The 288,358-nt window shown below is 38.6% G+C and overlaps 7 protein-coding genes across 11 annotated transcripts; 2 read left to right on the top strand and 5 right to left on the bottom strand.

The window, feature by feature from the left end:
• Positions 1 to 24,711: 24,711 nt before the first annotated feature.
• On the bottom strand, positions 24,712 to 31,974 carry tex36 (testis expressed 36). The gene is made up of 5 exons (XM_007903961.2): positions 31,470 to 31,974; positions 31,070 to 31,235; positions 28,558 to 28,662; positions 27,753 to 27,833; positions 24,712 to 26,532 (listed from the first exon to the last, which is right to left on the bottom strand). Exons 2-5 carry the CDS (start codon positions 31,118 to 31,120, stop codon positions 26,167 to 26,169), a joined length of 603 nt encoding a protein of 200 aa, XP_007902152.1. The 5' UTR covers positions 31,121 to 31,235; positions 31,470 to 31,974; the 3' UTR covers positions 24,712 to 26,166.
• Positions 31,975 to 35,571: 3,597 nt separating this feature from the next.
• Positions 35,572 to 61,962, top strand: edrf1 (erythroid differentiation regulatory factor 1). The gene is made up of 25 exons (XM_007903976.2): positions 35,572 to 35,713; positions 37,782 to 37,984; positions 38,703 to 38,769; positions 40,734 to 40,859; positions 42,597 to 42,721; positions 43,153 to 43,312; positions 45,464 to 45,565; positions 45,756 to 45,877; positions 46,144 to 46,255; positions 47,278 to 47,425; positions 47,591 to 47,699; positions 48,115 to 48,226; positions 48,979 to 49,251; positions 49,753 to 49,824; positions 50,616 to 50,766; positions 51,768 to 51,959; positions 52,651 to 52,851; positions 53,128 to 53,346; positions 53,625 to 53,851; positions 54,163 to 54,321; positions 54,827 to 54,976; positions 56,601 to 56,754; positions 57,044 to 57,159; positions 57,790 to 57,959; positions 59,772 to 61,962. Exons 1-25 carry the CDS (start codon positions 35,603 to 35,605, stop codon positions 59,938 to 59,940), a joined length of 3,750 nt encoding a protein of 1,249 aa, XP_007902167.2. The 5' UTR covers positions 35,572 to 35,602; the 3' UTR covers positions 59,941 to 61,962.
• A 280-nt stretch (positions 61,963 to 62,242) lies between these two features.
• On the bottom strand, positions 62,243 to 67,805 carry mmp21 (matrix metallopeptidase 21). Its single transcript, XM_007903966.2, has 7 exons — positions 67,625 to 67,805; positions 66,414 to 67,071; positions 65,901 to 66,040; positions 65,216 to 65,357; positions 64,077 to 64,334; positions 63,810 to 63,982; positions 62,243 to 63,092 (listed from the first exon to the last, which is right to left on the bottom strand). Exons 1-7 carry the CDS (start codon positions 67,775 to 67,777, stop codon positions 62,793 to 62,795), a joined length of 1,824 nt encoding a protein of 607 aa, XP_007902157.1. The 5' UTR covers positions 67,778 to 67,805; the 3' UTR covers positions 62,243 to 62,792.
• A 2,636-nt stretch (positions 67,806 to 70,441) lies between these two features.
• Positions 70,442 to 79,726, bottom strand: uros (uroporphyrinogen III synthase). Of its 3 annotated transcripts, none has more exons than XM_007903963.2 (10): positions 79,276 to 79,726; positions 78,863 to 78,944; positions 78,407 to 78,490; positions 77,938 to 78,034; positions 77,721 to 77,795; positions 74,990 to 75,064; positions 74,118 to 74,201; positions 73,753 to 73,838; positions 73,071 to 73,169; positions 70,442 to 72,399 (listed from the first exon to the last, which is right to left on the bottom strand). In XM_007903963.2, exons 2-10 carry the CDS (start codon positions 78,932 to 78,934, stop codon positions 72,277 to 72,279), a joined length of 795 nt encoding a protein of 264 aa, XP_007902154.1. In that variant the 5' UTR covers positions 78,935 to 78,944; positions 79,276 to 79,726; the 3' UTR covers positions 70,442 to 72,276. The 3 variants fall into 3 exon arrangements, with proteins under 3 accessions (XP_007902154.1, XP_007902155.1, XP_007902156.1); XM_007903964.2 differs by having other exon boundaries at positions 79,540 to 79,726; XM_007903965.2 differs by having other exon boundaries at positions 79,546 to 79,726.
• Positions 79,727 to 80,289: 563 nt separating this feature from the next.
• bccip (BRCA2 and CDKN1A interacting protein) lies at positions 80,290 to 85,161 on the top strand. The gene is given in 7 exon segments (NM_001292283.1): positions 80,290 to 80,433; positions 81,516 to 81,590; positions 81,964 to 82,044; positions 82,327 to 82,419; positions 83,162 to 83,346; positions 84,389 to 84,554; positions 84,820 to 85,161. Coding segments are annotated over 7 exon segments (888 nt in total). The 5' UTR covers positions 80,290 to 80,316; the 3' UTR covers positions 84,991 to 85,161.
• Positions 85,162 to 85,164: 3 nt separating this feature from the next.
• Positions 85,165 to 97,576, bottom strand: dhx32b (DEAH (Asp-Glu-Ala-His) box polypeptide 32b). The gene is made up of 11 exons (XM_007903967.2): positions 97,277 to 97,576; positions 93,407 to 93,600; positions 91,956 to 92,334; positions 91,514 to 91,759; positions 90,734 to 90,833; positions 90,229 to 90,387; positions 88,412 to 88,603; positions 88,122 to 88,271; positions 87,679 to 87,869; positions 86,914 to 87,095; positions 85,165 to 85,580 (listed from the first exon to the last, which is right to left on the bottom strand). Exons 1-11 carry the CDS (start codon positions 97,568 to 97,570, stop codon positions 85,394 to 85,396), a joined length of 2,274 nt encoding a protein of 757 aa, XP_007902158.2. The 5' UTR covers positions 97,571 to 97,576; the 3' UTR covers positions 85,165 to 85,393.
• Positions 97,577 to 117,556: 19,980 nt separating this feature from the next.
• adam12b (ADAM metallopeptidase domain 12b) lies at positions 117,557 to 276,389 on the bottom strand. Of its 3 annotated transcripts, none has more exons than XM_042336794.1 (23): positions 276,178 to 276,389; positions 249,514 to 249,647; positions 242,369 to 242,442; positions 180,632 to 180,710; positions 174,064 to 174,140; positions 168,990 to 169,176; positions 167,820 to 167,885; positions 166,978 to 167,049; positions 166,146 to 166,315; positions 163,278 to 163,362; positions 157,474 to 157,622; positions 148,151 to 148,328; positions 145,617 to 145,706; positions 142,947 to 143,142; positions 141,459 to 141,567; positions 136,507 to 136,705; positions 132,945 to 133,022; positions 127,782 to 127,890; positions 127,248 to 127,383; positions 125,780 to 125,867; positions 124,969 to 125,217; positions 123,208 to 123,323; positions 117,557 to 119,356 (listed from the first exon to the last, which is right to left on the bottom strand). In XM_042336794.1, exons 1-23 carry the CDS (start codon positions 276,275 to 276,277, stop codon positions 119,305 to 119,307), a joined length of 2,793 nt encoding a protein of 930 aa, XP_042192728.1. In that variant the 5' UTR covers positions 276,278 to 276,389; the 3' UTR covers positions 117,557 to 119,304. The 3 variants fall into 3 exon arrangements, with proteins under 3 accessions (XP_042192728.1, XP_042192729.1, XP_042192730.1); XM_042336795.1 differs by having other exon boundaries at positions 124,969 to 125,214; XM_042336796.1 differs by lacking the exon at positions 167,820 to 167,885.
• Positions 276,390 to 288,358: the final 11,969 nt, after the last annotated feature.

Here is a 288,358-nt window from a genome sequence, read left to right as displayed (position 1 = left end):
TGCTGGAAATGCACAACAGATGATTGAGCATCTGAAAAAGAGAGATAGGTAATAAATTTTGGTTGGGATCCTCCATCGAAACGAGAACATTACTGAACATCATCAGGGTTGATGAAACAAATGCAGAAAGGGACAAGGAAAGAAAGAATAAACCAGTTGTGTAGTGCAGTAAACCACCAATATTTCAAACAGCAAAACAACATTTGCCTTACCACAACACTGGTGGGTGGGCCGGTAACCAGAGGATACAGATTTAAGATAATTGGCAAAAGAATCAGAGGGGAGATGAGAAGAAATGTTTTTACACAACGAGTTGTTATGGTCTGGAATGCACTGCCTGAAAGGGAGGTGGAAACAGATTCAATAATAACTTTCAAAAGGGAATTGGATAGATATAAAAGAAAAAAGTTGCAAGGCTATGGGGAAAGAGCGGGGGAGTGGGTCTAATTGGAAAGCTCTTTCAAAGAGCTGGCACAGGCACGATGGACTGAATGGCCTCCTTCTGTGCTGTATGATTCTATGATTCTATGAAGTGGACATTAAAGTCTAATCCAGGGCCTCATTGTTAAGGACTCTTCTCCTCCATTTTCCACAGCTATCTGCTTGTTGTGATTTCCATTTGGGTCTTCCCATAATACTTCCACTCTCTCAGTTCTGGCCATTTACCAGTTGTAACTGATTCTATTGCCTCTGAAATCCACGCAACATACCCTGCAGTTTGCCACCTTGCCATGTTGTGTTCTGTTACAGTTTATGGGTCACTATTTTCCTGTAAAACTGAGGTCTTCAGATTGATTGCCTTTGGTACTTTTACTTGTCGTCTTGATGCTCGTCTGATTTTTCAATTATTCTGACATGTTCCCTTTAATTCTCTCATGAAATTTGATTTTGTAAATTTGTTTAATTTAGGAACTTTAAAAAACAACTGAAAATGTTTAATCTTTCCAACAAAAGGTTTGTAGTTAATTCTCCATACTAAATAGTCATTAAAATCCTGTGAAGTGCTTTGAGATGTCTTGACAAAGTGATACAGCTCTATATCAAATGCACGAATTAGTATTATTATAAACAGTATTTTAATCCTTGACCACTACATATCTCTGACATGTTTTTCAAGCATTTTTACCAGCAGAGCAACCATTCAATCCTTATAACTATGTATCATAAAACTAAAAATTGCCAAGAAACCCGAACATTGAAGTCAAGGCTATAAAGCTCTTATATTTGCTGCTAGTGCAAAACTAATAATAGTACAAACCGTGCCCTACTGGTCAGAATTCTGGCTTTAATATTACTAACCACTGAAAAGTCTGTGATTAGCAGTTCTCAGCTTGGGTGTGAGCAGTCCTCAGCATTAGGATGTTGAAAAGCACTCAACTTTGGCGGAAAGAGTGAAAGGCGTATAGTTTGTCTCATCACAAGGTCACACTCGATCAGCAAAACGTGGATTGGCATTGATGATTGCCTTGCCTCAATGGTCTATCCTCCTGTCTGAATGAGGTTTTGTTACTGTATAGAGGTTCCAGAGAGAAAACAGAAGGGAGCCATGGGAGAAGGAATTAAACAGGCATACAACAGATTTACTAATGGAACAAAAGTTAGTATTAAAGTGAAATAAAAAAGCTCAAACTGTTTTTAAAGTCTCACATGGCATCCCCACATACGGTTGATTTGGCATTTTATTATTTTCAATTGCTGAGGGACAACAAATCCGTGAAGCTATTTTAAAATCATCTGGCATCACTGTGTTGACAAGGTTGTTTCAAGGGCAAATCCTTTCTGACAACAGTCCAGATATAACATTTTGATTCCCTAACATTAAAAAAGATCATTTACATGTGAAAGCCCAGCTGCACAGCACTCTTTCATATAAAGCTATTGTTGGTGTGAATCTTCAACACACATTAAGCTTTTATATATTTTTTAAGAAAACAGAGTGCAATTTTGTTCATTTAATGTGTGCATATTTTATATCCAATTTGCATGAAATTGCATTTAAAAACATAACTACATGTATCCTCTAGCTCCAGGCCAGTAGTCTAAAACATGATTTAATTGTACAGCATTAAAAGTATTGTATTAATCTAGACATCACTCCGGCCTCAGTGTTCTCTCAATCCACTGCAGATAACAGGCTAACATCTCCACAAAAGAAAATGGATGCAGGTTAGTGCTAGCTATCATTTCAATTATAAGTTTACTGATGTGGCTGAAGATTAGGCATGAGTGAATGGCCTGCTGTTGAATCCAAGCCAAATCCAGATCAAATTTCAACTACCAAAATTACTTGCTTTAGTTCTACATTAAAATCCAAACTCATTTCAGCACTGGCTTCCTATTTGGAGAAGGTGGGAGGATGGGTAGAAGTGATAGAATTTAAAAAAAGCAACTTCCATCAAATCAAAGTCCAGACAGATACAAGCAAAGCTTTTTAATGAGAACAGGGTTGAATGAGCTAAACATTTCTTGTTTTCATTTTGTGGTGGGGGCAGAGGGGGGGATGAAACAGACTGTAATATACAATGCAATTTACATTTATTTAGCGCCTTTCACATCGGGGGGGGGGATGTCTCAAAGCCCTTCACACAGCTGATTGAGCAGCCAAGCTGGGGGTGGGGGTGGGGGAGGTGTTGACTGGGGTGGGGCATGGTGAGATGGGGAGGAAAGATGACCGAAAGCGCAGTCAGAGAGATTTGTCTTAATGCGGGCTTTAAAAGTGGGGAGGGAAAAGCATACAGTGTGGATAGTTAAGTCACTGTTGGATTCAGTTCTAATTAACAGAACCAACAGAGTTTTGTTTTAATCAGTTTATTCCTACTGACTGGGTTTTACTGGGTTTTACAATTGAATAGATGGAACACAGGGCAGTGGTAGAGGGGTGGAATTGCTTTATATGCCTTAAGAGGTTCGCCCTTATTTATTTGAATTGTTGTCTCGAGTTGCACATTGAGATGAATCAACTCATTTGCAATGAGTCCCTGCTGGGAAAAGTCATGCGAGTTACAAAATGAGTCATTGACAGACTGGTAATTTCATGCAAAAAATGGCTACATGAGAGCAGTTATAGACTATAAGTATAAGGGAAAGCAAATGAAATCTAAATGAAAATAAACTGAGGATCTTTCAACCCCCACTGATTACCATGGATGCATGATTTACCAATTGATATTTGAAGAAAGGAAAATGGCTCTGCATTTGCAGCGCTGCTTTTATTCCAAGGACAGCACAAATGAGAACAACAATAGACATGGTCGCACTAGTCAAAGTTCCCGTAGAGTTGGCCCTGGTTATGTTGGCAACATGTGGATTTTGTGCCAATTATAGTTAGCGACAGTACATTGGCAGTAGACACTGTGACATTTTCTACATCTGTCAATCATGCCCACTTTTTCCACCCTTTTTCCTGCAGGGATTGAGCTTGATATGACAAATATATTATTCAATCAAATGGTGTCCTGAGGAATATGCTGGAAAGACTGATCCTCCCACAGAGATGCACCTTCTGCTGCCCGATGAAGAAATGGCTGTGGCAGAGGATGTGAAGAAATCTGCAGCCTGGATTGTTCACGTCTTTGAAGTTAAAGAGGAGTTGTACTGAGGAGACTGTTCTGTGTAAAAACTGAAAGGCATAAAAGGAGGCAAGGGAGAAAATGTATTTTTTAATGTTAATGAGAAAAGTAGAAACGGTGACAAGAAACGTGTGAAAGTAAAGAGATGAAATTCTAATATGATTTTGTGTGTGACGGAATATAAATCAATCCTGAATCCTGAAAAGGCAGATTTTTATTATTGGAAGATTGCAATCATATTTCACATTGCAAAACTTTTTTTTAATACACTATTGTTGCTATGCAAGTTACAAAATACTCTACTATCATTTCCAAAATAACTTTTGATTCTTTATTATTTTAAATACTTTGAATTAAATCTTTCCACAAAGAGGATTTACTGCAACATGGCTCATTGGTAGCACTCTGGGTTGGAAGGTTATAAAATCCCCTATTGGAACATTTTTTCAAACTCTTATTTGACACCCCAGTGTAGTACTGGGGAGTGCTGGATTGTCAGAGGTGATGTTTTTCAAATGGGATATTAAACTGAGGTCCAGTCTGCTTGTTTTTCAGCTGTCTGTTAAAGATCCATCCTTGACACTATTCAAAATGAGAAGGGAGTTTCTCTTGGTCAATAATCTTCCAAGTAAGACAACAGCAACAAATTGCATTTGTATAGCACCTTTCAAGTCAGAAAGACATCCCAAGGCGCTGGGCAATCAAAGGTTTGCACCCAAGCTGGTTGTTGGAATCAAGAGGGGTGGAGAGCAACAACACGTGTAGTTTTTGCCTATAAATATAGTCTTCCACTTCACAGCAATTAGTCCAGCTTTTCAATGTCATAATGCAAAATAAAAATACCAGTTCTTTATCTGATGAAGAAACTGCCCTGTTGACTGAATTACTAAATATTGTGATCAGAATGTATTGGGTTTAAGTGGCTGACTACAGTACCTAAAATTCCATGACTGTTTTCCTGAACTCAGTTTTTGAGTTGAAACGTCTAAGCTTTGTCAGTCTCAATGAATTTTTTTGCAGGTTTTTGCCTTGTACGGTTTGCCCTATATTGGGTATACAGGCAGTCCCCCTGCTGGCCTATCAAGCCGTTCAATTTGGAATGTAAGCAGCACGACACAGGCCTCTTGACATACTGGAATTTCACTGAAAATGAGAATTTATACAACTATTACAAATGCTGACGATTATGAATAGAGGGAATTTTTTTTCTTAAACACCCTGCTCTTTTTTCTTAGTTTTGAATGCTTATACCCATATGAACACTAATATAAAAGACAGCTCGCTGCTGAAGTATGCGTTGGAATTTATAATCCCTGCTCACAGGCAGCCGGTGATATATTGTATGTACCCCAGGGTGTTAGGAGACAAATGTGCCCCAATGATTTCTTGTAATGCTGGGTAAAGTATAGCTCGCTTCTCCACGGTGAGTGAGGGCAAATTAGTGGGTAACTTTATTCTGGTTGCTTTCATACACTTTAAGGATAGCAGCAGTATTTGGTGGAGGTCTGGGAAGGGAACACATCTGCTTACTTGGTCTAATGGATCAGGGAAAAGTGTTTGGCACAGAGGAGATTTTTTTTAAAAACACACAGGAACTGGAAATAAAATCATTATTCATCCACATTACCTTATAAAAGAGGATATATTTCAAACAAACTGCTATGCAATATTACAGAAATAGAATCCACGACACTAAATCATGAACCACTACTTCTATGCAGGAACTAAAAGTTTCTCTCATCTGCACATTGACTGTTGAGTTCACCCTCAAAATATACACAGGACACTTCAGAGTATGTTCTGTGAAGCGCTTTGAGACTTTGACTATGTAATAAGGTACTATATCAAATGCAAAGATTATGTATACTATATATATTATTGCGAGTATATAAATCCCATATTTAACTCCAAATGCGAATTCAGATGGAGTCCAGTTCAGTTTTTAATCTCAACTGCAGGACTTTCAATGGGATAATAATAATAAGCCTTGCATTTGACATAGCGTCTCATCATGTCATTGAGACATCTCAAAGCGCTTCACGGAATTGTAAAGTGGATTGACTATATTGTGGGCGAAACATTTTCAGTATATTCTGTGAAGCGCTTTGAGACACCACAATGACGTGATCAGATACTATATCAAATGGAAAGATTATTATTATATAAGATCTATCTGTGCAACCTAAAAATAAGGCACTCATGGGTGTAAACACACTTCTCAATGAAGTGGAAAGTTGCATGAATTGAAAACATGTGCTTGAGTGAGCACCAAGAAGAAAATGCTTTGGTAAATACTCTTTAAAAGCCAATGTGAATGCAAATGTTGCTACAAAGACAGCACTCATTACAAATAATCATCTCCGAGTGACAGTTTACTTCTTTGAGTGAAACCAAAAGAGTACACCAACTGAGATGAAATTATGTTCAGGTTTATTTTTTATGAATATCTCTAAATGGGATCTAGTGCAAGAAAACCTGTTCTGGATTACATAATGTGATTAAATGTTTTCCAAACAACCTCCATTCATCACCGAGGTAACTATGTTTTGCTTGTGTAGCAGTCTAAGTACTAACTCTACAAAAACAATAACAGAGTGAATTTATATAGAGCCTTTCATGTTGGAAGGATGTCCCAAGGCATTGGACAGTTAAGGATTTGCACCCAAGACAGGGTAGCAATGTGGAGCAGACTCTGTGATGTAAATGGTATATGCACGAGAGTTAATCGATTCTTCTTCCAAATATTTGCAGTACACTGAAGCGAATGTAGACCCATCACCTTTATTTTTGCAATACCCTTTTAATCTTAGTTGTTGTTTCAGTTTGTTACTTCAGTTCATTTTTCACATTTCATGAACGCTGCACAATTTAACGTCTCTTAGATGTGAAGTAGTGATCAAAGCTACAGCATTTGGATGGGGTTTCTAAGGTATTCGCTGGAATACATTTTAATGACAGAAAGCACAGCTCTGTGTATACAGTTGTATGGGAAACGACTGCAAAGAGGCACACTGATGTATTCTCAAGTAATTACAAACCTAGAGCTCAACCCTCAAACATCATTGGAAAACGTTAAGCGAACTTTGTCTTGCTTCCTTTATTTTAAATATTTGTTTAGCAATGAGGCCAAGCATGTAAATCTCACACTATTTGTAGTGCTAGGATAAGACTATCACCATCAATTCCAAAGGATAAGGGCTCTTTCAACCAATCGTAGCATCGTTCTGCCTCTCATAAAAGGCCAGGCAACCTATTTCAACTACTTGATGCGATATTTAAAGTGCAGAGACATGATCGGAGGACAGGATTTAAACTGCACAGAAACATGAGAAGAATTTGTGCCGAATCTTGACAAGTGTTTTTTCCTCTGTCGAAAAAAGGGAAGTTGATTTCTCAGACAACGAGCTCAAGAGGTTCCACGAGGATGGAGGAGGAGGATTTCATTTGGACTGTATTTGACAGCAATACCATTCATGATACCAAGTAACGTATATCACAGAGCACCACTGACGGATTGAATGCAGTTGAAGATGATAAAACGGTAAGATGGAAAAAGGAGATGTGAAGTAGAGGTAGCTTGGGTCATAAATCTATGAGAGCAAGTTGTCGGTTATTTTCCTCCCCGACATTTTAATAATCATTTGCTTTTGTATAGCACATTTTACATAAAAATGAACATCTTGAAGAAGTTTACAAAATGTAATTGTTTTTAAGTGAATCTAGTTACCTTAAAGGATATAGGGTGGAGAGAGTTGAGAATTGGGATTAACAAGAAAACAAGGTGGTATCGACAATTTTTATGTTTCTGTATAAGCAGCAGCAAATCTTCACCAGCAATGTCCCAAAACAAGAGATAAGTGGCCCATTGATTTAAATCTGGGATTAAATTTAGATTAAGAGGGAAATTTAGAACAGGTTAACTGGGAGAAAAGCAAAACACCTTTCACTGAAATAGCAAAGGCAACAATAACAACAACAAATTACATTTATATAACGACTTTCATGTCGGAAGGATGTCCCACAATGCTGGAAGGCAGCAGGGACAGAGGGGGTGAAGTTCCTTTACGTTCACTTGAGTGATTTGAGTCCACTCAAGGGCAGCAGAAGAGAAATTAATAACACAGGCAAAGGACGGCATGATCAGCTATAAATAAATAATGCAATTGTATATAATATACAATGTTACCATGTAGACAAACATACCAATGTATGCAATGGGGGCTTGGGAGAATAACCCTTTCAGTTCTATGGAATATATAATCCTTGCATTTGCATTTGAGCCAATATAGCACAAGAAACCATGGCACAAGTAAAGTCCATCAGGCCTACTCCAACCACACAAAATCTACACCATTGTAGACTCTCCTGGGGAAAAGTCTGGATAAGTGTTTAATGAATAACTGATTCCTAAATTCAGAATGTTCACAATTTTCATTTATTCCCGTATTACGTCTTGTGCAGATTTACTCATTTCAGTCTATCCCTAAATCCTCCAGGAAAGTAGTGTCTCATCACATCGAAGCATCTCAAAGTGCTTTATAGTTTATAAAATAGAGAATCAATCAGTGGCAGACATTGGTTAACTTTTTACTAGGCTGAGAGAACAGCTCTTTAATACCATTAAATGGGTCTTTGAAAATTCCAGGGCTGTCTGAAGCTTCAAGGGGGCTATATTTGAATGGAAGTTTCATTGCCATACCTGGATTTATACTGATCCAGATGTGTGAATTGATGAACAGGTAAAACCCCTTTCAGGATAGTCTCGGCAGTGATTTTCCAGCTAGAATCTCTATGGAGCTTGGCATAAACTCTTATTTGTATTGTGTTTTGGGGACCATTTTTCCACTGCACTGATGTGAAACACACAGAATAAATTTGATGTAAAAGAATGAAAATCAATTAGTGCTAACAATCCCAATGCAATCTCCAGCGTGTACTGTGTGACAAGCTATACAATCACCAGAATATCTTTATCTTTACCTAATCAAACTTATTAATGATAGAAACATACATCAGCTAAGGTGGAAATTAATTTTAAGTTCTTTTGGAAGTTGAGCCCCTTTTTTTTAACCAAGTCAATGGTTAATTGTAAAACAGATTTCGTCTTCTAACCAGCAATCTACACAGTTCATAAACAGCCCTTCGGGAGTCTGTAAAATATAACGCAAAGAGAATTTCAGCATTCACGACAAACATTCTGCGTACATAAGCTCTCATAAAATGACCGTTGTAGTTAGTGATCATATTTTCTATGCCACCATGAAGGAATGAGGCTGTTTTTTATGTCAGTTAAACAACTCAAATTTTATTGGTTTAAAGTTGGAATTTCCAACAAAGCAGAGGCATTATACTGTTTGCAAAATACACACGTGCAAATTCCACTGCCAGAAGTGTAACGCTGGGACTCTGCCAATAACAATTTGGTAGGTCAGGGACAAGCACAGATGGCAATGATTTAAGTGGGAATATTTTTATGGCCTAAATAGCACCTTTGTATTAGACAATGTATGCTGCTTTTATTATGTGCTGTTACCATACTATTTGCACCAGAGTTTCTGGTTCAAATTATAATAATAGATGGAGCTTGTTCACCCATAGGGTCCACTCTCAGACAATGTACAAATTCCCTGTTGTGTGACTAAGGTGTATTTATTGTCATGCAGTAGCTTTTAAACTGCACAGATATTCCCAACAGTAATTTTATATTATAGCTCTGATTTGTAGACAAGTGATTTTGTCCCATTTAGTTTTCAAATGATCAAATGTTGAAGTAGTTTTTTTTTGCCTGTCTGCTTTTCAGTTCCTTCTCATTCCTCCTCATTCCCAGTCCCCAGCAGAGATTGAGCAAATAATCTGCCCCTCAAACCTCTGCTCTTGCACCAGCCATTCAGGAGAGCAGATTTGTATGTGAAAATAATGGGAATAACCTCTGAAATGTTAATTCATTCATAATTGATGTTGGAGCAATTAAACAGAACAGGCCCAATAGTCTCCACAGCATATGTCTGTTCCTGGGCTATCACGTTCCTATGTTTCATCGGAGAAAAACCTTTTGAGTTTCTGCATAAAGCAACTTTTATTGTGCACTATCAACAGAGGCCAATAGTTTACTTTATTGTACCCTGAACTGCAATTAATCTCCAGTTTATTATACCTTCAGAACTGATTGTTTTATTCCAATGCAATGTGTGTTTTGCATTGTGCTCATACTCTGGCATGTGCCTCACAACGTCTGCAGACAACTGAAGTGCATTACCTGCGGAGGTCAATTGAGTTCAGTTTCAACTTCTCCTCTTCACCTTAGAAAGTTGGTTTCAATATATGTCAGCGTGCCTTAACTGGTAGGTGTCAATCTGGCTCATTTTGTAGTACTCCTGCCTCTGCATCAGAGGGTTGTGGGTTCAAACCCCACGTCAGGGATTTGAGTCCGTAGGATAAGCTGACAATTGAGTCCAATGCAGGGGAATGCTGCATTGTTAGAGGTCCTGTCACATAATCGCAAGATTAGTTCGGCCCATCTGACCTCATCCTTCCAGAATACTCATCCATCCATAACAGCATCAATCTGTTATTTTGTAAATGAGTTCAATGTCCCGGCCTCAATCACTCTTCCTGGCCTCCTGTTCCAGTCCTTCAAATGAGAAGTGAAACTGAGATGCTGCCTGCCTGTTCAGGTGCACACTGAAAATCCTGTGGTATTACTTGAAAAGAGACGAGACATTCTCCTGGTGTCTTGACAAACAATCCCCCGGATAAATTGATCATTTACTTCATGGCTGCTTGTGGAATATTGCTGTGTGTAAATTGGCTCCCATGTTTGCCTACAAATACACAGTTATTACCTTTCACGGAAATTTTTGTGAAGCACTTTATCGACCTTCGATCCTCTTCGATTATGCTTACAGTCACCTCCCTCAGCTTGGTGTCAGGCTCCGTCACAGTTAAGCGCTCTGAGACGCTACCCTGCATGAAGGGCACTGTATAAATGCAAGTGTTGTTCTTGTTGTATAGGTGTTGTAGGTGCTATATCAAATGCAAGAATTATTAATAATTACTAAATACTGTAAGCTATGTACTGTAATTTGGGGCTCATAAAATAATAAATGGGGTTGTTTTCATCACATGTAGATTAATGTTTATATGTTATAATGTTTGGAGAGGAAAAATAACTGGAACTTTTGATAGATACCTTTGCAGCTATACAACGAGCAAATAATAATAATAATAATAATAATAATCCTTGCATTTGATATAGCGCTTTTCACGTCGGGAGGACGTCCCAAAGCGCTTCACAGAACACACTGTAAAGTGAATTGACTGTATATTTGTGGGCGAACGCGGCAGCCAATTGCGCACAGCAATGTCCCACAAACAGTCGTAGATTGAAAATGACCAATTTATTATTGTTTTTTGTTTTGGAGGGATTATTATTAGGCGTGTGGAGTAAGGAAACTTGCCCAAGGTTTCGCCCTGGATGCAAGCCTGAAAGGATTTTTCCTCAGGTGGTAAATAAAATTCCTATGGGTAATCTGATGATAAACTATATATTTGCATTTATTATTGAGGAAATGCAATACATCTCACATAATGGAAGAACATGTGACAATGGCTATAAGAACACCATGAATTTCTGCTTTCGATTTGGCTAGCAGTTGGAGTCAGTGAACTATTGCAAAGCGCTTGCCAAAGAGGAAGGAGAGACCAGTTGGCAACTTTATGCCATTTTTGTGCGTCTCTGAATGGCTGGTTACAAGAGATATCAGCAGCGGGCTACGAGCAGGTTATCTGTGGGGAGGGGAGGGGGTTGGTGGGAGGGGGGAGCTAATATAAGAGAAATATATAAATAGAACCATTTCAGATGTTTAAAGTTTTTGTGCAAAAAAATCTAACCTGTCAAACAAACTATATTTTTAATCTTAGTTTCTGATTGATAGATCTTTTTTTCCCATTACTAAAACCTGAATGCTTATTACAATTGCTTTCTTTGCTTTATCATTTCTGATAACTTTTAATACGTAAAAGATATCCGAATAATATGCAGAATTGTATGCTCGGTTTCAGCACTTTCTATGACCTGTATCAAGACAGTTTAATGCTGGTGTCAGCTCTGATTTGGTCTGCTCTGTTTGACAGATTCGCAGACTACCTTTCTGGGGCTGGTGATTTGGACTTCTGTCCATGTTGGTTTAGTCCAACTGTCAGCAGTTCATTAAAGTTTTGAATGAGAATTTGCAGACTGGCTGGTGCTGAGTTCCAAGGGCTGATTCATATTACATGGAGGTTAGCCTGTTGAGCATCAAAGAGGAAACACAAAAATTGCTGCTATCTGTGCGGATGTTTGATCCGTGGAGATTCCTGCATTTCAATGAAAGAATATAATAATAATAATAATAGTAATGATCCTTGCATTTGATATACTGCCTTATCATGCCTTAAGACATCTCAAAGCACTTCACACAATATACTGTAAAATGAATTGACTGTATATTTTGTGGGCAAAACGAAGCAGCCAATTGCTGAAAAGTTCATCCTTTTATTCCTCTTTGCGAATGGGATAAGGTGTAAGCTATTCCAAATTGATGCTTCATTGAATGTACTAAATTAAAAAAACACTTTTGGTTACTCAATCCATGACTGTTTGTGGGACACTACTGTTTGCAATTGGCTGCCGCGCTTCGCCCACAAAATAAACAGTTAATTCGCTTTACAGTATATTCTGTGAAGCGCTTTGAGACGTCTCGAAGACATGATAAGATGCTATATGAAATGTAAGGATTATTATTATTATACTCCCTTATGGTTCTATTGGGGTATATGGGCACCATTTTGCAGGTGTTCATCATTGATGAGCTTTGACATTGAGTGTTGGCAGCTATAGGGGCATTAGAAGCAAGCCTGATTCTGTCCTTAATCTACACTCATATAGACATACCTTCCAAGAGTGTCTTCAGGTAGTGAATAGAAGTGGAAATTCTCCTATTCACAATTTTCCTTTTCCTATCCCATGTCTCTAAGGCCAACGGCAGTGTCCCATCTGCTGCCTTGGTTGAGTTCAGTTAACACAGGACAAACTGGGATTTGAACTTGGCCATTGGGAGCTATTAAAAACATTTCTAACAAAGCAGAATAACAAGGCTTCAAGTGAACCCTTTTAAATTTAAACAAAAGGCTCCTTACTTTCACTACTTCTCTGTGAAGACTAATGATTTTTTATTCAATTGGAGAATGTTACCATTTGAAAAATATTCATATATAGTTTACATTTGCAACACCTTTGCAAAAATAATCTGCTGAAAGTTTTTTATATACATGTATATATATATACATATCATGCAATGAATGTTCAGTATTCATAAGCTTAATAAGATACCAGCCTTTACTTTAGGATAGCAACCAGACCTAACAACTCTGTTATTAAGCAACCTGGTTAGTCACTGAAGGGAGGTGAAGGCACTTCCGATAGAAACAAAGTTATTTTTAAAATAAAAAGCATTTTTGGCATAAACAGTCTTCCAATATGTGCAGAGGGATATAGCACTGACAGGTTTGAAATACAAATATTACATTTTGTAGGCAGAATTCTAATCTGCAATGTGAAGTGTTCTAACATGTGTACAAGTCTTGGTCAAACTGAATGTGGGAAATGAGGGAAAACAGAGGGGTATAGCAAACAGACAAATGGTGTTGGCACACCATTTTCTATAGACCTTTCTTTTCTCAGCACCCTCCTCTCACAAAATAAAAGAGAATGATTGGACACATGCAGCCTTAACATATCGTCCAAACCAAAAGGTAAAATATTAGCTAGCCAGTAGCAGCTCTCAATGGGAGTTTAGGAGGAATTTCTTAATTCAGAGGTGGTGAGAATGAATAATTTACTGCTTGAAGCTGTGGTTGAAGCAAAACATGGTTAAGAGGAAATCTGATGCATAAATGAAAGAGATTAGGAGGGTTGGAGGCTCATGTGTAGTAAAAACACTGACATGGGCTGATTGACCTGTTTCAGTGTTGTATAATTCTAGGTCGTTCTACTTAACAGAACTCAGAGATAGTCTATAAACGTGAAATTGCCTTAATTTGATTCAATGCAACAACATTTCTATCTTGAATAATTAGATAAGCACAATGTGGGATAGTAAATGTAGATAAATTATAATTCACTATTTGTACATGAAGCTTGGGTCACTTTACAAGAGTTATTGATCAGGTTATACGCCTGATGTACTCTTTGAGAGTATATGTCAGAGACAGATTTTGTGCATTTTCCCATTTTAGGTATTCCAGTATTGGGAGTATATGGATATAGGGAAAACTGTCAACCACGACTGTTTGTGGGACGCTGCTGTGCACAATTGGCTGCCGTGGTTCGCCCACAAAATATACAGTCAATTCACTTTGCAGTATATTCTGTGAAGCGCTTTAAAGACGTGATAAATCACTATATCAAATGCAAGGATTATTATCATTGTATGGGCCCAATAGTTTATTCAATGCATATCAGACTTGATTTGTTTCTAAAAGTTGCAAGAGCAGTATTTAACCGAATGAAGTATAACAAGCAACCGAGACAACTGTGATAATTTCAGTCTCTTTTCTCATTGGGTTCATCTGGATTTACACCTCCTCCCCCCCACCCCCACACCCACACACACGCACACACATTTGTTTTCCCCAGATCAGACATACAGTATATGAAGTTCTGGTGCATGCTTTTTTTTGATAAGAACATTATTAGCAAATCCCAGTTTGTTTCTGACTCACTTGGCACCATTATAGTCATTTGTTCGGCACAGGGCTCAAACATTTTACTTGGCAGCCACCCTACAGCGAGTTACTATTGAACAAACTGCAAAACAATGCATCCCACCAGCTTGCAATTAACATCAATACATTTTTTGTAGCATGTCCTATATTTATTCTGTATTAGTTTTTTTTACTGTATCCTTTGTCATCCGCTGTAGCAATTCCCTGTGCCATGCCTCGAGAGTCATTTATATCAAAGGTGTATTTTGTTCCTATTTTGAGATTCTGGCTGCAGTTCAAGTAATGAATGTCAGCTTCAAAAAGAGACGTCTTAGAGGGAACCATGTTGGAAGTACGGTGTGTAAGATGCTTAAATGGTTAGAGAAATTAAACTCAGAACAATACATTCAGGTGTGCTAAAGTGGTCACATGTTCAAGGTTGTGAAGGGTAATTTTAGACCAGGCACTGGGAAATATTCCTTTACATTGAGGTAATCATTTAGTTATCAGCAAGGGTGGCTTTGGTCAGGACACATGATATATCTTAAGAAAGAAGCTGGTACTGTAATAGGAAGATGGTAAAATTGTTGTGTAAAACGTATGAGCTCAAACCAGGCGTGAAGGGCTGAATGGCCTCCTTCTGTGCTGTAAACGTTCTAGGATTTTAGGGGATGAAAATTACAACCTGCATTGTGTTAACCTTGATGTTAACACATCATTAAAACATGCAGTTAGCTGATATCTTAATTCATCGACTGATCCACGGGTGTGCTCTTCATGATAAAGCACTGTAACAATGCAAGTTCTTTCTTTCAAATACTGATATAATTCTTTCTTTCAAATACTTTCTCCAATGTGCGAGTGGCTTTTCTGTTAGCATTCCAAAAAAAAGGTTTGGATACTATGTATGTTTCATCTTCCAGGGAAAGATTTTGTATACGAGTTTAGACTTCAATGTTTCGCAATTTACAAGAAGGGTCAATATTTTGTAGGTTAATAAAAAATATGCTGTACATATTTCTGCAAAATACACACAACATGCTTGTATCCAAATGTGATCCGTTACACTTGCACCAGAGCAGTGGAGAAGTTAAGCCAGGGCTCTGAAATGTGACAAGTACCTGACCAGCTATTAATAAGTGTTATTATTAGGCTTCAGGTTTCCAGTTGTGAAAAAGCTCACAGTCCATTCCTACATCCACCAATAACACATGCAGTTTTATTGCGAGAAATTCATGCACTGTACATTTCAGCTGCAAACATCAGCCACAAAAAGTTACCTTTGCTGATTGCTTTGAAATTGCTTTAGTTCTCAAAGGATAAAATTAGTTGATTGTCAGGGTGCACTGACCTGACCTTCAAACACATTGGGAGCGCAAAAATTAGATTCAGGATGCTCATTGCAACAAACATTGTCACAGTACTGAATCATGCTGTGCAGTGATTTATTAAAATAGTGGGATGAAAACCAGCAGGGACCTAAAATCCTCTGACAAACACAACAGGATACAAAGAACAATGCAAAGGCAGTGAACCTGGAAGTGATGTTTTTACATGATTGTTCTAAAGATGCAACAAAAGGTAAATTATTGCCCCCATTGCCACTCCTCTACCACCCATTGCTCACGAACTGTGCTGAATTCTAAGAGAATGGGCTATTTTTCTGCACTAATTAGTAATCTCCCGATCTGTAGATTATTATGTTTATAAATCTATTATGATTGTGCATTCAAAGTGTCTCTGTTATATGCTGCAAGAAAGGCCCCAGACTGGGCTTTCTGTCAGTCAAGTATATCATGGAATGTTATCTTATCATCAGTTAATTGCAAGAAATCTCATTACAAATATGTCAAGGACAAAGATTTTCAACCACAAAGTGCTTTGCATTATTCAAATATTACACAGCCTTGTTGCTTAAATCAATAACAGCAACAAAATTAGGAGCTTCCATGAAACCCTTGCCAATTAGTAAGTAGTGGGAAATCTTTGGAGGATTAGAGCCATTGAAACAATACGTTTATTAAAATACAATACAGCTGAACATTCTAGGCATTTGGTGAGGTCAAGCTGAACTTCCACAAGGACTTCTACTGTGACATAAGGTTTTAAAAGTACTGTATATTGTGCAACAGTTATTAAAGTTCTGATATTACACATTCGAGGCAAAGCTAATACGTGTGTATGTGTGTGTGCGCGTGTTATTTTACGTGAATATTTCTATGGACCAAGGTGATGGCTATCATAGTGGTGGGAGGAGGTTATTTTTCTATTCATTACACCTAGTGTCAGCATCAACCCCTTCCAGTTTACACATTGTATGGCAAAATGTATAGTAAAGCGCCACTTGTCCTTCCCCGAATAATTCCCCTTATCCCAAACATGGACACGCCATCTTTACTAGTACATCATTTTCACCTTCCAGACTAATCAGCACCCAATGTAGATTCTTGAATGAGAATGCCAATTCCAGGTGTCAGCCTGGCTCAGTTGGTGGCACTCTCCTGTGGCAGAAGATTGTGGATTCAAAGCACTACATTGGGGCTTTAAACTCGAAGTCTACCCTGACACTCCAATGCCATGCCGAGATGCGCTGCATTGTTGGAGGTGCTGTCCTTTGGATAAGACATTAAATTGAGATTCCATTTGTCTGTTCACATGAATGTTGAAGACCCCAATGCACTAATCGAAAAGATAAGAGTCTCTCGTGGTGTCTTTGCCAACATCCAACAGATGAAATTGGTCATTCACTTCATGACTATTCATGGGATGTTGCTGTGAACAAATTGGCTGCCACATTGGACTACAGAAGTCACTACACTTTACAAGGAATCCTGTGAATCACTTTGAAACATATAACCAATATGAAAGGTGCTAAGGATGATTATTAATAAAAATGCCTTCACATGCTAAGGGCATTCAGATACTTACAGATGAGGAACATTTCCCTAATGGCAATTTGTGTTGTAAATGAGCTTATATATAAGCATAATAACTATGGCGGTCTGAAAAAATATCTCTGTATTTTACATACTGTGTATGTCTAGCGCATATTTTTATAATATCACAATTTATGCTATGTATAATCCTATTACATACATAATTAACATCTTAAACAAATGAGCATAACAAAAAGGATAACACTTTCAATTGAGATCAGTGCTGCGATCAGAGCAGGATACAATGTAAGATTGTGGCTCAGCGTTAGTTAGCAATTTTCATGCTCTGGCATCAGAATGGGACCTGGATTGAACATATAATTTCCATCTGCCTTCATCATTATTTTGAAATCTTAAATACCATAAACATCTGCTCACCTGTGTAGCCTGGTTATTACCACAATGTATTTATTCAGTACAATTCAGTAAAACTGTCAGATCTCATCTAACTAAGTATCGTGTGTATATTATATAAAATAGCAGATGGCCATCAGGGATCACTCAAGTGTATGCTTCCCTTATTTGCTTGGGGATTGTAAGCATGTGAGTTGCTGCAATTTTTGAACATACGATGGCCACAAAAATCAATGAGGAGATGCACTTTGTATGCATAATCCTTGTAAATTGGCCTGGCTTGCACGACATACCTTCAGTCTCCAGAAGGAGTTTGCACTCGGGTTCATTAATTAAGGAATCCTGTTTGGAATCCTGTTTAGATCACAAAAGTAAGTAGAACAGGCCTGAAACTTAACATTTAATAATAATAATAATAATCCTTGCATTTGATATAGCGCTTTTCACGTCGGGAGGACGTCCCAAAGCGCTTCACAGAACACACTATAAAGTGAATTGACTGTACATTTGTGGGCGAATGCGGCAGCCAATTGCGCACAGCAATGTCCCACAAATAGTCATAGATTGAAAATGACCAATTTTTATTATTGTTTTTGGTTTTGGAGGGATTATTATTAGGCTCTGTGTGGAGTAAGGAAACTTGCCCAAGGTTTCGCCCTCTGCCTGGAATTGAACTCAGGTCTCTCACTTGCAAAGCGAGTGCTCTATCCACTGAGCTACAGGGCTCCACATTTGCTACATAATCTTTGTATGGAGTCAGAAGGATTAAGGATGTAGAATAGTGTAAGTTTGTGAGAGAAATAACCGACAACAGATAAATTAGAGCCAGATTAGTTCAAGTCCATTCATATGCTTCTTTTGCATTATGACGTGAAACAGTTTGCACACCATGGTGTGAAAAGGTCTGTGCTGAAACCAGTCTCTTTCATTTTCAATTAAAGCACTTCACAATGTCATGTCTTTTCAGCTTCCATAAAACATTGAGTAATGTTCTTTCCATCATGTGTGGATTGGGAGATGTAATGATTTTGATTGTTCAACGAGTGCTAGATATAGGGTCACAATTCCAGTCGGAATAAAAGGCTGGTGGCAAAAGTCAATCATGTATAATAAGGTACTGTGGATACATTTTTAAAAATGTCCAAGATTGAACACTCTATGCTGCTCTGTGACATCGCAAGCACACCAACTCTAATCCTAACCTTATGCCTACACATTTTCTCACAGTGAAAGTCTCCAAGTCTAAACATTTTAATTTTAATTCAAGAAGACATGATTTAGTAGACATAATATCAAAACTATTTGTACTCCACCATATTTCAATATTGAGATCCTGGTAGGATACATTTTAAGAGGCCACTAAAATGCATTTGCACCATACTTAGAATGTGATTTCTCCATGACATAGCTGAGTTAGCCAATTGACAGCTGGAAGTTCAATTGGCCATACAATAGGCAATTTATTTTAACATACTGATTTCCCCACCCTTGTGTTAGGGTTGAGTTTGACCTTGTCTGTCTATTGGTATATTTTCAAGCTCCTGCCGGGAAGTTGTGGCTTAGCTGAATTCAATGATTATAACAGTCCTGGCCATAAAACATGATTTCTGAGTGTAAATTGCAATCTGAGGGTAAAATTGTGATCATGTCACAGCCTCAAAAGTAAGACCAATATCAGTCCTACACATATTGTCAAAATGATGGCTTCCTTTAGGAGAAACACACTTAAGGTTTTTTTTAACAACAAGAGAAACAATGGCAAGTAGAGACACGTCAAGATGAAAGTGGAGCAGTAATTTGTTGTTACTGTATTCTGACTGAGGAGGCATTGTTGCCATGGTAAAGTACCTTGCAAAACACTTTGCTGTGTTTGTATATAGAGAAGAGCATACTGATCTGATCTGTGTTTATATCAGTGCATCTGGCACGTTAAATATTTTTTTATAGTAGCTTTTAATAAAAACTAAGATCTTGGTTCATGTTGAACGAAGTAAATATTTAATAGTTTGAAGAAACATTTGAACTGGCATCTGTTGCAATGTGAACTCTCTTAGGCGCTCAACATAACCACTTATGCAGCTGTGTTTGAGAACATGATCTTTTTGGATGTTCCAGGAAATGAACAGATCTAAAATCTGTGATCTGGCTCTGCAACTCTTATTTCATCCAGAATTTTGTTCTCTAAATTTTCTCCCCTCCTGAAGGGATATGATTCCCTTTTCCTTCTGTAGTCCCGCTGGGTACAGTTCTACTGGTTCCGGTTAACTTCCAGTACCTTGCCCATTACATGGCCATTATAAATGTGTGAGTTTTGGCAGGCTATTCAACTGGAATCACAATCGAGCCTGGTTCTCACTTTACATTCGTTCGGATGTACCTTCAAGTAGGATGGTAATCTAAATAATAATCAGGAACAGGAACCTTGACTCACTCTACCTCCCCCTCCCCTCCCCCCACACCTTTCTTAATCTAGCATTGCTGATACAAATTGCTTCCAACAACTACTCTCATATCAACTGACACAATTTGAGGATGTGATAAGGCACTATATCAATTGCAAGGGTTATTATTATTATTATTCAGGCTGACACAAGTTGAGCACTACAGACAGATAGCCTTGACTATATTTATTGAACCCCATAAACCAAAAACCTTTCAAATCAATTAAAGTAGCTCTTGCAGGAAGAAAGTGCAGAGAATTTGGTATTTCCATACACCACAATAGTTTTTAAAAATTGAGACGTTTAGATAACAAACACCACCAAGGTAGACAATTACAGGGGTAAGAAGATTAAATAAATCAAGAAGTAGTGGTGAAGTAATACCTAGTTCGCTGAGGGTTTAAACAAAACATAACTGAAGTGTGTGCATGTGTAACAGTGAAATGCAGCTGTAAGTCATTTACTAGGATATGGAATAAATATAGAGTCCCATTAGACCTTTATGGTCTCTGGGATTTGGGCAGTGGGGAGAGAAAGACTTGCCAGAAGCAGCATCAAAAAATACAAAAGTTCCAGATACTGTACTGATCATTAGAAAATAATGAAGTTGGGAGAAGGAGTGGTTAGCAACTCCTGCTATTCTCCTGGGTCTAGATATACTCTGTTTATTTAGTATTTCAGAGCATTCAGAATTGGCAAATTCTTAGATACATCCTAAATTTTGAAGCCCCTTTTCTGTAAGTTTTTTTAAGAATTACAGGAAAACCACTTCAAAGTAAAAATGAATTCAGCAATTTGCACACTCTAAAATGGTACATAAAGAGAATAAATCTAGACCCAGGAGGAATTTCCCCCCCCCACCGTTTTCAGTAATGTACTTACTTCAACCAAGATGAACTGAGATGACAAAGTGCCACAGCCTATTTTTTATTTCATCGTTAACTTTGAAAATTTAAATATTGATATACAAATTAATATACAATACGATGAAGACTTTTACTGTGTAGTAATTTAAGCCAAAAGTTTAGTATAAGCAGATAGGCCTGATTGTGCAGCTCTGTCAAACACTAACAGTTAGTCATCATAAGTGATGAAGATCTACCTAAACATTATCCCTGACCTTGTTGTATGTGTCCAAAAATGCCATACCCAAATGTCTAGAGCAGCTGTTTATCCTGACCCCTGCCCCACCACACACACACATAGGCAGGAGAAGCATAAGTCCTTACAAACATTACGAAAATAAGGAGAAATAACAAACATCGTGAAACACACATCAATTTTAAAAACTCAAGATGTCAAGGCAGACTCTATTTGACTAGATTTAGATGAAGTTCTGAAACACTGCAATCTACTCACTACTTATCTGGTTTTGTTCACTTATTGTATAAAAATCTGATCAACAGGAAAGGAACCTGCTGCAGCAGTATGCCCAAGGCTTCTCTCTCCATTCAATTTTTAATATAAATTGGTATGTGGTGCCCTCTAGTGTTTTACCCTCAATTAGGACAAATGCATCATCCTAAAACATAAAAATGTTAAACCGGTTACTAATTTTATCTACTGTATTCATGGAGAACCACTGCATTGCCGGAGTAATGTACTATCTTTCAAATGAGACATTAAACCGTGGTCCAGTTTCACTTTTGAAGGTGAAAATAAGGAAGTTATGATCATTATTTGAAAAGAGGATTGTATCGGCCAACAATCTTCCAGATCAAATACTCATTTACAACATTGGTCATTTTGTTTGTGGGACTTTGCTGTGTGTAAAATGGCTGCTGTGTTCACCTACACATAAAGCCACTACATTTAGCAGTCATTATTGTAAAACATCTTGAAACATTTCAGTACGATAAAGTGGTTTAAAAATGTGAGTTCTTTCATTCTGAATTCTCACTGGAGACTGAAATAATCTTTATCCCAAATGTGAGGAGATATACAATCACTTATGTTACTCATTATTCAATCCCTGGCACATGTCAGGTAATGTTGTTTTTGCATATATCACTGAACAGCTTAAGATATTTAGTGATACTCAGTAATATGAATTCATTGCTATCTGCAGCAAATACCTAGTTTATGCTCGAATATGAAAATCTAACTGTGTTTCATTACCAACACAAAAATAGTTTCCAATCACAATGCTAAACAGAAAAATATCAAACACTGTATGAATTAAACAAAAATTATTAATGAAACTTTATTCGTACACCTATATTTTATTTCTCCCCCTCTTGCTCCATACCTTTGCTTCATAATCTCTTTACTAAACGGATTGGGGAGTTCTTGAATGAACCAGACATAACATTAATAAGGAGAACTGAAGATTTCAAAAACAGAAGCAGTTCCTCTGTGAGTCAAATCCATCACCCCACTTGAACTCTCATCAGCTAATCTCAGTATAAATCATTGCATTGAGCATCTGATTGTTTAATTATTCATAAGAATGAAGGAAACCTACAGACCCTTTACAGCAAGGAACGTTTTTCCTTCTGTTATTATTGTATTCCTTTCCTAAGAATTGTTTTTGTGCTGAATATTGCGAAGTGGGAAAACGGTTCAGTTTGAATGTACTTTTGGTACAGAGAGATTCCTTGTGCTTTAATTGGCTAAAAAGGTTATTGTGCGCAATTACTAAAATGTGAGCTCAATGCGTTGAAAGATATTGTACCCTCACAATGTGTTAGACCAAGGTTACCAGGGAAGGAAATGTTAACATGGGTAGCTTCCTTCTCCAAACCTTTGTGCATACTAACTAATGAACAATATTAACATACAGCTGTCATAAAATTAATGGTCTATGAAAGTAACAGATCTTTAAAGGACCAAGTAGTAACCTGAATCTATGGGTTGAATTCTCAGCTTACCTCAACAACTCAAAATGGTGCATCTGTTACTGCAGATAGATTTTCACTCAGCCTTGGAATAACTAAAGCGTTTGTTCCAGCATTGGTAGTGAAGGATTTTATTTGTTCCTTCAGTACCAGCTGTCCTATAGGGATTTAAAGGATTCTCTAAGGAGAGGGTATTCTGATCGGCGACGGAGCAGATATAAGTGTAGAATACCCCTTTTTTTTATTGAATGTTCAAAAACAAATAGGCAAGCATCTTATTACAAACAACACCAGCTGAAAGCTTTGCTTAATAGGAAGGCATTATTGATTATCCTGCAATCATATTATCCCTTGGTCTGCTGACAAATAGGTATTACTGGCCAAAAGTATTAGCTATTGGCATTAGCTGGTGTTGATATAGATAATGGCTCAATACAATTGATTAAAATCATATAATAACTGAGTTGTTGTCTCCGGGATCATGGATATATGGATAGATATTTTATATTCAGTTTTAAAATATATATATTTTCTGAGATGTTCAGGTATTTCTTTTTTTATTCTGCAACTGATGCGTAATTTCCCTTCAGCATTGACTCCGAAATGACTGCTTGAGAGAGGAGAAATCTCCAACCATGAAGGTTGAATAAATTAGCATGATAATGTAGGGGGCTGGTAATAAAAGTTCCTGTTTAGTTGCATAGACATGAAATGCTTTGGACTGATGATACTGACGCTAGGAAGTTAAACCCTTGTACAAAATTAATATTATTTCTAAAAATGGGTCTTGCTCCGCTTATGGTTCAGTGACATTTCTAAGTAATACAAGCCCTGAGGTTTGATTTATGGTTATGCTAGTTAGCTGATCTCACTGAAGGGGGTTAAGTGATGGAGACAAAGAATTAATTCAAGATTCCCACTACCCAGCAATCGCGACTGAAACAAGTATGTAAACGTCAGGTGAGCACAAGATTCAGCTCAGTCGTAATCCTCCCAATAGTTAAATAGATTCACATATGAAAAATGGCTACATCATTAAGATACTGGAAAGCTTTTTAGTGTCTGTGGAGCAATACAGTGGAAAGTCATGCAATTGTCTTTTGGAGTTAGAAAACATTGGGACAATAATAATGTTTTTATTAATCAGACAAATACTTGATTTTGGAGGGTTTGTGCATGCACAAAAATCAGGTTTTCATTTTTTAATATTACTAAAGGGATGATCATGTCACCAACTTTTTAATAGGGTCAAAATGTTCCGTTCGTTGCCCTTAGAATGGAACTGTGACAGCAAGTCTAATGCGATTTTTACTGAGACCCTAATCACACTTCATATTTGCCAGCAAATCACTTGCAAAATCGCAGTAATTCATCAGCAAACATGTTGTATAAAAACAGCATAGAAAGCATTTATTGATAAAATAATTCACAATGTCTCATCTATAATAATGATCCTTCATCTAGAACAGATGATGGAGAAATGAATGTCTCTACATGGAACCCAGGTGCCCTTATAGCCAATTAAGCCAGTTTCTGAGTCAGGTGCTCAGAATTTTTCATTAAAAGTAATAATAAATTGTTCACTTTAATCCACGACTGTTTGTTGTACACTGCTGTGTGCAATTGGCTGCCGCGTTTCGCCCACAAAATATCCAGTCAATTGACTTTACAGTATATTCTGTGAAACTCTTTGAGATGTCTTGTAGACGTGATAAGGCGCTATATCAAATGCAAGGATTATTATTGGTGACTTGGTTTTGTCAGGCACAGCATTTATCAATTGTTGAACATTCATTAATCCTATTCAATCAAACATCAAAAGACTATTGGCTTGGTATCTTTTATTAATGACCTAAGTTAAATGTTTTTCCAGTTTACAATGTCCTTGTGTATTTCTTCAGCATGACTTCTTTTCATATTCATTCGCTCAATGTTACTTTACACTTGATATAATAACATATACAAAATCTACTTTTCAAGCCACATCTATTGCATGATGGAAGCTAAATTCCTATTATGTCTGTCTTTATTGGAGTTATACTCAAATAGGCATTCTGATTAAAGCTATATACCCATGGTGTTTGTGTTGAATATTTTATGAAGTAGCTTCCATTTCCGCCAACAATTTATTAATTCTAGCCTTGAGCTCAAATTTTAAAATACAATTAGCACATTGACAGAGGGCACTATATTTCTGCAAGGCACTCTTTTTGAAGATCAAATGAGAGATTGCTATAGCTCACATACTGTCAATTTGGTTTATAGCTCAATCTATAGCACCAGTATAGCTACCACCTATAAACATTCTATGATTAAAGGCACAAATATCCATTCTTATCAGGTATAGCTTTTTACTATGTCACCACACCAATTCTACTGCATTATGATTATGGACATAATGTCTATTTCTATATAAATTTAAGATGAAGAGGCTAACAAAAGCTTGAAAATATTTGCAGTTAATTTTTACTTTATGCTTTTTAATCATTTTCCAGTTAATGGAAGAGTAGATGAGGAACCCACCTCACTACAAAGCAATTAATGCAAATTCGTTACTGTGTCTGAGTTGGCAAACTGCCCCCAAGAGATAATATGGTGAAGATGTTCTTGTACTTGATGACACAACTTCAAACTAAAGAAACGAATGTAAATTTTACCAGTTAGAAATTAAGGTGAGCAGGTTTATTGTAATACTAATGCTTTTCTAGAGCTCTTCTTTGGAGAAGAGTCACAAAATGACAAACATGATCTCTAATATTCTCTTCATATAGTGGCCCAGGTTTCCAACTAGTTTAAGAAAGTCTCATGAAAATAAACAATAATCAGTAATTATTTGTGTGTGTGACACATGCATGCTTATCATCTTATCTTGATTTTTCAGATAAACATGAATAGAACCTTCCCCTTGAATCAATAAGTAAAGTTTACTCTCAAAATATATTCACCATATAACACAGCTGAATTGTTAAGTGACCGTTTCGTAATTAAAGGAAACTGCTATTACCTCCTTTTGTTAGTACAAACATTTTGATTAGCATACACAAAGTGGAAATTTCCTGAAATGTCATTAGATAATGATCCAGAGCACAAAACAATCATTTTTACTAGATTACAGAAGACCAAATTATTGATTTTTCGAATCAACAGTAGAAATGATACAGAAAACAATATCTATTTAATGATATAATTGTTGTAACAGAAATAGAGAAAAATTTCTATTTGTTTTATTTTCCAATAATTTAGCAGTGTACCATAATACTGGGGGAAAGGCTGCCATCAATACGTACTATATACACTTAGTTGAGAAGGATTTTTCATAGCGACAGTATTTGCGTGGATTGATAGGAAGATTAGATGGATGCTGTGTGACAGCTAAAACCTCCAGTGGAATTTGATAAGTGGTGTTATCATTTTTTCCAAGCCACATTATATCAGTTTGTTTCTGGACATTCTGGGACCGCTCGCTGTGATTTTTAGGATAACGTCTATGGAGATGGTGATGCTCTCTATCCTGTAAACCCATATAAGATGTCTGGTAGATGCTGAAGTCAGCTAATTTATCAGCCATTATAACTTTTGTCCCCTGCCACCATGATGCAATGTCAAGTGAACTGCGCATATGTTCTTTGGGGAACTTCTTTATCCCCACACCCTGTGAAAGATAATATGACAAGATTTACCATCAGGAGAATACACAAACATCAATAAAAATAAGAGAGAGCTGGGAAAACTCAGCAGGTCAGGCAGCATCTATGGAGAAAGGAAAGTGAGTCAACGTTTCGGGTCCACAATCCTTCGTCAGAACTGGGGCATGTTGTGAGTGAGCAGTTTTCAAGGACTGTTAACTATTTACTAGTGCACTTTTAACTAGTGCACTTATGCACTATTAACACCTCTTCTCCCCAGTTTTGTTTCAACCCACCCCCCACCTTGTTTTACGTCACTATCACCTATTTAACCCATCAACTAACACATTCTCTCCTTTGTCTTCCTTGTCCTGCCGCCCCCTCTCAACTTGTCCTTAAAAACCTCTCTCTCCCTCCCAACATGCCCCAGTGCTAACGAAGGGTGATGGACCCGAAACGTTGATTCACTTTCCTTTCTCCATAGATGCTGCCTGACCTGCTGAGTTTTCCCAGCTCTCTCTGTTTTTGTTTCAGATTTCCAGCATCTGCAGTATTTTGTGTTTTGTTCAATAAAAATAAACTTGGTACTCTTCACATGGCTGAAGCATTGGGAAAGCAGCGAATATGCTTCCTCAGTGGCAGAAAAAGAATATCAGAAGGTTATTTTGGATTTTTCCTAATTTCCTGTTACAGAGCCATAATAGTGAGGGCTTGGGAAAAGGTTGTTTGTTAATATGTCTGACAAAAGAGAACAATAATTGTAAAAAATAAAAGTAAAAGTATTACAAGTGTTTATTGAATCTTTATAATTATTTCTCAATAGTGTACAAATGTTTCCTTTCCTTTATTTGTTGACCTTAAACACATCAGGTTGACATTTAAATATTATGCCAAACTAATTAGTTTGAATAACATTATTTTGTTACTGAAGTTTCCTTTTATTAATCTCAGTGTTGTTGAACAATAGCTTCTATTCTCTAGTAAACTGACCCCAGTTTAGCTTTGGAGAAAAATACATAATGAGATCTGATGGCATCAGTGAACCCCTAACAGTGAAACAAAAATTCCTGATAAAAGGAAATCTTCAGGAAGATCAATGAGAGTCAACTCAGCATACCTTTATATACATTCTGAGGGTGAATCGATCAAGGTAATAGGTATTGTTCATATTTATTTGTGCATATATACTTATATAGTACAATATGCTACGCAAGCAACACACAAATAAATAATTCCTAATACTTACATAAGTGAACATCTCCATGCTATCTTTCAAAGCGTATATGTTGTCATGAAGTGAAAATGGAAATTCCTTCAATGATCGTTTCTATTAAAATACAAAATATTGGAGAAATCTGTGGCCACATTGTATATTGACCCAAATTGATAATAATTCCGCAATATAATCAGCTCCCTAAAATGTTAGTTTTCAAAAGTAGTTTTAAAAGTAATTCAAAATACTTACAAAATTCATCATTTTTGACATTTGCCTTTATTTTTCCTTGAATACTGTAAATTGGCTTATTCTGGTGCACTCATATTTTAGCAGGACTAGGCATATTAGAGTTATACATATTTTGCTTAAACTTTGCTTCATTTCTTCAGAAAGAAAACATGAAAATTCATGTTCAGTTAATTTAAGTGTGAGTGCACCCATTCCCTACAACAGTAATGGCAATAAAGTAAACAATCTACATGTTTTGCTACCTTTTGTTTATTTGTGCTAGATTTGTACATACATTTTCCATTACCATTAAATAAATATACCTTATGTTACTAGATTGTTATTCACACATTGTTGCAAATTGTGACAACTCATGAATTTTGTATTTCAAAATTAATTATAAAGATGTGAAGAATGTTAAAGGATGTCATGAAGAAATTGTAACACGGAGAGTCATATAAAATAGAACTTGGACGGAAAGAAAGACTTTCAGAAGTCATACTGCGGATAGCTATTGGCAAAAGTTCAGAAGGAAGAATTTCGCAGTGNAAAAACTTGATCTTGATTGAAAAGGTTTGGCATCCAAAAATTTTACACACTGTCTTACCTTCTCACGTGCTATGTACATTGCTGGCAATCTGTCATTTAACTTCTTTGGAGAAACAGTCTCTTTTTCCACTAGAAAAACATCTGGAGCATTTATGTGCTGGTACTAAAGAATAGAAATTACAGGTTCATCCAAAATTAATTGAATAGATGGATTTTTTTTACTGCATATCGTTAATTGAACATTGTATAATTAGGATTATATAATGCAAGAAGATTTCCCTGGTAATAGTCATTCAAAGTACTGTATAGCTTTTAGTCCCTGGATTTGGACTGATTAGCAGAATTCCCATTCGGGTAAATGAAGAAAATTTCTACAGTATTTCACCAAAGTGCTCAATCTTTAATTCACAGGAGATTTCACATTATAAAAATAATCTTAAAAATTACTATGATCTTCTCCAACCTCACTCTACTGTTAGCCCCACATTTCTGCTCACTCTTTTTGTTGGCAAATTGGGGCCTGCGGCTTGTCTCCTGCTACCTCTGCCCCACCATACATAGACTGACCTTACAGAGACTGCTACCATTCTCTCGAACAAATTCTTTCCACCCCTATGTCTCACCCACTCTCAAACTGTCTTGAAAAACCATCAAAAAACCTACAACTTCAACCATGCTTACAGCCATCTCCCTCCTCCTCCTGCTCCCTCCTTCTCCTCCTCCAACTGCCACGTGGAGTCCTGTAGCTCAGTGGTTAGAGCAGTCGCTTTGCAAGTGAGAGACCTGAGTTCAATTCCAGGCAGAGGGCGAAACCTTGGGCAAGTTTCTTACTCCACACAGAGCCTAATAATAATCCCTCCAAAACCAAAAACAATAATAAATTGGTCATTTTCAATCTACGACTGTTTGTGGGACATTGCTGTGCGCAATTGGCTGCCGCGTTCGCCCACAAATATACAGTCAATTCCCTTTACAGTGTGTGTTCTGTGAAGCGCTTTGGGACGTCCTCCCAACGTGAAAAGCGCTATATCAAATCCAAGGATTATTATTCGCCCAGTGGCTGGCTGCGTTGCTGCAAATACTTGATGTTACTCTATGTGAAAGGTGCTATGTAAATGTAAGTTGATTTTTTTACTGTATTTGTGTCTACCATATTAACCTGTCCGCTCCCTCCTTTTAGCAGGATACGATCTACTCCATATCCCCCACCTTGCGTGTCCCACCACTAGACGGACCTTGAGCTTTTCTGACCACACCCTCCGGAACTCTATCCTTGAATCTCTCCGCCTCGCCCCCTTCCTTGCCTCCTTCAAGGCCCATCTCAGGACCTTCCTCTTTGACCATGGCTTAGGCCACACTCCCACCCCCACTCCCCCTGTCCTCCAACCCTCTTGATTCCAACCCCCAGCTCGGGTACAAATCCTTAACTGCTCCGCACCTTGGGACATCCTTCCAACTTGAAAGCCAATGTATAAATGTAATTTGTTGTTATTATTCAGCTGTCACCACCATACACTGCCTTGAAAAGCTGCTTCAATCAAGTTTGTAAACNAAAAAACTTCAAATAATGTGAACTTGGGATATGACTGAAACAGTTGTTTCATCACATTGTCTTACACCTGTTCAATATACAGATTTCCTCATCATGTATGAAATGTAGGATATACCGGCAGGTATGAATGTTATCTAATTTTTTATTGCTATAATATAAATCAATCTTGCTGTAACTGAGATTTATTCAGTTTACCTTTGCTTAACAGAACTATTAAAATGAAAAAAACAAATCAAATATTTTTTGTATGGATTTTGAATATATTACAATGTGGAGTCACGTAGCTCAGTGGTTAGAGCACTCGCCTCACAAGCGAGAGACTGGGTTTGATTCCCCACAGGGCAAAATCTTGGGTTTCCTTGGACAAGTTTCCTTACTCCACACACCTGATAATAATCCCTCAAGAAAAAATAACAATAATAAATTGGTCACTTCAATCCATGACTGTTTGTGGGACACTGTTATGCACAATCGGCTGTCGCGTTTCACCCACAAATATAAATTCACTTTACAGTATGTTCTGTGAAGCGCTTTGAGACGTCTCGAAGATGTGAAAAGCACTATATCAAATGCAAGGGTTACTATTATTATATAATTTACATTTATACTGCGCCTTTCGTGTCGGGAGGATGTCTCAAAAACTCTTGGATGATAAACAGTAGTCAGTGAAACTATTAATTGTTGTAACTGGGTAGAAACACGTGAGTCAATATAAGTTGCAAAAATGCTTTTTAATGTTGACTAATTTTATTTGATAGTTTATAAATAAACCAATTACTGACAACTGATTAGTTCATCGAATGAGTAGCAAAAAAAGCAGTGATTGTATGGAGAAGCGTAAGTTAAGAGTCAACCCAAGTCTTGGTCAGTGTTTGAGACAATTGTGCAACAAAGAAACATGTCCTATTTCCACGTGAATTCAGAACAAAATTACGAAATGCATTCGCCTCAAGTTACAAGTATTTGTTTTGCAAATAATTTCCGGATACAAATCACATTGTTTCTTTGAGTTCCTTACCCATTGCCCATCTTTTTTTGTGGAGGGGTTGGAGTTCCTTCCTTTAGGCATTCTCTCTGTCTCAGGACACTTTGCAATTCTTTTTTTGTTGCAGATCCGCCACAACTTTGTATCAAAATGCCATTTATTCCTTTCCGGAACCTAATTAGAATTAGAAACCCGACTCCTGTAAATAAACAAAGCAGGTAATAAAAAAGAAGTCAGCAGCAATAAGGCAGAGCCGTGTAACAGCGACAGGGAAACCTCACACAGTGTTCCAGCGCTGAGTCCTGTAGAGAGAGAGAGAGAGAGAGAGAAAGAGAAAAGAGTTTCTATGAAAACATAGCAACAAGAAACGTGGCTCAAACGCGCCCTCCACAGAGAAGGCAATGAATGTGAAGTTTATGCCTCACACACTTACAGAAAACACTGGAGTGCAGATATAGCAGCTGTGGGGAAGAGTTGCACATTGCCCTTAAACCTCAAAACAATTGAGGCGAATGCAGAATACGATTCGTAGGCGTTGTGTCACAATTGTCTGCAGAGTCACCTTCCTGCTGCTGGAGTGCAAAACGTTGGCAGCGTATGTCAGAGCAATCAAAACAACAGGTGAAGTTGCATTAGTTATCATTGGGGGGAGAAGCTGTCGTCGTATTCTTTTTCCCCCGATTTGTTCCTTCTTCACCAGCAAAAATGGTGTGCGGTTCTGCTCGACTGCAAAATGCAATGCATTTTCTTTTGTTCACTTATTTTCCAGTGTGTTGCAGAGTGATCAGATGGCGAACTAACAACAGCCATATTTATTTCCAAGAGGTAGCTGACCCTGGCTGTGTTAGCAGCAATCTTGTCTCTGCTTCAGACGTTTGTGTGTTCAGGCTCTACTTCGCCCACAATACACAGTCAATCTACTTGACAGTAAATCCTGTAATGCCTGCCTTGGGGGAGGGGGGATCCTTCCAAAGTGCAAGGATTTTTATTATTATTATCCAGAGACTCTGAACTTTTACTTGTTGTAGTGCTGGTGTTAGCATTTGTAATGGAGGGGGTGTGGGGGTGGTCTCCTTTGGATGAGACATTAAACCCATATTTCGGTCTGCCTGTTCAGGTGGACATTAAAGATGCCATTGCAGCATTCAAAAAGAAAGGGAGTTTATCATGGTATCCTGGCCAACAATCCCTCAGGTAAAATTGATCATTCACTTCCCGCTGTTTGTTGTGCGCGTTGCATTTGCTTATAAAAAGTCACTGCACTTCACAGGAAACACCTTGAAGATGCTCGCAACATTATAGGCACTGTATCAAATGCAAAGTTTTTTTTTATATACGTATTAAATAAGATGTAGTTCAATTACTCTCCATTATCCTCTTTAAAGGGTCCAATGCGTAGTGATTTTTAACAGGATTCATTAATTAGAATCTGAGCAGGAGGATTCCTTCCAGTCACCAGAAATATATCATGCAAGTCATGTCAAACTGTGAAAATTTTGCTTTGAAAGTAGATTAAATTCCCACGGTTCATTTTCCAGTTTTCTTACTAAAGAATTCTGTTAAAAAAATCCTCAGTGGCAGATGTGAGATTTATAATCCCATTAACCAACAAAAAATTATTCCTTCTGGTTGCGAAAGTTATCGTGCACAGGCAAAAATAGCCAACGTGGGTGTACCTTTAATGATGATCATATTTACGATAAATTTATAAATTTCTTTAATAATTCAAGAAAGGCAATGCTCTTTTAGTTAAAAGAAATGAGAACACAACAGAGAGAATAGGTGATGGGGACCCAGTCTTCAAACAATTTGCACAATATGAAGAATATATTGGGCTACCGATTTGAAAAGAGGAAACATTTGTGGTTGGTATCATTATTCTGTGATATTAATTATTATTAATAATTATTATTATACAGCAAACTCTTGATAATTTGATTCTGGCTTAACTTGTCACTACCACTTACGTCATCCTTCTGTCAATATTCCAGCCACATTTATTTATACATATGCCTAACTCGCCACTTCAGTTACCTTGTGGATTCCTGTAGCTCAGTGGTTAGAGCACTCGCCTTGAAAGCGAGAGACCTGGACAAAACCTTGGGCAAGTTTCGTTACTCCACACACCTGATAATAATCCCTCAAGAAAAAAACAATAATAATTTGGTCACTCAATCCACGACTGTTTGTGGGACACTGCTGTGTGCAATTGGCTGCTGCTTTTCGCCCACGAAATATACACTCAATCCACTTTACAATGTATCCTGTGAAGGGCTTTGAGATGTCTCGACGATGTGTATCAAATGCAAGGATTATTATTATGAATATTATTAATTGTATCTTATTCACAGGGAGATGGCCACAGAAGAGCTTCATTAATACACTGACGACGTTCGCATTACAGGACACACAGTGATGCAACAGAGTGGTAAGACATTATACTATAGAAGTGTAAATGATGTCAGGGAGCCAGCTGGAGGGGATGGCTATAAGTGCCATTGCTGCTGCGTTTGTTGTTGTTGCTGCTGTTGCTATCATTGTTGTTGTTGTTGCCGCTATTGTCGTTGCTGCTTCTGTTGTTGTTGTTGTTGTTGCTGCTGTTGTTGCCGTGTCCCCTCCCGCACCAGGCTCCGCAACCCTATCGCCCCCATCCTCGCCTGAACTCCTCTGGCTTCCCATCACACAGAGGACACAGCTCAAGATCCTGCTCCTCAATTTCAAAAGCCCTCCACGGTCTTGCTCCTCCCCCCCCCCCCCCACCTTTGCCACCTCCTAACCCCTACCATCCTGCCCCCTCCGTCCGCTCAGCGGGACCCCAGCCTGCTTCACATCCCGCCCCCCCACCACCGCCTCGCTCGCCCCACTGTGGCCGGGCGGGCCTTTCCGCCACTCTCTGGATCTCCATCCCACAGTCCCTCCGCCTCGCACCCCCCCCTCCCCTCCCCTCGCTCGCCACCTTCAAGACCCCCACCCTCTCTTCGACCGTGCTTTTGATTTCCCTGCTTCCACCCCCGTCACCCCCCTCCCTGCCCTTATCCTGCCCACTCCCCCCTCCCCAGCCCTTACCCTGCCCACTCCCCACCCTCAGCCCTTACCCTGCCCACTCCCCCACCACCCCCAGCCCTTACCCTGCCCACTCCCCCACCCCCAGCCCTTACCCTGCTCACTCCCCACCCCCAGCCCTTACCCTGCTCACTCCCCCACCCCCCAGCCCTTACCCTGCTCACTCCCCCACCCCCCAGCCCTTACCCTGCCCACTCCCCACCCTCACCCTTACCCTGCTCACTCCCCCACCCCCCAGCCCTTACCCTGCCCACTCCCCACCCCAGCCCTTACCCTGCCCACTCCCCCCACCCCCAGCCCTTACCCTGCCCACTCCCCACCCTCAGCCCATACCCTGCCCACTCCCCCACCCCCAGCCTTTACTCTGCCCACTCCCCCACCCCCAGCCCATACCCTGCCCACTCCCCACCCCCTGCCCACTCCCCCACCCCCAGCCCTTACCCTGCCCATTCCCCCACCCCCTGCTCACTCCCCCCCCCCAGCCCTTACCCTGCCCACTCCCCCCACCCCAGCCCTTATCCTGCCCACTCCCCACCCTCAGCCCTTACCCTGCCCACTCCCCCCCCCCCTGCCCACTCCCCACCCTCAGCCCTTACCCTGCCCACTCCCCCACCCCCCCCCCCCCCCCCCCCCCCCTCCCCCCCCTCCCCCCATACCCTGCCCACTCCCCCCCACCCCCAGCCCTTACCCTGCCCACTCCCCCCACCCCCTGCCCATACCCTGCCCACTCCCCCCCCCCAGCCCTTACCCTGCCCACTCCCCCCACCCCCTGCCCATACCCTGCCCACTCCCCCACCCCCAGCCTTTACTCTGCCCATTCCCCCACACCCCGCCCACTCCCCCACCCCCCGCCCATTCCCCCCACCCCCTCAGCTCGGGTCCGAAACTCTATTGTCGTCGTCGTCGCTGCTGTTGTTGTTGCCGCTGCCGTCGTCGTCGTCGCTGCTGCCGCGGCGCGCGCGGCCAACTGTCGCATGGCCAGGCCGGAAGTGAGGCGCCGCACATCCGGCGGGCGCGGGCCAGCGCGGCTCCGAGCGGCAGAAGTTTCCAGTTTGTTCGGCGGCGCCGAGAAGGTGCCCTCGTGTCACTGTAACGGCAGCGGCCTGACCGACCCCCCCCCCCCCACCCCCATCACTGACACCCCTCTCCCCTCCGAGCCTCTACCCCCGGGGGAGGGGAGGGGGGAAGAGAGAAGAGCTCCTCAGCCCCGCGCGCGCACACACACACACACACACACTCTCCCTCCCTCTCTCTCTCTCTCTCGCTGCTGCTTCCAGAACATTCCAGCTTCGGACGGTTATCATTTGATTCTTCTCTCCTTCGTATATCTCATTTAAAAAGAGTTCCGATTCCTTTCCACTTGTCCCTCCCTCCGCCCCCCCCTCCCCTCCCCCTTCCCTCTTGTTGTTACGACTTCACTGCGTCGCCCCCATCTCCACTCCCCCCCCCACCCCCCGCACCCCATTCGACCCTCGCCGCAGGATCGGTCCGGATGAGGAGGCGATGGAGGCCAGAGATGCCAAGGCTTGTGCGGCGGGAGCCTCAGGTCAGACCCCGGGCAGCAGCAGCAGCCACGGGGCTCAGGACAGCAATGAAGAGAACGACTTCAGACAGGTGCGACCATTCCCCCCCCCCCCCACCCACCCCCCACTCACTCCCTGGGGGCAAGAGAAACCACACCGTTGTCCTTCATTGGGAACTTTCTCGGCACGACGCCTCCCCGACTTCTTATTCGCACCGCCTTCTTCTTATTTAATAGTAGTGATAACGACGATGACAGCGCTAACGCCCCTTTTGCGTTTGACACGGCGCCTCAGCGCGTCTTCGGGACGTCTCGAAGCGCTTCGCACGAACCTGCGGTGAAGTGAAATCGACCGTGCGTTCTGGGGCGAAACGCGGCAGCCAATTGCACACAGCGGCGTCCCTCGGAACAGTCGGGGATTATTTTTGAAGGAATTATTACCGCCGGAAAAGCGATCCGCCAATTGACTTAACAAGCGGATTCCTACCTGCTGCTAGGGAAACAGAGGCGTGCGGAATAAGAAAATGTGCGCAATGTTTTGCCCTGCCAGGAATCGAACCCAGAGCTCTCGCTTGTGAGGCGAGCGCTCTTACCACTGAGCTACAGGAGAGCCACCATAATAATCTCAGCATTTGATTCAGCACTTTGTCAGCTCGTCTCGAAGGTTTCACAGGATTTGACTGTAAAGTGTGGTGGTTGTTTATTTTGTAGGTGAACAGGGCAGCCAATTTGCGCACTGCAATGCACTGCGAAACAGCCATTAAGTAAATTGGGGTGGACAGCCACGACACCAGAAAAAGCTCCTATCACTTTTGGAATAGTGTTGTGAGATCTTTATCTGAAGAGGCAGATGGGAGCTCAGTTTGAACGTCTCATCCAAAGGCACCTCTGACAGTGCAGCACCACCTCAGCACTGTATTGGAGTATGCACTATAATGCACAATACACAGATACAAAATGTATATAGGTAAAGTAATGTATGGATACTTTATACTATATACCCACTTGTAGAACACTTGTTGCCTAATAATCTGATGTAAATTTTGTATTTGATCAGCCAGGTGTCTGACATGTGGAAACCCAGAGACTGAGAGTTTCACATATTCATGCCACCTACACAATGACATTTTCCTGGAATTCCTATGCTTAGTGGGAAGCACCCTGTTTACCTAATCCCAGGGAATATTAGGTACAGGTTGGTGAGAGCCAAGGATTGTGGACTCCAAAGTGTGGAGAGCTAGAGCAGTGCATCTCTCACTTGAATCAATTTTGAGAGATGGTCCATGTCCATCATTTCTAGGCTTAACTATCAATATGCACTTTCTTCAATATGTTTCCTTCCTATTTTCTTTCTCGTGTGCGGATGATCTCAAGTGTTTTTGGAAACTGATGTTAAACATTGAATTCTATAGTTATATTTGTAGAAATGAAGAATATTAAATAATAATAATTTGGTCACTTCAATCAACGATGTTTGTGGGACACTGCTGTCCATAATTGGCTGTCGCGTTTTACCCACAAAATATACAGTCAATTCATTTTACAGTATATTCTGTGAAGCGCTTTAAGACATCTTGAAGATGTGATCAGGCTCTATATCAAATGCAAGGATTATTATTAGTAGCGACATAATAATTTATTACAGGTCTTTTACCGTATTTGCTCTTGCACCTTAAGAGTGTTTCTATTTCTGATTGTGTTACTCGTGATATTCATGACAATTTTGAATAATTTGATAATGAATTCCAGCCCTAATTTTTATTTTGTACCACCCCCCCACACATATTGTACTTTGTCATCTTTATTATTTCCTTATAACAAAAAATGGTACAACACAATAAATATGGTGTGTTGGTGTCTCATTTATTATTTGCAATTTAATGTATCGTGTATCCATTTTGTGTTCTATAATTTGCAAATTAACAGTATTTTATTGTTGATGAATAAATCTTCACACTCTATACTGCTAGGGATTAAAAATCGATATCAAATATACATTTTGCTCAAAATATACAGTCCATTCACTTTACAGTATATTCTGTGAAGAGCTTTGAAACATCTCGAGGATGTGATAAGGCGCCGTCTCAAATGCAAGGATTATTATGAATGTATCTACTCTTTCATAATCATTGTTTTTTTTAATGTTTCTTCTTAATGTAGGAATCTATTCTTGGTGGTAATGAAGTGAAAAGCACAGCAGTGGTAAAATACTCCTCTGCCCCACCGCCTGCATCTTATGCACGACTCCAAGAAAAAACAGATCTTAAATTGCCACCTGCAAATTGGTTACGTGGAATCAGTCAGCTTGGAGAGACTGATTCAACATCTCTTGGTACTAGCAAGAAGAGCAAACCATTTTCCAGGTGAAGTATTTTAGGCTTATGTTCCTTAGGGAATAAAAACTTACTTTGTTCTCAGTTTATTCTCCAATAAAAAAACCCAAAAAATAATAAATTGGTCATTTTCAATCTACGACTGTTTGTGGGACATTGCTGTGCGCAATTGGCTGCCGCGTTCGCCCACAAATATACAGTCAATTCACTTTACAGTATATTCTGTGAAGCGCTTTGGGACGTCCTCCCGACGTGAAAAGCGCTATATCAAATGCAAGGATTATTATTATTATTATTATTATTATGTTGCCATGTAACCTTATAGTATAATTGCACTTTACTTGAGTGCCTTCCTTATTTGGAGGTCCCATAAGTTTTTGCTTTTGCAAAGAACCTCTAGGCTTAGCTTGCATAAGAAAACTTGCCATAATTAACAGACAAGTCTTTCCTGTAAGTAAAAATCACGCTTCATTAATGTTTCAGATTAAATTATGAAACCTTTTTTAACAGACTGAGCTTGTTGTTTTTGCCATTTTCCTATGTTCACCTCTACTAGTAGTTTATGTAGTTGTCTTTTATTGCAGCTTCACAACATGTTAACATTTTGCATTGTCTCTGAGAAATGAGTATGTTAGTGAAGTACTTGTTAAATCTTGAAATCATCTTTTGACAAAATTAAGGGTTCACCTTCAAGAATTTTCAACTGTGGACTTAAAATATTAAACACTGTTTTCTGTTTTTTCGTAAGCTTTGGCATGGCATATGACTTCATTGACTGCATTGGGAATGATGTTGACGTTGTATCTGATTCTGAGGTATTGTATTCATGCTACTATGCGTTTAATGGAAGGCTTAATATTTATTGTAATGTCATAATTTGTCCAAATGTTTATTTCATTAGCTTGTGAAAACAAATTTATTATTAAATCTAAAATACTTATAATGGAATCATTTTAGGCTGAAAGAGGAAAGATTATCCTCTTTGTAGCTCAGTTGTTAGAGCACTCGCCTCACAAGCGAGAGACCTGGTTTCAATTCCTGGCATGGCGAATGTTGGGCAAGTTTCCTTACTCCACACGCCTGTTTACCTAGGAGTAAGTAGAGCCCGGTTGTTAGTCGATTGGCGGATCGCTTTTCTGGGGGTAATAAATTCCTTCTNAAAAAAATTAATAATAAATTGGTCACTTCAATCTGAGAATGTTTGTGGGACACTGCTGTATGCAATTGGCTGCCGCGTTTTGTCCACAAAAAATACAGTCAATTCACTTTACAGTATATTCTGTGAGACATCTTGAAAACATAATAAGGCTCTATATCAAATGCAAGGATTATTATTTTTGAGATGTGAAGAAGATCAGATTTAAACAGTGGCGCTATAGGGATGGAAGAATATGAAGGCATTTTGCAGGGTTAATATTAGAGTTATAGAAAGTCTATAAATTACATGGCTTGTGAAAGGAAGGAACTGGATGTGCTAAATGGTTTTATCTCATTTCATGTTGTTCTGACTGATTGTCTGTCAGATATCCAGTTCTGGATTAGCTCTAAGATCAGTTATCAGCAGGAATGAGGCTTTTCTGCTTAACTTCCAGCAGTGCCCTCTGTCATTGATCACATTTATCTACAAGGATGCACACTCCATCTCATTGAGCCTCCTCAGAACCTCAGTATCCTGTTTGATCCTCAACTGCCTTTTAAGTCCTCCACATACGCTTTCGCTCACTTGGCTTTCCTTCGATGCTGCAACATTACCCGTCTCTGCCACTACTTACCTCTCTTTTGAGCGGCCAAGACACGCGTTCATGCCTTCACAACATCTAGGCTCGATTATTCGAATGCCCTGCTCTCTGGGCTCCAGCTCCCAAACTGCAGACCATTCAAAAGTCTCCAGCTTGAATCCTTTCCCATTTTAGGCTTGTCACTCACCTTCTTCTAGTGGTTGAATTCAAGATCCTGCTCCTTGTGTTCAAAATTGTTGTTTTATTAGCACTCATTAGTTCATTATCTCATTAGTGGAATGGGCTAGAATGAGTTACAGAGCTTTAGAGTTGAATAGAGCTTAAGTGATGTACTCAGTAAAATAACACAATAGAGGTGCTCTTGGTTAAATAGTTATTTACTGATAATGTAGCTCACTTACACTATCTGCCTTACCAGATATTCGAAGCATTCAAACAAAAACATTCCTAAGATAGAATATTATGTTTCTACTGTTTTATGGTGAGACTTTTCAAGGTTAGAATTAAAAATATCTTATCCACTGTAAGGTTCTATATCAGTTTAAGGAGATTGTTGGGATTTCCACTTTGTTAGGTTTCAGCCTTTATATTGGGTAACCGATACAATGGAATATTTTGCAATAGCATAGCAGGTTTCAGATTTCTTGAAAACAGAAACAGTAGGCAGTTATTAAAGGTTCCTAATTCTGTATCAACTGTACTGTTTATGGATCTGTTTAAACAAATTTGGAGGTGATGACTTGGAAATAATCAAACTCTGCATGTAGAACAAATAAACATTTAAAAAAATGTAATGTTAACACTGTTTTAAAAAAAAAGGTTGTTTTCTACATTCAATATTCTAATGCATAGATCGTATTGTATTTTTGATTATTTCCCTGATTAAATCGTAGTGGTACATTAGCTACTAAATTATCGTGCATTCAAAAGATGAATATAATAATTGATGTAACCATTGGCATTGAGTGAATTGTTTTCAGTTACATTTTTTCCCTCGGTTTTTCACTGAGTTCTCAGATTATTGCTTTGTTTAAATTTAGAACATTAAAAAGCTGTTGAAGATTCCATATAGCAAATCACACGTCAGTATGGCAGTTCATCGGATTGGAAGGACCCTCCTGCTTGATGAACTAGACATTCAGGAACTCTTTATGACCTCAACCCAAGTAAGTCAATTGTGAAGAAATTAGTTTAATGTTTCAATAATGTATTTCTTTCATAAAGTAATTGGTATTATATTGGACCAGCTTTTACTACATTGGGTGAACATTAAGAACCTGAATCAATTATTCTCAATAAAATATGCATTTACTAGAAGTTGGTCATATGCCTGGCTATGTGCAGCTAAAACAACACTTGAGAAGCTCTGCACTAACCAGGAGAAAGCAGTTTACTTGATCAGCACCTGAGCCACCAGTCAAGATTTGCTCCCTCTCTTAGCAATGTACTGTGGCGGCAATGAGTAGAGTACTATTTAAGCTAACAATGAATGTCAACAAGTTACTCAGCTATCGGGAGGATCAACAAGAACAACAACTTGTAATTATATAGTCCATTTCAAGCTGGGCAGTATCTCGGAGTGCTAAGCAGTGGCTGAGGCTGAGCCAGTGGGAGGGGAAAGGTAACTAAGAACAGTTGAAGAGGAACATCTTCAGACATGATCTGCAAATGGAGAAGGCGGGGGTAAGGTGTAGGGATTGAGAGAGAGTTTCAAAGTTTTGGGGCATGGTTATCAATTGTCCAACGCAGTGGAGAGGTCCAGCGGGGCAAGGAGGCAAAGGGAGCCCTGATCACAGAGAGGGAGTATATCATTTGTGACTGATAAGCGCTGTCTCTGCTGTGGGCAGGGCAGAAACCGGACTGAAGAAGCTTGAGTAGGGAGTGGAGGGAGAGTTGTGAGCGAAGTTTGCAACATCAATTCTTGAGGTGGATTTTGTCTTCAATCAGCATCCACTTAGGCCAATTTTCCAACACGTTTTATTGGTAATTGCTTAGTTTTGAATCCCGTCCGGTATCTGAATACATATAAACCACCTATAGGTGTCAGTACATAATGTAAAACATGGCAGCTGAAGTTCTACTATAACCCAAGCTATCTTTATTGTAATAAGGATCAGTGCCTGGGAATTTGACTCAGGTAGTTTTTGACTTCTCTTGTGCAACGTCTATTTTTTTTAAAAAAAGTTCCATGGATTAGGAAAACTACCCATTTTAAAAAAAAAATAATTTCACAAACCATCCTGTTTTTAAAATTAAATATAATATCTTTAACGATAGTATTTTCTTCCTGTGCGCTCCTATGACATGCTTCCCCAGATGTTGGCCGGTGTGCTCCATGACTATGAGATGGAAGGAGTCTAAAGAGCTGTCTCGCATGTTATTAATAATAATAATCCTTATGTTGATATAGTGCCTTATCACGTCATTGAGATGTCTTAAGTGCTTCACAGGATATACTGTAAAGTGGATTGATTATGTATTTTTGTGGGTGAAAATTTTCCATCTCTTATGAATAAATGGTAGTTCTTGACTAAGCATTTCCCAATGATAGTTTGCTTCAAATGATCAATCCAGTACGTGAGACTAGGGCATAACTGCTTTTGTATTGCAGCCTGTTGGAGTGGCATTATACAAATCATCCCTTATAAGGACAATTTTTCTATTTTAACCTAGGAATTTTATAATGCATTTTACATTATGAGCTTAAGCTTATTGGTCTTTATAGGTGAAATAGCGATTGGTCATGACAAAAACTGCACATGATAAAAACTAAACCTAATAGAAACATTTTATACCTGATTTCAGCTCTGTCTCTGTACTATCGCGTTCATTTGGCGTATGATCAATTGTTGATTGTTTTGTGAAAAAGATTGTGAATCAACAAAATGATTATCCATTTTCAGACAGGAGACTGGAACTGGTTGAAAGAACTATACCAAAGACTGGTGGATCCAAAATGGCAGAGAAAAAAGAAAAGCAGAGAACACTTTTACCAGAAGGCTATTCTTTCCAAATTTTTGTACTATAGGTGAGTAGTGTACTGAGCATATAAAGAGAGGGATTAAAATGATTTGATTTTTCCCACGTCTGTAAAAACATATTGTAAAGTTTGTTGCTTTCCCTGAGCTGGGAGCACTTCATTGTGTTAAAAAATGGAAGTGTTCTGTTCTCCAGTATTGCCATTCCTCACCTTCATTAAAGTTCATGTGGTATTTCATTTGGGGTGGGGGTTGCTTGAACTAGACTTTATTCATACTAAAGATGCAGCACTCTGAGGCGCTACCCCAAGTGAAAGGTCCTATATAAATGCAAGTTCATTTGGCGTATATTGTTGTGTTTATTTATAGTTTTTCTTCCCTATCCCCTCCCTCAAGAATTTTATCAAATGTTACTGGTGCAGAGGAATTCTGGCAGGTTTTCTAGTTGAAGTATTTTTGAAAATCTTATGAATATTTTTAGCATTAATGGAGATTGTGGAGCACAAGCAGTTCCAGCTTCAACTCCTATAGCACAGACCAATGACCCTCAGGCACAGGCAGCAGAAGTAGAGGAACCTTCATGGCCAGCACCTCTGGGAACACCGGCTTCTGTCCCTGAAGAAGAAAGCTCCCCAAAACAGGTAACATTTCCTTTTGGTGCATTGTAAATCTGTCGGACTCACTTTCTATATCAGTGTTATTCATGTTTAACAGTGAAATTTTCAACAAAAATCCCTGCATATGTCTTAAAGATGTCTTAAAGCCTTTCTCAGGTTTTACCGTAGAATGCATTTACTGGGTGTTTTGTTGGTTAACTTTTCAATCAATTTGTGTGCAGCAATGTCACACTAAAAGCTATGAAGTGAATGACCAATTTTATCTGGGTATAGTTGACCAGGACACCTGGAAAAACTCCCTTCTCTTACCAAATATTGTTGTGGGATCTTAAATGTCCACTTGAAGAGGTAGTGAGACTTTGGTTTAATGTCTCATCTGAAGGACAGCACCGCTGACAATGCAGTGCTCCCCCTGCACTGGACTGAAGTGTCAGCCTAGACGATGAATTCAGAGTCACAATGTGGGTTCCAATATATTAAATGAGATTTCGCTCTATTAAATGTATTTATTCATACTGTGTAGAATTATTAATTCAAGCAGAAAATGTTCCCCAATTATCCTTTACTGCATTTATTTTATAATTAGTTCAAATATACTAGTTAGTGAATTTACAGCCAAATTTTGCATAGCTAAGATATTTAAGAAATCCGAGTGAGTGCAAAATATTTACATTGAAGTGATTACTTATTCAAAATTGTATGGAACTTTATAAATTGGATCCTTATCTGTATTTCTTAAAGAAATCCTGATGGAAGTTTAATTTGTTATATGTTTGTTGTGAATTCTGCTTCCTTTTTTGAGAGACTGATATTTATAAATGTATTTTTTTTAAGCATTGAAAAATATGCAATAGATTAAACAGGTTGGTGCCTTGATAACCACATTTTCTAGTATCTAGAATTGTATTCCTGAAATTATAATAATAATCCTTGCATTTGATATAGCGCTTTTTAAGTCTTCTAGATGTCTCAAAGCGCTTCACAGAATATACTGTAAAGTGAATTGACTGTATATTTTGTGGGCGAAACGCGGCAGCCAATTGCACACAGCAGTGTCCCACAAACAGTGGTGGATTGAAGTGACCGATTTTTTATTATTGTTTTTTTTCTTGATGAGCGATTATTATTAGGCGCGTGGAGTAAGGAAACTTACCTGAGGTTTCACCCTGACCCGCCCAGGAATCACACCCAGGCCCTCTCGCTAGAAAGCGAGTGTTCTAACCACTGAGCTACAGGACTCAGGCTTCAATGTCTGAGCTGGCACACACTAACGCAGGACTAAAGCTATGCAGACTTTCCTCTGGGTGAGATTTTTGCCCACGGGTTTTGACTGTATAGGTACTAAACCAAACAGCATCTCAGCTCCTGATTTCTCCACAGAAACAATATGTCCGTACGGCAGCTAAAACCTGTTGGGAATATGGATGGAATTGTTCAACTGCGTAAGTTAAAGTACTTACGTTTTGGAAGGAAATCCCCAACCTCTTGCGTGTGTGAGTGGGACAGGTTGCAGGAAGGCACGCAAACACACACAAGTATACAAACATAGATACACACAAACACAAATAAACATGGACACAAAAAAACACACTATTATTAATTATGACAGAATTCCACTAAATTTGATCGATGTGAAAATAAAACACTTCAAGATGTATTTCGATGATTTTAATTTGGATTGGATTCTAAGATGATGATTACAAAATATACATTCAATGCTGTTTTTTTCTGCCCTTAAAGGTATATTATAGTACTGCAGTATAGAATATTTTTAATGCATGTTGGAGGCTACAAGTATGAAGCTTTCTTGAATTTTATTGGAGTTAACCAAATTGTGATGGAGCAGCTATTACCAACACATCTGGAGTAAGAAACAAAGCAGATAATTGAGCCTGAATTGAAATTGTCTGAATAATGAAACACTGCTTCAGTTAAGCTTAGCGTCTGACCATTAAACTAATTGCATTGTAGTGATATTAGTTTGAAAATTGGGAGGACAAGTTGATGAGTGGAACCTGATCTTATGTAGGTTGGTCTATGATAATGCTTTCATACTTTATATACATACTTTATATACATGCTATATCAAATGCAAGGATTATTATTATTATTATTTCAAATGATAATATAGCATGTGTATTGGGTTAAAAATATATGTGCTTGCACTTTTTGAAGGGGAATGTTCCTCTGGAAGCTACGTATGTATTAGAGCAGCTGGCCTCTGCTCCAAAAGAACAAAATCTGACTACATTTTTGAATGAAGGGGAAGACAGTCAGGTATGTGAAGATAACCATTTCTAAATAATTCGTTAAAATAATGCAATCTTTTATAATGAGTCTCAATTGACTTTAATAAAATAAATTAGTATTATTAAATTTACAAAACTTTTTTGTTTACTGCTTTTTTTAAAAAAGTCCCTAGATTTTCAATGTAAGAGAGTTTAATAATTTGCTTTACGTTCTAAAGGGTCTTAAAAATGACTTTGTGAGGAACATTCTCTGGACATTTGAAGATATTCATATGCTTGTGGGTTCAAATATGCCCATTTTTGGGGGCGGAAAATATCCAGCTGTGAGCTTAAGACTCAGGTAAACCCTTTCTCTCTGTTTGTTTGTCCAGGAAATCTTCTCTTCCAATTATCAGAATCCTTTGTTACAGTATTGAGCATAGAATTAATGGAATACTGTAAATTGTAGGAAAATTAGACTTCATTAAGCTAATAAAGTCTTATTTTGTAATGTTATTTTTGTTGGTCTTGTCAGAACTGTTATCACATCCTATTATCAAAAATAAAATGATAATTTTGAGATGGGAAATACCATTCAGATGTGATCTTTTATTTATTTATTTGTAGGGATAGCAACAAGCCAATTAACATACTGACAGGGATTGACTACTGGTTGGACAATCTGATGTGCAATGTTCCAGAACTTGTCATGTGTTTTCACGTCAATGGGATTGTGCAGGTAAGTATTGTTGGTGATTGGGATGTTTGCTGGATGGAATGTGAACCTTTAGCAGTCTTGAATTAGTAATCACTGACCAGAACTATACTAATGTATACTTGTATGCAAAACTAGTTGTGGATTTGGCTAAAGGTTTGCTGCAAAATGGTGGAGTGAGGAAATTTATGATAAAATAAAGCAATTTAATTTAAAATGGCAATACAAGTTTGGTGCTAATTGAAACTCATTTTCTATATGTGCCTACTTATAGTGTACAATCTGTTTTCCTTGTATTTGTTCTGGTGTTAGTGATTCAACATTAGTTTATCAACAAATATTATCTTGACCTTTTTTTCAAAGTGCTTTCTAGTGCATGGATGGGTATAGAGAAGGAAAATTTACTTTTTAAGATCATTTTATTTTTAGTCACTTGTCAACATTTTTGATTTGGTAAAGATAGAAAATGTTATCAGGGAGGGTAAATCTTTTCTTCCTGTTCAATTGCAAACTGAGGATTGGATAAGTTAGTATGTTATAGGCTGGATGTTTTCGAGAGCATCGACATAATGCTTCAACCTTTCCAATAATGGGTTTAATGAATTTCAGTTGATAGCTATAAGTGTTTGCATGACTGCAATTTCATCAAGCAGCTCAATTGATGTCCTGAACCAAAGGTTATTCTTTTTCTACCAAACACCTCGATTTTGCAGTATTGAAACTCTTCCATGTACAATTCTTAAGTTATAAACCATGGAAGGTTATTTTCATGACTTTTGATCTGCCTTGTGTTTATATTGTTGAATCTGGGTGTTCCAAGGGATGTATGTGGCTAGCTATAGCTTTCTTATTTTTTGTATGATATATTTTTGATATAAAATATGCTTAAATATCCTAAATCCCATGAATTTTGATTTCCAATACAGATATACTGATAATGACTATTTTAGATACAATGATTAAATGAAATGGAAAGTAATCACTTCCAAAATATTCTAAGAATACATTGAATTTTCTATTGATTTTGTTTTTTGTGATTCTAATAGAGGTATGAAATGATTAAGACAGAAGACATCCCCAAATTGGATAACTCAAGTTTCTCCACAAAAGTAGTGAAAGATATTGCCCAGAATATCCTTTCATTTCTAAAGTCAAACTGTACTAAAGAAGGGCATACATACTGGCTTTTTAAAGGTAAGCAGAATGTTGTTGAATTGGTATTATAATTTAGAGGCAAGGCAGTAATACATGAAAATTAGTACAAAGGAAAATTGATCTCATAAAGAAAGGTGGTGGTGAGGATTGTATGACTTAATTTTTGATCTCGTTTCTCTGGCTGATGGCTTTGTTTTCTTCCAGCAAGTGGAAGTGATATTGTAAAACTGTATGACCTAACAACTCTTTGTGAAGAAGCAACTGAGAAATACCAAAATCCCTTCACAATGCCTGTGGCCGTCTTGCTCTACAAGTAAGTTGTCTTTAAGCAAATAAAGTTGAGAAGAATGATTCTATTCATTTTAGCTGTCTTGTATGTATCGCAGAGAAGTAAATCAATGTGGGGAGAATCACAATTGCAACACATTTTTGACTGTGGCAAAGAGCTGTATCTGTATGGGGTTTGTGTAATTCTAAAAATGATACATATTCCTGCATCTCAATGGAAAGCCTCTCCCATGGGTTGGATGGTACAAACATTTCTAAAAAAAAGTTACACAGATTTTTGCATGTGAATTTACCCGCCTCTTATTGGAAGTAATAAGTAATATTACTGATCTGACTTCACATTTGCTATGTGGCGCATGAAATTTAGATTTCCTTAAATGTTCTCATGTTTTCTCGTTATCTGTAGTCAAATATTCAAGTGCTGTATTTGAATTTAACAGGGTTGCCAGTAATATGATGTTGAAGAAAGTTCAGAACAAGAAACATTATGGAATCATCAGAACCCTCTTGTTAAATTGCATTAAATTACTAGACAAAGAAAGTCATCCTCAGGTATAAATTAGTATTCTGTGTTTCTTACTTGTTCCTTTTCTGGAATAAATCTCTTTACTGGTATTGTTGGGGTATTATATATACTTAAATTATAGAGGCAATTATCATTCTTTAATAAGCAGACTGTTGCATGATGTAATCGTTTCAATTCTGTCAAATTACCTTGAAAACCTTAATACGCTGATGAATTTTTAAATGTCTGTCAGAAAAATCAATTTATTATGATTCATATTGAATTAAGTTATATTTTACATTCTTATGCTACACAGTAACACTGCAGAGCTAATATAATTTAACTGATTTTATAATTCTGAATATTTAAACAAAATTTTGATCTGTAAATCTTGCTCTTAATAGTTTAAAAATTTGATTCATCCATGCAGTGAATAAAATTTAGCAAGAAGGAAATGAATACATTTTGTGCAGCAAATCTTTTTAATACAGCACAGAGTTCAGTGTTAAAACTTTACTGAAGTGTCAGCTGTAGATATGTGACTAAAAGGCACTGTTACACTGTATGAATTCTATTCTAAAATACTTGTGAAATTGTAGCTACTTTTTAATAATTGATATTTTGCCATATTTTATGATTATTCAAGCAGTTAAAGATTTGCATGTCAGCCTATCTAGGATTTGTCCCTTAAAAAATCTATTGTAGGTTGCACAAATGGCCATTTAAGCAATTAAGATTTAGCTACTACAGCAGAACAGCTAAATTCATGGTTGCTAAATCTTCAATCATCATTCAACAGTTTATGCAGATTGTAGCTTCTGCCAACTATATGATTTCGGAACTATTTCAATTGGATGAACCTCCAAAGCAATATGGAAATGGATCATCAACCCCAAATGAAAACTCTGATGATAGCTATAGTGAAGAAGAGGAGCTTCCGGAGGACAGTGATGAGAATGGTTCCTTCAGCAATGGCTCTGATCCTCCAGACGACAGCAAAGCTGTTGCTATCATTAAATCTGTTGGCGAGTTGTCTGTACCTGAAAAGTATAAATCAACACATCAGATAAGGGTATGAGAATTGTTTTAAATAATCTTTTCTTTTTTACTAATGAAATCTATATTAAAGTTGGGGCCATTTTTATTAGAAGTGTTGGTTAGAATTATAGATCAGAATCAAAAAAGCAATTTCAGTATGTCTTAGAATCTCATATAAATGATCAATACAACCAGCCTGGGGCTAAAAAGGGCATTTTGGCCTTTTCAGACATAAATTGATAAAAAAAATTCCACCTAGATCTAGATTTAATCTGTTTATTAGCATTTAATGTCCACAATTTGACAATCTTAAAATAATTTATAAATAAACAATTTTAAAACTAAGCACATATTTAATAATTTGTCCAAATCTGGATGTTACATAAATAGGATAATTCTATATCCAGGTGAAATTTCTCATCGATAGTTTTTTATATTGGGGAGAATATGAATCTGATTTCAAAGTGTATGGTAGGATATATACTGTAAGGACTTTAATGAAGTAAAATGACCTTATACTCCCTTTGTTTTAAAGCCTAGCTGTGCTTTTCCAGTTTGTCATGATACAGAGGAGCGCTGCAGAGTTGCCCTCAGCTATGTTCTTGAGGTATGTCATTAACTTGTTCCACAAGTAGAATATGCTCATCTTTTGTTACTCCTAAAATATATGGATTGAAGCTGTTTTTTTCCTTGGCAATTTTTTCTCCAGCAATTTTCTTCCAACTCCACCTCTTTGGAGATGTTGACCCCTTGCTAAGGTACTATACCATTGGATACTGGCTACCTTCCTTACAAGTGACCATTCTTTGTAAATCTTGATAATAAGTGCTGGCGGCTATTCAGCGCGTCAGGAGTAAACCATTCCTGTTACCCGTGACATTAAAAGCACCCGGCGCACTGGCTGATTTTCAGTTTCCTAATTAATGGGTGTTGAAAATAATTGTAGGACCTTCAATGCCACTCTGACTGAGTTCAGCTAACTTCACAAAGTTTGGAATCTGCAAACTGTTGGTCTGTTTCTCTTAATATTACACCTAATGTAGCTTTACCCAGGCCATTGGGAGATTTTTTATTTTTTTAAGCAAAATGGTTTTTAGTTGGTTAACTGGCTAAAGTTTTAAATACGTAGTTTCAGCCTTTCTCTGCAAGCAGTCAAATTATTTAATTTGATTGTGAAGGGATTTGACAGTTGATCACCTGGATGATTCCAAATAAAATTTAAACATGTTGTATTAAGCAATTGAAAGTTGGGAGGATTATTCGTGCTCTTCTCAACAACCTCTTAAAAGCAAATATGAAAAATGAATTATTATCATAGGGATATTCATAATATTTGCCACTTATCTTAAATGTAAGAGGTTTGTATGTTCTAATGTTTGTGTTGATTGTTTCCATAAGGGGCTGAAGTCTGTTGATGGCAGTATTAAAAAGGAGAGTGATCTCCCAGCTGCTGACCCCAATATTCCAATCCCTCTAAAGTATGCAGATGAGTCTGAATGTACAGGCCAGAAAGATTTGGAGAATAATATTGCCCTGTTTTTAGACAAAGGTAATGTTAGTCAAAGAAGCTTTAGTAAATTGAATTGGATGTGTAATTTTTGATTTAATAAATTCACATAGCATGTTTGTTTGATCTTCAAATACTTTTAGAGTAAACTGATAGTTTTATAGTAAACTCCTGATAACTTGTCACTCCATGGGAAAAAGGCTCAGCGACTAGTTATCTGGAGTTGCTACTTAAGCCTAGGTGCTCCTGGGCCACAAGTGTCGCTGTGACTGGTCGGACGCTTGGAGGATTGGGCATGAATGCTTAGGGTCTTTTGGCCCTCCAAAAGGCCAGAAGTCTCTGTGATGCATGTGAGCATGCGTGCCCAACCTCCACCGAGTGCCTGCACATGTTAGGGTGGGAGGCCTCAAGATACAATCTTATAGTAACTAGTTATTGATCAATTTTACACTCATAAGTACTTACAAGAATTTCTAGAATGTGACTAGTTGCACGTTAACCTGAGTGACAAATAAAACTTAATCCCTTATTAACATTTTGCATGGGAAGCTGCAGGGATATTGACACCATAGCTACTTAATTGGTAGTGACTAGTTAAGCCAGGTTCTTGTTATCAGGAGTTTACTGTAATTATTTCTAAGAACTGCTGATGTGTCCTGATAATATTTTTGACAGCAGCTAATTATATTGCAATTTTTTTTATAATTCATGCAATTCAGCATATATTTTTGTACCAGTGTTTTACAGCCATATTATGTCATTAGTATAGTGGAAGCAGTTGTATCTGTGTCCCACTAGTCTGGTACCTTGCTGGTTCTCGAATACATTAGGTCATTGAAATGTATTCCTGCTTGATCAAAATGCACTGAATTTTTATGTGAATTTCAAGGTAATCCTTCCTATATTTTTAGCTATTTATTTGGTTAAAAGTACTCCTGTAATATCAGTTTGTTTTTACTGTTTTGTTTTTGATGCTTTTGAAATGATTGCTGCTTTGATTAAAGTTTATTATAATTTTGACTTCAGTATCTTATTTCCTACAGTGGGCCCTGCTCAGGAGAGAGCTAAACTTCCCAGTCGATCTGGAATGATTCCAGATACATGGCAGTATCAGTTGAAACAGAAGTTGATTCTCAGAGGTTCAAAAGCCTACTTTGTTCTCTCAAATGCAGCTGTTACTCTGCAGAAATATGGAAGAGCATTAAGATACATTAAACTAGCTTTGCAGTGTCTTGGTAAGTGACTAGGTAGTGACTATAGGGCAACCTTTTTATGGCACTGTGCTTTGGCTCCATGAAATTCGACACCACTTTATAATGGGATCCCCCCCAAAATGGCTGCAGGTTTCTCCTCAGCCTGTCAGGCACAAGAGCTTCTAGGGCTAGAAATCTTACTAGTTCTAACATTCTGCACATATGTGAATGGATTTCCATTAACGTGGGTCTAGGCCACCCACATTATAAATAGAATTACGCTCTAGCAAAGTTGCTCTGTCTTTTTGTTGGAAAGAGGGACATTGAAATAATTTAAAGTGTGAGAATATAGAGAATGCTAAACCAGCTGAGTTATTATACAACAGCTATACTTGATGCTAGCATTACAATCTTTTGCCTTGTTTTAAACACTCAAACCTGTTTTCAGGGGACTGGACCAAACTGGCCTTGATGTAAAGATGGCTTCTGAATAAGAGTTTGTTGATGTATATAAGTGTGTAGAAAAAATACAGTGCACATATAAACCCATAAATTAATCTTGTTTTAATAAAGTAATGAATCAATTTCAAAATACAAATTGTTACTGTTTCCACAGGCCAAACATTTCTGCTAGACTCCAGTTAGTTGGGGTCCAGATAGCCAGGTGTTTACAGTACAGTATTTCAAATTGACGGATGGCTGTCATTTTTCATCATGTTGATTCTCTTGACAGATGCCTATTGCTGCCTTATTAACAACTTGTCACCTGAAGTCCTGTTCTTTCTTAGCCAGTGTTTGGCACTTATTGGTGACAATCAGTTAATGTTAGCTCAGAATGCGAGCAATAGAGCAGCTTATCAAGAGGAATATGGCTACCAAACTAAAGAGGATCAAGAAATTTTACATAGTCTTCACGGAGAGTCTAGTTGTCAAGGTTAGTGTTTATACTCTTGGTGAGTTTTTGTATCAAATAAAAATTTTAAACTTTTTAAAAGAATTATATGTCAAAATGTTGATATAATAGCTAAACAGAATGAGAAGAGATTATTCATTGTGTTTTCCACATATCCATTGTGTAATAAATATCAAAGTATTATGAATTTGTTGATTGCTAATTGAAACCTTGCTGTTGTCACTTTTTCTCATTTCCTCTCCCCTACTCAATTAACTTGACTGGTAACTATCATATTCTTTAATGTAATCCTTCTAGCTTTCATCTGGGCTACAGACCTTTATACAGATCTAGAATACCAGCTTTCAGTTAGCTGCAAATGTTATGAAGCAGCAAATGAACTGCTACATTCCTGTGATCAGAAAGACTGTGTTATGGAGCAGAATACACAAGTGTTAAAGAGACTTGGCAACAGCAGAAATGAAGTTGGAGTTTTTTATATGAATCAGGCTGCTGCTGTACAGACTGAGAAAGCAGGTAAGTGTTTTGAGATATTATATACATTACTCTTCCCCTTTCTATTCTTCCATTGAACTTTCTTGACAGTTGAAATATGTCCATAAAGCAACACATTAAAAAATGCTGCTGCACACAAGTAATAACCAGTTGTGTAAAACGAAAAGCTAAAATCCACAATTGATGATAGAATTAAATCATCAGAAACTAGTTTCAAGTTGTTTGAATACGGTTTTATTTGTTTTATTTCTTCACACAAGTATAATTTTTTTTACAATGATTTTCTTTTTACCATCCAGCAAGCAAAGCCATAACGACAGTAGAACAAGAACTTTGGAAAAAGAGCTTTTCTTACTTTGAAAAGGGAATTGTGGACTTTGAAGCTATACAAGACAAAACCAATGCTGCCTTGTTGCTTTGCAATACCGGAAGATTAATGAGGCTTTGTGCGCAGGCACATAGCACAGTTGGAAGTGATTTCAAACGAAGAGAGTATTCACCTGAGGAGGCTTTATATTACAACAAGGTATTTATTTTATACGGTTTGCTTACAATTTTGCGCATTTTTCAGTTGACAGCAGATGTACTTCTTCCTTATGAAAAGAATAGACCTGCATACTTCACTCAGTGGTGATATGTTGGTTTGATTTTTGTATGCTGACTGACACCATGTTAGATAAATAAACTCCAAATAGTTCATGCAGATTTTATGAAGGGCACCTTAGGAGTTAACTTGAAAGGAATATTCACTTCTGTTGTACTAATGCAATTAGAATAATTGTAAAGTTCACCAGCTTGATTAGATCTTGCTTTTATAGCCTCTTTTTAATCATGCAGGCTGTGGATTACTACCTGAAAGCGATGAGATCACTGAGCAAAAGGGAGAATCACCCTGCTGTTTGGGATTCTGTGAACTGGGAGCTGTCAACAACCTATTTTACCATGGCAACACTAGAGCAAGATTATGCTCCATTGTCGAGAAAAGCTCAAGAGCAGGTAATAGAAATAATGTAGCATGTAACCTTCCATCACATCGCATTTCTCTTTTTGTTCAGATCAATTGATTGAAAATGATTTTTCTATACTTTGAAAGATCGCCAGCAAATTAAAATCCATCATGAACAGTTTATCTTGTTTTAGGATTCATAATTGCCATTCTTTCTTCCAAATGAGAAAATAAATCTTCATCTACTGTATAGATGTGAGTGCAGAATTAATGGCTTTCTATTCAGAAAATAATTACAACATTTATCAACTCCTTCAGGAGAGCAAATTGGAAGAATTGTAGTTTTTGAAATATTTATTATATGTTTATTTTCTTTCAAAGATCAGTTAGAAAACTTACTGTTTGCTTCAACAAGTATTTGTGACTATTGTACCTAACTGGGTGGTTGTATTCTTTCTTACTTGATCTGATACCTTTGCCATCAAATAGTGTGTATTTACTGAGCTCTAGGAAGTATAGATGAGATCATATTAAAATTATTATATTGTTTTTCAGATTGAAAAGGAAGTCACAGATTCCATGATGAAATCCCTAAAGTTCTGTGATGTACATACAGAGTCTGCAAGACAACCTCTGTGTCAGTATAGGGCTGCAACAATTCATCATAGACTTGCTTCAATGTATCATAATTCTCTTAGAAATCAGGTATGGTGAACTTGATCGAAAACGATATATCAATTAAAGCTTAGTTGTAGTTAAAGCACTTTGAGGTATAAATCCAACATGAAAGGTGCTATATAAATCTTAAATTGCATTCACAAATCTTAAGATTGCAGAATTTACTTGTCAGAAACAGGAGCCCTATCTACTGTGAGTTTCTGTACAATCCCGTTAAAGCTTTCCTTGTGTTAAAAGGTTTTCAATCTACATTTACCTTGAAATTGTACTCCAGTTTCTGAAATGTATACTCCTGTTTAGTTTGTAAACAGTGTTGCAAAATAATGGTTTATTATTTGAACAGCTTTCCTATTCCCAAACAGCACCTTTGCCTTGTATTTTCTGGTAGCACAACTCCTCTGTAGCCTTTGCTGTTTTTAAACTTAGGGTGACCTGTTATAATGTGCTCCGTTCACTTATAGCATGGTGTACTGTGGAGCCACAATATACAATATACCATAGCCACTGACATCATTCTTTGTATGCTGTGCATATGCAAAAGTGCTGGAAGTGCTTCATTCTTCATTCTGTGCTTAGCCAGCATGTGCACTTTGCAGAAAATGGTGTCAACGCGCATCTGACAACCCCAGAAAGACTGATTGGTGCCATTTTTATAATCTGATTTTAGTGGTTATAGACAAATCTATTATAATAGGGTCACACTGTACTTTGCTATTCTCCTTATGCTTGCAGCTATTCTTTCTCAAGTTCCCTCCTTGCATCTCTTAACAATTCCCTAGATTCCTAGATTCCTCCTGTCTTTTCAGATTTCCCTATCTGATTTATTTTCCGAACATCAGTATTAATTCCATATGCTTTCTTCTACCCATTGATTCCACATTTTATCGGCCGTCTTGTTTGGACAGACACAGTACTTTTATAAAATTGAGAACAGATTAAATCTCAACAGAAATGGAAAATAAAGGTTAATAAGGCCATAAAAAAGCAAACCAGGCATTGGGGTTCATTTCTAGAGGGATAGAAATGAAAAGCAGGGAAGTTGTGGTAAACTGCTATAGAACCTTGGTTAGACCAGACTTGTGTGCAGTTCTAGTCCCCATATTATAGAAGGGATGTAGAAGCACTGGAGAGGGTGCAAAGGAGATCACAAGGATTACCCCAGAACTGAAAGTTTATACCTATTAGGAAAGGCTGAACATATTTGGACTCTTTTCTCTTGAAAAGAAGAGGGTAAAGGGTGACCTGATAGAAGTTTTAAAATGATGAAAGGTTTTGACAGGGTAGACATAGAGAAGATGTTTCCACTTGTGGGGGAGACCAAAGCCAGGGGCCATCAATATAACATAGTCACAAATAGATCAAATAGGGAAGTTAGAAGAAATTTCTTCACACAGAGAGTAGTGGGAATGTGGAACATACTACCACAAGGAGTTGTTGAGGCAAATAGCATAGATGTATTTAAGGGAAAGCTAGATAAGTACATGAGGGAGAAAGGTTATGCTTGAAGGCTTAGTTGAGGAAGGGAAGGAGGAGGCTCATGTGGAGCATAAACGCCGGCATAGACCAGTTGGGCGAATGGCCTGTTTCTGTGCTATATATTCTAATGTATTCTAATGTAAAGAATGTGATGTACAGTATATTTTTAACACAGATTGGTGATGACCACTTGCGTAAGCAATACCGCAGTTTGGCTGAACTACATTACAACAAGGCTGTGAAACTGTTTCAGACATTGAAAGATGCATCTTGTGAGTTGCTCCGAGTTCAGTTAGAACGAGTTGCATTTGCAGAGTTTCAGATGGCAAGTAAGTTAATATGTGGAATTGAAATTGCCTTTTAAAAGTTTCTAGTTTCTAAACTGGAGCTGAAATGGTTGAAGTCATATGTAGAACTGCAAAAGGGCAACTGCTGATATGCTGGTACAGTAAAACACACATATGTTGTATCAGGCAGAATAATAATAATAATAATCCTTGGATTTGATACAATACTTGTAGTAAAAGTACTTAATTTTCATGCTTTGAATAGTTTACAAACTTCTATTTAAAATAAAGTGCTTGTTAAGTTGTAAGACGGTGTATTTTTCTGTTGCAGATCAGAATAGCAACACTTCAAAACTAAAGACTGTTTCAGGAGCACTGGATATAATGATAGCTTCTGAGTATGCATTTCAGCTTATCCACTGTGAAGTTGTATGTGATTATGAACAGGTACATTCAGAAGTATTTTTTTAATTGATGGGATGTACGAGCTATGGGAAGAACTTCTACCTGGGTCTAAATTTTCTCTATTGACTTAACATTTTAGATTATCCAGAATTTAGCAAATTGTTGAAATCAGTCTTAATTTTTGAAGCCAGTTTTCTGTAGTTCTTAAATTGATGGAATGTTTCATTTACAGTGGATGTTTGATGGTGAATCACTGATTTTGCCAAAAACTCACCACCAAATGTACAGTGTAAATGGGAGCATAGAAGGTTTTGCTCTACGTATGCCTCAAGCTATGAAAACATGAAACAATATCCTATTCCGTCGTGCCCTTGTCTTAAGCACTTCCTCACCAATTTTTTTTCAGGATGGTAATGTAATTATTTGTATTGTATTGTTGCACAGATGCATAACTGAATGCATAAATTACATTGTTAATTTCAGTAAAAGTAGACTTCATCTCCTTTCCTCTCTTATCACTTTGATGATTGTGCTTTTGGTGTTTTACATTTAATGAGGCTAGACAATAAAGATAAAGGAACATTTGTTTGTAACATAAGATCATAAATATTTACTTGAAGTAATCCAACTTTTGTGTCATTGTAACTTCCCTTTTCACATGAATCTGTTTAGGAGGGAATTGATCAAGAACACCCTAGTGATGGAAATGCATCTGAAATTGATTCCTCTTCCAGCCTTAATAGAGAGGAGCTCCTAAAACTCATCAACATATTTGAGGCGCGCCTCTCCTTTCTCCTATTACAGCTTATCAAATTGTTGACCACCTCTAAAAGAAAAAGCAGGTAAACATCTGTCTTTTAGTTCACTGCTGCCTTGTATCCTATTTTATTGGGAATATTTAGCCTGCAACTTTTCTACAAAACTGATTGTACCAAAAGTTGTACCAAAAATTCATTGGTAAGATCATTAACAAAGTCATTGATGGCAGAGTATGCACTCCTTTTCTTTGGTCTAATTCGTTTTAGTAATCATTGTTTTACTATTAAATAACTAAGGCATAAAACATATAGAGAATCTATGAAACTCAAAATGCAATGCTGCAGGATTGACTAGTTAATTTAACACATTTTTGTACCACCTGTAAAATCTGGGTTAAAATCAAACTGAGCTCATTGGATGAAGAACACTTGATTTTAATTTTTTTTCAGAATTCAGGTGAAAACAGCTGCAAAGGAATTTGGTCTATTTTAGGATTCAAAAATTACAGAAAATATAGGTTTATAATAATAATAATAATCCTTGCATTTGATATAGCGCTTTTCACGTTGGGAGGACATCCCAAAGCGCTTCACAGAACACACTGTAAAGTGAATTGACTGTATATTTGTGGGCGAACGCGGCAGCCAATTGCGCACAGCAATGTCCCACAAACAGTCGTAGATTGAAAATGACCAATTTTTATTATTGTTTTTGGAGATTATTATTAGGCGTGTGGAGTAAGGAAGCTTGCCCAAGGTTTCGCCCTCTGCCTGGAATTGAACTCAGGTCTCTCGCTTGCAAAACGAGTGCTCTAACCACTGAGCTACAGGACTCCAAATTCCCACTCACAGACAATTACAAAATTAAATTCTGGTTCCCATCCAAATTCACAAGAATGAACATTCACTTTTGTAGAAGGGAACCAGAAAATCCTACCCAGTTCTGCAAAATATTCTATTAAACATGACTTCTCCTATTTTAGCTCCAATACAAAAAGATGAAGAAAGGCAGCTTCTCATATTCCAAGAGACAATGGTTCAAAAAAAAAGTTTAATTAGCAAAATAATTTTTAAAAAATGCTGATGATCAGAGTCTTGGATACTTTTTCTGGAGCAAATGAAAAACATCAGCTATATCAATATCAATCCCAGTTACTAGTACTATTCCTAGACTTATTTATGAAAAACACATTTAGTTAGTAGATGAATATTCATCTCTGCCTGTGACAATAGAGGGTGTGGGATACATGCAGCTGATAAGCGGAGCATAACTGAATGAAGACGAAAAAGGCCAGTCAGTGCCTATCGAGTTTAAAATACTCGTCCTCACCTTCAAGGCCTTCCATGGCCTTGTCCCCACCTACCTCTTCGTCCTACTAACCCATTATCAACCTGTCTGCTCCCTCTGCTCAGCAGGCTCCAGCTTGCTCTATGTCCCTCGCCTGGCCCGCCCCACCATCAGCGGTCAAGCATTCAGCCTCTGCCCCACCCTCTGGAACGCTGTCCCACATTCCCTTCACCTCACTCCCTCATCTTCAAGGCACGCCTCAAGTCCGTCGTCTTCGACCGTGCCTTCAGCCACCCTCCTACCCTCTCTGTTCTCGACCCTCCCTGATCCCAACCAAGCCCCTGCTCAGGACCTAATCCCTGACTTTTCAGCGCCTTGGTACATTCTCCTGACGTGAGAGGCACTTTACAAATGTAATTTTGGATTCTATCACATTTTGCTATTCATCTCATTCTTCCTCAATTGAAAGTTCAACCTACTATTTTGCACAAAGACTGCTTTATTTTTGAGCATTCGCTCAAATATTGTCATTACTAGTACTATTCAAATCTTCATAGCTTTGCATTATTACATTTTCTGAACTCTTATTTCTGTCTGTATTTCAATAGCGCCTTTGCCGATGATCAAATGACATTGAGAAACTACAAGCATGCTTATTCAACATTGCTACGGGCAACAGCAGAAAAGAACATCCCTTTAGTACAGAGAGTCGAGGTGATACTCAATTTACTGAACCAGTTATCCAAAGCATCAGCCAGTGAAGCTGGATCTGTGTGACATTTTCAGATGAGTCCCACTGTTCTCATTATGATAAATATGAGTTTATTATTGACCAGACTTCCTCATTGAATTATGGCAATCAAATCCTAACATTTTACAACTACAAGAGGGTGTTGAAGAATTATTTTGTGGCAAATTTACAAACTTCAGAAAATTCTACTGTCTTTTGATATGCTAGTCTTCTGTGGTCATATTGTTCCATGTAGCCAATATTTTACTTGCTAAAATTGTCTCCAACTAAATGCAAGGTACATTTAAATTGGCTCCTATTATGACTACATATCACACATGAAGGTCCCAGATTTGACACTCCCATCTCCAACAGGATGGCAGTGAGTGCTCTACAGTTGGCACCTGCATCCATTGGCTAGGAAGGAGAAAAAGAGGTGGATATTCATAATCCCGATTATTGCTATTTATTGACTGCTATTGGAAAGTGCACTTATGTGGATGGAATTGGGCTCATCTGTGAAGCCTGCATAATCAAAAAAAAATGATGACATTCACTACCTGGGCTGTTGCATGAAGAACGGCATGAAATAATTAGGTTTCACCTCCATCAAGAGAGGTTGGGAGATGATTGTAAGTGAAAAAAATTAATGCAAGTCACAAGTGATGCTGCCTTGTTTTTCTTTTACTTTGTCAAACTATATGCATACAAGTTGAATTTATATGTTTATTATTGAATTGTTCTCGTTGCTGTGTTCATTGTAAATACAGGCAATAAGAAGGATGTTCCTTCAGTGAATGCATTTTTGATTAGGGAACAACAAAATATTCAATTGATGCTGTAAAAAAAGACATTTTTAAATTTTGGATTGCATTTTACTACTCATTGTGTTTAAGGAGAACATTCATATGTAAATAAGATGCAGCCCTGCATTTCCCTTCATCTGCAAACATTGAAGGTGAAGCTTCTAATCTCCTGCATCTTTATGCATGTGTTCACCCTTGGTATACAAACTTCGAAATTGTGCAACATTATTTACCATGGGCTTTATATAAGGTTGAAAGCAAAAAACAGACTTTAAAGATCTCTACATGTAGATTAGGAGGGTAATGGGAATATTTTTAAAACTAGTTTTTTTTTCCCCAATATATCAATACTAAGGTTGACTATGGAGAAAGCTTGCAAGTAAATGGAATTTAATTGTGCCTTGGTAAATTTGAACTGGATTTTAATACATCAACAAGTCACACTGAAAAAGAACCATATTACATCCACTCACATTTTTATTCTATTTGCAGTAGCAGCGAAGAAATATACAACAATTTTTGATAAACAAAATCCCCAAAAGTGTGAGCTGAAACATTTCAAGCTCCATAATGTATATTATGTATTATAATTGTCAGCCTTTTGGTATTGTAAAGTTTGTAACTAACATTATGTTTATAATACTTTTGAAAACAAACGAAAATGTGCAATGTTTTCCAGTAGATAGAATGGAATGCAAAAATTACAGTACAAATCAGGGTTCAGTTTATAAAATTATTTATGTGCCCTTATTATTGTAAGTTTAAAAGGGCATCAAATGTACAAGCACAGAAGCAATGTGTGTAAGCATTCTCAGGACCTGGGACTGGTGTGATCTGCTAATTATGTGGATTGACAAAGATTGCAGCTTTCTGGTGGTAGTACTATTGCTTTGTTTTGCTGGAAGTTTTTTTTTGCATCTTTTTCTGGGTTGGCATGGAGAATATATTACAAACGAAACGCTTTTCATTAAAGCTTTTCCTCTTTGTGAAACTTGTCACAAGGAGAATTCACATATTGGTATTATTTTAATCCTTGCATTTGATACTAAAGTCTTCTGTCAATTGCAGAGTGTTTAGTCTGTTTACTTTGATGCAAGAAATGGGAATCTAACTCAGAATGCTGAGATTCAATATATGGTGTTTAAATATCTGAATATTTCCTTTATAATTTACTGCAGAAATGTTCAAGATCTGAAACCATTTATAAATCAAAATCTGAATTTAATTTTGTTTCCACACGCTCCTTATAATAATCCCTCAAGAAAAAAAAACAATAATAAATTGGTTACTTCACTCCACGACTGTTTGTGGGACACTGCTGTGCGCAATTTGGTTGCCGCATTTTGCCCACAAATATAGTCAATTCACTTTATAGTATATTCTGTGAATTGCTTCCGAGACATCTGGAAGACGTAAAAAGCACTATATCACATGCAAGGATTATTATTATTAACATTATTCCGAGAAGGCAGATACTCGTTTAAGAGCTCTGCAAAGTTTCCCATTATTTGGCAATGTTCTACAGTTTGTGTGTTTTGTTTAAAAGGTTTATCCTCAGTCAAAGCTACATGTTTTTTTAAAAATAAAATATTTAATACAAATATAAAAACAAAGATTGAGATTATGTTCTATTTGTCAATCAATATTTTTGCATACACAGAACTAAGCAAAGACATAATCTAAAACAATAAGTGCAGATATTGTACAAAGGTCAGTTGAAAAATGTTGTATTTCAATGGTGGAGAAATATGCTGAATAGTTCTACTTGTGTCTGTTAGTGGAAAATCAGATTTTTTCCCAAACTGTCTTAACTATATCAAGAAATAAATAGATTTTTAGGTCCGCCCTGGTCAAATATTAATATTTAGCAAATAAGAAACTATTACCACAGTTGGGGTTAAAGTTTGTAGCATTGTTTAAAAAGCAAGACAATCATATTTGCAGGCTAGTAGAACCGTTGTCATACAAGTTTAAAAAGTAGGCCAATCTATAGTCTATCCGGCCTTTGTCATGCATTATATTAACTCTGGTTTACAAGCAGTTTATTTTTTCACTTCAGCTTCCAGTTTGTTGTCAGAAGTCTCTAAGCATATTTAGTTCATTTCCAGAACTGAAGAGTGAACATTACAAATATCAAACCATTGATCTCCTATCTTTCTTTTGGGAAACAATCCATTGTATGGCAGTGATGGATTCCGCTGTTTATCTCTCTCATTGACCACTTTCCAGAAGAAATTATTTTTGAAGAAAAAGATGGATTGATACTTGTATGAGTAATACACAGCATTCAGATTGCTGATGGGGTGATCATCCAGCACCACTCCTGGAAAGACATCTACAATTCTTTTGGGATAACCATTGACCTGTTTAGTATTTACATTGAAAGCAATCACCTATAAATAAAGCAAATTTAAAAAAAGAAACGATTTTAGAAATATTTAACTGATACTTTGATTTATATAAACACATTTCAATAGTATAATAATTGAAACATTTATAATTGGATCAGACTGTAATATGAATAAAATATTGCTGTTCTCATTCACTCCTATGCTTTCCTGTCCAATACTCCAGTTGCCTCACTCTACTCCATCTTTGCTATCATTCTTAGGGTCATATTACCATCTGCGTGATTTGGATTGCATCTTGAAATTAGTCGTTCTTGCAATAATCTTATTTTTTTTAACAGCTACATGTTAAAGCACCAAAACAAATCCTATTGCATTCTTACCAAATGGTTGTATACTTAGTAGATATGTTGAACCAAGCAGCAGGACAATTTTGCCTACGGTATTAAAATAACAGAAAATACAACACACTATGTTTTCACGGGTGTTTAGTCATTTATATACTGAGGCTTTTAAATTATTCACGTTGAGAGGATGTCCCAAAGCAATTTACTATGAAATGTACTGTATTTGCAGGCTAAGAACATTGACTAAGGAAACTAGTATGTGATGAACATTAGGAATTTCAATTTACAAAGATTTTGAAATTGGTAGCTATCTGTTTTGTTGGCTTTGTACGACCACGTGTTTGTACAAATACTAATGTGAGGTGTCGTATTCAATTTGGCTTGCCTTAATGTAAACATGAGTATTTAAACTTACATTTGAATCTTTGAAGAAGTAGATGTGTTGGTCTCTTCTATCGTAAAAAGCTGTATCAATTGGACTTGGGACACCTGGAAAGCCTTCAGAAATTAACTTAGGATATCTCTTTCCCTTTGCATCTGCAGTATACGCAATATCATTTTCATTATCATATCTCCAATACTGAGTCCCTGTAAGAGAGAATTCGAAATTCAGTTTGAAACTAACATTTCTAACAAACTAACAATAGAATATCTTATCACACTTTGTTGAGTATTGCATTACCTTTGAAAAAGTAGGTGGCATATTTTGTCCATGTCCAAATGTGTACAAAGGCGTCAATCCCCTCATATGAAATTCCACGCCATCCAACTGAGAGAGCAATTGGATCTCCATAGCGTGTCCGGTTATTGCGGTTCTCGTACAGCCAGTACCAGCCATTTCTGAAGAAATAGGTGTTAAATTGAACCACCAGTTCACCATATTGATTTCTTTCTTTGCGAATCCAGTCAAATATTGTATCAAAGGGACCTTCACAAACACCTTTTTTTTAAAAAAAAAGCCAAATTTATGAAAAATGTCATTCTGTACTTTCTATGCATTAACAATTTAGTATTTATTCATCAAAGGCTAGGCAATACAATCAAGCCATTGTTTTATAAAAGATGGCATTGTACTAATGAATGATTTACATGACTCGCGTCTAGTCAATTGCACCACAATTATATATACATTTCCCTTCATTTCTGTGCATTTCTAAAGGAAAGTATACATGTAGCTAAAATCTCTTTATATGTGGCTTCACTGTCTTTTTTAGTTGTGTTACAGTAGTGCAATATCTGTAACATGAAAATCTCTCAGCTCTTAATAATTACAGAATGCAAAGCATTGGAAGCATGAAAACAGTGAGATTGGAGATTTTTTTTTAATTCTGCTAAAATTAATAGTTAATGTAAAATGGACAAGGCTGAACTCAGGTCAAACATTCCATTTTCAATTTGAAAATTAAGGAGGTATGATAGTTAAATGACCTGTGTCGAAATATTCACTGAACTCAGAGAAGAAGCAGCAAAGGAAGTTGTGTCTCATAGAAGGAAAAGCCCACAACTATGAGTTTNAAAAAGAAAGTTTTTCGCTGATGGAAAGTTTTGGTTAATGTTTATTTCAAACTTCTCCCGTTTCAAAGCTTAGTTAGCAAGCTTAGTGATACAATATTGTATCACTACAGCACTGTAGTTATATAATATTCTTTGTATTAGTATATCAGCAGTACAATTATCTAACCAAAATACTGAGAGTGATTTTAATAGTTTTTCAATCCTTGGCAGTTGGATTAACAGACGTGGGGAAATGTCCTAGTAATTTCTATAATATCCCATAATGTGAGTGAATTGGAAATTATAGAAATGTAAATCTGTACTTACCATAAAGTTGCTGAACAGCTTTCCTATCGAGCCAATCCAGCTCAAAGCCGACTTCGTGTGGGATGTAGCTGGACTGCATTACTGAACCAGTTCTGTAGGTGTGAGGTAAACCCAGCACGTGACCTATTTCATGGACAGCCACCTGTACAATTGGACAGATAGGAACACTTATGAAGGCAAAGAATCCTTTCCCCATAAATAGTAAACATTTCCGATGGTTCTTCAAAAGCTCAGTGAGTCATTCATTTATAGTAGTACTCTCGTATCCATAATGTATGTAAAAACTAATTGGAACACATTTACTGCAGAGAAGAAGGCCATCCAGCCTATCATGTCTGTACCAACTCTCTTAAGAGCAATCCTTTCAGTCCCATGTATCTGCCTTTCCCCATACCTCTACATATAAAACTTTAAAATATTAAAGTATGGTGAAAAAGCGGGGAATGGTACTACAGTATAAAAACACTGTAGCCCAAATGATTTCTGTGCTCTAAACCTATGATGCTGTAGAGCTTTTAACTTGATTGTTATTTTATTGCCCACTAAAACGAAAGTTAATGCAGTAGAAACTCATAATGATTATCGCCAACTCTTCAAGATGGTTTTCATACAAAGTGTTTGAATTCATTCCCATTAGAGAGCAAAAAGAGTGAAATTTTCTGCAATTGCCATCAAAAGATCTTACTTTCAGCAGGCTAATCCCATTTGGATTGTTTAGAGTTGTAAATTGATCATCATCATCAAAATGAATGTCACCCAGTTGCCAGGCGTGAGCAAACTCCTGTCCATTGCCATCAAATGCCCGAGTGCAGCCCAAATGTCGACCTGGAGCAAACCCCAAAAAAACTTCAATTATAGTTAGAGCAGCATGATCGTCTGATCGTTAGGTGTACAACATTAAACTAACTATGGTGAACTACAATAAATTGATTGTGAATCCTTTGTTTATCCAGCATTTAACACACAAAATACATCAGTATTTTATGCTTGAGAAATGTTAAGACATGTTAATGGAATTGGCTGCTACATTTCGCCCACACAATATAGTCAATCCACTTTGCAGTATATTCTATGAAGCGCTTTGAGAGGTCTCAAGGTCTTATGTTATGTCTCAACGTGATAAGGCGATATATCAAATGCAAAGAGGATTATTACTATCTGTATAGCGGTTCTGATATGCTGCAGATGTTAATGTTACCTGTCCCAAAGCCTAGTCGGATGTCAATCATTGAGGCAGGGGAAGTGACCTCCTCTTCGAACTCTATAGGCGTAACCTCACTCCACATCCTAAAAGCCAACCTTAGCATATATCTTTGGTCTTCGATGGAGAGTTGTCTGCTGTAACCTTCTCCCATTAGGCGCCATGTGAGCTTTGATTTGGAAAAGGCTCTGCTCTGCAAAAAGGATCCACCTGTTTGTTCCTGTCTGGGAGAAAGCAGTAACTGCAAAAAACGTTTCTTCCGCTCTTTGGAATTTACAGTCGCATTGGTACCTCCATCACCATTATCTGTGGTGCTGTTTAAGTGAGTGGTCTGGTTGAAGTTGGATGTATCATTGAGCAGAACTTTCTTATCTGGAACCCCACATCGTGGCTTGTTCATAGCATCCTTAGTTGCTTCATCCAGTTTTCCTGTCATAGGTAAGCCATTGACCTCTTGGAACTCTTTCAAAGCCTGTACGTAGACAATGCTTTTAGTTGGCTCCGTCTGAGTGTTTCCCACTTGTCTGGACAATGAAGATCCCTCTTGGAGGATATCCAGTAGCTCTTTAGGAGCTGGATGCTCATCTGCACTGTTCTGGTCCTCATTATTATCCCAGTTCACTTGCTCTGTCCACCCATATTTAGCCAAGTATTTCTACGACAGCATGCAAGATAATGTTCAAGAAATGTGATTGTCAAGATTTAGCAGACATATATAATAGATACACAGAGAATTTCAAATTCTGATCAAAAATATATTGAATAGTAAAGGAACAGTACAGCTCAAATTTATTTAACCCCCCACAAGGCAGCTACTTCTGCTAAAGTATAAATCCATAAGATTGGCATAAAATGACCATTCAGCCAAAGTAGCCATTCCTCATATGTGAGTGTTAATGGGCTCCTCAACCATACACACTGTGCCAAGTGACCTTTATTCCTGTTCTTTCCACTAAAATAATAATAATAATCCTTATACCCACACATACAACCTGTAAAATCTTTCTCACTTTACCCCCCTTCCCTTCTTACGCTTGAGATGTTGCAAACCTCACCTCTCCATCCAATACACCATAAAATAACTAAGCCACTATTCGGTAACAAAAAAAAACCTTAATGTATTTGTTGATTAACCCACACCGCTTTATATACACACACGCGCATATATATAATATATAAAATATATAGCCTTAGAGATCACATTTTACCTGAGCTGCCTTCTGATCCAGGATGGGACTCGCCTGTTGTTCTGAGATGGACAGTATATCTGAGTGATCACGGATATGAAAGAGTTTCTCGCAGCCACCCCATCTGATGAGTATAAGAGAGGACAGAAGTGTGAGCTGGAGAGCCAGGAGCATGGTGATGGGACCCGGTGAATTGGCTCGCTGTGGGAAGTGAGTGAAGCACATGGGTTTTATAGACTGTCGGCCACATGATTCATTTCCTTCTAACCTGCCTGCAAACCAACTTCAATTTACAAACTTTTTCCCCACCCCCCAATCTGTCCGGCCACAGGTCGTTAATCTTCTGAATAATTCTGGTAACTGGCAACATTTAACACGTGCATGATATATTTACAGGAAGACCAAAAGAAACACTTAAAAGTCCTTTTTGCATTTTTTAAAATAAAACTGGGAGCCCTGTGATTAGTATTTGCTATTTATTCTCTAATGACAAGAAATGGCTTTTGAAACCCCAGGAACTTTTCAAGCAATCATTAATTAATTTGAGCACTAACATGAAAGAAATTGACTTTAGACGCTCTCAGCTATTTGTAATGTGTTCTTACACTGAAAACGTGTTTTTGGGGACACTTCAAAATGCCCCGTTCTTTACCTTAATTAAAATGCACATGTGATTACAATTCAAATACAATTAAATACAATCTCGATCTCGCTTTTAAGTTTGCCTTGTAGATCGCACATACGTTAAGAAATGCAGTTGGTGAATCATTCAGTAAATATTAGACAGCTGAACAAGGCTGTAGAATAGTTAGTATCTCCTTACCTCAATGTGAAAGTGTTAATGTTGAGTGTTGACTGGAGTTAGAGGGTAAATTTGCTCAGCTGCGGAACATAGCATAAATCCATTCATTCTCTCTCTTTCACCGTTTGCAAATCACATCAAGAATGTAATCACAAACACCACCTTCAGAACTGCTATTCCTGTTCCACTGCACATCTACTATTGTGTGTGAAAGTGTGTGTCATTGTCTGAAAAGCATCAGCTGCCAGGAAGCAAGCTTGTTTTCCAAACTATCGGGTTGTAGAAAAGACACAAGCAAAACAGAACAAAAAAAGAAACAGAACAAAAAAAAACCTCAGAAAAGACACAAGTAAATAATTAAATATATTAATTTTACCGTGGTAAAGAGCACTTCAACTAAATTTTAACTAAAATGTATAATTAACAACCTGCATTAAACGTATTGGAATCTCTCATCATATCAACAAAATCAATTCAACTAAGTTTGGACCGGCAGTTGTCACTTGTAGGGCTGTTCTAATGTATATCAACATATACTATATAATAATATACTATATCAACTGGACCGTTCATGTTTCACCACCAATAAAACACACATAATGGACCGTGAAACATTTATTACTATTAATAATAATCCTTGCATTTGATATAGCGCCTTATCACGTTGTTCAGACACTCTTGAGTACTTTGAGACTTCTTGATGACGTGATAAGGCACTGTATAAAATGCAAGGATTATTATATATCCAAAAATCAAATGCAAGGATTTTTATATTGTAAATTGCATTTCACCCAAATCAAATCATATTTTTAAAGTGATGTTTAATTCCAATGTGAAATGAGTTTGAACTGTCGCAACCCAGATACAACTCGTAATTTGGCACAGTCTTGTGCTGTAAATGACATTCAGAGGTCGTATCATAAGGTTGATTAGGTGCCAGAAGTAGAAAAAACACACTGCTCTATTTGTGTCTGTTTATTAGGCTAGGCTAGGCCAGAGGCACATTGCGGGCAGAGTAGGAGTTTTATTCTGCATCTGTATCTGACTGTGCCTGACATGGGAGTGCTTAGTGGTGGAAAAATGTAGAAATGTGTTCCATTACCCAGAACTGATAGTTCGCGCCTTGCTGAGCAGAAGAATTCACAAAGCATAAACAACTTTTGTAGCCTTGGCCTTTTAGCCTCATAACCTAAACTTGCTCACTTATCAACTACTGAGGCAATATTTTTGCACTGCAGTTTTCAAAAACACTCAAAAAATAGCTGATTTATTAGACTTGCTTCCATTAGGTGTTTTCTTTCTTTGTTCTGTGCCCCTTTCATCCAAACTGAACAGCTCATTGCACAGGAATGTTAATGCATAGTGGGAGACTGTTAAATGTAGGTAATGAATAAAGCAAGAAGCTGAGAATGATTCAAAGCAATGAATCCAATGCTCTGGAATAATCTCCATTCAGCAGTGAAGACTGCAACTGGGGAGAAATTCAAACAACCAATGCACTCTAAAACCCAGCAGTATTTCCTATAGTTGCAGAACACATCATAACTACTGTAGGACGTTTATACAAGTATATAGTATGAATAAATTATGTTTCTCCCATTACTTTCATTTTTAATGTCGTCTTCCAGCGATCTGTTTCCAAGTCAACAAGAATAAATTACATTTTTAGAGCACCTTTCACATTGAGAGGACATCTTCACACAGCTGACTGGGAGCCTGAGCTGGGGAAATGGTGACCATAACTGCAGTTGCCATGACGGGTCTTAAGGTGGGTTTTGAAGGCATAGATGTAGGGAGGAGAATGGACTCTGCAATGGAGTTCCTGACAGATGGAGCTCACCATGGTGAGATAGATGGGGTGGAGGACATGAAGCACAGCTGAAGCTGTGCGCAGGAAGCAGCCACAGCAGTAGAGTTACAGAAGGTCGAGTCGAGTGGAGTAAGGCTGTAGATGGATATGAAAGTGAGAACGCAAATTTTGTATTTGATCTGCTGGAGGATTCCCAGCTTCACACTAGTTAAAAGAATTTACAGTGTTAGAAATGTATTTTGTGAGAAGCACACTTTAATCACAAACAGATTTTACTCGCATAGCAAAATGCATCCTTCAGTATACAATACACTACAGTGTTTACATTTTAGATACACAATCGGACGGTTCACAGCTACAATATAAGAGTTATCCACCAACATTGACCAAGATGAAGTGTTTTGAAACCAGTTTACTGTGACTTCCAGGTCAAGCACATAAGTCAAGTCCTCAACACACTTGATTTACAAGTAGCCTTCATGTCTTTACAACTTAGGTTTGTAGATATTTTAATTTTTTTTATATGTCAGAAGTTTTCTTCATCTGTTAAAATTAGGGAAAGATATATTTTTTAAAAATGTTTCAGTGTACCCAAGACAGTAGACATATCAAAGACCCACAGCAGTAAATTTGTCTGTGTATCTGTGCCGTAACACTCGATGAAATTCTATTTAAATGCCACCTGTAGATGAGAATAAAGAAAAAAAGAAGAAAGAAGGCCAATGAAAACCTACGAAATGGACAAAGATGAAAGCAAGAGAGAAATTCAAGGAGGAAACCAAATAAAATAAAGCTCATACAACAAGTAAATAAATTATTTGCAATGAACAGAAGTTCAGATTTCACAGCTAGTTGACAAGTTGACCTGAGTGTTTTCAGCATCATGACAAACAACAAGTAAGCAAATACACTTTTGTGACCCTTATGGGTGGTTAGATCTATCAATAACAATAGCTACACTTTCTTCTGTATAATCTGCTTCATAAAAAAGCATCCCTGCCACCACAAGGTAGCACTTTACACTTCTGCTCACTTTGTTTGGTAGCCCTATGATGAGCCACCTGAAAACAGGCAGTCAGGACCTCAGTTTTATATCTCACCTGAAAGACTGGTTGTCCAGTAATACTGTACCTCACCAATGGTGTGTCAGACTGGACAATGAGCTCAGAATTTACTATGAGAATTGAAGCCACAACCTTCTGATACATGATACCACAAAAGCACTATTGACAGTGCCAAGCTGCCACAATACAATTTAGACTTGATATAGCATTATCACTTCCAGCAGGAGATCAATGAGGAATGGGAAGTGCTAAAACAAAATACCAATTTTTTTTCATTCTTTACTGTTCCTCCCTAAAATGACGCACCAGAATACATAGATAGCTTAGACTCCAGAGGAAAGTTTTCTTCACTGTGTCTTAATGCAGTAAAGTCATCATGAAGGAATCCTTTCCTGAATATGGATGCTTACATCTGACACTGTAGATTAATTAAATTCAAAAATGACAAATGAACAAATAGCTATTACATTCAGTTAAACGCACAAAATCGCAGGGAGGCAGTATAAAAGTATTTCCTTGCAGTTCTCTCTAACCTCAGTCATTCAATATTCATGCTGGTCACAAACTGCTAGTACATTTTGTGGTCCGGTAAATAAGCACTTAATTATTGCAGCTCTTCCAGACATTTTGTTTTCATCAAGTTTGCAATATCAAAAATATAAAGATTCTGTGAAACAGATCTTTGGTGCGTATAGATTAATATAGAGGAACTCTAACAGTGCAAAGACAATTTTCAATTTTGTTGCTTTTTTTGTATTTGACGACAGCTAAGCTGCTAAACTGTTTAACATCCCAAAACAGGGTTGTTTTTAGCTTTCTTAAGATACTGCTAATGTGCAAATAACTTCTCCAGAGAATTATTTTTGGATGCAACTGCTCTGCACTTCACGTGTTGTGCCTTAAATTGCAGTACAAAAAAAATTCTAAAGGACAATCAATCGTCAAGCAAATAGTCTGTTAAACGAAGGGCAACTCTTTGTAAGTGTGTGCTCCACGGTTATTGGAGGATGCTCCGTATACTAATTGCTAAATCATGTGGTGTAGGCTTTCCAGCAGTGCAGCTCACAGTCAGTCCACTTGCTACCATGGCATCAGCTGTCGTGGGTCCTATGGCTGCAAACTGTAATACAAAAACAATTCAGTATAAAATGATCCAGATTTTCATAAATCATTGAAGGTATAGAAATCGAGCAACAGTATTGAAAGTTTAACAGCTCAATATCTACTGCCATGTTGTATTCAAAGCAAATTGAAAGAATATATACACTATTAGAACAGTTTTTGTTATATACATATAAGCAACTTTAAAACTGAGCTCATTGTAGACACTGTTGTCATAAGTTATCTACACAGATGTGCAAGTGTGTGGGGTAAAGTCACTGCCTGACCATACAGGCTGGAAGGTTGCAGGTTTGATTCCCATCAAGAATTAGCGCTCTCACCCAGGGTAACAGTGTGGCTTATACAATTGGTCTTAAACAACTAAGAAAACCGAAGAAATAGAGCTATTTAAATGATAGCAAAGCTTTTTAATGCTTTAACGCTTGCTTCCTTCTAGTTATGTGCAAAACTAAAACCAGATTTTGTGTCTTAAAATCAACCTGTATCTTGTCAAAGAGTCAGTAACATATATAATAGACTTTCTTTAATCATCATAACACCCCATTATAAGCAAGTAAAAAAAATAGCTATGTTAGATTGTATGCAGCTAATAGGTTCAATATGTAAACAAATTAATGAGATAAGATCATCTGAATCTGAACACATATGAGCTCTTCACAGAAACCATACCTTGATTTGATCAAGAAGTTCTCCTGATAGCTGCTTAATTACATTCAGGCAAAACTTGATACCAGAAGGACTGAAGAAGGTAATACTTTCTGGGATTCCCTGATGGAGATAAAAGAAAAATAAGTTAATTGGTCCCGACTACTATCAAGCTAGGTGCTGAGTTAACTGCCAAGAAGCAAGAGGTGATGGGTTCAAAAAGACAATGTCCTTGCTCAAACACGTAATGAAGGGGCAATTCTCTCTGTGTAGCAGTAAGTATAAAAAGCGTGCATTGAGGATGATGTCCAGATATTTGCTTATGCATGCTGTCAATGATATAATCTCACCAACATGTAGAAGCATTTGCCCCCATCATAGTTTGCTTCTCTGCAGAGGGCGAGTTAAGAATTGACAAGTACTCAGACAACGTGAGGCAGACAAAACACCAGCCTTTATAAATCAGGCCCCGTAGTACAGCATTTTATTCTAGAAGGCATAACCAAGAACAGTAAGGCATCAGTCAAGAAATCTTAAGTTTCAAACCAATTTGAACAGAAGTTAAAAAGTGGTAACATGGGAACAGAAGAACATAGGGGATCAGAAAATATCACCTTGATATCTCACATTTCATTAAGACAGTTCACAATTTACTGAAGTGATCAGCTATTGTAAGAATGAAGCATCCTGTGGACATATAGTGTACCTGTTTTGAAAAATAATTACTCAAGGCCTGCTGGATGAGAGGATGTTCAGTTGTGCGATAAACAGTGATGCCCTCCAAAGGTACACCTGAAATTGGTACAAACATTTGTAAAACGGAAACAAATTGTAAATATTATTAAATGAAGAGAAACCATAGCACTCCAATACTAAATGTTTACATTTTTCTACAAATTCTTGAAGTTACAATATTACTATTACTCCAGTAATTTACTTTTTAAATAGTTTACACACACAAAGTGACTTTATCTATTTTAAGATACTTTAATTGTTTAAAGTCTAAAATGCCAATGAAAGTAACACACAAGGAAAACATACACATACTGGATTCAAAGTAGCAGTACCTACCCTTTTCTTTCAGACATTTAGGAAGTGTTTCTCTCTTTAATGAACCACAAGGAAAAAGTAGAGGCAGAGAATCTGAAGATGTTTCTGCAGAAAACAGGAACAAGATTTAGGATTACAACAACGGCCTCTGATAGTTGTTTTTGTGGTACCACAAAGAGTTAAAAGTAATGTTTCGCTGGTTTCTGTTCAAATCAAGCGATTTGCCAACAAGACTCAGCCTTGCATTGCAATGCGATGCAAAAAACAATACAATGTTTTTATAAACCTACTAATTCACAGCTGCAACAGCTGAAAGCTCAATATAAGAGAGAGGACGATGGCTAATATAAGGGACAGACTTGCTACAAACTATTGTGGTGCTCCAAAATAAGCCGATAAATTTTTTATTGGGGGGTCATCCATAGATTGGTACAGATATAACTCGTCAGTGCCTCCACATTCACTGCATGTGGACATCATAGGAAATGAGATTGGCAGTGAACTGATGACCCGGAAATCAGCTATTTTTGAACCAACATGCAGGGTGGACGCAGGCCCAGTGAATGGGGTCCAAACTCAACTTGCATTGTAACTGAACCAGCGTCATAACGAAGTGTGTAAAAACAGGGTTTGGTTTTATATGGGGATCAAATGAGAATGGCTTCCAGCCAAGCTGTGATGCAGTCGTGATTAAATACTCTACCGGCACCAGTGGGCTGGGCTCACATATGAAGAATGCTCACTTGGGTAGAGAAGCATAAGGATGTTGGTGCCCATAGCACCATATCTAACAAGAGTCTGTGCTTTCAGGGAAGAAAAATTATGCAAACTTTTAAAAAAAATAATAAAGAAAGGAAACTTCTTAATGAAAGTTCTCATTTACGTTCACTTACTGTTGCAGATGTACTCAGCTAGTTTTTCTGCATTTCCAGAATCTTCGCCTTGTGTTGCAAGCCCAATTTCATTAACTGCAAGAAAGCCCCCCCCCCAAAAGATATTCAAATGACTAGGTTTTCCTTTACCGTTTTCAAGTACTGCGACTATTTTCTGATAAGGACCTCAGACACAGCGTGCTGCTATTTGTCAGAGAGTTTAAATTTCTAGCTGAGCAATTCTCACGCCTCAGAAGTATTAAAAATCTTAGTACATTTAAAGATGATGGGATCACAATGTTCTAGGAAATGCTGCTCCCTCTCTTCTCATATTTTAGTGGCCTGTTTAATGTTGCATAACTAGGCCCATTCTGTACGTCTGTGACCTCTCGTTTTACTGTTATAGATTGCTGTGTCAGGATTTTAACCAGTACCCACCATTCCCACTCAGCATCTTTACTGAGGACCATTCTGGTTAATAAGGGATGTGCATGTGCACAATATCCTGAAGGATATTATTATGCAATAATAATTATAATAATCCTATCATTTAATATAGCGCCTTCCACATTTAGAGGACATCTTAAAGGCTTTTTACTGTAAAGTCTAGCGACTGTGCATTTTTGGGGTCAATTGCTGTGTTTAACCCTTGACCTGTCACCAGTTCGAGATAAATGACTGTCTCGTTGGGCTGAATAATTTCAAAACATTCATGTAAAGCATGTAAAACGTGTAAGCAACAACAATCTAAAATTCAATTAACCTAAAATATGTTGATAACCCAACCCTTCGATTCTTAAGCAAACAGCTTTTGTCAAAACAAATCCTACATCTCAGAATATCCTTTACATTCTGGGTCATACATTCACAAATGAAAGTAACCAATCTGTTCAATTTCACTGCTTGCAAACATGCAGATTATTCGTTTTTGTGGGCCATATGTTTAACACCAAGCATACAGTATTTAAATAAACAATTTACAATTTCAAACTAAAGAAACAGACGCAGAAGAAAAGTAGTGTGACTGCGCTATGTTGGTGGAAATGTGCGAGGAGCAACACCAAAGCTGTTTGCTACCAGTCACGCTGTGTGCACCGGAACGTGAAGTGTACTCTTCATCATTTATTTGCCTACACATTTGGTGAATTGACGTTTGGGGTTGAATTCCCATCTCTGCTGCAATAAACAGGTTATGAGAAACCACGTCACAGCATATTCTGTGTTTTTTGTTACATCACGAAAATGGATTGCTCCACCCCACCTTTCCTTTCATGTCGCTAAAATAACCACCCACTCAAACAGACCAGAATGCAAAGCCTTTTAGCTGCTTCTTTCATGTGGCGATGTGTGTACTTTGCAAATTCTTGTGTATTTGTGCTGCGAATATTTCCCAAGAGTGTAAAACTGTTTGTGTTCACTGTTCCAACCTCTGCTTTGAAAACAAGGTCTTGTTTGGCCGAAACTAAATTCAGCTCAATTCTTTTAACTTTGAAAACATTACAAAGTTAGACAATGCAGGGGAAAGGGGAATAGCAGAAAAAAACTGGTCTGTCCTAACATACACCAATTATTGGATAATTATGTCCTGGATTATAGTTAAGACAACCCAACTCTACGATGAGAGAGCTCAGTGATGGCATTTAGAGGCAGTACAGAGAGAGGGAGTGCATGGAGACAGCGGGGCAGACCAAGGGAAAGAGTATGGGGAGAATGACTTGTATGGTCACCCTGACCATTTCCCCCCAATGCTCGGGACCTGACCCAACTGTCCAGCGCCTTGGGACGTTCTCCCGACGTGAAAGGCACTCTATAAATGAAATCTTGTTGTTGTTGTATAAGTAATAATGAGCTAGTATGAAGACGGAGAGAGAGCATGTAGATAGACATACAGACAGAATGACTGTGGAGGAAATAGAAATTTTGAGAAAATAGAAATGGAGCACTTTGGAACAAGACAGCGTGAATGGAAAGAGTGTACAAGGGTTGAGAAGGTGAATAAAATATTACTTTAGATAAAACAGTTGGTTGAGAATTCTAGTATTTTTGCCCCTCTACCGTATAAGACAATGGTTTACAAGGAAAGAATAGAGAATTGGGATTCTGTACTAATAATAACCCCTGCATTTGGTATAGCACCTTATCAAGTTGGAAGGACGTCTTAAAGCGCTTCACAGGATTTACTGTGAAATGAGGTGACTGTATTTGTGTAATGTCCCACAAACAGCCATGAAACAAGGCTCTAGTATCTAACAGTTCCATCAAATGCAAATAGTCTTTAATTATATTGTTTGGTGGGCTCAGAGATGATGATGACTAAGGTGATACCTTTTCTAAATACAGTATGTGGTGAACGAAATAATAAAAGCAGACACAACTTTATCCAATGGTTCTGAAATAGGTTGTTGCATTGCCCTCTGCTGGGGGCAAGACAGCATATCTATATAAAGAGATTCTCTTCCACTTTGGTGGAGCATTGACAATCTTAACAAGCACTATATTGTGCAATACTCTTTCTTCTTTACCTCTACTAATAGTCACTTCTTCATTTTGTAATGTTACTCTTCCTGTTTCACTAGGCGCTAGCTTGCATTAAACTACATCAGCAAATATCTAAATACTTCTTGAGGTAGATCTTGTAGGTTTTGTAATCCTATTTTTCACATTGCTTAACCTCATCAGCACATTTTATATTGGAAAGTAGTGCTCTCTCCCACGAACAGTGTGCACAATATATAAAACTAACTTTTCTTACCTAAAGAGCTGGTAGATTTTCCTACAACATAGATAGATTTTATGCTCCATTGTCCTTTTAAAGAATTATTCCAAGCTATTGAAAAGAAAAATGAAAGAATTATGATCTTGCACTATGGAGGTCTGATGTCTTAATAGAATGAACACTTAAAAGGAGATGGTCCAAAAAATGACTTAAGCTATTGCAATCTGTCAGAATGATTCCGTAGCTCTCTTACCTGCCCTGAAATCTTTCTCATCCAAACATAACTTGACAGCATCAACTGCTCTAGGACTGGTAAATATCAGGCCAGCATAAGCTTCTGGGTGGAAAAGCTGCAAACAAATTAGCACAAAAAGAGCCATAATATTTAAATCCAGCACTTAATTCGGTGCATCAAAGTGTCCTTTAAGAAGACAGCAACATTGGTGTCTAATGTGGGTATTGCTAAATGTGAAACGTGTAGTTATCAAATTTCTAAAATATGAAATGTGCTGAAGAATTCTCAGACAAACTTGTTGTTTAAAAGTTTGACAGTTATGCATTTCTTATCAAGAAATATCACAAATGAGAACCTATTATCCGAGGCATATTATTAGTTCTGTCTTTTCACACTAATCACAATACCTTGTGGACACAGACAACTTTATCTTAACATTTGACACCATTCCTATATTCAGGTTCAGATTTGCACAGCGCATACCTACCTTTTGTGATAAATCTGTTAGTGATATAAATTCAAATGACAGAGTGGGAATTAGAGTTGCCTGGAGACCAAGTGAAGCAAACTCCTAGCAAAGAAAAATAAATAGCAGTGGATATTACATCGCAAAAAATAGCATTTCTTTCCCTATACAATGACCCGCGGGCCTGTAGCTGATTATCTAACTATCTAACACTGAAATCAGCTAACTCTGACATATCAAATGCAAAGTAAAAACGTTTGTGAAATATTAATACACCAAGATAATCTTCACAGAGTGACAAATCATTCGCCAATATGTTAGAGAATGTTGGTATCAAAGAAAAGCAAACCGAAGTTACTGAAATTAAACAAAATTGATAAACAATCTTCTCACAAAAACACTGTGCAGAGTAAGTTATTCAAAGAGGCACCTCTAGGATGCATCAGGAACAAAATGAATAGTTTTCAAGCTACTCACTTGAATGTACGGATCGGGTCCTGATTCTCTATCCTTGGGATCTTTCAATAATAGGACTTTCATTGTAGACATTTCCTCAGAACTATGAGTGACAATGGAACAGAACCACAAATTGTTGATACTGTTCAAGCACGCTCGATGATCATACGTAGTCATCTATTTCGTCGTTATAAGATTATAGCATGCTGAGTCAAAAGCTAACATTCTTTTGCGGCCAGACTCTCTCTTCAGGAATGGATAACCATATCTATGTGTCTCAGAAAGGCTAATAATGGTCTCACCACAACCGACCCACCACCCATTACAACAGATGCCTTCTCTGATAGGTCTTCTTGTTACAATCAACAGGTCAGTGCCTGTCTGCCTCAATCTATCAGGAAAAATATTGTCTAAAATACTTAAGTGAAACTTACCGTCACATCAAAAACGTTCTACAATACAATTGACATTTATAGTGTCATGTCAGGAAAAAATCTCCCAGCGCTTTATGCTGCTGGATAGATACTTGTGCCAGGGGGATGGGTGTCTTGAAGAAGATGTAGATCTAATATTCTATGGTTTCAATTGTGTGTTTATTCTCCCACGCATTTCACCAGTGGTGTTTCCTCTTAAACGGGAGTATCATTCACTATTTGTGTGTGTTTTCACTTGATGCGCTGTTGCGGTGTGTTACATACTGACACCTGGATCTCCAAAGCCGAGTCTCCCTGGTGAAGTCGGCCTAAGTTACCGCAATCACGTCAGTCAGATATTCTCCCACAACAACAACTTGTATTTATATAGCACTCTTCACGAGAGATAGAGTCTTGGAGCTCTAAACAGTGGCGGAGCTTGACGGCGAGCCAGGGAGAGAGGGGGGAGGTGACCAGAGGCTCAGTCGAAGAGGAAGGTCTTCAGGTGTGATCTGAAGACAGACAAGGAGGGGGCAAGTGGAGCGATTGAGGGAGAGTTCCAGAGTCTCAGGGGGTAGTGGCTGATGGGTGTAGCAAACGGTACAAGGGATGTGCAGGAGGCCAGAGCCAGTCAGACAGTGACAGAGAGAGTGACCGGTCTCACAGACAGAGACGGGGACACGGAGACAGTGACAGAGAGCGACAGAGTGCAGTGGATGACGGAGGCAGAGACAGTGATCATGACTGAGACATTGATAATAACAGACACTGTCTGAGACACCGATAGTGACAGAGAGTGAGAGAGTAAGAGTGACAGAGAGTGACAGTGAGAGAGACAGACACTGTCAGAGACACTGATAGTGACACAGTGACGGACACTGTGACAGAGACAGTGACACAGTGACAGACAGACACAGTGACAGAGACACAGTGACGGACAGACACAGTGACGGACAGACACAGTGACGGACACTGTCGGAGACACCGCAGTTGGTCGATTATCAGGTCTTGACCCGGAGGAGCGGCCGCGATGACGTGTTTCCGGGTTCGGGCCGTGACAAGATGGCGGATCGGAAGCGGCGCGCGGCGGCCGAGGCCGAGGCCGAGGAGATGGAGCGAGACTCGGGGGACGAGTCGGGGTCCGTGAGCAGCGAGGAGTCAGAGGAGGAGATAGACGAGGTCAGGCCGCCCCCCCCCCCCCTCCCGCTCCCCCCACCCCCCGCTCCCCCTCAGGCCGGGGCTCTGGCTCCGGGAGGCCCCGGGAAGCACGTGGTGGCGACCCCGGCGCTGGGGCCTGGTCTCGGGGTGGGGCCTCCCCTGGTCCTGCGCCAGGCGGGGCCTGAGGGACGGAGCAGTCACTGGGGGCCGCGGGGCGGGGTGGGGGGGTGTGGGGGGGTGTCAGGGACTCTCTCCCCCTCCCACTCGGCTCCTGTCAACCCTGGGAAGCCACGGCCCGGGAGGGGAGGGCGGGAGGTCCCGACTGGACTACCCAGACACCAGTGACGTAGCGAGGGATAGTCATTTGGGTGCCCCCCACCCACCCTCCACCCCCTCCCCAAACCCCCCCACCCTCCACCCCCTCCCCAAACCCCCACCCCCCACCCTCCACCCCCTCCCCAAACCCCCCACCCCCACCCCTCCCCAACACCCCCCTTCCCCAACCCCCCCCTCCCCAAACCCCCACCCCACCCCCCCACCCTCTCCCCTCCCCAACCCCCCCCCCCCCCCCCCCACCCTCTCCCCTCCGCCCGGCTTGGGGTTCATCTTCCCCTTGGCCTCCGGCTGGGTGTCGAGCCATCCCCGCTGCCGTTCATGCTCCGAGCTGCTACCCACGTGGAGGGTGCAACATGAGTGCAAAGGAAAAGAAACAATAATAAATCGGTCACTTCAATCCACGACTGTTTGTCGTGTTTGCGCCGCTGTTCGCAATTGGCTGCTCCGTTTCGCCCACAAATATACAGTCAATTCACTTTACGGTGTATTCTGTGAAGCGCTTTGAGACGTGAAAAGCGCTATATCAAATGCAAGGATTGTTATTGTTTTTATTATTAAGTTGTTCTTGTTCTAGGTGTAATAATGATAATACAGTGCAGCAATAGTATTAATGAATCCTTTGATTTTAAAACGGCGAAGTATCACAAAATCTAGATTACTGATAATGTAGTGAACGTGAGCTTGTAAAACAAATGATTTTTACTTTTCACTGATGTGTTCGTTCGGGTGTGTACGTACTTAAGAGTATTTACATGTGTCTATTACAGGTGGTGAAAGTAGACTTTGAAGCCCATATCATATCTGATGATGATTATAGTGGAATCAAGAAATTGTTAAAACAGGTAACTTGAAAATTATTTTAGATTTGAAGAATAAATTGGTCATTTTCAATCCACGACTGTTTGTGGGACACTGCTGTGCGCAATTGGCTGCCGCGTTTCGCCCATAAATATACAGTCTTTACACTTTACAGCATATTCTGTGAAGCACTTTGAGACATCTAGAAGATGTGAAAAGCGCTATATCAAATGCAAGGATTATTATTGTAGAAAAGTTTTTTGTGTCTTTAAATTAACGCTGAACATGCTTGGCCTCACTCGATGGGATACTTGGTAAAGATAATGTAGAGCTTTGATCTCAGCTGAAGCATCAGTAAGGATCTAACTTCAAGATCTTTTCCTGTCTACATTCCTTATGATGCCCTTTTTTTTGCAGCTTTTTCTGAAGGCCAGTGTAAACACTGCTGAACTAACTGGTATAATTATACAGCAAAATCATATCGGAAGCGTTATCAGGGTAAGGCAATTATGCAGTTTGGTTACAAATTTAAGATTTTAAATTTCTGTTACAGTGCATCAGATCAGTAAGTGAATAAAATAATATCTCAGCATTAAATCTGGTTGTTTTATCTGTAAAAGAGTTCATGGAGAGCTATGGAGAATTATGAAGAAAATATCTGTATGCTTTTTATGATGAAACTGCAATGGTACAAGTTATTGGTTCTTAGTACTGTAATAATGGTCTAAAGTTGTTCGACAGCATGTTTACAGAATTAGATGAACTTTTTTTCATTTAAAGCAAGCGGAGATATTGGATGAAAATAGTGATGATGATGAAGATGATATCGAAGTTTTTGGGTTCATTACTCTTTTACATCTGACTGAAAGACAAGTAAGTACTCAGAGGCTAACCAGAATGTCATTTCAATCTGCAAAATTTTCACAAAATATAGTTTATAGATTATATGTTGCCTATTATTTAGTTTTTTTATTAACTTTTCAAAATCCTTATGACCTAAAACTTTTAATTGTTAGTCAAAATGAGGACTGAAATTGGCCTTCTGAAGATCAATGGGTATTTGGGACAACATTCAAAACATTTTGAGCCGTAAAAGAGGAATTGAAAGTGTATTTGGAAACTAGAATTTGAGGTGCCAGTAATGTTTGTTGAATTAAGACAGTGAAGTTAAGCGATTTGCTATGAAACTTAAAAATTGGGTTCTGAAGGTCACTTTTTTCAAGCCTTTTTTCAACTGAGATACATCCTGATTGCAAAGAGGTACCCTTGATTTTGAATTCTGGTTTGGAGGGACAGATTATTTTGTAAAAATGTAAATTCAAGTTAATTTTGGCAAAAGCAGCTGGCATGGCTTCGTTATTTTGAGATTGAAAGTGAGTGTGCTGTGAACAACATCAACAGACAGGAGCAAACATCTCACTCCTACAATATTAAAAAAACTAAAATATGAAATTTCTCGTTGTAGATGTCTTTGTACTAGTACTTTTTATCACAAGTGATGTTTTCTATGCAGGATTAGGTTTTAGTATTTTGTGTAAATCTTTTTCTTGAGGGGAAAAAATAGGAACAATTTAAAATCATTGTGTGACTGATTGACGATTTTTGTGATATTCAGGGAACTGATACTGTTGAACAGATTAAGGAGTTGATCCTGAGCCAATGCGAGAAGCAGCCCAAGGGCACATTTGAGCAGCTGAAGGAAATATTGAATGACGACAAGAAGCCCGTGGGCTTTCTCATCAGTGAACGCTTCATTAACGTACCACCTCAGATCGCTCTGCCCTTACACAAGCAACTCCAGTAAGAACCCCATACTGAGCTTCTCTGCCTTTGTCCTGTAATAAAAGCCTGTGAACAAAAGGAGAGGAAACTGCTAAAAAAAACAACAGACGTACATTAGTGCAGTAGAATTGCTTAAAGTTCCCTGTTAAATGAGATGAGTCCCTCATTAATGTACACGGTATGTTGATTAATGAATGATTTGTTTTGTTTAAGATTCTGTATTGACAAAGGAGATCACTGCCCAGACACTGACATTCTTCTAATTTACTACACTTCAAAATCTTAACTCATGTTTTCCTAAATCATAAAGTAACAACAGTGTGTTTTAAAGAAAAAAATGTGGCTTTCAGTGTGTCTGGGGATAATTTTGTATCTTAAAATGCAAAGAAGCAATATGAGTTGTGTGAGATTTTTTCTCTTTGTTAGTCACTTTGTTTTAAACTGAGCTGAACACACATCTCTCTAAAGCAGTGGTGGCCAACCTTTATGGTCGGCATTATTTATGGCATGATTATGCCATGGTTGGTCATCACTGGTCAGTAATCATTGCAAAAATTAATTGTTTGCAGGCCACTAGACAATAATAATCTAAATTCAGCCCCAATTGGCACCCTTTTAGCACTTGTTAAGACAGTGAGGGTAGCTGATACATTAAATAAAAATTCCAAGAAAACTGGTGGGTGTGCTCTAGTGGTTGAAGGGAAGGCACATTGTCAAAGGAATGGTTAATCTGCACGTGGTCATGTTAATACCTGATCCTGAGTGCTTGATGCTGACATTGGGTGAAAGAAAATCTCTAAAAAAAAGTGTGGCTCTACCTGTTCACATAAATTGGTTAATACATTATTATTCTTGTACAGGATTTTGATTTACAAACTGCTGTGTGGATTAAAGTAATTATTTTCTCTTCCTATCCTCTTCCCCCACCCCCGTATTGCTATCTTACACATTTAGTGGTGTAAAATTTAGATTTGAGGATAATTAGTATAAGATGGTTCTAAAATGTACATGTTGCAAAACTTTTTAATTTTTAAAAGAATTTATTTTTCTAATTGTTTAGGATTGAGTTGGCTGCTGCCCAGAGAACCAATAAGCCTTGTGGGAAGTGTCACTATTACCTCATGATCAGCAAGACCTGTGTTGAGGTGGTAAATGATCCACGGCAAAGGGGCAACCAACAGAAGAAATTAATGTTTGCAAATGCAGAAGATGAATTCTTTTACGAGGTCAGTTTTGTGCTTTTGGTTTAAATGACATTGGGATTGAAATCTTAGAATACAATTTTTATTTGGGTAAGAGATGGGGTAATTAACTTATGTGTCTGGCAAAGCATCTTGTCAACACGATCCGGGGATGTAAGAAAAATTCAAATGATTGGCCCATTGAGCTTCTATCAACGTTTGACAAAGGAAATGTATTTGTAATTTATTTGTTGAATGTTTTGGCACTTTGTTATTGCTCCCAACTTTAAAAATGTTTTCCTTGTTCCAGCAAGCCACTTTGAAGTTTGACTATTCTGTGGAAGAGGAAAGTGACAGCTGTCTCTCTGGGCGCTGGTCTTTTGATGACATTCCTATGAAACCTCTTCGCACAGTTATGTTAATCCCAGCTGACCGCATGAATATAATTATGGACAAACTCAAAGAATATCTGTCTGTCTGACCAAAACCCTGAGGTGAAATAATTATTTGAATCGGCTAAATTTCAAAGTGTAAATATTTCAAATGGCTCTATTTTATCTTATTCTTTATTGCTAACATATTGTAAAATTACCATTTTAATAAAAACGGTAACCATCTCTTTTGGGATAAAAAATAAAAATTCTTTCCAATGTCTTGTTTAAAAAAAATTTATTCACACAAATTAATACACTTTGAACTAAAATTTAAAACAGCTATTGAATAAATTGTTCATCGAATAAAAGTCTTTACAAATCCACATGGAGATCACATGTGTGACAATGCCTTACAGTGAAAACATGGTAACTTTTGGCACATTGATTGATTGTTGCCCTTTGGATCAGTCTTTGTACTGTGAATCATTCCTTTAGTGAATTAGAAAATGGTCATTGAATGGCACATCTGTCTTCACTCTGGCTGTTTTCCTCTTGCTTCTCGTTTTCTTTGCTTGCTGGAGGATGGTCCTCACCAGTCGACAACTTTGAGAATTGGTCAATAACTTCCTGGAGGAGTTCCTTGCTTTCACTTGGGGGTAGATTACTGAAGTAATACTGTGGAGCCAGCTGGACAAACCTGTAGAAATTTGCAATCAGACTTGGTTAAGACTTATTTCATGTACCTACTGCTATGTGGTTATGCGATGTTGATACATTTTTATGCTACATACAAAAACAATTATTATGAAAATTCAGGAATTGGAGCTCCTCCAGAGTCGAGTGTTGATTGCTAACTCCTGCTGCTAGAAATGACTTGAAGTGGCAGCAGCCTCAAAAGCCCTAAGATGCATCCAAATTCTCAACACTGGGATGGTGCTGGAATCGTTATGTTGAGCGGAGTATCTCATTTTCTGACCTTCACAACAACACTCGAGAGAAACAAAATAAGTGCAGGCCATACACTTTCCCACAAGGAGAGCCAATTCATATTTGATAACTTGACACCTCTGTTACTACTTCTAATTGCTGATGGTCACATGGCTGCATCAAAGGACTTGACATTGACAAAGAAAATTTACATTTTCTCCAAGTCCTTGTACTTTCAGATGCAACTTCTGGGATAATTCAGCTCATGACTTTACTACAGTAAAAGCCTATGTATTACACAAATCAGTGGTTCTGTAAGATTTACTATTTCTGGATGTGTGAGTTTTAAAAAGAATGCTGAACGGTACACTAGAGTAATATATTTTCAGACACTCTCAAATGTTTTCAGGATGATTTGAAGCAGGCCTTGTAAGCTTTTACTGGCCATTAAAGATGTGTGGATTTTAAAGCTACTGTTTTCATCACACAAAATGACTTGTCCCTAAATCCAGAGAAAATCTGCTTTGTATATGGAAACTGCTTGTTTCAAGAAGATGAAAATGAGTTGCAAGTTTCTACTAAAGATCTACAGTGTGATCATATTCACTTAGTATCTAGTAGCAAAAACAGTCATCTGAAGTAACATTGGCAAACATTATGAAGCGAAGGGCTACGAGTGGAAGCTTTTCCAGGCGTTTAAAACTGATTTACATTGTGAAACAGACTCTGTTGCTGGATAATTTCTTTTCAAACTTGAATCAATATGGATTTTAATTTATTCAGTCTAGAATACATTTGAACTGAATCTCAGATGAAAAATTTGACTTGGAGACAGTCTATCACAGAATATAGTTTCCATGATTTGTTTATGAGAGCCTTCCATCCATTGCTGTTCAGCACGGATATTTCCACGAGTCAAATAATTACATTCTTTCCTATGTAAAAAGGCGATTTAGAGTTCAAAAACTGTTTTACAGGTCAACCTTTATAACCATAGTAAATTTACCAAACTGTTTGCAGAAATTGACAATGGAATATCCCCAAAGTTGTGGATCAATAAGGTGCCAATTATAAAAGCATCTAATTGGAGGGAGTGTACTTACATTTCCGGTGAAATTTCTGACACGATTCTGATACAGTTGTTTTCAGATATTGTGAATTCACGGAACAAAACCCACTCTGGTTTCTGCCTGGAAGAATAGTAGCCTGAGAAAGAGTGGAGGTGTGCTACGTGTTTATGCGTTAACATGACATAGTTCCCCAATCCATCAACATCTCGTGCAATCTAGAAACGGAAGGACAGTTACATTAGCTGCATTGATTTGATTGCACAAAGCAATACTGCAAGACGAGTTACAAGACTAATATAGAAGTCTATAAGTATATCTTGACTATGACGCGTATTAAGAAGACAAAGTTCTTTTGTTGGTTTGCATTGATTAAAATCTGACAGTTGTAATTCTAATCTGTCAACTATGTCATTAAAATCCTTACTTCATGTGACTGTAATAGCTGTGGATTTGAGTTCCAGGACTGATTTAACACTCGAGTTCACACAAAGAATTATACTTAATGTCAAAACAATAGCCTCCTTCTGTGATGTAAATAGTCTGCGATTACTAGACAAGCTGTTACGTAGACGTTGACTTCAGGGCAAACCTGTTACACGTTCCAGAAAACTGGCTTCCAAATTAAAGCTTTTCTAAATTTTAAGCCAAAACGGTCTTGAGACTAGGCATATGAACAATTAGGCAATCTCTTTGAAACAGAAACCATTCCAAGAAAACTATACAGGATATGGTCTCTGACGCAATGAGAAAATTCTGCATACGACTGAATCATAAATCACCAGAAAAAGTATGTTTCACCTGCATGAAATAGCCGGACAACAAAGCTCTTTTCACATTCAGTGTATTTTCAAGCGTGCTAAAAGCGGGTTTTGAAATGGGCAGCTCGATACACTGCATGATGCCCAGCAGCTCAGCTCTGATGGCATCCGCTATCCTCAGGGCAGAGTAATTCAGGAAATTGTCACGGCACCACTTCTCAACCTCAGAGTCTGCACAAACAGTTGAAAGAAAATCCATTAGAGGAGCAAACATCTTTCTCAAGTTTAGGAATTCAAGTCAGCAATCTCAAATAAAGGAGGTTACGTTTTCAATCAAATGAGCTGCGTTTTTCAACATACAGTGTCAGTACGCAGCACAATTTGCGAATAAGTTTTAAAATAGAATGTCAAACAATAATTAGTTAATGGCAGATTTGTCTTTACTGTTTTTCTGCTCCCATCAAAAATAATGTGTTATCTTACGTTGGTTTGATGCACTCCTCTTGTTCTGCTTAAATGCACTGTAAACATTGAGGAGGACAAAGTGATCGCCCTCTGGATGAAAAAACTTCCTCCGACAAGCGAATGCAGTTCGCTCTGAACCAGGAGGTGGGTCCACAAAGCAATTGGGAGCTTCAGAAAAATAAAGAAGAATATTACAGAAAATATTTACATCCATCACCATCCGTCAATTCTGTTGCGAATGCTATTTTTTTTTAAACGCATCTACATCTGGTATAAAAATAAAATGATAGTAGTTTGCTTTAACGCACCTGTTACCATGGCAGCTATTGTTAACATTTCGTGAACACAGTCAAATTCACAGGATGCAACAAGAGCTTTGGCCATTTGTGGATCCAGTGGGAATTCTGACATGATTATTCCAATTTCTGATAGATTCCCATCATCATCCAGGGCTGCAAGATAATCAAGATCCTCCAATGCCTGCATCAGAGCTTCAGGAGCTTTTTATTAAAAAAAAGTCTGTTTAGTATATATATATAATATATATAAAAAGTAATGTCATTGTTATCAGATCAAAGGGCAATTTAGCTGCCAAACAATAGGTAGAGGTTCACAAGTAATTTCCCCCAATATCGTCTGCATTAACCCATCTCTACAGTGCACAATACATGAACAAACAATACACGAGAAGTTGGTGAACAGATAGTGAAAATATACACTTCATGATAGACCAGTAATGGGCCTATTGATTGAGAGGAGGAGAGAGAGGGTGGCAGGGGAAGAAAGGTGTCAGAAAAGAATGTTCCAAAATGTAAGCGATGTCAAGAATAAAACAGCAATTACTAAAAAACATCTAAAATTAAACCAAATACACATAAGGCTTTCATACACCGTACATTAATCCTCTTAAGGGTGATTTGAGGCGATTCAATTTTTCACAGAATCTAACGTCTGTACTTTACAAATGCATGGGGATGGAACATGTTGAAGCCGGCTTTCATACAAGGTAATCCGTATTCTATTATCCAGCAGTTTGGATTTTGCTAGCCCCATTTTCTACAGTAAATAAAATTAATTCACAGTTGCCCAGTACGCTGGGGACTAATGATAGGCTCTCTCCTCTCCGCATTTAGGCAGCTCGTGTGGCTTGTAAAACCTGTGCAGACATTACTTTCTGCTGCATTTAACAATTTGAAAGCCAGTTTATTTCATGACTAGAGGCTACAGTATACAGTTATCCCTGACAAAGCAACTAGTATTCTATAGCACTATTGTATTATGTTTATACACAACTTGAGGACAATTTAAAAAAAAAATTCATAATACAATATTTAAGCATTGTCAACGCACTAATATGCTCCAAAACATTTTTTTCTCCCGAGACAATGAACTTACTGCTGGTCGACTTGGAAAAGTGCCACGTTATCAAAAAATCTGTTACGGCCGTGTTCAAAAGATCCAATTTAATTATTGCATCATGCTTCAGTCATGCAGAAAGAAAGAATCAGATGACTGATGCAATATAAACATGTTAAGAAGCCTTATAACAACGGCGGCATTGTGGAATCAGAACCAGTGGAATCAGAACCAGCAGAAAGGAATGTACACAAAACTAAAAGCCATCCACCAGAATCATTAGCAGATTGAATGCAAAGATATGAGTTGTGCTCTGTGTAACTTTTCTATTAGACCAAAAGTTCAGTAAAAGGTAGATCTATTCAAAGGTCTCAAATTAGTGTTCACTTTTCTCCTCGGTTAATTGGAAAAATTGGTTGCAGCTCACATGCAGTGGAATTGAAAACTTGGGTTAGGATTAGACTATCCCTCGGTGACTATGAATGAGAAGAGATTGATGCTCAAATGAGTAAGAGTAAATTTACGTGCAAGGAATACAAAAGGAATTTAAAGATTGAGAGTATGAGTATTTGAATTATCGAAAGACCTCTTTTATTTAACTGGCAGACGAGAATCCAAATTTGATGTTAAATATTTTTAGTGTACTGTTTTTTTCAGATTTTGCAATGGTCAATGCTGTGTCTTCTAATGGAATTTTGAAATCCAGCACCTAATTGTGAATGAACGTTGCTCACTTGTTGCATATTTTTGCACCATTATACAGCATTACCTGGCCTATCTATGAAGTCACATTGGCCCATGTCTGCAATATCCATTCTCTTCAGTAATAGAACCATGCGAATGAGGTTGGATTCAAGAACGTAAGCTGGTGAAAGCTCAGGCATCTCTTTCTGCAGAAATTCCTCAGTGTATAACCGGAAGCATTTGCCTGAATAAGAAAAAAGGAATTAGTTCAAAGCAGCCGTGTTACTGGCATTTTGTTTCTCCAAATAATTTATAATAATAGCATTTGATACAGCCTCATCACATCGTTGAAACTTCTCAAAAGCGCTTCACAGGATATACTGCCAAGTGAATTGACTGCATATTTTGCGGGCTAAATGTGTGTGTATATATATATATATAATAAATGTATGATCACTAACCAATAAAAGATGTGGAATTTAGATTGTCTTATGTATAGGTTCTTGGTTCAGAAAGGTTTCCTGTGAAAAACACTTTGTAATGGATTTCCCAGTTTAAACAGGAAGCGTATTGGACGCTTTTGGCCTTACCTGATCTCCCTGTGCTGATGATCTGCTTGCGCATCTCAGCCTGGATTTTGCTAATTGGTCGCATCATGAGCGAATCTGCTCGTATTCTCGGGTTGTAAACCTAGGATCAGGTACAGATATGAAATGAGTCGTGGCAGATGTATTTTGTTCTTTTAGCAAAAAAAAATCATTGATTTGTGCCATAAATGCAATAAATTCAAATTAGTTTCACTCACTCATGCATTGCTTGGTACAATAACAACGACGTACATTTATATAGCGCCCCCACACATGCAGGACAGAGTCTCGGAGCACTTAGAATAAAAACTAAGCGTGCATTTACAAACACAAAATTTATCCACCAGAAGTGCTGCAGTGTACAAGTGTGGTTTAGGAAGAACAGTCTTCAACCTCCCCTGTTCCCTGTGGAAATGGAAACGCAGTAACGAGGAAGGTGAATCTCACAGATCTCCTTAGTGCTGTGCAATAGTGCTCCAATACAATATGCAGTTAACTCTTCAACCACTCTTGAAACATTTCAGTTTATATCAGGCAAAACTGAGGTTCAACCTTCAGAATATTGTACTGATGGCATGGTGTATTTGTAATGCAGGGTGATCAAAAAGTCATGATATCATTGCAATTTCTAATAAGTCTTAAAAGAAATTCTGATTTTTTTAAAATAGGGTAGAAATCATGACTTTTTGGTCAACCTATACACCCTCTGCTGTAGATTTCCTGACCAAGATCTTTCTGCTATGGATTTATGTGAATAATCAACTCTGCAACACAGTTACTCACATTTCTTCTTTCAATGCCAACATCAATAATAAAATTGACATTCTCCATGCAAAGTAAGGACTCTCCCATGCTGGTTGTCAACACCACTCTCCTCTTGTAATGTTTACAGCTCTTCTCCCACACTTCGCTTGGACTATAAACAGGTCTGCCCTGTTCTGGAAAGAAGGGAATTGGAACTAGTTCTCCTAATACCGGGTGTAGATTAGAAGCTTCTTGTCTGATTATACTGCATGCTTCATCTATTTCCTGCAAGTACATAAAGATAACATGTAAATACTGGTAATACTGTTAAGTCTCTAAAATGCTACATTATAAATTCAGGATGACCAAAAAGTCGTGATATCATTACAATGTCTAATAAGTCTTAAAGAGAATGACTTCACCATCTATACCATATTATTAGGAACAAAAATCACTAGAATCACGCATGGATTGAGCTTACCTTTTTACAGGACAGAAAGACTACCACATCTCCCTTCTCCCGGGTGTGGTGTATCTCAAACAGCAGTCTCAGTGCAGGCAGGAAATAGTTTTTCTGAGAAGCGCAACTGTAAACAACCTCGACAGGACACCTCTTCGCATTGCCCACTTGGATCAGAGGAACATCACCGTAGTAGGTGTGCAGTTTACTAGACATGTGAGGGCAGGTGATTATTACCACTTTAAGCTCTGGTCTCTGTTTTACAATGTCCTTCAGAAGCCCCAGCAGCACGTCAGTGGAAACTGTTCTTTCATGAGCTTCATCTATGATGATAATTCCATAGTGTTCAAGTAAAGGATCTGACATCATCTCTCGTAGCAACATGTCATCTGTATTGTACCTAGAACATTGAAGCATCGTCAATTGGCTTTCTCAGTCTCAAGCCACTCAAAACAGAAGAAAGAGGGACGAGAACTTCATCAATTATTAGCACAATAATATTAAGTGCTAGTCTGTAACACAGTCTTGCATAGAATGGTCATTATTGAACGAAATTATCAAAAGATAATTTAAGAAAACCTATGTAGAAAAGATTGACACTTTAATTTTCCCAACTTTAACAGGTTTCTAAACAAAGGCCCCAAAGGCCAGTCACAGTACAGTACTTCAAATTTGATCAGATCATTATTTTATTGAATTAAAAGTAATTTTACACTAAAAACAATAAATAACTCAAAAAGAAGTTAGAAGTTTCAACATGATACTTAACAATCAATATATTTTTAAAACTTTTAAGACTAAACCACAACAAACGGTTGCTGTTATTCTACAAACATATGAAAGGTCTCCTCAATAAGAAGTTACAAAAAAATTATAAACAACTGGCTAAATATATGAGAGTAGTGGTACTATTGTTACATTTAAGTGATGATCCTAATGCTTTGTTTTTAAATTAAATCAATTATAATAATCAATTATAAAGATCGAAAAGAATATGGAGTGAAGTGTTGCATTTTATAATTATCACATGAAATCTTTTTTACAACATAATTGTTTTCAGTTATATGTGTAAAAGATCCCTGCACAATACCTACATTAAATATTAAGTAACGATGTTAAGTCAAATACATAATTTATATTTTGAATCAACGGTAGTTTGGGTGAGGAAATGCTCTGTATACCAAGCAGTCATTACAGTCTTTATTTCACTGTTGAACTCTTATGTTGAAACCTAACTTTCTTTCACCTTTCTGCCCTCCAGCTCATCTTATTCGTTCTACTCTTTCTCTCTTTGTCCTGTCACAATCTCTACATGCCACGTAAAAGAGTAATATAAATGATAAGGAACAACATATGGCGTTAGTTGCTTGGGAAGGGCTGGGCAGCTGCAGTCCTACAACTTATTGTTTGCTGTTTACATTTGAGTGGCAGCTCTGTGAGGGTCACCAGAAGTAAATGGGAAGCACACAGACCTTAGGATAGTTTCATTGATGCAGCAGTTGTCGAATGGAATTACGTAGCCCACTTCGTGCCCTATGTTGACATCCATCTCATCTGCCACGCGGAGGGCAAGGCTGACAGCCGTCTGCTTGTGTGTCTGTGTGCACACAACAACCCCATGGCGATACTGGAGAGAAAGGCAATATTCTGCACACCACTGGGGGATCTATAACACACAACAAAGAATCAGTTCTGATGTCTCACACTGGACAACATTGCTTTCTATTTGTCTTTTTAAAAAAAAGTTGATTAAATAGTCCCTCTCTTTCTTCTGTTTTGAGTGGCTTGAGATAGTTGATTCAAATAATTTTGAAGCAAAGTTCAGAACTATTTCAGCAGGAGCTCGATAAGGATTAATATGCCTTTGAGCGGGAGGGGAAAGGTTCATAGTACAATTCAACCATTAAGATTAAAACGTTTGTGAGCCCATGTAATTCAAAAGGAGACTCCCAAAAAGCTATATGGCAGCATTGAAATCAATAGTTCTGTTTGCTTTCCCGATTTCTCCCCTAAATGCATACCAAGTTATACAGACCAAAGAAGTCAATTTAAATTCTAGGTCTTTGCTAAACTCAGCTTACTCTTGGCTGGTGATGAAGCACTGCAATTGCACTAAATATCCTTGAGTTTGGGAAAGAAAAATTAGCCAGACTTCTGGTTTCTAATTGCCATTCAAAATCTCCTGATGGAAATTGTTTGGGGATAGTTTGAATCTTGGGTCAGGTTTTTTTCTACAAAAAATAAGATTTAATGTATGTTTTTTTCCCCCCATTTATTGCGAGCCAATATTAGTGCATCAGAGTTGGACACCAGCCTTTTGTTATCGGGTAATGTTGCTTTGTTCCTTACTGTTGGTTGAAATTCACTTGAACAGCAAACATTAGAGGGATTTTCAAATATTCATCAGAAATAGTTTTTTTTAAACTGTAGATTCAACTGGTGTGTAGATTCAACTGATGTGTCCTCTGTGTTAAATGACTAAGGGGTACACATAAATTGAATCCAAGTTTTGACACAATTACAAATTTTACATGGAGGAGTAAAGGGCTCAAAGTCAGTAGAAGGAAAGTAAATACAAGTAAATTAATTAATTTTCTGAGGGTTGGTGAATACAGGAAACAGATTGTTCAGAGAGACAGTGCAGGAGAGTGTGTTAGTGAATTCAAGGGGGAGCTGGATAGAATTTTGACAAAGGAAGTAATTGAAGAAAATAATTCCATGTTTTTTTTCCCCCAAAACATTGAGGCTGGCAGATGATTTCTCCTTGTCCTGCAGGTTCTTACATCAATCCTACATGCTACAATCTACACTTCAGTGAAAAAATATTCCACAAAACATACAGTCAATTCACTTTGCAGTACATTCTGTGAAGCGCTTTGAGACGTCTCAATGACGCGATAAGGTTTAACATCAAATACAAGGATTATTTATTATTAATAAGAAAACTGATCAATACTTATGTTTGATACAGCGCCTTTCACGTCAGGAGGATGTCTCAAAACGCTTCACAGGATACACTGTAAAGTGGAATTTTGTGCGTGACCACAGCAGCCAAATTATGCACATCAATGTCTCACAAACAGTTCACAAAGTGAATGAACAATTTTATTTGGGGGATTCTTAGCCAGGATGGACACTGAGTGAAATTCCCTGGTCTTTTCGAATAGGGTCACAAGATCTTTAATAGACACTGGAACCGATAGATGGGAACTCAGTTTAACGTCTCATCCAAAGGATAATGCCTCCAGCAACGTAGCACACCCCCAGCACTGCAATGGAATAACAGCATTGATTATATGACTTCCAAATCTTTCCATGGGGCTTGAACCCACTACCTTCTGACTCAGAGATGAGATTGCTATCAACTGGGTCAGGATGACTCTTAAAAGATCCTTTGATCGCTACACCATTCCAGATAACAGCATGGTGTCAAAATGCTATCAATTTCTCTATAGAATTCAATAGCTGCTCTGTGATTGAAAGACCCAGCGTTGAACTAGCTCTTTGTGTAGGAAAAGAGTGTACTGTAGCTTATAGCAATTAGATCCTGGAAGCATTGTTCTGTGTATCAAAATAACTGGATTCATTTCTATTAAAATACAGTCTCATTCCTGGAAGGGATAAAAGCACTTTTAAAAAAAAGATCTTTAATCCAATCAGTCCCTCACCTTCTAAGAGCAATGGATGTAACAATCTTCATCCAACAACTTACACTTATATAGTGCCCTTCACACAGAATAATGCCCCCAGAGTGTTTTGGTTACAATATTACTTTACAAACAACCGGGAAACAAAAAGGCGGCTGTTGTCAGCCAGAATTAACAGCTGGAGTTTGCCAAATCTGCCCACATTCAAAATGGTGACTACGAGGTAAGAGGAAAAGCCAAACAATGTAATACGAGTTCAGTTTAAGATAAATACTGTGTGTGTGTGTGTGTGTGTTTATCCATATATATATTGATGTCCCACTTTGTGAACTCTGCATTGGAGAATTCCATTTTTCATCATATATATTTATATATTTACACACACACACACATATACAGGAAACTGCCTATCTGCGACAGTTTGGTTCCCATCAAGAGTGTAATTAAAGGATCAATGCTATATTGAGAGGGTACCTATTACTAGTAACGCCATGAATTACTATTCCCTAATAAAAAGCTGAAAAGTCGAATTGAATGCAGAGTTCAAAAAGTGGGACATCAACAATACAGCATTAACAACTCTGTGCACTTGCGACCACCCCTTTTCAATCACTTGAAACAATCTCGTGTCCAAAACAAAAAAAAATACAACGTGTGAGAAATAATTCAACGTTGTTAGCGAAATTAAGTTCCCAACTAAAGCTCCCATTAAAATTGTTTCAGAGAAGAATTCCATCCAGCAATCTCCCTGCACACAGCATCCTCTATCCCAGTGCCATGCACAATTAATCCCAGGTTCACTTGTCACTCCCCCTTTACCTCTATAAAATGCTCGAATTACCTCTCTTATCAGGAACCAAAGAAATAGCTCATTGTTCTCAATGTTGGTCGAAACAACCAGGGTGAAAAGAGGTTATGTTTTCACAACCAGCTTCCAGAACACAGTAAATTTGGGTGATGCGAAAGGATAAAATGGGCCCATATTGCTCTCTGGACATCTACAGGTTTTATATTGGTGGTGTGCAGAGCGAGCAAGCTTTTCATTCCCCGAAATGTTCAGATCAACTTCACAGCCTCTGGGAAAAAAAATGGTACTAAACATTTAGCAGCAAGACAGCCGTTCAGAGTGAATGCGACTTTCTTTGAAATGAAAAGTTTCACTCGGTGGGACGTTGGAAAGATTGGTTTACAAAGAATGCAGTTGTGTTAAATTGAACTGAAACGAATCTTTGAGCAAAGTAGATTTGATAAGCCGCAATAAATGTAGCTTTGATCCAACTGTTGTCACTGCTTGTTCACAAAAAAGTTGTACCACCAGAACATGTATTGTTTTGCAGTCTTGGTATTGGGGTTTAGGCTCAGCAATAACACACACACACACACAGCTCTCTTCAGTATGGTGCACACAAAAAAATAGATCCACACACACACACACACATAGGTTTATTTTAGGGTTTAAGATTGCATTGTCCTCTTCTGCTGGATCAGCTGCTATCAGCTCCAGGATAAATAAGCCTCAACAAAACATTGGCGCCTTTTTCAAAGCATTGCCAGATCCCAATGCAAAAGAAAAAGAGAGAAAGAGAATAGAATCACTCCACAAATCCAGACACACAAATAAAAAAAAATCTCTGATTGTTAACACTTACCCCCCACCCCCACCCCATTAGATGTGATGGTATAAAAGCACCTTACCTGGCTGCTCTTCCCCATCCTGGAGTTCCCAGACAGGATAACAAAGTGATGGGTGGCTAAACTGGTCATGAAAGCCAACTTGGTCTCCCACACCGACAGCTGCTTCCTCTCTTGCAGGAGTTTGTAGTAACGAGAGGAATGGGGCAGCCCATCAAAGGCATTCAGCTCCAGGTCAGCATCGCAGCACAGCGACTGCTCATCCCCACTGTCTGAGCCCAACTCCTCAGGCAAAGGAGATCTGTCACAGAGAGCTTCTCCATCCTTGTCCTTCAGGTGCAATCCAACAGCATCCATAGCCACACAGAGAGAGAGAGAGAGAGAGACACACAGACACACAGAGAGACACAGACAGACAGAGAGAGACACAGACAGACAGAGAGAGACACACAGACAGAGAGACAGACAGACACACAGACAGAGAGAGAGAGACACACAGACAGACACAGACAGAGAGAGAGAGACACACAGACAGAGAGAGAGAGACACACACAGACAGAGAGACAGACACACAGACAGAGAGACAGACACACAGACAGAGAGACAGACACACAGACAGAGAGAGACAGAGAGACAGACACACAGACAGAGAGAGAGACAGACAGACAGAGAGGGAGAGACACACAGACAGAGAGACAGACACACAGACAGAGAGACAGACACACAGAGAGAGACAGACAGACAGAGAGGGAGAGACACACAGACAGAGAGACAGACACACAGACAGAGAGAAACAGACACACAGACAGAGAGAGAGACAGACAGACAGAGAGAGACAGACAGAGAGAGACAGACAGACAGAGAGACACACAGACAGAAAGGAACCAGTCAATGTGCTGCGGAAAGCGAGACACAGACTGCGGAGTTCGCAGAGCTCGAGTCCACTTGAGATGCTGATCAGTTTCGCTGTTGTCTTTGTTGTTCCCTTCGCTTCAAGAGTTGCAATTTCTCCACATCATCACTTCCTGACACAATTCATTCACACTTCACCTGTGTTGCATCACCACCACCATCTCTCTCTCTCTCTCTTCTTTTTAAGCCACACACACACACCCACACACACACACACCTGTTAAAGCAAAGCCAACCTTTAGTTGGAGCTCAGTTAGAAACTCAGTGCCTGTGGCAGAAGTTTTAGGCAAAACTGCACTATTCTTCTCCAAACCTCTCTCTCTCTCTTTGCCCCCCACCTTCTTTCTCCCTTCCCTCTTCCCTCTCTCTCTCCCACCCCCCCCCTCTCTCTCTCTCTCTTCCTCCCCCTTCTTTTTCTCTCTCTCTTCTCCTCCTCTCTGTCTCTCTTTCTCTCTCTCTCTCTCTCTCTTTCTCCAGTCTGAGCCCACGTGTTGGGTCATTGATTGACTCTGAATAGTGGGATCTAAAGGAGAGAGCATTAGAGGGAATAATACAGTCATGTGGCCGTTTAATCTCATTACAATACCAGACAGAAACTCCTGCTGGAAACTGCAGAGTGTGAAAGGGCTGATTTGGTCTCTGGGTTCACAACTCACTGCACAAAACACATCTGTCACAGGGTTGGCTCACCACACTGCTGAATAATGAGAATATCAATAATAATCCTTGCATTTGATATAATAATTTATCACGCCGTTGAGAGGTGTCGAAAGCCCTTCACCGAACGGATTGTGAAGTGGATCGACTGCGTGTCGTGAACGCCCGGCCTCGTGGTGGTTTTTTTTAACTGTTATCACATCGCATTCATTGTGTTTGTGTGTGGAGTCCAAACTCTGGACTGGGGGCTCCTTCCCTTGTTTTTGCACAAAGTAAACTTGGAGGAGAAAGTCACCATACGTCATTTTGATTCGTAGGCGAAAGAGGTGCACTAAGCCGTAGGGCAAGATTGTTTGAACATGATTTACAGAATAAAGGACGCATTTTTTAAGAAAACATCTACACGGTCTTAGTGTCTAGATTTAATTCACTAACTGTACAGAAGGACAGAGAAGGCAGCTATCTTTCTTATGCACAGTATCTTTAGTTCCCATCATCTGATCCTAAATAGAGACTCACCCGGCCACCACATCAAACCTAGCTTTCTCTTTCAAATACTGATCTATCTCCTATGGACTTTGAACATTTTTGTCTTTGTATCACTTACTCATGAAGACATAGTCTTTTTAGAGAGAACAAAATAATCTACAGGGCACAAAAAAACTGTTTGCATGGTAGGATTCGTTGAATGAATAACTGTAACTTACAATAAGTAGTTACTGATGTCTGGTTGTCTTTATGCCCACTGAGAACTATGCTTGAAGAACTGGCTGAACATGATTTTCACACAAAGTGGCATTTTGAACATCTAAGGACATCTAAGAAATAGAAAAGTTGCAATCTTTCGAGGTTCAGTAACAAGGAAAAGAAGAACCCTCAAATAATACAGTACTGGCACATATATGTACATGGATAACACAAATATACATTCACACACATAGAGCATAATTCAATGATAGCACATCTATATACAATAACACACATGTGTCATCACTTTGTTGTACTTAAAGATCAAGGTGAAATATGTTTAATTACAGAATTTTAATTGTAGAATTCAAATATAAAACTATTATTTGCTTTTTTTATTTCCTTTTACAACTAATACTATATCGAGAAGATGATAGATGTCTATCAGTAAATTATACAGGGAACATTGTCTGAATGGAAGTGATAATATAATAATAATATGTGATAATTGGAAGTGATAATAGGAAAAGAAACTCAAGCAGTTCAGATTTCGTAAACCTTTCATAAAAGGGTTTACTTTCTTAGAGAATATTGCCATGAGAGTCACTCAGAGATGCACTTTTTTTTAATATGACGGCAGATTAGAAAGTGGAAAATTTTCTCTATGCTCGTCAAGTGGATCAAACTAATGCTATGATACAGGACCCAGGTTAGGTGTACTTCAAACCACCTATTGGGGTGTGCCAGCTATCACTATTTGCACCATCATTGTTAAATTGTTCTACATATTGTCCACCTTTTCTGTCCTCGCTCAGTCAGCTGTGTCAAGCACACTGAGATGTTGTTATGACATGAAGGACACTATATACATGTAAAATATTATTGTTTTGTGTTCTTGCTGCAGAAATGGACAGTGTACATTTAACAACCGTGTATTGGTTGTACTGATGTAATAGCTATGCCTGTGGCACTTGCTCCAGACAGTGGAATGGCTAAAGGTTGTTTGTACTGTACCGTTACATAAGTCACAACCCATGTGCATCAGCCCATAAGTAAGCGCATTTATGAGTGGGTATATGAGCTGCTAATGAGTGGTCCAGTGTGGTCCCAGTCAGTCAGAGTATCTCACTGTGGAACCATCGTCTCTTGGTGGGAGGGAGAAGAACAAGGTGGGTTGCAGAATGTGAAACATATTTTCCAAACAGCAAGTGTCTTATGTTTAAGTATTCTGAAATTAGGACAAGGTTATCCCACAAAACAGATGGAGGTAAATAACAAGGAAAATAAAGTACAAAATAAATAACCAAAGACGAAGGAGAGTCTGAAGGGAAAAACTTTGAACAGAAAGTATTTCTCCCTGACTTTCCTATTAAAAAATCCTTGTCAACAAAAGAGCTAGCACAAAATTTTCATTGATCATACCTGCTAAATTTTACATATAATAACATATGACAGCCCTTGTCTTTGTGTGGATAAGCATTATTTGAAAAGTTGACTGTTCCCCCAACTGTGACCTGCCCTGAATATTGTGTTACAGTTTGTCTGCAATGCTGAATTAGACTTAGCGTCTGACATTCACTGGAAAATGTTGTTGTAAGAGATGCCAACTGCTTATTATTTATTGATCCGCTCCTCGTAGTTCAGTGTATTTATAAATAGAAAGAAGATCCCAAGTTCAGTCAACACATCCACATTTGCATAGCTTTATGAATCAGACAGCACTTAATATCAAATGTGTTTCAGCGCTTAATATCATATAGATTTACATACACTGTTGCCAGCCTACATGGTAGGCTTAGTAAACCTTTGAGAGCATGTATTTTGAAAACTGCTCAAATTTACAGCTTGTCCTCAAACCTCTCATATCAATTTCCTGCTACGGTCTACATAGTTGTTGAATTTTGAATCAACCTTCCTAACTTTTCTTCTAATTTCCCCCCTTTTCTTTCCACCTCGTCACTGACAGTGATTGTCAGCAGGGGTTATTAAACCGGAGAGAGGTATCAAAGCTAAAATCTTTTAGGGATGTCCAATACATCTACTTTCCAGTGAGTGTCAAGTGCATTAACTCTTCACTGGTATTATTTTCCCTTCTGTAACCTAGGGTAGTGAGGCTTATTGTAGCAAAACCAATAAGTATGCTCCAGCTGAGGTCATCTAACTCAACATGGTGCAGGATTGATCTTGGAACAATCTGCTGACCTATCCCGAATGCATACCAGCTCTGCTTTTTAATTAGAGATCTTGATATCCTGCTTTCAGTGGCTGTTTGCCAACAATAGCTACACTAAGGGCAGTAACATAATCAAAGGCTCACAACATCTGTACATGTTACTTGAACCGTGAGATTATGCTGCTGCGTTGAGGTGCCTCTGATACCTGTGAGCATGTATTAAATGTTAAGCTTTTTGCTGCAAGAAAATTCATCATGTTGATTTGCTTGCATTTTCCAATGTTCTTCCTTGCAAAGAAACACTGAGGATTTTTTAAAATTGTCTTTCAAAGATTGATTTATTTCCATTGGCAATTTGAAATCTATATTATATATATACTTGGTTTAAATGTCTCTTCTTCCATCTCACGTACCATTTGTTTTGAGAGAATAGGTAGGGAAGTGTGTTCTTTATGCTCTTCCAATGACCTTTTTCAGGCTGTCAGTGAATACAAAAAAGTATTCTGGATGACTCACCTTGCATTTCAGCTCCAATGGCACAGCTGGCTAACTGTATTCTTCCATTCAGTAGCACAGCACCAACACATGCTTTTTATAAAGGTTTAACTGCATGAACCACATAGGTGACTCTGATACCTGAGTGTCTGAAGAAAGACGCACGGTATCTTACTTTCGTAAGTAACTGGAGGTGATAGCTGCAGATTGTGTTGCAGGCAGAGAATTCCTTGCTTTCATTTGCATTTAGTAATGAGTCAAAACTGTACCATGCAGCTTCAGACATTCTCCTACACTTGGGTCCCATTCCAAACACATATGGACCCTCATTGTTTTGTTTAAATATATTGCTGATATTTTATTCTCGAAGAGCTTAAATAGCAAACTCTTTCAGTGCAGTCAGTCTATGTAATTCTGTGTAATTTCTAATGCCACATTTTCAACTCACCACAGCACAGCAGCAAGAAACAAAGGTGGTGATTACTGCCAAAATATTGACTGAATGGTGATAACAAATTGTAAATAACCCCTCAGGATTGAAGGACAGTTTCATGAATATACCAAATCACAGTTGATGAATGACCACGTTTCTGGGGGATGATATCCATGAGAGATAAATATTGATCTGAAATTTGTAGTTTAGTGTTCCCCATTAACTTCATCTAAACAGTGGCCTGAACTCCCTGAGGCAAGAACAAGCAGACAAACTGGGGTTTAATGCCTGATCCAAAGGAATGAATAACATGCTTTATTCAGAAGATACAGTACTGCCTCTTTGTAACACAATAGCTTTTAACATGTTTTAATTTCATTACAGGCAAAGTAAAAATTCCTAAACCAACATAATCTGTTGTAGGTAAATTGACCCATGACAGTATTCAACTCGATGAATGCATCAATGAACAAGATCAGAAAAGGGACACCAATGGTTATATTTTTCAATTAAAGAAGAGGATCCAGAAACACATGTTTTGGCAACATATACATATAAATACTTAACTATTGAGAATACTAGAATCCTCTCCCTAACACTGATGTATGAAAACCTCTGGCAGAGTCCAGTGTCTCCTTCTCGGTTAGAGAACCCGTTACAAAAGCTGGTGAGGATACATATGAAATATTTTCGTAAGGCACACAAGGAATACATTCTCAAAGGATCTGTTTCATACATCATATGGAGTATTAAAATAAATTAATGAGTTAAGGAATTGATGATGATATATATGTGCAAAGCAGAAGTTTTTACCTTTTTACCCTTACTTTGTAACGTCTGGAAAGACTTTATTTTGTTTATCTGGCTATCACTGTGTCCGCAACCACTGTCTGATGAGTGATGACAACTCTGGCTGTCTCCACAAATGATAAATGAATCGAAAGCGAGTTGGAATTTCAAATGGCTCTAAAATCAGGAGAAGTCCAAATGGAATTGACATTTTTCACCAAACACTTTCAATGTGTTTTCATCCTGTTTGACGTGTCAAACATGCAACAACTTAAAGATTCACAGACAGAGCGCTCTGCTTAGCAACGTGGAATGCATCATTGTGTTACCTCATGAAATAGCAACAACCAATGGCATTTTAACCTTGTTGGCACAGGGAAGGCATTTATCTCACTGTGAACCAGCTTTGAACAAGTTTTACATTGTAATAAATCATTTATACTGTGGCTTTAATGTCAATTCCATGTAATTATGCATTGCATCAATGGTCAAAGTCCAATATGAACCACAAAGCATAAATTGCTTTGAGTTGACACCAAACAGTTATGGGCATTGATTTGATTCTCCACCCTGCTCCCGAAGAGATGGTTTCAATAACTGAATCAATGTCCTGGCTGCAATACAAGACTGTAGGTTCATGCCCCACAACAGGAGATTGAACTATTCAAATATGGAGAATACCATAGAGGAGTTGTCCTTAGGATGAGTCAATAATACAAGGTCATTTCTGCTTGTTCAGATGGATGTTAAAGATTCCATGTCACTTTTCAAAAAAAAAAGAAGCTAATTGCTTCCAGTGTCTTGGCCAACAATCCCCCAGATAAAAGTGATCATTCACTTCATGGGTGTTTGTGGGATGTTGCTGTGCGCATATTGGCTGACACTTTCATCCACAGAATATGTAGACACTACGTTATACAGAAAAATCCTGTGCAACAAATTGAGATATACTCCCAATGTGAAAGGCAGTACATCAAATTCAAAGATTATTTATGATTCATAAGCCCCTTTCCAGCTGCAGCTGAATTTGACGAAAACTGCGAGAAAACATCTATGCTCGACCCTCTCCTACCCCATACATATACTGTGGGTTGAGATTGATGTTGTATGCCCAGCTCCAAGCATCATGGCTTGAGAAAATAACTAACTAAATGATGTGCAGAGAGCCTCGTGCACCTATGCTGTGCACAATTGGCTGCCGCGTTCGCCCACAAATATGCAGTCAATTCACTTTACAGTGTGTTCTGTGAAGCGCTTTGGGACGTCCTCCTGATGTGAAAAGCGCTATATCAAATGCAACGATTATTATTATTATTATATGTGCCCATCCAATTTTGGGAGATGGATGCCAACCCAGACGTGAAATGATCCACATTGAGCAACATTTTTGGTATTCACTAATTCAAGTGGAATCATTGTACAAGGGTTAGTACTAAGAACTGTGCACAGTTAAACTGGATAAGGGACATTTAATCAGTTTTACTTATGTTAATAATACCACCCCATCTATTACAGAGGAGAATGCCGGGCTGAAATTGCCTGCTTGGAGCTTCTCAGGGTGACATCTCCTCAGGTTCCTCCCAATCCCCTCTCCTGTAATGAAAAATAATGTTTGACATTAATTTTTGTTGTTCTCAGCCATTTCCAAGACTAAAAATGAACACTCAGGTTTGATGTAGATCTGATTTGTAGTAGGGATGGATAGCAGCCTGGCCAGCTGTTTGATGTCATAAGAGCATCTGCACTGGTGAGATGATCAGAGAGATTGCGAGAAAAAGGTACAGACTCACTATAAAATCTAGATGGTTAACTGCAATTTTTTCTTCTTTCCCTCAGCTCTGTGTTGCTTGGCAATAGCTCCTTCAGTGCAGAAGGCATTCTCAAGACCCAAGCTCCAGTAATCTACCATTGCTATCCCTTGGTCAGCCTGTCTGATGGCACAGCTGAACATCACACAGAGAGTTCCCTCTACTGGCCAAATTCCTCTCGTTTTCCTTAAACAACAGTTAAAATAAGCCAGTCCTCACCTCACTGCCTCTAGGAAGACTGAATCAACAGTCTAAATTGTAGTATTTTGAAATAATCAGGAGATGAGGCTCCAATCTGTTTCCTAATAAGGCAATTTCTAAATTACCAGAGCATTAATTACTGGGGGATTGAGTGCATCAATGGGAAAAAGTTTAATGGAATTAAGCCGGATGTTATTGTTATGTCATTAACTATTAGCAAATCTTCATCAACGCTTTTAAACTACAGGCAGCTTCTTCTAGCACTGAAAAAAGAAAATAAATGCCAAAAAAAGTCATCATTGATTACATTCTTACATCAAGTTAAGGCTCGTTGACTGAGTTTAAAGTAGAAACTGCTGCTCACTAATAGGTCCAGGAGGGCTTTTAAATATACTGTACTGTGTGTGTTTAAAATACCCTTTTAGGCAGAATCTTTATTCAATTGTTTCCCATTATAAATACAGTAACAAGTTTAACATCTTCTCCTTTACCATTGATATATGGAGAAACTAAGCATAATATAACATAATTCAGCAAAAGGCTGTTTAGTCCATTACCTTTTAGTATCTGTAGTGTCTTTTGGCATATAATAAATAGACAACTAGCTTTGACCACATTGGCACTCCCAACCATCTGTTATTTATCTGGACTTTACAGTGGAATCTAATAAAAGCCAGTGGATGTATTTTTTTTAGTCCACTTTTCCTGTCAATTAACCTTGTTATACAAATAGTCCAATGTCTTCCTGCTCATGGAAACAATGTGATGCTACCAGAAAAGACTTGGTTGGTGGCTGTGGTGATTGTGCTACAGAAACACTGGAACAGAAAGAAAATGTGAAAACTATATGTATAGATAATTTGCCGCTCGGAACTTAGCAATTTAAGTTGTTATGTGAATCCTTTGAGTGAACTGCAGCAAAGTAACAGGATCTGTCTCCGTAGCTACTAGAACCATCCCATTAAAGCAGCAGGGAGCTTGTTTTGGAGGCCTTGGAATTCCAAGGAAGTTCTTACACTTGTGACATATTCTTTGCAGGATTTAGCCGCATGCAGAGAGAAAAGTGTTGATGGGATTGCAATCTTGACCTGCCCCGAAAGTCTAACCAGACTAACCGATAACCATAGAAGTAATAATATTGTCATAAATTGTTTAATATATTGTTTTATCCAAGTGCTTCGGAAATAAGAATGTTAATGGAGATGGAGAAAAGTCAAGGAAATAGGATTTAAAAAGCTACCATTGAACCCAGATCATCATTCACTTCATTGCTGCTTGTGGGACATTGGCTGCCTTGTTCGCCTACAAAATACACAGTCATTCCACTTTCTAGGAATTCCTGCGAAGTGCTTTGAATCATCCCCCTCAATGTGGATGGTGCTATTTCAAATGCAAAGATTATTATTAAATTATAATAAAATGGCAAAGCATGCTTGATGGTTCACTGCTGTACAGACCCTACACTTTACAGTACATTCTGTGAAGCCCTTGGAGACGTCTCAAAAACATGATAAAGCACTATATCAAATGCGAGGATTATTATTACTTCACATAATGAGTTACTTCTTGGTTTAGTAGCATATTATGAGATAAATGTGGCAGCTACTCAGTGCCAGCAACATTCCAGAAACTGAGATGAATGGCCAATCAATTTGTTTTTAATTAATTTGGTTAAGGGAGGACTATTGGCTTTGACACTGGGAAGATAATTGGCTGAACACTAGGGCAACGCCAAGCTCAGTGTTCAATAAAAATAAGCTTGTACACGCATCACGGATGTCACAGTGATCCTTGTATCCACCCTTAGAAAGTTTCAAAGGTTACAAAGAATGACAGCACGAAAATAGGCCATTTGGCCAAACAGTCGGTGCGGATAAAACAATATATTAAACGCAAGTATGACAATATCATTACTTACATAGTTATCGGTTGGTCTGGTTAGACTTTCGGGGCAGGTCAAGGCTGTAGTGTTTATACTTCTTTTGGGATTTGAATCCAGTACCTTCTGGTCCGAAGCCAAATGACTGTCCTCTGTACGGCAACAATGCCACAGAACAATGCTGAGAGTGCAGTAGTTGGCCGGTTAGTGACTGAATCTCTTGTTTCACTGTTCCCCCTTTTCCATTTTACTCTGAGGTTCCATATCTTCATCCATTCAGTTTCGTCACTAGATGGCAGACATACATTAGTTTTCCAGTGGAAGGCACTGAGATGAGTTTAATTTATAGCAATGTAACCAATGTCACAGATACATTTCATGTTGTGTAATCTAATAATTCTTACACAAAATTTTTTTTTGCCATTGAAAAACTGATAATGTGTTTGGTTTTCACCATAAACCTGCACCTTATTTGGACCATATAATCACTTAGAGTTGTGAGAAAAAAGTAATAATAAAATGAATAATAATTTAGTCATTCAATCAACGACTAAATGTTTGTGGGACACTGCTGTGCGCAATTGGCTGCCACATTTCGCCCACAAAATATACAGTCAATTCACTTTACGGTATATTCTATGAAGCACATGATAAGGTTCTATATTAAATGCAAGGATTATTATTGTACAATACAATAGAAAATTACATTTGTAAACACCTTTCACTTCGGGAGGATGTCCTAAGGCGCTGAACAGTCAGGGATTAGGACCTGAGTGTGGGGGAAATGGTGGGGTTGAGATCAGGGAGTGTGGAAGGCAGAGAGGGTAGGAGAGTGGCCGAAGGCACGGTTGAAGAATAGGGTCTTGAGGTGTGTCTTGAAGCACGCAAGGGAGGGAGCGAGGTGAAGCGAATGTGGGATGGCGGCGAACATGGAGCAGGCCGGAGCCTGCTGAGCGGAGGGAGCGGACAGGTTGATAAGAGGTTAGAAGGTCAGGGAGGTAGGAAGGGGCAAGGCCGTGGAGGGCCTTGAAGGTGAGAATAAGGATTTTGAACTTGATCCTCTGAGGGATGGGGAGCCAGTGGAGCGGATGAGGGTGGGTGTGATGGGGTCGCGGAGCCTTGGTGCGGAAGAGGACACAAACTGCAGAGTTCTAGATGATCTGCAGCTTGTGGAGGGAAGAGTTGGGAAGGTCGACAAGTAGGACATTGGTATAGTCGAGCCTGGGTTATTAATAAGAATGAGCCGTCAACCTTAAACTTACAAAAAATAGAATGAGACGTCCTCCCAATGTGAAAGGCATTGTATCAAATGCAAGGAATTTTTTTTTATTATTTGTTAGAATGTTGCACAGTAACATTTGTTGCTGGGTTTATTGTTGAGTGGAAAGGATGCGTAATTGATTGGCCCTGCAGTGTCAGAACACTCACCAGTACATCTTAGCATTAGCTCTATTACTCCAGGAAGATAATGTAATCCTCTGAGTTTTCAAGGGCTAAGGCATGTCAAACAGAATCCAATTCTAACAGATTTCATGGTGCCACAATCCAAAAATTTAAATGCCTGCTTTACTGTTAGTATAGCAGGAACCTTTGAATGGTTAGCGACATTTGACCAAAGATTCATACCCATTAGGTTGATTCATAAGTATGGAAGTCCAAATATCACTGATATTCAATTGGATATAAGGATCGTAGGTGACCAATTTAGATAGACTGTTATTACATCACATTTATAAAGCATAGGAGCAGGCTTGGATGTCCAGGTTTGATTGTAGTGCTTTAGTACTCACACGTGGAGAGTGGTTACATGTGCTGAGCTGAACCCCAGCTGAAGTTGCTTTCAGGGGAGTAAGGCGGTGGAAGTGTTTTGTCAAGTAAAGAAAAAAAGTGATGAAAGTGCACCAAAGAGCATTCTTTGCTTCCTTTTGAGGGTCGGTGTGACATTTCTCTCCTTTGATATTTTTATTCTTAACATTTAGGAGGGAGGAGCGGTCAGTGAGTGCACCTGCATCAGACCGTAAACAGGAATGATGAAACAGGAGGGAGCGGTGCGGGTGCTGGAGTCAGGATATCTGGGATTGATTAACACAGCTCTGCATGGAGAAATCTGATCGAGCAGTGTGCGAACATTCACTGACTATTTCACAGATAAAGAATGACATCTTGGGTGGTACCAGTGAACAGCTGGCTCTTGTGGACCTGTGCGCCAGCCATGACTCAGTGCCTTCAGGGGGAAGAGAGGAAATTGGAAGAAGATGGGTGGGGGGGAGAAGTATAGACATACGCTTGATATCTTACCTTATTTTATTTTTTATCTTTTTATTGTTTCTATTGTGAAAGTGGCCAGCTATCATATCAGGGTGCATTCGACCACAAAGCCGAGGGAGAATACTAAAAATGTTAAGCAATTCAATGTCAGAGGTGCTACATTACAGGAAGAAAATATCTGCTTCACAGCTGTACCACTGCCAGACAATAGCGAAGCATAAAGGAAGTTGCATGATATGTACAGATTGCACTAAACATGATCCGGAGGTTGATTTAACTTTCATTTCTTGGAGCGAAGGTTTGTGAAAAAAAAATTGCCAATGAATATTTCAGTCAAACGTTGTTGCCTTCCTTCTGAACTTGTATTTCTTTCAGAGGTGTGAAGGTGGATATTCTTGATAAGCTGCACTCTATCTAGGGTAGCTGCTCAGAAAGGATGTCTCAGATACTTACTTGTTAGTCCGACGGGCATACCACAATCTCTTAGTGATGAAGTAATAAAAGCGCAATGGGTATCACCAACTTTACAGAATATCTAAGTTATCATGTCGATGAATGTGTATGTTTCCTGTGTCTGTGGTTCAGGATCCCAGAGATTTCCTTCAGCTCCTTAGTCTGTCAACATGCTGTAAGAACGTAGATCACAGAACTACAGACCACATTTTATTTGCTTCGCTCCCAGGCTTAGTTTTATGAATCCACAATGCTGGTGTTGGGTGGAGGTGACTCACTTGTAGTGGTGTGTCTTGGCAGAAGCACTTCCATGTGTTTAATTCGATCATTGAGCATACCAGGGTTGTTAGCAAGTTGAACACACTGACATAAAATGTCATTATGAGGGAGAGCTAATTCAATGACAGTTTAGGTTACTCCGGCCTCCTGTTCGTCCCTCGTCCCTCCATCATCGTTGGCCGTGCCTTCAGCCATTACGCCCGTGAACTCTGGAACTCCTTCTGCATTGCCCCCCCCCCACTCCCCCTGACTCGGGGTCAGACTCCACCACTGTCAAGAGCTCCGGGACACTGTCTCGAGTGAAAGGCCCTATATAAACACATATTGTTGTTGTACATTTGCATCTAATGTTCCCTTTAATTTAACATTGTTCTCAATGACAGAACAATTTGGAGCAGGAAAGCTGATTTATATTACCGGTTCCAAACCTCGCTCACAAAAAAGCATTCTCCCCAGCAGTGAGAACAGTTGAAGTGCCACTGGCTGCTGATAAACACCAATTAATGTTTTAATGTTGTAAAAGAGGCAGGACACGAACCATCCAAGAACTTTGAAACTAAATTTGTTGAAATAAAGATTGGTACAAATCCTTTAAAATGTACGATAGGAGAAATCTCACTAATAAGCAGATGTGCCAAGGTTGGAAAATGGACAGTGCTTACAGTAGGATCTCTCACTTGCAAGGGAATTCCTCATGTGTGAGCCTACACCATGAGTGTAGTAGGCTGGTCGTTCAACTTTTCTGAGCCATCATAACCAATCCTGATCCTTCACGCATAAAAGCTTTCCAGGAAGGAACCATAAGGAACAGGAATGTTGGACGACTTTTCCACTGTTCCTTGGCCAAGCATGGTTTGCAAATTGTAGCTTCCAAACAGTTAGCCATCAGAGATCGGCTGGCCTTGCATAGACAGGATCAAAGCTCCAGCTTTGGTCTGTGCCATTCAGTTCTGCACCCGGCACTTCGAAATCTGGGCATTACAAAAATTATAGGATTTGTTTTTACCAGTGGGTTAAAACAAAAAGATTCAAAGCAGTTCATTAAAAAAAATGAAGATTATAAAACTAAAAACATCCTTTGCAGCTTAAGTTTGTGTGGTCCCCTCCTCGATCAATCACCAAAGCCGGCCACATGACAGTTTACTGGGGGTTTGAGAAGATCCTCAGATGCCAAGCCAACTCAAACAATGCTAGAAGTTGAAATTCCTCCCCAGTTTCAAGCTCTCCAGATGAAAATGAAATCAGCTACAATCCCTGAGGCCGAGCGGCATATGTAGGAAACTGGTCGGTGCTAAACTAATCGTGAAGAATGAAAGCCTGTGGCACATCAGCAGATGTGAGAAAGAAGTGTGAAGCGTAGAGTTCAGCCGCAGTCTCGGAATATCAGGGAAAGCCTAACCTTATCCAAACTTTCAACACATTTAACAACAGTGGCAGAAGTGGACAAGGATAGCCTGTATTAACCAATCGACCTCATGTTAAGCAACTCAGTGCAATTACAGATACACTATTTGGAAATGAATAGGTCTTGTGCCAAAAGATTTGTAGAACTGCATCATATAAAAGAAAGTTTGAATTATGTAGCTTGACGTTCAGTTGTGGTGCAAACGCAATACATCATTTAGAGATCGACATATAATATTGCTCTCAGGTCTGCGTCCATGGCAACACAGCTGCAAAACAGCCACTTGCGGATTCCGAAGCTGGGACTTTTGTTCCTTCCATTATCCCCACTATTTAATGTGGAATAAATGCCGATGAGGAAAGGGACTGAGAACGTGGAAGGGCATTGCTGCCTACTACTGCAATTGTAGTTGATGTCTAAATCATAGCATATTTCTTATACTCAACCTGAGGGTGTAGAATCAGTACCGGCATACACTAAACCCACCTCTCAGGGTCCTCATGCTGAGGCTGATCTGGATACATTCCAGTGTGATCTCTTTGCAGTACCGCATGCTGCAGAGCAAATGAGTTTCCTTTAGCGCCTACTTGCATTTACAACAGTTTAAACGTTGTCTGTGCATCTGGCACCTAAATGAACACGTTCGCTTCTAATAACCAAGCAAGTTGGAATAGCATTTAACATTGGATGGAGAAGGACAGGATAGGATGAGAATACATCGAATGGATTGCATGAGATAGAAGGAGATCATTTACAAAATGCACAAAGATGGGGAGATGATCCTTAGCATTTGTGCACTGCGTCCCTCTACACCAACACCTATGGCTGTGAGCAGTTATTTGCAATGTCAGAGGTGCTGCTGTGTGCAAATTATTTTCACTATCCAAAGGAAGCTCCACAAAGGCTCCAATTTTTAAAAAAATTTTGGTCACTCAATCCACGACTGTTTGTGGGACATTGCTGTGCGCAATTGACTGCCGCGTTGCACCCACAACATATACAGTCAATTCACTTTATAGTATATAATATATAAAGTGAATTCACTTTATAGTATATAGTATATGAAGTGAATTGTCATGATGGGCCAAATAGTCTCCTTCTGTGCTGTATAATTCTATGATTCTATGATATTATGTGAAGCGCTTTGAAATGTTGCGAAGACGTGATAAGGCTCTATATCAAATGCACGGATTATTATCATAAAGGCTAAATGATAACAGTCCCAACTAGTAAAGAAAATAGGATTCTTCAGGGGTGACAAAATTCCTCTTATGTTTCCTCCTTCTGGTCAGAATGGTGAATGTTTTGATAAAATCTGGTGCAGATGTTAACCATCAGAAATGCAGTAGAAAAGATAGGTAAGATAATAGAGAATACAGATGGCAGAAAGCCATTGAAGAGGTTGTTTGATAACCAGATTTGGCTGACCGCTGAATTAAATGTACTCCAGATTTTGTTGAATTGATTGTATTGAATAACATATAGGGAATATGGCATTGATTGTTTGTAGTAATTTTACCAAACATGCTTTCAATCTTCAGTTTAATAAATGTGACTAATGTTTGAGGAGAACAAAATTATATGTGACATTTTTGAGGCAAGACTTGAAAGAGTGCATAGCTTATATCTCTTCTCATGTTACAATTTAATGCTCTCTTGCTTTGCTGGACACCTGGATGTTGTGAAGTATATTCCGAAATTCAGAGCATTCGAAGCCCGAGACAATAGTGGCTAATCTCCCAAGCGTTGGGCCATGGATGGGGGACACCTCGATGTAATTGAATGGATGACAAATGATGACTGTAAGGTATGGGATTCATTAGTCATATAAACTAGATTTATAATCCTTAGACCAATGGAATCAATAAAATCCGATTTCATTCCATATGTCGTTGCTTCACGACTGACACTTAGAACAATTTCCATTTAAAGTTGTAAGCTACGATTAGAAGAGGTCAATAAAAAGAGGAAGGGGGTGTTGGGGGGAAGATAAGCTGCTATAGTTGTGAAATCCATTGTTAGAGAGAGAAGAGAGATTTTCCCTGAAGCTACACTTGACCTGACAATTGTTGATATCGATATCTGATGCCAAAAGTGGTAAAATGTTCCATTCCCAACATTGCCATCTCTCACCTTTGTAAGTAAAAAAATATCCACCACTAATCCCCCCCAAGCTGCCCCCCCCCCAAAAAAAAAAAAATTGGGTTATTAGAAATGACCTGCACTTGTATCCTACTTAAATCCCATCCCATTATCCCCAAATGTTCTGCGGTTTCTCTTTCTTCCTGAATTGTAAAAGCTGGAAGTACAACAACAGATGTGAAAATGCTGCAGGTACTTCCTGAGGTTTGGTGCTCTGATCATGTTTAGTGTCTGAAAAATCTGGGCTGGTTGCAGATAAAGTTCGGCTCAGCTGACCCTTTTTGGAACTTTTGGAACTGGTTTGGAATTTTTTTAAAAACATTATTTTCCATGAACATTGCCCATATTAAGCCAAACTTCTTGGACTTGGTCTAAAAGGTTCTGTGTCTGAATCCTGTTGAATTAACTGGGCCCTTCATCCTTCTGAGTTTATTCCATATTTAAAAATGTTTGCTTTGGCAAGTAGGAAAATGAGTCTCCATTTGAGGTTCAACTATTTCTGAAGACACCTGCTATTCACAGCTGATTGAGACCATAGCAATCACAGGTTGACCAGCCTGCCTGGCTCATTAATGGGCCTCAAAGGTGTAGACACATTCTGAACTCTGGAAGTCAAAACACTCGTGGGTAGGATGGCCCTTACTAGACAAATACAGGTACCAGATCATTGCCCGAGTAAACAGTGAGATTACCAGTAACATTGTTAAGATGAGTTATATTACTATAGACAAACTAACCACTTTCAGGGACTCAATGCCAGCACCAAATCCAGGTAAATAGCTCACTCTCCTTTGGCCTAGCAATGTGTCTGAGGTCTGATCTAAAACGTGGAAAGAACCAATCTACCACTATTTACATTTCTCACAACAGCATAGATTAAGGACAGTTATGCCTACTCAGAACTGGGTTTACACCATCATTTCACGTGGGATACTTATAGCCAACAGACACAATAAATTTTCATTCTTCATTGTAAATAAGCAAAATGGTGTCGTCCACCTGAGTGATGTTACCTTCTACCATAATGGGTTTGCCTTTTGGTTTCTCTACATATTCAGTTACTAATCTTGGCTTTGTGAAAGGTCTTGAAGATTTCCTCTTCGATTGTGCCTATGGTTACCTTCACCGTCCCCTTGGCTCGGCATCGGGTTCTGCCACTGTTCAGCGCTCTTAAGACACTTTCTGGCGCGAAGGGCACTGTATTAAATCCAAGTTGTTGTTGATGTAATGGGAGATGCAGGTGGTACTAACAAGGAAAGATCAACTGTTCGGACACCCTGGGCTTCTCTCGTGAATTTCACAGTGCTTGGTTACAGAGTAACCTTGGCTTCTGCATATTCTCGCTAAGTACAGAAGAAATGACTCACCAAAAAGTTTTTCACTCGTAATTAATTAGCAAGAGCATGATTCATTTAAAGTACTTATTGTACTGTCACTTTAGTGGCAATGCAACATGTGATGAAAAACATGAGCATATTAAAATGTATCTACTCTTTGTTGTAGTTCCCCTGTTTCTTATGACTAGGTTGACATGCCCGACAGACATGTACTGTGGACCCCACTAATGTGAGTGTCTGCTCTGACTGGGAATGGAAAGCTCACGTCTCTATTAATTACAGTAGGCTCAAATGTGAATATTCGGCACAAAGCTGGCAAAAAAACAATTATGGTATGTATTTAAGTCAGATAATTGTGCTTTGAACAAGCCTTTTGTATAGCAGTATTAGCCCTTCACACTGCAATGTTATCCTCATACTACAGTGTTAATATAGAGAATCTCTTAACCTAATGTCGTAACATTAGCACAGAGCACCTCAAACAATAATACTGCTTCAATGTCTTTAACATACCACCTGCTTTTATAATTATTGCAACAAGAATTGCTCTTTTGTTTGCTTATACTCTTAACACCATCTATCATGAAAGTCAACCGTTAGCTCGAAGAACTGAAGTGAAAGCCTCTTTGTGGAACCTCAAAGCATCTAAAGGGAACATGGATAACATGAAGCTTCATGCAGGCAATTCAAAGCCGGGAAAAAAAGTCACAATGACATGTAGAGAACTGTAGCGTGTAATGTGCACTAATGTGTCAGATGTTTTATGTTACATTCTGGTATAGTGTTGGGAGTTTGTTTCACATTTGAACTGATGTCCTATTTGATTTATACTTGGGCAATTTCGTAATAGACAAATTAGATAGCACATACCCCCTGCTTTCCTGGCCTGTTCTTGGAACTCAAGAAGTACTTTCCCTCCCACTTTAACTTGGCCATTGCACACAATCTGGGTAAAGAAAACTGAAGTTTTCTTTCTTTTCACAAAAAGGATTGCACATGTGTGAGCATTGTGTTTGCCTGTAATGTTCACACGTGGCTAGTCCTTGTAAAGTGGCCAAGATAAATAGCCACGCAGCATTTGGAAATGAAATCAGCACCCATTTAGCTGCCAGTGAGCTTCCAAGCTCCAAGTTTCTTTGGGAGACAGACCAACAATCGAGGTGGCCAATTTAGTATTCCTGCAGACTGTACTGGCTTCAGATCATGTATTAAACAGGATGGGGATTCAGGAAATTAGCATACGAGTCCGACATCCTCTTGTGGAGTACTAAACACAGCAAGAGTCCCTCAGCCCCCTGTTTCCCTGGATATTGTATTTCCAGTTTCAGTGAGTAACATTCAAGGCTGCAGCTTTTAACATACTCACTTAAACAACAGGCACCTCATTAACAGGACATTGCAAGGACTTTGGAGGGAATTAACAGTGAAGAGTAGAGCAGTCAACAGCCCAGTGTTTCAGACTGCTCCACTGAGAACAATGAAGCAGAGCTACATGTTTCGTTCTTCTGGCCTGAAAGTGCATGTATTACATTTTACAGGCAATTGGTTGCACATAAATGGGAATTGTACACTCTGCACTTGGACACAAAAAGTAACTATTTGAAATAAGAAAACTATGATGCTTTCAAAAAAATGATAATATGGACTTGCATTTGACAGAGCTTTATACAAGAAGCATTACAGGCTATTTAGAACTCAGGATGTTTGTGAATGCTGCGTGCGTTAAGGGTTTGACTTTAATTAGTTTGTTATTTGCTTCGAGGGATCTAATTGTTTTGTTAATAAAATGCCAAATCATTTTTAAATTTTGGACCCATCACAGTTTTATAAACCCCAGCCTGTGTAATGAGCCTTCAAACCTGATTTTTCTCTTCGACATCGAATTGGAAAATTTAAATAAGTATGTTCAGCAGTACAACTTTTTTTTAAAAAAATAACATATGTATATCAATTAGGTCAATCTTGTCCCAAGCACTCCCATCCAAGTTTCATCACAATTTAATAAAATATACGAGCAGACATGCAGGAGAATAGAAAACAATTAACAATAATAACCCTTGCATTTGATATAGTGCCTTATCAAGTCACCGAGACATGTCAAAGCTCTTCACAGGATTTATTGTAAAGTGGTATGATTTTTGTGGACAAAATTTTGTTTCTTTATATTCTGCGTACATTGTGATGGTCCTTTTTTTAGTTATCTTAAATTGGTCACTCAATCCACGACTGTTTGTTGGACACTGCTGTGTGCAATTGGCTGCTGCGTTTCGCCCACAAAATACATAGTCAATTCACTTTACAATATATTCTGCGAAGCGCTTTGAGACATCTCAACGATGTGATAAGGCACTATATCAAATGCAAGGATTATTATTATGACAAATAACTAATGATCCAAAGTGATTTATTTGAACAGAGTTTATTGAATACTGGACAATTCACAAGCATAGTGATGAATCAATGGCAAAAGGAAACAAACTCCAGAATAGCATTTTCCTGTAAAACCTAAAATGTACAACAAACATGAAAAAGCTTGAATGGAATGTTAGATACATTTCATTTATATAATAAGGACTCTGAATAGCTAGCTGACCTACTAGGATATGTAAATGCTACAAAAAGTGGGAGTATAGTTTAATCAATAAACTACATCAGATACTAATAGTAAGCTTGGAATTTCTTTTTAAAAAATCATTTTACAAAATGGTTTTGCCAGAAAAAGTAAACAATGCAGTGGTTTTGTTTAAATGAATTCTGTGAATCAGTCCAATCTGCGCTGAATTCCTTATCTGAGTATGAATGTGTTTTATTTCAGCTGTTTAAAGATTAATAGCACATTGTGTTTAGTGGTGCCCTAGGAACTTTAGAGCAAATACATTCACTCTGCTAAGATGCAATTAGACAGAATGTTATCACTGAAAAAATGAACACAATTACAACACCCAGAGAATTTTTCCTTTAAGAAAATTCAGCTACTGTAAAAGTGTCTACCACATTGCACTGCATTGTAATAAATATTCAACATAAATTAATAATTTACAAGTACCTGAGCAAGTACACAGCACCATCAGGAGTCACAGCACCAAAAACAGTAGCTCAGAATCCCTTTATCTATTAATGCTATATTATATAAATCAGATAACGGGTGCCAGCCAATTAGGCCACCACCTTTGGCGATGTGAGCCTACCACTTAGTTACAGTATAAGGCTGCATTTGAAACCTCTGGGTTAGCGCCTGCTAACTCATGCAGTGCTTCGGGTTATATTGACATTACTCGCCTAGCCGTAGGTGATCATGAATCACGCAGAAATTTGTTGGTGAGGCTAATTCAATAGCATTCCACATGCGTCCTGGAGTGATACAACACTTATACAACGAGTGGCTTGGACAAAGCACGCACAGGGGTGGTATCACAGGGGGTTATATCTAGCTGGTGCCCAATTATACAGTGAAAGCGCTGAGAACGTTTGGCGCTTTTGCTCTCTAGAAAGATTTATTTTGTAAACCAATTACTAGAAGCTGAATTGAATGCATTTTTAAGTCTGGGTACTTTCTTCAGTTGAAGCAGGGTCGGTGGGGTGAGAGGGGGTCACCCACCAGATTCCAGTGAGCCATTGCTAAGTGCCTTGCTAAACATCGTCGTGGCACCATGATCTCGCAGAGGGGTTCTTTCCATGTATAAAATATTTATACTCTATGTACAGAGAGCGCATGACTTAGATAAAGACCGTTTCCTCTTCCAAAAGGTGATGAAAAAGTACAGTTTCGTCATCACCCGAGCCTTGCCAACCTTTGCAAATGCCAAGAAATGAAACCAAAGGCTTATAGGGGAGTCTAATTTGGGGTATTCCAAAATAGAGAATCTTGTTAGAATTCTCTGTTGGACTGCGGGACCTCTGCTCCTGAAGAGGGGTTGTCGCAAAATATTTCCAGTTACCTGAAGCAGTCTCACTTGTGAGACTCGGATTCCTTGTTGAGGAATCCTGTTAAGAAATACTGCAAATTAGACTCCCAAGTGTCATGCAATGCTGACACAGCATATACATATACAGCAGAACCATTCCCGCTCATAATGTTGGTTAATAAATGTACTAACTCCACATTCACTCCTCCGATAGTGCAAACACGTTTGGTCAGTTGCTGGCAGGCAAAGTTCTTCAGTCATTTAAATGTCAACAATGTTGGTTAATTTTGCTATATTGCTGAGGCTTCTTGGGTGCTGGCCTGAAAGAAAGAAAATACAATTCAGTTCAATGAAATCAGCCTGAGTTCAGTGCCTTATTCACTTCTATCTGTGGCCTGCTTGGGTTGGAATAATTTTTGCCAACAGGATTTTATTCAAGAACTCATGGGTTTTAGCTCCTCTCATCATGCTAACACTTTGAATTGTCTCTCTTTTTTTTAAATAGCCTTGCGTCTGCCAAACAACATCTACCTGCACAGCTCACAGTTAGTGAGCTCACAGCGAACAAATTGTTGCCTCTGGTAATAACTTCCGCTCTCCATCACAACACTAATTAAAATCTGCCTCCTTATCATTGAGTTTTTCAGTACAGAAGAAGGCCATTACGAGCTATTTGTTTCATCCCAATTTTAGGCAATACCTTGTGCCATGGAACCCCATTTGGCCATATAACTAACTGTGTACAAGATACGGCGTTACAGTGGGAGAAGAATGAATCACCCTGGACTTCCTCACCTAAAACAAATACATTGCAACATGAAGGGAATTCACTTGTAGACGGATTATATTGTAATCAAGTGGCTACTAGAGTGTGAGGAAATGATGTTCAACTGGGAAAGCGGAAATTATACTGCTGATTATTATAAATAAGGCAATGTTTGCAGCCCTGTGCCCCAGGGATGTGTTTAAATAGAAACTAATGGATAACTGGGAGCAAGTTAAAAGTAATCAAATCGTAAAGGTCAGGTGATATAAACCATCACAGGTAACCAACAGTGGTTATTAAGCATCATTAGACCCTGATCGGAGAACATCATTTTTAACTTTCTCCTCAGGGAGCTGTGTTTAAATTAGTTTATATTGCTTTTTTTTAGGGCAGGGTGGGAAGCTATTTTGCTTTGGGGTAAATTGTGTGGGTAGCAATGTTCAGTATACAAAACAATGATAATCAAAACGCCAGTAGTTCAGTGGGTGAATACAACAACTTGCATTTATGTAGCGCCCTTCACGCGAGGCTTGACAATGTCAGAGTCTGACGCCGAGCCGGGGGAGAAGGAGGGGGGAGCTGACCGTAAACACAATCAAAAAAGGCGGGAATTGAAAGTGGGGAGGGCGTGGTGGCAAGGCGGAGGGATTGAGGGAGAGAGTTCCAGAGTTTCGGGGAATTGTGGCTGAAGGTACGACCACCGATGATGGAGCAGAGGGGACGAGGGACAAACAGGAGACCGGAGCCAGCCGAGCAGGGGCAGTGGGTGGTGGAGTTAGGAGTAAGCAGATTGGATAGGTAGGGAGGTGCAAGGGCATGAAGGACATTGAAAACAAGTGAGAGGATCTTGAAATCGATCTGTTCGGTAATTGGGAGTCAGTGGAGCTTGGCAAGGACTGGTGTGATGGTGATAGTTTTGTGCGGGTTTGTATCTGGGTGGCGGCGTTTTGAATGAATAGAATTTTGTATATGGGGGTGTTGGGGAGACCAGTGAGGAGGGGATTGGTATAGTCTAGCCAGGAAGTGACAAAGGCATGGATGAGAGTTTCAGCTGCATTGGTTGTGAGGTATGGACAGAGGCGAGCAATGTAATGGAGTGGCGTTCCTAGTCAGGGAATGGATGAGGCAGTAATGGGGAGGAAAGTGAGAGAGAGAGAGAAAAGGCTCAGAATCAGCCTTCATATTCACATAATATTGTACTGTATTGATTTTGTTTCAATTATTCTCATTTTGTGAAATGGATTGAGACATCCATTATATTTTTTCACATAAACAGCTGTATAAACATAAGCTGTGCCTCCATTCTAGAGAGGGGGAAGAACCTTGGGTGTGATCACTACCCCGTGATCCTTGCAGGAATTGTGAATTTGTGACTCAAGATTGAACACCATCAATTTGTCCAGAAACATTCACTGACAAGGTTCCCACATGCTTCGGCAAAGTATCAAAGAGCCAGGTATCCAGTGTGAGTCAAGCTTGTCATCTTCAAGAGAGAAGAGGACAGGCATCGGGACGAAAATCAGGAAGAAACAAAACACTTTCAGGTAGAACTTGATGACAGAACAGATGTTTTCGAGAAATAACACAAATGAAATGGAGATGATTGATATTTTTTTTGCTGGTTTGCATTCTGAAGCAAATTATACCAGGGTTGGATGTCAGCAGCTTTTTCCAGCTTTCAATACAACCGAGCTTAATGGAAATAACCTTCCGTATCACATCAATGCCTGTGACACTGGTAATAGGATATTAACTAGTTTCATTCCATTGTAGCTTAGAATACTTGGTTTAGAAATATGTCGAGAAGATATCATAACCCATGCAACGAATTACTGAGTGACAGTTTAGTCTTTGTCTCTTTTCAAATAAATCATTCCACAGTGTTTCGTGACATTACTGAAGCTTTTCAAACAGGAACTGTGTGTGGCCCAGAATCAAAAGCCCTAAAGGGTTTCAGAAGCATTGGTTACGTTTGACATATTCCAAGCACACGTCTCCAATAAACATTTAAAAAAAAATCAGAAATTTCCTTTCATCCCCAATGTTATGACTGACTATCTTTGAATTATGAATGTAATGTTGGATTCTTTTTGGAAAGAGTTTGCAGACAGTAAATCTTAACTGGCGGCCTAATTGGATAAAGACAGGTTTTCATTTCTGTTGATAAGTCCAATCAGAATTAAAGCAAGCCCGCTGATCTGGGTAATAAATGAAATCTGACTAAACTATAATGCTGGCGTTTTGAAACTTTAGGCAGTGACCTTCTCTGTGATAATGGGTCTGGCAGTTGGAATGTTTAATAACTAAACACAGAGTAATCTACCAGCATTTGATTAGACAACCGTCACTGTAATCCTGAATTAGCCAAAGAACAGTAAGGTTCATTAGACAAACCACAGCAACAGCTTCACTAACTCAATACCACATTTAGAGGTATGTGCTAAAAGCTGAATTGAATAGCATTATGTATCCCTTTGTGTTTTTACCTATAGCTCAAGCTCTATCAGTACATCCGCAGACAAGATTCATACTGGGAGTTAGTAGGGGATAAATACTTCACATATCTGCAGCTCTGAGACGCCATCCAGTGTGAAGGGCGCTATATAAATGCAAGTTAATGTTGTTGTTGTATCTCTACTCGTGCTTTTCATAGCTGTACTATCTCTCCTTGTACTTTCATTTCTATTTCTATAAATGGAATCGTGTTGTTGTTGTTGTTGTTATTTCTCTGCTATCAGCGAGCTGTTATTTTGTCACAGTGAATTATAGAGGAAAAATGAGATTACCCGCGATAAAAATGTCAAAAGTCACAGATACAAGTTTTATGATTTTCATGATTTTTGAAAGTGGGTTTAACTACAGGGAATGGAACCTTCAGAAGATTTTCTCAATTAAATGGCTGAAACGTTGGAAGCAGTTTACACTGAATATTTCTTCACTTAGTTGTCAGCATCCCTTCTGTTTCTTGACTCTCCGTAGCTTCCCAACAATCCGGGGTGCTCAACTCCACTGCCAAATGCCTCTTTCAACTCTGCTCCCCAACTTCCTACTCAGTTCTGCTCCTGCACTCCATTTATTCCCATACCCCTTACATTATCCCGTTATATCTTGTTATATACCTCTACAAGAAAATAGCTCTGAAATTGCTTTTTTTTTTAGGCTGAAGAGCTTACAACTTACCACGTTTGATAGTCAAATGCCTTCGAGCATTAAGAACATAAGAAATGCTAGACGATAAAAAGACCAAGGTCCATCTAGTTCCCCTTCCACCTTCCTGACGGTCGCATGCACATATGTCCCAAACTACCTATGTACTATATCCCATCATGTTATTTCCTAAAAGAATAAGAACACAGCAACAGCTAAAGAGGCACCATCTGCAGTTAAATTGAGTATATAGCTCACCTGACAGGTTTGATATGGAATTCAGGGTTCTGCATGGAGGAGGCATTAAGATGAGATGGTCGGTTTATAGGATTTGCTGGCAGTGGTTTCTGCGGAGGATTGCGTATAGAAGGTGCCTGCAACCAGCAAATGAAACCTGGTTAGGCACTAGTCCAAAATACATCTACACGCAACATAAATATGCAGTTCTGCTAACTACTGGAATTTCTTACTCTGTCGTGATCCATTTATTGATTACACATGTTTACAGTGAATTACCAGCAAAAGTGCAATAGTTAGCTTAATTGTTATTTTCAGCAGCAATACAGACATGGTGTCAGTGTTTTATGATGAGTTTTTAGCTATGGAGCTACTAATTGGATTAAATAGTGTCAGTTCTAAACACACACACATATATATACACACACACACACACACTTTTATATCTATTTTATCCATACACTTTACACATATAGTTCTCAAATCCTAAAAACTTTTGAATTTATTTATCAACCTCCGACAATAAAAATAACCATTTGGTTTGGCTTTGTTGATCTTCTAATGATTATAATTGTGAATGCAAATGACTTGCAATTAAGATTGCATGAGAGCCTGTAAAATTATTCTCTTGTGCACTTACAAAGTGCTTAATAATAATAATTACTCTTATTATGATAAATAACAAGCTTTTATATTTTGGATTAATGGGAAGAGCTTGGAACACTACTTAGGCAAGACAAGTTAAAACTTGGTCATTGCATATAAAAGGCCAACCTCTCCAAAAAAAACAGCAACATATGAGTTCAGTAAATTCAACGTGAATTGAGGTAATGTTCATAATGGACAGTGGAAAGTGGAAAGGGTTTAAGCTCTTCAGTGAAGTTCAAATATGTTATCATCCAAGATTAAATTGATCTTTAGATTTAGAATTTGTTAGCGGTTTGATGTTACCATGGTAATATGTGTGCTTGCTTTGCTGATTGTATTTTAACAGAAGAAGATGCAATGATCAAATATTTCCACGCCATGAAAACAATGTGACAAAATGGCAGTTGTGAGAATGCTTTCACTCTCTTTTGGATGCTAATCTTTGCCTAAAATCTTGCCATTCAATAGGACTGGATCAGGGAAGATTCATCCTATTATTGGACCACCTCTAGCACATTGGCATACTGTTCTCCTTGACAAAGATGACAGAAATACAGGCTATGTGTTTACCTTATAAAATAAGGTAAAAAGCACTAAAGATGAAACCAAAGTAAAAATATATTAAATTAGTTCTTCAGTGACAAAGAAATAGCTTGCAGTTCTTGGAAATGGTGCTTTATATTTGCGTAGCGTTGTCAAAGAATCCTTTCTTTAAAAAGGAATGCATGGCAAGTAGTACAGAAATGTCAGTCTGACAGAATTAAAGAGTTATTGAGGTTTGACTTGATATTTAAAACTACAAGCAACCTCTGTCAAACAATGAATTCATGACATAGAGAGAGTAATTAAAATAGTATAAAGGTTCATTACATCTTTATGTCTTCTGTTAACACTTGTTTTAATGCACGGGCAGCAATGGATACAGCAAAACATCACCTACTTAACGTCCTCTGTTGTACTTCTAATAGGTTGCACAAGATATTTCACTAAGTATAGCTACTGTTGACAAAGTCAAATCGACTGGTAAATGATTTAGAAAGATCTGAAAGACAGTGCTTTTTATGCATGAGGCTTTTTTTGAATCTTTCAGTGGGCTATAATGATATTCATTGAATACACAAAGCCCATGGGTACCTGGAGGCTTCTGAAAGAAGGGTTTGCTGGCAGCGGCCTGTTGGGTACTCCAGAATTAGACTCCGTGCTGTGGTTTAGTGGTGGCAGAACCCGCTGAGGTGTCAGAGAAAAGTGCAAATTTGCTGTTCTGACTGAATTTGGCAGAGGATTACTGATGTGAACAGGCTGATAGTAGGGTGGTCCTCGTACAGCTTGATCTCGCATTCCAGGGGGTGGAAATGACCTGGGAGGCTGGAGATTGTCTGTCTGCTGCAATAAAACAAATAATAAGTTTTGTTTCGCCAACAAAATACACAGTCAATTCACTTTACAGTACATTCTATACTCCTTTGTCTCAAAGACGTGATAAGGCGCTATATCAAATGCAAGGATTATTAAGGATTATTGCAACAACAATTTGCATTTATATAGAGCCCTTCACGTGTGATAGTGTCCCAGACTACTTTGAGCGCTTCAACCTATTATAATAAGACTTAGCTGTTACGTAAAACTTTGTCCTAGAACTTATTAACCAGCTACCATACTATACTGATCTTATGATAGACTAAATTATATATTTAATGAATGTTTTCTTAAAGGCTTATTAATTTCACCTACAAAAACATAGACATAGACACTACACTGTAAGGTAAATCCTGTGAAGTGCTTTGAGGCAGCCTACTAAGATGAAAGGTGCTACATCAAATGCAAGGAATGTTATTTGTTATTAATTATTATTATCAGCTTTCATCTTTTAATATTAGAAACAGATGCTCCGCCCGCTGCCTTCTACTGGAAATTATGACCGTACACGGCTTCTCAAAAGGCAAACCTTTTGCATGTTGACTTTTCTTTTAATGGGAGTTAGGTAGGCAGGACTGGGCTGGTTTGAAGTTGAAGATCTAGTTGGCCCGACAGACCTAAACATAAGAAAGTATCTTGGCATAATTCAATTTGCAACAGATTTTATATTTGATCAATCCAACGGTATGCAAGTCTCATACAATAGAAGCACATTCAACAAATCTTTACCAACTGCAATTTGTGACTGACTTTTGACCCTAACACTCCCCTCCTCTCCTAAGGGTGGTGTCAGCTGCTTTCTAATAACATGCTCAAAAAGCTTTTCTTCATTTGTGAGCCGAGATGTGAATGCCAGCAGATTATTTAACGTGGAGGGATGCACAGCCAATCTCAGTTCTTTCCTCACCACACCACCACACACAGAGAGTGGAGCAGAGGTCACGAAATAGCACTCAGGAGTAAGTGTTTGGCTGATTTTCCTCCCTGCTTATCTCAAAGGAGTTTGAGTTTGAATTTTCTCTCCATTTTGTGGGGAAGCACTTAATCCTGAGGTGTAGCTGAGATCTCTTTGTTGAGGAACTACCAAGACGTAACACAATCTGCCACTGCGCAAAATGTTTACTGTTTTACTGAGTCTGTTGTGAAAATGTCACTATTTTAATTAAAGCACAGCGTTAGTCTCATTTTTCAACTAGAAAGTTGGCTTTTTAAGAGAATGAACTGAAAAGTTCCTCTTATTGATGCTGTTACATTTTGCCGGCTGAAGATAAAATCACGTGGCACTTGATGATCCCACAGAACATAACCAGTGCAAATTCTGGTCGCTGTCGATTGACAGTCAGTTCTCATTGATCTGAAAGACTTGGCAATTGTATGGCAAGACAGAGATCCATATTAGTACCAACTGCATCACATCTTATGTATTAACACTCAGTGCTATTGCTGAACACAAATTGATATTCTTTCCATCCACCAGCACTGTCATCTCAGCGCTGACTTTGATCACCAAAATATAATATTAATTAAATTCGCTGTAAGCCTAATTATGAAATTGAATTATGCATAGTTTTATATTCATGAGGAAGGAAACAGGATCTGTGGAATTAGGAAGGGTTGAAATGATAATGTAGGGGCAGAGCAGCAAAGTAACTAGATTATGGTCACAGCAAAGGCAAAATACTGCGGATGCCGGAAATCTGAAATAAAAACAGAAGTCGCTGGGAACACTCAGCAGGTCAGGCAGCATCCATGGAGAGTGGAAAGTCAGTTAATGTTTCAGGTCGATGACCTTTTGTCAAGAATTCTGATGAAAGGTCATCGACCTGAAACGTTTCCTCTCTCCATAGAGGCTGCCTGACCTTCTGTGTGTTCCCAGTGACTTCTAGATTATGGGTATAGTCTCCAGACCTCCCCTCCTCGGGCTCGGATATGATAATCTTACAAACAAATCAAGAGGGAAACAAAATCCACCAGAATCTGTTCAGCAAATGCTTTACCTTAATTTTTCGACAGTTGTCAGCTTCTGTGAGAAAAGCAGCTGCAGTAATGTCTTCCGTTTGAAACACATGATCAACCCAGCAGTGATTAGACTCAAGATGGTAACCAGTATACCCACAAAGAGGCTGTTACTTTCTGAAAATAGAATAAGTATTATCTCAGTCATGACAGCAGCACAGATTACTATGATTTCATGCCAACTCTTCCAAATTCAGAATTGTTATAAAATACATGAAATTATATATTGTAAGGTTCATTCCTATGAACTTGGGCCCCATTTTTTGTAACTCAAAAATAATTCAAATAAAATGTATTTCTTCAGTTGAAACAAGTTTGGGGGGTGGGAGAGAGAGGCCGGAGAAATGCTTTTATATTGCCAGCGCATTCACAAATACAAAATATCTTTTGCTTTTAACATTACTGGATTGTTTCACAATATGTTCACTGGTATCTGTGTGTATTAATCATTATTTTCCGTATCCATCGTGCTAAAACTGAATTGCACGCGTAGGATTAATAGTTGGACTCCTCACCTTGCAGCCTCATTGGCCCACTGTCGACGCTGCCTCCTAAACCGGGTTTGTCACAGTATGGAGGAGCCCAGTCCTGGTCACAGTGGCAGTTTTCGTTGTTGTTGCAAACCTTTTCAAGAAATAACGTAAATTGATATCAGCTTTTGTAAATCAACTGTACATGTGAAACACACAGGGCAACCGCAGTCACAGACGTCGACATGAATAAATATTGGGGTCTAATTTGCTGTATTTCTCAACAATATCATGGCTCAGCTGTTAGCACTCTTGCCTCTGAGTCAGGAGGTAGTAGGTTCAAGACTCACATTGGGATTTTGAATTCACAGTCTAGGCTGATGCTCCAATACAGTGCTGGAGGGGTGCTACATTGTCAGAGGTGCCATCCTTTGATCCCATCTGCCTGTTCAGATGAACCATAAAGATCACATTGTATTGAGCGAAAAGAGAATCTGGCAGTGACCTGACAATTTATCCTCCAGATAATTTTGATCATTCCCTCCATGGCTGTTTATGGGACATTAATGTGTGCAAATTGCAAATTGACTGCTGCATTCGCCTACAAAATCCAAAGTCACTAAATCTTACAGTAAATCCTGCACAGCACTTTGTGACATCTTCCCAACATAGAAGGTGCTACATCAAGTGCAAGGATTACTATTATTTATCATAAATGACAATTTGAACGTTTCCTCTTTTGAGTAAAATGATAAGATTGCAAGAGATCCTTCAACCCATTTGATTCATCCTTTCAGAATACCAACCCTATTTTCTTCCCACTTATAAACCTGAAATAAGGATAGGATTTATATAAATACAAATTCTGGAGTATTTGATCCATCTGCATTACGTTAATGCTCGTATTAAAGAAAGAGTTGATAAATAGATGTTTGAGGGGTTTAAAGGATTGAAGAATACGTATTGACTAATAATCAAATACTATATGGAACAAACAAGACCGTTGAATGCAACCAGTCAGTGTTGAATAATGTAGATTGTCATGATAGAATGATATCCTGGTGCATTTGCTCAATTACCTTCAGAAGATTGGGAGAAATTGTAGTATTTCATCTTGTTGGAAGTTATTCACCTCTCTTTAGAGATTAACCCATATTGTGTTATGAATAAATTTGCTTTGTGTGCTTACAGTGAGGCTACTTCTGCTTTCTGTTTCAATACATTTTTATGATGCAGTGCTGTCAATCTTCATGAAATCAATTGAATTTATCATTGTCTAGAAAAGCTAAAATTTGGGTTGTTTAAAACTGATGAAAATTTAGGTTTGTGTAAGTTGTTCCAGCACAGAAATGGATTATCAAACCCAGGAAGACAAAAGACACACAACATCACAAGAGAGGTTTGAATGAAAAATTCCCTCTGATCCATTTGATCTTATCTTTCCCTACCATCCTCCCCTGCGAAGGTGTTTAAAGCCAGTCTTTTCAGACACTCGAGATTGTGGTAGATTAGGCCCAAATATAGATTAAATCAATGTTAAAAAAAAAGCAAAAACAGAGAATGGAAAGAAGAAACAATGAGGAGAAAATGGAAGGGTGGGATTTTATCACAATTAAAGCGGTTTTGTTTTGTAGTCTGGGTCCTATAAGAGATTGTTGTTGTTGTTAATCTAGTCATAGCATTTGGTGAAGAAGGATTGCAATTTATCGTATATGTCTTATTGTCATTGGATAACTGTGTTCCTAAGAAAGCATTGCTGTACTTTTTGTGTTTCATGGGACCAACAGAAACTCTGAACAACTTATTTGAAATACTCTACTGTCCTATTAACATATGTGAACACCAAGTAATCTTCAGATCCAATTATTATTTAATAAATGTACTATTTATTCAAAGGCCACTGCAGTTACTCTATTTGTTCCTGATGTTCAAAATCATATGTGTAACATTATAAAACTGGAGGCATTCCTTGATGGTCCAGTCGGTATAAATACACAGAGTGTTGTGATATTGAGCCATATAGACCAATATGTTCCGAGTTTGATCCCTGGTCAGTGCCAAATTGTGGGATCTTAGTTACATGGTTGTCAAATTTCTAAAATTGGCTCTGGCATTCTTGTACTAGGAAAGGAGAAAAAGAATCAGCCAGGGTCCCTGATCCTGATCATTACTTAGTGAATTTTTCTGGAACGTCTGTGTTTCAGTTGAAAACACATTGGCTGGCTGCTGCTCATGGCCAACACTCACTGTCTGGACATCCAGATGATGAATTGCCATTTAGGTTGGTGGTGCCTTTGGAGGTACATCTCAGTACGAGCCAATATCTTCAGAGTACAAAAGGCAAAGAGTGAAAAATTGGGGAAGCATTTTAAGTGGAACAAGTTACTCTAATGTCCAATAACTTTTTTAATGCACTTTCAGTTCTGTGTAATGTTCTATTTTAATCCCATTATTCCTTCCCTCGACGTGCCAGGCAACACAACTTCAGCGGCCAAGATTGCTGGTGGGCAACCCATTCCAAAATGTTTGCCAAGTGACACACACTGGTGTTTGGCTTCAATTTAGTCTCCCCACAATGTTGTGGCTTTGAACTGAAATGGGGGAAGGAGGAAATGGTGAAGAATTCTAATTACATCATGGCACCATATGTTGCAGTCACACTGTCTCGTCCTCCATTTGCCTTTTCAAACCAATGTTCACAGATACTGAATCTAAACAGTATCCATACAAATGCCCAGTCACTGTAGTTTACAACAAATGCTGTAAAATGCTTTCAGATGTCTCAACGATGTGATAAGCTACTACATCAAAGGCAAAGGTTATTATTATTAATAATAAGATGTTATGCTTTTATATTATTATAAGCGGTTGGCTCTAGAAATGCAATCAAGAATTTCTGAACACTTCTCATTTGAATTTCAAAGTTGCTGATTTCCTTTTCTTTTAAAATGAATCCTAAAAGGTTCAAATGCGCAATTCTGTGGCAGGCATAATGACTCCAAGGTGCTGTGTTTCATTATCACAGTGAGCTCTCTCTCTCTCTCTCTCTCGAGAGGGAGCATGATAGACACAGAGCTTACTGCAGTACTCTCAGGGATGAGCACAATTCACAACAGTAATTGGAAGCACAGAGAAAACTAACACTGTCAAAAACAGTGAAAGAAAAAAATATCGGGGTTGGAGGCAGACTATTCACTTTGAAATCACTAACTGTTTAGAGATAGAGGTTCCATATTGCACCAAGTTATGTTCAACATAAGTGCTATTTGTTTGCATTACTCCTGAGCACCATAAGATGGCAACATTGCGTGGCTTTCCAGGCAGCGGATTGGGAATGAAATCTCTGAATTATTTGGTTTGGATTTCATCTTTAGGAAAAGTTTTCACAGACATTTTTTCCCCCACTTTATTTGTCACAGATGTTCACACATTGGCTTGGTGGAAGATATTAAGCAACGTCTATGCTCTTTTTCATCTGGACACTCGTTTATAGAATGAATGCAATAGCCAACGACTTTCTGTCATTCACTCTCGGTACTCATTGGTGTTGTAGTCCGTGTGTCATGTCTTCTGAATTCATTTCAATTGAACTTTCCATTTACCCTAGCTAATGAAAACATGTGGCTCGGTAGCTTGGGTGAGACAAACCTGCCCTTGGAGCCAAGGGTTATGGCTTACTGCCACGACTGGAATGAAGCTTGTCAGTTCTTGGAAAGAGTCCTTGTGGGAGAATAAAACTCCATACAAAGTTGAAAAGTGTTGTTGTAACATATTCAGTGGGATACCTTTCAAAGATGCTTTTGCATGGTTGTGACATTAAATTGATTTTAAGACGGTTTTCGCTCACAGAATATACAGTCAATTCACTTTACAGTATATTCCGTGAAGCACTTTGAGACGTCTCGAAGATGTGATAAGGCGCTTTATCAAATGCACGGATTATTATTATTATTACTTAATCAGAACAAATTATTGAATTAAAAACGGTTGGAAATCCAAAATTAAAGTTTCTGTGGGTCCTTTTTTGTTACATTGCATTTCCCCATCTAATTTGTAGTTCTTTTCTACTCATTTTTAGAGCTACAGACTATTTCGCAGCTAAGAGCACAAACAATTGATCTACTCTGGGTTTAGGTCTCTGTCAGTGCTGTTCTGTAATTCACCAGAGAGATGCACAAGAGCAGGTTAAGTTAACCTGATCTCTCCTTTTAATATTATCTCTCCTTTTGCTTTGCTCTTTGTGGATCAGTTTCTTATAATGTGCAAGACAACCTAGGCAAAGCAGATGAAACTTCATTTGAAATTAGGTCCCTGGGTCTAATTCGCAACAGTTCCCAAAGGGATTCCTTAAGGAATTTAAAGCACACGAGTGGGGACTCCTGACAACCAGATGTACGTCACACTGACTTGCGGGACCTTTGCTTTGATGTGATTTATATCAGAGAGGAGATCCCATGGGTTTGATGGGAATTCTGGTAGAATTCCTTAATAAGAAATCTTGTTAAATAGTACAGCAAATTAAACTGCATAGTATTTACTTAGTAAAAACTAATGACAGTTCAAAACAGCTTATCCTGTGTTATAATATTGCGGACGTAGATGTGGGAATGGATAGCCCTATACAACTTTTCTGAGACCACTATAACCTGAGAGCTGAGTAGGTAAAATTAACACAAGAAACAGGGAATACGATTGAGGATTGATTTTCTCTTAGAAAATATCCATCCACACTGCAGAAGCTTTTAAGAAAGCAGCTTGTGGACTACTTACTCATATCTTTCTACCAGGTCCTATTACATGGGCCTTTCAGGCACAGTGATATGAACATTTCCATAAGTATGGCTGTATGTGCAAATTGGCTGCCACATTTGCCTACAAAATACAAAATCATTGTATTTTACAGTTAATGCTGTGTTGTACTTTGAGATGTCTTCTCCACATGAAAGGTGCTGGATCAAATGTAAGGACTGCTGCTACATATTTTATGGTAGTTGTTGCTTTCCGTTCAGACTGTTCTTAAGTCGTAAACATGCTACTGAAACAGCGGACATTTCCATTTTGCTTTGCTGATGTTAATTGATTGAAAATAACTGGTATCCAAACATAGATTTGATTAACACTGTTATGTGGGAAGGATAACAAAGAACTTCTGTCACAATGTATTCTCCCGCACACTCAACCTTTATCTGCACTGCTGGATGTTCTTACCCCTTGCCCATGACATTTCGAAGCACACTCCCTCACTCCAAAGACGCTAATATTCTGGCACTGTCGATTTAGACAGATCTAGGCAGGCGAAAGAAAAAAAAATTGGTGTTATTTTTAGTTCACAAGATTAAAAATGGTACTTACTAATCAGCTCTGTGTGCCTCAACAGGTCGTTGAACATGCAAAAAAAATGGGGAATAGTTTAACACTCGCCCCCCTCCCCATCCCCCATCCAGAGTTTCTTTGGGTGAAAGGCAAGGATTTTGCTGTACAGCGTGGTACAGTATCATATTCCGTTCACATGATTACAGTGTAATTCAGCAGTCAGTCCAAAATGTTCTTCAGCCAGCACTACATTATGGGCAGATTTACACGATGACAATTCAGGACAGATGGCATTGGTGCTGCTGAAACATTGGCAGTTCAATAGATCAATTGAACAAGGAATGAGACAGTGTAGTTCTTATTTCTTGATTTGTTTTTTTCCCGCTGCATTATAATGGTGAAGTGGCAATTTTTCAAAGCAAGTATTGTGCTGTGATATAAAATCTGTGTTCAATGCTGCTTTTTGGTGCAATTTGTAAGCATGCAAAAATGCATTAAAATAAGTATCACATGGCAGGAAAAAAAACCTATGACAGTAAAATCATAAAACCAAGACACAGAAGTAAAACTTTACAATATCATAATAAATGCACTAAATCAGGTCCACAAGTACATAAACAGATGCTAAATGTATTAAACTGTCTGGCTTTCCAGTGATTATTGGAATATACCACAGATTGCCCTTTCTGTGATTTTTACCCCTTTTGAGACTTTTGTCCTTCAAAGTGACCTGGTTGGGCTGGTACAATCTTGTTTTTAGGCTAACATGGGTTTGGCACCTGGGACTCCTAGCTTGCCATAAAGAAGCCGGAATAAAAGGATGGGACCTTTCAAACCCTTCAAAATATACTATTTGAAATGATTACTAGTGAATGAATGCATGTTGGTTACTGCTGTTACAGCTCCAATTATTTTTAAGTTGCTGTCAATTCACTCAACTATCAGTCAGATGACAATGGCTTTTTATTGCATCCCTACCAATTCTCAATTTATGTGACTGAAGCAGCACCGAATACTATCTAAAAAATAATTAACTTTCTCACTTATCTTTTGTTCATGGATCATGTCCACTCAAACTAAGTAACACCTGGGATTTCAAAAAATCAATTAGACCCAAATTTTCTGTTGCTTCATTTTTAAAACATTAACCACAAGGTTTAAAAAGTTTGCTGAGTTTCCCTTTCTGTAATTCCAGAGTTGTTAATATCCACAAAGAGGACAAAGTCAAAGCCATAAGAAGATTGTGTCCATTTTTCACACTAATGAGGTTTTTGAAGAATTAAAATTTTCCTTAGAACTATTATCGACTGGATTTTTCCACCATATAGAAGTGTTCAAATACAACTGAAGCTGGCATTACTATAGAATCTTTCTTTATATCCATTGGGACATTCTGCCCCCCTACCCAGATCCAGTCTAAACCTGTGGCAAAATAGCAGTCTTACAGGGCTGGAGCAATGTTAATTGTACCCACAAGATGCCTTTCTCTTTATTTTATGAGCAAAAATATTTCCTAAGGCAATGCTGGGAAAATTGGTGTAATCTGGTTTTAACTCAACATAAACAGGAAAGAATGCCTTAAACAGCAAGTAAATTCCTGCCCCAGTAAAATGGCAATGCAAACATTGAATTTAAATTATTCTCGTAATGTAGTACACAAAGACAGAAGAGAACACCTCAATTCTCCCATTAGCAAAGGTAGCAAACTTTGCCACAAAAACAGATTAACTGTTCCAGTTTGTATTGTACCTCACACCCATTTTACTGTCTGTCATCATGAGAAAAAGCTATTCAGCCCATCAAGCCCACTCCCTACATAGCTTGCATACAAAATTACCCGCATCGTGAACTTCACCCCACCTTCCTCTCTCCTGGTGTACACCTCACAAAGAGGCTTTGTCTCCAAATTCTAAAAATAGTCAAGCAAAACCTGCAGAATATTCTTCCTTTCCCGCATCTCTAACATTCATATTTGGCCTCTTTTCATTCTCCCTACTGCTGGCCCCATCACCGTGTCCCGTGAAGAATTAGTTTCAGTTCTATTCCTATCCATATAACCAATACAGTGTCAAACAGAGGGTTACCCAGTTGTTTTTGAAAGAATGAACAAAGCTTCATTGGGAGACTCTTCTACATATGTATTAAACTGTGAAGAACTGCTGCTCTCAACCCTGCTAGAGTTTTTTTTAAATTTTAAACTCATGTCCTCTAGTTCTACTCTCATAGTCTACATTAAGTAGCCTTCTATATGTCTACCAGCTATGCCTTTCATAGTTCTGTAGCTCAGTGGTTAGAGCACTCGTCTTGCAAGCGAGAAGACCTGGGTTCAATTCCGGGGCAGGGCGAGACATTGGGCAAGTTTCCTTACTCCACTCGCCTCGGTTTACCTAGCAGTAAATAGCAACTTGACTGTTAGTTGATTGGCGGATTGCTTTTCTGGGGGTAATAATCCCTTCAAAAAAAATAATGATTTGATCATTCAATCCACGACTGTTTGTGGGACACTGCTGTGCACAATTGGCTGCTGTGTTTCACCCTCAAAATATACAGTCAATTCACTTTACAGTATATTCTGTGAAGCGCTTTGAGACGTCTCGAAGACGTGATAAGGCGCTGTATCAAATGCAAAGATTATTATTATTTATAGATTTCCCTGAATCTTTTTTCTATTGAGGGTAAGTTCTGCTTAACAGCCTATCCTCATAACATGAGCTCTAAATCCTAGGAATCATCTTAGTCGCTATTCTCTCTATCCTCTCCAACACCTCAATCCAAAAAAGTGTAACCAAAACTGCACACAGCATTGGAAATGTGGCTTCACCAGCTATTTATGCAAGGTTAGAACACGTTCTTTCAAATTACAGTAAAATGCCCCCAAGATGCAACCTGATATTTGATTAGTTTTGACAGCAGCTTCACATTGAATGGAAACTGCCAGTAAGGAATCAATAAGAAAGAGCATCAGGGAATAAATAACTGAATTAACAGATCCTGACGGCATTTCTCTGTGGCCGATCAATCTTTTCATTACAATCCGCAGTATTAACCTCTATTAGAAGATGAAATTTCTGCCAAAATATAAAATCGTTTAATTTACATTAAAACAGCTGGAGTTTTTTTTTAGCGGTGGGGGGGAAAAGGTCAGCTGGGTGTATAACATATGAGGAAACCCATCACCACGCTAAAGAGGTCCAAACCTGCTGACAGTTCCACGTACGCATACCACTTATACATGGAAACTTCCCTGTGTCTGGAATGCAGTGCACTTCTGTCCCTGCTTACCTCATTCTGGAATGTATTAGGTGCAGGGTGATGAGAGCCCAGAGTTGGGGATGCTGGTGTTTAGCTAAACAGTGGTGTTGAAAAAGTCCGATGGAGGTTTACTATAATCGGTGGTGCACTTATTTGAACAGAAAAATATTCAGCAAATAATTAAGTGTGTGTGAGTGGTTCCTACCTTCCCCTCTCCACACTTGGTGCCGGTAAGCACAAGGCCTGGGTCCGGCATATCATCGCCCAGATACACGTGTGTACCACGACACAATATTCTTCCGCCTTCTTGCAAAGGAATGTTAGTTTCTATAGAGACAGCATTTGTCCCAATAACCGGACGGCTTGCTCCTCCCTGACACTGGATTTTTCCACATTTAGCATCTCTGTTTATAAAAACAGAAAGTAGATAGTAATTGAGGAGGCAGTCATGCAAAGTAGAAGGATTATCCCCTTCCCCCACCTCCGCTCCCCAAAACAATACACTTTAGACACTGTGGTTAAATGAAACATTGCATGTCAGTGAATGGAGCTGTGGCAAATTTACCATCAACAGCCTCGCCAAGATGTACAGCTGACCTCCAGACGTGCAAACACGCTAAATTAATCTTTTAAACTACTCAATACCCTCAGGAGCTTCCAAAAGTTACATTTTGTAATCAAATCACACAGCGCACAAAGAATTCTGTAACTTATGCTGCTGCGTGATGCTGCATGTGGAATCACAGATCTTTATCTGAGACATTTTTATGGAATCTTTCACATTGGGAGGATATCTTTACACAGCCTAATGGGAGCTTGAGCCGAAGGGGGTGTAGGAACGGGGGATAAAAGCACGGTCTAAAAAAGATGGGTCTTAAGTTTGGTTTTGAATGTGGAGAGGGAGGGAGGGAGCACAATCAGATTTTTAAATCTTAATGTCTCAAAAGCTACAATTGTTTATTTTATTGCCCAAATATTATGATGCCCATCACCAGGTACCAGTCAATTATTAAACCGTTCTTCCCTTTCTTCTTTTCTCTCCATCCAAAATAGCTGTTTTGACCCGATTATGTTAAAAATAGATCACAAATTGGTTGAGTTGAAGAAGCCCTTCAAGCCCGCCTGATCTCACGCTTCCGGGATACCAGCGCTCTTCCCATCACACAATCAAGCTGTTCTTTAATTGATTGTCCCCATTTGACTCCGTTTATATCACTGGTAAATGTTCAGAATCTCTTGCTCATTTAAGTAGTAAATATCCAAGCTGTCAAGTTTAATGGCTCATAAACAGCTCATGCCACACAATAATAAACGGTAAGACCAGAGGCTGAAACAGTTTTGAGTGTACGCGGCATTTATGCTGAGTAAAACTTAACAGCTCGTGCCCATATTAATATTGTATTAATAATATGTGGAAGGAATGTATTTAACACTTCCTGGTGGACTTCTGCATTTGTATTTATCTCGCCTGTTTATTGTGTGCAGCGAGGTGCAGTTTTATACCGCTCTCAGAACAGAACTTAAAGGAGTATGTTTTGACTGGGCCATACATGGGATGAGGCGATCAACTGTTTTGAATTTTCCTTTGTTAATTTTATCCGCCTACAAAATACAGAGTCAGGGATCTTTATAGTAAAATCCAGTGAAGTGCTTTGAGATGTTTCAATGACATGTTAAGGCACTACATGAAATGCAAGGATTATTATTATTATTATTATTTAGTGGTAAGATTGGTGCTGTCCCATTGCTGAGAATCTGCATCAGTCATTAGACCATTTGAAACTCTCCTGCTCCTATAAGCAATAAAGTTTTATTGTCAGCCATCCTGGGGATAGATTTCCTTATAGCTCCTATTTTAGAATTACTCAATTTAAGATTTAAGATTGTCTCATGTCTGTAACTGAGTCATGACATTTATTGTTAAAATTGTTTATTGAAAGTCATACATTTATTGAAATTGGAGTACTTAACTATTGCTACTGTATTGCTTTTCAGCCGTATCTGTCTAGTAGGTTCTAAGAAATTAACATTTTAAACTGCAGGTCAAGCTTAGAAGGGTTAAAACAATTATTTGCATTTGTAATATCTTTCGCAGGAAGTTTGTTAAACACAGAGCCTTATCAAGTCCAAACTTCTGTGTTGTGCTTAAAAAAAAACCTCACAAAATAATTAGAAATTAAGCTAGTGGGGGAGTGGGGGTAGGAAAGCTGGATAAAAGCATTAAGAATTAGAAATAATTAAGTGAATATTGTTATGTAAGTACATATTGGAGCTAATTTGTGACAACATCCAACAGAAATGAGACGAAAAGTCATCCAATCTGTGAGGGTGAATTTAAATTGGGGAGGGATATTAACCAGGATATTGGGGAGAAAATGTACACTTTTCCGTGAAATAATGGCAGGTGATTCCTTAGCATCATTTGAATCACAAGGTAGATGGGACCTCAATCTAATGAATCATTAGGAAGAGGGACAATGACCTGGAATAAAATAATGAATAATGCTTTGTTAAATATGAAGCATTATCAAGTCTAAACTTCTTTATTGTGCTTAAACAAAAGTTACTTCGAAGTTTAGTAACTTTTGCTGTGTAGGTTATTGTGAAATATATTTTTCCAACAAGCTTTTAAGAATACAACTGCAAGTTAGTTCCTGCTTAACAGGTGTCTAAAAATTGAACCGGTGCAAATGAGAATTTAGGGCTTAAATAGGGGGAAGTTTTCTTAGATGCGAACACGTGATAAATCCTATAGCTTCAACTCTTCAAACGAAAGCGCAGATTCTTTTTTTCAACTGGGTGACGTAGTCTGGCTCCTCAATCTGCACTGAAATCAGGTATGGTAATCTGAGGTCAATTAAGGTTTAACTAAATCAGAAGTACAAGAAAGATCAGTTCATTGAATCCTGCTTAAAATACACAGCTTGGATTGAGAGAAAACATCTAATAATATCTTACACTGAAACCAGAAATATAAATATATTATTTCTCATTGTGTAAAAGCTGCAGTCCTTTCGGGTATCCCTTTTCAAAATGATGTGGTTATTAGTTTCACAAATTCACACATAGCCAACCAGAGCTCTCTGCTTGCGTTCTTTTTACTTTTCCACATAAAAGTGTTTGATTGATACCTTCATTCTGTGAAAGTGGCAGAAGAGTATGTTCGAAATGGGTTTGCCGCTGCTTCAAAGACCAGTAAAGAAAATAATTTTCTTGGTTAAAAGGTGCTGTTATTAGCTTTGGAATTCAACCACCTGTGCCCAAATTCCGGAGAACACTTTGCAGATGTTTCTTTTGTGCAAAGGTCTCAAATTCAAGTAGCCTCTTGGCGCTGTGCACTTTATGTTTTTCTGTGAACAGGTCTTTCAGGTTTGTTTTTATGGTCAAAGCACTGCTTCTGATTCTGCAGTTGGTACCTACAAGCATTATAACAGTGTAAAAATTACACCAATTTGTTGAGATCTGAATCCTCCAATGTATAAAACTCCTAGGCATCACAGCAGTTCTTTTTTTTAAATGAAACCATGACTCAGGATTATTAGGACAGCATGACTACAGAGAGACAGAGAAAGATTCTGCACTGCCTCATAACTGATGCATTACCTGAATGCTTATCAGAAATTCATAAGAAGAATTCACTTGTGGTCAAAAGTCTGGTGTGGAAAACCTTCCAGAACAGAGAAAACTGACACTTTGAGAATATCGCTCTCCAGATCAACAATAAATCAGATGGTGTAAACTGCCAGGGAATTCGGTGTCAAGGGCAATAAGCCAAACCAGACATCATTGTTGGACACATTTGAAAAAAATCTTCCAAAGAACTTGGACATCAAAGCTTGATATGAGAAGGAAATTGCAGAGTATGGACAAACAACAAATTTAGATTAGTACATAGATTTGACACCACTGTTGAAGACCACACTAAACAGTTAGATAAACTGGATACTGTGTCAGTTAACTGAGACTACTTGGAAAATTGGATAACATGGTCAGGCAATCATTGCAGACTGTTGGGACACATGGATCAAGAGCCAACTTTTGTTGCTGGGAAATGAAACACCATTGACAGAGCCAACTTAGTCTGGTGGGATATCAGACACCATGCCTAAAAAGCCAAGTAAGGTTTTTGGGAAACTGGATGATATGAATGGGGAGCCAAGTTAGTTTGGTGGGAAATTGGACGCAATGAAATGAGAGTCAACTTGGACTCACAGGAAATGACACCAGGGATGGAAAACCAATTTAGACTGATGGGGAATTCTACACCATGGAACAGGAGCCAATAGAGCCGGCTGGAAAACTGGGTGCTGTGGTTGGCAACTCAATGTAGACTACAACAATTTGCACTTTTATAGGATCCTCCATGCAGGGTAACGTCTTAGAATACTTAATAGTGGCGGAGCCTGACTCCGAGGAGGTGGGGTGGGGGAGGTGACCGTAAGCACAGTCGAAAAGGAAGGTTTTCAGGCGGGACTGAAAAGGGGAGAGAGGGGGCAAGGAGGAGGGACTACAAAGGAAATTGGGATTGCATCTTTGTGTAGATAATCTGGATTGGTCAGAATATTAAATGCCACCCACAAAGACTAAATCTGCATTGCTTGGAAAAATATGGTCAAAAGGTATTTGTATCGTAAGACAATTCTTGGACAAATAACACCACAGATTATCAATGAAGGTGGATATTACTGATATACATCTGTACAGCTATCAGAAAAATTATGGATGGATCATTCACCGTAGAGCAAGGGTAATTTAATCCATCGATACTGAACCACCAATAAAATCAGCTGGATCAAACAGACACCTACAACCAGAAACCAGAAATAAGTTGACTTATTATCAATCCTCTTTCTACTCTCACTGACATGCAAAATATAAGATACAGCATGTCCTCAATAATGCCCTCTAGTCCTGGAACAGTCAAAAGTGGTCCTAAAATTCCAGTCACGTATTAAAGAGCCAAGTAGATGTGGATCTGAGTCACCCAAGGGACTAAAGACAACAAAAGGCAAATAAGAAAAGGAGCTAAGAGGAGTCCAATGTATGGACACTCAGTGTTATTCTGCACCTTTGGTGTTTCTTGACTAAACGCTTATGGGGCAGAGCTGCTTAAAATCTGCAATCTGTTTTCCAAGAGAAAATATGTATTGTGTGTACCTGGTCTCACATTTTGCAAATGAACCAGATGAGTCTTTCCCGCAGTTACCATAGGGATCACCTGCTGAGTTTACTTTTTCAAAGCAGATTCCAGGAGCAGGTTTGGCACCTAATGAAAAAGGAACAATTTCAGTCATTTTCAGTGCTTGTCAACGTGAAGGAGGAAAGTGCTATCAAATCTTGCAGCTGATGGAAGCATGTTTATGGTATCATAGCACTCACACAATCTCCAATACCAGACAAGATCATCACAGTAAAACCCAGTGCTATATGAAACCATTTTTCATAAACTATAAGGAAGTGTTGATAACAGTGGATGGGACTGGGTGCTTTCTCAACCACACCTGCTGTGACACATGAAGATTTTAGACATATATAATTAAATAATTTTGTATCATTAATCATCCCTTCTTCATTCCTTCAAAACATTCTGTATTACTCCATCATATTAATACAGGTTACTGACTATTTTTCCCAGCTGCACAAATGCCACTCCATCGAACATCTGCACTGTTAGACAGAGAACATCTGTCTGTCAAACCTCTAAGGTGGAACACTCCTTCGTGGCAGACCACCGTTTAGCGTCTTTATTGAGAACCGAAAAAATTATCTCCAGATCTGAATACCAGTCCCAGAGTTGAAATCTCCAACCATCTGGTTGGGAATTAGTGGCAACATCATTGACTACAGAACAATCTATTAAAAAGCAAACTTGACAAATATTGTCTGGCAAATTCAATGTTTTTTTTTAAATGTATACTTTCAAGTTTTGTGGACAAATTGCACATGAGCATGTTATTGGACCCTACCTGGTACCAGCAATAGGAATATCCTTGAAAGCAGCCTGATGGTGGAGAGACTTAATGCAGTAACACGTTGCATCATATAGGTGAGTATGGATTTGTCTCACTGATTCAGGCCTGATGCTGGCTCTTTAGGGAGATACCTATGAAGCTGAAACACTGTGACTCAAGGAGGGAGGAGAAATTAGATGATAGGTCATCTTTGTGCCATCCTGGCATCTCCTCATGTGAAGTTCAAGTGGCTCAGTGCTGAATTATGGAATTACAAATGCAGTCAGACCGCACGTGGGTAGGAGGATCTGAAAGAAAATAACTTAAGAAATAGGTAATGGGGAAGAGGAGAGATGAACAATAAGTGAGTGGACTGGGGCTATATAAATGCTTAGAAATGTTTCCTCAAGATATACTGTGTATTGAATCTGCTCATGAAATGATAATGCTTGACATACAATACCTTGAGAGACTGTTAAACTGAGGATTAAAGTTCAAGGGACAATGGAAGAATTGTGATTTGAGTGCGACAATTCACAATGTTCATAAGATTATCGTTTTCCTTAACCTTTAACCCTTAGCGACCATTCTAATTTCTTCCTTTCAAACATTCTGAAACGGAGTGAATAGAGGATCAGAAAGCTTGAAGTTCTGTGCTGTGATGCAATTAGATTTTAGTGATGATTATATATACCTGATCCCCAGAGAGTAATACACTGCTGTTCGTGTGTCTGACATATTCCATTGTAACAGTAACCATCTTTCTTGTGGCAGGGTTGCCCATCGTGTAGATATACGTTGGCTGGACAGTGTGCATTTGCTCCAGTGCAGAACTCAGGTAGATCACAGGAATTACTGGACTCTCTGCAAGGGGTTCCTGGAGGCTTCAACTGCAAATGCACATCAACAAAAAACAAAATGTAATTGAATCACGTTGTTATGCAGTCTGTGAAATAATTGTCTGGTGAAAATATTTAGTTAAAAGACGGTAACATACTGGCAGAGATACATATACACACTAAAGCAAATATTTTATTGAATGCGGATTCAAATGATTCACTCAACATATTTTGGTATGAATTATTAAAATGTTACCTTGTGTATTTTGTGGCTTGAAATAATTTGAATTTGGATATTTGGCTAGCAGTAGAACCAAATACTTTTTTTCTGTATGAATTACAATGTTATGAATATGCAAATTAAGAACAGAAGGAAGTATGTTAAGATTGTTCCTTCCAGAACCACGCAAAATCTATTTAATAATCACACATGCCATCTCTTGGGGAAAAAGCACTGCTCAGATACTCCCTGAACTACAATGGTAACCAAGCAGAATATTCATCCGTCTACAACTTTCACCTTCTCTCCAATGACAACATTCCAGCCCCTGCTGCGTAGAAATCATTGTGTTCCATGAATAATTTGTTCATTGCAGCTAACTCAACTTAAAATACCAATCCCATATTGATACAGCACTTATCCAGTTTCTTTTTGAATGAGTTACTGAGAATAAAACATTAATTTATTTTGTTGCAGAATGCACGGCCCGAGAAGGCTGTATAGGCAGAATCAATTGGAATATTTCAAATATATACATTGACAGGTAGTTGGGAATTAAAGATATTAAGATGAAAATGGAATTAAAAGGTCTGTCATGATGTTACCCTGTGTGAGGGGCGCTGTATAAATGTAAGTTGTTGTTGTAGTAATAAACTGGCAGAACAAGCTTGATGGGCTAAATGGATTCCTATTGTGCCATGTAACCACTGCTCTGTGGGAAAAAATAGAGCTCTAAGTCCCATGCTTGTTGTTCTTCTCTGAATCCTCTCCAAACACTTCAATGACATTCTGGCAGGTCTAGAAGGGTGCACAATATTCCAAACATGGTCTCACCAGTGATCAATACAAGGTCACAACTGCTTCTTTAGGCTTATAACCACATATGTGCAAGATGAAGCCTACTATTTGATTAGCTTGATTGACAGAGCTTTACATCATCTGGAAAGCTTCACTGAATGATCAGTAATCACACTCAAATTGTTTCCCTACCCAATCCTTTTCTAATGGACAACCCTTCATTGTGTACAAATGTTTGCTGTTTCTTATTTGAATGTGTATCGCCTTGTATTCACGTATATTGAAAAAAAACATCTGTCACTGCTTGACTCATCTGTTTAATTTGACCAGATCCTCCCGATGTTTTCTATTCTCCTCATAATAAGGATATTCCAGAAATAGACTTGAAAAACATATTTGTTAAACTCTTCCCGTCATGTGATCCTATCTGGCTGTGTTTTCCATCATCACTATTACCACTAACACCACATGATATGATTACAGTTTACAATGCAGCTGCACAGCATGGAATAAAACAGTGGCATTAATTAACAAATTGAATTGCATGTACAGCATTATATAAATAACAGATGTCTGAGAATGTGATGGAATTCGTGGATAAGAACAAACTGCTTGATTTTCATACGGACATTGCTATTCTGTTTATTGAGATGGAAAAAATGGAGAATATAAGATTACATTTAAACCTTTTCCCAGCTCTACTTGACCTTTAACCTTCTTGCACAGACCTCCAACTGGGATAAATTGCCAATACAACTAATATGGAATCTCTTATGTTTTGTCTACACCAGCCCTGGCACTTAAATCTACAGTTTAAAGTATTGATATCAACTCAACTAGAGAGCACTAAATATTGCATTGCATTCTGTGGATTCACTGAAATAATGGAGATATTTGCAGTTATTTAAATTAGCAAAGTACAATAAATCAAGTTATATACGGTGCTTTTGAGAGTTAAGGGATTTACTCCTTTAAATCTATATAGAACTAAAGCAATTGAAGGGATAGATGAGAGCCTTACTGCTTTTGATTATTTCACAATAATGCATTGCTTTTGATAATGTACAAATCACTATTTTTAAGTTTGTTATATACTTAATATATTTCTTGTGTTTGATAATGCCTTAATTAAAAATACCTCAAAGTGCTTAAGACAATTAATTTAATTGTAGTGAGTACTATGTTGCTAGGGGGTGAATATTACACCTGGGTCTAGATTTATTTTCTTTTCTTAGCATTTCAGCATGTCCAGAATTTGGCAAATTCTTAAAGCAGTCTTAATTTAGGAGTCCATTTTCTGTAAATTCTTCTACAAACTACTGGAAAACCAACTTCAAAGTCAAGACTGAATTCAACAATTTGCCAAATTCTGGCCGCTCTGAAACACTAGATAAATAGAGAAAATCTAGACTCAGGTGGAATTTCTCGCTATTAGTTTCCTGGGATAGAGAACATATACATTCTTTCAGCAGGAAGAAGAATCTCAGATCTCAAAAGATTTGATCACCTTGCAATCTTTGCAGCAAAGTCCATGTGCACATACTGCTTCGGATTTCAGTGTGCAGGTGCTCGCATTACAGCAAGGGTTGGTACATTCCTCAAAGCAGGAAAAAAACACACACAATTAGAATTATGACCACACTAAGCAATGCAAAAGACAAAATACCCAGACATTATTGACTTATGGTCAGTAAAAGTACTAGAGGAAAAAAAAACACAAAAAAACTGTGCATAACAACAAAGTTAAATATTAATTTATTTCTTAAAATAATACTTCTCATGTTACTGTTCAGCAAATACATTCTAATACTCATTTATCCCCAAGCTGTAGTTACGGGTAGCAATAAATGGCATGAATTTGATAATCTTTTCAACTGGCAAAATTTATAATGGCAAAAGAAACAATTCTGGTACATGTTAGCTCAGCTGCCCCAAGGTATCTTGGTACTTTTAGTATTCTGTCAGATAATATTGGGGCCAATTCTGCAGTATTTTAATTAAAAAATTAAGTCCACAGCAGTGACTTGGAGAAACACCACTCCAACGCAATCTATTTGCGGAGTTGGTTTCCATTGTGTCAGTGGAAGGTATTTACTGTTACCATAAGGAATCCACTCTTAGCTCTTAAATCGTAGATTTCTTTATTAAGAAAAACAGCGAAATTGATCCCAAAGATTTCCCTTAAACAATGTGACACTTGGAAATCTTCAAAGTATAACATGTGAAACATTGTGAGCAAGTTGGTCCCTTCATATATAAAATGATGCATATATACTATTGATACATGTTGCCAGCATGGAAAATATACTTATAATTACTTTATTGCTATAGATTAGTGAAATATTGTTCAGTTGACTAGTACACTGTTGTATTACTGCCTGCAATAGAAATTATTGAATATTTGTAGTATATCTTCAAGTGAAGTTTTGTTAATGATTGTACATTGTAACCTTTGTATCCTTGCCGGGAATGAATAGTATCTGACTTATCTCCATCTAATGTCTTTGACCTGCACGGTACTAATAAGTGGATTGTATTGATATGTTTGTAACATTTCCCTTTCCTTACTTACATAAGTTAATGAGGAAATGTCACCAAATGGTTAATGTCTTGGACAAGAGGTAGAACAAAGGAACAGATGGCCTTCAGTCGTAAATTGGAGGAAATTGAGTCCAAAGCTACCTTTTCTTATCGAAGTCCAGGTTTTTAGAAATGTGGTCAAAGTGCAGTCAGGAGTACAAGTAATGTTTTAATGGAATTGTTTTGTGAGATGAAAGAGTGGGAAAATTGAGGAAATTATATCTGTGAGATAAGTTTAGAGATGGTTAGAGTTGAACAAAGGATCAAACAACCAAATGGGTATAAAGACAGCTGTTGTTGCTGATGCTCTACAGAATAGACCCGGGAAAGAAGAAGTTAGCAAATAAAGAATACAAGAAGAAAACAAACCAAGACAACGTAGAAAAGGTAAAGTAGAAAAAAAACTATAAATCCTAATTCAGTTCTTGGTAACTATACCTTTCTGTATTCTGCACATTGCTATATTAAGGTTTCTCGAATGGAACATCCTGCCTCTGTGAGCTTGATTATCTCGGTGTCTGTATAACTAAAATATAGTGACAATTTAAGTCAACAAATGTTATTAAATTCTTTACATGAAGATATCCAGAGCCATCAGTGTTGGCAAGGGTGCACAGCTTCAGTCTGCCTTTTGGTTTTTGTTAGAGGAATCTACCCAGCTGGAAGTTAGCCTAATTTCCACTGTTTATCTTCTTGAATTGATGAAAACATGACTGTCCTCAGCAGAAAAAATAAATATTGTAAAAAAAAATGTAGATTCTATAAGCACCCATGATACTCGATGACTCTGTGCTATCCTCACTTCACATCCACTACACATGACTCAAGCCATCAACTATAGATAGGCAAAGATAGTGGAAAACATGCACATTATTATGTGCAGTTTATTTGTATTAGTAAATGGTACAATTCTTTGCAGTAAAAGGAGGACAGATCAAAGGAATTTACTGTGACTTTATAGCTGTTCATTTTGAACTACTGTATTGTAAAACCTTAGTGGTCACCATCAGTCCTCCATTCCCATTACTATGAGTAATCATAATATCTACCACAGGTCCACATAAACATGGCCTGCCAGGCCTTTTGACTGTTACTGTTTGTTTAGGAGGTCAGTGTTACTAGGCCAATTCGTGCTTTAATAATTCATAACAGGGGAGATGCTACGTAAGCCTCTAGTCTATAAGTGTATGATCCTCAACACAGTCCAAGGTCCACAAATACACTGGGGTTTGGGGAAAATCTCCTTTGAAGCTACCTGCATAGAAGCATTGTAGTATATTGCTCATTAAGATAATATACATGTATGTAAAGTATGCTGATTCTTTAAATAGGACCAGGCTTGAATTGATTCGGTGCACAATACTCCACTCAGGTTTGAGCTTAACTCCTGTCCCCGGAGAATGAATTTGAAATTCATAAAGCAATAAAAAATGTAATCCAATCTCTCTCGGGCAGTCTTACTTCAGGTTCACCACAGTCGCACTCCTCGCCTTCTTCCACATATCCATTGCCACACTTTTGCCCGCCATGGAGCTCTTTAATTTCTGGCATATTAAACAGGCACATTCCTACTCCCTTCTCCAGGCTACTGTCCAGATCCTTTTTGCTGCAACTGCTGAATACTGTAGGAAATGGATACCTAAAAACAAAGACACAAATGTTTGACGTTGTGGTGCAACTCGATTAAGCAACTCCTGTGCCAATGTTTTCTTTTTCAGTATTATCTTTCCCAGGTTGGAAACAAGACACGCAGTACAAAGCAAACAAAGTCTCATTTTTGACTGGTCGGCAACCAAATATTTTGGGGTTAACCCTATTGTCCATAGATGTCACCTCTTACTGTAGAGATCTGCATCTAATTTGTATCCGTGAATATCAATGTAAGATTATTTATAAGCATTTCATATGAATCTTAATACCTCAAGTACTTTTACCATTTATAACCAAAATGATGAATCTAAAACGTTACTGTTTGCTGAAATATTTAAAAGTTGTTGAATGTATTCAAAAATACTCTTATGCCAACTAAAAGGTTTTGTTAGTGTTACGCGGTTGATGTAATGACTTTGCATCTTAGTGATGGCCAAGCCTTGAAGACAGTAATTGCTACACATGAATGTCTGAAAGGTGATCAGCATGTCCTTTGGGAATCTCTGCCATTCCATCTCTAAAGTAAATGCCTTGTGATATTTGTCAGTGAAATAATACCAGGAGGCAAATCATAAGTAGCATGATTGAACTGAAGCACACAACTTAGAGTTGTGTAGATGTTGCTAAGCAAACTCTTTCTTGTTAAAGAATTTGTAGCTTGTTAAAATATGTTGATATTGTGCTATTGGCAGCTCTGGGGCATAATGTTTGATCTCCAAAGTGTCAGGACCACACTTTATATATTCATACACAGTTTCTACACTGATATTGTTTTGCATTGAAATCAACCCTCTCGACAATATTCCTTGTTGACTTGTTCTTAAGGGAAGTTGTGTGAAATACATCTAAATGTGGAATTGCACATCTTGGGATTGAGTTATACAGTCGGTTGAATAAATTGCAGTACACACATTCAGAGAGATACCAAAATGCATTTTTCATCACATTCCCACTGGTATTGTGGATAATAATCAAACAGAAACTCTTTGTGTTGGATGCCAATGCAATCATTTGTTTTTAATTATCCTGAACCTCTTGGTTGGCATCATAAAATCAACAAGTCTTAAGATATAGCAGCAACCATTAACTGTTGGAAGATTCATGGATTTTGAGTTTAAATGTTGGGAGCTGGTGTGTTCAAGGACTGATGGACTACTGTTTTGTGTGCCTCAGTTCACCTGGGTAGGACGTCTGGTAGAGAGAGAAGAAAATCCCTAGCTGTCTGGTGAACAAGTATTATATTTCCCTTGCATTACTGGTGAACTCATCAGTCTGAGTATGTGTCTGTAAGTGATCACTGGGAGTGTAAAGGAGAATACAAGTCTATTTTCTATTGCCGTTAGAGAGGAGACACAATCATATTCCTGGTGAGATCAGAACACTAGCTCGTTGGTTGGTGGACACTGTGACCACATAACGTGGATATTCTGAAACTGAAACCGAAGCTCAAAGAAATTTGAGACACAAAATTCCATCTGGACTCAGCCAGCCCTGCAACACCAATTTGCCTTAAAATGTAAAATCATGCAGAATTGTGGAACATTCTTCCAATGCAATCTTAATTTGGAAGACATTCTTCCGCAGTTCTTAAAAAACTTCCAAATTAAAGCTGAACTTGAGAATTTTCCACAAATCTGAAGTTGAACTTGTACTCAAGATATCCAAGATCTGAAATGTAAAGACAAGCTAGAACAGAGATGGAGTGGAATTTATCTCATTCATAACATATGGCCCTGTGTCTGTTTCTGTCCCTTTCAATTTGGTTTCATTTCTTGAAAAAATTCAATCAATGTCCAATAAAACAAAAATAAAAAACGAGACTGTCTCTATGTGATAAGCAACCTTCCTGTTCCACTGAGCAGTACCATATAGTGTTCTATGACCTGACTGGACTGGTCTTTACAGCTGAAGACACAAGATTAGCCTTCTGTCAAGTCAAGGAACACAGACAGAAAAAATGGGGTGAAAAAAAAACAAAAAAACTCACTTCAAACATTTTCACGTGGATCATTAATGACTTCAGAACCATTTCTAAATTTAAAGTAAATTTAACTACCTTTTAATATTTCACCATTTGTATAATTTTATTCGTTGCGAGGAAAAATAGAATTGACTGAGTTGACATTTTTCCTGAATAATTTATCGAGATGGAAGTAAATGTTTGAGTGGAAAAGTTTGAACAAATCTGTTTTACATTGCAACAGATGTGGATTATTTATTTCAACCACAGCAAAGCCATCTGTGGAGAGAAAGCCTGAGAGAAGACATGATTGGCAATACAAATGGAATCATCTGTTATATTCCTCTTAACCCATTCCAGCTCAAAGGAACCTAAACCATTATGAATTACACAGATTAATTACAATTTACTACGGAGGGTGGTTGAAGCCAGACCACTGGACTTACTTAAGAAACAGCTTGATACTGTAACAGGAGGATGGCAGGTTGGGTAATCTGAAAGGAGGAGATCAAATGGTCCCAAGGTTATCTCAACCTCTCGTGTGTGATTGTTTAATCGAAAGGAATAGATGGCAAAGGATTAAGAAGTAATCATTCTACATTTACCTGCTCTTAAACGAACACCTGAGCCCTTTATTAATTTGCCTTGGTTGTTCCGCACACCCCCAACAACTGGAGGACACATTCCACAGACCAGCAAAGTTACCGAGGCCACATCCAGTTGTGCTGGAATTTCACTCTTATAAATGTATGTCAGTGAAGTCTCTATCTGGACCGAGAAGCAAATTTCATCCCTTGGATATCTTGAGTACAAGTTCAACTCATCATTTTCTCTGGATCACAAAGTAAATCTATATTAATACACCACAGCTGAGATCTGAATATCCTGATTTCTTAAGCTTAAAGTTAAAATTGTGAAAACTTTTTGAAAAAAAATTAAATTCAGTCTTAATTTGAAAACTGATTTTGTGCAGTACCTAAAAATGACTGCTTAACAGCAACAACAACAACAACAAGATTCCATTTATAGAGCGCCTTTCACATCGGGAGGACATCCCAAGGCGCTGTACAGTTGGGTCAGGACCCGAGCAGGGGGAAAATGGTCAAGGGGAGGGAAGGGAGGGAGCGAGGAGGGGTAGAGAGTCGAGAGGGGAGCTGAAGGCACAGTCAAAGAGAAAGGTCTTGAGACCGGCCTTGAAGGAGGAAAGAGAGGAGGCAAGGCGAAGGCACTGGGGGATAAAATGACTGCTTAAAATTAGCTGCCAAATTAAAACTCAAGTTAAGACTGTTTTTCCATGTTCTGCACGGTTGCATTTTTAAAACAAAGGTGTTAAGCCTAAGAAAGTAAGAAAATTCAGATGCCTGGTTTGTAAGTCTTAAGCATTTTTCAGAAAAATCTCATTATCTTGTGGCAGATAAACTGCCAGTATAGCATTGAACACAGTCCAGTTCCAAACCTATAAAAAAAAATCCAATACAATCCTCTCCTGATTGTAAATTACTTTTAAAATCCTTTCTCTGTAGGTCACAGATTTTAAGGATAAGTTCAATCAAAAAAAAATCCATGTTTGGAATAGTTTTATATGCAGTGGAACAGAAGGAAAAAATGCTTAGAACTGGACTTACATGGTAGCGAAATGGAGTTAGTGCTGAGTAAGGTGTTCCACTCACTAACATGTGGCGTTGACATTGAGCTCCACTCACTATTGCCAACTTTCCTCATGAACACTGTATTGCAGAAGCTATTCACTGTGTATGAAGATTTCACAGATTTTTTTTTATAAATCTGCAATGTCATTGAGAAGTAATCTTAATAGATGTCCAAGTCATCAGTTTAGTGGCAGATTAAAATCCTGCCCCTGCTGTTGTTGTAGTTGTTGAATATTCCACAAAAGAACAGGACACAATTTCTGAAGTTGCCAATCATCAGCACCCAAATCTTCGGCTGGATCCACTTCAGACAGCAGTCGAATTTCTGCCAACATGTGGTGCTCGCTTACCAAATCAGAGAGGGCCACTACATACGTGAAATATTAATGGCACATAAAAGGATCTTGCTGTGTACAGAATTGGAAATGCTGCACACAGCAAGATCCTTTTATGCGCCATTAATATTCGCTATTGGGTTGAAACAAAACCAGACTATTTACATGGGATTTCAGGAAGCTCAGGCCTGTTTCTCCGAAAACAGGTTTGGTGTATCTTTGTTTGGGAATGAGGATAGAGAGAAGCTGTGTGTGATTTCTGCCACGATCATGTTTGGAACCCACATCAGTGCTTTGTGTGTTTGCAAACACATGGAAGAAAGTTTGCGGTGCACATTTTCATGCTGCTCTCCTTTAATTAACCGAGTGACCTCAGTGGCCAGTAGAGATAATGATGAAGGATTGCGAACTTGATTGAATAGATTTTGCTACAATGGATTAAGTCATAGAGTGCAGAAGATCAATTTTAGACCTGCTTGTCTTCCATTGCAATCCTTCTATTACAGATGAGTTAATACCTTTCATTTTGGTGCACTTACACAATCAGTAACTGTCAATCAGACTAGATTCCATATTTCGGACAATGTTTACCTAATAGGAATAACTGAAAAAGAGGATGATTTATACGTATCCAGCAAGGGTAATCCATTCCTATCAAAAACCTATCCTAATGTATTATATTTCAGCTTTAACTCTAATTGTTTTAAATCATCTCTATGTTTTTTGTTTTGTTTAGGTTACTATCACTTCTTTCTCTTCTATGGCCTTGCCCCACGGTCTCTATCAATGTCACTTTAAATCCAGTTAACAAAAACAATGTAAAAAGTGGTGTATTGCCAAACAAATTTACAACTCTTGATGGGGAAGTGCCAACTCAAAGGGAGAGAGGACTCGGGGTCATGCTCCATTGTTCTTTGGCACTGCGGTTGAGAGCACAAAGGCGATTTATATTAGGTCAGTCATTGGACCATTGACCCCGATAATGGTTGTGGAGTACTTTGAATCCCAAACCATCCAATTCTCTTGGCCAAACAAACCAGTTTCATAAGGAAATCCAGCAATAAAATACAATATTTTTGAAAGGGAATTCCCAGGAGACCTAGTATGAGAAACTTACAAATAAAGAAAGTTTATTACATCTTACACTCAGTGTGTGTGTGTGGAGTGGGGGAGAGGGATATGTGGGTTCCCCACTGACTTAGAATGGGGGTCGCATTCCACCCTCACTGCCCAAACTACATTTAAACATTGCTGTATAATGTCAGGTTTCCACTATGTTTCCAAATGACTGTGCGAAAATACTTTGCTTGAAAACAAATTCTTATGATTTTGTGAAATGCTCACAAGATTAGTGACAAGGAGAGCATAGGCTAATAAAGATTTAGTGTTGGTGTGAATTGCAAAACATTTGACACAGATCTCATGTAGTCACCCCCTACCCCCCACATCCTCCAAAAAAAATATTAAATTCTCAAATGAAGCAGAAAAGCTTTGATGTTGTGGCCTAAGCATAAAGTGAACTCTGAGAACTAATTTATCAAAGCTGACAGTCTGCTAGCCTTATTCTGAAGGGGCCTGTCTCCAGACCACACTGGAAATTTCACTCAGACAGCAGTTTTTTTCCTGGAGGAAATCAGACAGCCAAGTAAAGTAGCTGTAATCATGTCCAACCTATAGGTTGTTGACTCATCTGCCTTCTCCTATTTCTTCATGCGCTACAGTTCCACTAATAAATTAAACTACAAAAACACACAGCTGAAAGATATGAAGCTATTGCTTTTGAACTTGACACCATTCCGGCTGCTGACAATTTCAGAAAGACTGCCTTGCTAAAGGGAAGAGTTAATGCAGCCCACATTGATGTTGGAGCGCATTTGCGTGTAGGCGAATAATTTTATGAGTCTGAAGCAAAGCCATTGATAAAACGCCAAGATAGATTGGCTGCATTTAAATTTGGTAAACAGAAACATTACATCCTCCACAGCTGATAAATGGAGAACACCACGAACAAGCCAAGCTTTTATAGCAGGAGAGTTCCAAGATTCCACCCTTTTGAATGTTTTAAAACATTGTCCATTGACCTTGCTTTTCAAGAAGACATTAAGGGCCATTTATACCAGTTTGCAATTCTAATTCTGTCTATCTTTATTGCACTAATGTGCTTCCTATTAATTTTGTTATTGATCTAAGACCAAGGCCACATGTGATATTATTACCCTATAAACCTGACAGGGAAATGGCATAAGACCTAGTAATGTTCTGTATCTACAGATGGCTAGTGGCCACTGTGTTTATGGGCCTTCCCCTTGCTTCTCTGTGGAAGCACAATTACACACAAATGGTTTGGGCCTTGATGAAGTTATCCCTGACATGTGCCTCTCATTGAGATCATATTGTGGTTTCACACACCATTAGATGATGATTTGTAACATGGAGAAAAGTTCCTGCTCTCCCTCTCCCCCATTAGAGATGAAAAATATTCCTATGAGTTGACCCACAGTTTGACAAGGACAAGGACATGGAGTTTAGCTGCTATTCTTCACAGGAGTTCCTGGTCGCAGTTTGGTTCATCAACGATGGGTCAAGGTGGAGGTTACATATTTCCTCAGCAGAATGGGAAACCAGCTGTTATCATAGCAAAACAGCCAATGTTACAGTAATCCAGTGGAAACAAATTTCTTCACCAAACTCGGTTTGATTCTTATTTCAATTCAGCTAATGTTAACTGGGTCAGAAAGTCCATGTAGATTAATCCCACGAGTTATTAGCTTTTGCTGTAACTATAAAAAGTGTAATTGCACCAGGTTAATACTCTATGTAAAATATTACTTTATGCTAGATCCCATTTTCCAGACTCCTGTCCGCAGATTTGTTTACCCAGACATTATGCTTAATATTATTAGGTGATGTGCGCCAAAAGCAGGTCTTGGCACAGCGTCTCCAACAGACTAATCCTTTATACAGTATAAACTGAGGTTAAAATATTGTGACATGCTGAAATGTTAGTACTTGGGGCAGTTAACTACTGAAAAGTAATAAAGACCCACAGGCACTTATTACAGCAGGAAGCCTCTTGGGTAAAACTGATATTTCTACTTGTATTTCACATCAAGTTCTCGACTGTTGGCAAATCCATACGGCCCTTGTCACAAGCAATATATCAGGGGCCAGTTAAAGCTCGGTCGTTTTCTTAATGCTTACTTTCCTCATAAGCACGCTTTCAAACTCAGCACGACAGTCTCCGAAAGTATAAACAGGAGACAATTTTTATTCCTCAAATATTTCACCATACTGACTAAGCTTTTCTTTATTTAAACTGCGGAAATAAAAAAGTGGAAGTTGATGCTTTGGCCATCGCAGAAAAACAGTGTCTAATTAATTCCATTTGGTATTTTCAACGTTTGCGACATCAACATGCTGAGACGTTATGTTTGAATGTTGGTCTGGGTTAGTGATCTGAGGTTTAATACCAAGCTTGAACTGACACTGTTGGCAACAATCCTTGCTCTCAGAAACATGCCAGTTAGCTGATGAAATACACAGTCTGTTCAACCACAAAATATACAGTCAATTCACTTTACAGTATATTCTGTGAACCGCTTTGGGATGTCTCGAAGATGTGATAAGGCGCTTCATCAAATGCAAGGATTATTATTATTATTTATGAAATCATTATGCCACCAACATGCAAAAAGTGACATTTTAGCTCCAAAATTCCACTTGATCTTAGCCTGCAAGCCTATTTTGGCTAGAACTGTGGGAATCTCATATGTTCAGCCTTGACAGCTGCTTTTCCAAAGTTCTTAAAAAGAAGCGTCTTCTAAAGCAATTCCAGAGTAAATTTCACAATTCCTCGGGATCTTCGATTTCAAAACGAAATGGTCTTACAGGCTGTAGTAATGTGGAGGTTTGGGCTTCTTATGACTGGAATTCAAAATTAAATTCAATGGGAAGCAAGCTGTGCTTTTCACCCTTAATTTTCACTTCCATTTGTATTTTCTTTTCTTTTTTTGTTTTTCTCAGCTTGCCAAGGTGAAGGATGTCAGTGATGGGAATGCAAAATGTTTCCAGTTTTTGGTGCACAGTAGGGTTTCAACATGTGTTTGCTAACCCTAGGGAATGTTCCATTCAGTGCTTACCCAGTATAATGGTACAAAATGCTTGCTAGTGATAGTGAACAGTGCGTGTTTGATTCCATAACATGCACTGTCACATTACTACATCATGGGTCTGATACTCTGCTCTCTTACCTCTGCTGACGATAGCCTGAAACATTTGTATTCCCTCACATTAACCAAAATGTTTGATGGTGCATGTGAACAGGGCAGAATATTAGACACATATTCCAAGAAAGAATTCAACACACTATCCAAAATTTCAAGCTTTCAAATTGCAGGGTGAAAATTATTGGAAGGAAGAGAGAAATCAAGTGAAACGTTTGAAGGGCTTGAAATAAACCAAAAGCATTTTAAAGAGAAGTGTTGCAACTGTGTATTTCTAGGCAAACAAATAAAAATCACGAAGGAGCAATGTCTCCAAACTTAAGGAACCAAGAATGAACATTTAAAAGGGAACATTATTCTTCTGGTCAGGCCTGGAGTTAGTGACAGTCACAAAGGGGAATGTGGTTAGATTATCACCACAGGAGTGACAGACATATATGGGACAGGTGACATTATCTGCTTCTGATGGCACTGCAGGTACAAGGAAATGCTTCTCCACAACGTATTTTCTGTACGTTTGCATTGGATCAACTTTTAACATTACATCAAAACTTTCCACCATTGTGAGCAGTCAAGTTATAATATTGGGCAAGATTTCCACGGCAGAAGGGACATGCATTACAATGTAAAATATGTACACGTGAAGTATATTATATTACATCTATTTTCATTCTATAAATATGCATTTATTACAATTCAGACATAACAGGAAACCAGGTTAAACAATTGCCTTCTAGTGATATGTCTGTTAATTTTATCACTGCAAACTCATGTGTTTCCAGAAGGTAACGCTTCTTGAAAGAATGACCTCTGCAATGAAATGTACTGTATTCTGAATTCAGTATAATGGCATAAGAAGTACCTTTGTGTTTATATTGTGTTGGTCAATTTTCATTGATAAGAAAGACAATGCACAAACACATTTAACGCGTAAATCTGCTCTTTCTCCTTCATCCTGCTTACTTACCCTGTGGATGGGGTCATGATGCAGCCTCCCTTGTCAGACGACGCCTTGCAGGCACAGCCACGGGCAGGGGTGTCGTGGTTCATTCCGAAATTGTGTCCCAGTTCGTGTGCCATCGTTACTGCGGCTCCCAAAGGATTGTCTGAATGATCCTAGGGAGGAGTGACCATCAGATAGAGTTAGGGAATAACCAGTAATTACTTTGCTTTCAGCTCCCTTCTCGACTCTCTACCCCCTCCTCGCTCCCTCCCCTCACCCTGACCATTTCCCCCCTGCTCGGGTCCCGACCCAACTGTCCAGCGCCTTGGAACGTCCTCCTGACGTGAAAGGAGCTCTATAAATGAAATCTTGTTGTTATTGTAGTTATCAGAAATGCAACATATCCTCTGAGCTGATCCAAAAAACAAAGACATAAAAAAAAGTTGACTGGGATAACAGTCCAAAATGCTAGACTGTTAGAGGGATGGTGGGGGAGGATTAACTTATGTTAGGTGAAACAGTCATTTTGACCCATATCGATTTCCTATTTCCATGGGGCAAAACTGTTGGTTCAAAGGAATGTTTTGAACAAGTTACTAGTTTACAGTTACAGTCTTAGGTTTTCAACAAATCCATTGCTGGATAAGATGACTTTGGCACTGTACTGTGAACAAATGGCTGTCGATTTTGTAGAATCTCCTTTTACTGCCATACAACTAGTTTGATAGTATTCAATAGGCTAGGTTTATAGCTTCTTGCCAACTAAAAATAATCTGTTTTCTAGAAATGGGTAATTTCTCTCGGCTGTTTACAAATATTTGGGCCCCAGACACTCCAAATACTCGAATTAAGGGAAAATGTGCAAGGCATTCATGAAAAAGGTCTATACCATTTTAAACACGAAAACAGTTGAATTCTGAACGGACTGAATCAGGATTTCCACATAATGGCAGTAAATGATGCATTGGAGCCTTTTTGCTTGGATTAGAATTATATTTGGCAAAAAGTGTGATATTCCCCGCAGGATCTTAAAAGTTCCTAAATATTGAATACTGCCGTTGATCGTATATGCATCATACCAATCCTTAGGCACTTGTAATCATAAGATAATAATAATCATTGCATTTGATACAGCTCCTCATCACGTCGCCAAGACGTCTCAAAGTGCTTCACAGCATATACCGTAAAGTGGATTAACTGTGTATTTGTGGGCAAAATGCACAGCCGTTTTGCACACAGCATTGTCCCACAAACAGCCGTGGAGTGATTATTTGAGCGATTTGTTGACTATGTGTGGTGCACAGTTCAAACTTCACTAAGAATCTCTCCTTAAGCATTTGATAATTAACAACTTCAATACTTTCCTGGTGCACGTGATACATGATTAGGAAGAAGGAATGGAACAAAAGGACGATCAACAAACCTTTTGAAATCATAGATTATGATGCAAGGTGCCAGACTCAACAGATATCGGGAAGAATGCTTTACTCATCTGATCTGTATTGTTATCTGGTCAGGAAAAGATTACGTTATGTTATCAGTTTCCTGTGGATGTTGCACTTTCGCGCTTTGGGATGTCTTCCCGTCGTGAAATTACAAATGTAATTTTGTTTTTGTTGTTGTTGTTTGCTGAGCAGGGAACTTTACACAAGGAGCGATTGTGCCATGTGGTGGGCAGTCAGTTTATTTTGGAAAATACAATTTAAACTAACTTGCATAATTCAGAAGATTTTTTACAACTTTATTGTTCTTTAGTTGTATATTTTAGTTCATGTTCCTGCTGTGACCTTTTTGCTAATAGTTATGTGTCACATGTGGTTCCAATCTTTCAGACTGAGGTAATACAGTTAAACAAAGTCTGCCTTTAAAATCCCCCTGCCGAAACTATTGTTTAAACAGATAAGAGGACCCGTAAGTTATGTGCTGTATGCAATGGGGAATCACAGTACATAAATACTGTATTTTTTTATTGGAAGGAGCTCCTGGGAGAAATTCTAACATTGCTTCCAGTTCATTAAATGTGGACCAGGAGCAAGAAAGGTCAAGATACATGAGTGCGCAACTTATTTTGAATTCAGATCAAGCAATGACCATGGGTCTCGCTTTGGCCTCTGTTGGTCACCGGTATGAAAATAAAGCAGCAATGGAGTGAAATTTGCAACATTTCATAATGATGATTGGCAATAAATTAGTCATTATAAGCATTGTTTAATTATCTCATTAAAAGAACCTCTGCAACAGATTTTATCTTTTAAAAATCTACTATAAGTAATGTGAACTGGGGAACATGCACTTTTTCTTTACAAATGTTAATAACTTCAAAATAAAATGCATGCAGTGAGGCTCAAGGCTCTCCTTCGAACACCCTTGCTGGCACAGACTAGTTTGTATTTCAAGTACCTAGAAGGATATTTCAGACACTGTTTAATCTCTGGAGACACTCTGACCACATTTTGGATGGGTTTAGTTTGGACACATTCCTTGTTGCACCACATAAATGCACATTTTTCTAAGAAACGCATGTGGAGGGAGCTGACAAGAGAAATAGAATGAAACAATGGAAGACAGGGAACAAAGTGTATGTGGGTCAGAGACTTCTCCAACTGACAACCCCCTATGTAGGTCATTTGGATTATTTTATACTAACATGGACTTTTTTCATTCCAATATTAACATGGCAGATTTCAAGTTTAGAATTGAATTTATATCTTCCCAACCAATTTGGATTATTTCTTTGTTGCAATTTTTCAAATGATAAAATGAAAAAGAAAATTCCAATATCTTATGCCAAACTGAGGTGTTTATCTCAGTTCTCAGGCAGTTTTCTCTTGACTTCTTCCTCCGCAATAAAACTAATCAGCTTAGGTCTCGTGCTCATTTCCTGAGAGAGAGGACACTGCATATTTGGGTCCTATATTTTTTGTGTGGCATGCTACGATTGTTGTCAGGGAAACAACATTCTGGCAGCAACAAAAACAAAGCATCAAGTAGGAGCTTGGAGCAAAAGTGTATTTGCCATTTACTGGAAAGCACTGGGTTGTACATAAAAATTCTTGGTTAAGGGCCAATGAAATAATAGTGTTGTTCACTTGCAAACAATGCCCTAGGTACTTGCATGGGAACAAACAGCTTTTGCTGCGCTTGCAATTTCTATTGGATATTGCAAGACTGAAATATAATAAAACTGAACTCTTTTCTCATTACTGCTGATGTGCTTAGTCTGTCACGTGAAACAGTCGATTGCTGTCACCTTCAGACAACTGTCACCGTGGATGTTTAAAGGCAGTGTTGTCCAATATGCTGATGACATTTTAGAAATTTGTACTGCATCAGTTACAGATGTACCCAAGCCACATTTCACTCTTCTCTCACATTGTTCTCAAGAGGTTAGTTGGAATGGGGACCTGCTCTGATATCAGTAAAAGCCACTCTACGATAAACTGCCAATCAAATGTTCAGACATACAGATACATATGTCAAATGTTCATATATATATAGATATGTTTTGCCCACAAAATACCAGTCGATCCACTCTAAAATATATTCTGTGAAACACATGATAAGGCGCTATATCAAAATGCAAGGATTATTTACATATTTATTTATATGTTGGTGGGGGAAGAGTTAGTTTTTGGGGGTGCTGGACATGTGGATACTTTCCTAATTGATACATAATGAATTTCTAAATTTACGAACTGCAGAATATACCCCAGTATAAACTCCATATTCACAGTGATCTCGTAGGTAGGACTACGTGATATGCAAACAACAGTTGAGTTACAAGTTGCAATATGTTTTCATTGTTCGCTAACTAGATGCTCGCAAACCATTTGAACTTCATTCTCAGTTTATGACGTCATGTGAACCCCTTCATTTGCAGCAGCGTTCAAACACACTCCAGTTTTATTGTGTTCATCTGCTGGTATGGCTGAGGTCAGATAAGTGATAGGGACACAAAATATATCTTTAACTCTGATTTAGCCTTGCTGATAAATTGGTGCTGAATTTTTGAGACTCATTTAGCAGATTAAAGTAAAACTGCACATTGTTTAGCTTGTGCAGTGCAAAAACTTCACCTGAATTCTATGCTTTAATTCAACATGAAGCTCTGTGGATTTAGCTGATTTATATGCAAATTAAACAATTATTGTAATTATTATTACTGTACAATTTACGATTCTGCTGTCAAAGCTGAACACCTGGCTGAAGCCCAGAAAAAAATATAGGTTTTTGCATTGAAACGTTTGAAGGGAGAGAGCATGAAAAAGATAACCTGATTCAAGCCTTTAAAATGTTTTAATTTGACTTCTTAAATAAGCAAAGGAAATATATTAATACATAGAAAACAGTGTAGCCAGAATGATATCCCATTTTCCACAATCCAAGATATCAAGTGGTCTTGTAGAATTATGCTAGATGTGATTGCAAAAATGTAAGGCTAAGAAAGAGAAGGCAAAAGGTAGAATTCATTTGTGTTAGAAAGTACTAATCCAGCAGATCTTAGGGCAGTACTTTGCAAGTGAGGAGTTTAAACATTTTGTAGCAAAAGGAGTCCCAAGTCACAAGAATGTCAAGAAGAGCAAATAGAGTATTCTTCTCAAGAAGAAATAGGGCTTCCTTGAGGTGACGATCAATATTTCCCCAGAACAAAGTAAATAACAATAATAATAATCCTTGCATTTATATAATAATAATCTTTGCATTTGATATAGCGCTTTTCACGTTCTTTCACGTCTTCTCGACGTCTCAAAGCGCTTCACAGAATAGACTGTAAAGTGAGTTGACCATATATTTGTGGGCGAAACGCGGCAGCTAATTGCGCACAGCAGTGTCCCACAAACAGTCGTGGATTAAAAAATGACCAATGTATTATTGTTTTTTGTTTTTTTGGAGGGATTATTATTAGGTGTGTGGAGTAAGGAAACTTGCCCAAGGTTTCGCCCTGCCTGGAATTGAACCCAAGTGTCTCGCTTGCAAGGCGAGTGCTCTAACCACTGAGCTACAGGACTCCACAATAGTGACATTGATGACAGTCAACTATTTATATTATATTACAATAGTCATTTGCATCCTCGTCAATGACAAATTCATCTAGATAAGGATAAGATATTGGAACGGGTATATACACCTTCCTAATGTGAAGACATCTCAAAGTGCTTCACAGGATATACTGTAAAGTGCAGTGACTATATTTTAAGGGTGAATGCAGAGTTAGATTGAGGAAAATTAAGTAACGTATAAAACTACTGCATACAACTTTGCAAAGAGGACAGAGTTTCGCTTTTTGTTAAAGTTGGGATTCTGAAAGTTCTTTTGGATGAATATTTGGGCCCATTAAGGGAAATGGAGGGACCAAAATGGGATGGCACTCCTCCAATTCCCAGTCCCCAATTCCCAATTCTTATTGTTAATAACAACTATTCTTAGGTTAAATAAGGCAGGTACCAGGTATAGAGTAAAAGTCCCTTCAAATTCCTTAACCACAGTCTCAAACGTTCACCTGCCTACTTCTTCCAATTCCAACACAAGGCATTCCTTGTGTTCTCTATCAATGATACAGCCAATAAGTATAACATTTTGGGTTGTTTTGCGCTGGTTTCAAATCAACGAGGAACTGAGTGGAGACTTCATGTTGGCCATTTACAATTAGCAAAGAATGGAGTCTTTCACTCTTCATCAGAAACATTCAGACTCAGGTTCCGGAGATGGAAGGATTTATTGAGCCATGTAGTCAGTTTCTATTTCTGTCAGTTTCAAGTCAGATGAACATTTAAGGGATGGGCAGATTCAAGTTCAGATCATTCATTCTTTCTATGATCACTACTCACCATAACAATCCCTCCTGACTGCTCTGCTGTGCACATGCTCATTATAGGTGCCATGCCAATGGTCGTTCCCTGGAAGTACACGCCACTGGAATACATAACAACAGACCGAGTCATGTTTTCTTAGTCAAATAATTTGCTTAGTGCTCCTTTATTTCAAAATAATAATCCTTGCATTTCATGCAGTGCCTCGCTTGTCACTTTATCAAACTGTCTCGGAGGTCTTCACAGGATTTATTGGAAAGTGTGATGACTCTGTATGTTGTAAGTGATGTCCCACAAACAGCCATGACGTTCCTGCCGAATTTCATCTGGAGGATTCTCGGCTAGGAAACGGGGAGAAAATTATTGACTGCATTATGAGCGACCTACCCCTCAAGGTCTCCTCTCTCCCTGTATTGAAGTGTTCAGACTCTTCAAGTGGTATTGCAAGGATCATAAATTTGTCTTATGGCAAGTTTTGGCTGTAGATCTGTATCCAGAAACTTCGATACACATCTCAGTGAAACTGCTACTCGCCCTGTCACCATTTGAAATGATTCAGAGATAACTCACCCTCGTAATGTTATAAAATGTGACTGTGAAATTTCTGTGCAATAATGTTGCCATTGGCGGTCGAACACCAAAGGACAAATAACATGTCAGTCAACCAATAAATCAAAGTAAATAAAGACACCATTATTCGTGGCCACAGTGCACTAATTATATACCTCATGCTGTTGATCTTTGCAAATTGAAAACATTGCACTAAAACATTCTGCAAGTCCAGCTATTATAAAACAATTCACTCTGTGATAAACTTAATTACCTCCTTCTGCTCCTCAAATATGAAATTACTACTCTGATAAGCTAAAGTGCAGTTCTGCATGGGATACTACATAAATTAAACCTAAAAATAGGGTCTATCAGCATGGATCAGTTCAATCTATTTAAATATCTACCTCATCTGATAAGGCATTGGCCTTTCGAACCCATTAGAAAACAAATGAATACTGAGTGGTGCAAAAAAAAATCTTAAATTATTGTCGTTCGTGCTAGTGTCACTACATTATGCAAATGGCAAACAGAAGAGGCTTGATATTATATGAGGGCTGTAAAGTATTTATTTTGCATGCTGGTAGAAAGGACAGGGTAATTGATGTTATCGATAGGCTGCCACTTTTTGTACTAAAATCATTGATTTATATCACTCTGGCCGAAACAAATAAATTGTTATCACAGTTAATAGTGTTTTTTCTGGTAAATTAAATATTTTGAGCATTATTCTGCTCCATTTAGCAAATTCATTGTTCTGTGTTAAACGCTGTTCTAATCTGTTCCATAAATTTGGCACAATTATAAATAACAGTAATGAAGTTTTAACTTTTGAATAACATTGCATTATAAACATGAAAGTATACATTTAAAATATAATTGCAATTGCAGTTATATAAGCACGCAGGACCAAATTTGTCAAACTTAGCAAATGAGATACATTAGTGTTTAACCCCAAGCAATGCATTTGTAACATGAATTACACAGAACAGAATAACCTCCTTTATTTAATTCCTTCCCCACCCACCATTCAATAAAAAGACTCCCAGAACACTGAAGATAAACCAAATGAATTCTTGTAATCTTTTCCCTAACAGTAAATCTAAAATTGGACAACCTTACATAGATAATGTTTTCATACGTATAGAAATAAAAATTGTAGATTAATTTTAGTTTGCACATTTTTTCTGGTTTCTTTCAACTGTCCGTCATAACCTTTCATCAGCTGTTCAAAGTCATCTGAAGACAATCTGCAGCAATGATTATGAACAATTAGACTGAGGGCACAGAGTGATAAATCAAATTATTTAAGTTTTTATCGGGTGGTGGCAACGTTTGTTTGTGTTGTTCATCAGAAAGCGGTAAGAGAAGAATATTCCCCGCAAATACACTTGATACACACATATCATTTGCACAGTAATTCAATCTGTGGCAAGAGTAGTATTTTTGGTCACTAAGAATTTAATCAGTATAGTGTACTGTCACTTAAAAAAGGAGGAAGCAGAATATAATGGCTCATTTTCTGCGAAGTTTACAGATAATTACATTTTATATGGATCAGCAAGCAGGACAGTCGTCTGCCCAGTCAGGTGTGTATTCTGGAAGGATGAGATCAAATGGGTCGACGGGCCTTCTTCATTTGAACCTCCCTTGTGATCTTGTGTACATTATCAAAATATTTGTTTGCTTTTTTACGCTTATTCTCAGTCATTTTAGCAGATTTATCGTTCTGTTCCTCTGACTCTGTTTTCCCTCCGACTGTGCTTTAAAGCTTTTTGCCCTCTCTCCTTATGGGTTGAGCTTTGATTCTGAACTGCTTATAACCACAGTCTCAGCTTTCCTTTCTGCTCTGTCTGTTCCTCAGTTTCCTCCAAATTTAATTTTGCTGCTTCTAATCCTTGCAGTAACTATCTGGCCCATTCTGCAAATGCATAATTGGGTTTTATTAACGTTACAGGACATTATCATGATCCAAGTCACTGAGTATTATTATTAATTTTCTGATGTTGTACACTATAGACTACCATGTAGAGTTTGGGGTGGAAATGGAGAGGAGGGAAAGCAGAGCAGGACTGCTTCAAGGTCGGAAAGACCAAGATAGGAGGCTGAGATAAATTATCAATTACTTTTATGATAAAAATAATAATTTTGAAATTTCCCTTGAATTTTGACATACACATTGGAAGGATAAAGGAATGTCTGAGATTCAATCACTGACAGCTCTGTAGCCGAAATAGCAGTCTAACTTTCGTAGGAAAAGTTAATTATACTTGTCGTAACTTTAGACTTGATCCTGATTCTGCACCAAGTGGTGCAGAATAAATAATCCTTACCTACCTCACTAGCTGAGCGTTGTCGTGTGGTTTACGTGAGAGCAGCTTCAATTTCCTCCAGTCAAGAAACTCATTCAGCGTAGTGAATGGGTCCCCTGTTATTGAACATTTGTCCATGTCGGTCCAAACTTCCACTCCAACCAGAGCAACTCGTATGTTCAAAGGTCTGTAGAACTACAAAAAATAATTGTTGTAATAAAAGGATCATGACAATTTAGCTAAGAATAGTTCGCTTCCATTTATACCCTTGGAAGCCATTGAAATGCCAATTCCCACAAAAAAAGCTCATAATTTGTCATAACACACAAACTGTACTTGCACATTAAAATATCAAAGATAAAATCAGTTCAAAATCAAACAACAATCTGGAAGTTCAAATTTCTTAGAGCTCCTGGGTGGTATTTTTGCACCAAAATGAAAACAATCTATCAGAATTCCCATTCTCTGTGTCACGCTGTTGTTACAACCCTCTCATTGAGCACTCCAACCCCAACAGCTCAGACTGGTGCCTGAAGGAATGAGGCAAAGTGCTCTGAGGGGAGAAAAGACGTCTTAAACCTCATCGACGGAAATCTAACACCGTTTCTGCTGACACGTGCCTCATCAATCACAGTGAAAACATAAACAGAAACAAGAAGCAAGAGGTAAAGATTGCTGTCAAAAGGACTATGGGACAATGGTGAAGTCCAATGTAGGGAGACACAAATAAGTAAGGCATTGGTTTTGAAATCACTGTACATTTCTATCACGTAGCAATACTTCATGTATTGCCTGCAATGTTCACCTTGACTCTGAGAAAAAAAGTTTCGGTTAAAAATATTCAGCTGCATGCTTACCTTATCCACAAAATTCCCAATCTCTATCAGTCTCTGTTTAGTCTTTTCCAAATCCTTCCCTTGCTTCTGAAACTTAAATAGATGCAACAATGAAGTTCTTAGTTGCTCTGAAGTGCTTTTTACCAAAGTGAGGTCCAAGTTATGCTGTTGTTTTCCTGATCAATGTTTTGTCAATCTCACTTCATACATTTTTAGGAGTTAAATTCAAGATACTATTTACCTCTTCTAACTTGGAGGGAGGGAGTGAAATGAAATGCAGAGTGCAACATCTATGTCTATAACTAAAGCAAGTGAAACATACCAGGAGACAGCATTATGCTGCAGTCAATGAACCAAAGAACGGGTACAGAAGAGAGCTGTTATTGATTAATGTTACTCAATAAACCCCAAAGTACAAATCTTCCTGTTAAAGCCAGACTACAAGCCACACATTTTCTATTATATTATACAGTTTGTAGTCAAAGAACAATGACACTGGTATTTTTAAGAAACTTTTATGCAATAAAATGTCAATAATTGCTGGTTACATTTTGGGTTCTAACTATCAAACAAATAAAAAAGATGCAACCACAAATCACTGTGTTATGCAGAACGAAACCCATGTGAACAGTGAACAAATCAAACCATCCTTCAAAATCCACCTATGAAAATGGTTGAATAATTCACAAAGAAGTTAATGCTGAAGGCACTGTGGTTTCTGAGATCAATTTAATTTACGCTGAAGTAGCTTTCCAGTTATTCAGTATGTACCTGCATTGTGAGCAGAACAAATACAGCTAATTACAGCTAATTCCCAAGAGGAAGCAAGGTTTGATATTGAGTACAGTATTTAGCAGTCCTACCTCTCGATTGTCTGCTACTATAATTAGTTCCACGTACTTTGTGGTCTTCGATATGTCTCTTTTGTGCTGGAATATCAAGGTACAGATCATGAGTTGATTTCTAAAATCCTTCTGAAAATCGACTGATCTATTTTTTTGAAAATAAGAAAGAGCATAATAAATGAAAGCAAGTCAGTTGGATGATATCAAAACACTCAAAGGTGGTGTGATGTCAGGATGAAGCACTGATGTCTTCAATGCTTTTTGCTGATGAGTTTTAAATAATCTCGACTTTTGACCTTGGCTGAGAATGAGCAAAATTTATTTGAAAAGAGGCAGCTTTGTGTTTGCCGATCTTGTGGTGAAATGCATCCTCCTTCATACCGTGAGTACATAGCAATGCACTTCATTCAACACAGATATGATGATGGGCAGAGTGGCCTTCTTCTGGGTTAAACTTTCAATATTCCTATATTACCCTTGGAATGGGCAATCCAAGACACTAGCCCACATGAAGGGCGCTATGTAAATGCAAGTTGTTGTCGTCGTGTTCTTTGGCTGTGTTCTATTTTGTGACAATTCTGAATTCCTATGAGTGCATATTATCTCAGGGCATGGGTCAGCCTCCAGTGCTCACTCCAACTGACGCAGGCCACAGAGTCGAGATTAATGGGGTGCAGGTGGGGAATAGCAGATCTAAACATTCTCCCTCTGAGGCGGAACAATGAACCCATGACATTGAGCAACACAGCCAGGCACACAATGTTCTCCTTATCTTAAAAAGTAACTGCTGCTGTCTTCTGACCCGAAGTGCAGCAAACCTGGGCCCATTCCCACATTGCTATGATCGCCTGGGTTTAATTAACTGGAAGAAGAGTTACCAGATCGGTTGTGTTTTTTTAAAAAATCTCCCTTTGAAAAAAATTGCTGACTATTGAAGAAAGATTTCCAACTCCACTCCTCTATGTTCAGTCTAAGTTTCCCATAAAGCAAGATGTACCATTGCTAAGGCAAACTGCCAGGATAAACAGCCATATAAATTAAACCTGCTGGAAATGTGTCACAGAGGTGACTTATTGTGATATAATTACATTAGGAAGTTCTTTATGGAAAGCTTCTTAAAACATCATTGCTACTTGACCACACATTGTAAGTCATATTTTATTCCCTTGAATAAATAGTTTAACCTACCCTTGTAGAAGAGTTTTGCAATGATTCAACAATGCTGTCCATTGCATTGTCTGACATCCTGAAGCTATGTCCACAATTTCCTCCAGTGATCTGAAGATTCTCTGCTCTGTAGATCAAGTGTGTGTTGTCGAGAGCACCTTCAATAGGCTCCAATATATACGTTTTATTTTCAAATGAAACAAATCCCCTATTCAAAGAAAATAGATAACATGTGATCAGAAAAAAAATGTCAATTGAGTTGCAATGATAGAGTTGATCACTTTGGTACTGGGATTATATTTTATTTCTCTAATGGCTTCATTTGGAATTTTTGCAACATATCTCAAACTGACATTCACAACCAGTGACTCATCTTCTGTTTGTAAATATCATAGTTTAGAAACCAAGGTCTACCGAAAAATGATTTATTGAATGAAGTTAGCCTGGTGGTGCATCTCACTGGAGCTACAAATCCATTTGTTCACATTTATTATTCTCATTACAGCAAGTTCAATTGTCAATGGGAGTGAGAGAAACTGAGGACGGTGCAAGCAACATCTAGCAGTTGCCGTTCCACCTAAGGTTAACAAAAGAGAGGAGAATCTAACTTAAAAAAGGGATAAAATTCTTCCTGCATCTAGATTTACTCTATTAACGGAGCATTTCAGAGTGTACATAATTTGATAAATATAGCAAAATGTAAATATAGCCTGAATTTTGAAATAGGTTGTCTATAACCTCTTTTAAGAACTACAATAAAAATGGCTTTAGAGTTGATAATGAATTCAACAACTTGCTAAATCCTGGATGTGATGAAATGCTACATTAATAGAGTAAATCCAGATCCAGGTAGAATTTTACCCCAGTGGAAATGCTCATGTTTATTTCTACCTGTTACGCTTGCTTTGTTTTCATGCAATCAAATCTTGAAATCTTAATTTAATTGACTGGAAATGTCAATACCATTCCTCAATCACATAGTGATCTTGAGGAATGTAACACTTTTATATGGATATCCTTGGGGAAATATGCAAAACTCAGTGTGCAAACGCAAACTGCCAACTAATTAACATCCATTTTTCAAAAGAGTTTGGTAAACATTTGGATAGCGTTCAGATTGTGGATAGATAAAATTTTTGACTTCGCTTTTTGGCACGCATACAAAAAGTCTCTGCAAGACTTCAAATGATTTTTTGCTACCTCATCATTTATTGCGGCTGAAAAAAAATGTTCTCAGTGGTTAGTATTTGTTAAGAAGTAACTGAAATGTTTGCTGCAGCACTTTCTAATCCCTTAGTGGATTATCCTTATTGAGAACCCAATTATATTCAATAAATCAACAAATTTCAGGAAACCATAAAGCATAAAGGGGCCTTTGTATTTTTCAACTATGAGGGACCCTGAATTGATTTGATCTAATGCACCATGCTTAGTTGCGAATAAAGTGCCAATATAAACTTTCTGCTTGTACTCCATAAATCAGTACTTTTCTACACTCGTCACAAATTAACATTGGTTCAAGTTTCACAGGGCACTGGACTATGAAACGTTCCTTTGATTTCTCTAACTATATAGCACTAAGATTGTCCATCCTGTCCCGCTTATTGGTTTCTGGTTTAGGCAGTAGCAATCTAATGATTTTTTCCCTCTCTCTTCACAAAGTTTAAAGTGACTATATATCTTCTAAAATGAGGTATTTCAATATTATAAATTAGACAACAACAATTTACATTTATATAATGTAAACAATATATTTATGGAGATGCAGGGATGAAAACATATGGATTTTTTTTACTTGATTGTCTTTGGGGATTCAGGGGAATCTGTATGTGGAAGTTTTATCCCCCACTCCCCCTAGAGATGCATATATTGGGCTAGAGTGAATGGGGAAGATGGATATATTGGGCACGTTTCATGTGAACTGTGTTGCAACAAGGTTTAATGGGGGTGAAGGTTCTTTCTTCATCATAGGCTTTTTTATGTTCTTGTGCCTATCCTTGGGATGTCCTCCCAACGTGAGAGGTGCTATATAAATGCAATCTGTTGTTGTTGTTGCGTGCAATGAGCTATCTAGCTGTTGTTTCGCTGTGTAGGACATGTACGCTCGCTTTCTCCACTTCCCAGTCTTGTCATGACAAGGCAGCAGATCACTTATTGACTCAGATGAGATCTGACAAAACTCAGGCAATTTTGTACACTCACTGTTCAAGCAACAAGTAAAGACACAGAAAAGAACAAAGTGCTGTCAATGTTACTGCTAGCTCTTTGGGCTGTTTCCCCTTAAAAGAGGTTCTGATAGCAAAATGAGATCTAACAGATAAGATTGCTAATGATTGTTGCATCTGTATTGGCTTGACATATAGTGGAAAATCCATGTTTTTCTCCAAATGTTGCAGATGAAAATCTTTATTTCCAGTTTTCAAATTGTACTCTGAGTATTTTTCTTAGAAGATGTGAATAGTATGCATTGAACCAATGCTTCTCATTCTCAACAATCCATGTGTTAAACTTTAAGATTTGTCAAATTAATGTTTTGAAATGCAGGATAAATGATAAGTAAACAAGATGCAATGAAGAATAACAGGCAACAACTTTTCAGATCAGTCATCAAATGATTTGAACAACAATATTTTGACTCCATCTCAGCACTTCAATGATATTGTATGAGGCTTTAATTATTCAGTGACTTTGTCAGTATCACAATTAATTTAAAATCTACAATGCTAACATGATACTTAACAGCAAACAATTTGTTCTGTTAATAGATTAATTAATTCTGTTAATTTAATAGAACAACCTATCGTAAAATAAGAACTGACTGTTAAAAGATAATCAAAATGTAAAATACTGCAGAAGCAGGAAATCTAAAGCAAAAACAGAAGTCACTGAGAATCTTCTTCAGCTCCCTTCGTCAGTTCTGACGAAGAGTCATGGACCTGAAACCTTGACTCACTTTCCTTTCTCTATAGATGCTGCCTGACCTGCTGAGTGTTCCCAGCGACTTCTGTTTTTGTTAAAGGATAATGTTTTGTCAAATTTCTTGAGACAGAAGATCGCATGGATAATTTAAATCTTAAAAGTTACCCAAAATAGTGTTTATAGTAAACAGTGTTAATATAATTTGGGTCTTTTAAATTACCTATAATCCAATGAAAATGTTGTTTAGATTGTGTTATTGCTAGTCATGTAGTATACTCTAACACAATGTATATAGTGTTAAAATAGCACGTGTTAATGTGAATAGTGTTAGTCTTGGCAGGGTAACACATTCTCAGCATTCTTAGGTAAACCAGTGCTAATGCAGCCAATGTTGGTCTAGGGCGTACATGGAATAGTGTTCACTGGGCGGTGCTAATATAGATAGTATAGGGTTGGCAGTGTAGTGCTGTATAGGGAGTCTTAACGCAAACAGTACAATTATAGATATCAGTTTGTTTTCGCAGTGTGATACATCATGGGCAACCTATGCTGCAATAGTATAGATTGCCCAAAACATATCACACTGCCAAAAAATCCTAATATCTATAGTAGTAGGAAGTTTAAGACAGTGTGGGAAGGATTACTGTAGCCAGTGATATAAATAGTTCACTATATTGCTGACAGTCAACTGCAATGAGTGTTAATACAATCAATTTTGCTCAAGTGAGTGCAAAAGAATATGGTTAGTGTTAGTGCTGTGTTTGAAGCTAGTATTATTGTATGCAATGCAATACACAGCAGACAGTGTTAATGTAGGGAGTATTATTGGGAATGTTATTTCCCATACTCTCAAGTTTATGTCGCTATGGAATTTTCAATGGGAGGGAGCAGTATTATGAAGCCAGTTACATATTGCTATCATTGATAACATATAAAATGGTCCAATTGGTAAAAAAATGCTCCTGCAACAATCTCAGGAAGGGTTTGCATTTCCTTTAATGCTACCTTGCAATTACTGCATAGTTTAAGGTCATCCACCATTAAAATTAATGTGACAGGTTCCAATTATGAACCTGCTATTAGTTTGTCAGAAATGCTGTGCACCTAACATAATTATTATACTTTGAGAATAAAAATAAAGCAAGTTGTAAACCCTTGCCACAGTCAATTTAATCATTCATTCAACAATTTCATCTACACAAAAATCATGAAACATGCTTCCCAAAAGTGTTAAAAAACGGAGCATTCAATTAATTAAACAGGCAGTTGGGGTAGAAGTAAAATGAACAAAAAATGTAATTCATGTGAAATAAATTGACAATATGAATGAGGTTGACTCGGTAATAGATTGCCTGTGATTGACATCTTTGGAAGGGAAGTGAGACTTGATCATCAGTATATTACTTTCAATACAAATTACTTTTACAGATACTGTTTTCTAATCAATCCACTGCAGTCGAGTTGAACAGATGTGATTGATTTTTAACTCAGGAGCAAAAGATGAGATTTTTTAAAGTTTAAATGTTGTTATAGCATTTTGGTCTTTTGTCTTTTTCCAGTTGTGGAAAAATTGATAAAATGCAATCAACTCCTTTGCTTCTCCTACACAGTTATCAATAAAGAGCAGCACCCAGTTCAATTCACAGGATTAGAGAAAATGAAACATATTTTAGCTCAGAGTTCCTTTTCTTATTAAATAATTTGTTCTGATGCAATACTAAGCTTCTAATCCTATGGCAGCATTGTTGAATAGAATCCTGAAAATATTGTGAGTTTTGAGTACCCCATTTATGACATTGTGCTATGTTCTACATCTACATTTTATTTCAAAGAGAAATCAAGGTGAAGGTTGGTAGTGAGAAAAGGAGAGATTAGTTAACAAGCAATGGTTAAGTTATGTTAAGCTTGGGTTTTCAAAGCCTTTGGATTGTAGGAAGAGAAGAATGAGGTGACTGATGTTGACCAAGACTCATTGTTATATTTTTCAGAATATCATAATTAAACAAATCTGATGGAAGACAATCTTTCCATTGATTGAAACGAATGGTTCAATTGTGAACAGACTCATTCACTCTAAACAGGCAGATTCCTCCTGTTCTTATGTACCTTTGCTCCGTGCAGATGCAAATCACGGCCCAAAATGATACACTGCAAAGCAAGAGTATGTAACTCATACCTGAGACCTGAACAAGTGCTGAGACTGACAGTGGATTGAGGATATCCCTGCACATGACCATGGTAGTAGCAGTGACCCTTAAAAGAAAATATTGTATGATGTCAATTACACTTTTTCTCACAAATGTCAGCCTTTCAAGAAATAATGTTTCATCCCATTCGTCAAATAAATTGCAAAATCACAAAAGGATTGCTGTAGAAATAACAGGAGCTGCTATTTGGAGGGAGGATATTCTCCTGTAACAATATTCTGAATGTCACCTGACAGTCAATGTTCACACATAAATAATAGCCACTTAGGAAAGTTATTAGAGGTAGGCCTGGTGCCTGTGGAACCTTACCCCATTAGAAGGTAAAATAGAAGGTAAACGACCATAGCTATCCCCTTGTAGGTTGAGATGTAATGAGGGAAACTCTTGTCCTATTGCAGTCTACATTCTTTTTTCAGCCTGAAATGGGGCAGTATCTCATCCTCACCTACAAGGCCATTCACGGCCTCGCTCCCTCCTACCTCTCTAACCTACTATCCCCCTACCTACCTGCCCGTACCCTCCGTTCCTCTGGCTCCGGTCTGCTCCACGTCCCCCGCCCCAACCGCCCTACTATCGGTGGTCGGGCCTTCAGCCTCTCAGCCCCGAGGCTCTGGAACTCCATCCCCCAGTGCCTTCGCCTTGCTTCCTCCCTTTCCTCCTTCAAGGCCGGTCTCAAAACCTTTCTCTTTGACCGAGCCTTCAGCTCCCCTCTCGACTCTCTTCCTCCTCCTCGCTCCCTCCCTTCCCTCCCCTCACCCTGACCATTTCCCCCCTCCTCTCTCCCTCCCTTCCCTCCCCTCACCCTGACCATTTCCCCCCTGCTCGGGTCATGACCCAACTGTGCAGCGCCTTGGGACGTCCTCCTGACGTGAAAGGCGCTCTATAAATGGAATCTTGTTGTTGTTGTTGTTGTATCTAAGTATAATTACTTCAGAAAAATAAAAGTTTGAACCAAATTAATGCTCATCTCTGGTAATGTATTTTTCACTCATACTACTAACTACAGACTTACCTTCTTCTTTACCATATCTCAGCGTGAGACTGCATGACATTTTGGTAAGCTAACAATGACCCGCTGTTCAATTTACTTTGAGAGTCTCAGTTACAGAACTACGTTTGCTTTGAATTTACTTTGCTAAAGGAAAGGACATGCCTCTGAAATTACAACGTGTTTATTCGTTTCACTCGTTCATGTTTGTATTCCCTTTCTTGATAGCATGGAAAATAGTCATCTACCAAGCCATGTTATATTTACTACTCCTGTTTCTATGCTACTCTGCAGCCCGTGTCCTCTCCCACACCAAACTCCATGACCCCATCTGCCCCATTCTTGCCCGACTCCATTGGCTCCCTATCCTTTAGCGGATCCAGTTCAAGATCCTGGTCCTCACCTACAAAGCCCTCCATCACCTCGCCCCACCCTCCTAAGCTCCTACCAACTCACCCACTCCCTCTGCTCAGCTGTCTCTGGCGTGCTCCATGTCCCCCGCCCCACCCACTCCACCATGGCGAGAGAGCCTTGAGCCACTCTGCCCCCAACCTCTGGAATTCCATCCCCCAATCACTCCGCTTCACCCCCTCCTTAGCCTCCTTCAAGTCCCACCTTAAAACCCTCCTGTTCAACCATGCCATCGGTCACCCCCTTTCCCCTCCCTTCTCCACCCTGACACCAGCTCAGGTCTGAAATACTGTACACTGTTCAGCGCCTTGGGACATCCTCCCGACGTGAAAGGCTCTATACAGATGTAATCTTGTTGTTGTTGTTAATGCTTCTCATACCCCTGAAATTAAGAGACACTTGCAGCTTTCTAGGAGTAACATTTGCCATTCTTCTAAATCTATTGATATTTGTCAAAATCTCCATCTGTCTAAAGACCATAATTTCAAGGAATTCAATGAATAATTGCAGTTTTTAAAATGATTTTAAAAATATATAATATCCGGTGTTTCCACATGATTTTTCCCAACCTTTTAAAATACCCAGTTCTTTTTAAAATTGAGTTCAAAACCTTGCACAGTAGATTCATGGAATAGTGAATTACTTACTCTGCTGTCCAACATTCCCCTTAAACCACAATTATTTAAAGTACAGTCAAGCGAATGACCAATTTTTTTATCTGGAGGATTGTTGGTCTGGACACTTGAGAGAAGCTCCCTCAATATAATAATATAATAATAGCTTGCATTTAAAGCTATAGGATTATTATTATTATGGTGATTCTGATTATTATTATTAAGTAGTGCTTTAAAAATAAAAATTATTAAAAACTGAGACCAGGAAATTGGACATGTTTGAAAAAACAACTTGACGCTGCCATGGGAGGGTGGTATGGTGCGTATTCTGGAAACCTGAGATCAAATGGGCCGAATAGCCTTCTTGATCCAAACCTCTCTTTGAATTAAACACAGTTTTCAATTGGGAGACTGTTCCAGATATCCACTGTATTGTGGGAAACTTTCTCTGCTTCAATTTTTAACCTTCATCCAAACCTCTCTTGTGATCATGTGCAATCTACACCCAGAATTAGATCCTCTTTAAGAGCATCAGAAAAGTGAATTCTATTATCAGTCAGAGTTGGGATTATTACTTGTTTTGTTGTATGTCAGTGACTTAGAAGCAAAACATGTTTATTGCACAGGGCGTACAATTTCTAGTTTGGAAGGAATCTCAATTACATACTGTTTTAGAAGTTATTTTTCACAAAAGTATTTCTCTCCTCAGAACAGGAAACCGAGCATGAGTTGTTCTCTTACTTAGTCCTGGCCAACAATCCTTTAATTTAAATGGTCATTCACTTCATCATTCTTTGTTGGACCTTGCTGGTACAATTGGACACCATGTTGGCCAAGAAAAACAGTCACTTCACGTAACAGTAATTATCTATGAAGTGCTTTGAGATGTTTAAATGTGATGAAAAAATGCAATAATTATGCAAGTTACTTCACTCCTTGGAAATCTAATTTTGGTTTCAATTGCTCAAAACTCTCCAATAAAAATAATCCTTGTACTTGCATAGCATCTTTCACTTTAGGAGGCTCAAAGCTCTTCGCAGGATTTACTGTAAAGTGTAGTGACTGAATTTGTAGGTGAAATATATCTTAGGATGTGTGTGATGCTGGCAGTGCAACATGTGTTGCCCATCCCTGGTTGCCCTAAGAGGGTGATGGTAGACTTTCTCTTTAAACAGCTGAAGGCCTTGTGGGAAAGTCCTCTTATGAAAGTGTTAAATTGGGAGTTCCGGGACATTGACCAAGCGATAACAAGGGAATAGCAATATATGTCCAAGTTAGGATGGCAGGTGCCACATTCTAAACTTGCATGCCAAGGCTGGTTAAAACGTAGTCAGCTTCATTTAATGCCCTTTATACACAGTTGGGTGTGATGTGGCATCGCTCCAGTGTACAGTAATTCAGAGTGGGAAACCTGATTCATAGTTACTTGCTCCAGATTTCTCTTGAGCCAGGGATTGAAGAGAACTCTATAAGGGCACACCTAAGCTCTTGTGCACAGTACCGCTATCCAGTGCAAGGCAGGGTTATCTTTCAAATGTTATTAAAGAGTTGGAATGTGTTTGGCTCTCTAATGGTATTAAGAACTTTAAGACCAGTCAAAAACTTTTAAAGTCCTATATCTGAACCATAACTAGTTTTGTGTTGCATCTGATGATTTCACGATCAGGACTCGCATCTGAATCAACTTTTTCACTCGTGGATTAATACTGTACTTATAGTCCCGAGTTAATATGAAAACTGCATTGAAACTGATGCCACACAAGTGGAACTTCATTGGAGTGGTGTCTAAAATGCAGTATTCCCAAACTGGATGTCTTGCATTAATTAGCACTTCTGGTTTAAGAAATTAACAAACTGTGAAATTCACAGTGAATATGTGTGGCTGGGTTGATGGTGAATCCTACATCAGCTGATTCTAAAACAAAAGTAAAACCTCAGTCAATTCTCATGGGGCCGTTTACGAACTTTGCCGACCGGAAATTCACTGTTCCTGAATTTGGTAAACCTGATATTCTGCCAAACGGAAGTCACAGTTACTGCAAGAAACCAGGTTGGCGAGTGAGAAAATAAATGGACAATCTGAAACCTCAAGTTCGTTTTCGATTCGGGAGTTAGAAGTGGTGGAATTCTTCACTGGTATCACATGGCAGGTCCCACCTGCTTTCAATTAGAAAATAGACCATTGAACTCCCCAGAGAGCAGGTTATATGGAATCCTCTGGTGACCGTTCAATTTAAAGCCCGCCCTCATTGGCTCCTGGAGCTCAAACCACTGGTATGTGAGAGGAAATCACTCGCAGAAAATCAGGAAATGACTGTGAAAATGAGCACTATAAAAGAGACCCAAGCAGAAGTAACCAGCAGAGAGTCCTTAGAGGACAGATTGTCTTATGCAGAGTTGGGATTTGACCAGGAATGAACTTTTGGGTTGTATCTTGGAGAAATTAAAGTTTTAAACCCTAATTTTCTGCAATATTTTTTCCCTGCTGCTACAGTAATAAGCAGGGAACGGAATCCCTTCGAGAACTGTATTATTCTATTTTGCATTACATCCAAAATGTGAGATTGTAATATCCTTTTTCTTCAGAGTATTGTATAAATACACATATGCTTCTTTGTTCTCATCCTGTGCTTGAATGTTCATTGTTATGCTTCAAGGACTTAATTTTAGGAAGAAAATGACACAAACATATTTGGAAGCTGTAACAATGGCCAAGTGAAAGAGGTGGATCTAAGTGAAATATTGCTTTTTTGCTCTAGATTTCTCCAATTCTTCAAATACTAAGTGCCTGATGCGAGAGAGACTGTGAGTAAAGGTGAGGGATTTTCTCCGGGAGAGAATCTGAAGAATCAAAGATTGAACTAACCTCTCTATCTCTTCTGTTCACCGGTAATATAGCCTGTTCAAGGTCATCTCTTATTATATGGCTTTCAGAGTTGCAAGACTTAAGCTCCAATGACATGTCAAGTATAAGCCAAAATATGCTCAACTCTTGCCTGACATACAGAGGATTCACTGGAAAAATAATTGTTTATGTTGTGGGGAGGGGTGTCTGCTGGTGCCCACACAGAGAGTTCCCTGGACACCTTTGGGACTAACTGGATGGACCACAATACTCTTTTATGGTCCTTTAAATTCCTAGGTTAATGTTGCTGGTCTGACCTTTCACGAGAAGCCATGATTCACTTTAAGATGCAGATCAATCTGCTGAGCATATCTTGTAAGTTTCTAGTTTCGTCACAAAATGGGGGACTGCGGGAAGAACAGAAAAATCCACTTTGCGGAGCCAAACGTTAACTGGAATTAATCTCAGTTTTAATTGTCCAACAGGGCTGAACAAATCATAGGCTTTGGTGATGTATTTTTAGTGCACAATGGCGGGAAGGTGGTGTGCCAAGAGCAGTAGTGAAATGGCCACTTTGCTGTTCAGGTGAAGGAGATAAAAGCAGCTTTAGCAGTTTTGGTTCTTCTTAAATTCTTCTTAGATTCGGTGGGAGACCAGTCACTCAACATTTCTCAGAGGGCTGAGGGTCAGAGTCCACTATACTAATGTTCTTTCGCTTTTCGCTTTGCTCTGGGCAAGTCTCATCCGACCACCCCTGACCATCTGTTTTGAAAGTGCAATATATCAATGAGAGTGTCATGCTTTTAAGTGAAACTACTTCTTCCTTTCCTCAACTACCCTCCTGAGACCAGACACCATCAGCAAATCATCCAGCAAAAGCTGTCACCAACGCTCTATATAAATCTGCCCCTTACGAAGCAAACCTGCAAGATCATCGCCGTGAAGTTAGAATATTGACCATCCGAAGACTGATTCACCATATGGTCAGATATCAAGGACTGACCAAAGAATATTAAGGGCTCAGACTTAACTGCCTTAACTGAAGTGAATAGAAATTCATTTTTATTTCATGTTTAAGGAGGAAGCAGCTATAGAAGTTTAAAATATTTATTGAAAGATCTTTTCAAAGACTGAGTACAGCACTGATGTGTCAAAGCAAATACCATCTGCATTGTTTTATATTTAAAAAGCCATGATATTCCAACCTTCTACTGGGAGTACAGTTCTATGGGAACCAGTTGCCCTCTGCGAACTTGACCAAGTGAGCCATTGGCAGTGTGTCTAAATGGTGATCCTTGTCAGGGTATTCAACTGGGAGAGAAGGTATCACAGCCGAGGCCAATCCTGTTTACAGGAGTCTGTGGGAGCAAGAGCTTGGCTAATTTTCTCCCTCCATAACCCAATGACACATGTAGCTCTCCAAACTGCTGCCAATCAGCTAACTCAGCACAGAACTCAATGTGATCTTTCTTATCATTCTGATTAACGATACACTGCATGATATCCATATTCTTTGTTTCCATTAAGCCAGTGTGGCCAAGTTTACTCTTGATACCTCTCTAATATTGGAGCATAGTGTACAAGGATGTGTGGGATAAGTGCACTGCAAGGTATTCCCAATTCAGATATTTTAGTGAGGTATGGTTTTATTATTGGCAGCTAAGTCTCAGTAAACTTACCGTATGATTCTGTGTGTTTGTGATGGCACTGCCATCATGTAGATAGTGTGTCTCTGTGTAGTTGTCAGCAAAAAGCACCCTGAAAAATGGAAAAATACGCACTGTTAGAATCATAGATATTTTGCTCTTGGAGCAACTTGACAAGAGTTGATCTTGTACGTAAAATATATTTAGTGTGGTTCAAAATGTTTCTCTTTCCAACAACAACAACAACAACAACAACAAAATTATATTTGTAAAGAGCCTTTCGGGTCAGGAGGACGTCCTGAGGCGCTGAACAGTCAGGGATCAGGACCCGAGCGTGGGGGGACAGGGTTGGGTTGAGGGTGGGCAGAGGGGGTGGGAGGGGGGGGCTGAAGGCATGGTCAAAAAGCAGGGCCTTCAGTCGAGTCTTGAAGGAGGCAAGAGAGGGAGTGAGGCGGAGGGATTGTGGGATGGAGTTCCAAAGAGTGGGGACAGAGAGGATGAAAGCCCGGCTGCCGATGGTAGGACAGGTCGGGCGGGAGAACTGGAGCAGACCGGAGCCTGCTGAGCGGAGGGAGTGGACAGGTTGATAGGGGGTCAACAGTTCAGAGATGTAGGAGGGGGAAAGGCCTTGGAGGGCCGTGATAATGAGGACTAGGATTTTGAATTCTAGAATTTTTTTCCTCTTTAAATCACAAATAAATCACTTGGAAAGTCTGCCTTGATAATCACTGGAAATATGATACAGTAGCACAAGATATACTACTATCAATATACACAAAACAGCCATTATTGTCAATGAATAGTATTTTGATGCAGTACAAAAGTAACACAGTTATTGTCAAAGGTGGTACAAGATATAGGGGTGTTCAAAAGATTGAGGGGTCATAAGGAATGCAATATTTTGGGGAATACCACAGTCTTAATTTAACAGGTACAATGTATTAAAATAAAACACATCACGTTAATATGTAAGGTTCTAACTTCCTGCTTATCATGAAAACTTTGAGAATGGATTCAAGAATCTTGCCAGCCATGACAAAGGAAAATAAAATGGAGAGCAAGAGAGAGAGAGAGAGACATAAACAAAATCTAAAGTGTACTGGATCAAAGAGAAGAAAAAGAGAAGAAAATCCCCCACAAGCAAGACAAAAAAGCAAGTTAAACATAAAAGATTATTGCCTATCTATCACAGTTTATCCTGTATTTACCAGGATGCATTTCTTATGTATATACGCTTTGGTTCAACATGCCTCAATTGCTTTTGTACTTGTCATAACACAATAGCATTTGTTTATGTACATAGGAATACCATGAAACAAATACAACACTATTGACAAGTTTTACAGGGAGAATCTCATCGCATTACTCGGAAACACCATTTCTACCTCTGTCTTTGATCTTTATTGCTGTAGCAAAAGCCGTCTGCCAAATTGATAGGAATTCCTACAGGATTTTATTGTAATCCAGAAACTTTTGAGATAATCACTTGATTGACAGTCAAAGATGCATCTTCTACCCATGTACAGTATAAACTATACATGGAAGCAGTTTGCTAACGATAAGACAAGTTTCAGAATGAGAGAAGGCCATTGAGCCTTCTCCGATCACTTCTTTCAAATCTACAAGTTTGGATCAAAAAGTCATTTCTGACCTATTTTCACATAAGGCTTTACAATACCACTTCTGATCTTCAGGCCCTTATCTTCATCTAGTCTATCTTCCTGCAGGACTAGATATCAGACCACACTCTTCTTGATATGCTGAAAGATTCCGTTGCTAAAGAAACCTATCCGTCCCATTTGAAACATTTTCATTCATCTGACCACTGCTCCAGGTGAGAACTGAACCCAAAAAGGCTCCATAATAAAAGAAAAGTTTGAACTCTCAAGCAGTGCAGGTCAGACGACCCAGGGAAATGTCCATGTGTAGATGCCATTCATATATGGAACTCTCAGTCTGGTTTTGATTCTATTCAGCATGGTGATGGGGTTCTTTCTGCAGGTGTTGGCTGATCAAAACAATACAGCAAAGCCGTGCTCCTGACACCACCTGGACAAGGTAGACTAGGAGTCGTGAAATACATGAGACGAGTCAGAATGACACTGTGTGTGCTCCTCCATGCTGCATTCAAGGCTCTTGAGCCTGGGAGCTTTTAATTGACCACTTTTCAAATAATATTAATAATAATAATCCTTGCATTTGATATAGTGCCTTATCATGTCTTCGAGACTTCTCAAATGCTTTGCAGAATATACTATAAAGTGACTGTATGTTTTGTGGGCATTCAATTGTGCACACAGTGTCCCACAAACAGTTGTGGGTGGATTGAGTAACCAATTTATGGTTTCTTTAGTTCTTAAAGAGCATGTCACACAAGCAGCTCTTTAAGATGTCATTGATAAAAAACAAACACATGCCTTTGGTGTCCTGTGCATGTGTACCAGAACAATATTGGGTGTTGGCCATGAATCACAGTGGTTTTTAGTGCAAAGTATAATCTTAGTTTCGTGCTCCACATCATTACACTGCTGGCAATGAAGCAACTTTGCTTCCGGCAGAACAAACATAGCATCAACGAATCAGCAATATGCAATGGTTCAAGTAAAGTCACTTTAACCGGTCCTTCATGACTGAAGAAAAGTTTGTAGCACATTCATATTTGATTTTGGTACACACTTAATTTCCAATCGCACAAACCAATTAAGGAGGTAAAAATGAGTCGGAATGGTTAAGAATATGAGGAATTCAATTTCTGCGTGTCACACCGCATTACCCAAACTTCTTGAGTTTGGGTAATGCAAATTTCAGACACAAAGGAGTTAGGAAAGCCAATTGTGGAAAATTATGCCATAAATGTGTTTCTGACACTCATATTTGAGATTCAAATCAGAATATACCAAACACATTTCTAATAAGGTTTCAGTCCTTTCTATGTAATAAATGGAGTGTTCATTAACAGTCTCATGTGCTCTGTGCGTGGAAAGGCACTGCTTAAGATGTACAATTCTTACTACTTAATTTTAACTACCCAGAGATGTATCTGTTTATGTTAATTTTCTATTTGCATAACGCATAATGACAGTTAATTCCCTCATAGCCTAGTGATGGGAGTGACAAAGGCACAGGCATGAACACTGTGTGGATGCTGTCATAGCTCGTGGGACACTGGCTTTACGCAGTAAAGAAAATTGGAACTAAATTGACATCAGGAGCCAGAGGGTGACAGGTCCAATGAAGTACAGGTGTGACTTCAACACACCCTTTGTTTTTGTCACAACGGTTGGGCTCAAAGCCAGCCTACACTACAGTTTTTAGTTATCAACGGTCTTTAGTTATTGACTTGCATCATTAACTGGTGATAATTAACACAACACAAGTTACAATTTCACACTGAGATGTGTAAACACATGTGTGGAGCAGAACTTACAGGCGAGTGTGAATACTACTATTACAAGTGCTTCTGTCGTCATTTCATTGGTTGTTAGTTACATCATTTAGGTTAGGGCATCTGCAATTCCTTTTATTGACTACTTGAAATGTTCTTGCCGTGAGCTAGTTAATAATTTACAATATACTCAGGATCTGTATGTGTAAAATAGTGCCTATTTCCCAGCATAAAGCCCTCAATTTGATTAGAACCCAAGCCAACTCTCACAAGTTGGTAATACATGGATACTTCCTTTCATGTGAGGCTGAGTATCACAGAAATAAATCAGAAGCCATAGCAACGGTTGTGGGCATAAGGATCATGATGCAAACTCCAATGGGAGAGCTCCAAATAACACACAAAAAATACTGAGCTGCATTTATTATGAAAACAGAAACTATGTTTGAGCCCGTGTTCAAGGCTGTAACACACTCTCTTGGTTTGCTTGACTGGGGAGATCACTGAAGCTTAGCTGTCACCAGTTTATGATATCTGAATTGCCTGATTAAGTTACAACCTTGTAATCTGCTCCAGTGTTCCCAGCTCATGATCAGGCTTGGTTGGTACACTGCTTCATTGCTTTATTTCTCCACAGTTTGATTTTTCCTGAGCAGTATTCCAGGGCACTACTGAGGACAGCACAGCCAGCCTAGCTCATCGGCAGGACCTGGAAGGCAGACCAGTCACTGGGCGCAGGGAGTCATCTCACTCAGCTCCTGTTGACCCTGCAAGCCAAAGCCTTAATGGGTAGGGTGGTCCTAGCTGGACAAGCAACAAGAAAGCTTGCCAGACAGGGAATATCAATGGCAATCTATGTGGTTTTAGCTGGTTAAACTCCAGCAGTTACCCCAACGCACACTCTGGGGTCCACAAGCCTTGGCTCTTGCCAACCTGCGCCTAATACTTTCAGGAATTAGGTAAGCAGGAGGTGTCCCTTCAGGGAGAGAGAGAGAGGGCATTCCATTCCAACAATCTATCTCTGGGATTTCCATGTGTCAGTGGAATGCAAGGAAATCTCAGCTTGGTTTGGATACTTGTAAGCATGGTGATGGGTTTCCGGATGTGTCAGAAGCCCGGCTGACCCCCCAAAAAACTGAATCCCGTTTTCCTCACCTCTTTTTTTCTGTAGCATTCCGCTATACACCTAATGGAGAAAAAGCTACTGTAAGTACAGGAAGAATGTTACATCTCTGAAGTTTAGCCACATAGAAGAAGAGTTCCAAGTACTTCCAAGAGCTGGTGATCTCCTCTGTGAGGCACTTGCTGTTCTTCCATATATACTGTACAGTATTGCACTCTCATGCATGTGTGGGAAGAAACTCCATGTGGTATAGATTTACTCTATTTACGTGCTGTTTCAGAGCGTTGAGAATCTAACAAGTTGTTGATCTCAGTCACAACTTCTTTGAAGCTGGTTTTCTGGAGTCAGTACTGTAGAAGAACTTACAGAAGACGAGCTTCAAAATTAAAGGTGTATTTGAGAATTTTACCAAATACTGGACATTCTAAAATGCTGCATAAATAAAGTAAATGTTGATCGAGGTGGTATACTTCTCCAGCTATTTTTATGTGGCAATGTTGGGTAATGAAAAGTACATTTGGAGGTCAGCATCTCCAACGGTAATGTATTGTTTTAATATTAAATAGCTTCTCTTTCATTTTAAGAAACTCGCAGTAAGTAAGCCTATTGTCTGTGGCTTGCTCCTTCAGGCATTCTGTCTAATGCTTGGTGTTTGTCTTGTATGATAGACTTGAAGTAAAAAAAAATTAATGTAATTAATGCTCAATGGAAAGTTCAAAAATAGTACAATCTGTAAAGGCTAGACAGTCTCCAATTATTTGCCAGTTTAAAAAAAAATGCTTTTCAATTCCCCCAAATGCTTGATCTGCTCTACTTCTAAATCTTTTTCTTCAGATAGTATTTTTCTTAATTTTCAGAGAGCTGCGTGCATGAGATTACCAAGGAAGCCAATGAGACACACAAGTTACATTGCAAGGACGTTTCAGTAATTCTCAGCACAAACACTGCAAATGTTGGAAAATGAGTGCAGCATCCTGTCTGGTTAAATCCACAATCGAGAATTAAATGGGGGTCAAAAGTGTGGTATTCACAACTTGGATTTGCAAAAGATCACAAATATATCAAATCCAGCTAGTCACTGGATGTCATCATGTCAACCCGGAATTTTGCTCGAAAACACCCAGGAGATCACATCGGAACAGAATTCCTGCAAGGTCAGTATGATGAATGTTAGCGCCTTGGGACATCCTCTCGATGCTATACACATATAATATTGTATTGTATTTGTATGTCCAGTTACTAGCAGGATGCGATATTTAGACTCTTGTGAATCCAGGATGCAATTTTTAATTCCAATTTGACTTGAGCTCTAAATCTAATTCCCTTCTGACCTTATCAAAGCGAGATGTAACAGACTGAAGGTGGTGGGGGGATGGACAGACATGTTTACAGCATTAATATGTATTAGCAAGAGATAAACCCATGCCCACCACACCATTTTCACCATGGCTGTTATTATTAGGCAACTGAGGTCCTTTGCTTGCAATGCATTCAGTTTTACTGATCCAGTTACGAGTACAGGAGAGAAAATAATTCAATACCACCATTGGCTTTAGGATTTCAAGAGATACTTGGTAAATCTCAGTCCAAGATAATATATTAATGGATTTTTAATGAGTACTAAGATGAATATTACAAGATGTGAGGATGGGGGGGTTTCTGACACTTTACCCAGATGCGTAACATTATTTTAAATAGTACATTACAGCAGCTCTGCAGCTAGTTGTGGAGTAAATCAAATACAGGGTACCTGTATTACTGGCATCCATAACATTAGACTTTTCTGGATTTTTTACCAACATTTGGATGTTAAAGGGGTCATTCTCTACTTTTAAATAAAATTTACCTATCCAGACCGTGCACTTATATAGCACTGGGAGTATCCCATAATGGGAAATCCAAATACTGTCACAGGATGGATCAATTTGCCAACAGTAAGTTTGTAATACTGTCCATGATCAATGATGTAATAGTATTAGCCACATTAGCAATATCTGATTGTACTCTGCATGAACCAAGTTAATACATCTTATAAAATGCATTAGCTTCATAGAAATGAAACAGAACACAAACAGTCATGAAGCAACCAATTTGGAAGGTTCTTCTTCCTCTAAACCAATGTTGTGATCTAGTGGTTTTATGGTTGTTGACATCAAGCTTCGTCACTATTAAGCAATCCACGACACTACCCTGCGTGAAGAGCGTTATATAAATGCAAGTTCTTATTGTTGGACACCAGAAGAAACCACCTTTTTCTTTTCGAATAGTGCCATGGGATCTTTAACGTCCACCTGAACAGGCAAACGGGACCACGGGTTAATGTTTCCTTTGAAGGACAGGAATGATTCAATGTCTTCATCACATAGAAGTGTTTCATAGACTCCAAGTACATCTGTACTCTGTGTATTAAGATATTAGTAACTCCATTGTATCTGATCCACATTACTGGCGCCTTTAGAATTATAAAGAACATTCATTACTTTTTTAGTTTTCAATCACTGCTCATGTCTAGAACTGTTGCCTTAGATTTATAGAGCGTGAACGTAAATGGGACTGGGCTATGCTCATATGGGAAATAGTCTAATCTTATTATTGTACGGGTCACAGGGAGGTTACACAAACACTTGACAAAAATATCACTGTGTACAGATTTGACTCTTTGGCTTTGGGTAACAAAGAACATTGTATAACAGTTACCACTTTGTGGAAATTCTGTTTATTTTGATGAGGGAAGTTAAACCAGGATGTGAAGGCACATCTATTTCATATATATCCTTCTTTCCAGTTGCAGCTAAACTACTTTGATTTAAATGTGATAGAATTTAGTTATAAATCACTCCGTTTTAACCCAAGTCGCTTATTGGGGTGTAGACACACAGACAAAATGTTATGGTTCCCTAAAATTATTTTATTTCTACTTTATTTTATCCTTGATTATATTTCCTTTGCAAGGTGATGTCAGCAAGGCTTCCTGTGCATGAGCATAGCAAAGGAAGTGATATTAACGACCTGAAAGGCGCAATATAAATGTATGTTGTTCTTATTAATTATCAGCAGAAGTCACTATTTAACAACAACAGCAATACATTCTATTTATATAGTGCCCCTCATGCAGGTTAGAATCCGAGAGTGCTTATTTACAACTGGAATGACTATTAGTGAATCCAGGTAGTGAATTCTACATTTTCAATGCTAATCTAAGTCATAGTCACCATTTTGCAAGGTTATTTCTGTGATCATCAACAACAATAATACTAACTTGCATTTATATAGCGTCCTTCAATAGGATAACATCTAGGAACACTTTCATGTCATCATATTCCTATTTAATAAGCAAACAATTTAAACAAAGTTAGGTCATCAAAACGGTTCCAATCAGTATCATCCAAACACCATGCCTGAAACTTATTGGCCATTGGCTTTCATTTATCCTCTCTAGATGACATTGTGAGCAACACTACACAATAGAGACAGCTACAGCTGTACAATGTACAGTGAATGAAACAATATTGGATCACTGTTTGGGATTTATGACAGGAAACAAGGCATTTTGTTTTGTCTTATGGGGGAGAATACTTTCCAAATACTTTTCCCAAACTCCTTACTTGATTTAACTCAATCTGACAATGTCAGATTTTGTCAATAGCTTTATTCATCTTCGGGAAAAGGAGCAAATTTAGATCAGTTGGATTCAAAGTAATTGGCTTTACATCAATTCCATCATGTTAACATCCAGCAAAACTGATCAATGGCTGAAAATATCAGCTCTTTATTTGCATCTAAAATATCTTCAAATGATTTCCTACGACTAAATGGGCACCAAATCTGGAATTAATTCACCTCAAACATTTACACTTGCTTAATTGGAAGTTAATTCTAGGTCAGTTCCCACCAAATGTATCCATTAAATTTAGTGTTCATTTTTAAAGTCTGGTTTCAATCTAAATTAACGGAGACAATTTTGACACCTAAAATAATTCCAATCCAGCAACAGAGTATTTGGTCATTTAGTTTATAGAGCTGGCTCCATCATTTTATTATCTTATAAAAGTTCATTTGAGTTTCTATTCCATTTCCCCTCCTCTTTATCCATATCCCTTAAAAGCCTTACTTCCAAATGATCTACCTGTCTCCTTTTTGAACACCTCAATCAATTCTGCATCTATAGCCTCCTGGGGGCAGTATATTCCACATTCTCACAACCTATTGTGTGAAACAAAAGCTTTGAACCTGTGAAACACACACAAGGATGTATATCATGACATTATGGGTTGGGTCCAACTATCAGGCTGGAGCCAATACAATGCTAATCCAGCACCACATAGCACATTTTAGAGGATCTCAGTGAGCAAAGAGGGAGTTAGACCGAGACTGGCTTTCTCAATATTGCAATTTTTACTCTGGCCTTATGCATGTCAACTCTGAAGTAATAACATATATCAAGAGCGTCTGTTAAAATATGCTTCAGTGCGGAGACTATTCTGTATCCGCCGCATTGAAAACCCAGGTGCATAACCTGTAGAGCAATGTGCAGTATATGCACATTATTTTGCACGCTGTTCTTTAATCAAAACTGGCTGCTGATTTCAGTTCAGGAATCAGAATTTTTTTCTCGGCCAAATTGATCCATGACAATGGCGAAGAATTCTTCCAACAATGCATGCCCTTTATTGAAAACAGCCAAAGTGCTAGAAAACATACACTTTTCAACCAATACTGTACCTAATATTTACCAGCCTAATGATTTTTTTGGCAAACACTCCAAAAAATGGTTTCAATGTTCGCTGGCTCCACTGGAGGGCACATGAGCATAGAACCCTCCTGTGCTACGCATATCTTCAATACCACTTATAAATGAACAGAAGAAGGCAGGGTGGATTAACCACCATTCAAAAAGCTGGGTGGGCGACAGCCATGGCTTCCCTCAAGTATAGATATAGAATAACAGTCCAATAATGGCAAGCTTCATATTGGTTCACCTGTTGTTCCATTCCTGCTTGATTTTCTCTTTAATAGCAATTCATGGCAAATCACAATCCTAGAAAAACCTGAACAAAGAGACCTTGCTCCTTTTAAATTTGGTCCTGTAAGCTCCAAAGTTTTAATGTCTCAACAGATTGAATGATGTGGAAGAAGTATATTTTTCTAGTGTTGAAGTTGAGCTGAAACCCTGCAGCCCTCATCTAGCAAATTATCAGACACAACACTTACTTTGCCTTGAAGAAAATTAGGTGATTAGCTGGTTATTTTTTTTTGGTCTCATAAGATCAGGTAATACAGCTCCCTAGTTTTGTGGGCTACTGAAGGTGGATCTAAGACAAGCGGCACAGTAAAACCCGCCCTTCAGATAAACCATCACCCCACATAACTCACTCAATATTGCAGCTATTTCCAATAAGAAATGTTAATTATGATCCTCTGATAATGAGTCACCCTGGATATCTCATAAGTTGTTAGGTTTTTGCACTTTTAATACAGTGTTTCCATACAATGCCTAATAACTCATCAATCGACAAAGCAAATTCTCAGTTGGAATAAAGTATAAAGTTAATAAAGCACTTAATAATTAAATAGCAAACAAAGATGAGATTCTTTTATACTTGTGATCACGTTTGCTATGCATTGTGTTATTAGCTTGCTTGCAGTTTGCGTAATAATATAATCCTTGTTTTTGATAATCTTTGCATTTGATATAGCATCTTATCCTGTCATCGAGATATCTCAAAGAGCTTCACAGGATTTACTGCAAAGTGGAGCGACTGTGTATTTTGTCAGTGAAAATGCGACAGACAATTGTGCACAGCATTGTCCCACACACAGCCATGAAGCGAATAACCAATTTTATTTGGGGGAATTATTGGCCAGGATACCAGGAAACAGAAATGCCCTTATCTTTTCGAATAGTGCCATAGGATCTTTAACTTCCACCTGAACAGGCAGACAGGACATTGGTTTAATGTCTCATCAGAAGGACACTGTAATACTGATACAGTATCACTGTAATGAAAAGTTCTCTGAAATTAATACTTTAGAATGATTAGCATGAACCATTCAGCTACAGCTGTAATTATGTGCCTAATGTTGTTTCTGTGGCAACCTGACATCAGGCCATCTGCCTTCTAATGATATATATGGTGGGAAAAGAGTATTCAAATAACCTTTTGGACAAAGTTGAAATCATTTTAACTGCCATACAAGCAGGCCTCATCCATATTAATTCCTGAAGCTCTGTAAAACTATTGTGACCCTTTAAAACATGACTCTCTTGGGTTTTCGCTTCTCCATAAATGGCAACCGAGCTTAAATTCTCACCATAATTCAATTGGATGCTCCCAATTTCATGTCATCATTTTGTTTGTGTCAAACTGAATAATGATGTTAAGATCAGAAGCTGCTTGCAACTCATCCAGGTTCTTAAATTAGGCTGTCACCACTGTGGTTTCTTTTAAGCAAAGCAAGTTGGTGTTGTAGATATGTCTTTTATTTGGAACAATCTCAAAAATGTATTCAAAAAAGTTTCATCTAATTTTATTACTTTTAATAATACATAATAAACCTTGTGTTTGATATAGTGCCTTATCACGGCTTTGACGTGTCTCAAAGTCCTTCACAGGATTTTACTGTGAAGTGCAATGACTGTGTAGGAGGTTTTTTGATCTCGTAAGTATTTTGATATTTCGAACAATTTTTTTTAATAAACTAGTGAAATTCAGGGGTTCCTATTTATTCTGAGTGGGGTGACCCCTTTAGATGATGGTAGGTTTTATCTTAAATGTATCCCTCAATACTTATATTCGCAAAACAAGGAGTGGCTCAATGACCGCTTATACTGTACATCTCATAGTGAAATCAGTCCCACAATCGTGGCAATTTGACCCCAAACAAACAGTATAGAGGCAGCATAAAGCTTAGCACCTCCTGTCTAATCAAAATCACCACCAACAACAACCTGGCTTTAACCTATAGATTCACTAAATTTACAGCACAGAAGGAGACCTGATTCATAACAGTCTGAGTGAACGTGTAACTCATACTTCTGCAAGAGCCTGTGAGAGTAGCATGGCTCTGTGCTGAGATGAGTAACTAAAGTACAGTGGACTTGCCTTGGTTCTGAAAGGCACACTACATAAAAAAAGTAATTTGCTGGGAAAGGTGCATTTCTAGATCATAGAAGTCAGTTGTTGGCTTATGTGAATTGTGCACATGCTTTAATATGAGAGATAGACCTTTCAAATTCTGATACCCTGGATTCATTGTTCAGACAGTATATGGCACGCCATAAATTGGTTCTATTCAGCTTTCATTTTGCAAGTGGTGTCAGTGCTTCATGTTATTTGTGATCTAGAGGAAGCGATTAGTAATATCGCCATTCTCCATTACAGCGCTTGATGAAATGTTGGTGGAAGTGCTAAGATGCCTCAAATGATCCCTGCATGAGAGGTTTCGGCCATCCAAAGATTTATGTGCAGGTCAAAATGACAATTATGAGATGAAAGCCCATTCACTCTTTTCGTGGAGTTTGCTTGTCTTTTCAATAATGTAATCATTCAAATGAAGAAAAAATATGCACCCAAATGTTCTAATCTTCAACAGTCTGAATGGTATGCATACAATTCCAGATGCAAGACAATGTTATACCACAGATCTACAGAAATCAATCATTCTAGTAAATAGCTTTATACCTGAGAACACTACTCATTCGTGATTTACATTAGGATCGAGATCTCTTTAAAAAGTAAGACACCAAATTTCTTGCTCTAATAGCCATGTAACAATAACACAATTTGCTTTTATGTAGAGTCCTTTGTACAGGATAGCATCTCAGAGCGCTTACTGTCGTACTTTAGAAAGTAAGAGCATTTTTCAATACATTTAGTTTAGCAACATTTTGTAAACAGACACGAAATGAAAACTTTTTTTCCAGACATTTTGAATGGGACAGACGAAAATGTAAGGGTGCCAGTTTGATTTTGCTGTGGTTATAGAACCAGTGGCCTCACTCCCGACATTAGGAGATGCAGCAGTAAACTGGACATGAATTGCCTGCTCTGTATTGTTTCGGCCACATACCCTCCCAATTTTGGGTGACGCAATCAATTTGCTATAAACATAGACAAACAGTCCATTCAGAGATCCCAGATCATCTAAGGGCAAGTTCAGTGTGAGCAATGCCCTTATTCTGAAGTGAAATACAGACACAAGGACTGTGAGTTCTGAAACCATTTGAAAGTCATTCTGAAGATTTATTTGAAGAGCATGACTATTCTCTGTAATGACTTATCTCTGCTAAATGTAGTCTATATTTGTCGGTAAATATTTCACTATATAATCTGACGGTCTGTGTTACAATATCCATCTTGTAAAAGATCTGGTAGCCTCCAGGGAGTACATGGACACCCAGTAAAACAAATGTTTGGAAAGCATCCCATTTGTAAAGTCAAATCACAGATACATAGCTACAGTATCTATGGAGTACAGTGATTTTCTATCAATAAACACAAGGCAGCACTGTCTACAAAACAGTGTCCATCATTATGGCCAAAGTCCAAACTTGTACACAATGTGCTGCTACATCTGCCACATTGCTTTGGCTCGGGAATATTTTTTTGCAATAGGAACTTTGTGCCTTGTTACTTCCTGACACATTGCCATGCATTAATTGGTCTGATAGCGAATACCCATAGCCTGAACGCATCTTTCGTCCCTTTGGCAACATAACGTTTGCAACAACATAAAAACACTCCAACCAACCTACTGATCCATTAGACTGGAGACGGTGGAAGCTCTGAAGATAAATATTCAAAGAAGAATTTATTCAAAGCTATGATTATGAAACAGTTCTTTGTATTAAATTTCTTCTCATAATACAGTATATCCTTGTTTTGCCAATGAAGGGGAAAACACTCTTGAATACAATTGCTCTTTTTATAACCAATGCCATTGACCAAGAAACACAAACAATCCAATAGCGTAATCTCCTGGACTTTAATCAATTGACTATAGAAAACCAGCTATTAGCACCAAGGACACAAATTCCATGGATTTTAACTAGCTTTGCCAAAGGCAGACGATTATAGAGATGAGCCACCAATTACATCTAATGGCTTCTAATATTTTTAATTACAAGAAAGGTTTATTATAGTTTGTAGCTCCATAAACATTGACTGATTTGCGAGGATCTATCTTTTCATTGTTGGAATCTATACAATGTGAGAAAATGAAACAAGATGTTTTTTAAATCCCATTTACAAATACAAAGTGGATTTGGATAAAATCACAATTTGTTAACTTGACTTGAGAAGCTTTGTGTTACGAGTGTGGATTCAGTTAATTTCTATTCCCTCTGAAATTAAAACCACATAGGTCAGGCTGCCAGCTTTTGCTACAACATGTAACTGATTTTATATTGGGTTCAGTTCAAATAAGCAAGGGAACTGAAGTAAATCAGATTTAACTCTTTAACCTTTGGGCTCCTGTCTCATTTATGAACCAAATGAAAAATATAAGAAGGGAAACAACATATTCCAGAAATAAGGTCTCTTTCGTTCCAGATAGTTAACCATTTGTCTTCTGAACGTAGCCTACTCATTGGATAATAAAACATATCCAAAAGGACGGCACTGAATTGGCAGAAATTGTTTAACACCTCAAGAGATAAAAACAAAGGAAACAGTGGAAAGAATATTGCTTCTAAATATTTATAATTAGAAGGAAGGTTTATTCTCATTCATGACTCCATAAACATTTAAAATAAACTGATCGGTATAGCAGTATCAATCGGCATACCAGGCATTAAAATAACAGGAATAAATAAAGTGGAACTTTGAAGAAGCCATGGTTCTGACTGATTTACATTATGTCAATGAGAAGTATATAGTACTAGCGATGTCTTGACAGAGATTGATTAGTATGGTGATGCAATCTGGCACAGATATCACTTGTGTCAATTATTGGGACTGATACAATAACATACCCCTGGTTGGGGAGCAGGTTGGTGGTACTCTGACATGCTAGGTCATGGAGATATTTTCACCTATAAGGCACTACATGGTGAGTTTTTGAGTCACAGGTAAGCTGTCAAGGGGAAGTGGTGACAGGAGTCAGTTATTTTTCCTCAAAAGGAACGATAAATAGCAAGTACCACAAGTCACACTGACTCCCTTTCTAGGTGTTTGTTATAGGGCGACATTGACAAAAGCTGGGGAGCTGTCTCCATTCCTCCCCATTCAGCACAGGAATGAATGAGTCTGAAGTCAGGTGGCTTAGAATAGGAGGTAGAGGCACATAACCCAGGTGTGCTTACAATTGAAAATAACGATAGCAATGGAGGCATAACAAGAGAAAAGTTCGGATGCTGGGATAGTTGTATTACTTTGTTTTGAAATAGGAGCAAAAATTATTGGAAAATTGTTTGGATAATATTTTACACAGAATACATGAGCTTTATACAGAAAAGCATAAACTGTTTTTTAAAAGTAAGCAAAGCACAATATTTGTCAAATACATTACTGCTTACTAAAATAAAAAAACACTCAGCCATTCATCTCATTGCTGTTTGTGAGATGCTTGTTCAATAATGAAAATATGCTACCACATTGCAAAAATGTGTCAATGACAACTTCCCTGTAGTGCATACATGAATCTTAACAATAAGAATATCACGGATAGAATAGAGATGTATGAGAGCACAACTGCAAATGCAAAGAAAAACTAGTCTGTCCCATATACGGTCATTGTGGACGGCTTTCCACTGTACTCCAGCGATTAGTCTGGATTGAATTTTAAGTTTGTCTCCATTACTCTCCAAAATAAATTTGAATTTGCCATTTAATTGGCTGGAGTGAATTTTGACAAACAACGTTTATGGTATTTAATCCAACTCATATGTTTAATCAACATTTGAAGAAAAGAACACAATTGGGAAATCAAATTTATGACTCTTAAACATAACATGTGGACCAAACCCTGGCGGATTTTCTTGTTGCTAACCCAGGGTTCTGAGCAAAAATGCAGCACCCAACTGCAGTTCCCGCTGAGAGCAGCTAACTAAACAAGGCTGAGGTTCAAATCCGGGACTGCCCTACTTTGCATTGCTCAGTCACTCACTGCATAACCTGGCTGAGACATCAGACACGCATCCTTAGAGTGTTTAATCCAGTGTAAACAACATTCCTCTCCAACCTGAAACCAATTTCAATTTGTTAATAATATTTTATTGACAAACTATAGGAGAATATGAGCAATCACAGGAACCTAGAAGTTATCTATTCTAGGAAAGTAGGACCAAAATTGAGCCCATTGAAACTGTTCTGTCAATTCCTTAGATATTTTAATCCAATTTTGCATTATACAAAGGAAATGAAATACGAAGGAAAATTACTGGATAAACAGAGTCAAAGAAATTAGTCAACACCTTGTTAATTAAGTAGTTAATAATGTAGCCACCTCCAATTGGAATCATGTGTCAATGTGAAGAAAGAAAACAGGTAAAAGTTCTATAGATAGAAACAGGTAGAAAACAGGCAAAGTTGCATTGGTAGTAAATTGTAGCTATTAAAAAGGGCACACAGAGAGAGAGAGAGAGAGAGAGAGAGAAGAGGAATAAGAAAGAAAGAGAAACTAGAGAAGAAAAAATGGTGATGGGGCAAAGGATGTGAAATGTGTTATTTTTTGTCAATATTATGTGAATTTACTTTCGTAGGATAGGGCTAATGTTACAGTTTTTAAAAAGCTACCTTGATGTTTCAATAGCTTAATTCCTGAGATATTATTACTTGCTACAGTGGCATTGTGCATTAGTTGTAAATAAAAGGAGCTGGCATGCCCAAAGAGAAAGGAAACCCTACAGACCCTCCAGAAGCAGAAGGTTAATACAAAACTTGGTGTCACATAAGGACTACCTCCAAATTTATCTCATCCTTTCTGCTATTGCTTTCAACCTTGGTGATGCCTTGGCTTTTTACCTAGGGTATTCAACGCAAACAAAAATTGATGGAAGAAGGCCATGAGAGCAAGAAAAGTGCCCATATATGTGGTGACACTGCATCTGAAGTGCACCCAAAGTGTTTCCATGTGTTTTCAACATGTGGGTGTGTCTGCTGGACATAAATCTAGTACTTAACGTGAGATGATATTTCTTGACAGTTTCCATCAGGGTGATGCTGCTTTTTATTTATTTTTCATGAATATTACTGCTGGCTGCAAAAAGGACAGTGAATAAAGTAAACAGGATTTCTGGAGGTATCTGAAAGAATCAGTTTGACAGACTGCAATAATACTGCCTTAGTCATCAAAGCATTCATTTGAGTTCAGCTGAATCAAACCACACAGTCCTCGACAAATGGTAAATCAAACCAGATTTGAAGCACACTGAAGCATATATGAGCTAAGTTGAAAACATTTTATTTAAAACCTGAAAGAAACTATATTATCCATAATTCCTTCTTGATGTCTCATTCATGGGAATGGAAATCCCTACTCACCCAAATTCACTTTTCGCTCATCAAGAAATTTTACCAGGGAAAGTCAATATCACAAAGAAAAGGAATGAAACATATTTTCAGTGTTAACCTTGTGTTTGTGTTTGTCTGTGGATGAGGAATTTCAGGAGGTAAATAATAAATAATCTTCACATTTGATACAGTATGAATCTTTGTAGACATAGGAACATAGGAATTAGGAGCAGGAGTAGGCCATTCGGCCATTAGCCTTCCTAGTTACTTGAGTGGCAACCAATTTATGTACAGTCATGAAATGAATGATCAAACTTAACTGTGGGATTATTGGCCTGGGCACCAAAGGAAACTCTCTTCTCTTTTCGAATGGTAACACAGGATTTTTAACATCCACCTGAACAGACAGAGGGGAAACTAAGGTTTTTAAAACTTCCCACCCAAAGAAAGACATCTCCAACAATTCAGTCCTACCCACTGCACTGTATTGGACTGAGAGTCAAGACTAGGAGTTCAAAAATTCTGATGTGGGGTTTGAATCCACAACCTTTAGACTCAAATGTGCAGGCTGACACTTACAACAGGCAGGAGATTGAATTCAGAAAGGATCGGAACTGAGAAATGCAGTGGTGCCAATTAAAAAGCAGACAATCTGTTCTACTTTGAGCTCGCCAGAACTTCTATTTAACTCATCCCTGGCAATACAAGTGCAGTGTGCTGTCTCTGACAATGTAAAGCTTATTCTCATGAATTACAACAGCCAGTTGCATACATTTTCTACATTTTCCTTTTTTTCTGTTCTCGCAGAAACCAGTGCCTATTTTGCACATTTAGGTGGTTCCAGTCGTTTTGGGGGAATGGTTGGGAGGAGGGGGAGATAGGTTAACATATAACCAGTAAACAGTGAATTCCGAATGAGTTCAACCACTTTACTTACTTCCTTCTCCTTTCCCCCAAATACTCCACCACCAACTCCCCAAACAAAGAATGTCAGAATGTCCCATTCTGGTGTACTGGATTTCATCAAGCAGCATAGATACTGTATAGTGACACTGAATCACTCACAGACATGACAAATAGATTTTAGTGACAAATGTCTTAGGAATTCAAACCTGCAGCCATCTGCCCAGGCAGGTGCGCTTTAGCGTTTGCCCTATCAGCCAACCCACAGGGATCCTTTTTATTGAGTACGCATCATTTGACTAAGCAATTTCAGGTCCTCAAAGTGAATGGTGAATGGTACAAGTGATCTGTGCATCATAACTGTCCCTTCAATCATTGTCTCCGAAACAGAACTGCAGACTACTATGAATCATATCATTTAAGTGGGCGAAAGGTCATTCTCTGGAATTAATCATCATCTAATTCCAGGAAACTTAATGACAATGTTTCTGTGAATTATAGAAACCTTACAAGGAACTTGTCATGCTAATGGATACAATTAATGAAGAAATTAGTCATATGAAACAAAGAAGGTTGTATCATGAACACCTTACATCTTGGGTTCTTTTAGTAAAACCTATAGTTCCTGGAGTAGTTTCAAGCCACACTCAATTTCTCATATTCTGCCCTAAAATTGTATGCTTCAGGGAATTGATTTCAGGGAGTATTACATTTATAGTTGTTTGAAACAAGAAGAGCTCTTCTTCCAACAATACAAACAAAAACTTTTATTCCCAAAAGAAGAAGCAATGAACAATCAGGTGACTTTAGGCTTTGGTATTCGGTTCAGAAATGTTTCACCAAAAAAAGGGAAGAACTGAATTCAGACCCAAAGTTCACTGAAATAAAATGTTCTTTGCCTGAGCAACTTGCAGCCACAGGTTTCACAGAAAACCTGGGAAATCCAATGCCACAGAAATAAAACCTCATCCCTGCCAGTGAGGCATCCCAGCTAGATCACCAAGGAAAGTGTGCAGAACCCTTACTTCAGAAGTAAGGATATTTAGGGATATGCAGAAAGGTGGGGGAAATAGGATTAAAAGATCTGCCATGATCTAACTTATGGTGGAGGATTAGGCTCAACAAACTGAATGGTCCTCTCTTGTTCCTACGTCTCCTCAAATACTAGGTAAATTACACTGTGCAGCTTTATAAGACTAAAAATGAGAACAAAGGCCAAACTGGTCACTGTAATACACTTAAGAAAACTAAGGACGAGACTTACAACTCATTGACAAGTCAGGCATGTTGGTCAACCATTCATAATGGGTTGGACCGTGCAGATCTGCCGAGAGAGACTATTGCTAGGTAGATTGGTGTGTCAATTGCGTACACTGGTGAAGACATCAACACAGAATGCAACACAAAACTAAAGAGTCAGCAATGTCAGTGTATCAAACATTGCCTCCAGCCAACGACTACTGCAAGACAATGATCTGTGCAAGAACAGAAGGAACATAAAACAGCAAATTGTCCCACTGTGCATGCACGGCAGGGCTGAGTGCTGAACTGAAATATAAACTTCTTGTGACCCACAGTGACCTATTATGGATAAATTCTCGGAAACCCCAGTTGACTCAGTTCAGATTGAGACATATTGGTCCCTTGGCTTGGACAAAATAATTTCCATCTGTAATTCTAATTTCCATGCCCTGCCATTGTCAGTTTTATGTGCATAAGGTCAAATTGTCCCTTTGCAATAACTTGTATTTGGTGCTCCACCAAAAAATGCCTCTCCTTAGTGGGTCAGTGCCCATTGCTGGAACAGCAACAAGGTAAACTGTGTTTTTTAATGTAACTGTTTTTATTAGAAGACCTAGGTGAAGACCAAAGTCTAAACATGCAGGTCAACAATAATGAAAAGACTAGGTGAAAATATGAGATAAATCAATAAGCAATAGATCAAACTTGAATGTTTTTTAAAAAATGTAGATTTTAGGATTAAGGGAAACCTTGGGAACTAAGAAGTTGCATGGTTTTAAGTTGCTCGGAAATAATACAATTGAGTAAAAATGAGTTATCAATTTTCATCTCAACACAGCAAGCATGCAAGATGCATATTCAGAGAGCTCGGGTAAAAAAACAACAACAAAATTACATTTGTAAAGTGCCTTTCATGTCGGGAGGACGTCCCAAGAGGTGTAATGACAATATAAAGAAAAACAGGAAAGATTACAATGAAAAGAGAGAGAGATTGGAGAATTGGGTTTTGTGGAGTTTATAAGGTGTTAATGTTCAAAATTGTTTAGTTCGAAAGAGAAAACCAAGAATACTGGAGGTAGTTATAGCAACGATTGAGATGTGAAGGTCTGAGTCAAGATAGCATCTCTAGGCATGACTTTCAAAGCAAGTTTCAGAAGTGATAGAAATGTGACAGTCCACTGCACTAACTAAACTCCAACTCATCCTTTTAATGAAATACACATTGATCATTATAATGATGAATTATAGTCATTCAGATTGACATTAGCAGATAACTCTAAAGACACTAAACATGATAACCAACATATGGTAAAGTGGGAAAGCCACCTTGTTCTGAATGTGTTTGAATCAATGCATTAGGGCTGCAAAAATTGAGGGCAGGTGTAATAATCATTCATTGACTTATCAAGACATCCAGGATTGACTTGGTGCAGAAACTTTCTATAATTTGATCTGATTATTCAGGTGGTAGCATTATTGTGATAATAAAACAAACACTACAAAATGTTTCAGATCTTTAATAGCTGGGTAGCCAATAGATGTACTGACCATAAGCAGCAATCTAGACAAGCTGGGTTCATTCCGTTTGATGATAACACATTGCTGTGTATGATGTTAAGAATGCATTCAATTAGAGATGCTGTATTATTGTTGGGTAGAATAGAACACATGCAACAATTAATTTGCTATAAAATTTAGAGGTCAAGTCAGATTTTAGAGCTGTCTTCAGAAAACATTTGTATATTTTACAGGTTTATAAATCAACTCTCTACACACAATCTAAATGGCAAGGTGCAATGTATTACCAGAATTTACAATAAGTGTTACACTAATCAATTAACTATTTCATTACTAAAACAATCAGCTAGGTCCGAGATTGGATGTTCACACAACTCTACCAGGTCTGTATAATTCAATCGATAAATCTTCGCAATTTTGTTGGTTCAAATTATCTATCAGCTCAGCCAGACCAGCAACATCTGCATTTCTTAGATAAGGATATACAAAAGATGTTAAACAGTGTGCAAAATGGATCTCTATTCAATGGATAAACCATCACTCAGACAAACGGATGCAACTCTTTGTCAAAATAATTGCAGGAAGCAGACGCTTCTCATTCAGACTAAGAACGCTTATGGAAAGAAACCTGGGTTAGACATAACTCAATCTAATCAGACTGAGCTCCGACTGGAGACAGCTTGGCCTGCAGTACTTCAAAAACAAGGGGAACAAGCATGTAGGCTGCAATATACATGTCACAAGCAATAACTAGCGCGAGCTGAAATGGATTGATTAAATTACAACCATATCTGAAGTGAAATCAGTACCAATGAATATAATATGCATTGTGGACAATTCTTTATGACTTTTGCATATAATTGTCATTGCAATCCATTTCTGAAAATGAGCAATTTTGATTTAAAATCTTTCTAGCCCAATGAAATAGAAAACATAACGATGTTTGTGTTGCTGGAAGAATGATTTCTTCACTTAATACTCTATGGGGAAAGTAATTTATATCTTTAAAGAACACACAGCACTCTAAGCAGAGACACTCAAAGCCACACACACTGTATGCATAAAGCTAATACTCAGTCATTTGAATACTGTATTATACTAATATAAACTCTCCAATTCCTAAGTAAGATTAATATACAGATAACCGCTGGTCTTAAAAATTATCATAATTTCCCAAATCTAATATTTTTGCATCTGCAAACAGTATGTTTGAATTGATATATGTGATATCATCTGTGATTGAAAAATAATTGCATTGTTATAACTACACATTTTGTCAAATAGCCTGGATATTGGCAGTCAAGAGTCTGTTTACAGTTTTACTGATTACTGCATGTAAAAAAAAACTACATGCAGTAGTATACAATATACTGTGGAAAGGAACAAATTAAATGATATATGCTCTATACTGTTTTTGACAATAAATTCCTGACAGACTATTTGGACCATGTATCCAGCTTCCCGGAGCTTGAAAAAACACTTCTGCCAACAGAATAGAAAGCTTACTTTATGATGTAGGTTATATCCATAACCCTAACACTATATGTCCAAGCAACTTGCAAGACTTTAATTTTGACATGTTTTTGGGCCAGGGTTGAAATCTCTTGAGCCAAAATATAGCGATTCCCTCCAAGAAAATGCAGTTTATGCCCCAAAGCGCTTTTCCGGCAGCAAGACACCCATCCATACCATTAGCCTTTGAGGAGAAGTGCTTTGTCAAACCATCACCCCCTATCCCAGTCAATCCAACAAGGGCTTGTGTCTGAGTTCCATGGTTGTTCAGTATAAGCAGGTGTTTCACTTTCCTGGTGGTCCAATATATGTATTTGTACAACATCCTGGTCCATTTAGTAGGAATTTGTGTGGTCTAATGTAGATACTATCCAGCAATGCTGGTGGTCCTGAAGGGGTAAATGGTTTAATTTCCTGCCGATCTAGTAGAGATAATTACTGTCGATCTAATGGAGGTACGTTCTCAATTTCTGGGGTTACGTAGCCTATCGTATCTCATCCAATGCTCTTGCCTTTTTCAGCTTCAGCAAAGCAACAAGAGTGGATGAGGTGCGAGAGCATGAATCAATCCATGCATTCATTCATTCATTCATTCATTCATTCATTCATTGCCTGTTCAGTCAGTGAAACTCGGCTATTTTGTGAAAGAAGATGTAATCAGTTTTTGTGTACTTCAACAAAAATAAATAAACACTGTGACGCTATTTATTTCAATGTGTTTGCAATCTGTCTGTATGTTTTTCAGCTGCAACCTCATTCTTCTCCCACTTGTGATTTATTCCCCTTGTTTTAGTTAAGGAGTTGACACAAGCGAAGCACATTAAACAACATCCCACTTACAGTTTTTCCCCGATGGGCCCAGTGGGTAGAGATGCTGCTGGTGCGGCACTATGTCATTCAGACCAGAAGGTTGCAAGATGGAACTGCAATAGACCTTGCATCTGCTCTGTACTGAGTTAACTCATCTCAGCCAGACAGCAGCTGATGCACTGAAATTGTCCTCTATGCCTCTGGATTTGGGAGAGATACAATCAGCCAGGTTTCCTGCGCATGATTCAGAGAGGCTTCCTGGTAGGTGCAAGGCTGCTGATACCAAGCGAGGACAGGATTCTGTGCTTTGGTGTCAACACTCACTCACGTGGGCGAGGTACCAAAGTGCAGGTTGCCCTCAAGTATTTCCCCAAGTGGCCAGTTTGCTGAAGCTGAAAAAGCTCCACTGCCTTTAGCTTCATTGATAACTAAATAATAATAATCCTTGCATTTGATATAGCACCTTATCTCATCATTGAGACATGTCAAAGTTCTTCACAGGATGTACTGTAAAGTGGATTGACCTTTCATTTTGTGGGCGAAACGCAGCAGCCAGTTGCGCACAGCAGTGTCCCACAAACAGCTATTGAGTGAGTGACCTTTAACAACCACCTGAACAGGCAGATGGGACCTTGGTTTAACGTCTCATCCGAAGGCACAAGGTCATTTTATGACAAAGCACAGGGTCACTGAGAATTTCTGATTTCTCAGCCAGAAGATTCAAAATGCGGAGGAGAGAGGAGGCAAGAGTGTGCAAGTCTGCCGTTATTTTTTACAATAAGGATATCATTCACTAATTTTAGAAAAAAGAATCTGGATCACATCTTTTTCACATCTCTCTGTGAAAAATACCATGATAACCTGCAGGATTGCCTTGATTTTCAGCATGATACAAAATGCTGATCTTAAAATAATGATTGTCTGATAGAGAGCCCTCAGCACAACAGCCCTTGAAACACATCTAATGACTATCATCAATGATTGCTCTTTTATTTCTGCTGTATAGACAGTGCTTCACTAACTTTACACAGCAAGAACTGATAACTAACTACAAACAGCTTTGTTGTAGCTTTTAAGCAATTCCTTCGTTCCTTAGAAAAGCAGAGAAGCCCGAGTCCTATCATGTTGTCGATGTTAATAACGTGACATGACAGTTTCTGGGCAGTCTAATCATCGTGTTTCTTATCAAAACAAACACACTGTGATTCTGGCTACTTTCCTGCATTTTGTTGACACTCTGTGGGAGCTTTTTGCTTTGTGGAGCTGTTAGTCACGTACAGTTTCAACAAGTAACAACTTCTTATGCGCCACATTGAATACAATTCAAAGTACTTGCCATAAGAAGCAATACATATATTACACCAGTGTAAACGTCCCACATGAGATTTTTACAGTGGATGGTCATGCAGTAAACAGTTACTCATAGTGACGCATACACCATCTTCCCACCCCCAGTTCTCAGGTGCTAAAACTGCACAACAGTGCACTTTATGCACCTGAATTTATGCTGTGTCCACACTGGGAGTGGACCCTTCAGCCATACAGTGGGATGCTCAATTTCTGCTCTGTAAGCAAATCGCTCTCCTACCAAGAAAGGCATCTCTGAGAGAGAGCCCCTCATCTTATCAGATCAAAGAAATGACTGAACTGATCAGCCTGCCAAGTCTTTTACAATAAACATCATCTTTGGCAGTCATAAAAGCAGCATCTTCAAACGTGAATATGATTTACTCTGAGTCTCTTGGAAACAAGAAAATTGTATTTGATTTGATGTGTTTGCCTCCATCCTGAATGTTACTAAACGACTCCTCCTATCAAACAAGTGTTGGATGAAAATTGCTTTTATTGTGATCCTTTCAGTTTTGAAGGGCACCTGAAGGATTTATTGGTTATCTTCAACAGCATTTTCAATATATATCACAAAGTGTTCAAAAATTAAAGTTCAAATGGCCGCCCAACTCTCCAGAACAAGCAATCCAAAATGGTAAATGGCTGTTACTAGTTCAAACTTATATCAAATAGGGACATAAATGCATGGGCAATGTCCATTCAAAGAGCCAGCACAGACAGAATAATGGGCTGAATGGCTTTCTTCTGTGCTGTAAATGTCTATGGCTCTATGTTCCAGGAGTCAGTGTTGGCAACACTTATTGTTAATTAGTATGTATTTACAATTGAATGTACCTTCATTAACTTTATTGTTTTAAGCATAAATATTGCATTATATCCAACCATGACGTTTGAAATGATCCACATGAAAACACTGATGTTGTGCCCCAAAAAGTTGAACAAAGACTAAAACAAAAATGCATGGTTGGGTGTGCAGCAGGGATTTTTAGACTTCAAGTTGTTAAGGCAACTTTTTTCACCTGTTTTCACCAGGAATATTGTCATTACGTGGCAGAAACAGCTGCAGGAGCTACTCAATAATTCAGTGAAATATCCAATCTGCAAGTTAGCAAACCACAATTTAACAAGGGTTTACTATACTAGCTTTCTAACGCCCATCGTGGTCTTGGACACAGGTTTGTTTGTTAAATTGTAGGGCCTGATATACCATGAATATTCAATCCTTTTATCAGGATAATATAAATGAAATACATATGCTTCGGCTGTTGTAAAGACACTTAATAGCCATGGAAAATTCCTTGCTGGTAATTTGCTCTCACTTCCTACTAATTAAATGGAGGGTCGATGTCCTTGCACTGTGGAACACTGTTCTCCTCCAAGAAATGAAAAAGAGAGAGTCTTTAAAAGGCTAATTATAGACTGTCCAGTTTCCAGAATAAAAACTAATTGCAGAATGTGGGAATCAAAAAGATGACAGACAAGCATATAAGATACAGCAGGAAATGAATAAGGGAATATGAGACGCATTGTTGCTTTTTAACAGAGCAGGGGGTTTGAAAGCTGTCCAAGCTACGAGCACGCTTTTAAAATCAAATTTTCAAATTTCTCAGTGTAAATCTAATCGGTAAAGTATAGTATATTACTAACCTGGACACTTGTGCTAAATGTGTTTCACTGTACTAAAATGTCCAGAGACCTTAGCTAAGGCCCTGGCAACTTGGATGTCTTTGGTTCCCATTCATTTCAGTGGGAACCACGGCAGACATTTCTTCTGTTGCTGTTTCTGGCCTATGAAGACCACATTTGGCTTTGTATAGCAAGGAAAAGAAAAATAAATGGCCGAAAGCCCAAAGCTCATGCTTATCGTATTGGAATCCAAAATAAAAGCATTAAATAAAATCTAAGGAGTCAAATGCAAGGATTATTGTTAATGCTGCAAAACACTGCACTGCTGGATGGCAGGATGTGTGTTCCAGACATTTAAATCTCATACATGTTGAGTCCCTAGTTTTAGCTAGGACACAGCAAAAATGCAAACAATACAACCTGGACTACTTTCATAATAATATAATAATAATAATCCTTGCATTTGATATAGCGCTTTTCACGTCGGGAGGACGTCCCAAAGCGCTTCACAGAACAACTGTAAAGTGAATTGACTGTATATTTTTTGTGGGTGAACGCGGCAGCCAATTGCTGAAAAGAAAAAGGCGCTTTTCCCAATTTTCTGGCCAACAATACTCTGGCCAGAGTATCTTACTAATAAGATTAGACATTTACTTAATGGCTATTTTGGAGACATTTCTGTGTGCAAATTGGCTACCATGCTGTCCTAGAAATACAGACACAACACCTTACAGTAAATCCTGTGAAGCATTTTGAACCAGTTGGTCGCTGTAATAAAGCACCATATTAAATACAAGGATTATTATTATTAATCTTAATACCACAATGTTGGTACAGCTGGAAGGGAATTCTCGAAGATCCCCTCTCAGCTTGTCACAGAATGCTCACATGGCATTTAAAGTGTCAGATTCCATTAGGGCACATTAGTGAATGACAAGCAAAAATCTCTGAGCAACATGGAGGTAAATGCAGAAGAGATGTTTACTTTAGGTCTCAAAATGAAGGAGCCTTTATTAAGATTGGGGATTAAGCAGTTGGCCTGTGTCTTAAGTTCATGTTTTTGTCTTTTTCCCCACATTCAGTCTAAAATAACTGATCTCTCTTTCCTCAGCCATTTCATCTCAGGAGCACCGTGTGTTCAATACATTAACTTGAGTTGCATAGCCAAGAGCAGATGAGAAGATTCTGTAGTTAGATGTGTTAGTTTACTTACAAAATACAGTCACTACACTACACAATATTATTGTGTGAAGGTCGCTATATAAATGCAAGTTGTTGTTGGAGAGCGAATTTTAGTGGAGTTGTTAGGACCTTCTTCAACCATAACTCTCGTGATTTCTTGTAAGATGTGGCTGAACAATAATAATAATCTTTGCATTTGATGTAACGCCTTATCGTGTTGTTCAGATGTCTCAAATTGCACACAACAGTGTCCCACAAACAGCCGTGGATTGAGTGACCAAATTACTATTTTTTTAAGCAGTTATTATCCCCGGAAAAGCAATCTGCCAATCAATCAACAACTGGGCTCCTACCCACCACTAGGTGAATAGAGGCGTGTGTGTGGAGTAAGGAAACATGGCATTTGTGAAGATGACACAAACTAGGCAGTACCCACACCCATCTTGACTAATCCTAAGTCAAGGGGTAGGGAAAAAAATGGCAAGACAAGTGGGTAAGAAAAAGATTGGCAGAGTGACACAATGTGCACTTGTGCATTAACACACAGTCCTGCAGTGTGGTGGGTGCGTGCATTTTACCGTGTGAGTAATCTCAGTTAAGTCATCAGTGGAGAGAGGCTAAAAACAAGAACGATAGAATAAACAGTTATTTTCATCCTCTTAAAAGCACACATTTGCTTACAGATGCTCATTATTTCTAGCTAACTATCCAGTTTTACCGCAGATTTAGTGTGGTTATAATGCTAGTTGGAAGTAGCTAAATGACAGGCTATTGGTGTGATTCCTTAAGTCTAAGCAGAAATTGCTGTACTCATCTATTCATAGACCTAATAATCACTTCTTCTGGGACATCCTCCCGATGTGAAAGCTGCAATGCAAATGTATTTGTTGCTATTGTTCAGTTTGACAACACAAAAACCTTGGTAAAACATCATGTTCTGTGCCACAGTATGTCAGGACTCAAGAAATCGTTCAAATATTAATTCAAGTTCCTGCAGATCACCCTTCATTATCTTTCAATTCAACTGCCAACCCTGCATGGATTCTGCTGAGCTAGTCGTTAAATAGATTTTAATGGAACTTTATTAATCCTTTAGTTAATATCTGATGCAAAACAAAATTCACAATCACAAAATCCCACTGTGAATTCCCATTCAAACTAATGGAAATTTCTAAAACATTCTGAGCAGCAGTGAGTTCATTGCAATCAAACAGACTTAAATTGTACAGGTTGCTGCCAGTCAATGATACAAATTTGAACTCAAGGGGTCAGGTGTTACAAAATAATTGAGATGCAGACACACCAATGCCTCCCCCACCCTAAGCAACTTCTGTTGCTTCACCTACAAGAAATTTGACTGGACTAAAGAAGGCAAAATATACAGGGAAAGGCAATTACATTCATTTGTAAAGCAGTAAAAAGAGTACTTATGGGCATATGCTCAAGAATCAAGATCACAACTGCTTGTCATTTGCGTTCACTGTGCACTTGTTTAATGACAGTCCTGTTTACACGTACCACATTTAACACTTCTCTACTCCATGCCAGTTCATTATAGCAGACTGCTTTAATTTTCTTGAGTTCTTTCTGCTATGTTTCTTTCTTTAAATTCTCGGCATTGGTTTCGCAACTCCAGCTGTCATATTCTCTGGATTTATTAGATTTTCACTGTAACTATATTGAATCTTCAGGGTTTCACAGCTTTGGTTAGGTGCCAAGGCTGTAATACTAATTTTTCAGTCCTGATACCGCAATATCAGTCCCAGACATCCTACTCCCTTACCAGACGACCCCCTTGCTAACATACTTGATCTCCTTTGGGCCATAGCCTTAACTTTGTCGGCCACACACCCATTACGCTTGTACAAGTCGAGCTCTTCGATGGAGCAATTTACTCCAATCCCTATCTTTACACCCCTTGATATCTTTAAGCGCTCCGAGATGCTGACCTGCGTGAAGGGCGCTATATAACTGCAAGTTGTTGTTAATCATCCCATTTAAATCACTTGAGATTACTGCCTTCATAATCCCAAACTACCAAAATATATCCAACAAAATATTCGACCTGACCAATAATATTCCTCAGATAGCTTCAGAGTGTGTCCTCAATAGCAACAGCTAAAATGTTTGTTTCTCCTGTTTCAGACATTAACAGAGATCAATAAAGAAATATCACAGCAGTACAGTGCTGAGAATTTGTTTTCTTTTTGATTTGCTGGCGCTTTTGCCCTCTTGAAGAGAGAAATGTTGTCTCTTTTTTGAAGATGGAAGCAGTCACCTCTGTAAGATGTTCCTTGTGCGTGAGCTAGACAACAAGTGTTAGTGGCCTATTCAACCATGGGGGCTATTATAAGCCAAGTGCAATCTTGTCCTCATCCGTCATCCATCCAGATGTATATTCCACAGGGTTTTCTGGAGAGTGGTCAGCAGGGGGTAACCCTTGCTCAATTTTCCTTCCCACGTCTGGGGCTGCTGAGGCCAATTGTAGTTGTTCTACTGCCATGTCAGCTGAGATGAGATAACTCAACAGAAATCAGCAATTATACCTGGGGTTTTCACAGTCAGTGTGGCTCAGAGCCATACCATGCGCTGTGTTGACCTACAAAACAATCGCTCTTTTTTTAAAGCTGACATTCTTCAGCACTCCAATGCTGAAAACCATGGAACAGAACCAAAAAGCAAATTGTGAAGCACATGGAAACCATAGAGGCTATCTCTATAAGTTTTATACTGGCACAGATACCATAGCCCAGAGCTGCAGCCTAAGGTTTCTAAATGATGAGACGAACTGGTGGGGTGGATGTGGAGAAGTACTTTGTGCTACAAAAAAAAGAAAGTGTGCTGGAGCACTTCATCCCAAGCTGAAAAAAACTTTAGATAGATGTAACTTGAGTAGTAACTCTTTGCATTTATTGAAAATCTCTGGAACCGACTCATGATGAGCTAATAATAATCCTTGCATTTAATATAGCGCCTTATCACGTCGTCGAGATGTCTCAAAGCGCTTCACAGAATATACTGTAAGGTGAATTGGCTGTAGATTTTGTGAGCCTAATAAATACAAACTTTGATTCTATTACTAGTGATTGGTTGTACAAATTACAAGTTCAGAATGAATCTCTGAAATCCAACCTAATTCTCAGATTCGTTACCAAACCCATTAAAAGAAGGCATCTGGGCCAGATGGTAAGTAGCTACCTAAATATATCATGGACCATGTTAACTTTCTGTTGTTCAGTTAGTACCTCTTGAACTGCAATCTATTTTTATGGTATAAGTTTACAGCATTCACCACCAGTTACGTACTTCCATATTGTTTGAATCAAACAACTGAGGTGTTGACCAGGAAGTTGGCGCACAAGTTTTTAAATATCGACCCACTTCAAAGGTGAAATGCTATTTGACTTTGAACTTTTGGTCAAAGCATATTTGACTTCTAGATAAAAATTAAATAAAAACACTGAAATATGCTTCACTATTTCCTTCAAATAACATAACAATAATGTTCTGTTTTTTTCACTGAAAATGACGGTCTGTGTGCTGGTGGCAGTTCAGTAAAATTGTTTCCACATTTTATAGAAATACACTTTGAGAACAGATCTGCAGGTTGTGGGGTGAAACAAAAATGGACCCAATTTCGTACAATCTTCAAAGTTGTTTATCTCTTACATTATCCAGGCCTTAAGGAACCACTTCGTTTAAATCGTTTAGGAAGGTCAAACACAGAACCACTACCTCGTTTTGAGGAACTACTACGATGAGATACATGTGTTCAGCTTTATGGGGTCACAAGTAAATTAAATTACTGGCAAAGTATGGTCCCAGCGGATTTCAAACTGAAGCACAATTTGCAAATGGCAACTGCTGCTAACACAAACATGTGGTGAATGCAGAAATCAGCAGATACCTGTGGATTTTTTTGGGTTTTGTTTACTTGTGCAAACAATTTTTTAATCTTACAGGAAAATAGACCAGCAACCAACTTCTTGATAATCAGCGCAGCATTTTATGTAAACTTCAAATTAAATCTCATATTATTCATTTATATAAACTCAAAGAGAGGCCTCAGTCAGTCTTGTGCTGAGGGCAGAAACAAATCAGTCACACTAATATGTAGAATTATACTGGTAAACCTATCTGAAAATGTCATGGCTTTGAGTTCATGCTCTATCTAGTCTGACACTCTAATGCAATAATGGAGGTGAGCAACATTGTAGGAGGTCCTGTCTTTTGGATGAGATGTCAATCTAAAGTCCTGCCTGCCTGTTCAGATGGACATTTACATTATCATGGCACTGAATGAAAAGAAAAGGAGTTTTTCCTATTTTCCTGGCCAACAATCCTCCAGATACAATTGGTTATTCGTGGCTATTGCTGTGAGTTATTGCTGTGTACAAATTGTCTACAGGTTTACCCACACTTACACGCCAAGTTTCATGGTAAAAATACAGTGAAAATTTAGGAATTAGCCCAAATTCTGCAGTGTGTTACATTTTAAGGCAATGTTAAAGAGCATGAGAGTTTACGTCATCTTGAGTTCTACAAACATCGGGGTTAAGACATTGAACTTAGTTAAAAACCAGCTTTATGCTGTAAATTGGAGGATGATAGGGTTGATATTTGTGAAAAGTTGAGATCAAATAGGCTGAAGGGTCTTCTTCTGATCATGTGAGATTTGTTATTCAACCAATTGAATGATCAAAGATCATAGACCACAGAAATATACGGCACAGAAGAAGGCCATTCAGCTCATTGTGTCTGTACCAGCACGCCCTTTCTATACCACTTACCTGCCTTTTCCCTAAACCCATTTAGCAGACACTTTTTAGGGTATCTGTCCAGTTCCCTCTTGAAGGCCAATCACCACGAACAGAAGGACATTCCATATCCTAACTAATTTCTCCTAACCTCCCCATGTGCTTCTTTACTAACTATCTTAAATTGATGCACTCCAGTTGCTGAGTCACTGCCCAGTGGAAATAATTTCTCTTTATTAACTCTATCAAACCATTCGGAATTTTAAAGACCTTTATCGGGTCCTTAAATATATGCATCTGCACCTTGTAGTGAGCTACATTCACTGTTTTGGAGATTGAGAAACACAACTTTGCATATAGTTTCATTCGTTTCACCCACAAAACATGCAGTCAGTTCACTTTACAGTATATTCTGTGAAGTGATTTGAGATGCCTCGAAGGCGTGATAAGGCTCTGTAACAAATGCAAGGATTATTATTATTGTGGAATAATCTGAAGAAAAACAACTACATCTCTCAGACATCCCCAGGTCTCACTTCAGATTTAAATGATTTGTTCCTTTTTATCTGTGTAATTTACATCTGCTTTTCATATCAAAATCCCCAAGCTCTAATTCTAGGTGATTGACTTATTATGTATTAACTGGTTTCTGTCTGAATGTACTGTTTCTGATTTCACATTTATGACACTAGATTCTAAATTGACAAGCCATTTCCTATTAATTTCAATATCATGCATTGCGTCTCATGTCTCTGTATAGCCTGCTTAATCATGTATGTCCTTCAGGAAATGTGCTCAGTTACATCTAACCTTTATTTAATATAAAAGCACACTTCCATCCCTAATCAGCATGAGTCGTTAGCAATGTGGGTACATTAGGATATGAAATCCCATGGCAACTAAGATAATTTTTCATTTTATTCGTATCCACTTTCCAATAAATCTACTGCCTTCTCTAATTTCCCTGTTTTAACTTTTAACCCTTTCCAGTAAATGAGACTCTTTCCACTTTCTTGCCTGTATTGTTCCTCACTCGGTTTAGTTTGTCTGCTCGTTGATTTGTTTTGAATCCATGCAATGGTGGCCTAGTTGTAGCAAATCATGTTTGTATGTTGTTGTGTTGTTGTTCAAGTGAGATGTTAAACCAAGATTTTGGTTCAGATGGACGTTAAAAATCCCAGGACATGAAAGAGAAAGGAGAAAACAGCAGAGAGTTTCTATCTTATCCTGGTCAGCAGTTATCTTGGTAAATTGGGTCAAGTTTTGATGATAGAGAACACTTGAATTGTTAGCACACCTTTTCTTTCAGGTGCTGATTTACGTGCTGTACATTCTATCCATGAACTAGTTTGATGCCAGATTTCCAGCAAGTTTAAATATATCGGCTGTATTTCAAGGATCATCTTTAAGGATTAAGGTACTTAATACCCTTGGAACATGAAATTCATAATCTAGGCCAACACTTCTGTGCAGCGCTGGGCAGAGGGCTACATTTCCAGAGGTGCAATACTTTGGATGAGATGTTAACAATACCAATGTTCCGTCTGCCTCTTCTGATGGTCGTAGGTGGACAGTCAAGATCCCCCAAATTAATTAGTTATTCACTTCATGTCTGTTTGTGGGACTTCACATTACAGCAATTTCCTGTGCTTTGAAACATTGCAACGTTATAGGCACTATATGAAATGCAAGGATTATTATTAACTGTGACTGTTATGGCTATTTTCAATGGAGTGGTGGTAAAAGGAGAGCTGATCTTGTATAGTGATTTCAGTGGAAAACCACTGGGTGGTTGATTATATATACTTTGGTTCCAGGGCTAAGACAAACTGCATCGAGAGACTGATTTTAAAAAGCTTGTTAAAAGGAGTTTAGCGGAGTGCATTCAGAGAGAAAATAATCATTTTGAATAAATGTTTCATTGGAAAATACCATTTCCAGAATAAAAGTATATTTGTCAGAATATAAGTGTATTTGTTAGGATAAAACATCTTGGGGGTATCCAAAGGTACTTCTGTGAATATAAATTAAATATGGTCTAAAGATTAGTGATTGTCTGCATAATATCTGACCAAATACTGTTCAAATAGTGCTGTTATCAGATTTTACAAGAAATAGATGATCATTGGCTCATATTATCAAAGCTTGTGAGCAGAAACAGCCAACAGGAAATCTTGGCCATAGTCAGCTATTATATGGGACATATAATAAAGTTGCTGAAGACTGGTGCATTTGCCAAGCTGTAGAAGTCAGCAGGAAACTACCCATTATCAGTTATTTCCTTGAAGGAGTGGGATGTGTTCATTGGTACAGCTGGCAACATTGGCTTTCTAACACCATCAACCTGCCACATAACATATTACAGTGTTTTGCTCTGGGTATATACAGTATAGGTTATAATGACACACTATACAAATGGCTGCTTCTGGATCATCAGGTTGCCACTGATATCACTTTGGGAGGAAAGCCAGACAGTCAGCCCTAGAAGGCAGAAGTGCAATGCAAGTCTACCGAGCATATAGTAGATACCTAGTATAGCTCTATAGCTCTGGAGTCCTGTAGCTCAGTGGTTAGAGCACTCGCTTTGCAAGTGAGAGACCTGAGTTCAATTCCAGGCAGAGGGCGAAACCTTGGGCAAGTTTCCTTACTCCACACCCCTAATAATAATCCCTCCAAAAACCCCAAACAATAATAAATTGGTCATTTTCAATCTAAGACTGTTTGTGGGACATTGCTGTGCGCAATTGGCTGCCGCGTTCGCCCACAAATATACAGTCAATTCACTTTACAGTGTGTTCTGTGAAGCGCTTTGGGACGTCCTCCCGACGTGAAAAGCGCTATATCAAATGCAAGGATTATTATTATTATTATTATACTAGCTATATCAGCGGTGGCCTACATATACCATATGTATTTATACAGTATTTCAATTTACTTTCAACATTCCTGTTAAAACAATTTATAAAACCAAAAGGGAGGAGGAAGCTGATCATACTGCAGTTCCAGGTTCCCAACTCACTCACAGCTTAATTCAATTTCCCAAAAGGAGGCATGAGGTAGTAACGGACGCAGCACTTGCTATTTATCACCTTCATCACTCCAGCTCCTGAAGGGAGTTGGGAAAGGGTTGAGTCAGGGGCGTGCTGAACTTACTATAATTTCAGAAAGGTCAAATTTTCTTTTTGTTGACGTGGTTTTAAACAGTGTTGGGTATTGTTTTCAGAAGTACAGAAGAATCAGATAAAGAAACAACCAGACGCGTCAGGGAAAGAATACTGTACTGGTGAAGAAATCACAAACATGAACAGAACACACAACTCAAATTTCCTTCTCCCAGCCCCAGCCAACTTACAGTCTACAGGGGACTGAAGCTGCCTGTTGAGAGGTGTCCAGTTGTGGCTGAGGAATGTCACTATCTGATCTCGTCTGTCATGAAGCCAACAGCTTCTACTAACTGCCTCTCCCAGACAGTGCTTGAAAGTTTGAGAACTTGCTTTGTGCTGATTTTCCTGTGACTTTTCTCTTCCACCTCCACCCCCATTTCACTCTACTCCATTGACAGTGACTCATTTTTGGGAAGAAAGCAAAAGCTTAGAAAAACAAAATCATTTAAAGTTCCATTTCTCAGGCTTCTCGTGGCAATGGCCTAATGTTTGCACATCAAATGGCCATGGGTACCAATTTACATCAAGCAAATATATTACAGCAACTTCAGGAAGACCTACCATTCGTGACTTTAGGGATGAGCTCCAAATTGAAACTGATGACAAGGTTGGAACTTTGCTGTTCTTTCCTCCAGTCCTTGAACTCTCTGCTGTCTTCGATATTGTAGACTATTCCATCCTCCTCCACCGCCTCTCCTCTCACCTCAATCTTCTGACCTTGAATGGTTCAGATCCTAGCTCTCACACCACCTCCAATTTGTCTCCTCCAACGGTTTCTCTTTCAGCCCCCACACAGTCTCATGCAGTGTTCCTCAGGGTTCTGTTCTCGGTCCCCTCCTCTTCAACCTCTACATGCTCTTCCTTGGTGACATCATCCGCAGACATGGGGTCAACTTCCACATGTGTGCTCCAGTGGCTCCCCATCCCTCAGAGGATAGAATTCAGAATCCTCGTCCTCACTTTCAAGACCCTCCACGGCCTTGCCCCTTCCTACCTCTCTAACCTGCTAACCCTCTATCAACCGCTCCGTCTGTTCAACAGGCTGCAGCCTGCTCCATGTCTTCCGTCCGACCTGCTCTACCATTGGCGGCCAGGTTTTCAGCCTCTCTGCTCCCACCCTTTGGAACTCCATCCCACAATCGCTTTGCCATGCTCCCTCTCTTGCCTTCCTCAAGGCACGCCTCAAGACCCTACTTTTTGACCATGCCTTCAGACGCCCTCCTATCTCTCTGCCCTCTTTCATACCAACCCTGCTCCTCCACGCTCGGGTCCTGATCCCCGACTGTTCAGCGCCTTGGGACGTCTTCCCAACATGAAAGGTGCTTTACAAATGTAATTTTGTTGTTGTTGTTAAGACTTTGGAAGTCACTCAGCAGATAATAGAACACAAGTGTTGGAACCAAATAAAATGGAAATATTTGATGAGATTCGATCTTTATTCAATCTAGATTTTCTAATTCTGGACCAGCCTCTCAAGCAATAGAGAGGCTGATCCAGAATTAAATTAAAGTATTCTGTTACCTCATACAGCCCAGCAATTTGTTGATCATAGATAGATTCTGTTATACACTTTAATCTTTGGAATTAGATGGATTGAAACCAATATAGATCGTTAATGCAAATATCCAGAATGATTTTCTATTAACTGAAGAGCTAATTATAAGCCTGATTTTTTTAAACAAGGACATCACTAGGAACTTCCTTCATCTCCCATTTTTGTTTTAATATGCAGTAGACTCCTCACGAAACATGTAAATTACACTTCTGCATAATGGTAACAAATGTGCCAGAGGCACACACTGACCCTGACAGGAGAGCAAAACCCTGATAAAAATAATACAGTATAGGATGGAGAAATCAGCCATAGGTTTGCATTGCTATATGACTTAAAAAGTGCATTAAGTAATGTTGAGTAAAAAAAGAGGTGAGCAAACTACTGCACGTCCGATACATACAGGAACTGTGTAGAGGGCTCTGCCAGGTAGCCATGTGTGTCTGACAAAATGCAGCCAGCTCACACAGCCAATAAACCTGGGATCCCAGCAATGAGGGGCTGCTTGCCAACAGAAGGCAGAGTGACACTTCCTCTGAGTGCTCAGCACAGTGGCCATGATTCTTGACATGCTGACCATTGCCTTCAGGGAGATTAAAGGCAGAGTTACTGAGGGAAGCCGGGAACAGGATGTCTGACCCCCAGGCTAACGTTTTCTGCTGAAGAAGGGAAACTGACTCATATACTTAAGCAGAAATACAGTCTGTGGGGTCCTGGAGAAGTGGGAAAACACAGAGCCAGCTGCCTGGAGATGCTATTGGAAAGTCTGACAGCACAGTTCAGTGGATGTAACTCGAGTTACTAGGACAATCTGACTGCTAGGACGAAGAGCTGCAGAACATTTTCTTCCTACAATGCTCTGTCAGCAACATTATCTACTGAATCAAAATAACATCTTCCAGGCAACGCCCAGACAAAATTAATCAGCATCAGGAACAACATCAGAAATTGTTAGCAGGAAAAGAGAGACAGCAATAAAACAGATTGCACCACAAGTTCACAGTTCTTCCATTTGGAGGTTGAAGTTAACTTGTTCATTTCATTTTGGAAAAAAAACATTCAAATATTATTGCACATCACTATTTACACAGATCCATTGACAACCATGTGAATCCAATGGAGATACTGTATACTACAACAACTGCTACACCATTTTACACCCTCTAGCAGATACATCCAGCACACTAACAGCAAACCATTTTCTGGGAGGAGTGGGAAAATAAAATGAAGTATTGTATTCAATTACAACCAGTTTGAACAGCATAAATATCATGCAGCTGGTTTCAGTTGATGTCAATGCAGTTGTCAGGGAAATAAACTCAAGTGAGTTTGGATGGGACATAATTTACACCTCAACAGAATGCCATCCCTACTAATGACCAAACACGTACACCCAGTAGAAATCCTGTCTTACTATTTAAAAAATAGAAATGTTGCATCAATACAATCATTCTGTGATAATCTCTCCGTATAACTCATCTGAGTGTTGAAATTCTCATTTCTCTTCTGTGTAGCGGTGCTGATGATATCAGCCTCCAATGGGGATTTTTCCATTATAGTGACGAATCTTCAGGTTATTGCACGGAATGCCAACCGAAATTCAGCCCTCGGGAATTATGCAAGCTTCTTGAACTGAGAGGATAGCAAAGCTGATATTCTGAAGCCATGAGATGAAGCAAGCTGAACGACATTCCATATCTGAACCTCTTTTGTAAGGGAAAGCGAGTCCCATTAAATATTTATGCTTAAAAACACCCACTTGCACAAGGGAATGAAATACAGGGTGACCAAAATGTCGTGATACCATTACAATGTCTTAATAAGTCTTAAAGAAATGATGATATGGTTTTTATTAGATAATAGGGTAGTTATCAGGACTTTTTGGTAACCGTGTAGTTGAATAGTAACTTACTTATTTTTTATCTATTACAGCAATTTTTAAAAATGCAACACACTAGAAATAGCTATTTTAAATAGTCTATGTAGACCTGTTAGAATATTATGGCTTTGAGAATCCAGACATCACTTGGGACGACAAAGATGAGGAGTTCTGATGAAAACATCTGATGTCTCTTAAGCTCATATTTTATTGGATTACTATTGCTGCAAACATGGTTGAACTATATTTGGTTTATATTACTTGTATTACTGATCTGCTGCTGGAAACCTGGAACCTCATTTACTTACTGTGCACTTTAGACCCATTGCTATCTTTATGGAAGGGAAGAGAAGAGACAGTAAGTGTAACTTGCATTTGGTTCAAGTTCACGAACAAGGGGTGTGCCCATTTCTAGCACTAGACACCCTAACCTGTTCAGCCACACTAAGTGTGTGGCTGAACATTCAGTCAGTGTGTGGTGATCGAGGCATGAGGTCTGAAATTGAGACAGATTTTTCCCCACACTTTTCTCTAGCGGCTACAAACATAAAGTGGCCAAAAAGAATGTGGAGAGAAAATATCCACTGAAACAAGTATTATGTGATAACTGTTTCAATTCGTGATTCTTTTCCTCACCTCTAGAAACTTTTATTACAAACAGATTCCAGGCTCCTTCCACACAGGAGTCCATTTATAACTGAGGAATATTTTAAAGACATCGACAAAAGTGGACAAACTCGTAGGAATGGCATCTAAATTCTTGTGTGGTTCAATTTCTACTATGTACAGAACAGATGCTGTGAGTGTCAAGAGTGTGTTCTCAACACCACACTGACACTTTGTGTATTAATCTGTATTCCCCTTACATACACTGAATAGAGATATAGCAGGCCCGAAAAACACTGCAGTCCATCTAGCCAGATTCAATGTTAACTGAATAAAATATAAACTAATCTTATACTATTCTCTCTTTTTCATATTCTCAATTTAATTTATTTTGCCAATAATTTATTTAGCTCCCTCTCATATGTAATGACCCAATCTACCTCCACCATCTTCCTAGGTAGTCTAATCTACATTTTCACCACTCACTGTGTAAAATAATAAAATCGGAATTGTGTTTTCCTTCCCTCTTCTGAGCCCAAGACTGTGTCGCTTTGTACTTTTTTCAGGATGTGCAAATACATATTTAACTTACAAGTGTCTAGTCAACTGGGGGATTGTACCAGATGTCTGCTATATACGTGTAAATTGTTGTTGTTTCTTTTGTAGTTTGGGCTAAGGACTTTGCAACATGTCAGTCTGGAAGTGGTATCTGCATAAAGGATTAATGCTTAAGTCTACAGCTCTGTGCAACTAAGAACAGTTGTTTTGTCCTTCAGTGGATGACTGAGGCAAGACCAAATTACCCTTTTAATAACTGTTGCTTACTCCAAAAATAAACTTCAATTTCTAGCACTACTTGTTGAACGATTGATGTTCTGTATAATCTTGATTCTCTCTACAGACCACTGTAGCATTGAATTAGAATGAAAACAATTCTGACATCAGCTCAATGGAATAAAGTCATGTTATTTGTTCCCTCTGACAAGTTCTGAACAAGCCACTGCCATTAGATTAGCTACTTTTTAGCTTTGAACTGGATTACTGGATTTTTTTTGTTTGTACCTAATGGGAATGAGTTTTTCTTCTTGTTAAAACTCTTGTCGAATTGCATCTATGCCCTTGTAAGATGCCGACAACAACAACAACTTGCATTTATATAGCGCCCTTCACGTGGGGTAGCATCCCAGAGCGCTTCAATTTCAAAACTATATTTTTATATTGAAAACAAAATAGCAAGGCAGATAGAATTGGAGGTTCGTCGCAATTATTTCCCTGAAATTTTTACATAAACTTTTGCATAAAAGCAGCATGGCAGCGTTGTACTGCCACAAAACCCTGTGTGGCATTGTGACTCAACTGTCCTTTCCCCTCTGAAACTTGGCTTTGAATCCAAACCAGACTGATGCGCTGAATGTCTCTGACTGTAGGTCGGATGAATTCGACCGACTCCATATGTTGTTTTAAGCATAAGTTCACTGGCCAAAGCTGCCCATAATTTGGCACCAAATTACTCTGGGAGGCTATCTTCTCCATGTTGTGTGGGAAATGGAATTGATACATTAGTGCAAACGCACATGGCTCTAATGAGGCTGGGACAGAGCAGAGGGAGATTTACTCTGCAGCTGCTGTGGTAGATCTGACCTGGGAGTGCTTAATACTGTTGCTGGATTGCTGAAATATTCCATTCCCTAGCAGTAATATCCTTCACCTTGCTCAGCAAAATAGAAATTGACCACAAAATGTAAAAAAATGAAATGCCACAATACCCCAAAGGCTTGAAATTCCGCAGATACTGTATCTTCAGAACAAACCTGCTCCATGTGGTTTCAACATTGAATACAAACAAATTATTACTGTCTGATTAGTAATGCATCCTAATATAATTCACAAAACTACTCGCTCCTTTATACAAAGGTTTGTGATTATGTCTTGCAAGATAATAAAACACTGCACCATACTTATTAAGAACAATGTTCACTTGTTCTAAATAGGTCTGCACTGTACTATTATCAGACGTATGCGGGTGGTAATATCTGTCAGACAGATCCAACAGTCACAGTATCCAATTATAGATTTGCTTCTAATAACGCACTCTTACTAAAATATTTCACAACAACTGGGGAGCGTGTTCATGCTGTAAATATGTTGGGTTTGCAAGCGCCAACACATGTCCGTGTGAATCAATGGTATAAAGAGCATCCCTGTACCCACCCTATGTGCTATGCCCTCAGGCTGGAGATGTTGTAACTGTGTTAGTTGGGACAACTTGCCAACAGTACAGCAACCAGAGCAATAAGGAAAACAGTCCCAAAATATATTTGCTGACAGAATCTATGGCGAATATCAAGACTTGTGTAAAAATTAATTGAGACCACAAACCCGATGCATGTAAATTAATTCCGTTTCCAAGTCATTCATAGGGACATTAAATAACTTTTGTGGGCAAAATCTGTGAAAGAATGCAAAATCTATAACTCCATTAATTGCCCCCTCCAGCTGTTATTATACACTGAAATCATTATGTTCCCTGCAGACCATCTCAGGAGAAGAAGGAATGCGAGACCACAGTCTGTGAAAGATGTAGGGTTGGTGTACACGCAGTTGATACTAAATTGATGCCAGAAATTTTGATTCTTAAGATTCAAGTTGCAAACTGGGTAATTGTAATGTAGTAGATCTAGTCTCAGACAAGGTTCACGTTGTGATCTCTGGTTCAGGCCGTGTTTCTGGGGTAGCAAAGCGTAAACTGTACTCGAAGCTATGAAATCCGAGAGGCAGTAATCGATTTTGCTGGCCAATGTAGGCTGTTCTCAAGACCATAAGAAATGCATTAGAGAGACCCCCACTCCTGAAAACAACTCTAGCCTTCCTGCAGTGCTTTCAGCCATCTGACATTTTGGCTCAGCTGTGTTTATTAAGGGATTACGAGGGGATGCAGCCAATGTGGCCATCTGTGTGACCATTTTTCTGTGAACCAAATATTCTCAACAACAAACTAATGAACTGCTTTTAGAAAATATCATTTATGCAATCCTCCAGGCCCACTGATTCACAGTTTAATGAGTTAAGTCACCAGGGCAAAGAGCAATAATCCTGGGATACAAGAGATTTCACCACTATTCCCAAACCATTTTATGAAATCCCTGTGAGAATTAAAGAGGAGTTCGGACAGAGATTTGCTTTTGCTTTAGGACCAAAAAAAGGATAAGAGTTTGTATCTTTGGCCTGAATTCAGGCTCATCCCTAGCTATTATCGCATTTCAATTCAGAGTAATGCAACATAAGCAGTATAGTAATTCTTTTGTTCCATTTGTTAACATTGCACTTAATCCTAACTATAACCATTAATTGCGCTCTCTCATCTCAGGCTAGCTTGGTGAGCACTGATCTTGCCTCTGAATCAAAAAATGAGTGGGTTCAAGAGTTGTGCATGAGCTCATAATCTACATTGACACACCAGTTCAGTAAGTGCTGCTTTGTTGGAAGTGCCATCCACTATTCCACAATGCATTTTCCTGGAAGAACGGCAAATTCTCTTTGTGTCCTGAATCAATATTGCTTCCTCACCTAATTCCACCAAAAAAGCAATGTAAAATCATGTTGCACCATTCATGTTGAGAGGATGTCTCAAAGTGTTCCATACAGCCCAAGAGTAAGGAGAACCATCAGTGTACATTTTACGTATGACCCACAACAAACAGACGTCTCAAAGCTCTTCCCAGCATTTTACTGTAAATACAATACAAAATTACATTTGTATAGCACCTTTCATGTCGGGAGGATGTCCCAAGGCCCTGGATAGTCAGGGATTTTGACCCGAGCAAGGGGGTTGGGATCGGGGGGGTGGAGGGTCGGGGTGGTGGTGAGTGGAGGACAGTCAAAGACAAGGGAGGGAGCGAGACAAAGAGAACGTGGGATAGAGTTTCAAAGGGTGAGGGCAGAGAGGGTGAAGGCCCGACCGCTGATGGTGGGATAGGCTGTAAAGTATAGTGACTGTGTACTTTGCAAACATCAGACCCAGGAGGGGAGCATGGTAATTGTATAAAGTCTACAAATGGAATTTTCCTGTGGTAAAGAAATTAAGTAAAGAAATTATGAGCACTTAAAAATTATTTTCAAACAGCACAGTTCAACACGTTCCTGTTGGTAACCCACACAGATCTTAATGTAAAATTTCTAACTCTGGAATTATTGTAGCCTTCAGGTTAAATTTCAAAACTAGTCATGAGCTTGAATAAAGACTGACCATGGTTTCAAAGTTTTATGGAGCCAAACATATTTGTGGTGATTTTTACAAGAGTACATAGTGTTCTGATTTGCTTCTCTCTTCTCCCAAAAGAATACTTTGAAAATTATCTTCATTTTTATACTATGTACTGTCTGTGTATAGATAAAATGCATGCGGAGTATTAACCGCTTCAAGAGCACCTCGTCCAAATGCGTAAAGGTTCACAAATGTAGACAGTCTCTAAAGAGTCCTTAAAATAAATTCTACCAAAATGGAAAAGTAAGTGATGCAAAAAAACTAGATAAATAAACAAAAGAATATGTCTTCGACAAATGGTAATCAACTCTGAAATTATTTGATTTGCTATGATTACAATCTGCTTAAATAAAACTATTTTCGTCTTAGTTTCTTCAATCAGCTGATTTGTTACCACATAGAACAAATAACTATCCTTTTCATGGCACTGATGCCAGCAGCCCTGTGTCTTAGGGTGGTCCATGAACAAACAATGACTGTATTTTATCTTTTTATTTAAAAAAAATTGGGCATGCTTCTCATGTGGTTTTGGTTTGAATAATTTTCCCAACAAACAAACATGTTAAATGAGACAAATTCCTGCAAAATAAAACCCTAATGCAACTGAAATGCTTTTTGTAAGTTTACAACAAAAATGCTTTAAACAGTCTGAGTAACGGCAGTTTCTACAAAACACAAATCTCCTACAGTTAAAAGCATTCCAAGATAACTTTCGTTGGAAATCACGATGGACTTGATCTGTCCATAACATCATTATTGTTATTATTATTATTAAATAGTTGTGTATGCCGATACGGAGTCTTTCTGCAGTCAGCTCTGTGTTGACGGAATAGGGATCGTTTTGCCACAAGTGGCTATTGAGGTTGAAACCGTAACAACCTTTAAAATGGAATTAGATAAACATTTGATGAGGAAGGATATAAAAGAATATGGGCAAATGCAGGGAACTATGAATTGAATACTGTAGTTACTTCTTGTTTGGGGTCAGTAAGCTCAAGGTCGTCCTCCCACTTTTATGGTTCTATAACTATCCTAATAGATATTGTGTAACAAGCAAGGTCTTTATACTTAGAACAGCAATTTCTCTCTTCAAAGCAATAACATCTTGATAACATAGCTTGTTGTTTTCAACTACTGTAGTTATACAATGGTACTCAGGATAGAAAAACATAGGAAAGTGAAATGCATGCTAGAATGCTTATTTTGGAACGATTAAATCAAATGAGCCACCTTCATGCAAACACCTCTTGTGATCCTCTCATCTTTTATGGAAAACTGGCACGTAACAGTGAGATATCCACAAAACATTTCTCTAAGTATGCTGTGATAAAGTGGACACTCACAACTGGATGAAAGTGGTAAGTACATATAATAAAAACACAAGGACGAAATGTTGTTCAGCCCATCAAATCTGATCCTTCCAAACACTATGCAAAAATCTAGCCTCTCGTGAATGGTGTATGTACTCCCATCCAAAGCAATGTCAAGCAAAATTCAAGAATATTTATCCGTTATTCAATTCCATTATTCAGCTGATCTGGTCAGGCTGTACCTGGAGTTCTGCATAGTGTTCTGGTCACTGTGACACATGGGAGCCACATAGGCCCTGGACGCAGCACAGAAGAGAACAACAACAAGGCTGACCCCTCCAGTGTTAGCTGGATGAGCTGTGAAGAAGAACCAGATAAGTTAGAGCCCTTAAGCCGTGTAAGGAGTCGTAATAGTGAAACCCTTTCAGAGGTTTTTAAGGGGCTGTTCAGGATGGAGAAAATAAAAGCAGAACGGTGCTTTCAGATAATAATAATATTAATAATCAGTGCATTTGATATAGCGCCTTATTAAATATTCCAAAGTAGGAGGACAAGAGGTTAGAAGTTCAGGGGTATGAAAGGCAAGTTTAGGACACCAGAGAGGATGTCTTCACACAGAGGTTAATAGACAGTTAGAACATTCCGGGAAGGAATGCTGAGGTCAGGACAACCGAGTCATCTGCGAAACAGCTTGATGCTGCAATGGGAAGATACGTTGGGCATTCTGGAAAGATGATCAAATCGGCCATAGGACCTTCTTCTTCCAAACCCATTCCTGTAAATCTGAGGTTTCCTTTTCATGCATATTGCTTCCCACCCCCGCCTGTCTGATCTTGGCAGTACAGAAACCACTGAGTTCCATGGAGATTTCTTTATCAAGATAAACTTGAATTCGTATTTATTGAGAAATGAGATTGAGGGAAAGCAGTGAGAGGTGAATAAATGGAATCTATTGAGATTGTGTGTGCTACCTAAAGCTCAAGAAAAACAAACACCTTTCAAAAACTGATTGCAAATATTTGTAACTGTATTTGCACGCCACTGCGACTCAGAGGGCTCCAGTAACACATTGTACATTCTGTGATTTGGTCTGACTAAGTCAGCAGTTGATGAATAACACAGGACATCTGGCAATAGTCTCGAGATAAACAAATCATCAAGGCAAGGTTACAGTTGGTTGAATGAAGGATGACTGACCGTCTTGACTAATCTTTAGCTTGGCACACACCACGCTTCTGTGTAAAGCCTGATTCTAGAAAGTGAATGTCACCGTCTCTTGGTCCCAACTGGACCTCACAGGAATGGGTCATGTGTCAATTGTGGAAAGAAAATAAATAACAGCCATGTAAGTTCAACCCTTTCTGACAATTAAATGTAATATTCACTAAGAGAGGATATCAGTTCTTTATGGTGGAAATTGCAAATCGATAGCCCCGTTTGCACGATACATAAAATACAATTTAACTTGTGAGTTTGATATTTCATGCGAACAGGGATAGGATATTTGGTCTATTGAGCATATTGTCAATTTTTGTTAGTTCTTGGCAGATATTTTAATCCTATTTCACTGTTTTTTCTCTTCATCCCTTAAATCCCAAGTTTTGATCGATTTTTTTCTAGTAGACATTAAATAGACAGGCAAACTCAATCAAAGCTGATTGTATTGCTCACAACTTATGGACATGTACAATAAAATGTGTGTATTATCTCAGAAGGACATATACACAACACAGAAAACCAACAATGCCATTTTGCGGACAGTCATCAGCCTCCCCCGGTTTAAGGAGGGTTTTGAAGTGGGGTTTACATAAACGGCTTTGAGAAGTTTCACTTTATTAATCAAAATGTTTTGAAAAAAAGGAAAATACAAGAATATAATACAAGTTACAAACATGACATGTTTCAAAGTGATGAGACACAATATCCAATGCAGATATTATTAATACTGGTGTAAGAACTCACAATGTAGTCAAACCTGAGGTCTGCTGTTAAATTACATTACTTTTATGTTATATTTATAAGTCATTTCACTCCTGTCCATACAGTGATATGGAGCAGGAAGCTCAATTTATACTTCCTGCTCCACAATACTTCAAATCAGTGCTCCTACCAACCATCAAAACAGATATCACACACATTTCTAACTTCAGTGTTCTGTACATGTACACCTTGGGCAAAACTATCGAGTTTTCTTTCACATTATTCTCTTTAAAAATATTAAAATTGATCAGTTGAAAGTTCTCAGGGAATTCATATGATTCATAGGAGCAATCAAAGTGCAATTCTAAAAAGAATTGTTCCAAATTAACAGCCTACAATTCTATCACTGCTGAAACATATGTGGATACACCTTACTGTAGCTCTATAATATTGGTCACAAAACTGATCTCTCACTCTTTGCCATGTCTGTTGAATCTCATGAACAGTTTGTTTTATTATCTATTCCACTTAACTGCAGACCCAGTGAGAGTGTATTCCTGAAGTCAAGCCCTGTTGATTTATATGGCATATCAAAAATCATTGCAGTTTTCCTTTAAGAGAATATTTTTGGAGTCCATACTTGCAATAATAATTAGTTGTTCAATTGTTTAACATGGAGTATGTTATTCCACTTGAAGCACCATAAAGCAGTGTTAATACCACAGTGAGTTGATGCATATTACTGATGTCACATACATTTATTCCCCTGACCAGAATATGCAAAACCATATTCATTTGCACATCAAAAAAATATCAATGGGGTTTTATTTGTGCCAGGATTGCGTAGGCGTGTGGCTAATGCTATCAATTCAATTACAAAGCTTTTTTTTCATTTCTTGTTTTAAAAAAAGTAAAATAAATCAGTTTCTATGGCAACTTATTGTTTATGCATAATAAACACAATTTTTCTTTAGGGTTTTATTTGGGAGTCCATACTTCCAATGATAATTAGTTGTTCAATTGTTTAGCTGGGGGAATGTTATTCCATTTCAAGCACCATTAAAATAGTGTTAATGCCACAGAGAGTGGCACAAATAGGCAAGAGATGCAAACAATCTTTGTGCCAGCTTTTAATAGGAAATAGGCTATTCAAGCCTATTTGAGCCTATTCTGCCATTCTATCGGATCATGGCTGGTCTGTACCTCAACTTCATCACAATACAAAATAAAATACAAAATGACATTTGTATAGCGGCTTTCACGTTGGGAGGACGTGCCAAGATGCTGGACAGTCAGGGAGGGTGGAGGGCAGAGTGAAGATAGGAGGGCTGCCAAAGGTATGGTGGAAGAGGAGGGTCTTGAGACTTGCCTTGAAGGAGACAAGAGTTTTCATAAATTCATTATTGATTGCTACTAAAGTTGCTACTAAAGTAGGTAAAATAGGTAAAAGATTCATTGGATCCCATTCATAGTCATTACTAACCTATCTTTGGGTTCATCTTTGCTAATGCATTTTTAATTAAACATTAGTATTATTTCTAAGGTGCACATTTCTGCTGGTTTATCAAATTACTGAACTTGTTGATGCGCTTATAATGGAATTTTCTCATTATGAATGCCAGCTGGCAAAATTGGTAACTTTAGCCACCAATTGAATTTCACACCCCTACTCCTCAATACTTTGCTTCCTTGTTTATGTCTGGCTTTTAGATTAACTCTGGCCTTCCTTATTTAGCCATTGTTGTCCAGGTTTTTCCTAGATCAACATGTTTTAATAGGGATAGATTTTCTTTCCATAACCTTTCAAAGAAAAGGTCTTGAAAAGAAATCACTTTTTTTAAAAACTATTTCCTAGTTCTCCTTCTCATTTAATCCTCCCAGGACTCTTCTCATAGTTTCAAAGTTTCCTCTCCTAAACTTGATCACTTAATCCACAACTGTTTGTGAGACACTGCTGTGTGCAATTGGCTGCTGTTTTGCCCACAAAACATACAGCCAATTCACTTTACAGTATATTCTGTGAAGTGCTTTGAGAGAGTTTATGACCCAGCTATTGGAGCATTGATAAATTTGTACCAGTGATACAATTCTCACCAGAGTCCAATTATGACCAGAGTCTGAGTGCTTGCCCACTTTAAACATAACGAATCACTTTGCTTGGCTCAGGTATCCTATGCATATGAAGAGCTGCTGACATCACTTGCTGTGTGCTACTCATGGGTGCTATACACATAAGGCACCACTGACATTACTTCCTTCATGAGGTGATGTTGGCGGTGCTCCCTGTATAATGCCCACCAGCGCAGTGTGCAACAAGTGCCATTAGCACCCCTTCTTGTGCACAGGGGGCATGTGTAGCACATAGGAAGTGGCATCAGTGGTGACCAGATGACCTGGATGTTAACCATGTTTTAGCACAGGAAGCCAGCTAGTCAGTGCCAGAAGCGGGTTCACCAACACTACACCAGGAGGCAATAAAACAAGGTATAACAGGGTTCCTCTTTATTAACTTGTTGCCCTTATCATTACTTGTGCTCAATTGTTAGTGCTATCTGCATTCTGCTGTTATAACCATTCTCTCATTATCTGTTATACAGTATTCTCCCTTACCAACAATGCCACTGTCTAACTTCTGATAATATTAGATACATTTAAATTGATCTCATGTCCATCTTTATTGAACCAATTTTTAGAATTGGATAATGCTTTATAATATGTTGTTACATTTCCCTGTAGTAGATCAAAAGAGATGTCTACTTTACTCTTTGTATATGATGAAAGTGTCTTACCAGGAGTTATGATATATTAACTGTGATGCCTGTAGGTAATCCAAATGCAAATACTAAATGTGCCTGGGGAAAATATGAATCAGAATGGTCAAACATAGCAGGGATACTGTGGGAGGAAAAACTGAATCAAAACATTATAATCGAAGATAACACGTTTTGCATAATTTAATATAATGTGTTTTATGCCTGGTATGTTACAATGTGATCAAAATCATTTTATTATGTTGCAAGAATAATAATATGCTCTAAATTCTTATTTTATCTGCACAACATAATTCATTTTTAAATTGAAAATAGCAATATTTTCATGCTTTCCTCTGTATTGGTTTATTAGCTGAATAGCCCTGTTAAAAGTTTATACACTGAGATTCATTGCAGAATAATATGTGGCGCTTTGTAACCAGAGTCAGTAGTAGAACCTCAAATAACCACTTTTTTCAATGTCCTGAAGTGCGTCACAGGCACAAGTAGCAACAACTTCCTCTAATTCCAATATGCAGGAATTCTACTTTGGAGGTTTATTGAAGAATTAGTGGAAGTAGTTGCTACTTTTGATACAGATTGCTATTACAAATCACTACATTTTAGGCCCCATTGTGTGTTTAATACAGCTCTGTGTATCGGATGTTATTGCTCAATATCTGGGGGAGAGACAGAGACATTATTCCCACCTTCATCACTGCTCATTGACTCTGTTTTGAAAAGCACATGTGTGTAGTTGATAGGTGAAGTCTGGGCTGTGGATGCCCTCCACTGAGAGAATCATCTACCAATGTTCACTGTATAAACTCACACATAAATTTTGGCCACTTGGGATCAGTGTAGGAGGCCAACTGATCTCCAAGAGACCATACCCAGCACAAGACAACCAACACCTTCAGCTGAGGGGAGGAGAACTTTCTGCGGTGGAGTATAATAAAAATTGCAAACTTGCAAATGAATACAGGACAAACTCAGTTGGGCTTGGAACCCATGCCATGGTTTTCCAAGAACCACTTTCTTGAATTTGAATCAGATTCAAAGTTATAAGCAGAACAGTGTCTGGATCCCGAATTAGGAATTCAGTATTGCCAGAGCATCTGCGTAGTACAGTAGTAACCTTAATCAAGTTTGCACAAAGACATATAAACATGGCAACAGAGGAGAAAATTATGTTGTTGGACTCACTCTTGTAAAGCTCCAACATTTACTGCAGTGGGCTAACAGACAACTGAGATTTATGAGACTCTAAAATACCATTTTAAAGCTGGGAGTAATGTTTTTACAACTGGTGTTAATTCAGAGTTTGTCATCTCCATGCCAAAGTGTCTCCACAACAATGAGTCATGATAGAGACTTCTAATATTTGTGATAATCTTAATAACCCTACAAGACTCATTTTCACAAGGGAAATGGTTGTTTTATCTCTATTGAAGCTCAGTGCAGGACAGGAGTAAATGTCTGGTTAAAAGAGGCTCATTACCATTACGGCTTGAGATGAATGAGTAAAGCCCTAATCAGTTGTTGTCGATTTCCAGCAGCCACTCTCATAGTTAGACTGAAATGAAATACGCCTTTACAGCTTTTATCTAATGGATTCAGGATAGTGCACGCGATGTATCACTACATCACAAACGTGGATTGAGAAACACTAACAGCACATCCCATGCTGTGCCTGTAGTGTGTTGCAGTGGATATTATAGCTCTAGCACTGCACATCAATACTGACAAAGTGCTGCTTTTCATTCATTAGACTAGGAAGCAAAGCTTGCCATTCAAACGCTTTGCATTAATTATAGCAGCTGTTTTTTGCTGTGTAACCTTACAGGTTCAGCCATTTCTAGCATTCATTAAGTGAAGCTCCAAGTCTAATATAGCAGCCTCTTTATTTTGATGAAAGATACTGGTCCACATAATATACTCCACTGTAATTTTACAACAAATAGAATTTAGAATGGGCTTAGCACTTGAGCTCTTCCAATCAGACTATTAAAATTAATTCAAAATAGTACTTGTGTTCCTTGTATTTAATATAGTGCCTCATCACGTCAAGACAGCTCAAAATGCTTTGCAGAATTTTGTAGGTGAATGTACAGCCTGTAATATATAGGCAGAGATGATCAGCGTGTGTTTATTAATATAGAAAATATAGGGCTCTAAAATGAGAATAGTCTTATGCACACTGAAAAGAATAAACTGGGGTGTCAACGGCAGCAAATGGTGTGTACTCCCCCAGCCACTAGTTTTATTTTGAAAACTGGGCGGCTGACACATAATAATAATGATAATCCTTGCATTTGACATAGCGCTTTTCACGTCGGGAGGACGTCCCAAAGCGCTTCACAGAATATACTGTAAAGTGAATTGACTGTATATTTGTGGGCGAACGCGGCAGCCAATTGCGCACAGCAATAATAATAATAATAATAATAATAATAATCCTTGCATTTGATATAGCGCTTTTCACGTCGGGAGGACGTCCCAAAGCGCTTCACAGAACATACTGCAAAGTGAATTGACTGTATATTTGTGGGCGAACGCGGCAGCCAATTGCGCACAGCAATGTCCCACAAACAGTCGTAGATTGAAAATGACCAATTAATTATTGTTTTTGGTTTTGGAGGGATTATTATTAGGCGTGTGGAGTAAGGAAACTTGCCCAAGGTTTCGCCCTGTCTGGAATTGAACTCAGGTCTCTCGCTTGCAAAGCGAGTGCCCTAACCACTGAGCTACAGGACTCCACATGCAGAAACCCGTCATCATGCTTACGAGTCTGCAACCAAACTGAGAGTACTTAATAGGCATGCCGATATACCACAACCAAGGCACCCACACAACAATGAATGAATCTGCTCAAGCATTTGATTTGTTTTCTTTTCAGTGAAGTCAGATTCCCAAAGGATGATGTTGATACATTAATACCACCAACACACCAAAAGCAAGCTCCAGGCTGTGAAAATAATTTCTGACACTGTCAAACAATTTGCAGTTAGCTTGAGGGCATGACCCAGGCCTTTGATATTGTAGATAGGTTCAACTTCTGGCCAGTATTCACAGAAAATTATACATGCTCACAGGATACATAAGATAAAAGAAAATATTATAACGGACTATAAAGTAAAACAGGAAAGAGAGAGCTAACACTTTAGGTAATGCTGACTATATCTTATAACAGTATGATTAAACATATGGTATTTTTTGCAGTATGTCTATCAAACAAAACAGAAGTTCAAAGAACATGATGTTTGCTTTGTAAAGCAAGGACCTATCACACTTGTGTGTACGAGGCTATATTGTCTCTGTAACCAAGGAATGAAATGGGGATCATACGTAACTGTGCCACCAGTACTACAATAAATAGTGCTGAAGGTTTCAAGATGGAATGAAGAGTAGATGGATAATTATTGCACTAGGTGGGAGAATATATTAATTCAAGGCTGCTTATTCCAGCATTAAACTTGATTATCCAGCATTAAACATGATTGATCGTTCATTGCAGTCACTGACGGACATTATTACATAATTTATTCTTATTTTACTCAAAGATTATTGATTAGTTCTTTCTTTTCAGGGAAATTTTAGATCTTAAGTTATTGGTATTGATATTATTCATCTCTTAATTAGAATCGGTTTCCAATTTTAAATGCATATGCCAGGAAATAATGACTTGGCCAACTAATCAGAATCTTATATTATTATTATTAATTTTATTTGTGAATTTCAAAAGCTGTGGGTCAGCTATGACCAGCTATGGCTGGGTAGAGCCAACCATGAGAAGATGCTCTTAATTATCTTCCTTGGTCACAGATCATTGATTCAGGCAAGTTGTAGGTTGCCTTTTAAAAGGTTGCAAAACATCTGGACCATCCAAAGCTGTTTCCACATGAACTTCCACAAGAAATCACACTGTGTGTGAAAGTTACAGTGGGCCTATGCATTGCTGAAAAAGAGAGAGGAGTTTCTCCAAGTATCGTGGTCAACAATCCCCCAGACAGAAATGGTTATATCATTGCATTGCTGTTTGTGGGATTTTGCTGTGTGCAAATTGGCTGCCACATTCACTTACAAAAGATGAAAGGTGCTATGTAAATCAAAAAGATTATCATTATGCAAAAACTGCCATCAAAAAATTATATAATCTCAAGCAGTGCGAAACACATTGTGGAATCTTTCTGTGAATGATCACTTTAAATTGGTGAAATAAAAAACCTTGAAACATTAATATTTTAGATGCCACCAACAGCAGTTTCTGTTTGCAAAGAACTTGCTAACCAAGGATATCCTTCTTTGGGCCGATAAGGTACAATCTCTACTCGTTTAAATAAGATTTATTATTTATTTTAAAATACAGTTCCACTAGATGCAACCTAGCAAATTCGACACTTGTCATAATACTACAACCAAATGAAATCTGTGCAACCTTATCTCTTATAGATGTGGACATTTCATTATAAATCCAAGATATTTTCAGTGTATTTATCACACAGAATACCAGAAAGTCTCTCATTGTAATCTTTGCACCAGGGTACGAAAATTGCTTCAAGGCATATGCGCAACATTGCTTAAATTCATAGCAGAATTTATAGGCTTTTTGTGCAGATGTTATGCTGTAAATCTCCTCATTAAAGATTCTGACGTACAATTAAAATTGTGGAGTATTTCGGTAGTTAACCTGCAGCAAGGTTCAGTGACTATACAATTACAGTGGGCAACATTTTTACTATATAAAAAAATCCTGGCTAACCAGCTAAATTTATGATGTAGTGTAGAATTCTAAATCAATTGAAGCAGGGTAGAAAGATGTGACACTAGGGCTTCCAGAATTGTTATATAACAGTACACGCCAATAGAAAACGGAAGCCGCAGATATGATGAAATTGTGCACAAATGTCATTTACATGTGTAAATGCCAGGGAATATTTTAGCTCCAGTGATTTCTACATTTCCTCTCCCTCCATACAAATATGTTAGCTTCCGTTTGCTTGTATATTTAACCTCTAAAGTACAACAATACTCTCAAATTGAGTATTAGAGTTGGAATCTTCTGAGCTGAGTGCTTCAAAGAGTATGGTCAGACAAGCGCAAGTCAGCCAAACTGAATTGATAATAATAATAATAATTGAAGCTGTTTTTATACACACACACACACTTTGAAATTCTGCTCATGTAACCAAAACTGATTACATTATGAAAATGACTGTCGTGTGGTTAAAAAAGTTTGCTTAATGTGCTATGACTATCCTTAGTCAAGTCAGCCCTGTGGAATTTTCACCCTGTGATTTATACTTTGGGGCTCTCGTGGGATCTGTTCTCCAATTCATGTTGCATATTTTCCCTACAGAGTGGGTAAGAACGTGCACCTTATCATGACAAAATATCTCAAGGAATTTCATAGGTATTAACTGTCAAGTGTAGTGCTGTTTTTGTAGGCAAACGCATCAGGAAATTGTGCCAGCATGAACCTACAAACAGCCAAGAGGTGAAAGAACCAATTAATCTGGTTGACCATTGGCTAGGACACAAGGGAAAAACTCAATTTTCTTTCCAACCAGTATCATGAATGTTTAACTTCCACCTGAACAAGCAGACAGGGCTTCGATTTAATGGCTCATCCAAACAACAGCACCTCCGACAATGCAGACCTCCCCAATGTTACACTGGATTGTCAGCCAAGAATACAAGTTCAGGTTCCAAAGGACAGCGTGAGGTACTTTCTGCGGGAAGTCTGCTAGACAATGGTAGATCAGTTCTGAGTTGCAGTTGGTGTGATGCTATTCTGGCATCGGCAAAAATCACTGTACACATATTTTTTGCTGGATGAATGGAGCATTTTAGACCCCGGTGAGCCTGAAGAAATTTTCAAGCCCGAGACTCTTAACAGGGATGTTAAAAACACGAGGGGACATGGAACAAAGGTTCTCTGTATTGTTGACTTCACTAAACCTCCTGTCTTCCAGGTGAAAGTTCTGTAGCGATACTCCCCGATTCCCAAAGGCAGCCAAGCAAAAACTGCATTGCTCAAATCTGGCTTCTTTCCCACATTGGCCCCAGTAAGACAGAACCCATTATAACCTGTGGAGTATTTGCTCATTTCAATCCTACATCATCCAATATTGTTCTCAAGCAGATATTTAATCAGTTCATTAGCTTCTAACTAATAGGCTGTCTCCATATAACATAACTTACAGAAATGTAATGTCTTGTGATTTTTTTTCAAACCAATTCTAACTTTCCTCACTTGATCATGTAGTGGAGATAATAATAGAACCATTTCAGACCATCTGGAAGAATTTTGTGTACCCTTTATACTGGCTAGACTGTAGTGATTAGTGAACAATAAATGTTTCAAGAATGAGTCTCCATGTCGTTTATGGATGCAAAACTATATGCTGAAAAGAATGACTTATTTATTGTTATACTAACACAACAGGACTCTACAGATATTAATCCAAGGAAAATACTAGCTTTCCAAAACTCTACATTTATGTAGTGGACAGGAGTTCTGTAAAAGTAGCTGCCAATGGATAACTGAAATGGTCCATAGCACTGATGTTAACAGCTGATTCTGAATGTGGTTTTCAGTAGTGAAATCTTGGGATTGAAAATGTGATGTTTGTAAACTGTTAGCCAGGTCAAGAGTTTGCAAAAATGGATTGCAAGACTTTGTGCATGATTGGCAAAACAGCAAATTGTAAAATAATAAAAGCAAATTACTTGCCACACCCTCGAGAGACTTGGGAGAATTGGGGATTTGCTGTTCTGTGAATCTAACAATCCATATTCCCAATTGGCAACTCAACCTTCAGCGACTGTTCACTCAGCTTGTGACAATCACATTCACCACTTCATTAAAGTAACACCACCTTTGTGTGAAACTGTTTTGGGTTTAGTTGCAAACACTTAACACAATAATGCAAATTCCAACACATTTTCCATTAAGAGAGTGTAATTCCTTTGCTTGCAATGCGCTGTTGTCGTGAGCAAATGATCCATCCACAATGGTGAAGAATTCTGCTCTCCGCCCACCCTGAATAAATTAATCTGTGGCTGCTTTGCAAAACATTTTATACAGCTGGTATAAAGCAGCAGGCAATGCTCCATAACAATGCTTTCCCAAGGCCAGCCAGAAGCACAGACATCTAGCCATAAAATGTTGGAACATGATTCATGTTCAAGATATTTCCCTGTTTGCAGAAGAGAATGATATAGTTAATGCACAGTTTATATTTGATCTCTGCTCGTGGATCCCAGTTTTTAGTTTAGTGAGTTTTGGAGGTGCCTCCAGTCTCTAGACAAGCAGATTATATGTCACTGAGACCCATTATAAAATCATAAACCAACCTCAAAATGTTCTTTCACTCAAAAGCATCTTTAGTTCCAAATGAAATGACAAGACATAATTAACATAAGTGCTGTAATGTTCTGATATATCTGGATATCTTAACCCATTTGCAATGTTCTTTATAATTTTTTCATTGTGCTCCAAAGATTCATATCTCTGTTTTGTGGGTGGATGGACACCGGTGATTAGCTGCAATTTGCTCAGGTCACAAGAGAGATCACTCATTTATAACAAGTTCGACCCAGATAATGAAGCTCATAAATACCAATACAAATTTATCACTAAACAGATTAATGTTATATTGTTCATTAATGGTTTGCTAGATGCCACCATATTCAAATCTGGGTGATGTACAGTACTTGTTCATTTACTTAAATTAATTCACCAAGCATTGTACAGTGCAATTTTGAATAATAATAAACCTTACATTTGATAGAGCTCTTCACATCAGGAGTACGTCTCAAAGTGCTTCACAGGATACAATGTAATGTGTAGTGATAGTATTTTGCGATTGAAAGGATGTGAAGAGGGTTGTATCTGCATCAATGAATATCTCAACAGCTGCCATGTTTGCAGGCTGGATGAATACGTGGGATAAGTGAAGTGACAGGTAGGTAAAAAATTCAAGGGATGAAATAGATCTTCAAGAGACAGTTTAAGATGACAGAGGCTTTGTTACTCTGGAGTTGGAGGAGTCGTTCTCAAAAGGTAAATAGATATCTACACCCTGATTCTGCCTTTATACTATTTGTGCAGCAATGCAAAAGCAGCATTTAACCACAACTAATTCAATAATTATAATAATAATAATTAACAGCTATTATATTAGTTCAAGTGGCTATTGGGGAATGGATTACGAGAATCATTCAAGACAAAACCAAATTGGCACCTGAGAATACGATGCAATACGGGTAAAAAAAAATGTGGTCACTCAATCTACGGCTGTTTGTGGAACACTGCTGAGTGCCATTGGCTGCCACGTTTCTCCCACAAAATATACAGTCAATTCACTTTACAGTATATTATGTGATGACTGACAGACAGGAGGTCAAGCATCACAGAAAGGAAATTGTGACCCTTAAATTCAATCGACTTTTTAGATGCATCACCCAGAAACAAAAAAAGATTTGAACGAAAAGTTTCACTGCTCTATGGTTCTTTAAGAGTCCTGTTAATGTCGATGGCTATAATTGTGGGGAATATACCTTTACGTACTGTCCATTTAGAAAGGCAATAGCTAGTTAAAATGGCCTCAGTACTTACACCTTCACCGCAAAATTATTCAATTTAAAATAAAAAAGCGCTTTCCAACAACAATATTTTGAAGCAGGCATGACTAACTTGTGGCCCACAGACTGCGTGCGTCAGTTGACCATCCCTGTTTTTAAGCGTGTTCTGGTTAGGCTTGAGGATTTCATAGACCGGCACCTGGACTATGTAAAACAAATATGAATGCTGACACTTAAATTGAGCGCCTTGAAATATGCATGAAGTGCTTGATTTGTAATATTAATTGGGTCAATTTACAACCACCTACCTTTCTATTACATAACACAATAATGAACGACAAGGTCAACCCTTTTTGTACGATGTTGTGAGCAGAAAGTTAATTCAAGAACATGATAAATTGTGGACACAGCAGTGTCAGTTTAATGATCGTTCCTTCAGTGGAGCAGTACTTCCTTAGCCAGCAGCTGGTTGTCCACTAACAGCATTAACTGTAGGTTTTGGCTTTGTACATTCACTTGTAACCGAAGGAACTGACTGCCGTCAGCATACTTTCCTCCACCCATCATCAGCGGGCGACATTTTATCCCCGTTCTCTGGAACTCCATCTTGGAGTCTCTCCAACCCTCCCTCTTTCAAAGCCAGTATCAATCAAGCCTAAGCACTTTTGAACATGCATTTAGTCCTCTTTTCCCTCTCCGCCCTTTTCAGCTCCCGCCCCTCGGCTCAGATGCCTAGCCAGCTGTGTAAAGCGCATTGAGAAGTCTGCCTGATGTGAAAAGAAGTAATCTAAATGTAAATTGTATTGTATTGAATTTGGCCATTGTGCTGATATGCTACAGTTGTAACTGCATCCCAGGAGGCAGATTTCTTTTTACTCCAACCATTTCTGTTGGTTTTGACTGGTTAGCATCGAGACAAGCTACAAGACACTAACTTGACATTTTAGTTGGCTGCTCACCTATTTACTTTTACATAACTTGTTGTCATCATTGGCGTGAGCCAGAACCACCTGTCACAAAAAGAGCAAATTGTTGTAAAGATTACAATGATTTGATTTTGAAACATGACGAGCAGTAAATAAGTAAAGGAAATCCAGCACTGTGGGTTTGTACACACACAAGTGACAGGCCTATAATTAGTTCAAATATTGCAGAGTGCAATCAAGACATTTGTTGTTCAGTAATAAAAGTGCCACAGGCAAACTCCATTCAGATTCTACCAGTTAAAAAGGACTTCAATTACAGTATTAACCACAGGTCCACTAAACTCTGAGCCTCTTTTAAACAAATCATTTTATATTGGAGATTGCTCAGACATAACATCTTGAAAACAAAATGGATAATGACAAGTCTCTTACCATTGCCTTGACCATCGCCTGACAGCCCAAAGCAGACATGCTTAAGACTTAAAGACTTAAGCAGCCCTATGTTTCCCAGTCAATCGTAAAACAATCTTTATAGCGTTTTCATATTTCAAATTGTTTTGCTTTCAAAGTTTTACCTGGAAACAAATCTTTTCTTAGCCATCTTCTCATCAGTCACATTTCTCCTGTATTTTGCATCAAGCAAGCAACTGAGCAGCAAGCAATAGATGCAGTGATGCTGTGTTTCTACAAATTTTATACAATACATGAAATCTGTATCATGTCACAAATGTGGATGATTGAGTCAATAAGATTAGCAAGGCATCGCCAGTCCACTTTGGCTTATTTGATTTTAGGGAAACATTATTTTAGAGCACAAAGAACTATCACATTGACGTACGTTATCTGAAAATAGATTGTACAAAAAATCACATTTGCATGCTTTACCTCCGACTCCAATGAAGTTGCACTAAATTGCGCAGTGCAGAAGAGCTTGTTTTACCATTTCAGCGATATAATGCAAATGCAGGTGATGGCATTGGATCTCGAGGCATTGATTACCACATCCAGAGACTGTTTCCTTCCTAACACTGAATCCAACAAGGTCAGACACACCTGGATCTGTCATATGTTGATTCTTAAGCAATGATCTTTATATTAGATGTTAATAATGTAATTTCCCATTAGAAAGGGATTTCCCATTATAAAGTTGCAACATAAGGAGAGCTATTAACAAAGAAGTAAGACAGAACCTAGTATCAAACTAACAGCCTCCTCCTGCTTTTAGTGCACTCAGCGCTTTGCCAGGCTGTGCAGGCTGGCAATGTAAGTTTTGTACCAATAACCTATGCGGGCCTTCAGTACATAACAGGGAATGTCCACATCAGGAAGTAAAGTTGCAATTAGCAAATTTAGAACAAATGTACATGCGTAACGTCACGCATGAACAGTTGTTGTGGTATTGCCGCCAGTGCTGTTGATTCTGCCCTGTGGTCTTGTAAAACAAAATGTTGTGCAAATCAACAATTCTGACAGCCTCAGGGTAATCTTAGCAGCTCTGCAGTGTGCCAAAATATAACTGCAGCAGTAGTTTTACTGCCACATGTGAAAACATTTTTTCCTTGGCAAAATGTTAATTCTCCGATCAAGAATTGGTACAAGAAACATATGTAACCAATTCAATTACAATGTGTTTAATACCCTAGAAATGGTACTTTGCTCTGGAAAATAAAAGAGCACAAAAGAACATTGTACCAACTGATAAAATAATAGAATTCAGTTCCCTTTGTCATACTGCACTGTGGATCAATCTATCTCATAATGTTTAAACTTATACNTTTTTTAAGTCTATTGTAGTACACCTTGAAATTAAAATGATGAGTTCATGGTGAGCTCATAGGCATCAATTTATTTAAATTCACCCTGAATAGCAGTAATATACTGTACAAAGCTCTATTTTGAAAGAGTTATGGCTCTAAAACAGTCATGAAGGAATAGAACAGAACCGATCCTCACTAGGCCTCTGTGTTCTGATTTTCCAAAGTGCCAACACAATACGATACGAAATTACATTTGTATAGCGTCGTTCACATTGGGAGGATGTCCCAAAGGCACTGAAACAGAATGCTTGTCATCAATCAATTAAGGATGAATATTGTGACACCTGAACAAACCTGAAGTGAACTGAACCTTTGTATATAATGCAAAATGGATGCCCTAGGGGACAAATATTTATCTGTTCACAAAGTCCCAGTTTATCACAGCCTGGTATATATACTGTAGTCTTTTTCAGAGAAACTTACCACTTCCCAACTTGTGAACATTGTCTCTAGGATATTTCGGTATTAAACTGGCTCAAACTAACTGGTTTAAACTTTTTTAACACAATTTTATAAAAAGATAAATGATTTATTTTCATTCGCAGTCACTATGATTTGTTTGCAAATCCACAATTACAACCTTCAACCGCATGCTCAAGCATGGCATCTGAATTGCAACATCTGCTTGCGGATGCATAGTGAGAGAGTTGAACAGAACTGCTGAAATTCAGATTTATTAGGGCAAGACAGAGTTACAGCAGTGACTACCAACGATGTACCAGATGAGCTCTGCTGAGCTGGAAAAGTTGGGCTGATGCTTTATATCACTGCATGCTCTACTAGTCAAAAACAAAATCACCAGGTTTATCAAAATAGACTGTATTCGTTACGAGGCAAATATGAAAAAACACATTACTATTAATAACTTAGAACATTTTAAACATATATTTATCGTGCTAATGAATGTTCAATATGACCTAGCCTGCTCAGCAGAATCCACAATGTGTTGGTTTATGCTTGTTTAAGTTGAGAGTAATTTAAGTTTGAATAGGACCATTAGTTGCAATATGTTATCAAAAGCTACGCATCATTAAAGCAGGATCCACTTATTGCCCTAGGCATTACATATGCCATCAATTTGCAGCACAGATCTCCAACATAATGCATTGTGAGACTGTATTAGAACTACTTACTCATTTCTTTCAAGTTCAATGATCAATTCTTTGCCGTCAGCTTCAATTAGGAACTTGGCCAATGAAGGGTGGCTCTATAGCAAAAATACAAAAGCATGTAATGTAGTTTTGAAAATGCATGATATAATTATGATATGTACTTATATCGAGCTTTTAGTATTTAAACTAGCACTTATTCACCGAGTCCCACAGTCATTTCTTAGCTATTGCTGGTTTGTGACACAACTGATCAAGGCAGGTCTGCCTACCTAATAACAGTGTATTACATAGATGGAACACATCTTCAAAGGGAGTGCAATGGAGCAGGATACATATCTCCAGTTTAAGCCACACCACTGTTTACATTTCGAAGATACCAGTTTGGAAAAGTTACTCAACCCAGCGATCATGATGGTGGTTTCCCTCGCCCACCGCCCAAGTCTTTCATCCTGGTTTAGACTCTCTGCTCCCAGAATCTTAATAACAGAATAGACACTGTACCACCTTTAGATTTTAATTCGCAGCACTGGTTGTATAAACAAAGTTTAGATTTATTTCTAGGCAAGCCAAAATAGCATGATCAGGGGTGGAACAACCACAGGGTGGAGTAGAGGAAACAGAGCCAGTGGCCTCTTGAAGTGGAGCTATGAGGGAGCGCAACTTCTAGTATTGCAGCAACATATGCTGCATTTACTTTGCCTGGCTGTAGAAGTGACACTTCACCATGGAGTGCTCACCACTCCACGACCTCAGCGGTTCCTGGAAGAAAACTGGAGCACAATAAGGTTATTCATCCCAGGTACATAATAAATAATGCTCACACTTGATGCAGCACATTATCATACTGTATACCTCAAAACCCTTTAAATTACACTCAAAATGTAATGGCTGTTGCTATGTTGTCAAATGCACAAGGTATTCTGTACCAGTAATGTATATTCTGCCATACTCTATTAGAATGCAATGGATAAAACTGTCGCTGATACAATTACCGTGTGAGAGATTAGCTGCATATATAATACCTGTTCCACCTTTTTGTTCGATCAGGCCTGGAGTGAATTACACACATTATTGATGGTTTGTGGTTGTTACCATAAGTGTAATTGATCAATCTAATCTGGCTCTGCCCTTTCTGGGTGACCAAAACTGATCCTGAGATTCTCTGCAATTCATATCTGTCCTCAAGTTAGTTGTGGGGGTACAAAGACTATTTGCCCTTCTTCTCCTAGAATATCTAGGGAGGGGGAGTTTGACAGACGGATATTGGACACACATGGAAACCCATCATTATCAGTATCCAAACCAGAGGTCCATGTACGCATGGAAATTTCCCTGCATCTGGAATGGAATGCACACTCTCTCCCAGAGAGCCTGCTTATCTAATTCCAAAGTTTGAGATGCAGGTTGGTAAGAATTAAGGCTTGGGGACTTCAGAGAGTGTATTTGTGATACTGCTTGAGTTTAACCAGCTAAACCTGGATAGCTTGCCATTGCAATGACTGTCTAGCAACCTTCTCACTGCTTGTGAGGCCGGGCCTTCAGCCTCTCAGCCCCTAGGCTCTGGAACTCCATCCCCCAGTGCCTTCGCCTTGCTTCCTCCCTTTCCTCCTTCAAGGCCGGTCTCAAGACCTTTCTCTTTGACCGTGCCTTCAGCTCCCCTCCTCGCTCCCTCCCTTCGCTCCCCTCACCCTGACCATTTCGCCCCTGCTCAGGTCCTAACCCAACTGTCCAGCGCCTTGGGACGTCCTCCCGACGTGAAAGGCACTCTATAAATGAAATCTTGTTGTTGTTGTTGTTGTTCAGCTAGACCCACACTACCCATTAGGACTTTGGCTTTCAAGATTATCACTTGTCAAGTGGGAAGAATCCCTACCCCCAATTCCAAATCCTGCCTAGGATGAGCTAGGCCATTAAGTCGATTATCAACAGTGCCTTGGAGTACTATGGACATACCTGCCTCAGGCGCTGGACTGCTCCAGAGAATCAACTCAATTTCAATATTCAATTGCTAGTTACATGCCCACGGAGGTAGCTCAGTCCCAAGGAGACACTGCTTATCTCCACCAAACAGGACAATCACCAGTTGGACATTAAACATCTGGCAAGAACAGGTCTGGGCTCTATTAGGTGGACAGCAGGTACTGGGAACTCCTTGTGAGACACTTGGTAAGCAGCACGACTCAACATGAAATGTGTGAGAGTATTGCTACCAGCCTGCCCACAGCTCAGACGCTCACCCTAGCTATTGAGTGGTGGGTCTATCAGCTGGAAATGAGGAGCCTGAGCAGTAGCTGCTTACGTCTTTGGATAACAATCAAGATTGCTACCTATCCCTGGATATATGAGAGTTTGTTCACAAACCTGAACTCCTGCTGACAGAACCATGACATGAGCGGAGCTTCCTGCACATAGTTCAAAGTAAGTGACATCAAGGTGATGTGATGACCTTGAAGTCAGAGATTTTTTAGCACAGGAAGCCTGATGGTCAGCGTCGGAAACCAGGTGTACCGTACTTCCGGCACATCAATAGCTCTGCAAGTGATCCAGAGCATGTTCTAATGTGGGGTCTGTCGTGTAGCTACTGCTAATAGACACATTTATAATGCAGGCCCTGATCTATGGGCTGTTTCCTCTTCCCCCACACGCACTCAAAGATAGCACGAGTCTGCTGGAAGATCACCAACTGGGTGAAAAATCTCTTTTGTATTGCTCAAAATGTGATGATTATTCAGCACAATGACAAATGCAGCTGGGTTCTTCCTCAAATGCACAAATATACAAAAGCTAAGAGAATAAATGATGCCCGAATGTTTAGTGCTGTAAATGTGGCATTCATGTAAATATAAGAGGCATAGAAAGTGCAATCACTTGATTATATCCATATTTGCAGAAACTATCATGATTGTAATGTTTTCATGAGGTAATATCCTTATATATTTGAACTGATCCTATTATCTATTGTGTTTATTTTTACAGATCAAAATCTACGCTTCAGAGATAATTTCAATAAATAAAATCCAGTATTAATAAAATCTGTACAATAGTTTATAAACCCAAATCTAAGCTTCCACTTATTGTTTGAACATTAACTAGTAAAGCAAAATGTATCTGGCTACGTACAACCTATGGTTGTTTGAAGAGTAAACCACAAAATCGTGTGGTTTGGCTTATGATTTGGTATCTGATGGTAATACCATTTGCACGTTCTGAAGCCGGTACTATGAAAAGCTACTGAAATCGGCAAGGCTCACTGATTAAGATTTCTTCAAAGAAGAGAGTTTCCTCTGGTTACATCTGCTGGACTGTCTGCTGATTGTTTTACTTTCTTCTTGGTAGTTGCAGTGTTTTTCCCAGACAAAAATGTCATTGTATCTACTAATGGAGTTGAAATGTCCAAAAATCCTGAAGCTATTTTGATTTCTATCTGCACTTTATGCTGTTTTTCAAAAAAAAATCGCACAGGCAAATCTAGCCTGTAATATGAAGACCGATAGTGTGAAATGTTTACATTTAATTTGTAATAACGCAAAGTGCTATTTGTTTGGATATTGTGTTAGTAAAGGGGTACTACTATAAACAAAGTAAGAATTCACCCTGATGTATTTTTTAAACCTCTCGCTTTGAAAAGAACACAGAATTAGTAATCCATCAGAGTGAAACACTCAACGTGAAATATTGTCTTGCTGAAACTTGCACACAATATCGTTTCTACAAGCCATTATTATTACCCATTCTGACAGAGCCAGAACTTTGGCATTACTATGAATCATTTCGTAAAACCGTGTCCCTGCATCGAGCGTGTTCTGAAGAAGGAAAATCTATCTATCTATTTGAGTATCTGGTCTTCTTTGTTCTTCCCACTTCCTCTTCTGATGCTCCGAGGAACATTAGCTTTATTTATAGAATGGGTTAATTGGCTCAAGGAGTCATAAAGGTGGTTTATAGCCCTTCCCCATCTTATTAAGGTTTCAAATAATACAGGACAAAAGGGTCTGCTTCACTGCAGTTTTTGCAACAATTGAATGCAAACCAGGAAGCAGAACTGTACAGTTTACTCAGATCGATCCTGTTTAAAAACTGCATGGAGCCACTTCAATGTGCGTAGATTCACCCTGGTTGGAGAATAACTGCACCGAGCACGATGCAAACCTTCTGATCTTTAAAAAACAAAGCTCCTCAGGAGGCCTGGAGCTGGAGTGCCCTTCAATGCTCACTGAAAACAATTTTTTAAAACAAGAGTTTCCCCTGGACTGGCTAAGCTGCCCTTTCACTTTATTCTTAGTAAAGAATTGACTGTCCCACCTACTGGGAACACTGAATATGTGTACTTTAGGACGGGTGCAATGTGCAGCCAACAGTGCACCTGAACTATGACAGCTCGCACCGATTTATTGCAAGTGATGGTTTGACACTGCCATTTACAAAGTACCAAACTGGCAGGAGAGCAGTTGGTTGGGAATATACTGCCAAAGTTTACTAGGAACACGAACCGGAACCAATATGAAAGAGGTGGGTGAGTGAGTGGGTTTCTTGTAAACCAGTGGGTTTGAAAATATCATTTGGTTTGTTGACAGTGACTTCTTCTATTGCTGGATGTCAAAATGTGTGCTGCTGTGAATTGGATGTATCAGAAATAGTATGTAGCTTACTCACAAGTGTAATAGTTAGAAAAACACGCTATTGAACGACATAAGACTGATGTTTGTTGTAAAACATTGCTTTACTTGTTGTTTTCAATACAACTATCTCTTTAAAAGGAACAAATAAAATATAAACTAGGAGACAAGCAAATTAAACCTGGAATAGCTCCCTGACATGGAAGTTAGTGATTGCTTGTACAGTATTAGTTGGTATGGAAGTGACCTGCTTTTGGCTGGGGTCACACCACAATGCTATCAGGTATTCCCTGTGCAATACAGCACCTCCTGGCAGTAAGCCCTGAGTCTAGACCACAATAAAAAAAACTATAAATCGTCTGGTGTGAAAGATTAATGGCAGGGCAGGGGGAAAGTGGTTACCTCTATTATGCTGATGTGAATTTCGATGCATAGCAGTTAGCATGTAGTAAGTCTTATATCAGTGCTTTTGCTCGTCCAACATTTTATAAAACACATTGACATTCATGAAAATGTGAGTGAATTCCTCAAGGCCTAGGTTACCGCTCCCTGTAAATAGTATATAAGGAGCATGATCATTTTAAACTTGTGGACAGTAATGGGGGGGGGGGGGAGAATCTAGTTGTCATACACTAAAGAACATATTGGACTTGAAAGTCGCTGGGATTATAACCATTCAATATAATAATTATCAATAAAGAGAGCTGCCATTCAAATCAACTGTGATCATTTTTATCACGTGATAGCTTTAGGCAAAGAGGATCCCATGGCCTATTAGATATATATCAACCTTACAGAATACCCATGTACCGTCTTCCCATTAAAGCACCAGGCTGTGTTTTAAATGAGTCCAAGGTCCTGGCCTCAACCACCCTTCCTGGCAACCTGCTCCAGATATTAAATTACCCTCTGTCTCTAAAACTCTAAGCCAATGTCCTCTTCTACTACTGTTTTTGGTGGATCTGAAAGTAGCCAGATTGATTGGAGCATCTACTATATCTGGTTTATGACTCAGATGCATAGAGTGATTTTTTCATTAGCCCTACTCCACAACATATTTGGGAGTGTTAATTACCTTTGTGAACATTATCCCAAAAGTAGCGCACAGAGCCATGAAACCCATCCAAATCCATGACAGCAAACACACTGATGTTACTGAGCCAATAGCACTCTCTTGAAAATAATGAAGGAAATAGAATTCCAAGGACGTTAACACAAATCAAAGATATCCCAGATTTTCTTTTTGGTAGACCCTATTCACCATGATCACTATTCAACCGGTTCAATGATATGAATGAGACGTTTTGGTTCACGTGCAGACTTTGAATCCTTCAGATAAAAACTGCCATTCATTATAGTCACAGCTGCATAGAAAAGATCTTCTCAGAATTTCACGCACTGAGTCCATTTTCAATACAGCTTTCATCCCAATGCATTTCTGGGTTGTGTAACTTCCTTGGTAACACTGTTGTGTTTTCACTGATTAATTCATTTAAACAACGGATGCATTTTTTTCCCTGAATGATGGCATCCATACATGTGTGCATGACTGTGTTTCAAGCCAGCAAGTGGGCACTCCACCCCCCTCTTTCCTCAACAGCAGTCCATATAACTGGTCTGACCTCTCCACCTCCAATTAGGCAGAATTGCAGGCTGATGCCAGTAATTAAAACAGCATTGTAAGCATAGTATGTAAGTATGACGATTTCATGAAAGAAAAGGCACTTGTTCACAAACCTCCACACTTGTCTACATACGATAGTCCACATTTGGTTATGACTTTATAATGCAAAACCATGTTGAGGTTTCCCCTGGATTTTAACATAAAGATTTTATCCAGTCCAGCCTTGAGTTACTAATAACAACTGTAAATAGCTAATGCTTTATTTGCTGTTGTGAGAAAATCCATCAGACATTTCTGTACAGCTACTGGTACAGAATACAAGCACTGCATTACAATTTGGTTCACTTTATCACCCGTACATTTATATCCATTAACCTTTGCATAGCAGGCACTGGTATTATTATAGAGGATCAGCACATTGATAAGCTAAGTATTATCCTTCCAAAATATGTTTTTTTTAAAAAAGAATGAGCTGTAGATCAGAACCATGTGTATAATTTCTGAAGTTTGCTGTAAACTTCAACTGCACAAAAATTTGCTGATGTCAGATTTGGCTCCTGCTCCATATTCTCCCCTGTGAAAAATCAGAACATTTCTGCCTAATGGACTGTGTCTGACATTATACATTAATGTATTGACTTTACGGGAATTAATTCAGTGTTATAGATTTTGTTTTGCCAAAAAAATTGTCAATTTTTCTCAACTAAGCACTATTTATTTTTCTTAATATAAAAATTATATGAAAATTTGGGAAAATATTCTATCACTAATAAACAGTATCCTAGATAGATGTTAAATAGTTCCTCGTAACCATTATTTCCTCCAGTGTGTACACTCGATCTCCGGGGCATGCAATGACTCATGCGTAATTGGGAAAAGGCCACTTCTTCACGTGAGAAACAGAATAAAACAATAAAGTTGCTGACCTTTCCATGCAGGTTGCTCAATTGTTTCTGGCGATCTCCATCCAGGAGGTAAGGAACTACTTTCTCATATTGTTGCAGCTGCTTTAGATGCTCCTGTTGGCTAGGCGATGATAATTTACTGGACAAAATATTGCCTGCAAGCACATTATTATTAAAGATCAGGAAATGGACCACTCTTACACACACACACATACACATCATAATGTGGCAAACTGTTTTAATACATTTATATGTCAAGAGTGAGCAAATTAAAGGTTATGCCATGTAGAAGCAGGTAAAGAACGCTCTAGATAAATCGTGCCTCGTGTTTCCTTTCACCCCTTGCGTCCTCCTCTCTTTACCACAGCAAAAGTGAACACATTTAGCTTTCCACTGAAATCATTAGACTTTTCTTAGTCCATGCTATTGCTTCACTGGGGACTAAAAAGCAGCAATTTCTAACAAAAACTCTAAAGGACTAAAATTCTATTGCATAAGTCTATTTTGCCCTCAAATTGAAGGGTTTAAGTGTTCTCCATGATTCTGCATGATCTTAAATTTTAAGGCGAATAGCTATCAAAGGCTAAGAATAGATAAAAATTTGGACCTCAATTTGCAAATTGAGTTCCCAAGAACTGTCACCGAATCCAGCACAAATTCCTTTTTGATGCAGAAATGAGTCACAATCACTGGAATGATCTATTGATTGTTTACAAATCCACCTTATTCAACACCACACCTGCAGAATGAACTACATACTATACTGTAACCCTTTGTACCTTTTGCTGGACAGTAGAGAACCATGAAATCTAGAGGTTTTCACAGCATGTGACATCTTAATTTAGTTCAGTTAAAAGTCTGGTTAATTTTATTGGGTAAATTTTGAAGGATATGTATGAAATTTAGCATTTTCCACATTGTAAACTTGGTACAGTGCCTGATTCAAGTAACCAAGTAAAAAGCTCAGCTCTTGCTGTGGGAAGACAGGCTTCACAGGAACAAGTTCTTGCAATCAAGAAACCTGAATACAGGGTTAACGGGAAAGTTAAGAAACTGAATAGTTGACGTGCCCATGGAGCATTGCCACCCGATACACTTGAACAGTTGCAAGTTGAAGATTGATGGCAGAGATTTACCCTTTAGCATCTACGATCACAGCGATTGACAGGAAGTCAATTTTGTGAGCCCAGTTTTGTCAGTAGCCAGCTGTTACTCACTGCCTGATACTCAAATTCACTTGTCACACTTACTTTATTTAATCCGCTTATTTCGCAAAACAGAAGAATTGCACTGAAACTAGCTGGATCTACAACGCTGGCCACAGTTGGTAGCAGGAATGAAGATCTCAGTAATGTTTTTCACATTGCCTTAGAAACGAGTGACATTTCAAAAGAATAATACAAAGGAATCGGGCATTACTTACCATAGAAGGCTTAACACAATGGTTATGATAGTATTCCAGCAAACAGGATTTGAATAATTCAAGCCACAAACTATTCTTAACATGAGTTCAAGCAGTTCTTATTTATTGGGTGATAAGCATTAGATTATTAGGTAAGATTCCTGGCTGTGGTAGTATCTTCCCTGAGTACTAGACCTCTTTGAAGCACAAAATAGGATTGGTGTTGTGGGAAAGACTAAGGATATCATATGATTGCTGTGCGCAATTGGCCGTCATGTTTTGGCCACAAAATATACAGTCAATTCACTTTACAGTATATTCTGTGTAGCACTTTGAGACGTCTCACAGACGTGATAAAACGCTATTGAAATGCAAGGATTATTATTATTAAACTTTTCCTTGATTTGACACCGTACCCCTGGTAAAATAATAATAATCCTCTGATGTAGCTCCTCATCACATCATTGAGACATCTCAAAGCATTTCACAGGATTTACTGTAATGTTGCGTGAGACTGTGTGTATTTTGTGGGGAAAAGGAGTAGAGATATTTAATAATAATCCTTGCATTTAATATAGTGCCTTATCACACTGTTGAGACGTCTCAAAGCAATAATAATAAAACTAAAAAAGAATATAAAATGAAGAGAAACTTTTGCACTCCTGGGACTAGAATAATGGATTTCTAGGAGGTACTTCACAATTAATGAGTTAGGATTATACAATCCATTGTGATTGTGACATTTCAGCAGTTTAAATCTATTACTTGTAACTGGAGATTGTGTGACTGACATTAACTGCAATACACCTTTTAATTTTACTGAAATGTTAAAATTTCAGATTTTGATTTGTATGTTTGTTGCCAGAGACAGATCAGTGAGTGCACCAGCAGTGGAGCACAAGCAAATGCATGATATGGATTATCTGAATAGTAGAAGCTGCTCATGCAAGGAGATCCTAAGTTATGGACTACTGTTTTTAGTATATATTTATAAACACATTAGAACACTATCTAAATCTTTATTACTATAATCATTCTTGATTCAGGACTTTTTAAAAAAAAAACCACAAGTCGTATTCTTTAATCATGCAATCGAAGAGTCCTAAAACTGCATTGTAAAGTGATCAGTCCAAAGATAAAGAAGAGTTTGGCTCAGACATTATCCACTAATATAGCTTAAGCACAACTAACTAACCAACTGAACAAGTTAAAATATAATCATTTAGAGATCCATCAGGTATAGGATATAATGCTTAATCCAATAAGTGTAAAAAGAATTCCCTTCCAGCACAAACAGACTGAAAAACAATCTTTGGATTGATCCAACCACAGCAGCACTTTGCCTTGGCATTATGATGATTTCTGATATGTAGAGAGTCACACGCTGATCTTTCATGATTGTCTAACGGCTGATAAGCATATCAGATCTATTAATGTTATGAAGTAAAACATAATGCCCTGATATTCCTGCATTATCACATTACTGTATCTTTGCATTATTGCACACACATGAAAAAAACAGTTTCCATCCATTTCTTTCTTTTAAAATTCAAGTTATGGTTCTAGTTAAGGTCAGATTCTCTTTTGTATGCATTATTGCTTCGATGATGTGTAAATAATTAGATCTACAATGGTTATTGTTGTTACCAATTGGGCATGTGTTGAATACCTATTTTTCATAATCAGTTTGCATTGACAAAATGTAAGAATTATTATTATATTGTTAATGCTGTAGATTTGTTTTTAAATTAAAGCAATATCCTTTTATGTAGACCTTGCACTCTGTTGTTTTTGTGACAAAACATGGAGCGATTTTCACAAACTAGGTCGAAGATTGATCTGGCATAATACAGCAGAATTTGCAGTTTTATAGCACCTCATTGTGTCAAGACGCCTCAAAGCACTTTACATGCAACTACTGTCAAGTGTAGTCACTGTATTCCCCCCTGCCTTGCCCACCCCACTATTGGCAGGTGAGCTTTCAGCCTCTCTTTCCCCATCTTCTGGAACTCCATCCAACAGTCCTTCCGCCTTGACCCCTCCCTTGCCTCCTTCAAGACCCATCTGAAGGCCCCACTCTTCAACCGTGCTTTCGGTCACCTTCCTACCCCTACCCTCCCCGCCCTCCGCCCCTCCTGATCCCAACCATCAGCACGGGTGTGGATCCCTGACTGTTCAGCACCTTGGGACGTCCTCCAGACGTGAAAGGCGCTAAACAAATGTAATTTGTTGTTCGTTTCGAGTTCGTAAGCAAACATGGCAGTCATTTTGCACAGTGATGTCCCACATTGTTCTGGAGGATTGTTGGCCAGGACACTGGGAGAAATACCTGTCTCTTTTCGAACAGTATCATGTGATTTTCGACGTCCACCTGAAAAACGTGCGGTAATTCAACAAAACTAGTAGCACTGTAGTGCTAAACAAGTCAAGGGTGAACGTCATTGCCTGTGTCTATGAAACGGAAGGGAAAAGCTATTCATCTGAATTCCTATACACTGTAAGGCTATCTGTGAATGTAGGCAAGTGATTTTTGTTTCTCAGGCTTCATCTGTTCTAGTCCATCGTGGTTTAAAACTAATGATCGTAGCCAGAGTGGGAATAAGCATTTTGTGGAAATTCCTCTCTTCAGTGATATTATAAACTCGAGTGCTACCCGAAGCCTCTGCCCCCAGTTACAATAGCACTGGAATAGAACAACATGATGTCACCAAAGAGGGGACTCCACATAAAATGCCTGTTCACATCTGGGTGGATGTATGGGTCACAGACCATGAGTGACTCATTTCGAAGCTTTAAACACAGAAACAAAGAACAGCTGAGACACTTCCTCTTTAAGGAAAGGCTCAGAAGAACCCCAATTGCAAACAAATTTTACAGTATTTTCTTCCATCGATATAACATGGGATCTTGGGGCTTATTTTACATTGTCATCTAACGATCATTGCGTTCAATATAACATCTTAATCCTGTAGCTCAGAGACCTGGGTTCGATTCCCAGGCAGAGCGAAACGTTTGGCAAGTTTCCTTACTCTACACGCCTCTGTTTACCTAGCAGTAAGTAGGAACCCGGTTGTTAGTCGATTGGCGGATCACTTTTCTTGGGGTAATAATTCCTTAAAAACGAACAAAAAGTGGTCACTCAATCCATGACTGTTTGTGGGACACTGCTGTGCGCAATTGGCTGCTGTGTTTCACCCACAAAGTATAGTCAATTCAATTTACAGTATTTTGTGAAGCGCTTTGAGACGTCTCAAAGAGGTGAGAAGGCACTATATCAAATGCAAGGATTTTTATTATTATTATTAATACATTGCTGAGCCATCTCAAAGCACACCACAGGAATTACTTTAAAATGTAGTAACTGTATTTTTGAAGGCAAACAGGTGTCTGAGCTGGCTAATAAGCTGTCTGATATAAGCATTTCTCTGTTAACATGTGCAATGTCAGGTGTTTTTTGGCTATTCCATATGTCAAGTGCTCTGGGATGCTACCCCACGTGAAGGGCGCTATATAAATGCAAATTGTTGTTGTTGATGTTATTGGATATCAATATGGCTAGGGCTAGTATTTCACAGTAAGGAACGGAAATGGTTAATTTAATCATTCAAACAAGATTTAAATAGATGCTGAGTTTAAGTGTTTGGAAGCTTTGCCATATTAATATCGAACCGGCATTATATTTGAACGTAGGTGACAAAACATGAACATTTTAATAGGTATAGGCTATGGTAATTATTAATATACCTTAATTAGTCAACAGAGATATTGATAAGGAGAGTTAGTAATGAGGTTTGAATCTGCTGTTTCTAAATGCTCTATAGCTTTGAATGTTGAAGGCAAGGACTTTATTTTAGTAGAGGTTAAGCTTGTTAAATGAGGCATCCAAATGCTCCACAAAAGCTTTCCATTGATCACACCAACTCATTAATAATTCATAGAAAAATAAGTGTATTTGCGAGACTGTGTATTTGCGTGTCAGCCTGGCTCAGTGGTAGCAGTCTCGCCTCTGAGTCAGAAGGTTGTGGGTTCAAGCCCCATATCAGGACTTGAACTTGAATTGTCTATGCTGACACTCCAATGCAGTGCTGGGGATGCGTTGCATTGTTGGAGGTGCCGTCTTTTGCATAGGGCATTAAAACCATTGTCAGCCTGTTCAAGATCCGGTGGCACTCCCTCCCTTGCCTCCTTGAAGGCACGCCTCAAGACCCTCCTCTTCGACCGTGCCTTTGGCCACCCTCCCACCGTCTCTGCCCTTCACCCTCCCTGATCCCAACACCCCCCAACCCCCCCACTTCGGGTCCTAATCCATGACTGTTCAATGCCTTGGGACGTCCTCCTGATGTGAAAGGCGCTTTACAAATGTAATTTTGTATTTCATCACATTGTATACTTGCACCGATTGCATTTTGTGATGTGCACAGTAAATGGAAATGTTGTTTTTGTTCCAAATATTAAACTAAAATGTGTTCCAGTTATTTTCTAAATGTCAACTTTTTTCATTTTAAATAAAATGCATTTACTTCACAATGCCTTGATTTAAATTTCCGGTACACTACAGTTATCATAAAATTATTTTTGCCTTGGACAGATAAGACCTAAGAAAGTCTACTTATTTTGATTGAAAAAGTCCTCACAGAAATTTTTTACAAACCCTTTAGTTTGTGCATTAATGGCACTGCCAGTGATTTGAATAATAAGCCATGCAATCCTAAAATTGGCTTTCACTGCAAAAAAATCATCAGAACAACTGGTGCCAGGAGGATAATCTAACAGCTCGCTCCTTTTCATCCATTTCATTGTTACGTTTATGGGGTCATCTTATCTCATGGGAAACAATTTTAAACAAGAAAATTTACATTAACTTTTTTTCAAGAAATGTATTCATAACATCAATAAAAATGTTGAAGACATTAGCTTGAGAATTATCGTCATATATATAAAAAAAACCTTGAGGCAATCCACAAATATGTTGTTCTTAGTTGCTTCTCTAATTATATCACATTAGTTTTTAACCTTCAAAGCGATTTGTAGTTCTGTTTATTTTGAAAACAGTACACAATTCCTGTTTACTGCATGAAGTGGAAGTGAAATGATAAAACAATTTCTGTGCTCACTTATCTGCTATTTTGTCATTTCCAGCTGCAATTAAGATCTGAGCTTTTAAAATTTATCTTGTGTGTTCAGCTAAGTGTTCTACGTGAAAATGTGATGCCACATCAAAAAACATTTGAGACAAGCCAAGGATAGCTGGCACATCAAAAAAACCAATAAGGAATAATGATACCTGAGCTCAACCTGGTATGATTAATTCATGGGGCTAAGTTCAGGTATGAACAAATCTTCCCAATTTTGTCTTTTCAACCTAAATAATTATAAAGTTATCCTCGTACGTTTAAATTTGATGGTGCAACATTTTTGTTGGCCATGATCTATTGTAAGATTGTCGCTGTAGTCAGCAAATCACACAATTACACTATTAGGTTTCTTTTATTAGCCATAGTCATAATGTTTCCGATGTGCTGTACTCGTAAAAGTAGCAGGCTGAAAGCAATTTTATCTGCAGTCATGAAAATTTCACATAAAGGCTGTGGTAGCAATAACACCAAAGGATTAGACTTTTCTAATAGCTTCCTTTGGACAATGACGTTCCCCTAACTATTCACACAAAAGCAACCTCTTTGTTTCTTCAAACCATTTGCTCCTTGGAGGGAATTTTACTACAAGTAAATTGATATGGTTGATCAGTTATCAAGAGTGGCGGATTAAGTTGTTTGCTTTATTATGCTTACACACACACAAACAAATCTGTACACACACAGTAAAAACTGCATGAAATCAATCAGTCTCAGCCCTGTATAGTTTGTGCATGTCTCAGTATCAACATCTGTATTCATATACTATCAACACTAGTCATATAACTACAATATTTTTTGTGTGTGATAGAACAGTCACTTTGTTTAGTTTATCAGGAAGATACAGCAGTTGCATAATTGGTGAGTCTCCCATTGTATCCTATACAAACACTGTATTCCTCTTTTATAACAGTTTCCATATGTTGATCCATACAATGTAAGAACCAGTGGTGACTTTTACATGCTGAACTGTAACTATCTGGTGGACATTAGAATTGCCAATAGTTTTCAGAGCTTATTGCTACAAGTACACTTTTATTCTGGAGAGGTGAGATCATACACGTAAGAAATGATTTGTGCTGTTCAGTAGTCTTCAAGTATCAAAGGGTCAAAAGGTTTATGTTAGAGTGGCCATATATGCAGAAACTGTTTATGAATTTTCCAGCAATGCTAATTATTTTGTCTTTTATTGTGATTGTTGTCTTCAGTTTTGTGTATGTTTTGTCTTAGTTCAAATTGTATACATTTTGAACCTTTCAGTATTAGAGGCAGATGATATGAAGATTGAAATTATTATTATTATTATGATATGAAGATTGAAACCAGAAAGTATTTCCCAGTGAGTCAGTAAAGAGTCAACAATAATAAAAAGAAATGAGAACATTGTGTACCAGGCAAGGTTTAGAATGTCAAAGTACGTATTTCATCTAAATTCAATGCCATCCCCGAAAAAAAACTACCTATTTCCAGATTTCTTAGTACTCCCTATGATAGTCGATAAAAATTGTGCAAAAAGCTAGATACACTGTACATTGGATAGGATACATTCAACATTAAGTAGAGTGAAATCAGTAGACTAGAACTGAAAAAATATTGCTTGGAATCAGATTGCCACATATAATAATAATCCTTGCATTAATATAGCACCTTATCACATCGTCAAGTCGTCTCAAAGCACTTCAAAGAATATACCATAACTGTATATTTTGTAGGTGAAACGCGGCAGCCAATTGCGCACAGCAGCGTCCCACAAACAGTCGTGATTGAGTGACAAAATTATTATTATTATTTTGTGAAGGTATTATTAGCCCCACAAAAGCGATCTGCCAATCAACAACCGAGTTTCTATTTACTGCTAGGTAAATAGAGGCTTGTGGAGTAAGGAAACTTGCCCAAGGTTCTGCCCTGCTCAGGAATCGAACCCAGGTCCTCTCGTTTGCGAGGCGAGTGCTCTAACCAATAAGATACAGCACTCCAGATATCCCCAAAGTCTACTAATAAACTCACAGTCAATTTACATTTATGTACCCAACGATTTGAATTTCATTTCCTCTATCCATACTAAATTGTATTCTCTAAATTGTTCTAAATTTTATATTAAAAGATTATTTTGCCAATTAAAGATAATAGCATTCAAAATATCTTGCTTTTTTAATCTGGAAAGCTAATTCTTTATTTGGAAGTCTATAGCTGACTTCTGCATTCATTGCTGCCTTACATCCCAAGACCTCATTCTGATTAAGGTAGATTGGCTGACTTTGCATAACTGCACAAAATGCCAAGAAATGGTACTATGTGTCCCTGCAAGTTACACATTAAATTGCACATTTATTGATAATTTATTGAGTACCGCAAATTTAGTAACAATCACAAGCGTTTTAGACCTGTATGTTTATCCAGCACATCAATAAACGTGCCAGAACTATTAGTCTTTCACTTTCAGGTTTAATCCAGGAATGTGGGCACTGACCTTTGCCATTTTATGAACCTCTCAGATTGTACAGTCATTGTTAGAGACTGTAACGTGACTGGCCTGTAACTTTAAATTCAGTTAACTTTGTATGAGAATTGTCACTTGAAAAAGTTTTCATAGTATGTGTGTGTATCTGCTCTGAGTAGTGTTGAAAACAGGTTGAGAGTACAGCGAGAAACTTTGGAAGTTTGGTATTAATTTGGGCTAGACATATTCAGATGGAACTAAGCCATTTACTTTTTGGCTGGAAAATTGTTGCCCTTTGAAAACAATGCACGTCAAACTGAAGGATTTGATTTACTTTTAGATCAAGCAAATCAAACCAAGGAAACGTATAACTTAGGCTGGTTGCAGAATAAAACCTTAAGAACACCAGCCATCAGACTAATAAATGATTGACAAATCATTGACCATTTGGCATTTGCAAACACGACGAATTGAGTTCAGACCATCTTAAACAAATTTCACTTAGGATGCTTTACAGCTTCCATAAGGAGAGAGCTTTCAGTCCATTAGTGTAGGTTAGATTCAAAACCAAATCTTGGACTTGCAAGGACTGCATTTTAATTCACCGCACTACCAAATCTCCTGAAGCCAAAGTTGGGATTTCTCAATTAGTTCTGCCTTTCAGAGCTGACTTTTGAATCATCATAAATTCAAAACATTTGCCTTTGAGTCTCTATTGCCAGAAACAAAGGCTTGAAAGCTGAACACAATTTTTTTGTGTTCCTACTGCTATGCCCTTCCATCCTACCTTTGCATAATATGGCTACATACATCATTGAATTGTAGTACTGTGATAACAGCAAAGCACTTTTGAGTCTTCCTGCTGTGAAAAGCACTGATATTATTATTATTAATAATAAGCACACTTGGAGGATGTTAACAATATCCTATATGTCTATCTCCATGGAAAAGAGTTTAAAAATTCCAGTTGGATCACATTTTAAATAGATTGCCCTATTATGCTCTCAAATGTAGAGAGAAATCAGTTAAAATCTCACTTCATCCACATCATTTGCAATGCAGTTAGACAACTATAACATACTGTCAAAATATTAAAATTCTTATACACCTATACCAAAGACAAATTAAATATGCCCATCAGCTTTTAATTCATAATGAAAATAAAGAGAAAATAACATGATTATTAAACTGCTTCTCAAATGCTTCCATGCTTTTATCCTCAAACATTCAATTAAGTCATGAATAGCATTTGTCCCAAAAGCAGCCAATTTTATTTATAACCTTGTTGAAATGAAAATCTTGTTTTCAACCCTCCAAAACCCCATCTTGTTCTTTATAAGATGGTTTGAATGAAATAGAACACAGTTCCAAATAATCTTTTCTAAAATGTGTCATGAAAACCAAAAGTCCCATCCAAAGACGGAAATAACGCTTTTAGTTCTTGTACTTAACTTTAGCCAGTTTGACTATGTTAAGTTTCCAATTTTGGTATATTGAAAACCTCACGTCTGGACCTAATAAATGGCTTCATTCAAACCATATGACTTTGGAAATCTCTACTCATCAGTCATGGTAAGCACATGTTTGGCATAAATTAAAAGTAAAAATGTTTGATAGAAATACTGTGTTTAGAAATGTATTTCTGTTGGGAGTACAAGTTAATAATGTAGATTCAAATATATTTTGCGTTGATTTTTTTTGCCAAATGATGCATTTTTAGTGGATACGTACTGCATTCAGAACAACTGATACATCCAATTAATTTGGTCGTAAGTTAACTGAAGTGTTCAGGTGATAATAATAATAGTAATAATAATCCTTGGATTTGATATAGCTCTGTTCATGTCTTCTAGATGTCTCAAAGCAATTGTGAAGTGAATTGACTGTATATTTTGTGGGCGAAACGTGGCGGCCAATTGCGCACAGCAATGTTCCCCAAACAGTCGTGGATTGAGTGACCAAATTATTATTGTTTTCTTGAAGGATTAGTATCAGGTGTGTGGAGTAAGAAAACTTGCCCAAGATTTTGCCCTGAATGCAGGTCTCTCACATGCAGGCGAGTGCTCTAACCACTGAGCTACAGGACTCCTACAAGAACCCCAAGAATAGGTCACACCTTTTAACTGCCTCCTGATACCTATTATTCTATGTCTTGTATATTCTGTGTAGAAGTTTGTACCATTTATTTGAATCTCCAGGGTGCTCCCCACAGTTTTGGAATTTTCCAGACACTCAATGCAGTGCCAAATGATCTCAGCAGGGAATTGTGCTTCTTTCTGATGTGATTTCTGCTCGTTTACAAAACATAAACGTTTTGTAGTACAGTGTATTGTACACAGCCAGAAGCTTCCCTCAATGGTGTTCAGTGGGTAAATAAAATAGTTCTGAAGCACACAGACCAGGAAGTTTCCAGATGTGATCCTTGCCCTGTCCAGGGTTAAGTGATTTCAGCCAGGACAGTAGGAGAGGTAATATAACTGTCCTCAGGCAAGAGAGGTACTGAGATAATAATATAATCCTGGCATTTGATATAGTGCCTTATCATGTCTACGAGATGTCTCAAAGCACTTCACAAAATATACTGTAAAGTGAATTGACTGTATTTTGTGGGCGAAATAGTCAGCGTTCCTGCTGCTGATCACAATCGCTGATGGAAGAACTCATATATGGATGGGGTGCTTAGCTGTAACATTCCCCACAGTCAATTGATATACCAACATTAACTATTTGGGCTCACACGAGAAACAATTTCATGGGTGATGTACCTGAGGACCTACCAGTGCTTGTGCAGCTAATACAGTACAAGTCACTAACTTCAGGAGAGGAGTGTAAGGTGAGACGACCGGATAAATAACCATTGAGCCATTAATAGTATAACACAGGAAAGAGCTGAAAGTCTACAGTTACAAACAGGAGGTAATTACCTTGCTTAAAATGAATTTTTAAAAAAAATAGAAATGTATATTTTCCATTTTGTATTATGCCTTACATTTAAACTGATATTGTCCATTAAGGTTGCTGCGATACAGCTTTCATATGGGTTGACTGCTGCTCGATTTAATAGTTGTCAGGGGTTACCTGATGATGCTCTCATGATGAAGTTGTTTCCTTCTTACACTATCAGTTACTTAGAAATATATTCTGTCTTGTATAAACACTATTGTTGATTGTTAAATAGGGAATTAGAATATACAGTATCCATGGCAGTAACTAACTGAGTAAAGCACAAAAAATGCCATTTTCCTTTTCATTCCTGTCATTTCATGATGTCTTATTGTCAGCAACTCTTTATTTAGATGTCAATGGAGCACAGTTGGTAGCACTCTCACCTCTGAGTCAGATTGTTGTGCCACACATCAGTATAAGCTGACACGCCAATGTGTACTGCATTGTCAGAGGTGCCGTCCTTCAGTTGAGACATTAAATTGAGGTCCTGTCTGCCTGTTCAGATGAACATTAAAGATCTCATAGCATTATTTCAAAATGGGAGAAGAGTTTCTCCTAGTGTCACGGTCAACAATCCCTCAAATAAAATTAGTCGTTCATTTCATGGCTGTTTGTGGGGCATTGATATGCGCTAACAGTCTGCTGTGTTTGGCTAAAAAATACGCAGTCTCTCCACTTTACAGTAAATCCTATGAAACAATTTGCGACATCCTCCCACCATGAAAGGTGCTATATCATATATAAGGATCATTGTTATTTAACCCTTAAAAGTAGCCACAGTATAAAGATATGAACCTGGAAGTCCAAAAAAAGTTACATACATTAGGTAATAGCAATCACAGAAGGCCTCTTTTAGAGCTGTAGCCCATTAGATTTTAGATGACTCATTCTCGCAATTTATATTTTAAGCTGAACCCTAGACTGTTTTGCGGATATGTAAAATACTCACACATCACATAGATTTCTAAAAATCATATCCTTATAAAGTGCAATTACTTACACCAGAATGCGCATATTAATTTAGTTGTAAATTTGAACTCATTATGTACAAGTCGGTAAAGTTGCACCTCTGATGCCACGGACCCTTTGTTTTTCAATAGTATGTATTTTTCCCCTGGGCAATCCACCTTCACAGATAGCCAGACATACTTTAGAGCAGAAACAAGGAAACAAAGTACTTTGTGTATGTTGTACAAAATACCAGATGGTCAGGGGATGAGTTGCAGATGTGCATCGGTCTTTCTTTACTTTAGGGCTTGAATGACCACATACATTTCAGTAATTCATCCATGATCTGCCATTATTGTACATGTAATCCCATAAAGCACCATGGATCATGATGCACACAATGACTGAATATGTCCCTAATCCACTTATTGATTTCAATGGACACCTGCCTGTTAAGCGTATAACAATAAGGGAAATGTTCTCTGGAAAAGTGTACCCCACAGTTTTGCAGTCCAGAGCCACGTTGAATACTTAGTCCATGCAAACATAAATTACATGCTCAAATTATAAATGGGGATTGTGCATTTACATTTTATATTTACAAGAAGTGGAAAATGTAAATTCTCCCATGATTATTTTTGTACTGCATTGTACTTTTAGATATGGATGTCTTGTGAATATAAAGTGGCCCAGTTGAAACATTGGTGTGTACTAGCCCTTTGTCAGCATGGACTAATTGAGGCAAATGGCCTGTTTCCATTCTATATACTAAGTACGTCTCACTTACAAGGTTTGATTTTGTGGAACAGTTGAAATAGTTTGTTATCTTAAAAATAGCACCAAATCTTTATTTGTCCCACTCCAATCAGCAGTATCCAGATGGAATGACAGTAGTTTACTCTGAAAATGTCCTGCAGTAAAACACTCCTTGTTATAACCACAAATAGTAATGCAAGAAGGTGATGTTTAAGGTATTCTGGTGTTTGTTTGTATAGTGTTACAGTATTTATTCGTTTGCTTTATTTACGCAGATGCTCAAAGGCATATTTCAAACAATATATATATATATATGCTACTGATGAGTGCCAATTTTTTAGTGTGTTTTGTACTAGTGGTATGTTAACTACCAGACATCACTGCTATTCAATAACATATTGGTTTAAGTAGAAGTCTAATAAACAATGTATCTCAGTCTAACATAGCTCCTCAATTAGGACCAGCACTACAAGCCTACTTTTCCTACCGGTATCTCAACATGAATAAATTATGTTTTATTCCCACATTGTTCATTTAGATTCAATCCCTATAAACTGTTCATATGAATTATCACGGAAACATAATAACTGGGACCAGTGTCTATTAAAAAAAAGATTTCTTCTTCACTTCTAGTGAAATCTGCACTCCACTATTCCCTTCTCCCTCATGTGTGCATCAAGTTCTCTCTTAAATACGTTGATGCTAATTTGCTTGAAGCGCGGCTTCCAGCAGTGAGTTCCACATTCCTGGCATCCTATTTGGTTGGAAAATATATGCTGCAAATTATTAAACGTTACTCACCTGATGTTCAACACGGTATTTAGCACACAGACCCCACCATATCCACCAGCAAAAAACCCACAGAAATAAAAAGGGACAAAAGTTAGACACCTCAGTATAATGGGTGGGCAAACAAAATGGCCACCAATTCGCCCTTCCAAGTTGTTCAGGTTATAATTGATGTGACTGCCTGTAAGTTGCGTAGTTGTGTAAATTGTGCATCATGTACAGGAAGGGCCACTGACATTACTGCCACCTTAATCATTCTCACTACACGCAGGGAGTGTCACTGTCATGATTTCCCGCTATACAAATGTGAGTGGGAAGTGATTCGCAATGCTTCCTGCACAAGGCACACAAGAAGTGACATGAGTGACACTTCCTGAGCATAGCTTTCAACCCGTTGTGTCCCAACATCACACGGGTCGGCATACTTTAGCACAGGAACACAGCTATTCAGTGTCAGAAGCTGGTCGTACCGTGCTTGTATAGCACTGGTCCATATTATTCTGACACTACAAATTAACCCATCCTTATCTGGGTGGGGTTTAATGGTTTGCCCTGTAACGTATGCTAATGTGCGTAAAGATTTCCTTATTGACTCTACCTCATTTGCCTCCGAAGTTAACCACACATGCCATCTCGGGTGTCAACTTGGCTCAGTTGGTAGCACTTTCACCTTTGAGTAAGAAGATTGTTGGTTCAAGCCCCTTGTTGGGGCTTTGAGTTTGCATGGTCCAGGCAAACACTCCAATGCAGTGCTGGGATGTGCTGCATTGTTGGAGATCAGATGAGGCATTAAACTGAGGTCCTGTCTGCCTGTTCAAGTAGATGCTAAAGGTTTCATGGCATGAATTTCATTCCAATGAGAAGCAAGTTTCTCCAGATAAAATTGGTCATTCACTTTATGGCTATTTGTGGGAATTTGCTGCATACAATTGGCTGCCACAAAATGCACAGTCACTCACTATACTTTACAGTAAATCCTGTGAAGCACTTTGAAACATCCTCCGGATGTGAAAAGTGCAACATCAAATAAATGATTATTATTAATAATAAAGACAATTGCATAAATGCAACTTGTTGATCTATTTAAACACGCCATGAAAGAATATGGCGCCAAGTAGTATTCTTCTTCTGTCTCTTCAAAGATTTACAAAGAATGTACAGCATGGGAACAGCTGGAAACAGACCATTTGTCCCAAGCAGTCTATACTACTGTTTATACTCCACGAGCCTCTACCCATTCCTTACTCCCTCCCATACCCCTCTATTCCCCTCTCCTTCATGTGAAGATTTAGCTTCCTCTTGAATGCATCTATACTATCTAACTCAACCAGGCAGTGAGTTCCACAATCTCACCACCCTCTGCTTGAAGTAGTTCCTCCTAAGTTTTCTTTCAGATGCCCCTCCTTGCAATCTTATACTTGTATTGAGTGACTTAACTGCTGAATTTGATTCTGACCTTATCCCGACATTGAAACACATAGGAGATACTGATTAGGAATCAGGAGCTGTGTGATTGTCCAAGACTACTGAGGTCAATTGTAGAACATTTACTAGCGTTTATTATCAACTAACTTAGCATAGACTCGGAATCAAACATAAATCCTTCCTGTACCTACATGGCTCAATTTCATATTGAGCAGTTACTTTAACAACTGAGTCAACAGGAAGTTTGAAGTTAGTTTTATCTTAAAAGCTTGTTTTTAGATAATATTCAGAATTTAGGCATACTGAACCCTCATCTCACAATCATGTGCTCTCTCTCCCCTTATATTTCTGCCAACTTTACTAGTGAAATATACTGCACAGTCAATCCCATCTGCTTTCCCTTTTAATCGTATTAATGTTACCAAAGCAATTTGTTGGGATACTGAGACCGATTACTGTCCTAATCATTTACTCTTCAACAGTGTAACTTAGAGGTATTAAATGAACCAACCTACCCTGACACATTGAGACTATTATTCTTTCTATATTCCATTTTAAAACTCGTTTAGAAAAAAGTGTTTGGACTATAACTTGTTGACTCGAGACTGCTAACCTCCTGTTGGTGAGAAGCACGAGAATGTAATTAACATTGGTTTTGAGTTTAACTGTAATTAGTATTAGTTTAACTCCAGAAAGTTAAACATGTCTATTCTTTCTTTCACAGTAAAGATTACAATGTATTTTAAAATGAGAACAACTGTTAGAAGAATTGAAACAAGTTTACAACTGAAATGCTTGAAACAAGAATGCAGAAGTATAGAATGTACCCACGGATCTGTGTGTGGATCATGGGTCAACTATATTTGGGAATTTAGTAGTTACAGGAGAATGTCGAGATACAGGGATGATATTTACTGTTAGCTCTGCTATGACAGTTTAGGAAAATACCAGTCACAATTCCTGTTTGACTGCTTTGTTAAAATGTGTGACCTTAAATCCTTGAGTATTTATAGGCCTATTGCCCTGGTGGAAGCTGGTTGCCATTTTCGAAAATGCAGAGCAGTTGACAAATAGCATCCAAGTTGCAGTCAACTTTCCCACGAAGCAAATATACCCCTCTTCCTCCTTCCCCCACCCCTTTCCTCCTTTGCTCGATTTGGGTCTTCCTTCCTGTTATATAGCATAGTCCAGAAATATGTAGTGATTGTGGCAATTATCTTGAAGTGAGGACCAGCCAACATTCCTACTTGATAAAGGTGGGGGGGGGAGGAAATCCTGATCATGTCAATATATATCCTTCCTACTGGGAATGTTCAGAGACTCCATCTTCTGACTCTTTTCAATAAGTCCACTGATTAATAATTCTGTCACTTTGGAGAATACTCTAAGAGCTACAGTTACAAAGTACTGGATTTGATAGAACAATTGATTTTGTTTATGCCAGGTGTTTTCAAGGAATATAAATGAACGCGCCATCAGAGGTAACGATGCACTTTTACACTCCTAAACCATGTGGAACCATATGCAGTGATGACCTCATTTTAGTGATAAAAAAAAGGATAAAATAAAATAAGCACAGCTATTCTCACATTTATTGGATTTTAATTTCCTGTCTTAGATTTATGCCTGAAGCAAGACCTGCAAGCATTAGCTTTTCACGTATTGTGAATCCTCTGTCAATATAATCCAGCCTGGCAGTTGAACATAGTTGGAACATGAAATTCCCATTGGGTTGTTTGGGTTCACTAAGTGAAAGATAATTTCTAGACACTGTTATAAAGACACAATAGTTCATTAGATAAAAAAGGGGCTAAACCAGACTTCGGAGCACTTAGTAGGTCAAATAAAAAGCAGATCAATACATTCCATTTTTCTTTTCATTATTCATCTCCACAGCGAGATATTGCTGTGTGCAAAATGGCTGCTGCGTTTGCCTACAAATATAGTCACAACACTTCATAGTAAAATCATGTGAAGTGCTTTGTGACGTCTCGACAGCGTGCAAAGTGCTATACTAAATGCAAGGAATATTCCATGTTAATTGCCTCAACTTCCACCAGTATGACAACAGGTTGAGAAAAAGACAGCAAAACAGAGTTTTAACTGAATTAACTCTCAGGTTCATGCTGTCCACTGACGATCTTGAGTTCAAATAGTTGTACTAGACTGATTTGAGACAATAAAGATTATGGATGTACTGTAATTTATTAAAAGTTCATGTCCAACAATAATAACCAGTAACTGGAATGAAAAAAAATGAAATTATTCAACGAATTGGGCTTCCCCGTTTTGTACACACTCTTATTAGAATGAGAAATACGGCATTTAATGATAGCTGGTGACCTGATTGAGAGGCATCTTCACTTGAAAACAACTCACATCAAAGCGTTTTGATGAAATGAAATGGGATCCCTATATAGATTATAAACATCTACACAGACAGAGAAATGGATAGAGCTGAAATGACGAGCAACAAATTAAATTATTTTGGTACCTTAAGAAGAGCTGGTTTTAATACTGATGATTTATTATTCTTTTTTAAAAAAAATCAGTGATTAGACCCTGCAAGGAACATGCTTGCCAAGCTTGGTATTTTAGTTTAACATCTCAAACATCTGGAGCTGATCCAAAAGCTTTGAAGATAATATATAGGGATTTAAATACGATAAGACTCCCTGGATGGGCAACTTAAGTGAGATTAGAAGTAAGACGAGCTGACTTTTGTTAAACGCTTTGTCTAGCAAAACAGTAAGCAGATCATAGTTGCATTATGCTTTTGCAGATGATGAGGCATAATTATAATCTTAAAATATAAATGGGTGACTCCTCCTCCAAAACCCCAAAAAGGTTACAACTGGTTTGATTTATCACCATCGTAGTCACCGCAAAATGTTTTCTGGACTGCCTTGATTCAAACATTTGTAGAAATCTATTTAAACCATATGTCATCATCTATTTTTAATTGCTTAATTGCACATTCATAGGCGCTTTCCTTTGCTTTATTCATATTTTACTAGACCAGTTTTAGAGAGAATGAGGATTGAGAATGAAGCATTCATAAACTGAAAGTCATTGCACTAGTTTCAGCGTCTGGTTCAGCGACTGAAATTCAATACCAAATTTGACCAAAAAGTGCGACAATAATTTAGATTCCCAAAGAACGTTGTGCAGCCCGGTGTTGTGTTTTCCAACTTTTGTTGCGATTTTCAAGCTTTATCTCAGACTGTAAAATAACCCCAAAGTAAAACGTTTGCAGATGCTGTATTTTCAACCCCAGTGAAAATATATATTTTTTAACACTGGCATTCCATTTTAACACGAAGGGACATTTCCATGTGTAGGTGGCAAACATATGTGGCACTCTCAATCTGGTTCAAATACTCTTAAGCATAAGAATGGTAATGATGAGTTTCTGCACGTATCAGACATCTGACACTCAATAACAATAACAAAACTTGCATCTAAAATCTTCAGACACCTGACACACAGATAAAGAAATAATAATATTTACAAGAAGTTGCTCACAGCTTTCAAAAAGCATGTTAGAGGTGGAAGGGAGAAGCCGAATGATAAGTGATATGGTTCAAAGATAGCGATAAGTCTGTTTTTTTTTAAAAAAAGTTCATGTAGAATAAAATTGGCAAACAAAAGGAAAAATTCAAATTTATTTTTAAAAGAATGGCTCGAATAAGGAAGAAGCGAAAGTAGAAAGGAAAAAAATTACAGCAGGCTTGATTGTATTTTCTTTGAACTATATTGCTTTGCGAGTGATTTATTGCAAAGCAATTTATATAAGCAAATCGGAATTTTTTGACAAAAAGAAACGATAGGAATGTGAGTTTTTACATTATATTGTGCGTATTAGTTTGCAAAATGATACAACATTCATGAGACATATTATTGCCTAATGTTTCCTGCTCTTCATAATTGCTAGATTATTCATTCAGTTACAAAAAAAGTCTACAAATGTTTATCATCTATAATAAGATTATTCTATTTAATTCTGTCTACCACTTTATTTTTTTCTGATAGTTGTCCTTCATCATGGAATATTGATCCAACAATTACTTGGATGTCATTATTGAGCCAAAAATAGTGAGGAAGTGAAATTAATTTGGCCAAATTGATGTGCCCTTTTATCTTTGCAACTTTTAATTCCTAACTTCCTGATCAGAAACTCTGACCAAAATAGCTCCGTTGGTAATATCCAAGCACCACCGTTTCAACAAAAACTAACAGAAATAAAAGAGGATATCAGAGAATATCAAACAGCAGTGGATAAGTGTCACCGTGGCTCAGTTGGTAACACTCTTGCCTCTGAATCACGCTGTGGGTTAAAGCCCCACTTCAGGACTTTGAACTTAGTCTAGGTTGACACTCCAATACATTGAGGGGAGTACTGAATTGTTGGAGATGTTGTCCTTCAGATGAGACATTAAAACAGATCCTGTCTGCCTAATCAGTTGAACATTAATGATCTCATGGTACTATTCAAAATAAGTTTTTCCCCATTGTCTGGTGTCCAACTAAAATTGGTTATTAAATTATTAATTCATTCATTCAAAACTCCGCTCTGAGGTGCTACCTCACAGGAACTGCCAACGAGCCTTGGAGCTGCCCTTCTAGTGCTGGTCAACAGGATTCTCTCCGTCAGTGCTCCAGAGTGCAATTGTGGTGTCTATCCACATGACAAGTGACACTAGTGATGCTGAGAACTATAGAGGGATCAAACCTATTCCAGTGGTTCTTAAGGTGGTGCTTCGCGTAGTCACTCCACATGTATCATACGCATTGGAGGCTTGTGGTTTGATCAGGAAGGAACATGCTGCTTCTGTTCTCATGAGAAATGTGTGGGACAGCTTGTGGTTTTGTATGAGAATGCAGAGTGTTGTAAGAATAAGAGGAAACCCACCAATGTTGCATTCATGGACTTCTGCAAGGCTTTCAATCTAGTGCCTCATAAAGCGCTCATGGTGAAATTGGAATCAATGAGAATACTTGGCTAAATCTTAGATTTTATCTGGAATGTGCATTCCAGCTCCAAGATCCAGTGTAAAAGTTGACAGTGGACTTACTGAGCCCATCCCTCTTGAAAGCTTGGTCAGGCTATTCGATGTATCATTCAATGACGTGCTGGATGGTATTGAGGGGGATGGACTTGCTGTATCTGTTCCAGGCCTTTCTGAGAGGATTGCAGCACTTCTCTTTACAGATAATATTGTGCTGCTGGCAGACTAGCTGCACTCACCATCTTGAACAGTGGGCCATCCGGTGGGACATAGCGATGGGTGCCCCCCAAGTGTGAAATCATGGTTCTGCATGACTCAAGCAAAATACATTGAGGGTCTTGATGGGAAGGTACAAATTGTAATCGATTTGCATCAGTACCTGGGTAGTGTTGGACGTCGACTTTTGCTTGGACACTGTCCTGAAGGACCACGCAGAGAAAAGGCAAAGGGTACTCTTGTCGTGCTCGTCTCTCTTCGAGAAATTAAGGTCACAGTGCAGGTCAAGTTTTTGGCATCTAAGACCTGTGTGCAAACAGTTCTCATTTATGGTTCCGAGCTCCTGGGGATGCAGCGGAGAAGCTTTCTCAGGCCCATTTGCGAAGTTCGGAATTGAGCAGCGAGATGGATTTTTGTAAATATGGGAAGCACCTACAGGGAGGGAGGGCTCCGGCCTACAATGACCTGTGGCTGAGCATCCTGAAGGTGGAGTTGATGTCATAGTGCCCACATCTATTTGCCAAGGCCCCTCACGTGAGGACCTGGATTAAGTAGCCTGAGCTGAGCAAGCAGCAATGGACTTAGACCTCGAGAAAATCAAGGTGGCTAGCACATCACAAGGTGTCCTGTGAAGGTCCTTCCACCACTCTGAACACAAAGTGTCCATCAGACAGCTGATCAGGAAACTCTGAGGCTTGAGGTGACAGCAGCTAGAAAGCGTTACTTGGGAGTCCGAGTTACCAAATTAGGGAACACACCTTTGTGCATCCAGCACCTGGAATCCACCTTGATTTGCATGGAGTTCCTGATATCCACCATCCACCCAGTGAGGCCTCAAACCTGTGCTTGTTGGATGTCAAATTACTAACTAGTGACGATTCTTCTGGGGTTGGGGGGGGGGGGGGAGGGGGGGCGAGTTAGTGGGGTCTCCGAGGAGCTGATCCAAGGTGACTTGTTTGGAAACGGAATGTCAGATTCGAGCCAACCTTCTGGTCTCAGTAGTTCCTGAGCCAGGTAGGTCTGCAGTACTCCAGTACACTACCAGCCTGGTTCATCGGCAGGACTTGAAATGGCAGACCAGTCACTTGGGGTAAGGAATCCTCCTTCAAGGCAAAGCCCTAAAGGGTAGGATGATGGGAAAGCTTGCTAGGCCGTGCTCTCAAGCTATGAGGTTTTCGTTGGTTAGACTCCAGTACCCCAAAAAACATTCTGGGGTCCCCAAGCTCTTGCCAACCGGAGCTTAATACTCTCCAGAATTCGGATGTGACCCCCAAGGAGGGACTGTAAATTCCATTCTAATAAATATCTCAGGAAATTCGATGTGTAAGTAGTATCCGTGGAACTCCATTTGATTTGGATACTCAAGCATGTTGATGGGTTTGTGCATATGTTAGACTCTGACCAACAAAACACACTATGCTACCACCTGTGAAGGAGTGACATAAATACAAGTTGTTGCTGTTGTCGTCATTTACTTTAATGCAGTTTTGTGGGACATTGCTCTGTGTAAATTGGCTGCTGCGTTTGCCTACAAAATACACAGTGACAGCACTTAATAATAATAATCCTTGCATTTGATATAGGGCTTTTCACGTCTTCTACACGTCTCAAAGCGCTTCACAGAATATACTTTAAAGTGAATTGACTGTATATTTGTGAGCGAAACACGGCAGCCAATTGCGCACAGCGGTGTCCCACAAACAGTCGTAGATTGTGTGACCAAATCATTATTGCTTTTTTCTTGAGGGATTATTATCAGGCGTGGGAGTGAGGAAACTTGCCCAAGGTTTTGCCCGGCTGGGAATCAAACCCAGATCTCTCGCTTGCAAGCCGAGCGCTCTAACCACTGAGCTACAGGACACTTACAGTAAATCCTGTTAAGCGCTTTGAACAACAACAATTTGCATTGATATAGTGCTCTTCACGTGGGGTGCGTCTCAGAGAGCTTGATAATTTGTGCCTGTTGTCTTCCTGACATAACAAGCACCGTTGCCAAAAGCAATAATTAATTATTTAAAGTTTAGTAGGCGATGTATTGATGTTCAAAACTAAGGGCAGAAAATAACACTTAAGACTTTTAAATCTTTTGCCTATTTCAAACACAAAATATACCCATACCATGCATTCTCTGGCTGAGTAGATAGAAAAGTGTCAAGGTTGAACCCATTTGTTGGTGCATGAGTAATGTCGACCCTGAACTCTGTCTCCAATTCCCCCTGTCCCTCCCTGCCTCTCAATGGGATAATACCAACATCACACCACCTTCCACGACACAGCAAGTGACTAGGAAGCGATCACGTCCAAAACAGGAGGTGCAACCTCACATCCTTCCAGTCAGCTGCACAATGTATCTGAGCTTCAATTTCTCACTGCACAGAGCACCATGACACCTCCTCTATCCCCCCACCATTTAAAATAATAACAGGACGTGCATGAGAATAACCGAATGACAATGGGATCATGTTTGTAAATAGAGCTCACATCTGTTTCCATCATTAACTGAATATGATATTCCCAAAGAAATTGGACATCGACCAAAAATTACATACACTATTTCACCCCCTTTTGGCTACGCTGTACAACAAATGTGACACACACACACACACACACACACACAGACACAGAGCAACTGGTAGGGTTCCAATAAACAGGGTGACCACATTTTGTGAACCAAATCCAGGGACACATATACAAAACATTGAACTCATCACAGTTCCTGATGAAGCTTGTTGGATTAATGGCTGCATTTCTCTGATGAGTGCATCTGTTTTATAATTTTATTGTTCTTGCTCAGTTTGTTGCTGAACTCAAGACAGGACAAATTTGGCCAGGGACACAGTACCTCATCTGGGGACTGTTCGTGGAAATCAGGGATGTATGGTCAACCTATCTAATAATATCGAGCTCAGGGGGATCTGGGCAATAGGTTTGCTGTCTCTCGGTGTGTTCAAAGTTCAACAAATTCTACTTTAAAGATCTGCAAAGCAGAGTAATAATAACTCAAATAATAATCCTTGAATTTGATATAGCGCCTTCTCCTGGCTTCTAGACGTCTCAAAGTGCTTCACAGAATTGACTTGTATTTTGTGAGCGAAACAGAGCAGCTAGTGGCGCACAACAGAGTCCCACAAAGTCATGGATTGAAATAACAACAACTTGCATTTAGAATCGGGCCCTTCATAAGGGGGTAGCGCCCCAAAGTGCTTTGTGACTTATTGGAGGGGAAAAAGGCAAGGAGCACTTTCTCACTCTAGAAATGAGAGAGGAAGACTGGAAACACAGCTGATCCCTGCAGCTGCCTGGTCTAGAGAAGCAACTAACAGGCTCTCAGATGCAACCCTATTTAAAGCCGATAAGCCCTAGAGATCATATGACCATGTGGAAGGAGAGGAAAGGGGGAGAGAGAGAGAAACATGGGATTTTAGGGAGCGCAGAGCATATGGAGGGGGTGATGTTTTGATTTCTTTTCGGATAAGCGTTAGATGAAGCCACCGTGTGAGTCGACAGAAAGGAGTATACTCCGACTTGTCCCTGTGCTAACCCTTAATATCTAATTACCAGCAGGAAAAGTATAAAGTAACTTCTGTTCTTTAATCAAGCTGTGCTGCTGGGAGCCCTTGATCGAATTTAGCTGATTTCCAACTTTACTGAGTACTGGCAGATGAAGTCAATTTCAAACTTTTTTTTTCTTCCTTTCCCCCCCCACTGGGCTCAAACAGTGGTGAATATCTCTCTTAATCTGGTGAATAAGAAAAGTATGCTTCTTTCCCCTTGAATTAACAAGTAATATGTGTGGTGGTGGTGGAGGGGGGGAGAGAGAAGAAGAGAGTTGGGAACTAGAGTAGTGTCCATCTAAGTTTTCACTGTCTTCGTGTGTGCAATACATCCCAAGATTAATAAATCGACCAGAGAAAAAAAACTACGACTAAGAAAGTGAAAGTGAAGGGAGAAGGAGATGCTTTGAAATGGGATGTTTCGCACTGCGATGACAACCAAATGTTTCACAGGGGTTTACACGCAGCTCTGTCTCCCACTGATGGTGTGCACATGTTTCTAAAATGTGTGTTTATGGGAGGGGACAGTCATCAATAAACAGATCTCACCTACACACGAGTGTTTACGTTATCGGTTACCAATTCTGTGGCAAAGTGTAGCAGAAATGCTGCATAACAATGTATCCCATTCACCAGCCCGAGCTCTCTCTCTGTGGTGATGCTGTATAAGGGCTGTAACTGGGCTGAAAGCAAACACAGTTTAACTGCACTCAATAGCTCTCAAGTTTTTGCTGCTGTTTCAGAAGCAGGAGGAGGACTTCTCCGAGCCTTCAGCTCCCCTCTCGACTCTCTTCCTCCTCCTCGCTCCCTCCCTTCCCTCCCCTCACCCTGACCATTTCCCCCCTCCTCGCTCCCTCCTTCCCTCCCTCACCCTGACCATTTCCCCCCTCCTCTCTCCCTCCTTCCCTCCCCTCACCCTGACCATTTCCCCCCTGCTCGGGTCATGACCCAACTGTGCAGCGCCTTGGGACGTCCTCCTGACGTGAAAGGCGCTCTATAAATGGAATCTTGTTGTTGTTGTTGTTGTTGTTCTGTTTTGGTGAAATTAACTACGAGGGTGTGTGTGTGTGTGTGTGAGTGAGTGAGTGAGTGTGTGTGTGTGTGGAAGGGGGGACTAAAGAGTGGCGTTGTCTTGTGGACAGCTGATCATTTCCAGCCCCTCTGTGGAATAATAGGTCCTGTTGTACAACGCCTTTCAAGTGTTAATTAGTCCCCCCCCCCCACCCCCCCCCACACCCCCACACACACCCCCCACACCCCCACACACACCCCCCACCACACCATGAAACACCTACAAATCAAATAAAAGTCACTTCTTCAGAATAGGAAGTTTTCCCCCCAAACAAGACAGCACTCTGTGAAGTGATATTTATAATATTTATAATATCACACACACCACACACATATATATATATATATATATTATATATATATGGCAATCAAAGCCCTAATACAGTCTATATAATCTGATGCTGGAAATGCACCAAGAGACAGGAAACCAGTCTGGTTCTTAGGTACCAGGGTATGAATCACTGCAATTTAATAACATCTCTGCTCAGATCGTTCAACAACAACAACAACAACAACGCCGATTTTATATATTTAAAAAAAAGTAAAGTTTAATTCAGTCTCTCTTCTGTGTGTGTGTGTGTGTGTGGATCAATTCAAACCAATGAGGCAGAGGTTCAATCCAGTCCAAATCAGTCAGAAAGTGTGTGTGTGTGTGTGTGTGTGTGTGGGGTTACTATTAAATAAAGAAGACGAGGACAGTAACATTTGAGCAGCAAAAGAAAAGCATTGCCCACCACATAAAGAGAGAGAGAGAGAGAGAGGTGGGGATGGGGTGATGGGGTGAATGAAGGAAAGCAAAATGCAAAGAAAAAAAGCACGGGGTGGGGGTTGGGGGGGGGGGGGTGGGGGTTGGGGGGGGGGTTGTTGGTTGGTTGGTTGGTTAGTTGGTTGGTTGTTTAATTTGCAATGCAATGCAATGTATATATATATATATATATATATTTGTATAAAAAAAAGTCTATGAAAGAGAGAAAAATAAAAGCGACGTTGCTCTCACCGTCCTTCGCTGCGAACAGGGCATCGGAAATGCTGAGCAAAGCGGAGAGGATTCGCAAAGCCTCTGCCACAGCACTGCGCCCGACGGCTCCTCTTGGCATCTTGTGCAGACGGCGGGACAGGTCTGAGAGAGTCTCATCAGACTGTAGGAGGGACTGTCTGGGAGATCAGCCCCATCACACACTGGGTATATATATCTACACACACACACACACAGGGAGAGGGAGGGAGGGAGGGGAGTGGGAGAGAGAGAAGGAGGGAGGGAGGGAGGGGGAGTGGGAGAGAGTCAGGATGTGAGAGGTTTCCGGCAAAGACGGTCGCTCACCCTCTTTCACAACCCCCCACACACACACACTCTCTCTCTCTCTCTCTCCCACTCTCCTCTCTCTCTCCCCCCACACACTCTCTCTCTCTCTCTCCCACACTCTCTCTCTCTCTCTCCCACACTCTCTCTCCCCCACACACACTCTCTCTCTCTCTCTCTCTCCACACTCTCCCCCACACACACACTCTCTCTCTCTCCCACACTCCCCCCCCACACACTCTCTCTCTCTCTCTCCCCCCCCCCCTCTCTCTCCCCCCCCACACACTCTCTCTCTCTCTCTCTCTCTCTCCCACTCTCCCCCACACACCACTCTCTCTCTCTCCCACACACTCTCTCCCTCTCCCACACACTCTCTCTCTCTCTCTCCCACACTCTCTCCCCCCCACACACTCTCTCTCTCTCTCTCCCACACTCTCTCTCCCCCCACACTCTCTCTCTCTCTCTCCTCCCACACTCTCTCTCCCCCCACACTCTCTCTCTCTCTCTCTCTCCCACACTCTCCCCCACACTCTCTCTCTCTCTCTCCCCCACACACACACTCTCTCTCTCACACTCTCCCCCACACACACTCTCTCTCTCTCTCTCCCCCACACACACACACTCTCTCTCTCCCACACTCTCTCTCCCCCCCACACACACACTCTCTCTCTCCCCCCACACACTCTCTCTCTCCCCCCCCCTCACACACACTCTCTCTCTCTCCCCCCCCCCCCCCCCCCACACTCTCTCTCTCTCCCCCCGCCCCCCCCCCCCCCCTCCCAAGGCTGAGCTGCTTCTCTCTTTCTCTCTCTCTCCCTCTGTTACTGTCACAAAGTTCACTCCGGACGATCATATACAAAGACATGTGTTTCCCCCCAACCTCAACCCCTCACTCACCCCCCCACCACCTCACCCCTCACTCCCCCCCCACCTCACCACCACCTCACCCCTCACTCTCCCCCACCTCACCCCTCACTCCCCCCCACCTCACCCCTTACTCCCCCCCACCACCTCACCACCACCTCACCCTTCACTCTCCCCCACCTCACCCCTCACTCCCCCCCACTCTCACCCCTCACTCCCCCCCACCACCTCACCCCTCACTCCCCCTCACCACCTCACCCCTCACTCCCCCCCCACCTCACCCCTCACTCCCCCCCACCACCTCACCACCACCTCACCCCTCACTCCCCCCATCTCACCCCTCACTCCCCCCCACCACCTCACCCCTCACTCCACCTCACCCCTCACTCCCCCCCACCACCTCACCACCACCTCACCCCTCACTCCCCTCACCCCTCACTCCCCCCCACCACCTCACCACCACCTCACCCCTCACTCCCCCCCACCACCTCACCCCTCACTCTCCCCACCTCACCCCTCACTCCCCCCCATCTCACCCCTCACTCCCCTCACCACCTCACCCCTCACTCCCCCCCATCTCACCCCTCACTCCCCCCACCACCTCACCCCTCACTCCCCCCCATCTCACCCCTCACTCTCCCCCCCACCTCACCCCTCACTCTCCCCTCCACCTCACCCCTCACTCCCCCCACCTCACCCCTCACTCCCCCTCCCCCCACTTCACCCCTCACTCCCCCTCCCCCCACCTCACCCCTCACTCCCCCTCCCCCAACCTCAGCCCTCACTCCCCCCACCCCCCACCTCAGCCCTCACTCCCCCCTCCCCCCACCCCCCACCTCAGCCCTCACTCCCCCCACCACCACCAAAAAAACAGCTGAGATGGACTGAGTTGCCCAAGAAACCCCCCCCCCTCCCCCTTGGGTTTGTCTCAATGGTCTCCCATCACACGAGGAGCTGATCCAAAGCTGCTTTTCTTTGAATTTTTCTTTTTATTATTATATTTTGCAGCTTTTTTTTTGTTGCTTTAAGAGTCGAAAAGCTTTTCCAGTACTTGTCCGACCACGACTGCAGATTTCCGTGCGGTCTTAGTGGCCAATTTCTCTCTTCCTTTCCTTTCCTCCCCCCTCCTCCACCCCCCACCACCACTCCCCTCCCCTCCTTCCTTCTCCTCCTCTTCTTCCAGTCATTAAAATCCTTTCAGTTCGGTTCGGGGGAAAAAAATATGAATGGACCAATCCGACTGATGTGAGCGAGAGTTAGAGCTGGAGCCGAATTTTTCTTCGGCTGCTTTCTGCAAGTCGTCTTGCGTTAATACTTTCAACAGGAGTTGGGTTTATGGGACACTTTCATGTGATATTTGCAAACTCTCTCTCTCTCACTCTCTCCTCTCTCTCTCTCTCTCTCTCTCTCTCTCTCGCGAGCGCGCTGAATTTAAAATATACAGTCACTACACTTTACGGTATATTCCGTGAAGCGCTTTGAGACGTCTCAATGACGTGATTGATGCATTCTACATCGAATGCATGGATTATTATTATGACATTCATGTGATGTTGTGTGAGCTGGGGGGAGGGACAATAATATGTCAAATAAGTGTTAACACCTGGGCAAAATCGCTGGCAATACATTAAAATAAAACTGAGACCATCATCGCGGAAGATTTTCAGTGGAAATTGTCTTTTTTATTCTGCTACTCTTATTCGCCTAAATAAAACACCCAGTGACTATACTTTGAAGTGAAGGACATCCTCTCCACATGAATGGTGGAACAGTGCTATATCAAACGTAATCTTGTTAAGCCGTCTGCATCGCTGCCCGTGTGAAAGGCACTGTCTAAATGCAAGTTGCTATTATTGAGGTAAAGCTTATTATTATCTCGTGGAGTCATGTGGCATAGTGGCACTTACGTTTGAGACTTATTTGATACTCTTCTCAAATGAATGCTTTCTTGCTACGGCGCACAATTGATCTAAGACACTCTCCCTGGGCACTTTAGTTCAACTGAGTTTTGATATATTTAATGTAGAATTGCCGGTTGAATCTCTATTCTACTCTTTGGCTCGATTGTCCAAAGCTTGATAAAAGTAAAAGGTAGAAATGAACAACACAACTGATATCAGGGTTTTCTGCTTGGGCTCTTTAGTCGTTTTCCTTTATTTTACACGGGATTGAAAAAGTAAATCCAGAACAATACTTTAGGATGCACCAGATACAGGAGAACAAGAAGATAGAGGTTTAGAGTTGCAAAGGGAGTTTCAGGAAAGACACCAGGACATTTTTCTTCACTGGGGGTATTTAATGACTGGAACAGGTCACCAGGAAGGGTGGCCGTGAACATGACTCTGGACTCATTTAAAAAACGGCTTGAAGGTGTAATGGTGGGTGGGGGGGGGGCAGGTATTCTGGAAGAATAAGATGGGTTGACTATTATTACAAGAAATATCATTCTTCAATTCATTTATAGATAGTAAGAGCAGTAATAGAATCCTTTTGTTTGTTAAACAAAGGAGCTCACAAATTGACACCTACCAACCACCCCAAAGTGTGTTTGGAAAGTAATTTTGGAGAAAGCAGAATTGGTCAAAAATAATAGATTAACACACCTTTCTGCCAGTGAATATAAGCTATTATGGAACAACTTTGGAGTTTTATTATGTTCCTTGCTAATTTACCAAACTACTGTACTGTGCACATATAATACCACAATGGAAACATTAGAAGAAAAAGGGTAATGTTATGATTTTAGGAATTTCCAAATTGACTGCCAGAAAAAGTCTTAACAATAAGATGCAGTATGTTGGCTCTGTCGAGTTTACCTAGCAAAAAATGTGCATGTGCATAAACAGCTCAGTTTGTGGCATCATCACTTTTACTGCCTCGTAAACCTGGCAACTCCAACATATATCACTTAAATATTTATGAAATATATCTTTGTTCTTGATCCAGAATTTTTTTTAATGTAAGTCAGCTTATTTATTTAGGCACTTCATATAGAAAACAATTATAGAAAAATATTAGGCGTTGACTGAGATCCAAAATCTTTTGACAGTATTATGTTACAAGCCAAATATCTGAGTATAGATTTACAGAAATGTGATGAGGTGGTACTGACTAAAGACCATGCAGTGAGGATGAATTCCTGCTCAAGAGAAGAAAATTAGACCTAATCAGTAAAACCAGTTGAGCATTGTGGTGCTTGTTTCATTATTGTTTGCTCTCATTGGAAAAATCTGCCGAATAATCTTTGGGACAGTGGTTTGCAACCGGTGGACAGATGAATTTCGCAATAAAGTAATAACAGTAATCCTTGTGTTTGACAAAGCACTTACCATAATATTCAAAGCCTCAAAAGCACATCACAAGCCTGTAGTATGCTATAGTCTGTATCTGTAGGTAAATCTAACCAGGTAGTAAAAGAGTAGTATTGAAGACTATGAAGTTGAACCGATGTAATATCAGATCTTGGATGTACAATCTGTGACAAAGCTTTTGTCTTAAATAATGTTAGTAATTGAAAAATAAACCAATTCTTGGGGTTGTCATTTTGGAAACAGGACTCTGAACAGCTAAAATGGCCTATTGTACAGTGGGTACATTATCTCAGTGACAAACATTTTTATTACACAACAACAATTCCCATTTTCGGCAATTGGACCCTGTTGCTGAACATCCCAAGGCCCTGGTTCATTCCAGTGATTTTTCTTGAAAAGCCTTAGCTAGGATCTAACCCCTTTATTTTTTTCTCTTCTAAAATTTGTAGCGAACATCAATGTGTTTAGATTACTTCCAATTGCAGACAAATATTGCAGTACAGTACTAAGGGAGCTTTATATATGTGGAGGTGGTATCCTTTGGATGAGACATTGAACCGAGGTTTAATGTTCAGGAGGACATTAAAGATCCCACAACACTATTTGAAAAAAGAAGTGAGATATTCACAGTGTTCTGATCGACAATCCTCCAGAACAATTGGCAGATTGTGTCACTTTGTTGGTGCAAATGGCTGTGGTGTTTGCTTACAGTTAATCAACTTGATAGAAATTACCTTTTTGAGATTTTTGATGTGATAGGTTTCTATAAGAATACTTATAAGAATGCTATAAGAATATCTTTCTATGTTACATATTTTGCCCACAATTATACAGTCAATTCACTTGACAGTCTATTCTGTGAAGCACTTTGAGACATCTAGAAGACGTGAAAAGCGCTATATCAAATGCAAGGATTATTATTATTATATTCCATTTACTTAATTCTCATGAAATGCTTTAAACATGTCCAAGTCAGCCTTTTGCCTACATAGACATGTTAGTGAACCACAAATCTTTATTTAGATGCCTGATGTCAGATAGGTTGAAGAATGTGCATTTTTATTGGCAAATCTAGGTTGTATTTAGATCTAGTAAAACTCGTAATTATACAACATTCTTTTGGACTTGTCTCATCACATTCATTCAGGATCAAGAATCGTTATTTTTATATCTTGTGTAAAGTAGGCATTATCTTAAGTCCTGCATAACTTTATAGATTTCACATTAATTTTACAGTTATGTCCAGGCCTTTTAAAGTTCCAGATACTGTGTGTGTGTGTGTGTTGGGTACGTTTCTGTGTGAGGGAGAAAGTGAAGAACTCCAATTCAAACAACATTTAAATTACAGGAGTCCTTTTGCCATTGAAATATTGAACTAGCCCATAAAAACTGCCAAATAGATCTTACAATTCCCTGTAAAACAAGCCAGTTAAAAATATATATTTTAGGTGCCCCTGGATTGATGCCTTTAAATATTTGAATATAATACATTTTAAGGATCATACATCAACAATATTGATGTTTTGCATGACTGGTGTTACAATGTAATGTAGATAGACAGAAGCATACAGTTTCCAGAATAAGCCTGTTCAAAACTGTGAAGGGAATGGAGAGAGAATAAATGCCAAAATAAGTATTAGAATGGAAGCCAAAGGAAGAAGGTGGTAACTTGGGTCCAGATGTTTAACGATCTGTTCGTTTCAACCCAACTGTTAGACACCCATTTGTTATTTCACATCATAATTATACTATGCTCCGCAAAATTTGTTCTCTACAGTAATTTGGTTTCTTGCGGTTGGATTTTTGTAAATCAAGTTAATCGTTGCTTTAGTCTCTACTGCTGGAATGTATTGAATTCTGAAGATTGGCAACAGAGCAAAACATGCAAATCCAGCTGTTAATTACTGCAAGCTGGACAGTTGTTGGAACTCAGTTAATCAGCTCCGTGAGAAAAGAGTGTCAAAAAAACACAGTGCTCTATTAACGTAGGGGGATGAGAGGGAAAACACAACCTGAAACTGCAACAATGGTAATGTTATTGCTATCATATGCTAATTACCAAATAATCCTTTCACTATGTTTTTAGAATCATATTTCATTTGATGAATATTTGGAGAAACGTTTGCTGGGTTTGCTGTCACCATATGACAGCCCCTTATGATTCATTTTTTAAAGGATCCAAGACTGAAAAGAGAACATGACTCGAATGTGATTAAAACCAGTGATGAACAGATTTGTAAGCATTCGCTTGTTGTCAAAAGTCAAAATATGTTATTTTTACTGTTGCAAAGAAACGTTTTAAACAATATTATGATAAACTCAGATGCCTTGTTAGATCAATTATTTTCAAAGGAAATTGTGCAGGAGATCAATTGTGTATGATGAAATCCCACTTTAGATTAAATATTTGGATTAAATTTCAATTCAGAGTATTTTAAGATCATTTTTCTCGTTCTGCAATGTCTTACTAAAGGCTACTTCTTAATATTGAAGATAATGTTGCTGAAATATCAACTCGTTTGTCATTTAAAAAGCCACTAACTAGGTCCAGTCCTAGGAATTGTGTGAGTCATTTTCATTTTCGAAAATCCTAAAATAATTGACTGCTAATCTACTACATCTATCTGCACTGTATATCTATAACGAAGGCAGTGTTGAACACTTAGAATTAAATACTTCTTGTGGGTGACATAAAGTAAAGTTTTTTTTATTTTAATTGTGTTTAATATTGTGTTTTCAAGTAGCCTTGAAATAACAGGTACCATTTTAATCTTAAATGTAATAATCCCACATTACCAACAGCAGCAGTTGCATTATGCATGGCTGATCCAATACTGTATAAATAGACAGTACATTTCGACACCTAGAACACTCTTAGAGTTGCATAATGGAAGGAAAAGTAGAGAAATCCACATGGAATTATCAGTAATCCTTGCATTTAGTATAGCGCCTTTCATGTCGGGAAGACGGTTCAAAGCACTTCACAGATTTTATTCTAAAGTGTAGTGATTGTGTGTTGTGTAGGCAAACTATGGGACAGTATGAGAGAGAATATAGGTTCCAGAAGCTGGTCAATAGCTATATACTGTGGAGAAATAAATTCTGCTTAGAACTGGTTCAATTCTTTTGACCTTAAATAGCCCGCACCAGTGTTTTGTTGAGGTCCACAATCTTTATCAATGGCCTGCTTGATGGCAATTCTCAAACATGCCGTGACATTGCTCTACTCCAAGCCAGGAGGCTTGAGCCCCCACCTGCTGTGCTTCACAAAGTGAGTTCCAACTTTTAAGTCATTCAATTGTTTGCAGTTGGCAAGTGGAAACCAGACACTTCCCAACAGGAAGAAGCNAAAAAAAACCTCAAACACAAACAGTTCTATATTAATAGACCTTGTTCACTTGTTTTATGGAAGCGTGGGTAATCCTATTTTGCTGCATAACCTTTTATTGGAGATTAAAGAAGGGAGAGATAATAATAATCCTTGCATTTGATAACGCTTTTCGCGTCTTCTAGATGTCTCAAAGTGCTTCACAGAATATACTGTAAAGTGAGTTGACTGTATATTTGTGGGCGAAACGCGGTAGCCAATTGCACTCAGTCGTGGATTGAGTGACCAAATTTTTCTTGTTTTTTTTCTTGAGCGATTATTGTCAAGTGTGGAAACTTGCCCAAGATTTTGCCCAGCCAGGAATTGAACGCAGGTCTCTCGCTTGCAAGGCGAGTGCTCTAACCACTGAGTTACAGGACTTCAAAATAGTTTAAAGGGCAATGTCAAAGTTATAGGTCAATAGGTGTGAGCTGCAAATAACTTAGGCCCCTTTCCTCTTTGCCTCATTTTTGTGTTAATAATATTACTCACCCTGATGAAACAATGTCAAACGTTTAGAAAGTAGCACTACTAATTTTTTAAAAAATTACAGTTTAAATTTTTAAGGTATAATCCACAAACAACTAAATAAGAAATTTTCTAAGAATATTCCTATGTAAAATTAAATATGCATTGTTTTTCTGAAATTATTTTTTCATCTGCAGTGCTTAAAGTACTGATACATTTTACAACTATAATAATAATAAGACTATAATTGTCTGGCAGAGAAATGGAGTCGAGGTGTTAAAGGGCTTGCAAGTTCTAGTCCACTCTACATCTGCTAACTAAGGCTGAACACAGAAAATACAGGGCAGTTGGTGGCAGTTTTATGACATGAATCTGTGTTCACAAGGAACTGGGTTGACATTTTCCAACCTTATGGTTAACAGACAGAGGAGCCTTTCATTTGATCAATTAAAGTTGAACCCAGCTCTCAGAAGTGAAATGCACTGTCTAAACTACTGCACTGCTTGCCCTGTATAGGCCTCAAATGTACTCCCTGGCTTTATTGAAGGAGAATAATATTGGAAGATTTATTCCCTAATAATAATGCACTTTTCGCACAAAGTTAATGCAATTTTATGTCGAATGACTCCAGGAAGTGATGTTAGAATTGAATGAATGCAATTATTTGACTGACCTCCCCTGTAACCAATGAATTTGATCACTCAATCCATGACTGTTTGTGGGATACTGCTGTGCGCAATTGGCTGCTGTGTTTTGCCCCAAAATATACAATTACAGTATATTCTGTGAAGCGCTTTGAGATGCCTTGATGATGTGATAAGGTGCTATATTAATGCAAGATTATTATTATATGTGGCAATCTGATTCCAAGCAATATTTTTTCAGTTCTAGTCTACTGATTTCACTCTACTTAATGTTGAATGTATCCTATCCAAAGTACTACGAAATCTGTGGAAATAGGAAGTTTTTTTTCAGGGATGGCATTGAATTTCGATGAAATTAGTACTTTGACACAGTGTTCTCATTCCTTTTTATTATTGTTGACTCTGTACTGACTCAATTCTGCAAAGCACTTTGAGACGTCTTGAAGACGTGATAAGGCGCTATATCAAATGCAAGGATTATTATTATTAGTCGCATCAGCAATCTGATTTATACAGTAGTTAGTTAGTTCCCAATGAGCGTTTAAACTTCAATTATGCTTAAAAGTTCTGGGTTAGTGGAATGGATTGATCTTGAGGCTTTCAATGTCCTTTATTACATTGAAAAACACAAACTCGTGTTTGATGGCAGTTGGTGGATGTCTGCCCATGGACTCGGATGTGGATTGGAAAATCTCCTCTCAGCCTATGGCCTGAATATCCCCTCAGCCTGTGGACACTTCCCGTTCACCCATTTGATATCGTGTGTTTTGTGCCACGATGTTCCAGTGTAATTGTTGTAAATGTGTGCACATGAAGCCGTAGTCAGCAAGAGCGCCCTATAGGTGATACACGGCACATGTATGTGGTGCACACAGGGACGTTCGATTTGTAATGAAAGAGCATCACACAAATGTGTGTACCTGGGTCCCTCCATCACAAAGGCTCGGGTCTGTTGCGTTTTGTAACAGAATACTAATGAGCTGCGGTTTCTCTCTTCTGTGCTGGAAATTTTTCTGAGACCAGTGTAAATAGATATTCTATATATCCATAAATATACATTTTGCTTTTTTTTCAAAAAGAGAGAGAAAAAAAGATGAGAAAATGGGCATTTAGTCACTCGGAAGGTAAACATATCCAGCTGTAAAGATTCTGTTACACAATCTAAAATGCCATGTGCACACAGAGATTCTCCTCGTTGCTAAGTGGGTTTATATAATATAAGGTCTGCTTGGCCAAAATGACAGAAAACCGTGGGAGGATAGAGACATGTGAGGGAAATGTAAAAATATTTTGAAATGATCCACTTGAAAGAATTTGCTGAGAAAATGATGTAACGTATATTTATCTTTCTTACAGGGCCATGGTTTAATTTGTTTAAAACTTTTATCACAGGGTCTTCCTTTAGAAGAAATATTTTTAGAGGTGGCATTATTTGCTCATCTTGTTTAATATCTGTTGAAAACATTTGCGTGCTCCAGGACAGACTCCCCTTTGGTGTCTGATATAGGCGTTATTCCCAGTTTTCCACTTTGAAAAGAAACGTAGGGGAGAAGAAATCATTTGTATATTATATAAAAAATCCAATTAAAAGTCCATAGTTACATATTTAGTCACACGGAAGGTAAACATATCCAACTGTAAAGATTCTGTTACACAATCTAAAAGTCCATAGTTACATATTGGTGCTTACAAAAGAATAGTTAGATCATGTGTCTGGCTCCCTCACTGTTTGGACAGAAATCTATTAGTGGATTAAAGGAAGAAGGTTTGAAAATTCAGATCAATTGAAGGAAACTTCATTTATGTTTTTCAGAGAACACATCTGTGATAATAAATACAAGAATGAGAGTGAATGATCAATTTTATCCAGCGGAATGTTGGCCAGGACACCCTTTTCTTTTTTCCCATTCTTTTCAAATACTTCCAAGGATCTCTGAATCTTCATCCATACAAAAGATAGGACCTCAGTTTAACTTTTCATTTAAAGGACGTCATCTCCAACATTGCTGCGCTTCCCCCAGGACTGCACTGGAATATCAGCTGAGACCAAGTGAGTTCAAAGTTTCAGTCGAAGAAGAACCTACTATCTTCTGACTCAGAAGTGAATGTTATCAACTGAGCTAGGCAGACAGTGCTTCTGTGCACTCAAAACATATAAAGTTAGTGTTTCATTTTGATGGAAAATTATTTCAACTGCAGCAAAAGAATTGTACATTCTTAAAGGTGTATTTTTTGACTTTAATGGTCAGGGTAATGGTACGGTAGAATTATGGCCCGAGTAGAATTAGATCACAAATGTTTTTACAGTGCAGTGAGGTAATAAAAATTATTACTTCACCCATTCAGACTGTGGTACATAATAGAGGACAGTACAGCAGTGACGATGTATGCTATGATCATTGTTCTTTTATGACTGTGACTCCCATGGGCAAAATTGATTTATGGTGGACTTTCTTAGAATAAAAGCGCAATAGTAAAGCTGTTCACTTGGGGGGTTATATTCTGTTTATCCTTTGAGCAGTGTTGGGTTAGATTTAAAGTAATACCAGATTGTTTGAAATGAAATGGACCATGACGTGGCTTCCACCCTTTGTTCTGCTGGGCTGAACATTTCTAATGTCTGTAAAATACGTTGAGCTAACAGACTCTTGGCTGTGATTCAGCCAAACTGGATTTGGGAGAAGCCGTTTATTAAATGTACAAACCAGTGATGAGGATTAAATTTTTCAAAAAAATGAAACAAATGGGTTTCTGCCAAACATGGAGACTGATCAAGAGGAGGATGAATCAGTATCTCCTGGGTATATTGCCCAAGTTGTATGTAACTCATTACTGGCCTTGCAAACCATGCATGGATGTAATTGATGTGTTTGTTGCTTGTGTGTTGTCAATCGTCCCATGAATGTGGTGCAAAATGGGCAACTGCGCAATGATGTAATAGAGGTTTGTTCAATATTTAATAACCTGTGATACCTCTGAGATGCATTTCAAAGAATTTACAATATTAATGGTGCAAAATAAATGTTTATTAATTGAATCAGTATAAAGAGTTGAACAAAGGAAATGATTAAATGATGTATGTAATAATAATGATTTAGCTCACTATCTTTTCAGTGAGATGTCTCAAAGTGCTTCACACGATTTTAACTGTAGTTACAGGATTGTGTATTTATAAGCAAATACAGTGGCAAACTTGTGCACAACAATGTCCCACAAACAACCAT

The sequence above is a fragment of the Callorhinchus milii genome, unplaced genomic scaffold (genome assembly GCF_018977255.1).
Source record: "Callorhinchus milii isolate IMCB2004 unplaced genomic scaffold, IMCB_Cmil_1.0 Scaffold7, whole genome shotgun sequence".
NCBI lineage: Eukaryota > Metazoa > Chordata > Chondrichthyes > Chimaeriformes > Callorhinchidae > Callorhinchus > Callorhinchus milii.
The sequence above is the reverse complement of the archived record's forward strand: the minus strand, read 5'-3'. Positions and strand labels throughout refer to the sequence as shown.

What these genes read in the sequence shown, in the direction of transcription:
- uros (XM_007903963.2), bottom strand. Translation starts at nt 78,934, where the DNA reads ATGTCTACAATGAAAGTCCTATTATTGAAAGATCCCAAGGATAGAGAA. An exon ending in TGAGAAAGATTTCAGGGCAG is followed by an intron (nt 77,796 to 77,937) that starts GTAAGAGAGCTA and finishes TCTTTTCAATAG; the next exon opens with CTTGGAATAATTCTTTAAAA. An exon ending in AAAATCTACCAGCTCTTTAG is followed by an intron (nt 75,065 to 77,720) that starts GTAAGAAAAGTT and finishes GCTTTCTTGCAG; the next exon opens with TTAATGAAATTGGGCTTGCA.
- adam12b (XM_042336794.1), bottom strand. Translation starts at nt 276,277, where the DNA reads ATGCCAAGAGGAGCCGTCGGGCGCAGTGCTGTGGCAGAGGCTTTGCGA. An exon ending in TTTGCAAAATGTGAGACCAG is followed by an intron (nt 136,706 to 141,458) that starts GTACACACAATA and finishes TTTTATAAACAG; the next exon opens with AGATGCTAAATGTGGAAAAA. An exon ending in CTTCTTTCAGAAGCCTCCAG is followed by an intron (nt 123,324 to 124,968) that starts GTACCCATGGGC and finishes TGCTGGTTGCAG; the next exon opens with GCACCTTCTATACGCAATCC.
- mmp21 (XM_007903966.2), bottom strand. Translation starts at nt 67,777, where the DNA reads ATGCTCCTGGCTCTCCAGCTCACACTTCTGTCCTCTCTTATACTCATC. An exon ending in CCGACTAGGCTTTGGGACAG is followed by an intron (nt 66,041 to 66,413) that starts GTAACATTAACA and finishes GGTTTGCTCCAG; the next exon opens with GTCGACATTTGGGCTGCACT. An exon ending in TGCCACCTACTTTTTCAAAG is followed by an intron (nt 63,983 to 64,076) that starts GTAATGCAATAC and finishes TCTCTCTTACAG; the next exon opens with GGACTCAGTATTGGAGATAT.
- dhx32b (XM_007903967.2), bottom strand. Translation starts at nt 97,570, where the DNA reads ATGGATGCTGTTGGATTGCACCTGAAGGACAAGGATGGAGAAGCTCTC. An exon ending in TGTCCGGCTATTTCATGCAG is followed by an intron (nt 87,096 to 87,678) that starts GTGAAACATACT and finishes TTCCGTTTCTAG; the next exon opens with ATTGCACGAGATGTTGATGG. An exon ending in TCAGAAATTTCACCGGAAAT is followed by an intron (nt 85,581 to 86,913) that starts GTAAGTACACTC and finishes AAATTTCTACAG; the next exon opens with GTTTGTCCAGCTGGCTCCAC.
- tex36 (XM_007903961.2), bottom strand. Translation starts at nt 31,120, where the DNA reads ATGCCTAAAGGAAGGAACTCCAACCCCTCCACAAAAAAAGATGGGCAA. An exon ending in TGTACATAGCACGTGAGAAG is followed by an intron (nt 27,834 to 28,557) that starts GTAAGACAGTGT and finishes GTATTTTAATAG; the next exon opens with AAACGATCATTGAAGGAATT. An exon ending in GCATGGAGATGTTCACTTAT is followed by an intron (nt 26,533 to 27,752) that starts GTAAGTATTAGG and finishes TATCTTTCACAG; the next exon opens with GGTGTGGGGATAAAGAAGTT.
- edrf1 (XM_007903976.2), top strand. Translation starts at nt 35,603, where the DNA reads ATGGAGGCCAGAGATGCCAAGGCTTGTGCGGCGGGAGCCTCAGGTCAG. An exon ending in AGGCTTTATATTACAACAAG is followed by an intron (nt 53,852 to 54,162) that starts GTATTTATTTTA and finishes TTAATCATGCAG; the next exon opens with GCTGTGGATTACTACCTGAA. An exon ending in ATAATTCTCTTAGAAATCAG is followed by an intron (nt 54,977 to 56,600) that starts GTATGGTGAACT and finishes TTTTTAACACAG; the next exon opens with ATTGGTGATGACCACTTGCG.